The 288,358-nt window shown below is 40.8% G+C and overlaps 12 protein-coding genes, 2 long non-coding RNA genes and 1 pseudogene across 15 annotated transcripts in view; 8 read left to right on the top strand and 7 right to left on the bottom strand.

Moving 5' to 3' along the window:
- Positions 1–24,458, top strand: part of pcxb (pyruvate carboxylase b) — a 282,158-nt gene extending 257,700 nt beyond the window's left edge. Inside the window, exons 22-27 of the mRNA XM_080052016.1 lie at positions 4,439–4,618; positions 8,907–9,081; positions 9,846–9,919; positions 20,514–20,654; positions 21,151–21,252; positions 22,002–24,458. Of these exons, the coding sequence (XP_079908142.1) occupies positions 4,439–4,618; positions 8,907–9,081; positions 9,846–9,919; positions 20,514–20,654; positions 21,151–21,252; positions 22,002–22,151 (822 nt within the window). The 3' untranslated portion in view covers positions 22,152–24,458. The remainder of the gene's footprint in view (positions 1–4,438; positions 4,619–8,906; positions 9,082–9,845; positions 9,920–20,513; positions 20,655–21,150; positions 21,253–22,001) is intronic.
- A 46,691-nt stretch (positions 24,459–71,149) lies between these two features.
- Positions 71,150–86,723, bottom strand: LOC307268894 (transmembrane protein 151A; the record flags this gene model as incomplete). Its single annotated transcript, XM_080051686.1, has 6 exons — positions 71,150–72,427; positions 72,932–72,971; positions 73,060–73,199; positions 73,477–73,611; positions 74,634–74,978; positions 86,655–86,723. 6 exons carry the CDS (start codon positions 86,721–86,723, stop codon positions 71,150–71,152), a joined length of 2,007 nt encoding a protein of 668 aa, XP_079907812.1.
- A 1,044-nt stretch (positions 86,724–87,767) lies between these two features.
- Positions 87,768–108,160, bottom strand: spag17 (sperm associated antigen 17; the record flags this gene model as incomplete). The annotated part of the gene is made up of 45 exons (XM_080052475.1): positions 87,768–87,916; positions 88,475–88,622; positions 89,018–89,078; positions 89,302–89,480; positions 89,936–90,072; positions 90,391–90,455; positions 90,603–90,642; positions 90,862–90,973; positions 91,142–91,235; positions 91,710–91,794; positions 92,138–92,189; positions 92,368–92,481; positions 92,557–92,745; positions 92,843–92,976; positions 93,216–93,346; positions 93,513–93,652; positions 94,047–94,232; positions 94,361–94,719; positions 94,887–95,025; positions 95,239–95,393; positions 95,544–95,634; positions 95,774–95,925; positions 96,196–96,292; positions 96,526–96,638; positions 96,818–96,928; positions 97,089–97,226; positions 97,614–97,728; positions 97,991–98,230; positions 98,721–98,982; positions 99,125–99,279; positions 99,751–99,867; positions 99,987–100,024; positions 100,140–100,352; positions 102,441–102,591; positions 102,762–102,866; positions 103,903–104,088; positions 104,344–104,462; positions 104,580–104,655; positions 105,104–105,250; positions 105,515–105,669; positions 105,833–106,066; positions 106,280–106,670; positions 106,782–106,841; positions 107,202–107,345; positions 108,056–108,160. The coding sequence occupies 45 exons, from the start codon at positions 108,158–108,160 to the stop codon at positions 87,768–87,770; spliced, it is 6,384 nt and encodes a 2,127-aa protein (XP_079908601.1).
- A 662-nt stretch (positions 108,161–108,822) lies between these two features.
- Positions 108,823–111,208, top strand: LOC307269217. The gene is made up of 3 exons (XR_013845491.1): positions 108,823–109,228; positions 109,589–109,650; positions 110,166–111,208. It is a non-coding gene; the product is annotated as an uncharacterized lncRNA (long non-coding RNA).
- A 139-nt stretch (positions 111,209–111,347) lies between these two features.
- On the bottom strand, positions 111,348–112,144 carry LOC307268919. The gene is made up of 2 exons (XR_013845478.1): positions 112,011–112,144; positions 111,348–111,606 (listed from the first exon to the last, which is right to left on the bottom strand). It is a non-coding gene; the product is annotated as an uncharacterized lncRNA (long non-coding RNA).
- A 6,405-nt stretch (positions 112,145–118,549) lies between these two features.
- On the bottom strand, positions 118,550–120,926 carry LOC307269210 (DNA damage-inducible transcript 4-like protein). The gene is made up of 3 exons (XM_080052075.1): positions 120,821–120,926; positions 120,449–120,603; positions 118,550–119,758 (listed from the first exon to the last, which is right to left on the bottom strand). Exons 2-3 carry the CDS (start codon positions 120,537–120,539, stop codon positions 119,265–119,267), a joined length of 585 nt encoding a protein of 194 aa, XP_079908201.1. The 5' UTR covers positions 120,540–120,603; positions 120,821–120,926; the 3' UTR covers positions 118,550–119,264.
- Positions 120,927–125,985: 5,059 nt separating this feature from the next.
- On the bottom strand, positions 125,986–134,041 carry LOC307269095 (uncharacterized protein). Its single transcript, XM_080051925.1, has 12 exons — positions 133,877–134,041; positions 131,048–131,119; positions 130,538–130,684; positions 130,261–130,374; positions 130,011–130,097; positions 129,791–129,823; positions 129,485–129,529; positions 129,309–129,350; positions 128,871–128,969; positions 128,720–128,744; positions 128,542–128,624; positions 125,986–127,036 (listed from the first exon to the last, which is right to left on the bottom strand). Exons 1-12 carry the CDS (start codon positions 133,935–133,937, stop codon positions 127,023–127,025), a joined length of 822 nt encoding a protein of 273 aa, XP_079908051.1. The 5' UTR covers positions 133,938–134,041; the 3' UTR covers positions 125,986–127,022.
- Positions 134,042–136,271: 2,230 nt separating this feature from the next.
- On the bottom strand, positions 136,272–204,350 carry LOC307269179 (protein phosphatase 3 catalytic subunit alpha). The gene is made up of 13 exons (XM_080052029.1): positions 204,084–204,350; positions 175,160–175,360; positions 166,082–166,206; positions 165,368–165,479; positions 164,756–164,901; positions 163,781–163,920; positions 160,137–160,214; positions 158,287–158,381; positions 150,476–150,601; positions 149,721–149,792; positions 146,677–146,761; positions 144,853–144,950; positions 136,272–138,197 (listed from the first exon to the last, which is right to left on the bottom strand). Exons 1-13 carry the CDS (start codon positions 204,142–204,144, stop codon positions 137,959–137,961), a joined length of 1,578 nt encoding a protein of 525 aa, XP_079908155.1. The 5' UTR covers positions 204,145–204,350; the 3' UTR covers positions 136,272–137,958.
- A 2,249-nt stretch (positions 204,351–206,599) lies between these two features.
- LOC307269499 (B-cell scaffold protein with ankyrin repeats-like) lies at positions 206,600–226,959 on the top strand (the record flags this gene model as incomplete). The annotated part of the gene is made up of 15 exons (XM_080052474.1): positions 206,600–206,648; positions 207,406–207,801; positions 211,286–211,428; positions 211,539–211,677; positions 211,814–211,956; positions 213,231–213,345; positions 214,155–214,351; positions 219,648–219,711; positions 219,958–220,209; positions 222,462–222,524; positions 223,878–224,059; positions 225,791–225,854; positions 226,404–226,433; positions 226,674–226,753; positions 226,927–226,959. The coding sequence occupies exons 1-15, from the start codon at positions 206,636–206,638 to the stop codon at positions 226,957–226,959; spliced, it is 1,914 nt and encodes a 637-aa protein (XP_079908600.1). The 5' UTR covers positions 206,600–206,635.
- Positions 226,960–244,658: 17,699 nt separating this feature from the next.
- Positions 244,659–245,981, top strand: LOC307269498 (cornifelin homolog B-like; annotated as a pseudogene). Its single transcript, XR_013845624.1, has 3 exons — positions 244,659–244,778; positions 245,237–245,391; positions 245,871–245,981. The product of XR_013845624.1 is annotated as a cornifelin homolog B-like (transcript).
- A 4,621-nt stretch (positions 245,982–250,602) lies between these two features.
- On the top strand, positions 250,603–252,180 carry LOC307269497 (UDP-glucuronosyltransferase 2C1-like; the record flags this gene model as incomplete). The annotated part of the gene is made up of 1 exon (XM_080052473.1): positions 250,603–252,180. The coding sequence occupies one exon, from the start codon at positions 250,603–250,605 to the stop codon at positions 252,178–252,180; it is 1,578 nt and encodes a 525-aa protein (XP_079908599.1).
- A 2,202-nt stretch (positions 252,181–254,382) lies between these two features.
- Positions 254,383–257,254, top strand: LOC307269253 (G-protein coupled receptor 4). Its single transcript, XM_080052140.1, has 3 exons — positions 254,383–254,478; positions 254,578–255,448; positions 255,960–257,254. The coding sequence occupies exons 2-3, from the start codon at positions 254,868–254,870 to the stop codon at positions 256,381–256,383; spliced, it is 1,005 nt and encodes a 334-aa protein (XP_079908266.1). The 5' UTR covers positions 254,383–254,478; positions 254,578–254,867; the 3' UTR covers positions 256,384–257,254.
- A 1,096-nt stretch (positions 257,255–258,350) lies between these two features.
- On the bottom strand, positions 258,351–259,484 carry LOC307269496 (prostaglandin D2 receptor 2-like; the record flags this gene model as incomplete). The annotated part of the gene is made up of 1 exon (XM_080052472.1): positions 258,351–259,484. The coding sequence occupies one exon, from the start codon at positions 259,482–259,484 to the stop codon at positions 258,351–258,353; it is 1,134 nt and encodes a 377-aa protein (XP_079908598.1).
- Positions 259,485–282,051: 22,567 nt separating this feature from the next.
- Positions 282,052–285,638, top strand: LOC307269495 (uncharacterized protein; the record flags this gene model as incomplete). The annotated part of the gene is made up of 3 exons (XM_080052471.1): positions 282,052–282,640; positions 283,083–283,205; positions 285,520–285,638. 3 exons carry the CDS (start codon positions 282,052–282,054, stop codon positions 285,636–285,638), a joined length of 831 nt encoding a protein of 276 aa, XP_079908597.1.
- A 561-nt stretch (positions 285,639–286,199) lies between these two features.
- LOC307269494 (immunoglobulin kappa light chain-like) lies at positions 286,200–287,725 on the top strand (the record flags this gene model as incomplete). The annotated part of the gene is made up of 5 exons (XM_080052470.1): positions 286,200–286,254; positions 286,395–287,102; positions 287,223–287,345; positions 287,432–287,475; positions 287,606–287,725. 5 exons carry the CDS (start codon positions 286,200–286,202, stop codon positions 287,723–287,725), a joined length of 1,050 nt encoding a protein of 349 aa, XP_079908596.1.
- Positions 287,726–288,358: the final 633 nt, after the last annotated feature.

Raw genomic sequence — 288,358 nt, 5'->3', positions numbered from 1 at the left:
TGGGGTGATTTGTGCGCAAGGGCCTGGGTGAGTTATAAGTAAGTAAGTAAAATGTATTTATAAAAGCACATTTATGACAGTTTGCACTGTCCAAAGTGCTGTACATAGTGCATTCAGTAGGTAAACAATGAAGGTAAAATAACAATAACCAAAATAAAAGACGTAAAGCCCATACATCCACATAAACACAGATAGTAGTGCAGAGGTAAGTAAGTAGTGCAGAGGTTAATGGGGAGGAAACACCAGGGTGTACATATGGGTTTTGAGCCTTGATTTAAAGGCAGAAATGTAGGGGGAATCACATTTGTCAGGTGGCAGTTGGTTCCACAAGCACGGAGCAACTAGTGCAAAGTACATTTCTGAGAGTTGTGCCAGTGGCATGGCTGTATACGCTGGTCACCAAAAGAAAGTGATAGTCTACAGTAGCTCAGGAGAGAGTGACATCTCAATTCCACTTAACGACACCACTGATGAGAGTTCAGATGGCCAGAAAGATGATGATGGTGACTTTGTCATTGTGACACAATGACGCACAAATCACCCCACTACGTGGGGTGATTTGTGCGACAAGACAACTTTTTTTCCGAAAGCTATATTTCTTAAACAGTTTATTCCAGATCCAAAGTTTTTATTGCCAGGGATGCACAACATCCTGAAATATATGTACATATTTGAGTTGGAGACATAACTGTCAAGGCCTCACTTTAAAATCACTTTGAGTAAAAAGTTGCACAAATCACCCCACCTTCCCCTACAATGGATGTAGCATCCTCACCTCAGTTATTCCAATTGCATCCAATCGTCCTGGCAACGTGCATAAGGCACTTATCATATTTTTACTCCGCCTTATTTCCCCTTCCATAAAAAGGGCATTGATGTGACGTTGGGGGGAGAAAGATACGCCCATCTAGCTGACGTATACCTCCGAGGCGAAGTGAGGGCCAACAGGCGGGTAGCTGTCACTTGAGACCGCACCCCTAATTATTCATACATTTTAACCTCCAAAAGAAGAAAATTCACCCCCCTCAGTGTCGTCATGGAGATATGACCTGAACAAACTAGACTAGAATGTTTTTTGTACCAGGCCTTAAAGGTTGAGTAATCCTGTGAAAACGGCATATTTAACATGGGAGTCGACGAGAAATTGCTCTGTTTTGAAACCTGCCTCTAGTGCCCCACAGTCACTAACACATTGGATGCTGGTAGAACTCGCTGTGGTTGGGGCTTGCAAATAACTCATAAGCAATATTTTTTTTCATCTACCTCTGCTGTTGATGAATTGATGAAAACACTGATGAAAATGAAAGCCTGTCCCAAACATATTGTAGTTTAAAACTACATACAGGATATCACTCAATCTAAAAAAGTTAAATAACATGTTGAACTTACTTACCACCGTCCTCACACAAATAAACTACCATACAGAACAACATGAAAAACCTATTCTGATATGGCTTTATTCTGACACCAGCCTCTGTCCAATTACATTCACTTCATCAAAGATCAAAAACAACTTCTGATCGCCATATTGTTTTGACATAAGCACTATAGCCTCACAAAGCTGCTTCCTTTCCAAATGTCAAGCATTTTAGAAGCTATACTTTTCCCTTTAAATAATTACATTGTTAACTGTGTGTTCTGTATCTCAAACATAGGTGTGAAATACCCATATAATGACACTGTCTTATTAGTTAGACTAAATGGGAGCTGCAGTAAATTGTCTGTCCTCTGCTTCACACAGAAACACAGAAAATCAGATTTTTCAAACCCTACACAACCAGCATGTGATAGACTCCCCTCTTTGTCTAAAAATATAGAAAAGCTCAAACACCCTCTATAGCTCTCACACTGCTTTGTGATGAGACACCCAGAGAGTGTTGGAGGTACTGGAGGTGATTGTTCAACCAAGATTCATAATGTGAGTAACACTGTTGATTTAACTGTGAATCCAGATATAAAAACTATATTTGGCAGAGAGTTGGGGGAAAAGGGATGAACACAGGAGGGCTGTGATTCAAAAGGAAATTGTGAAGACTGTCGGTGTGAAGACAGAGAATGGTAGTTAAGACAGTTAAAGGGGGATGGAGTAAGAAGGATGGCTCATAAAGACGGATAATAAAGAGAAGAGTAACATTGATTTACTTTGCAGCGAAAAATTAGAACAAATGGACTCTGGAGACCCAAACACAGAAAAACAATGGAGAAAGGCTGACGGTAGACGAGGAATGCACAGCACAGTTTTATATATGTATTATTTCGATTTTTACTCAGCAGTGAGTTTTTGTTCCACATTAATGGCTTCTCCTGGGATTTCAACAGCCCATCTTGAATCTCCAAAGCTTGCTTGTAAACAGTCATCCTGTAAAAACTATCATTATTACTCTTATTCACAAATGCATGCTTGTTCCAATCAGCAGGAAATGTGTGTTGCTGCATCTTGCTGGGAAAGCACTGATTTCTTTGAAAGGCTCCTTAATAACGTTGCCAAGTTGTTGGGGACTTTAACAGGCATGCTGGGTTGTCTTTTAAAGATTTAGCTTGTCAATGGGAGATCATTTTCAGTTATACAGTGATAAAATAAGTGCCATAACACAAGAATATAAGGCCCTGATCTGTTTCATGACCACCCATATATACACAGTGGGCGGAGCAAAGTCCAGTTGATTTTCTCCATAAACTAAATGTTTAACTAAACAATTTGAACACTTGGGCAGACACCATACTTAGTACAAAATAATGTAAGTTGGGCAGTCATCTACAGCTCCATAGGTGCATTTTAGAAAATTAAATTTTTTAATCATAAGTATGTGCAAAGGAAGATTCCTGTTTTTGATCATCTGAACACTGGAGAATCCCTATGTTTTTTCTAAGTCATGTCTATCAATAAAAACTGATATGTTGGCACCTTTTTATATACTATCTATGGTTGGCACTGATGGCATCTCCTCTAGCTTCCTAGATATCTTTCTATCTACAACCAGTTAGAGTGACGTAGTCCTGTCATCTCTAGAGACAATAGACACTTACACAAAACACACACAGGTTGGACTGTGCTTGTTCAAAGACTAAAGTGATCTCTGGAGCTCAGCTAGAAATCAAGCCACAGGTGGCTGGAATAATCCCAGAGCAGCGATTATGCATGAGCTTCATGTGTTATTACTCTGGATAGTTTGGCATCACAGGTGTGACATTCTTTGTTGGGGAATTCTATAGGGTATGTTAATTAAATCTATACTGGTTGGCCTATTGGTTCTTTCTTTCTCTCTGATATCAGCAGACTGCATGACTAATTGCCATGAAAATAGACATATTGTAGAGTGTGCGCCTGCACTTTGTTCTCCACTGTCCTTCAACTGTCTACAGCTACTGTAGTTTATAGTTTACAGCTTTAATGTGAGACTAATGCTCATTTAGAATTTGGATACCGAGATGAAAGACCGAATGCTTTTGTTGTGTATTCCCTCTATTCACCCTTTGATCTTCTTTCATTCTATGATAAAACCTGCAGAATTTATCGCAAGTAGTAATGTCTGTGTGCAAACGAAAAGTTACAAAAGGCATTTTCAGGCTTTTTATTGTTGGCCGGTCACCTGAATTGAACCCTATCACTCTTAATGGTCCAAAAACAATTGGCAGTGTACAAGAAGCAAGTAAACTGTGTATATATTCATTTTGATAGAGGAATGGGTGCAATTGATATTTGCCTCAGTGTCCTGTTAGCAGTCAAAAAAAGGCTCCACTTATCACCATTATGCTAAAATGCATCGCTATTACCATTATGATATTCCATTATGAATGATAGAAGAATAAACACATGTTATTTCAATTGTTTTCTTCTGTCTTCAGGTGAATTGTGTTTTCACAGGGAGGTGCTATGTATTCTGGCTGCCAAGTCCAGTGATTAAAGACAGTACAGATGTTAACATCTTTTCATTCTTCATTGGGCTCTCCAGGCCCTTTCCTCTCTCTCTGGGTCACTCCGTACTTTATCTTCATAGACAGCGTCTTCATTAAAACAAATACTCTGTCCCTACTTTTCTCTTTTTGGTGAAATCGTTGTGGATATGCAAAATACACCTCGCTGACAGGAAACTGGTGCAGCCTGACATACTGCTGCTGCAATGTCTGCATTTTGCAATTAAACTGATAGCAAGATTACACCATGGAAAACTGTTTTTTATCCTGTATGTTTTTCTAATGTATCTCAGATTAAAAGGCCAGTGCTCGCATACCAAACTGAGATATAATTTGCATGCATCAGCTGTACTGTATTGTGTGCTCAGTCTGTGGGGAAATAGAAATGGCTTATTGAGGGCTAAAAGGAGCTGACATTGGCTCTCTTCCTAATCGTGCACTTTCTTTATTTTCCTGAACAAAAGAAACACGTATAACATGAGTAACTCATAAGTACTCACACTGGTGTCTTTGTCTCTTTCAGGTGACTCCCTCCTCTAAGATCGTGGGGGACTTGGCCCAGTTCATGGTGCAGAACGGCCTGAGCAGAGCAGAGGTGGAGGAGAGGGCCGATGAGCTGTCCTTCCCCCAGTCCGTGGTGGAGTTTCTGCAGGGATACATTGGCATTCCATATGGAGGATTCCCTGAGCCGTTCAGATCTAAGGTACACGTTAGTCCTGTATACACACATACAGTACACGCCATGTACTCGAGTGCCATGCCCTATCAGGTTTTAATTAACATTAATTCATATGTAAAAGACCATTTAGATTTTAGAACCATCTCAGTTTAGTGTATCACCCACATCTTCAAAGGTAGATACAGTCATTTAGACCAGATAGAAGAGCCCATTTATAGGCATGTGTCCTATGTGTGCACTTTACACAAATTCTGTCACATGCTTGGTTTCATCTATCCATTGCAAACAGTAAGGGAAACTGGGAGATTGCTCTGTCCTTCTCTCCCCCGTTTCTCTACCTCTGTTGTCTCTTCCTTTCACTACTGCAAACAGTGAAGAAAAGACTCATGTGTATCAGAGGAAAACAGCTTGAAGTTTCCTTGGGAGAGTTGCATAAAGCAAATTTGTCACATTCACCCCAAAAAACTGCTGATATATCGGCATACATGCCATTTCCCAAAAGAGTCACACTCTTGAGAAACCAGTGGACGTTTTACTCCACTAACATCCACATGTGTTGTGCCTTTCATAATGGATTATCAGTGAGCTTGCTGGTGCTTTAAGTGTGACACACTAGGTGTAAGACCCAGTCTGCACTTTTCCACAGGACACTGCAGCTACAGGGAATTTGAAAACATTTTTGCAGAGCCTGAAATACTTTTGCAGAAGATAGAAGATAATTAAAATATAATGATTTATCTATTTCACTGTCCCCTTTTTGCCAAAGGCATTGAATTGCGCCCATTATTTCCTGCCCCGCCCCTTTATTTTTAGCTTTCGGCTCATTTCATCACTTAACATCCATTCATATATTTGTGTATTCATATGTCTCTCCAGTTACTGTTTCTCCCTGACACCTTTCCTCCCCTTTGTTTACCTCTCTGTTAAGCGTTCATCCCGTCTTTCTTATCTAGTGGCCGTCTCTCTCTCTGTATATTTGTCATTTAGCTTCCCAGACAAGCCCCGCCCCTGACAAGCACAAGGATTCCTCTAGTTTTGACGTAAACTATTCAGCCTTGAGTCTGCTTCCTAACAATTAGTTTCTATCAATCTGTCTTGTGTTTCTAAAAATATAGGCCACAAAATGATTTACTACTAAACAATTCAAGCTTGTGTATTACCTAATATAGGTATACTTTATGCTGAGAAGCTACTATGCATTTTTTCTCTGCTACCTTTTGTGTATTGCATTCCAACTCTTTGTTGGAATGCAATACACACTCTTACTGTTCTGGAAGTGTTTGTGTGTGTTGCTATGACCAAAGCAGCAATGCATTCTCTTGCATGCAAAGACATATACAGCCTATCATATTGCTGCATGCAAGAGAGTGAGGTCTCTGCATGCATATGTGCTGTAGCTGAAGGTTATTATTGCATGCTAGCAGCATCAAATAAGTATTTCTTCTTTATTTCTCTGGTTGCACTATTTAGTTAGCAATCAGTCATTCAAGCATTATATCACACGCTCTAAAATCCCACATGCACACAGGTGTTGCATGCATGGGGAACTCTTTTCAAGATTCAGATTCAGTCTTTATTGTCATTGTGCAAACAGTACAACGAAATTAGGGTGGTGCTCACCACCCACAGTGCAAATTAGCATACATGCATACACAGACAACAATAGGCAACAATAATTTAATAACTATGCTAAATAAAAAATCTGAGTGTCTGTTTAAGAAAAAAATTATTAAAAATAGAGGATTTCTTATGTCCAGTAGGGGACGGGGGGAGGGAGGGGGACGGGGGGGAGGCGAGGGGGACGGGGTTCAGGCATTTAATAGGCGAATAGCCCAGGGGTAAAAGGTGTTCCGTAGCCTGTTTGTTCGGCTCCCAAGGGACCTGTATCTCCTACCGGAAGGGAGGAGTTGGAAATGGCTGTGGCCGGGGTGGGATGGGTCAGCCATGATGCTCCTTGCCCTATTTAGTCCACGGAGGTTGCAATGTCCTGCAAGGAGGGCAGGGGGCAGCCAATGATTTTTCCTGCTGTCTTTATAACCCCCTGTAGGGTTTTCCTATCTTTGGCTGCGCAGTTTGCGTACCACACTGTTCAAGATGGTAATTGAGACATTTCCTCATCTTAGTTCTGTCACGCACAGTTCATTTGCAGCCTGAGTGGACAGAGAATGGACAAGGGGAGAGAATAACAAGAATGACAGGAGGGAAAAGGAGAGAAAGAGGCCGAAAGTGGATGGAGAGATACATGAGAAAGTGGGGCTGAGGGAGAGAAAAAGGAGGCCCTCCGAAATGAAATTAATTCCAGAAAATATAATATTTTCAAATAGCATATCCTTCAGCACACTGCATTTGAAAAGAAGGCAAGATAAATAAATCGGTGACAATAAAGGCTGTTACATACTCCGCGAGAAGAAAGAACAAAGTTCTCGGTGACAGAGCTGAGAGAAGAAAATGACGTCATTTTCTTCTCTCAGCTCTTGTTTAGCTGTTCTCGTAGCTTGTTCTCGACACATCACCCGGGCCGAACTTTCTTCTCGCAGCTTGTCCGAGAACTATTGTGTGATTGGTCAGTCTGAAGTCAATGAGGAAAGCGAAGTGAAATCAGCTGGCGCTACTGAGTCAAATACCATGGTAACAATGTGCCGCGGTGAGGAGTTCGGCAGTTGAGTTCTCGTGAAGTATGTAATGTCAGACCAGAAAGAACTTCTCGCAGCTCTGTCACCGAGAACTTTGTTCTTTCTTCTTGCGGAGTATGTAACAGCCTTTAGGAAGAGAGAGGTGGGGGGGTTGGATGGTCTGAGAAAAATGACCTTGAAGAAAGTTTTCCTTATTTGTTAATGCAGGCACACACACACACACACAGAAACACACAGGGACGTACGCACACAGTCACTATCCGTCTTTGTGTCACACTTCAACAATCTGGCTGTTGAGGTGTAAGACATCCTCAGAGGACGCATTGTTAATGAGCAGGAGCTCCAATGAGCCGGCCTTCTTTGAAGTGTCTTTCTTTCTCACACATAAATGAGTCAGCTATCTTTGAACTGTTAGCTCTGTGACTAATATCATTGCACCGGGCCATTTGTCTGGAGATTTCTGCCAGGCACACACGCATGCATGCATAAATGTGCAGTGATATTAGGCATACATAGTGCAGATATGATTACACACTGACTGACAGTAGTGAGCACACACATTTGCACACATAACATGGATTTATATGCACAGTCTGAATGCACATAGGAGATGTATGATCAATTAAATGTGTAAACTGAGCTATAAACGGTGCTATGTGTTAAGGGACTGATGAGTGAAAACACATATAATGATTACCAAGACAGTACTAAGAATGTTAGCTTAGACTATTTTAACAACACACACACACACACACACACACACACACACACACACACACACACACAGAGGTAGGTAGCATAAACAAATGAGCTATTAAGCCTCTTCTGTTTGTATATCACTAAATAGGGTAATTGTATGGAGATTTCTGCAACCGTTGCCACTTCCCTCCCTCAGGGCCTGTGTAGACTCTGTCATCAAAAGCGAAAACAATCTGTGAAGAGAGAAAGCACACAGCCGGCCTTCAGGGGAAATGCCTGGGGTCTTGACATAATCTCTTCCCCAGACATTATTAGCAGACTCAGATCGATTGTGTCTACAAGTTGTGCTGGATACCAACAACTGTGTGGGCCGATTAAAAAATCCCATATCATTATTACTCTTACTTCAGCCTCCAATTTCCACAATTATCCCCAGTTCTATGTCTTTCTTCTTCTTGTCCTTCTCTCTCTCTTTTATTATTCCTGAGAGGGAACGATGATAATGTGTCACATATGCAACAACACGGCAGTCATCTCTGATAGGCCCATGGCACTTGACTGGAGAGGATGACTTGGAGAGATGGAAGGAACTTGAGTGGAAATCAGTTCAGATTGTAACACAACAGTGGTGCCACTATTATGCAAATGATCAGTTGCTATAAGTTTTATATTTCATTCGGAATCAAGTGATTCTCTCCCTCTCCTCCTCCATTTCTGACAGGCCCAGCACTATTTCCCTCCCCCTCTCAACCACAGTGTCCCTGTCACTGAAGTGCTGTGACAGGATGTAGCTTTGATCAAAGCATATACTCGAAGTGCAATATGAAGGTTTAACCAGCACACTAAACGTTCAGCTCAAACATGTATGGTTTTAAATTAGAATGTTAACTAATCTGTTTGTTTCTTTTGTCTTCTGCTGTTTTTTCCTTCCTACAATCTCTCACTTCCTCCTCCCTTCCTCTTTTCTCCTCCTATCCCAGGTCCTGAAGTCTCTACCTCGTATTGAGGGTCGTCCTGGAGCCTCTCTGCCTCCTTTGGACTTTGAGGCCCTGGAGGCGAGTCTCCGAGCCGCACACGGTGATGAAATAACCACAGAGGATGTCATGTCAGCGGCCATGTACCCAAAGGTCTTCCAGGAGTTCAAGGATTTCACTTGTGAGTGGGCAGACTTTTATAATTGTTCTTTGAATTCAGACAATTTTACCCGATTAGGAATGCACAAATTGTACTACTTCAGTGTTTGTTATGGAAATGTGCATTGGATCAAATTAGATCTATTATCTTAACAGGTCTGGGTTTGTGGCATCAAAACACATTTTCTCCTCATTTGTTTTGTTACTGAAGCTTGAAATTAGCAGCCAACCTTAAGTCAGGAACACTCATTATAAAGTTCAAGCATTTGGTGGAATTGTGTTTTAATTGTTTGTTTTTGGCAGTTCAGGAGTCTTTACATGCATATGGGAAAACAAACACGCGCTTCAAATTCAGGGGGAGAGTGCACTTGAACCCCAAAGGGGGTTACAACACAGAATCACCTGCCATTCAAAACGGGAATTTACATGATGCACAAATAAGAACTAGAACAGAAAGTGGTGCTAGGGGAAGGAAACAGCAGAACCAATACTAGCACATTTTGTAGCATACAGTAGCAGGAGGCATTCTACAGGACCCATGGGAGTCGTTTAGAGCAGCTACAGTTACATTCAGCTGAAAGCTTTCTGTTGGTGGGTGGAGTGAGGGAATGTTGGCATTAAAGTAATATGGCGTTTGGCCCACAATGAGCCCCTTTTTAAATTGGTACTACTCCCTGATTTGGCCACGTCTTTAAGTAGCCGCGTGTAGTTGTGTGATTTTTGAATGCACATTCATCAGTGTTTGTCCCTTTTATATTAACATAGCCTCTGTTTCTCTTCCTTCAGCAAACTTTGGTCCAGTAGACTGTCTCAACACCAGGCTGTTCCTTGATGGACCCAAGATCGCAGAGGAGTTTGAGGTACACAACTTCCTGCTGCACACTATTACCTCTCATTTTCAGGCCCAACTTTTAAAGGGGTACCGGGTAGGGATGGGAATCGAGACCCGGTTCCTCTTCAGAACCGGTGCCGAGTCAACCAATTCCCTGGAATCGTTAACATGCCTGCTTAACGATTCCGCTTATCGGTTCCGCTTGTTGCAAATGTGTCATGACTTGACACTCGCGCTGCGTTGTTTTGGTTCAGAACGCAGCAAACATGGCGTTGAGACAGAATCTCTCTAAATGTTGGTTGTTTTTCACTTGAAAAGACGACAATACGGCCACTTGCAACAATTGTAAAGTTTCCATTTCGTCAAATTACACGCGCACAAGCACGAGCGCAAGCGAGCAGACGGCGATCCTGACGGTTAAACGTTGAAATGTCAGCTGCCTGTCTAGTCGACACCAGAATTGCCCATTGGACTTGTACATACAATGTGTGAGAATTAACGTGTGTGTAGGCATATGTGTGGGCTAATAAAAGAGGGAGAGAGATAAAAAGGTGAGAGCAGCATAAAGCAAAGCAAAAAGGTTTTCTTGACCGCTGCCTTAAGCCCCGCAGTGTTTACTCAGGTTCGTCAGCTTGTTTGTTTCTTTTTCCTTCCGTCAGCTGTTCTGCTGCCTTTACGCACGGCGGGTCGAGACGAACCCAAAACAACAAACAGCGGAACTCGGCAGTGATAAGGAAACAATAGTCTACACTTAAGTTTAACAATAAACTTCATAAAGACACACTTAAAATAACGATCTATGCCCATACAAAAAGCACTGACTTGGATAACTTGATGGGGCGATCGATGTGCAAAAACCATCCGGCACATGTGTCTGATGACGGGCCGTTATATTAATAATAAACAACGGCTTATAAAAGAGGAAGAGAGATAAAAAGGCGAGAGCCTTTTTCTTTTTCCTCCCGTCAGCTGTTTTAATGCACCCTTTACGCACGGTGGTTGAGACGAACCCTACACTAAAGTTAAACATGACACTTTGTAACTACACACTTAAAATAACGATCTCTGCCCATACAAAAAAAAAGAGACTTGGATTACTTGAGGAGCGACCGATGTGCGAATGTGTCTGATGACGGGCCGTTATATTAATAATAAACAGCACGCTGCACATTAGAACAGCATGTACATAAAATATCTCATATCCTTCCTGAGAGGGCATACATGATATTTTTTCTGCAAACAAATGGTTAATTTGCCAAAGTTGATAGGTGGTCTTATCTTTACAGAAGACTTCTTTGTATTTTTTATGTCAGTTGAATTTTGTTTCAAGTTGAATGCAAATGAGCACAGTTAATAGTCTAAAAGGCACAAGCTCTTCCTTAACTGTTTTCAGTCTGTGTTTTTAGTTTTTAGGGAACATAATGGCATTTGGGCTTAAAAAGGCAAACCTTTTTTTTTGTCCAGACCAATTAATGTGAAAATTGTCAATTTCCTAATCCTAAAGTACTCTTGATAATCTTTGCACACACTAGAAACACTTCTGATCAGATATTTAAACAGGTTAATACAAATAAACACATTTGTACTTATTTTCTCACACAATGAGAATTGATAAGGAATTGGATCGATAAGCGGAATCGGAATCAGAATCGTTAAATTCTTATCAATTCCCATCCCTAGTACCGGGTACTTTACTTTTTTGTAATTGATGGGAGTGCAGTGTTTATTTGCTACAGAAGCCCTTTATAGACACGCACTTCGACTATAACGGCATTTCACTTTTTTATTTTTTCGAGAAAGACAAACTAAGTGACCCACATTGTTCAATAGTTTTGACATTCTTCACAGCACATTTGAATTTCTGTATACTGAAAATAATGATGGAACAAAATCCTGTAAAAATGGCCAAGTTAAAATCATAATGAATAATCCTTAATACTATTATACATTTAATATTGATTTATTTAATAATGCATTATCTCCTTAAAGGTTCAGTAAGCGGAATGTTCAGTTTAGCTAACTTCCTGTCAGTTACTGCAGTTAGCAGTCCCCTCCCTCGTCCCTACGTCACCACATTGATGCAATGCGGTCTTCAAGCAGCGAGTAATCTACCATCATCTGAGATCCATAAGTGTGATAAAACATGATAAAAACCATCAAAACAGACATTGGGAAGGATTTTTACCTGCTCTGCCATTATAGGCGCATACACATTCACCCATCTGTCGCTCTGCACGTGCACCGGCACTGAGACGGGTGCCGGTTTTAACGTTCTCTCTTCTGATTGGATACCAGTTTCGGGATCCCCGAAAAGTTTATTTGCCGATTACATGCAGAGTGAGTGACTGAGAGATCGGCTTTATGAAACGCGCACACTATATAAGTGATCAGTGTACGAATAAAGAGCGATTTCACACTTATATTAACATAAATAAATTGCTTACTTCATCTTTAATTAATTCTGATGTAATACAATTTGATATAGACCAGACACTATCAGCAGTAAATGATTTTTCCATAACTGCAGACAGCTGAGGTTTGGTGCCGATAACACAGTGGGGAGGAGCAGGATATAAACACTTTATCAGGGGAACAACAAACACCTTTTATGATCCCTCTGGCCATCACAATGGCCTTCCCGTACAGAATTAAAAGATTAATTTAGTCGTATGATGTTATTGAGCGGGCCAGTGATAGGCACCAAGGGCCCATATCTCAGACCAAAATATAACTTTTACACATTTCTATTGCCTGTACCCTGTACCGTTTGTTTATTCTCCAACAGGAAAGATAAAGTTGTTGTGATTCAACTTATGCAAACCATTTCCAGATACAATCACACATCATATAACACAGCCATCAATTTTAAGCTAGCAGCGTAAGCTTCAGAGTAACATTTTGCATAGACCATTTCAAATGTCCAAATTAAAGTAAACACATAATGTTGGCCCTTGTTGTAGCAAACTACATACGAATTGTTAGATATCCATAGGAATTAACCAGTCTAGCTGTTTGGTTTACCACCTACAACATTCATCTGCAGTTTATACCAAAATGTATTTGGATCGAAAAGCAAGACAATTTTCATAATTTAAATCATTCTGCTCAGTTTCTCCAACGATAAACAGTTCTCTAAACTCATGAAACAGTTTTCCTTTCTAAATAGACCTTCAGTGATCATGCTGAAGTGGTGCATGTGCACAGCCCACTGCTGGTGTTTCACTAACATGAAGTATTCCGGCTTTGTGACAGGGTGAATATGCAATCAATTGTAGACAAACGTCCAAATATAGGAGCTTTTTAAAACTGCTTTCCCAAATACAGCACCTTTGTTATTTTCTAAGGGTTTTTTACATACATTTTCTGAAAGACACAGACAACTTTTGGCTGTAGGCTACCAGGCAAGTGAGTGAGTCATCACTTTTCTTTTATAATTTAAATTGGACGTGTCTTTTGTGTATTAATTAAATAAAAATTAGCATGACCACATGAGAGGAAATCTTAATTCCCTTCAGCCACCAGTTAGCTTTCACCATTTTCACAAAGCTGCTTGTCTATACCCTTCATCATTCATACTCCTCTTTCAACCAGTATCAGTCAGAATTATAATTACACAGTAAAACCATAGAGTAAAACCCCAACACATATCATTCATCATAAATCAGCATGTCCTTCTATGTCCCTCTCCGTTTTGTTTCTATTTCTATATTTTCTACTGATATTCTCATTATTACAGATTTAACTGAAAGTGGTTCAGCGCGGCCGAAGGCAACCATGTTTAATTACTGCTTCATTTCACAGTCCGACATGTTTCCAGGCTGGTGTTAATTGATTTTTAGATTACAGGGGACACAGGGAGCACTGCTACTCTGCTGCTGTAGTATTATCAAAGAATCAGGAGCTGCATTGATTGTGCTGGCTTAGTATCGACCATAAAGATGGGCAGAGCCCCCATACCCTTTTCTTGTCAATCAGCACTGGGCGTGTATCATTTGATGCACAAGTTAGAAATCTGGCAGGTGACCCTCAGTCAGACCTTCCAACCACTGATTGGAATATGTCTCTTAAATATTTTGATTTACAGATTCAGCAGTTTTTTTAATATGTTAAGTTGGTTTGAAGTGTGGTCTGTGCCATACTTTTCAAATTCATACAACTACTGAATTTTTGGCTTAATAAAATGTTCCAGGTTTGAAGACCAAACAAAAGAAGTAACTCAACTTTTTGAAAGATAATACTTTTGATGCAGGCTAGATGGATCAGATTTCCATTTTTCAACTTTCTTATTGCAGTACTGGCTTTCCTTGCAGAAAAACTGATTTTCCAACTTTAGAATAAGAGAGCGCATATTGAAATATTGTCTCAGTTTTTAGTGTCTGTTTGTTTTAATTTTTTCTCTAAGTAGACAACATGTCATTCAAACATTTCCCAATTGCAAAACGGTGTTTTTTCTTGCCTCACTGTTTACCTTCCCTTGTTGCTGTTCATCTAATCTCCAGTCCGTCAGAACTGTTGTCATTTTGAGAACTTTCAGACACTTAGATTTGTGCTCAACGTCATGCATCACAAAATAGACAAACTTCCCCTCTTGTTGTCATGACGATGGGTACTCCCACCAGATCCGGTCCGATTAGCGGCACCAGGTGAGATGGAATGAAAACATTTCAAAAAGACAGTGTCATCTTTCTGTTGGTGTATTTCTTTATTTCACTGTGCAAATTTCAAAGGAAAAAAAAAGTAATTTTTACGTGCCCTTGAAAGTTGGCTCAGGTCATGTGTGCCACATTATGTGGCAAACAGATTTATCGCACTGTGGTTTGTACCTTCAAGTTATAAAGTTATATTAATTTTGTGTGGGATTTACTTTATGTTCTTTGTATTCAATAATTCAGTGCTGAGTATTTATCAGGTAAAACTTTCATTTTCTAACCTGAGTTTTGTCTAGTGACGGTCTAAGAATGTAAGGAATGTTGGCAATAGACTAATTGTTCCCACAGACAGTTGGATGCATATTGTATCAGTGTCTTTGGCTCTCACATTTCATTTTGTCTGTAGTTTTGTTTGTTAGCTGGTGTTATTTCTTGTTAAATATGAACCATCAGGCATATGCAGTGGAAATGTTAAGACATAGATAGACATCACTTGGGAAAATTGAGCTGCCTCAATTGCTGACAAGTTGACTTTTTGCTGATCTATGGTCTGCGTGATACCCGTGACGGTTTGAAGTAAATGTTAAATATGACAGGGGCATGTGGACCTTAGGCATAGTGAATGGCAGCTGCTGAGAGATGAATATCCAAAGAAAACAATTGTTTTCAAATGTTCAGAAAGGTAGTGTGGGTGTGATAGATTGTCAGCCTGTCTCAGGACCATCTGGAATAATAATTATTAGCTGCTCAGAGGAAGCACATTTATTTTTGCGCTCAGAAGTGCTCACTGCTTTGTAGAATAACAGTCTCTTAAAGCAGAGAAGAGTCAAGTTAGCACCATGCTACCAAAGCCATTAAGGGAGTTTAACAGTTTGGGCAGTATCACAAACTCTTTCATAGGTACACCAGAGCTCTATAGAAAATATGATGTAAGATAACAGGACTAAGTAAAGGATTAATGTAATAAATAAATGGGGTATAAGGAATGAACCACAGAGGCATTTCATTTTCTGTAAAATCCTATGCAATATAAACTGGATGGTCTCCAGGGGATGAGGCAGAATAAAAGCTTTTGAGCTGGTGAGCCTTTGTTGGCATTTGTGGTAAATCCACAGTGAGGGCGGTTAAAGACAACAACTATCTATTATTGATGACTCTTGCAGTACTTATGCCACAGCACTATTACCTGTATATTTGGAACAAAAACAGTCTATGAGTACTTGGCAGCCAGTGTGTGAAGCACACAGTGGAATTCTTGATCAAAACAGATTTAAGTAGCAAATCTTTTAGAGGGCTGTGAGCAAGACTTAAAAGCCCTGAGTTGTTGATGTTATGTGAAGTAGATATAAAGGCTTCCACAGTAATCACTAAGCATTGTTTAGCCCTTCATTTTAAGCCCATTGTGAATCCAGTACAAGGGCCTTATCAGCCAAAGAGTCTGCAAGATTCCTCTTTGTGTTGTGATTGTGCAAGGAAGAAACAACCACTACAGTTTATTTTAGATTATGAAGTATAATTTCTTAATTTTCTGTTAAGATTCAGTTGTAAATCACTACTGCTTCTTTCAGCGAATTTGTGACCAACTTGAGTCTTATTAAGACAGACAAAGCCCACTCCAAATGACCATGTGTGTGACAGCTCTGTCCATGCACGCAGCACAAATGAAAGGAAAAACACTTATCTGATGATCCAGTATGGAATGAATCATGTTTGACAGGAATATGAACAGAGATTTTCACAAACATGGACCCCGTCATACATCCCCTCTCTGCACTAATGTGCAGAGACACTCTGTTCACTGCATCATCATTACTCTGTCACAGGCAGCACAGGTCATTAAGAGAGAAAAGTATCAAAGACATGATGTGAGACTTGTTCAAGTCAGAGACACTATAGCACCAAATAGATAAGCAGTCGGATTTGACAGAAAAAGCGCTGCGCTTGAGGGTACTCCCTAAATAAATGCAAGCAGCATGAGAGGGCTATATAGACAAGAAAACGGCAGATACATCACTCATTTATGGAACATGCATAATGCACCAGTATGGTAATAAGAAACCATAACAGGAGGGGGCTTGGTAGTCAGGGCTGGGTTTGATAGAATTTTACCGACTTTTGAATCTATGTTTGTAGTTTGTAAGAGGATGTGGAGGGAATTTAAGTTTACAACATGTTATTTTAATGCTTCACCCAGTGATGAACTTATTGGCAAGTCAATGTGAAGCACTCACCCTCAGGTTATCAAAAATCATGTCTTTTTTTTTACTTTAATATTTCATGAATAGATGTTTAAGCAAGTGACTTTAATTCCCCAATTCCCTCACAAACCCCCAGCCAATCATGCCGATTTGTTTTTTTCTGTAAACCCCACATTAAAAGGCTCAATTTCTGTGTTTTTCAACCTTATTTCGAAGTTGCATAGCCCTTCATTAACAGCTATAAGAACTCTGTGGGAGCAGGACCTTGGTTCTGCCTTCACAGATCACATGTGGGATTCAGTCTTGGATCAGATACATTCTACCTCTATGTGCGCACGACATGCTCTAGTGCAATTTAAAGTAGTACATCGTATCCACATGTCTAAAACTAAATTAGCTCGTATGTTCCCCGATGTAGACCCGACCTGTGATAGCTGTAAGAGCGCACCGGCATCACTCTTTCACATGTACTGGTTGTGTCCCACCTTGACTGAGTTGTGGACATCAGCTTTTCAAACAATCTCTGAAGTATTGCAGCATCAAATTGAGCCGAACCCTTTCACCGCAATTTTTGGCATTGCTCCAAATCCGGGCTTGCCTAAAGTGAAGCTGAAGGTTCTGGCCTTCACCTCGCTGCTTGCTCGCAGAGCTATTTTACTCAAGTGGAAAGATCCTGCTCCTCCTTCCCACTCATACTGGATTAAGGACATTATGTCATGTATGAATTTAGAGAAGATACGTTATACGGCCCAGGGATCGGAGATTAAATTTGACGAGATTTGGCGCCCCTTTATGAATTATTTTGATAGACGAACAACAATTTTACAGGAGTAGCAACCTCCTCCCCTCCTTTTTTTTATTTTTTTATTTTTATTTTTTTTGTTTCTTGTAGTGTGTATTTTGTCTATGTAGTTTTCTAACATTGTGTATTGTTTTTTTTTTATTATTATTATATATATATATATTTTTTTTTATGTGCTGCAGGATTGGTTGTGGGTGGGGGTGGGATGTGGGCGGGGTGTGTTCGGGGGGGGGGGGAAAAAGGGGAAAAAAAATAATTAATCATTGTATTGTATTTGCTTTGCAAATTCTTTTGATGAATAAAAAAACCTTTGAAACAAGCAAGTGACTTTGCTGTGAGTACTTAAACACAAATATTGCATTTTAGTTATGTTAACTTAAGTAGGTGGAATGTTGCTAACACAACATTGTTTAGTTGCTATACGAAGAAACTGGGGTGGTGTCCAAATGCCATGTTATACACCAATTCTAAGCATGTAGCAATTTGTACTGGAAATGTGAGACAATCTAAGTCTAAGCAAGTAATCTCAGTCTACATGTAAATGTATTGTGGATACTCTTGTACATGCAGGAGGAACTGTGGATGGTTGTGAGACAGCTCAAGGAAGATAATAGGGGAGTGGGGGGGTGGGGGCTCTAACCACTACTCGAATGCCCCCCTGATACATATTTTCTATATAGTTTAATACCGTTTTAATATACTTGAAACAACACTGGTGAGGCCTGCTATTTTACCTAGAACTGGATCAAAAATTAAGTATTAAAGCCAACCGTAGAAGTTAGGAGCTTCGGTGTAACTAGTTCAATCAGCGCGTTTCAGCTCGTCAGATGAATTTACTCAAGTTAAGTCCCAATGCACACCTGATGTTGTAGATATCGAGACACTTTGCTGAAGTTGTCTTTTTAGGTATGTATAAAACAACCATACTGTTGTATCTTAAACAAAATAATCTTCAGAAGATTCATATGTGTTGGGCAACACTTCAAATACACGTACTGTATTTTCAATAGGACTAGTTGACAGGAGATGTAAGTGTTGAAGTCATGCAGTTGGAAAAGGAGAAGGCAATTTAGTTTGTTTGCAAAGAGCTGCCATCAGCCCAACACACTGCACAAGCTGTACAGAAACAGTGTACGGGAGGGCGGAGAGAGAAACCCAGTGAAGATTTACTGCTGGAGAAAAAGCTAAAGAATGCAAAGAAATGTGTATTTTTTTTAGCAGATATGGAAGGGAGATGAACAGTCAGAGAAGGAGAGAAGCAGAAAATAGATGTGATCGATACATACCTACAGCAGTATCTATTGTTATCTTTGCACTGAGATGTAGTTTGGAATATCAATGGAGATTGAGCACCTGAGATGGCAACAAGGGGAAAAACCCATTGGGGGAGGTGGGTGAAGTAAAATGTGTGGATAGACAGCAGAGGAAAGACACAGCCACCATGCAGATAAAAGAGACGCAGATGAGAGAAGTGAATAAGTGCATGATAGACGGACTGGCCCCAGAAATAGGCAGCAAAATAACAATGGAAAATAGAGAGCAGTGACACATGGGAGGACTGACAGAGAGAGATTGAAAGCCGGACAGAGGAAAGGAAAATGAGTTTGAGTGCGGGGAGATGAGAGATTTGAGAAGAGGCGTGAGATAAATAAAGAAATACAGTGGCCAGTGTTGAGGGAAAGACTTTCCAGACAGAACACAGCAGTGATCAGAATTGGTAAGTGAAGGAAAGAGTCTGGTGTTGATAGAGAAACGGCGTAATGTTTTGTCTTTACAATGACACTTTTACAGATGGCCGGTAAAGCCACTGTTTACAGTTCTACTAAAGCACTGAGAAAATGTATGTTATATCCTCCAGCCTGCCAGGTTGTCTCCCTTACTGCCTTTCTGTCTATACCACTTCTATCTCCATTTGATGACAGAATTGATATGTGTGGTGAAAAGCCTGTCAGGTGTCAACACACAAATAGAGACAAGGCATAGAGCATTCATGGCTTGTAGCCTAGTGACTGCAGACACACAGTACAGTCAGATTGTCTTTATACAGACGTTCATGCTGGCTCTTGCCCGAAAGGCTCAGGCAAGCGAATCCCACCTCCTCCACAAAATCCGACGTTCCTGGCCAGCCCCTACCCCGAAAGCAGTGGACAACCCTCAACCGCCTGAGGCAATGCTGAAGTGGGGCATCACAGACAGTGCCCAATGCGAGTGTGGAGACTCAATACAAACTGTGGAACATATCCTAACCAGTTGCCCCAAACACCGGCCCCCGAACGTGGTCTAACCGAATACAGCGAATTGAAGGTCTAAAGACATACGAAAGAAGTAAAAGATACAGACTCCATTTTTAAGCACATAAATGTCAACAGCCCCTTTAGATGAAACTTCCAAGGCAATTTCTGTTCTTTACCTTTTGGTTTGTTTGAGCTCATGTTAAATGTGTGAATTAAACTGGTGCACAATAGGGTGTTTTGTACCCCCAACGGGCACAAATATGTAATTAATTTGTTGGGGGCATAACAGTTAGGGTTAGGGCCTTCCAGACAGCCCTGCCTTGAAGGCTTCAACACACCATCGAGCGCAAAATAGACACTAGTGAGACCACCTAAAGAGGAGGGTCTTGACCCACTTCCAAGCAAACTCTATTGTGGACAGCTTCTGGCAGAAGAGACCAACCAAAGGCATAAGTGAGAGTAGAAGCATGTCACTGTGTGAGCGTGAGCAGTTTTGTAGCAGAGAGGCTAAATGAGTCCCCTCTTATAATCTCTGCATGCCTTTCTGTCCTGCACCAAGTGCTCGTCTCACTCCACTAGCTTCAATTTTTTTTCCCACCAAGCTCTGCAGTCTCTTTGTATTGCTTTAGCTGGACTTGAGCTAGGCACACGTGTATAATATCCATTTTCAACATAATCTAATTTCTGTCCCTTCCCTCTCCATTTTCTCTGTGCCATCCTCCCCACATCTTTCCATCAGGTGGAGCTGGAGAGAGGGAAGACTCTTCACATCAAGGCTCTGGCTCTCGGTGACCTGAACAAAGCAGGCCAGAGAGAGGTCTTCTTTGAGCTCAACGGCCAGCTCAGATCTGTGCTGGTTAAAGACACTGTCGCCATGAAGGTACAAACAAGGGACAGAGGGAGGGCATGATGCTAGGATAGTGGATGGTTTGAAAGGATTTCTGTGTAGAGGTCAATAATACCTCGAGCGACGTAATTTCTATTTGTTTGCCGACGCTGTTGGAGTGACAGTGTGCAGTGAGAAAGTCAGGTAGACAGAGGCAGAGAGGCCTTTATTTCATAATTTTGCTTTTTGACTTCAAAGTGATCATAACTGCCTAGTGATCATCTGTCATTAGACTGACTCCTGTCGGGGCGTTAAGGAAAGTGAAACTGAAGGTGGAGCAGTTAAATAGTTCAATGAATAAATATTGTAACCAAACACAATGTGTTATCTGCTTTAGTAGCTCACATCGCCCACCACTCCTTGAAAAAATTTAATTTTCCAAACTTAAAAAACTTTTTTTTCTTTAATTGATTTTTCCTAAACGGTTATGATTTACCAAACGGTTACACGAGCACACCCCTACTTGACATGTCTCTGTCCCTCCACCCAGGATTTGAAGTTCCATCCCAAGGCTGTGAAGTCTATCAAGGGTCAGGTGGGAGCGCCCATGCCTGGAAAGGTCCTGGAGGTTAAAGTGGAAGTTGGATCCAAGGTTAGTTTATTAGTTTATTGTAAACCTGCCTATCTCTAACGGTTGTCTAAACATACGCAGTTGTACACAGCCTATACAAAATACTGGTGTTGGTAAAAAATGTGATTTGATCTTTAACCGTGTGGAAAAAGCTAAGGGAAGATGAGTTTGAATCTGACTTGACATTCAATGAAAACTTTAGGTATTTCATAGTTTTTAATGACAAATTGATTATTGTTTGTTGACCACAAAAAATGAAGTTCCCTCCACCTCCATATTAGGGACTTTAAGCAACGAGGGTTGAGAGGACGGCTACGGCGGTTGAGTAGAATATTGAGCATTCGAGAATTTTATGTCATCACCTCCTATAGCCGTAGTCAGAGCGAGTCGGAGCCGTAGTCCGTCTGTTTACAACGGCAGAACGCGTTTTTGATGTTGTGAGCGATACGCCAACTGCAGCAAGTAGCCGTTCTAAGAGTTGCTAGGTGATATTGGAAGCCATTGGAATCTTTCCTGACGCCGTAGCCCTCCCTAAAACACCGCTGCTTAAAGTCCCTAGTATTGAGGTGGAGGTCACTTAACCTTAACTAGGTGCATATACCGCTATGTTTAATTTGGGTTAACCCTTCCTTGAAATTGAAACTCAAATGTACAGTTAGCTGAATTAGTTAGAGATATGTAATTCAATCAGAAAATGAACCTTGAACCATAGTGCTTGTTCACTGAGCTGCACATCTGACTTGTTTTAACACTGTGTATCATCCTGAAAGGTGGAGAAGGGCCAGCCTCTGTGTGTCCTCTCGGCCATGAAGATGGAGATGGTGGTCAACTCCCCGTTGTCTGGAACAGTGACGGTTCTCCATGTGACCCCTGACTCCTCCCTGGAGGGAGACGATCTCATCATGGAAATAGAAGAGTAGACAATCTCATACTGGAAGTACTGTGGGACATGTTGGCCCAATTTGTACATATTCTGTTTCCGGAGGCACAAAATAAAGCACATCTCCACATATATCCAGAAACATGATGAAGAATAGATGAAAAAAAATAAGTAAGAAATTAATTTGATAGGAATTCCTTAATTTGATAGTAATTCCTGATTGAGTCTGATCAAACTCGTTTCAATTCAACCAATAGCTAAGTTGTTCCCTATGTCTAGTGATTGGGTGAAAAACCAGAATCTTAGAACATCTATGAACATCCTGTCAATAGGTGGCATTAATATAATAGACATGTATTTGCATTGTGATACATTCCATTACTAGTCCTAAATGTGATGTACTGCAAAATGAGCTAATCAATGTGTAACATTTAACAGTCATAAGGTAGTATTTACAATTAAATGTTGCAATTTCTAGGCTGTTGATGTTGCTTATATATAAGCAGGTAGATTAAACTTTATATTAATGAATACTAAATAGTTGGATTTGTAATAAGTAGAGTTCTGACAAAAGACTTGAGGTAATATCAAATCATTATTTTCATATGGGAACAATATTTTCATCTATTTGCATGCTCGCCTTTACAAGAGATGAGTCCCAGTGCATTCTGGTGATTTTGTAATCCCTGGCAGCACGTTAAGAAAGTGGGTACAATTAATTCAGGATCATTTGCACAGGGGCTGAAAGAAAATCACTGTTTTGCACAACATACTTGAGATATATTTCATACATATGTTCACAATAAGAGAAGCACAACAAAGTAAGTGGCACCATTTTAGGTTGAGGGGTCAGATATACATGCCTGCAAAGTCCAATGTTGCACCAAAGTGACATATATTTGTGTGTAAGTGTAATAGTAGATGGTTTATAACTGGTGCTGAAAATGTTTCACTATTCACATCTTAAAGCCGCTTTTAGACTGAGACAGAGATTATGGTGAATGGGGATTTTATTGCTAGGTGTAAATGGGATTACATGGGTGTAATGGAGGCATGTGGTGTTATTTTCTGAGGCTCTGCTGATTAATTTATGAATGAATTCTCTGTCAAATGATGTGAAATTAGCCGGACTAATAAGAGACTCTGGAGACTCCCAGTAGCAGCACACTCGGCTTTATATTTCTAATGTGTGCGTGTTTGCATAAATGTGTGCGCATGTGCATTTGAAGACAGAATCATCCAGTCCCTATAATGTTGCACCCCCAGAGCCAGGAACACATTGTAAAACAAATGAAATATGTATACACATGCACAGATGCAAACTATTCACGCTAACACTCCCAGTCCTTTTTTGCTGCCTGGATAAAAATAATACAAAACCAAATACACTGCACAGTGGTGTGTGGCTGTATCTCCCTAGTAACAATGTAACCAAACATTTACCTGCAATGCACCAACTGTGTGAAAGTAGACTGTGAACATGCTATCAAATATCAATACCAGTAAGAACGGATGTCTCAACCTCCTCGTAATAAAATTAAGCATGTAAAAGACAACTAAAGCTAACTGTTTTCAAAACGTGTGAGCGGCTTCGACAAAATCCATAATTGAACCACGAAATTGGAGTTTATCAGTTTGTACCCGACTGAATCGTTTCCAGCATTTTTTGCTCCATTACCTCTGCGAATGAGTCTCCTTTTGAACTATGCATCAATAGTGAGCAGCAATTACAACACTCACCCAGCCCACTGCCATGCCTCACTGTACCTCTTGGCATTATCAGTCTTTCGTAGATATCTGGAGAAAGAGGTGGAGATGAATGAGTGTTTTTGAAAAGTGTTTGCAAAAATAATGTAAAGTTCCCTCTATCTCTCCAACCACCTATTCATCATGTTTTCCTCTCTTCTTAACACTGTAAATTTGCACATATAATTGTGTATTAGCCAGCAGTCATAAAAAAATAAAACGTGCTTATGTATGTAATGTTGTTCAGTGTCTGGGGAATAAAAAGCATAAATTGAAGAAAAATCACAGAGCTTAAATATTTTTGTTCAGAAAGGGGGATAATAACTGTATGAAAATAGGGTCTGTGCCATTTATATTTTCTTTCTAATACTTTGTGTGTTTTTATGAAACCAACCAATCTGTTTATTTACTCTCTTGGTTAAGCAAATTCAGAATGTCTTCATTAGATTGATTATTTAAATTTACTGTAGTTTACATTGACTTGTTGTAAATTCTGAGTTTAAGTCCTAGAACCGAGTGAGCTGGAATGCACAAAAAGGGATAATCATGATGATTGTTTTCATGCTATCTGTACTTATAAATAAAGTTTAACTGGAACTGATTTTTCATTGTATCGGAATTGTGTCATACTGTCCTGTCCGTCTAGATTTATTACTAAGCAGACGGATCAGCCCAATGCTGTAAAATCTGTATAGCATCTCTGAAAGCTTGAGGATTGCATTTAATTTCATATCAGCCTACATAATTAATGTAAATCAAAACCCTGGCAGACCAGTACGTAATTTACTTAGAAAGTTCAACTTTGACATGCCTCACCATAATATGAAAGGGAGATTATGGATTGTTGTAGCTATAGACTGATTGTGGGTTATTTTGCACTCTCAATCTGCCCTCCCAGCTAATCACAATTCAGTTTGTATGTGTATGTCTTGAAAGGTTTTCTTTGTTAATGCTCTCCCAAACAAGTGAACTGCTGTATGCCTGGATGTGGATCCACCTTGACACTGTGCTGTCTTCAAACAGGCTATTTAGGTCTGATTAACCACACTGAATCAATCAAGTCTGTCGCTCAACTGGCATTATCGATCATCTATCACTGTTAGGTGTGTGTGATGGGTGGCTGGATTGATTGTGCTGGCAGAAGCCTGCGCTAGTTGACATTCTCAAGCTCATGTATGGATTTAGCAAAGCACCACTAGGCCGTGCACAGTTGGCTTGTCAGCTCTATGTAAACTGGATTAAGTGGAAGTGCCCAAAGAGGAAATGTTGCTGTGGTACCAGGAGGAGACAGTATTTTGATGGAGCAATCATGTGGCACCTTGGATCTTATGACCCACTTGTCAGCTGACTTGAGTGACAGCTTTGATTAATAACCTAATCAAATGTGCATATGTGAATGGAAGGCTTACTAATTTACAAAAACAGATATGTGTTCATATGACATTTAAAATCGGATCGTTAACAGTGAATTCTTTAACTTGCCGTCTGGGACAAAGCTTAAAAATAAGAACTATAAACTGGAATTCTCTTCAAAAACAAGGCAAACTAACCCAATAGCTGTTTGGTCAACTCAATATGCATCAGTAATCACCTTTTGTTGTATGTAATTGGCTGCTCAGCATCTTAACGATGCGCCTTGTTAAAAGGTATCCTGCTGTGCTTTCATTTGAAACAAACTGTTTTGATTAATTCAACGTTCTCGCATATTGTGTATCCTTAGGCCTCACAAATAGGTCGAATTCATTTTCTGCATCAAAATAAACCATTATTTTCCACTACGATTAATATTTTCATTATATTTATAAATGTGTTCGGAATAAAAATGTATTTCATAATGGAAAAAGCTCCCTAGAGCCCAAAGTGCTCCGAACAGCTTGTTCTGACCAACCAACAGTCCAACACCTTTAGGCTATTTCAAACTCTACTGACTTGTAAGTGACAATTTAAACAATTTTAGATTGAGCTGTGAGAAAGAAAAATAATATTTTACACTGATACCAAATGATTGGTGTTAGTTGATAAATGACTTTAAGGTTTAATCATAGCTAATTAGTTTTCTGTCAATCAGCAAGTTACAATATCTAAAAGGATTTGACAATTATTTATCCGATCATATTGCAGCGGAAAGTGCAGTATGGGGTTCAGATAAGAGATCATTGGCAAATGGAGATGATTGTCATTGGCTAATACCTGCGCTCACAAGACTGATTTATAAGACGAATAAATGTGAGCAGACACTGCAGGCAGCCTCTTCAGTGTATCTGCTGTAATGTTAGTGCTTTTAAATTTTTCACCCAAATATTTTTTTTTTTTTCCTATTTTAACAATTACAGAAGTCCCTATAAGCTATATTTTACAGAGCTGACACCAGGGAAGGCCAAGTGCAATAGAAAGTTCAAATTTTTATTTTTTAATATTGTTTTTGGCCTTAAATATCGGCATCAGCCATTGAAAAACCAATACTGGTCGACTGCTAATTCAGATAACTGAGCTACAGTTAAAGAGATCCAGTGAGAGAAAAGCTGCAGTGTTTTGGGTCAACTTTTGGCCACTGACAGATAAAACCATAACTTCTCCAGCCTCTAACGTCTGTGGCTTTTGCTTTCTTCTACCATCACTGTTCCTTGACATGAGTCCAGGGCTTTGATTGGGTCCTGAACATCACAAGAGAGTCAAATGTTTTCATTTCCCTGGGTCTTTAGGTCACACACTAAATTTCTCATTTGGATTCCAGACTAAAACAGTTTAACAACTATTGTCTCTATAAGTGAGGGCTAAAGTTCAAAAATCCTTAGCTGCTTTCTCTTTGTTCATTCCTCTGTCTGCTTTGCCACTGTTTAAATGAACAGCAAATACCCACCGGGGACAGACATGAGGTCTTGGCCACTCTGTTTGTCAAACCCTTGCTGGAGAAGCTCAGACATTGTGACAGCAGCTGGTCCAGAAGCCGACTGTCTAAGTCTCTTGGATGGACCACAGCGGTCTGCTGCTCTGTTGAGGTGCAACTTTCCCCTCTAATCCCTTTGCTGCTATTCCATAATCCCTGCTCTGCTTGCTCTGCTGCTTTCTCTGCTGTAATCCTCCTTCCTTAATAAAGAGAGAATAGAGGAGCAGGACGGGCTACACACTGTCTCACACAGGACTCTGTCTGTCTCAAGGCTTCCTGTCAATTAGCAAGACTACCATCTGATCCAACCACGCACAGACCCTACATAATTGCTGAAAATAAGATGGATACGTGAAATGGATGCCGAAAAGCACTGTGTAAATAAAATAGGCAGCTATTTAAAAAGGGTAGATTAAAGAGATGCATTGTGTAAAAGCAGGAATTAAATGAAGCACTGTAATGTCAGAAAGACCCAGTGATATACCATCAAACGGCATCACTTTCAAATAAGGGAATTGTGGGCTCTTGTCTGGCAGGTGTGGTGTACTGCCATCTCCATTCCTTTTCCATTACTCCTTGTTCAAAGATTGCTTTTGGGGACAATTTTCCACCTGCCTGAGAATGAGCTGCCAGGTGCTGGCAGGCCAGTGAAACCTCCCTCTCCGCATGTCCACACACAAACGTCCCCGATGACACACACGTCTTGAATAACGCAGACAGTTGGCTCTATTCACTTTCTTCAGGTGAGGATCTCATAACTGGTAATGATCCATGCCTCCACACATTTAAGATGGCCAGCTATGAACACTGTTAAATGACAGGAGGCTAGAAACAGGAAACTGTCTCGCCTCTTCTCTCCTACTCAGCTTCATCATTAAACACTATTAGCAGCATGACAGAGCCACAGGCAACCTCACGAGTAATGAGTTTACAATGCATACATCAATTAACAAGACAGATCAATGCTGCATGCTGACCACACTGACAAATTCAATTCTTAATGGATACATCAAACTATGGCTAGTAGCTATGCAACACAAGGATCTTTTCCCATCACCCCTCTACAGTCAATCTCTGTCCGGCCCATTTGATGCTAGCACTGTGTTGATGCAAGCAATATGAGTGTCCATGTGTGTGTGAGAGAGATACAGAGTTATCATGTAGCATGTATGTATGTGAGGAGGCATCTCATTAAGTATTTAAACTGCTCCACAGAACTAGTTTAGCCCCGGGTGTGTCAGAGAGGGCACAAACACACACATGCAGACACAGCTGATGCACTCTATTCCCTGCTTTAACAGTCTTTAAAGTGTGCTACCCTGTGTGTTGGAGTGCCAGTGTGAGCATGTGTGCGTGTCTGACAGTGTGACCTCTCGTAGTCACTGTGAGCTTTAAAATGTTCCAGCTGGAATCAAAGCACTGCAGCAAATGGAAGAGGGAAGCTGAAGAGAGTGAGAGAATGCGGCTCAGACTGCCTCACGGCCCAGACACAAATTAAGGAATTAGAAAGCAAAAGAGAGGGAGTCAGACCATCAAAGGAGAGAGGGAAAATCTCCCTTCATATTCACGTGCGTCACAGACATGGTGCCAATCATCGCGTCTTTTTGTGTATCTCCATTCTCCACCTTGGTGTCTGAATGTTGCACTGTTACCGTGGCAACAGGCGTGATGAGTGGCAAAAGAGTGCCACTGGTGTTTCAAAAGAACAAACTGTCCGAGCGCAGTCTGTATAACTCTCCTCCTCTCTCTCTTACGCACAAACACCTAGACACACCTGCTGCTCTATGACACATCTTTAACATGCGTGAAATGGTGATGCACATGAGCTTTGAGATCAGCTCACATGGCAATCCAGGCTGAAAATATAACGGGTCACACATGTACCTGTGTGTGTGGCAGATAGCCTAAAAGCTTCCACAAGATCAGACTGGAAGACATTTGGTGTTTATTTTGTCCAAGTACACAATGCCAAGTTATCATCCCCTCTCCTATTCCTTTGCCTACTTTTCAAGGTACCTATGTTGCATAACAGTGTAAGCAGAAAAACACAACATTTCCAAAATAAAGATGCACTGTAAGGGCAATTTGGTAAATCAGTATAATGATAATAAAAAGCATTTTCATACTGCTGTGTCCTGATGGGGCAAGTTTGCAAAATCCCATTAATACATACAAAACATTTATATAAACCCTGAATTCAAGTGGCCATCATACTTAAGGGACTAAATAGCTGAAATGTGAAAGAATGGAATGAGCCTCCAATTGCTAAAGTAAAGAATATAAACAATTTTGATAATGAGTAAATTGTGAGTTGGCTCTTGTTAATGATAATTACTCTTCATTGAGACCGAGGGTCAGACAAAACAAGCATCTTTTATTTTGTTTACTATTTAGAAATGTGATGGACCAAACAATTACATTGAAGAAAATAATGAATAGAAGTGCAGAAATGAAATTTAGCCGTTTTCTACAGTTATGGTATTCAATGTTGAAAACATTTAAAAAGCAGGCTTCATTTAATGAGCACAGATTCAAACATTGGTACCTCCCGTTGACCTGTTTCTGCATAATCACCAACACTCAATATTAGATGGTAATACTAAATACTATACAGAGGGGAGGTTGAGACAGGAGTAGCAATTTGCCAGAGGTTATTAGCCAAACTGAGAAAATATCATTTAAATGTGACCGTGTTAACATGTCTTGAAGGTGAAGGAAAAATCTACACTGAAAGATTTTTGCGCTAACTTTAAAATAACACATTTGTAGTTGACCTCAATTTTTTATTTCCAATTTATTTTTGCTTGCTGGTGTGTGGATGTGGATTCATCCCATTGACAGCATGTCCCCGCAGTAAGCTCAAATTGTGTTTCTGTAACATTTTGTTCAGCTGTAGAAAAAGCATCAACAGTAAATGTGTGGTTTTGGTTCCTGTGCCTTTCACATGGGCTCTTCTTATGTTACAGACATTCTACACAACTATCAGGAGCTGACACAGAATACACTGTAGAAGTGCTGAAACTCTTTGGTTAGACTGAAAGACTCTTCAGCCTTAACTTCACTATTCACCCACAGCTGGGAGAGCAAGTGTTCTGTTCTGGGAGAGCTATCAGAAGCCATCAAAATAACAACTTATAAGGAAGCAGGTGAGGCTCAAGTGGATCAAAACGCACAGCAGTTAATCACAACGTGTTCACATAATGACTCAGAGAAGGCATCATCATCATCATGGCAGTTTGATGAAACACTTCAGTGAAATAACTCTCTATGACGACAGACACATGGACAAAAGGGTCCCTCATGTTTTCAAAAAAGTTATATTGGTCTGTAATGGTTGGTTATTATTGCTTTTAAATGAAATTATTTGCCTCAAGTCTTATCTCTCCATGATGAAGGGCATGATATGACAAGTCACTGCTGTTAAGGTGATCTTAATTTTAATCTAAATTGCTATCTAGCCGGGCTGCCCTTATTATTGCTTGACGACAGCGCCTGATTGTATTACCTGTGCTCTTTTAAAGAGAGCAGAGGACTTTATGGGATAAGTATACTGTTGTTGACTTGGGTCCATAGCAAAAGGGTGCCATAAGCAATTAATTAATATTGTTCCATTGGCAAGAACGTAAAGCATGGTTGGTTTCTAGGGCTGAGAAGATGATGACTTTTCACATACATTTTGATGACAATAAATGAATAGATCTGTATATGACATTAGATCTAGAATCACATTCTGAATGGTTCCATACTTCCACCACCTTTTTCCAGGGATTCACCAGTCATGCTTTACATAGTTTGGGGTGGTCAAAAGACTGTCACATTACATGATCAAAATCAATCAAACAATTTTAGAGATTCAACTCAAAAAAGGAATTAAGTGTCTTATTGTCTTCCATATTGGCACTTATTAACAGATACAACATGCCTACAGTGCAGGCACAGGTATTACAAACTAAAAATATAAATTACATCAACGCAGCCGTGTGAGAACTCACACATACACACAATCACTCCTTATAGTACAAGTGCCCAACAAATATAACTCCACATCTTCACTACTTTAGCAGGGCCATAGTAACCTATTCAAATACCACACACATACTGCCAAGGCTAGTTGGAGGTCTACTGCTATTACTGATTACCGGAAACTGATAATTTCCCCAATAACATCATGTTTCTTTATTAGCTGAATAAGCTGTGATCCACCAATGGAGTAGAGACAAATTGAAATCTCATAAGAACAGGCTTTACAGAAAGCTAGTAGCCTACAAAGCGAATAGCTGTTTCTGAATACAATGGGTCTCCTGTTGTCTTGAGTCCAGGCTGTGGATTGACTCTGAACAAAGACCTGAGAGAGCAGCCTGGCTTATAGGGAGTTAGAGAGTTAGAAATAAAGCCAAGGGCCAAACCATGTTGTACCTTTAGAATAATACAGTTCTAAAACGGACAAAGTCTGGGAAGGCTAAATCTGACACCAGCCACTCTAGTTGAACACTTGAAAAAGGACATTGCCTTTGAGTATGACAAAAGGCCCACAAATGGTCAATTTTTTTTAAAGACTGCATGACTACACAACCTTTCAACCATAACAGTCAAAACTTCCAGAAGTTGAAACAACGGAAACCACAGAGTGAAAACTTTTAAGATAGTTTGGCTCCTGAGTCCACGTCGAGGAATAAGCTCAAAGACATTTACCAGGCAGTGTCAGTCATTCAAGCCTAAACCATTTCTTTTTTGCTTTGTTTAGTTTCGAGTGGATATTTTAAAAGCATAACAGGAATTCAATTAAAAAGAGAAGCAATGAAGAGATTAGATTGAGGTTTTTAAAAGATTATTTGACATATTCCTCTGTATTTTCTTGAGGAACATTCTAGGCAGTAAAAAAAAAGTGTGCAGTCTGTGTAGAGTTAGGATAACTTAGTTGAGAAAAAACGAAGAAAGCTAAGCCTCTAGGTGAGGGAAGAATTTTTAAATCCTTTCAACTGACAGAATCTGACTCCTGTTTCTAGTGTCCCAAGTCCCAACACATTTTTTTATTATGGACAGCGTTTCTGATTATCCATCAGCTTCTCCCTGTGTAATCATATCCACTTCTATCACATCTACCTCATCTTTGTATAACGTATTACTCTCTTTTTTTTACTTTGCCGTATTTTATGTAAAACTGAAGTCTTTCTGCCAAGAACTTGGCATTATGCATTCAGATCTGTCTTTTATAAGCTTGCTTTCAGTAGTGTCTCTGTTCAAATATTGAGAGCCGGTGATCATTTTATTTGCCAGGTGGATGTAGAAAAACCATCAGATCATGGTCACCATTATTGGTGTGAATGCTGAAAGCAACATTTTCAAAAAAATTCATAATTTCATACTTCAACGTTTTATGCAAAGTTATGCAAAATTTCAAATCCCTACTCCTCCTTCATACTTTATCCGACAAACTTCATTGTCACATATAACTGTTCAGAATAGTTCAGAGATTAATATTCTATGAATGGAATTTTCAGGAAATCCATAACTTCAAAGAAAATCAACCATTTATGAAATTAATATTTCTTGCAAAATTATGAATGCTCCTACTCGTTCATACTTCATCGTAGAAACTCGATTCAAAGTGTTCCATGTTCGTCTTGCACGGGAGCACGTTTCCATAATTCACTATTTTTTCATAAAATGCATAACTTCAGAGATAATTAAAGGTTTATTACACCAAAAATCCTCATCCAGAATGAATGAGGAAATCGGCAAAACGCAGAGCGTTTTGCACTGATTTCAAGCACTTCCAGCTCACTGATAATTCATCCTACAAAGTTAATTTCTTCGACCAAATATTCAGCTATCTTTCGTCTTTCATTGTTAAAATTCAACCTTTTAAAAATAAGCATAGTTTTCAAATTAATCAGCCATGTTTGACACATGTAACATCAATTTGAGTGATTTCTAGAGTGTGCACATCAACTGCCAGAGTGGAGAAGAGGGAATAAAAAAGAACACGAGACATTTTTAAGATTGCGTCAACTCACAAAAATCTAACTCCTCGTGGATGATTTTGGTCTCTAACTGTAGATATTATTGTTGCGGTCGCAGAAATGTTTCTTTGGAGCCAAATGGACATACATATTGGGAGCTGTGAGCTTCTAAGTGGAAAAAAGTCTAACCGAACGATGCCTCCTCCCTCATTGACACTAATATTAAAATAGACTCTGCTTTCAACGAGGAGATTCAAAGTGTACACCATTTGCTTCTTGCTCTGAATTCCAAAGTTTTCAAATTACAAACACAAATTTGACACTGAATGTTAATTGGAATCTTCTGGTTCTCACGGTATGATGATTTTTTCTGTCAGACAAACGGTTTGCGAGATAAAAGCAGCAGTTTGGGCTTATGCGTTCATTTGAAATCGCCTGTGTGTGAGATCCTCTTTGGGAGAGAAGTGATTGTACGTGTACAGTACCAGCTGATTACAATTGACACTGATTAGCTGTCAGTCACTATGGAGACCTCTGCACCTGTCTGTGACATCATAGGATAATGTAGGTCACAGAATGGGAGAAGAGTCCAATCTCTTATGATACATCCAGAATACAAGTGAAATTTGCCTAAGTCGAGAGTTTGAGAATGCTTTTCCTCTAATAACTTTCTAAATGTTCAACTTTTTCAGGAGTTTGAAATTACCTCCTCTGGAATGTGCTCTAGGACCCCGAAAATATGAAAATATGTATATTTATTTGAAATTTTGTGGTCCCAAAATGACGCCACAGCCCCATTCTAAGCGGATGGAGAAAATTCAAATTGCGTTAACTCAGTCATTTTTCATCCGATAAACTTCATTCCACATTTTACATGTTCAGCTCCTTCAGGACATTACATGGTAGTATCCTGATTGAGCTGAACACAGGGTTGGGGGTTCGAATCCCTGTTCCAACATAACATTTTAGACTTCACCAGATTTTCTTAAAAATTTGCACAGATGTTGAGTATGACTCAGAGATGACATCACAAGAGTTTAGAGGTCAAAGGTCAAATTTCACAGTCACTGTGGCGTTGCCTTTTGTGACTGCATTATCTCATGAATGCTTCCACGGTTTTTCTTCAAATTTTGCACAGATGTTGATTATGACTCAAAGATGAACTGATTACATTTTGGAGGTCATAGTTCAAGGTCATAATTCATTCCTCAATTCAGCTAGAAAGTCCATTCAAACTTCCAAATATTCCAAATTTTTCAAACATTCTATTATTCAACCATTCTGTTGATTCAGATATATTCATCCTTCGTTCTTCATCAACATTCAGCAGTGACGCGTCAGCTTCTTCAGCATCAGCTTCAGCCGCGTCAGCATTCACACCGCAATTTCTTCAAGGAATTGCATTTCTAGTTACAATCTGATATTATATCAATGCTTTCCTGCATTCTCTCAGGATATCTAGGAGTGGCCTGAATACCAATACTTTCTGCCTGAACTGAATTAACTGCACACACAAAACACACACATTCAGCTCACATGTCCAATTACTGGCAACATCGGCATGGATGGCTTTAGGCTAGTATAGACTGTGGTGAATTAAACACCATCGTGAAAGTTAGTGTGTTGCTTAGTATGCATGCTGTGTGTGTGTTTTAGCCCCTTTTTCTGAGCGTGCTGTAACAGTCTGGGTATCAAGCCCACCTGAGACAAAGTCATTTATTTCTAACTAACAAAAAAACAAATGAGTATCCAACTAATTAAACTCTTCATGTAATATTTCTCAATGTATAAAATGTTAAGGGGTCAATTTGAATTGACATACTACTCAACTGGAGCTGTACTGCTGTCACCACCTATAGTCCAATTGTTTGTTTTTTATTTCTGGCTGACATATGAAACATATTATCGATGAATCCTGTAGATAATGTCATGAGCAGCCATTGCCAGCACTAAATGTCAAACAATGTGCACATCCTGCCCAGCATGAAGCTGCAAAGAGATGGAGGGAACCAGTGGCTCGTGAAAAAGACAAAGATTTATTAGCTCTACTGCAAAGCAATTGCTTTGCCATTTTAAAGTAAGCGTGACGTTTTGGGGCATTTTCTGAAAAAACAACTGATACTGTAATTTTCTTGGCAGGCCAGCCTCAAAGGTAAACAAGTGTCTGACTAATGTGTTTTTGATGACCGATGCAGAAACGGTGCTCTTCACAAGATCATTTCAAATGACTGAACATCAGTGTGCCTGCTGCTGCTGTGCTACCTGAATTGAAGAAGTAAAGATATATTTTTAGCAGAAGATAGAGTATCTTCGTTTCTCTTTTTATTAATACAAAAGGTCAGTGCAAACAGAAACATCAACCTGGCAAAATGGGGATATTTGATATAAAGGTTATCTGCTTTAGACCACAGTACATTTGCAATGAACATGATAAAACCTATTTTGTGCCATGGACTAGTCTTTTGAAAAAAACAAAATAGAGTGCACTTGTTAACCAAACAAGTTCAATCGAGTAAATAAGAAACTGTTCTGAATGTTTTATCTGGAAAAATAAAGGTTAAATAAAGAATAAATAAAAAAGAACTCCTCAACGAATAGATTTCCCACCTTTCACTTATCAAACGTTAAAGCATCACATGACGAGATATCCCAATTTATGTCCCTAGTTTTAATCTCTAAAAATACCTGGATCCGTAAGAGTTAGGTTCAGCCCTTGTTGTGTTATAAAGCCCCAGGTCTTTCATAGCCTATTGTCCATGACCCCAATATAAAATGCTAGATTTCTGTCATACATTAGTAGTTTCCAAGCCCATGTTGAGATAACACTGTTGACATCACTGTGATATAACCAGGGTGCTTTTCTCCATTGTGTAATAAACTAACAGACTATGCCAGGAAAACTGCTGATCCTGTTGCTAAATCTAGGTAATAATACGGGACTTAAACTTATGCATATTCACACAAACAGTTTGTTCCTTTTATTTTATGACTAAATGAATAAAATAATTCATTCATTCATATTGGACACATAAGGGCTTTAAACATAAAGAGTGGAAGGCCAATACGACAGCAGGATACTGTTATAACTCACAAAATGTTCATTTCAGTTTTCAGAGGCTGTTTACGAATGACATCAACATTTTCCAGTGCGTGCAGGGCCAATTTACGAAGCTGTCTGTAATACCTCTGGATATAAATCTGCAACTCAATGATAGATATTTGCTAGAAAATGATGGCCTGTTCAAATATAACCATTTTCAAAACTCTTTCAAGCCATTCAATTTGCGCGATATGTACTCAATGTGATAGAAGGAGCATTACAAAACTTTCTACCGGCTAACCTCCAGCCCTGGGATGAGTGATAGGTGTTTATTTGAAATGATGGATTATTCTAAGCATGTGTTCAACATGTCTCTCTGGGTTAATGGACTAGTCTTCAACTAAAGAATAATCTGTTCCATGCACATACTGTCAAAACAAGACCATACAATTGCAGTGCAAGAGGCCACAATCCTTAAAGCAACACACTCAGTCATAAAAACCAGAAAAAACTATATACTTAGATATTTACAAACCTTTTACATTTTAAAAGGATCAATTTGAATTCTGTGGTAAATCCATTCATTATTTTGCTGTTGAATGAAAAAGGCCTAAAGCAAACTGCATCAATATTGAATGCCTGTGTACCTCAAGAGGTCTGGCACTTACCAAAAACAAAATACACCCTGCTGATGTCAAAGAAATAATTGAAGTGCTTTCTCTGTCTCACAAACACTTCGTATTTTCTCTTTCTCTCAGGGATTGACTAAAATCTGTCATCACTGCTAAAACCAGAATAATCTCCTATCACTGGCTTCTCTACATGTTTGTTAAAGCTTTACTTTGTAGCCTTGCTTTGTGCAGTATTTTGTGACACCTCTGGAACAAAGTGGTCATTGTGTCTTTACCTACTGCACTTCCCGTTTCCAATTTCACGACTGCTTGCCTCATTCTGGTGAGAAATTAAAGTGTCAAATAGTAGCAACTCAATATGTTAAGAGTCATGAAACAAATTTAAGTGGAATGGTTACAGTGGACAAAAAATCCAGTGAAAAATACAAAAAAAAATATTTATTTTAATTGAAATTCTTACAAAGTAAAGGTTTAACAACAAGAAAAATATGTTTAAAAGTACACTTAATCTATTTTTGAATCTCTATATCATTACTGTTATCTAGATCTAAACATCTGTCCATTTCTCTATCTACCCATTGTTTCCCCCTTAAATTCTCGTGCCTGTTTTAATATCTGCAGCTCATGTGTGGGTGTGTTTGATACATTTCCCTTTACTCCTTTAGCCAGACAACAGGATAATAAAGAGAGAGTGTGAGAGTGGAGGAGAGAGCTGAGGCTGTGTGTGTGTGTGTGGGGGGGGGGGGGGGGGGGTTGTGAGAGGAAGAAAGAGGGAAAAGGGAATACAATGTGTACAGTGGGGAATGGGGGATCAGGTGCGGGAGAAATGAGTACCAGAGGAGGTGATGAGGCCATTTTGTGTGTGTGTGTGTGTGTGTGTGTGTGTTTGCGCATATGTGTGTGTACGAGAAAAATAGGCTACAAAGTGGAGCAACAGGAGGCAAGGCAATGTTGAAGCTTTGTCCTGTATCTGTTACTATGTGTATCGCAAATACACACACAAACATGCTGCTGATTAAAAAATTACTGCCACAAATTCTCTTCTTCACTGTTTATAGATAGACACCACACATTGACATTTTCCTAAAATGCCTTTTCATCGCCAGCTGTTCCTTAGTAACTAAGGCCACTGCTCGCACATTGCACCCACGCCTCCACCTACCAGCCTTGTCCAAAACACACACACACACACACACACACACACACACACTCCACGTCCTCAAAAAAAATCCTATAGCCAGATTTCCATTCGCTTACAACACAACAACCAAGGGCATCAAAAGAACAAAAGGCACACATATATGTTTGTGTGCATTGAATGGGTGTGTTTGAGAGGAAAGCATTTTGAAAAATTATTTAAGGAAAGTTGATTACAACCGGATAATAAACATTATTTATGAATATCATGATGCTACTAGCTCTATGCTGTATTTCTGAGACATAATTCTACAATGGCAATAATACTTTATTTTAACTTCTCATTTTAAGTCATGGAACTGATTTTTGAACACCTGCCATACAGCGGGGGTAAAACAGTGTAGCTGGAAGAGTCAACCGCTCAGCAGAAAACTTTAATTTGACCGAAGATCAGAGAGCACTGATCCGTAGAATGTGTTGTTTTCCAATATAAAGTGGAGAGAATCTCATCATAATTTTCTTGTATGGCAGAAGTGATTTGTCAGGCAGATAGACCATCTAACAAAAATCTCAACTCAAAAAACCAGCAGTCACATTTTGTTACATTGCCTTGGGAATACTTAAACAACAACACAGCTAAAAATATTTTCCTCATATTGGCTGGATTCACTTGGGGCCTGGGACCAATCTTCCCCTGCCACTATCTGGTCTGTATTTAAACTTTGCAAACTTCTCGCTGAGATGGGCTGCAGCCACTGTTGGGCTTTACCAGCTAGAAGTGCCACATGAGAGGGGTTATACGTTGGTTGCCAGGGCAGCTCAGCAGAGCACAAATAAGTGCTATCGATGTTGAATTACACCCAGCTGGAAAACAAACAGGACTCAAGGCCCTCGTCAAGCACTGAGCCAGGAGGAGATAAACCTCCTGAAATCCAGGCTGGAACCATGCAACAGCCAAACTAGATGTATCTCAATGAAGCCAGCCCATTGATGCAGAATACATCCAGTTTGAATAAGAGCAGGCATCAAGCCCCAGTTAGCCAGTGGGCTGGTAATATGTGATACTAAAGCTACTATTAACACCTCAGTCGGAGTTTTGGGGCACTCAAATGACCCAGATTCTTAAAGTGGTGACCTGGAATGTCTTTTGCCCTGCGGTGGGTCTCATTAAACCACACTGCTGCAGTTGGCCAGTTATCCTCTTTCTAAGCGCTTACTAATCACTGTTCAAATAGCAATAGACATGGCATAAATGGATCCCTTTTTGGAGACGGGTTCTATCAGTCTGTGTCAGTATCGATTACAATTTGTTTCAAGAAGTAAAATGGCTTATCTTGACAGCCTTAAATGCCGTGCGTTGACTCAAGGTTGTACTATGGATCGGGTAACTGATTATACCATGGAAACATTTATTTCTGCCTGTCATCCTGTTTGAAAGGGAATGAGAGCACCTTTCACCACATGCTGTTGTCCTTTGTGTCAGGGCCTGTTTGAACAGCTTGTCCCTAATGGGCCGCTCTATTTGCAGCCATGTGCTTTGAAAGAGAGGTGCATGAAACAAAGCATCAACATAAGGATGAAATACATTATGTAGCAATAGAGATGAAGCCATACACCGAATAAATGAACAAAACATTATGGACGCTAACTCTTTTCACAAAGTAAACACAGAGGTGAAGTCTTCATCTGTTATTGATTTATCTTATTCTCAACTAGATGTACTGTGAAAGAGGGGATGAAAGCAGAGGACTTTGAGGACTTTATTCATTTTTCCCCCTTCTGAACCAGTCAAATGACTCTCTCAAACCCTCATTACATTGAATTAGGTTCATCTTTCAACATTTGCCTGTAACTAAAATAATTAATAGCAAACTCAAAAGCTTCAAATGAAATCTGTAATTATCTTTTCTTGGCTGAGAAGTTAGAGATACTGCAATTTTAGTTGCAAGTTAAAAACAGACAAACATTTTGATAGCAGCCAACCTTCCTCTCGTGTTAGGGTCGCCACCGACCCGTTTTGGTTTTCAAATGCATAAAAGAACCACTTACATTTTGTTTATTGCATAAAAATTTCTTGACTTTGTCAGGAACCTCTATTTCAACAAAATAAAAAAAATAAAAAATGTTTCACTTAATTATAAAATGCTCTGGTGGAAATTATAACACTGGTGGTGTTAGGGTCGTTTTCGACCCGGTTATAGAATAAGATGTAAAAAACAATAACTAGAGCCAAAACTGAAATCATAAGTGCACTGTCAGCCAACACAATGACAGTCAGCTCCTCTCCCAATCATGTGAGCTCTGGGGGGGTTCTCATTTTGACTTTTATTGCCCTTATACCTGCATAAAAGCGAAACAAACAGACGGGCATATCCAGACATGTGAGGTCAATTCAGTATAGAGTTGGTGACTTGCAGAGTGCACATCTCCAATTTGCAGTATTAAAAAATGAGGAGATATACAGTGAGCCAAGTTCTGGATCATGTTTTTGGTGAAAATGGCCATCTGATTCTAAAACTAAGAGGCGTCAGGTCTGCCGAAGCACTAAGGACAGAAAGATAAACGGATTGTGCTTTACCTGCAATAAATATCTCTGCAAAGAACACTAAAAGTGTTGCTTTTTGTCACACATCTGTACACACACACATACACATGCACACAGAGACTTTTACTCTGTTTCTTTTTACTAGTTTTGGAGCTAGTAATTGATTTCGATTGGTTTGATTTGTTGATTGGTTGTTGTTTATTTGACCTTACAAATCTATATTTTGTGTTGTGACTTGTTCTGGTTTTCATTGTGTGTTTGTATAATGCTGAAATAAAAGTTTTTTTGCTCTTTTCTGAAATAAATATTTATGGGTCGTAATTGACCGGAAACACCATAGATGTTAAAAAGGTCAATAATATTAATATGAAAAAATAAATAAAACAAATTTTGTTAAGAAATGTGTTCTCATACCCCTCAGTAATAATCAGGTAACACAACAACCAAATATTTATATATATGATTCTCTTAAGGTTCATTTTACCATTTTTTAAACTGAAATTGAGGCGCATACTGACAAAAAAAAGGCCCAGCCGCCTACACCAAAAATATTAAAAACAATATTTTCAGGAATAAGGGATCCTAACAATGTAACCAAGAGATGAGGAACAAAAAGGATGATAGAAAATTGTTTTTAGTTTTTTACAGCTGATTTCAGACACGGGTCGAAACCGACCCGCTAACACCATGGATGGTAGCAGAAAGTTAACACAGGAGGAAGGTTAAGAAATCAACAATAGTTAGTAGATGTAATCTGCTGCAACAACCCACAAATGTGACTGTCGATGCTAACTACGGATGAAAAGCCATCTACATAAAACAAATGTTTTGTCTGCTGCTCGTCTTCAAACAAAGGGGAGGGGGGATAATACCCTGTAAAATAGAGTTAAGTACATTTATGAACTAATCTTCAAACTGAATGCCCCTCACGAGGTGCCAAACGTTGCAGAACAGTGATGTGTTCACTTTCTGATGCAAGTGCTCACTTGCATTGAACAAAGAGGCTTATTTAAAAAGGAGAAGTAAGTGATATTTTTTGTTAATATATGTGTTAAATCTCTCTATATTCATACAGCAATCTCTTAAACAGTATGCACAGTTCATAACACAGATCTCCCAGTCATTCAACTTTGCTGTAATTGCCAGTTAAAATTTCGATTATACCACTCCTTTTTTCATAGCCTGGCTCCGCCCGCCCGCCTACTTCCGGCCAAATTTAATTTTCCCTTCAGTAGTCAGTCTGGGTGTACAGTGCATTTCCCAGATTCTCCGGAGAATCTACAGCCGCTCAATCAGCGAACAGAGCGAGTGGCTGAGAACGATGACGTCGAAGTCGCGCTCCAGTTTCAGTTGAATGCTGCGTTCCTTTATACTCGGAAGAAGGAGATTTCCGACTTGGTAGTTCCGAGTTCCGACCTGTCTGTGTTCCAGTGCATCTGCTCGCGAAAGTATGGACGCCTAAAACCTTTCTCGTCCAAATAACTAAACGTTAGGCTCTAACAAGTTACTGTTGCCAGGTACCGGTAGATTCATAGACTACAATATGTAGTGAAGTCGGAAATTTCCGAGTTCCCTGTCTAACTGGAACGCACCGTCAAAAGCTGGCTCATGACACACGTGACGACCAAACGTGATGCGATTAGTTGGCTAATCCAGAGTGGCACTGGTCCAATAGTTTTAAACTTCAACAGACACCCGCCTCCAAGTGAGTGAACGTTTGCCAATTACAGCACTTCCAGACCTTCTGTACAAATGAAATGAAGTACGATGGTCTGGTTGGACCAGGCTAACTTTTATCCAATCAGGAGACAGAGTGCTATAAAGATGCGGGTCTCTGTGCCCGTTAACGATGACACGCTGCTCTCCATCGCGGCACTATCCAACAAAGACAGCTGCGTGTTAATGTGGTGGTGATGTAAGGACGAGAGAGGGGACCGCTAACTGCAGTCACTGACAGGAAGTTACCTCAAAGGACCCTATCACTTGTTTCTTTTTTAAAGAAAAAGTGAACAAACTTTAAAGTCAGTATGAATTTCTGGACTAAATGATACCATACAAATAAGAGTTATCAGTAAATTCCTGTACTATAGAAAATAGCCTGAAATAAAATTTGGGGCACATATACAGTACCCTTGAGAAGCATATACTTTAATAGTCTGTTGTACTACTGGAGGGATGGACATTCATCTTCCAAAAGAAGATCCCTCACTTGATGTTTATATGACGGTGCTGCACTGCACTTTTTAGCACCGTTGCTTATGACTCACATAATTGTACTACTCTTACAACTGTTCAATGAGCACTTTCACCTTGTGTGGATGTATTTGTTATATGTCTCCAGTAATCCTAAAAACAGCCTCCCCCTCATCACTTTAAGCCTTCATAAATGAGATGCAGCGGGGCGATTTGCAGCAGCCTTAGCTCTCCTGGCAGCCTGCTTGTTACAGTTGTCAGCCAGCTGAGGTAGTTTGACACCTGTAATCCTGGTTGCCACGGTTTTCAGCCAATTTCCGTTGGCAGGGCTCATACTGCCTAGCCAAGCACGAAGGGAGAAAGTGACAGCTGACTTGACCACTGAGTTGTGTAAAAATGGTATCATCAACCTAATATACACCCTGAAGGAGTTTCACCTCCTCCAGGTGAGAAATACAGCCTGTCAGTTCAAAACAACATTCCTTGTCTGATTACTTGTTTGTTACGTTCTTAGTTTGCATAATTCATCTGTTTAGAGCTGAAACAACTATCACGTCTACTTGAACAAATTCATTTGTAAGATTTGTTTTTCGTACAAAGCAATACAAGATTGAGGACTCTTGTTTTACAAAATGACAGTAAGTTCAAGTGACTTTAATCAAGTTGTCCTTGATTGACACTTCCACATATTACATCCTCTGTATACAGAACATACTCAACGACAAACACTACGGCTTTGGTTTTTCAAATAGAGGGATCTCAAACTATATGAACAGAAAAAGTGTCAAATGCCCTTGTGTGTTTTGCCTGTTGAGGGATACTTCAGCTTCTGGGTAACAAATTGTGTCTTTAGTTTAGACTCAGCAGTGCATGCATGCAGTGTGTATCATTTGAGGCCTCAACCAGGCTGTGAAGTGCACTTAACGCTGTTAAGTTAGGCCCAGTAGTGCGTGTCATGCATTATGTTGAGGCAATTATACAGCAAGTAAATATTCATACTGGAGTCTTAGCATTAATCGGCATTTTCATTTCTGTGTGTGTGTCCATCCAATGATCTATTATCTTCATCTGCAAGATACAATGGCAGTGTGTGTGTGTGTCTGTTTGTTTGCATGCATAAACATACAAGTTGTTGCCATTTTATGTGCATTCTCATATGTGCATTTGCCATATTAAAAAGCCCTGCAATGAAAGTGGACAGTTCTCTGTTGTGGTAATGAAGCAGTGGAGGGCTGCCATGCACAGCAACAGGGATTAGACATGTATCAGTGTATTGTCTTGGAAACCCAAACAGAAAATGCAAAGAGGGGTGTGTCAGGGCAGAGGCAGACAGAGAGTACATGATGCATAGGAGCGATACAAGACCATGTGTGGACAGATGCAGTGCAGAACACCGCTGTATGTCAAAATAAAGTCCTGTGTGAGTGAGAGACAGACACAGAGGCTGATGGATGGTCTCGTCTATACAGCCAGAGGTGTACAAGGAAGAGGGGAGAGAGAAAGCATTGGGAGGGGGATGTGATTGATCTGACTGGGCCCATGTCCCCCGAAGAGAGAGAGTATCAGAAAGATGGATAGAAACAGAGATGAAGCAGAGGAAGGGTCGCCTTGACAGACAAATACATCAAGAAGGGAGAGAAATGCAGTGAGGCAACAGACAGATAGAGTGAGAGAGAGAGAGGATAAGGAGGGGTCAGAGAGACAGTAAGATTAATACAGAGGTGGATGGTAAAATAATTTGAGTGAGGAGAAGTCGGGCTGGGTCGATGAGAGATAAACCCAGAGCCTCTTGGTTCAACGTGTATGCTTTTCTAAAGAAGGGGGCACAGAGCGCAGATGATTTTCTTATGACCTTGAAGCAGTGTGCTTTGAATTTAGATATGACTGAGTCTCTCCTAAAGCCAGAAACAATTTAGGGAGTTTGTTTGAACAATGTGATGTGCAGAAGCTTCAGTCATCTGACAGAAAGACAGGCTCACATTTCATGGTTCAGATGTGTAAGAGGAGAGATCATGTGGGTGTAAACACTCAAAAGAAAGATGGACAGAGGACAACTGTTTGAGTCAAGTCTGTCTTTCAGAACTCTCCTTCAGACATGAACCATAACATGATGCATCTTTGTCTACCAATCGCTCAGCTATGTGAGGCTTGCACCTCAGCTGTCTCTTGCAGGCCTAATCACGACAATGAAACCTAACTAACCTGACATCAAGGTGGTCTGTCTGCTCTTTGGGTGAAGCAGCTATGAATTAATAAATACAAGTAAATAATCATAATTTTTACTAAATACAATTAATGTATTGGGTTATATATATATTATATTATATATACAATATATTACATTTGATAGAGACACTTAAACATGCTGATGTGTTCAGCGATCAGATGAAGGAGAGAGGAGCGTCTCCCGCACAGTGCCAACAGTGTGTGTTTTTATTTTTCTTCCCATGTTAACGGGACCGTCAATACTATCCCCGTGTCAGTTTGGAGCTGAGCCGCGCCAAACTCACACCCAGCTGACACACGGCTAAATCAGCTGTGTGTCAGCTTCAGCCTATTCTTCTCGCGAGCCGCGCGTCCAGCAGCTAAAATACAGTTAAAATGGTGTTTCACATCGTAGGCTACAAGCCACATAACGTGGCATTGTCATAGGGCCTCATATTATAAGCATATGAAACAACAATAATTTGATGTTTTTCTTATTTATTTATAGGCTAGATGTAGGCCTTTTATTATTTTTAACCCCATATTATATCAATTATATATTTCGCAGTTTTTACTTTGTGCTTATTCTCTACACCCCAGAATGTCTGTCCAATGAATCAATGACCTCAGATCACGTGTGGTTTTGCTTCGTAACGCTGGTTTTGCTTCGTAACGCTGGTTCACTTACAAAAGGGGCAATATGGTGCGATCCCCGCCCTGCCACCTGTGTCATAGTTGTTGTGTCCTTGGGCAAGACACTTCACCTACCTTGCCTCGTGTGAATGTCGATAGTTAGCCTGCTATCAGTGTACGAATGTGTGTGTGAATGGTAACGTGGGAAAGGAAAACAGGTCTCCCTTGCAAAAGAGTCTTCGGTCTCAATGGGATTTACCTGTATAAATAAAGGTTGAAAAAAAAAATATATAAAATATGAAAGTGGACCACACCAAACAAAAAAAATTTAAACTCTATTTGGTCTGGACCAAAGCAAGTGAACTAGCGGACTTTCCTAGTGTGAATACACCCTAAGTTATTGTGTTTTACCATTTGGAAGTCCTTGATAAAGTCCTGTGAATCAGTTTTTTAAATAAAACTATTTAAAAAATAGTTTTAAATATTTCCCCCAACCCTACACAGAATATGTCTGCCTCGTCACTCGGTAAAGCGGTGCAGTGAAAAATAACTTGCAGATTAATTTTACCCGAGTTGAAGTGTGAAATACAGATTTTAATGCATCAATGATGCAGGATGCGTAGCTAGCGACATCACTGTCTGCTTTTACAGAGCAACAGTATGTTTCTTGGAATGTGTTGGCATTATTCATGCCTCATTATTTCCACCACACCACTACAAGGAGCACCTGAATGCACCATTAATTTACTACACTTCCATAGCATCACTGTCCGTTATGTCAATCTCTTTTGAGAAAACAGTGATTATTGCTGTAACAGTGGCCAAGTGACTACACTTTGACATGTATGACAGCTGTGACAGTGGTCCACACAGAAAGTGTTATTCAGTTGAAAAGATACACTTCTATTCTACAACAATCAAGCTGTCTACACAAGCAACATGTAGGCTACTCCCTTTTCATACACACTTTGAAAGGAGTGAAGGCAATCCAGTATATTTTCATCTATTTTACCTGAGAAACTACAGCTATTATGTGCTGGGCTCCGAGAACTCCTAAAGTGTAGGTGAGTCACACTTCAATACTGTGCCTGTGTGGACACAGAGTGTGTGCTGAAGCTATTGCTGAACTACTAACACTATCTCTCCTGTGAACACATGGTGTAGTGGTAAAGTGAGGTCATTTCTGCCCCATTCATTGTTACACCATGTTGCACCATCATGATTAAATATTGCTGCCAAGTCAATAATTCATTAAGGGTTTTTTCGTTATCTTTCCTTTTGCATTACACCTCAGTAAAGTACGCTTCAACTCAAATATGTGAAGATTATTAAAAGTAAAATATAGATTTTCAAAAAATCTCAGTGTTAACCTCTATAGCCGCATGGTTTAACCTGGAGAAGCGAGATTGGTTTCAACATCGAAAAATCTTTGTCTCTTTGCAGTTGGATATTTTGTGCAAGAGCATGTAAGTCTTTTTTTTTTGGCGAAAAAAATATTTGAATACCTACGTATGTGTGTTGATACAGGGGGATTTAATTTAAAATGTATCAGCAGTTCAGCTCATCAAAAGTAAAGAAACTAAACTATCAGGGCCTTTGAAGCAGCGTGAAGTACAGAGGATGACTGTCAGCTTGATTTAATTATGAAAAGAAGTGCATGTTGCATATCACTGCTGAAGTCTCTACTTGAATCCATGGGTAGCCATGTCAGGAAACATAAGCATTTCAAACACAGCACTGTGGGAGGAATTATTTCCATTTGAAAAGTTTTTTTCTAGGTCACTTACGGCTGCTTTACTGAATCAGTGCGGCCTGTGGTTTGAGCTTAGAACCCCAGCAGTTGTGTCTGCCTGGGGAGGGCTGACTGCCTCTCTTCACCTGTGGTTGGTCTCTTCACCTCTACCCCTCTCATGGTCCTCCTTAAAAGCCATCCTTCTTATCCCCCTTTTCTCTTTGCACTTCCCTCTAACAGAACAGAAGCAGCTTTAATTTGTGTATTATCTCTCTCTCTCTCTCTCTCTCTCTCTCTCTCTCTCTCTTTCTTTCTTTCTCTCTCTCTTTTTTTCTCTGTCCCTCTTTCCCCCCCAGGTGCAGATGTAGCTTGTTTAGTTAATTCCTGTCATTTCCGCTTGGTTAGTGCCCACAGAGCTCATGCAAACACGTTGTAACATGCGTGCACATCCACACAGTCTGAGTGCCTTGCTTAAAATACATAGCCACCAACACATCTTCTGTAGTCACATATTATAGCTCCCATTTATACACATATACACATAATGTATGTGCATACTAAAATGGGCTTTTAGAGCCATAACCAAATATAATGATAATATAAAACGCTGCATTGTCCGACTTGAGGAAGCATGCATATGGAGCCAAGTCTGGGCCAAAAGGTTTAAGTAAAAAAATTAAATCAAAAAAAATTCAAATGTAAACTTAAACTTTGAAAAATATAACAATTAATTTTAAATAAAATTATAAGGTCTGTTCAGTTTGTCACTTTTCTAAGATAAGCAATTCCACGTAATTCAGAAAAAAAACACTTCATTGTAAAAGAACTGTAGGATGTTATTTTCCCTTGTGCACTGTATATTTTTGGATAAAAAGATATGCTGTTTTTCACAGGGCATATGCAAGGCGTTTTAAATTGCAAATGCAGAGTGTGTAGGAGGGACAGCAGTGTTAAGAATTGAAATTGGGGAGAGGAGGAGAAGCAGCAACAAACAAGGTAGTGCAGTAAGAAGTGAGTAGTAAGTAACAGGAACAAGGAAAGACATGTCATAACTACAGTGCCCTGATCAGATTCAGGGTCTACATCTGTCTCTGGACTAGTTTTATCCACCACCTAACATCCTCCTATGACCTATGTCAACCATCTAATCAATCACTCTCCATTTAAACAAATAGCATTTCAACCAATCAGAAGTTCCAGAGCCTGAAAGACAAAGTTTACACACACTGTGTATTTTCGTCCTGTCTGTGTACTCCTCTCACTAATAGCTCAAGTAACATTCTGCACGCTCACACGCACTGCCTCATGTACTAGGTGCGTGTTAAAGATTTACAGAGAGATCATTCATTTCTCACCAGACGTCATGGTTACTTGGAAACTAAAAAAACTTTTACATAGAATCCAGGTAAATATGTGACAGAAGCATCTCATTGGCCACATTAGCTACTGTAAATAATGTATAAAATACATAATATACTCTTTGCATTCGTTAAGTAACTGCATAAACGGAAATTTATCTGCTACCGTTTCTCTGGCCCTTTTGACATCTGTTAGGCATAACTGAGAATGATACAATTGTGTTGAGCAGGGAAGGCAGAATGTATAATCAGTCATCTTACCTCATATGAAATGCACATATGGTGGTTTTCAAGGATGCTTTGATGCTGTTTGGTATTGTTCTCTGTTGCTACTTCTTGTTTTCTGACGATCATACAGACAAAGATTGATATTCATGGGGGCGCCCTTAGCTAAGTTGGTAGGGCGTCCCCCCCATGGGCCTCGGCCAGCAGTGGACCCGGGTTCGATTCCAGCCCACGGTCGTTCTCTGCATGTCACTCCCCTCTCTGCCCCATTTCAACTCTGTATCTACACTATCAATAAAGCATAAAAATGCCAAAAGAAAATCAGAAAAAAAGAAAAAAAAAAGATTGATATTCATCCCTTTTGTTACACCTTCCAGAAGAATTAGAAGTAGGGAGTCAGACTGGATCATATACTCTCCCAGGCTATGACTACAAATGTGTTAGCCATCATTACTAAACAGCAGCCGTCTGAATGCATAATCAAATCAATGAAAAGCGCGGGCATAGCTGTTGCATTGCAGCAGCTGGCAGACCATGTGCTGGAATGAGAAGCGTGAAGAAGAATAAGCTGCTTTCATGATTGTTGATGCTTTCTGTCATTGCTTACCAGCATTTACATGTCTACTTATGTCACTGTATCATGTGTAGCTTCAGATACAGTATATACAAATCAGCTTTCAGGCAAATCAAATCAAGACAATAATGTATCAAACCTCTTATTATACTCTAGGAAACTTGTTATTGTCTGTTTTTGAATCAACAGTTGTATGAATTAAACAGAGAACAGACCTAATCCGTTTCAATTAATTCGGGATCTCGAAAGATTAAGAGAATCAAAATTCACATGCACAGAGAAGCAAACTTTGAAACATGCTCACAATTATTTGTTGCTGGCTCATTATCAGCCGTGTCTGTCTATTTACTGTGCCCATAATGTCCCAAAGCCCCTAGCAGCTACACATTTCTATAGGATCGCCATACAGGAAACTGAGTAAGGAAGAGGTGGTGTCCTTGGTCCAATTAAATTCACTACACTTGGTAAATTCACAATAAACCAAAAACAAAAAATCTCAAAATTAAATAAACAACGGTGTGGGTTGCCGCATCAATTTGGAAAAGCATCTCTCACTACCAGTAAAAGCATATTTTTATCCTTTAAAATATGATTGCATAGTCTAACCAGAGCTACTATGATATTTCAGTGAGTTCTTAGATGTGTTTTTGAATGTTGGTATGCAGAGGTATGGTTTGTAGGTATGTAAGGATAATTAAGGAATACCAGGTCCTCTTCTTATGATAATTCTTCAAATGTGGAATTTCATGGATTTGAACTATTCATCAGAATTAAATATTGTGGGTATCTGTAAGAGTAGCTCACCCAACCATCTACATTTTGGCATTTTCACTTATTTATATTTTCTAAATAAATAAATAAACCAATTGCACATGTAACAACTGCCCCGTACTTCCTTTGAGGGCTGAAATGTATGCTCTTAGTTGTTTTGACCATTTGTATCAGCAAACACAGGGTTAATATTTAGTTGTACTCAAAGATCGCTTTGTGTCAAGATGCTGCTTTTTTTAAGGTAATTTTTTTTGGCATTTTCAAGCTTTATTGGATAGTACAGAGTTGAAATGAGGAGACAAAGAGGAAGGGGGGATGACATGCAGTAAAGGTCCATGGGTAGGATTTGAACCCGCAACCACTGCAACGAAGGCCGGAGCAAATATGGTACGTGCTCCACTACACCACCGGAGCGCCTCGTCAAGATGCTTTTTAAAAGAAACTATACGTTGCTTCAGTCTGTACCATCGCTTAATTACACTTACACGTGTATCATTTTCTATGTGACAAGTCTCTCATTTACTAAACAGGAACACTGATGCATGCATTCAGTGTGAATAAAGTGTCAAACCCAATTTACCAAGCCAACAGCTGAAAGAGTGCAGACATGATTTTACCAAAGTCAGCATGATGCTGCTACAAAGCCTTCACAAAGATTATTCATTTATTGATGGACCATCATCATTTAAATATTCTTCACTTACTCAGTGACCACCAGGATCCGAGAACAGCATTTTCTCTTTACAACTTGCTGCACTTTCTCACAACAGTCATCCACATTGTAGCTGATCTTCCAGTTAACTGGAAACTGAAGAAAAGCACTTTGTTAAGGATTTATATGATTGTGTCATTCACCTTTAAAAAAAATCCTCAGCGGTCACAGAAAACGTTAATAGTTAATCTGTCAGACCAATCACAGGTAGAGTCAGTATTCCTCAAAATAAACATAGTTCATGACTAGTGCGAAAAATCTAAATAATACATTTTTCCTCCAGGCCATATTTATATTTCAATTTCCTACTGTTGTGCTTGTTTAAATGGCATGATACTATCTAAATCTTGAAAATAGTCTTCCCTTTACGCTAAGTTGACTGAACCCATGTTGGTCCACATTGTTGGTTGGAATGCCTTTAATATTCAATTAAACAGCTGGCGAAACAACAACACTTACACTCAATAACATATTCATGCTACTCCTTTAGTATGGTTAACAGTTTGTTAATTACATACATGCAATACATCTTGTATATTTATTCTATGCCATTATCACAGATTTAACAGACACATGGTACATTGCAATGGATTAGATGTTTACAACAATACATCAGATGGCTGTAAACCTTGGTTCAACAACCTAGGATCCTTGAGCAAACAGACTGCAATGCATGGCAATATAATTCATACAGCTTCAGAACACCAGAAAATCATGTCGACCCTGGCACACTATCTGATAATGTTCTGTAAAAACATTTGCAAAAAAGCACTGCAGACCCCAGTGAGGAAACTTCAGCTAGAGATCCTAGGGTCAGCTTAAGAATATTTCAGACAATTTGCTAGAATCCATTTCAGCTGCACCTTCTTTCTATTTCCATAGCTGTGCAAGTTCACAGTCTTTCACATTGAGTTTCCACAGCATGGCATTGTCTTGGCATCACACTCCTCACAGTGAGAAAGGTTACACTGAAAGTAAACTCTGGCCCCATGCTTGAAACAATAAAATATAAATGTTGGTTTGAAAGGTGGAAGAAACTCAGCTTCTTCCTTTGGGGGTAAACTGCTTCAAAAAATGATGAGCATTCCAGTGGAAATGTATCACATAAGCCCATATAAAATAAGATATCAAACAGCGCAGCAAACACTGCAAAGACAAAGGACTATTTCATCTTTCCATTTTTCAATTAGGCATTCACTGAATAATATCAATGCTTTGCAGCACTGCCTCATGCTGCGCAGCTTAAAAAAGTCTTATTTGTCAAACAGAGAGAGAGATACCAGCCTCACGCTCGGCTTGAGGCTTGTGTTAGTTTTCTATATACACCATCTCCTGAAGGTTGAACGGATGCTATTCAAACTGGCTGACCTCTATAATAAATGTTCCTACAAAAGCAGTTCAGACAAAGCTAATAGGAATAACACATGAGGGACCAATGCAGTTTTCCAATGAAGCACATCAGGCATTTCTAAAGGCTTGATAAGCATGGCTGGGTGGGTTTGGGGGAACTCTAGGATTGCGTTGCATACAACCAGTAAGGAGCAGAAGTATCTATACTGGCTATATGGATGAATAACAGAAGCAACATCCTGCACCAGTCCCTCTGTAGCAGGCTTCATATGGTTGACCTCAGACTAAGACCTCTGCTCTTAAAAGGAAGCAACACACTAATGCAGAGCATGTGTAGGAATATGGCACAGTTCAAATGACTACTACTACTATTATCCAACTATATAAATGTCTAGACATGCTGGTGGGCCTGCTTCTAAATGGATGAGCAGTACTACACCAACCATTTATGATCCGGCAAATACACTCTTTAAAAAGGAGCTAAATATGTAAGAGTAATTTACTGTGGCGTAGGAAGAGTGGATAAACAAAGAAAAATAGGGCAATTTATTTTTATAGCAGCCAGGTCTTCAGGGCTGAATGACTTTGACTTGCCCTGGTACAAAAAATAATATGCAGTTACTGTTTGCACCCCATCATGAGCTGACAGTTACGGTATCTTTGTACTGACCTGTAAGCAAATTGTCTCAGTTTGCATGTTAACCAGGCAGTGCTCCCTTTGCCAATACAAGCCGTGTTCCTGTATCCCCTCCATGTCTTAGTTTTGATGACCTTTTGCCTCTTCACTTACAGCTGACCTGCCTGCTGTTGCCCTTTAGATGCATTTGCTGGATTGGTCTGCCATTCTGTCTGTTGTTGGGGAATCCTGATTACTACCAAAGTAAAGACTGCTTTACCTTTAACCACTGTGTCAGCTGAGTCGGTTTCTCATGCTACAGTAGCTCTACAGGTGTTTCAACCAAACATGGAGATACACTGCAGTGGCTGAATCTAAAAAAGGAAACTACCAAAATACTACATCACGGAATCTATCTTTAAAGACTGTCACCGACATTACTCCTTTAGATGCACACTCACACCTACAACAACAGTAGACAGAATATGCATTACACAACCAAACGAAGAGTATTGTTTAGTAAACATACACTGTATCATCAATTTAACTCTTTTAAGACCCACTAGTTTGCTCATACAGCAGCATGCATTTACAACAGACTAACTTGAGCATATTACCAAACACATACAGCCTCCATGCAGATGGGAACATTAATTAATTAAACCGATTAACAACAAAGCAGTCCTGCAGAAAAAGAATCAAGTGAACAAATAGATCATAACGGCTGAGTGCTGCTTACATTGTAATAAACAACTCAGATCAAGTTCATTCATGCACAAAGACAGAAAGGCATGGAGGTAGGACGTCCATCTTCTTATATTGAGCCAGTCATCTGTACTCTGACCTCACCTAATTAACCCCAGCAAGAATACAGCTCAATAGTGATTGCCTGCTTTTTGGCGGCTTCCGGAAGTAAATTTCCCCATTCAAAACCTCCATTGAAATTTCAACAATTCCTAATATCAATAATGGTACCAACAAGCCAACCAGCTACCAAAATACTTGTGACTATAAAACATGTATTCTGCGCAATAAAAAACAACTGTAAAGTACTCATCGTACAATCCATTGGATTTCACTTCCTTTTCCCAACAAACAATACTTTAACTAGCTTCTTTCAAAACATACACTGACCTTCTTATTACATTTATTCTCTGCTGTTTCTCTGTTTTAGAAGAAAACCACAGTGAACTACATTTATAGCAGCCGACAGTCGGGTTTCTTCATTCGTTTCTATGGGGGTTATCACCGCCACTGGACAGCCCAATTTTGGGTGCACTGCACGGTAAACATTTCCATGGTAACACCGGACTCCACCAATCAGAGATGTCGCTGTGTTGCCCTAGGATTATGGTTAGTGTAGTTCTTTCTCCATGTGATTGTAATAAATCATGCTTTCCTTAAAACGAGGTTGATAGCATGGAACTTGTGTCTATAGGAGAATATACCATTGTTTCATAATGGGGTAGCTCGTGGTGATTTTAACTAAACACTGTTGAGCTCTATACACCAGAACCAACACAGCAAAGATTGGAAAACCAAAGACCTCTGCGCCCAGGGTAGCTCAGACTGGATCCTGAAGTGAGACACTCAGAGTCAACAGGTGTTTGGAGTGGAGTTTATGAAATTTCATGACCCCCAAAAGATCCCAGGTGAGCGCTACTGCAGCAGCAAACATGGTACAAAAAAGGGAGTAAGCAAGAGCACTGAGGACTTAAATATACTGGCCTACAGGGTGCATTGGATATATATGTCACTACTTACACTAGTCGTCTCCCAGCCTGAAATAGATCAAAGTAGGTCATGCAGAAAATGCTCAGAATTTATATCCTATTTGGCACACTGTGTGTACAAGTGTGGCACAGCACAGCAGGGATTGGGGACTGACAATAACACCCAGTCACCCTATAGTAAATTCACCAATATGCAGCAACAGGCAAAGACATGTCGGCTAGGCCTATGCAAGCACATCATTATTGAATTATATAATCCTCAGGTGAAAAAAGTTCCTATCTTGAAGGAGAAACATAATTCATCACAAAAACAAATGTGAAAAAAACAAAACACATTGATGATCTATAAACTATATAACCAGAATAAAGCAAGCTGACACATAAACACATTGCTTTGAATTGGAATGTCCTAAAATATTTTGCTTAGATAAGTAGAGAAAATGTTCTCTATAGGCCTACTCTATATAACAAAACACATTGAGTTCCCCTAGTAAGCCAATATTGTATAGAAAGTAGGCTGTGCTAGATATGTTGTCACCCCTAAAGCCAATATTTTGGCACAATTTAAAGCATAATAAACACCCAAAAACAGCAAGAGCACATACTGAAGGCCTATATGACACAAACTCCAACACAAAACATTAATATACACGTAAGTATAGACTAGGCTACTCATAAACAACACGAAAAGCATCATGGAGCACATTATGAACAGCAACCACACTAAATGTGTTCAAAATTAATAGCAAGGGAAACACTTCACATGAGCCGCAACACCACAAGCGAAAATAGAAGGATTTGCATAATAAAAAATTGCAAGAGAGCAAACAGACAGCTAGGGTCCTCAAAGCAGAACACCCATTTATGTATGATATGGTTGTGCTTACCTTGTTGAAGTAATTGGTTCCTCAAAGGTATCTCAACGGAGGGGAAAAAAAGAGTGTTGTCATCAAATGTCAGATTTGGGCCAGAATAATCCGCAATTACGTTCCAAAAATTAGACAAAAACAATGTCACGGGACACCCGGAGCAAAGAAAAAATTGTTATTTCTTCCACAAAGCCAAACACGCCTCGAACTATCGAACTCTTTTCAGAGAAGTCCTCTTGAAGCCTTCAGTGTTTAACGAGCAGCAGCAGAGGGCGCGAGAGATTGCCGTTGGTTTACGCGACACACCTGGCTCGGGCTCACCGGTGCACTTGATTAGTGAAATAAACCGCCACATTTCAAAAAGGAGTGCATCCTGCGCGTCTGCCTGATATGCTTAAGTTTCTACCTTGGCCCGCAAAATCCCTGTACTTTAATTACTTTGTGAATTATTTAGTGGCCTAATTAATCTTTATCTTTTAGCAACCAATTTTTCTGACACAGGCCTAATGAAATAATGAGTGTTTCTTAAACTGACAAAAAAATCTGCTTCTAGCCTACTTAAACAACATACACAGCAGCAGTAGACCTACTATTAATCCAAAACACATCATATACAAGTTAAACACTAATACACTTACACTAATAATAAATGTCTAAATGTGTACACTGCCCACAATTCTTAACACTTTTACTCATAATATTGGCAATATAAATTCTACATCTAATTTTTGGTTTCATTATTGGGGAAAGCACAGCAAGTGTTCAGGTTTGAAATAGCCTGAGCCAGGAGTACATTTATTTATTTATTTATGGAGTTTGGCTAAATGGAAATAAAAAGCAAAAATATAACAATGTCATAAATATTCTGAACTGTTAGATCAAGGTCGGCTCGGCCTTGCTAATTGATATTCAGCATAAATTGTGAGGTCTGTATTGAAATTCAATTAAAGAGTAATTTGTCTGTTAACCACTTTTAACAAAGGTCATTATGCAAATTTGGCAACTCCTCATTTTACTAATTTCAAAGGTTATTTTAAGTAATGATGTGTTCATTTGAAGAAATAATGTTATTCAGTGTTTGACCTGCTGATGTGAGGAGCTAAAGTTTCCTCAGACATGTTCCTTTGACATATTAAAACAAATGCACTGAACGCCTACAGTTTCAAAAACAACAATAGCAAAATAAATCTTAGAAATATTAGGCTGGTTCAAAGGCAGTATAGCGTCTATTTGGGATTTTGAGCCAGTCATGTTTGTCGAAGCCCGTCTGTGTCTGAGAGCCAATCTGTCTGTCTGCTTGCCTGTCTAATTGTGTGAAAAGGAAGACATCCAGCCAGCCTCCCTAGTTCTGGGTTTGCTGCTCTGCTCTTTCATATTCTACCCGGGAGCAGTAATGAGCTTCACACGGTAACACACAAGAATGTAACTAGAAAATGTCTCAGCTTTCATCCGAGTGTGTGTCTGCCCATGCGTGCGTGTGTAAAGAAGGCAGTGGAGCTTAGTAGGCCAGTTACAGGTATGAAGTTACAAAAAAAAAAAATTCTGCCCCAGGTTTTGGTTTAAAGCTCACTCATTCTGACTAGTGTGAGTGTGTGTTTGTGTGTGTGTGTGTGTGTGTGTGTGTTTGTGTGTGTGTGTGTGTGTGTGTGTGTGTGTGTGTGTGTGTGTGTGTGTGTGTGTGTGTGTGTGTGTGTGTGTGTGAATGTGTGTGTGTGTCAGTGTTGTGTACCGGGAGCAATGGGTGCAATGTAAAACTAACATTAACATGGCCAATGTGCGCACACACACCACACTTCCAAAAAAGAATGCACCCATCAGCAGATACATGCACGGTACATGTAACAGAAAATATAAAGAGACAGGCTTGCAAAGTTTGGAGAGAGAGAGCGAGAGAGAGAGAGATAGGGAGAGACAAAGGCAGACAACTTGCATAGTACACACTCCTGCAGAGAAGCAAAAAAGAAAGGGATACGGAGAGAGATGTACACCGAGGGGAGGTGTGTGTGTGTGTGTGTGTGTTTGTGTGTGTGTTGGTTGCTCACACACACACAGACACACACACACACACAGACACACACACACACACACACACACACACAATGACAGAAGGATACAGAGAGTGTCAGTGGGGAGGTGAGGACCACATACTCGTGCGGCTTAAACAGGCAGCCCACGCAATGCAGGAGAGCAGACAGTGAAGAGGATTCAGGATGAAAGAGTGAAAAGACAAGGGAAAAGAGTGGGAGGGCTGAAGAAGACGACCACATGTTCACACCGTGTCCATGCTTCACACGCAAGCAAGAGAGGGGCAGAAGGAATGGAGAGGGGTATAAACAGAGGTGGGTCGTAACGCGCTACATTTACTCCGTTACAAATACTTGAGTAACTTTTTGAATAAATTGTAATTTTAGGAGTAGTTTTATTGCAACATACTTTTACTTTTACTTGAGTAAATATTTGAAGAAAGAACGGTACTTTTACGCCGTTCCATTTGGCTACGTGACGGTCGTTACCTTATTTTGTTATATATTTTATTTATTACATGCGAGAGCTATTTCTCTCATGATTTCTCTCCCCGGGGACGTCTTCAGCCAACATCTCTATCACGTGACTATTTCAACCAATAAAAACCACATTACAAAAGCTTGCCAATCAAATGCAGCCACTTCAGTCACATGACAAGTGTTGTCATGTTGTCATAGGGCTCAACCATGGGCTCAACAATGGCCGCGGACTTTTTTAAAGGCTGCGGTTCTGCACCGATGTTGTGTCCGTGGCCGTGCCATGTAGGTTAAACGCATATTTTACCGACTATCTGGGTGAGTCGAGAAAATGGAAGAAACCGCTGATTCCGAGGAGCAATAGCCACACCCCTGGCCTCAAATACAAACTCACACACTCGCAAGCTCTCAATCACTAACTTACAAAATAACAATCACAGTGACACAGACTCCCACACACTCGCAATTACAGAGAAACTGTTCTTCTTTGACACATGTCCTGTTCTCCCTGTAGCCTACTCACTTCGCATGCCCCAGTCTGGCTGCGTGAGAGTCTGAGAGTGGTCTCTTTGTTCAGCCACTTTGTAGTTTCATACGTTAAGTGAGTGTGCCAGCAGGTTTTGATGTGTAACGATGTTTAATTTTGTGTGTTTTATAATTTTGGGGCTAAACCCAACCTAGATCATTTTCTCAGGGCCAGTGACATATTGTAGGAATTTGTTTTAAAATGTGTATGTGCAAAACAATTGCAACAGTGTTATAAGTGTATTGGTTTTAATTAATATAATTTTGGACAAGCCTAATTTATTATCATTTTATTTGAAGGGTGATGTATTTAATTTGGCAGATAATTAATTTATTATTGTTTGAGTTCAAGGGTTATTCATTTGATTTTTAAATACCTTATTTATTGTTTTATTTAAAATTATGTTATTTAACATATCTTTATTTGAACATTGCTGTTTTATATTATGTTCGTGTCTATTCTGTACCGTTTGTGTTGCTCTGTATATTTCAAAAATAAATCCGGAGTAATTCAGTAGGCCTACTTGTACTCTTGAGTACTTGAGTAGTATTTTCACTGCATACTTTTTTACTCTTACTCGAGTAATAATTTTTATGAGTACTTTTACTTCTACTTGAGTAATTATAATCTTAAAGTAACTTACTTTTACTTGAGTACATTTTTTGGCTACTCTGCCCACCTCTGGGTATAAAGGGACAATGTGTATGTGTGTGTGTGTGTGTGGGGGGGTGAGGGGCATTATTGGTGTAGGCCAGGGTTTTTTTCAACACTGGGGGACAGCAACACTTCTTCATTTCCGGTATTCTGGTCAATTCGTCTGTATCCAAAAAAAAAAAACTCATGTCCATCTCAACATCAAATCTATTCAAGGATAAGACCATGGTGGGATATCAGCAATGTTAAGATGGTACGGTCCACTTTAAGGGTGTCTGAAATCATAAGCAAATATATGATTAAAGGATATAGGCTATACATGTTTCCATCCCCTTTTTTTAACTTACCCCCCAAAAAACTACGAGATATAACACCAATGGCAAATAAGGAGTCTTGTGGAATAGGAAGGGAAGGGGAAATGTGAGAAAGGGAAGTGGGAGATGGAAGGGAGGCGAGACAGCACACCAACTGCAGGAGAGAGAGAGAAAGAGAGAGGGGAGAAGGGCTCTGAGCTGCAAGGGAGACCGACTGCATACTCATACCACATTATGGCTATTATTAGACAGGGAGGAGAGGTAGAAGTGGGGGAACTGCGGGAGGTAGAGAGAGAGGGAGGAGGAGGAGGAGGGATGGAAGGAGAGAGGACAGAATTGGGGGTTGTGTGTGTGTTTGGGGGGGGGGTAGTACCACCACTAAGATTCAGGATGAGAACAAAGGAAGGGCAATGAGAGGAGAGGAAAGGAAATGAGAGGAGAGCCGACAGATGGGATAAAAAAGGAGGGAGAGATCAGTGTGTTATTTCGTGGCGAGCCAAAGCCTGTCCAGTTATGTCACTTCAAACTTGTAATGTATTCCTCTTTTTTTTGCTCTCTTGCTCCTTCCCTTTACCTCACCCTTCGCTCCACTGACTTCAGCCCCACTCAGCAAGAGACTCCACTGTAAGCTGCTGCAGTCTGTGTGTGTGTGTGTGTGTGTGTGTGTGTGTGTATGTGTCTTTGTACGTGTGAGGCTAAAAGTACAATTCTCCTTTTCCCTTTCTCCTTTCTTCCAGAATTGACTGCTGTGCTGTGACCTCCAGACTGGTTTTTAGTGCTAGCTTTGCAAAATGCTTTCACTGCATTTTGTGCTAAGGAAGATGTGGTGAAAAAAGTAAGGCGTAAAGAAAAGTTAAATACAAACAGAGCTGAATATGCCTTAAAATCACCCAGACAGTATTTTTCAACTTGGCATTAAAATTCCATTCAAATGTGGAAATTGAAAAACCGTCCCAAACTCAAAAGCTCCCGCTCAGCATTCACTACTGAGAGATTAAATGCAATTAATTCCTACTTTCATTCAAAGCCTTTTACCCTCTCGGGCTCTGCGCTATAAATTTCAGACATATATTGTTATCCCCTAACTGGACAAATTCTATAAATAACATTATTAACATAGGATATAGTAATGGAGGCTTTGACGCCCCCCCCCCCCCCCCCCCCAAACACACACACACACATACACACACACACTTCTTGAGAGTTTTGGCCAATTATATGGGGCTTAACTTTTTTATAATATCAATTATAAAGGATCTTCATTCAAATAAACTTTCCAGAATGTTTAATAATCCATTTTGTCTTTTGGGTATTTTTTGAAAAATCAAGAGCTGTAGCCTTGATGTGGAGCTCCGGTGGTTTGACTGTTTTTGTCCTGAGGTTTTGGACTTAAACTGAGCACTAGGAGTCTTTATTTTTCTAAATTCTATGGAAGTACTGCACCACCAAGTGGTCAGAGGAGTTCCAAGCTGGTAAAAAATAAATACATTATTCTCCTGCAATATCTTATTCTGTTCAAGCAAGCTCAGTCACTTAGGAATACTAGAAATGCATCACAATTCAAAATGCTGATTGTAATGTGAATGTAGGCCCGCAGCTACTTTGTGTATAGTCTCACATTATACAAGAGGGGACATGCTGCTGCAAAGGACTAGATGGGACATTGCAATACATTAATAGAATTACTTGCTACTTGGCTATGTCTGGAAAGATCATGGCTTTCCCCTTTCGTCCACTTAATACCAGACGTGAACACATTTTTAGCTGTTCAGTCCAGGGGAAGATTGCAAGTTGCAAACAGCCTGCAGGTGCAACCAAGATGCCAGGCCTAGGCAGTGACAAACAAAGCCAGATATGTGTTTGGAGAACAGCAAGCATCAGGAACACTGTCAACACAGGACAGCTGATAGGCGCTGAATGGAGGGGAAAAACACAAGACTTCAGCAAACAGACATGGGTATCAGCGCCCTGCACACATAGCCCTGTGTGTGTGTGTGTGTGTGTGAAAGTGTGGTGACACATGAGGCAGATACACACAGGCTGTTTATACTGCTGTCATATTTGGATGGCGAGCAAGACAGTTCCGTCACAGACGTAGGCTATCCATGTCAGAGGGAGTCTGGTGATGTGCTGGTAATCAGTTAAAAATAAATTGCTTTTTACTTATTTAACGACAGCCAGAGGGCATAGATAGATAGGCCTATGTCAGCATGATTAGACATTTAACAGGCAGATCCATTACAGGCTCATGGTCCAACTGTGACGATCGATCCAGAAGTGCAGGGAAATTCATGTAACACATCTTTTACTGCTCCAACATATTATAATTAGAGTTTTCTTTTAGTACAAAGTTCACCTCCATACATGTTTTAAGAGACATATGAAAGGGATTCTGCGTTGAATGCTAATTTGTCTGATGTTTGACATTTATTTGATATTTGACTGATCCTTAATAAAAAATTGAATACACTACTTATACATGCCCTGATTTAAAAGAATACTCCTCCATCTTTGAAAAATATCTTCAGGGATTGCTGGATATGCAAATGTGTGTCATTTTTAAACTTTAAAATGTTGAATCCAAGAAGTATCTTAGCTTGTGGAAATTTCCAGATAGCACATAGCGCTCATGTGAAAGTCGCAAATTAGATTCAGGATTGGCTTCCAAACTAGTTGCGATTCCTGCTCGCAGGTCCAACGCTTTTGACACTGATTTAATGTGAGCGCACAGAAACTCTTTTCCTGCCCCGGTGGAAATGTGGAAACTGCTCAGAGTGCACAGACATTATTCTGCACAGTGAATGTCCAGCATATCAAGTGAAGAAAACTAAAAAAACTAAACTGTTTTTTGAATGGAGGGGCACTTTAAAATTCACCTCATGTGCTAAACTATTATGATGCAAACACTCTGCTGCCCTCTGGTGTCTAATCTACTAGCCTGCACTGAGAAGAAGAAAAAACGAACCACCTCAAAAAACAACACCAAGAGCAGCTTAATTGTTTTCTACATTATGTTATATGAAAAAGCAGATGATAACAGATAAGTGTATCTAGAACAGTCCCATGGGATTATCTAGGGACTTAAATATTTGAGCTGACATATATGCCTTAGTTGAATGTGCGTTTGACAATACCTATACAATGCAAATCAGATGACAAATGCATGACAAGAGAAGCTGGGACACACAGTAGTACCAGGATAAACAGACACTTTAAATGCAGCGGGAAGGGGCTTTGAACTCCCCCCTCTCCTGTGTTAGTGTTCTCAGTAGTAGAGTGAGCATTTACAAGGAAGACGATAAAGGGGATGAACAAATACAGGGGAAGACGATCCATGTCAAATCAGTTTAATAAGATGGAAAGTCTCCCTCAGCACACGTACACAAGACATAAAACACAGGAAAAGATGTCAATATCCTATGAGCAAGCACCCACGAGAGAGTCTTCTGGCCGACGGTGAACGCAACATTGAAGTGATTGATGATGGATGATTGACACATGAGGGGTTCTCAAGGGGGTATACCCTCATTCGTGGATTCTTCGTTGATGAGCCCACAGCCCCTCTGGAGGTTTCAATAGTGAATTCTACTGCGCAGACCCCCCCCCCCACACCCTCCTCTGTGTGGCCTAGGCCTTGTACTTGGAGGTCCAGCAGGGTTCTTCTTGCTTCTTTTCTGCTGCCTCGGACACTGCTTTGAAGGCTAAGCAAGCGCACAGGCTCCTGTCTCTGATTCCCATGGAAGCTGCTGCTTTTCGCTCGTAAACCTCATCCACTGAGGGTACAGTGAGCTTGATGATGAAGACTGTTTTTGATTTTTTTTAAGAAGACCAGAGAACCAAATCAGGCCTCAGGGTGTTGGTTGCACTCCGTGGAGGCTGATGTTAACTTTCCAGTCACAGATTACTGGAGGCCTAAGATGGTCTTGCTCCAGTAGTGTGGAACCGCTCTTGTGTTACCTTAGCCCCCTCACGTGTATATGTAGTTGTTCTATGAGGGTTCAATGCTGCTCAGTGATGTGCACAGACTCTATAAAGGGCATGGGCGAACATGAAAAAAGGGCACCTCCTATATATGAACAAAAGGGGGGTGGGGGTCAAAATCCACACAATGGGGTTAATATTACTTTTTATGCTACTAGGTTGCCCCTATTGTTACAAAAAATATGTTAATTTCTGAGTCGCCTAAGTGCCTCGTATAGGGCAGGTGTGGGAGTCCCATTAGCCGACAGGTTAAATACAATGGTTTGAATTGGGATTTAAGAAAAGGGAATTTAGGCACTCTGAACCACTAATGCTTCTTGTGTCAGCTCCGTTTCTAGGATTGAGGCAAGGCTCTTTAGGACTGGTTGTGACACCACATTAAGGTCCTTGGGTGAGGCTGACTATACAACCTGCAAGAATATCTTTGAGGAACAAAGGGGCACACACACCTATGATCTTCACCCGGCCGCCTGATGGAGAATCATTTGTGTTGGAGTGTATAGCTCTGACGGTAAAACTCAGTCACCTTGCTTCCACGAGCCACTCATCCCTCAAGCTCCTCTTCAGCCTTCCACTGTCCCTGTTTGCCAAGGGGAAATATTACTATGGAACTTCCATTACATAAACATGAATAATGTATTTTATATGTATTACTGCCTGTCAAACTGAGCCTCTGAATGGCACAGAAATTGTACTAACCTTTATGAATATTGTATGTGCAGTAGACCAACCTGAGATTGATGCCTGACACTATACTAGACACCCAAAATTGCCAACACTAGGACACACGGATCGCACAGTGCTGAGTTGTGTTTATGAAAAGACAACAACCTCTCGGGTGATCTATTACTGAGTCTATTTGTAGTGCCTTATAATCTTGATTCATTCTCAAAACTGAATGAGAAAAGCTTCTCAGACTTTTTGTGCCAAATAATAAGATGGGGAAAATGATGCACACTATATATTTTTTCTTAAAGGGGTAGTACCCAAGTGGTATTTGACTAGACTTAGAGACAAAAATGGTTCCCATCAATGAACTTGAGGCTCACATATCCTGACTTTTGGTAACTTCCATAAAGTTGAGCTCTGAATGCTCCCAATTTTAAGTGCCCCTTTAACACAGTCTGGAATGAACAGAAGGACCAAATCTCTTTAATGATCTATTAATCTGGGAGGTGTCTTGTATGCTTGCATCATTTTAGTCAAGAGAAAATGCTCCAGCTGTCCAGCAAAAGTGTGTCACCAATGAACATAGGCCACAGGTAATAATAGCAGATGAGTTCAGCAATCAATCTCATTCGCACATATCCTGTTTTTAAACAAAGCAAAGAGCACTTCAGAAAGCACACAAACCAAAACAGCCATTACCATCTCTAAAATTGTAGGGATATCATTGGGTTAAAGAAATGTCAAACAACACAGAACCCTGGTTAACCAAGCAGATTGATTTTATTTGTATCTTCTGTGATAATTAATTGTCATCATCATCGCTAGGAAACGCATCAGTTAACAGTTTTATTGCCACCTCAATTACCAGCTCCATTACCTTCACTGTCATCATCCACTCAAATTAAATAATTACATTAATCTAAACAGCCCAGCGACAACAGCTAGAATCGGGTGTGATTTTGACAATCCTATTATCAGTTACATATTTATTAGCTTAAATACTGAGGACATTTTGCTCGACGGTGCTTGCACAAAAAGCCCATAGGCTACCTGGCTTCACACATCACTGTGTAAGACAATAATGCATTGTATGTATGTAACATTATTGTTTTTTTTTAGCTCCATAGTGGCTGCATGTACATAACTACATTGTGGAAACAATTCATTCGTTCGACAGCTCACAAGTAATCCAGCAACATTGAAATTGATTCAGCAAGAACAGAAAAGAGTTTTCTTAAATGTGACGGGATCGTCTCAATTGTGACATGAATATAACCCTTGAAAGGAATAGTTGAACATTTTGAAATGTTAGCTTTTTGGCCTCACTCTTTTAACTTTACAACATCCCTAAACCAACTGTGTTATTGTTGAGACTTGTTAATTTACAACGTTATGTTTTGTTCTATATTTTTACATGTTATCTTGTTTAAAAATGCCAGTGATGTATGTTCATGTATGTTTTGATTATAAAATTATATAATGTCATAAGTGAAGCATAAAGCTAAACATTTTAAACTTTAAACTATTCCTTCAACAGCTTTGTTTTCCAATGGTGATATTCAACTAACAATCAGGTGACCGAGTATATATTTAAGCATGGTACTACTTGATGCATTGATAAATCTATTCATGAGTTTTTTTTCATCATTTTGTGCTATATGCCTATTCTATTCCAATGCAAAAACAGAGGGCGGACTACACAGTATCCCGAAGATACAAGGCTCAGTACAGCTACAATAAAGTTTTTGCACAATGGAAAATTTGCTTTTATTCCGTATTTGAAGAGCAGCAGTTCTTAGTTCTGAGGGAAGCTCATTAATGCATGCATATCCACAATAAAGTGTCTGTGGTCAAACAAATACCGTGAATTCAGTTTTTTTTTTTTGTAATTTCTTGCTTTATATAAATTTAAATAAATATGGTCTGTGGAAATTACAATTTGACTTATTTGGATAGTCGTGCCAATAGTAACCGTTTAATACTGTGTGCTCAATGGATCACACATTCCTATTTGTTACCTGATAGTTTGTTGTATATCCTCCTTAGAATAAAGGAAACAGAAGATGCAGCTGGAATTCATGTGATATCAAGTCAAACCAATTCCAAACATGTTTTTTTTTTACAGTGTTTGACGAACTTCGCATATGACTCATCCCATGACCACAATAGACACAGTAACAGTATTGACAACAATATAGCTTTTTATAAGATAGTCAAGTGATGATGTTGATCAAAATGTTTAGAAAAATGAACTGTAATTGGGCTAACTTTGGGCACGAGAAAACGTGTGTATTTTAGAGTGGTCTTCCCGAAACAGAACCAAACCAAACCAACTTCCTTCCTCTCATGTTATTTCATAAAGAGCAACACAGACAAACAATGAGTTATGCAGTGGAAATGGAGGCTCAGTCATAAAATGCAAAATTCCCTTTGTCTAACAGTGCTGTCATTTCAACGACTGAAGCTCCCATTGCTCGTGGTTATACGTTCAGGAAGCTGCTTAGCAACATATACAAGTGCAGCCGCAAAGCAGGAATATGGACAATATTTCTTCGCAACACATTCAGTCACAAGTAAAGCCAAATAATATCAGCGGAGGCTATGCTGATAAATCAAGACAGCAGCTGTTTACTACCCTGTCTGATGCACTGTTAGTTAGTCTACCCTCTACATACAGTGCCACACATATCTGTGTTGTCTCAGTTTATAAGGCTTTGCTGCCACTCAGTGGACAAAAACCCAACTGCCAGCTGTAACCAAACACGCCATAATTTTTAAAACACATTCTGGCTGGATTTGCACTTGAGCTACGCCTCAGCCATCTAGTCGATGTACAAACTAAATACCACAAATGTATAACGAGCACAATTTTTCACATGTGCATTGTGGCTAATGAGTAAACCCACCCTTTTTAGACCTTATATAAATATATGGTGCAGTAGGTCTGCTCATACTATTGCACATTGTGTGCAGACACCACCTGTACAAGCTTTTAAATGTCCATGTGTATGCATTTTCTGTGTGAAGCTTATTTATTTTTTCTGCTTTGGCATGTAAATGGGTTATTATTGGTGAAGGGGAGCTTGTGTTGACGCAGGAAATGCAACATTAACCGAAAACCTGAGCAAAAAAAGTTGGCAACGTCGGACACAAAGGCAACGTCGGAAAGCTCCATGCTTTCATTGTGTGTTGGACAGTATTTTTGTGTAAGTCTATGCATGTGTGGGGCTAATATGGGTATTGGAATAATGTCACTCTAGTCTAGAAGCTGTTACAATGGCTGCTTTTAATGATGTGACTTTAACATGCAAGCGCGCTGCATGAGTGCGTGTGATTGTGTAAGGGCACAAAGTTCTCTTGGCACACCTGAAGCATCTGAGGACACACATTTGACACACTCTTAAGATACTAAAACACAGTATAAATACCCAGTCATACAACGCGAGTGAAATACACTTGATCGTTCAAAATAAATAAAACAAACAAATGAATAAATCACACTTGCAACAAGCAAGTATAACTGGATCCGAGCGTTGAGCGCAATTCGGAACCGTAGGCTCAAGCTCGTCAGGAAGCCAAGAGCATTGTCCGTTTTGCAAAAAGAAATTAAGAGCTAAGACATGTGACATTGTTAAAGCTTACAAAGGCATTTTGATTTTAGACATCACTTAAATAACCTTCAATAATGTCTAGTCAAGTATGCAGATGATATAAAAGTAGCAAAGTATTGAAATATCGATAGAAATGTAAAAGCAATCACAATCTAAAGTGGAGCTCACTACTTGTGATTTGTCCTATTTCCGGTGTCTGACACGCTTTGCAAACACATAACTGAACATGACCTTCCAAACCATATTATTACGACTAAACAACGATAGCAAATTGAGTGATCGAGTTAGTGAAAGTGACTGCTTGCGGTGAGATCAAATGAACACAGAAAAGTGGTCAGTGCTTTTCAGTGCTTCTTTTTGGTGAGGGACAATAATGGGAGACACTTTGATCCACAAGTCAATAGACTGAGATCAGGATAAATAGCTGTAAAAAATAATTGTCTTTTTTAATCTCACATTTTTCTTCCTTCCAGTAAGTCTTGGTCATTGTCCAGTTCTCCAGTCATAATGAAACATCTGTTGCTGTTTATTTCTTCCGTCATTTTCCATGAATTACTTTGTCCCGTAGCTTCATTGTGCCCAGTTCAGCTACCGTAGGTTCCGTGAGCCAGAATCAGTGTGTGTGAATGTGTGTCAGTGTGTGTGTGTGTGTGTATGTCCCGTATAACGAACCAGGTCAGAGCTCTTGCTCTACTTTATCTTCCCAGAAAGTTTTATTGATAGTGTTCCCTGTTGAATCCAGATCGGAGGTTTATTGTTACAGTGTTCATATCTGCCTATGTGTCCATTGGTTTATCCCTTGCCTTTGTTGTTCTATTTTCAGGAAAACTCCTAACATGAGAGATCCACATTCCTTCTTCCAGTGTGCTTTTTGAGTATCATGTCCGAAATAAGCAGATAGAGAACGAGGGAGAACCTTCCAACATCACTTAAGTGGCTGAGGTGACATGAAGGGCACTATGCAGGGAAGGTTTGGAAATGTTCATCTATACTCTTAACTGCTTCTAGCTGCTGTAGCAGATTTAGTGTGCTTTGTAAAACATATAGGCCTAGTCTAGTATGCATCAAAACACCGGTCGTGTTGTCGTTGCCAGTTGGCTCTCCCGGGACTGGATTTCTTCCCACAACAAAACATAGCTTACTAGCTCAAAAAGTAGGACAGGAAGTAATCCCCCAATGGATACTTGTCCTTGGCCCTTGTCTACACACATGTTCAAATATATCTAAGTTTGTGTCGACTGATTGTGGGTCACAGCGTTTTTGCAAGGGCAGAAACATTCGCTACATAGCTTTTAGTAGCTCCTGTGGAAGCTGTTATTAAGTTACATGCGTCTCTATGCCAGCGAACATGTTACACGTTTTAGAGTGAGGCGATGTTTCAGAGAGCATTTGTTTTGACTTGTTTTGTTTGCGGGTGATTCTTCAAGAGGAGGAGGTAGCAGCGTGGCCCCGTCTGGCCAAAACTTGTGATCATATTGTTGGTTTGATTTTATTACTGTACTGTATTTCGCATTAGAAATTTGTCTGCATTTAAAATACAAAGCAATCAAAAAGTTGCTGTTTTTTCCATCTTGAGAATGCCGGTTTTACTTCCCATGCAGTCCAATATGATGGACATAAATGAGATAAAAGAGGTGACTTTCATGCCTAAACATGTACAGTATTATGATATATATATATTGGTACTGGAGGAAGGTTTATAGGTTATTGTATTTTTTTCCTTCGTATTGCACAAGCCTCTGGGTACAAATGCTTAAAACTAGAGTACAACTACACAGGCATAACTGGTGAAAATGAGTCAAACTTTTCACTATCTATTAACGGCCAATTTTATCTACATCTTTTTCTCCTTTATTCGCTCTGGGAAAATTCATCCACATACTTTTTTCTAATCCCATTCAGTCTCATTGAAATATAAACAGACATACAGCAGACTAGCGAGAGGTCATCAATAAAAATAAAAATAAATCATTGAAGTGGGGAAAAATATCTGGTTTAAAAAAAAATCTGATCCTAGAGAGAGAGAGAAGATATGGTATATATGCGAGCTGATGATGAAATCTGATCGAAGCATTTCCAGCTACAGAGAGGCGTATCAGATAACCACCACTTTATAAAGAGAAGAGAGGGAGGAGGAGAAGATGACAGACAGAGGGAAAGAGGGAGGGCTTGTTACTGATGGATGCGGGGAATCTATTTCAGTGTGGCACCCTCCCCACTTCATGCGTGCTAATTGAAAAGAAAAAAGAATGTTGTACCTTACTACTCACATTCAAAGAAGCAACAGATGCTGTTGTTTACACCTCTGCCCTGTTTACTTATGGTTTTCTAGTACAGATGGGTGAGGATGTGATGGAGGGATGAGAACAGATGTGGGGGGGCATGAGAAAAGAGGAGCTGACAAACATAGTGTTGTTCTCTCTACCAGCTCCATATCCGTAATGGACGCAGAGTGGCGGTCGGGAAGCTAATGGTGAAATCAATGGCCCTCCTCTTTTATTGTACTGTTGCTGTGTGAAGGTGTGTAGTAAATCCAAAAGGGTAGATTGAAAAATATATATACCGTATGTTACTTGGGGAACTATTTGAATGTTATTAGGATTTTCTTTCCTGACTAGATTCCACGTCAGGATTGCTGCTCATTTCTTTTCTCCTCCTCTTGAGTTCCATCTTTTGTAAAATTCTGTTTCATGTCTGTTAACATATCTGCATGAATCCTCCGTCGTATCGGTATTGTGTGCAATTTGAATTGTATTTTCCTTCATCTATTGTTTCTGTGCTGCACTCCAATACTCTTACTCTTAATTTATTTTTTTGTTTTCTTTACATCTTACCTTGCCAAAAGCATGTATGTCATCCGTTTCCACCCTTATCCTGAATTTATATTTTCAGTCCGCCCTCTGCGTATCTTGATTTCAGCAGAACCAAACGCTTCAGGCCTTCAAAATAACCCTTTTGCTCTTGCACTTTTACTCACTTTTGAAAAAAAAATATATACCCACTACTACCACTCAGCTGGTTCGGAGACTCTCCAACCTGCTTATTTTCAGACTTGCTACTCCTCCCACTCCAGTTCTTGCATAGATATATTTCTGGAAATAGACATTCCTACGTTTTTTAAAGTATTTTAGTTTTTTCCAAGTATCCGATAGGGCATGTCCAAATGTGCCAGCTCTCTTCTTTTCCCCTTTTTGTTCTTACTGAATCCGTCTCTTTCCTTTGATTGGCAGGGTTCCTACACACATTCCATTTCATAATTCCATACTTTTCTAGACTCAAATTGCCAGGATTCTCTGTAGATCCTTGCATCTGAATACAAATAGTTAGATGCCGATTATATGAATGAATGGTTCTGAAGCCAGCCTTTTGGAGAACTTACATCAACACATGACAATTTGCATGGCGACCTCACACCATCCTCCAGCCATCTTGTTTGGTTGCACACAATCCGACTGGTATACTGTGTATAGCCTAGCGTTAGCTTGTTTTGATTTGTATTGTTTTTAAATATATTTAAGAGAATCTGAAAACACAAATAGTTTTCCACTCTTTTCTTTTTTTTAAATACTTATCCAGACTTGGAAATCACTCCAATTAAATTACACACTTAAAAATGTCAATGCTGCGTAGGAACCCTGGATTGGTAGGCCGTCAACCGACACCTTTCTTCCAACCTCTATCCATCTATTCTCATTCATTTCATTCAGCGGCTCTTTCGTAAGTCATTTTCCCCTCATCAGCTTCTTCCTCCAATGCACTATTTGAAACTTTTTCTTTCTGTTCAGTGCGTTTGGTCCTCTCCCTCGGCCCCAGTGCTTTCTTGCTCTTTCTTAATGAGTTTTTATATTTCACTCAATATGTTCACATGTCGTCTCCGGCGTGGCAGCTCTCCTCTCCGTGTATGATGAGCACGGGGAAGAAGAAGGCGTCCTGGTAGGATGGAGGACGCTCCCTCCCTCCTCCTCCCCCCTCCCTCCTCTCCACTCCCCCACTGCTGTCTTGCTCAGCCTCTTCGTCCCTCTCTCTCCTCTCACTCTCTTCCACCTGGTTCTGCTCTTCTTCTTCTTCCTCATCCCCTTCTCCTTCCAGCACACCTCTGGTTTCCTCGTTGTCCTGTCTGGAACCAAGCCCAAGGAATCCACCTCCTCCTCCCCCTCCTCCTCCACTACTACTCCCTCCCCCTCCTCCATCTTCCCTACTTCCCCCCAGCCCTCCTCCCATGCTCCTGGAGTGGAAGAGGCTGTTCTGGCGGCCCGCTCCGAGCCTCCCCAGAGAGAATCCGCTCCGACTGAGTACCAGCCTTCCTCCACCGACGATACCCCCCCCACCACCACCACCACCACCACCACCACCACCACCTCCTGCCCCCTGCCCGGCCGCCCTCATCCCAGCCACGGTGGCGTTGAGCAGGGCCGTGGTTCCCATCGGGGCCCTGAGCCTGGAGGGCAGGCTGGAGCTGGAGGTGGTCCTCCGGCAGCGCGGGCAGCTCTGGAGGAGGTACGCCGAGTTGAAGACCACGGGCAAAGCCAGAGGAGGTGTTGGATTGCTGGTGGTCCCTCCCCCCTGGCTCGCTGCGCTGCTGGGAGGCCCCGAGATGGGTGTGGAGGCAGTGGGGTTGGACCCCCCGCCGCCGCCGCTCGCCAAGTCCATGTCCATGAGGAGAGCCTCGGAGTAGCTGGGCACCATCTGCTGGTTGCAGCGGATGTGCCACTCCAGCTCTGTCATGTCCACCGTGTTGACCCGGGAGATGGCTCGGTAGCTGGTGCCGTTAAGACCCACTGTGACGCCGTTTCCTCCTGGGTGGACTCCCCCGTTTTCAGTCCCTCCTTCCACCCCATTGGTTCTCCCTCCTATGACGGTTCCCCCTCCCCCGACGCCGCTGTCCTCTTCCTCCCCAAACAGCTTCTCCACGTGGTAGTGGACAAACGCCGTGCGATACTCTGACACCACACGCAGAGGCCACGACAGCAGGAAGGCAGAAGCCAGCCAGAAGACGCGGTGTCTGGAGAACCACGGCTGCTGAGTGGGATCGGGGAACGCCAGGATGTGTTCCCGGAAGTCCACGTTCTTCAGGTGCATCCCCTCCCGCGCCTCCATGTAGTCGTCCAGCCCCTCGTTCTCCCCGAAGAAACGCGCTCGCTTGAAATAAACGCAGAGAGGGTAGACCACATTAGCCATGCAAGAATCGGCACAGGAACAATTGAGAAGAGTGACGTTTCAAAGGGCCAAGGAGCATATCTTTAACTAAGACTTTTGTTTGTGGTGTAAATAGTTTTAGTTATGAAAAAATGCCAGTGCCATCCAGTCAGTTTTATACCTCTTGAAGCTGTAGTGCGTAACTTTTGTTCTTTAAATTTTTTTTTGTGGGGCATTTTAAAGATATATTTGATAGTACGGAGAGAAACAGAGAGGAAATTGGAAGACAAAGAGAGAGAGGGGATGACATGCAGCAAAGGCCTACAGGTCGGATTTGAAACTGCAACAACTGCGTCAAGGACTAAGTCCACATGGTACATGCTCTGCCCACTACGCCATCGGAGCGCCCTGTAACTTTTTCATATGAATACATTTCTTTCCGTACTCTGCATTCATTACGTCCGTATTTCTGCACGTTCTCTGTAAGCTTGCAAAACCACATCTTACCTGGGTGAGGTAGGCAGCTTCAGCACGTGCACTGGAAAAGCTATAAACGCAGTAAAAAAAAAGATCTTATTATTGTATGTCCCCACCATTTCTTATTACCAAATAATATTTAGCACTAAGTGTCTTACCTGAAACACTTAGTGAAACGGAGGCGAACGGCAGGGTGCAGTTTCAGGTCCAGCAGCTCTTTTGATACGTCTTTAACACCGTAGCGGGCGTAGTCAAACTCTGAGCTGGAGGCGTGAGTGTTCACCCGCTCGTGGTACACCTGAGGAATAGATGACATTTCAACCTTCGTACACATTTCAGCATCAATATAGCGTGGTGACTGAATAGAATATTTGTCTTACTGCACACAGCTGTTTTGCACACATTCCCGCAATATTTCACTATAGGAGAAATTAAGATTTGCATAGCAGTTATTGTTAAGAGTCTACAAAGTTACAACTTAAGTTTCACAGTGCAGCTATGAAAGACATGTAGAAAGAAACAAGTGAACGCGAGTGAAATCGTTAGCATGCGTTTTTATAAAGAGTGGCCCTCACCTGTGTTGTGGTGTATGCGTCGCCGTTGCGGTATCTGGTCACCTGCCTGGTCCGTCTCACATAGTGATAGCTGATGGCCTTCCACCAGATGCAGGGTGTGGCCAGCTGTAGACTCTGCACACGCTCGTACACTTCCTGTGTCAATTGATAAAAACAATATATAAATAAATATGAGCAGTTCTGGCGATGGTGGCACGAGTAGAAACAAAAACAGAAGTATTTCTATTGTTTGCATACGGAATACGTAAGCCGAAGCAATATGGTGCAAGTCAGGCCCTGTCAAAAAATAAATTGTTTTTTTTATTTGGTGTTATGAATGTTTTATTATCTTCTCCGAACTGTCTCTATCATAGAATATTGTCTCCTGACAGTGTGGGCTGATGATAAACATATTTGGTTTTTGGCAGTGGCACATAGTAATGATGAATAGAGCAGTGTTTCTTTTGGAGCAATGTGCTCCTGGAATTCCCAATAACACACAGAGCAGACCAGAATGGACAGAAGATAAACTGATGGCCTCAGGTCAGTATAAAGTATTTAGTCAAGTACTATATTTATATGTTTACATTCAAGTAGCAAACTGAGTGAAATAGTGTTCCAAAATGTCAAATGTTTAATGTTTTGTGAGACAGGATTGTTTAGGGTGCCAATTATCCTGTAATTCTCCTGCGCAGTGTCCATCTTTACTACAGCGTCATGTTTTTTTGCTGACACTATCATACTGAGCCAGTTCCAATGAGTGAACAGATTCTGCTGTGTAGCTCAAGGTCATAGAAAGACTGCCAGTCTCCTATTGCAGCAGTAGACTCTACAGGCTGTTGGGTGTTGGGTGTATGCGTTTCTTCTTTTTTCAAGCTATTACAACCCTTCGTTCAATGCTAAATTCAATGCTAAAACTCTTCTTTGTCTTTCAATGTTTTTCAAAAAAAATAGTCTCTTTGGTACACCAGAATAAGCTTATCCAACCTAGATATTGACAGTATCACAAACTTGTAGTGCAAGTCATCTCTCCTGTAGTGGATAAGCAAAGTACAGTTTTGCATAGCATAACAACAACAATGAACATTGTCTCTGCATTGAAGGATAATGATAATAAATTATATTAAAAACAAATCGGTATTTTTCAAAATGTATAAAACTCATTTTAACATACACACCTGGAACTCAGCGTGAGCCAACATGGCGGTCTTGGAGAAGCAGTGCCAACACTCCACCAGGTAGACCACATAGAGCATGGCGAGGAAGGCCAGGGGGATGTAGACGTAGCCGCTGGAGCACGGGCTCTCCAGATGCAGGATGTCATTGTAGTAGGCTGCTGCGGGTGAGCTGGACTCATCGCCTGCGCCCACAGCTACGGAGGAGGAGCCCAGAACGGGTACGCGACAAAGAGCGCACCAGGCCAGCGTGGCAAAGCAGCCGTACATGAGCAGGGTCAGGAGCAGGCACTTCCAATGGGACTCCCGACACAGGGACGAGCCCAGGGACTGTTGGACCGGATGTTGCTGTAGGGGAAAAACAAGGGTGGAGGAGAGATTAGATGTTTAGATACTGCACCCTGAGGATGGCATTAGCCCAAAACAAGTTTCCCCTGTTATTTTCTTATGCACCGAAAAGCGACATCATGTATTATAACCCATAAGTAACCTAAACGATAACATATTTTATGCCAATTTTCAGGTTCAAAATAGTAATTTGGGCTTCTATTAATCACTGTTTTCATGGTATACAGTAGTGCTGCTGAATCTCCTATGTTCAGCCTCTGTCTGGAAGGCTCTATTTATCTTTAAGCCCTGCCTTTCAAAAAAGCCCAATCTGCTCTGATTGGCCGGACCCACATGGTGGGCACATGCACTGCCAGCCAGCTCGAAATGGCACACTGCCGGTTAGAATCACCCTGCGTTCCAATACCCATTCTTTCCTGCTATTCAGTATGGATGAAAAAAAAAGATTTAGGATGTCCAAATTCATGTGGTCAGGTGCATTGAAGCATGCTTAAAAAATACACAGATGACCTACATTCGGACCAGATTTTTGGTATGGAAATCGATCAGCATGCTTTTTGTGGGATTCTGACACTCCAGTAAAGTGCACAACGTGCATGTGAAAACAACCAGCAATGGGACAGATATATAAGCAAGAGGCAAGTTCAAGGCACGATGTTATGTTGAAATAAATATGTGAAAGTATGTCCAAATTGTATGCCTACTGCATGCTAACTACATACTTTGTTATAATCAGCTATAGTATGTACAGTAGAATAGAAAAATTAAATCATTTGAAGGCAGCCTATATGTTGAGATGACTGTACACTGTGGATGCTATTAGCCCTAAAGTTTCCACTTGAGTTATATGTTTGACTGATTATTAAATTTAAAGGTCACATATTATGCTAATGTTCAGGTTCAAAGTTGTAATTTAGACTACTAGAAACTGTTGTTATGGTAGTGTAGTCCACCAGAGTCCAAAAAACCCATTCTGAACTGAGCCAAAAAGGACATGACACATTTCTACATTCTCCTGTTGACAGTCCAGAATATAATAAATAATATAGTATGCTTCCCAATGTAAATATTTAAAAACGTCTGACAGGTTGTAGACTGCAGCCAAGGCAGTAATAGAAAATGTTTGTCAAGAAAGCAACACAGATTGTGTGTACCTGGTGAACCCTTGCCCCAATGAGTTTTTAAATTAATAATCATAATCTTCCTGTTTGGTAAACAGGTCTGGATTCCAGAGCAAGTATGTAAACTGAGGTCTTGACCAAGGGAATGCATTACGCCTACCCTCTTCCCCATCATAGGATAAGTGCTGCATATTAGGCACATACAGTATATGCACTCCCTCTCTCTAAGTGCACACTTCGACATAGCCTCACTTGAACTTCGCTGTGAAGACATCATATTTCAACGCACTCGAACACACACACACACACACACACACACACTATATACACATACGCCGATGTTCTAATGTGCCCTCGCCATCACTCTATTCTCGCACACGTTCCCTGCATTGTAACGCAGCCAACAGAGAGTATGTGAATTATTCAGACAAGAACGATGCTTCTGGACTGTTCTCTAGCTAACTGACTCCACTCCGGCATCGGCGGCGTATCACTGCTGCTTCAACTTGGGTGTGTGAATGCAGAAGGGAGGGAGTGAAAGAAGGGAGAGAGAGGGCTTTTGACAGAAGAAACCTTGTGTATTATGTATGTTGCAATGTCATGGAAACATAGAAAGAGTGAGCGAAACGCGATGAACACACACTTGTATTTTTGTCATGTGTGTTTGTTAAAATTTCTACTTGCATGTTCCCTGTACCAGTTGATTTCCTCGGCCTAGTCCTGCATGCGACAAGGCAAAAGAGCGACAAAGCAGATGACAAAAAAAAGATGGGACGACACCAGTGTCCTTTCCTCCTCCTCCTCTCAGCCAAGTCTGCCTATCCTGTCAGCACTCTCTCTCTCTCTCTCTCTCTCTCTCTTTATCTCTACCTTCTTCAATGCAGTCACAATTTGCTATCCAATTGCGTATTTAGCTTGCTGCAACGCACACACACTTTTTTTTTATCTTTTACTTTACATAAAGGACAGGTAGTGAAGGGCAGAGTGAGGGGCACACACACTCTAATCTACCGCTCTGTAATCCCCCCCATAACATCAATTTAAGGATCCAAAAGTAGGTTAGCGAATGCCGTAAAAAAATGGCATAAGATTCTAACAGAGCTAAAAATTGTATCTGAGACAAATATCACTTTTTGGTTTTCTTCATTCAACAAAATCCACAAATTCCAAAGAGGAAATACCCTTTTGGAATACTGAGTATAGCTGCAAGAAAAGCCATTACAAGGGAATGACTTACACCTCACTCCCATCACAAGAACATTGGTATGATATTAATTATAACATTTTGTAATTGGAAAGACTCACTTTCTCCAATATCTTCTCATTTTCCGCTACCTGAACATGCTGTGTGCGCTGAAAATATTAATATACAGCCTGGCCTTTGTAAACCGGCATGTTGCTAGCTGCGGTGGGCCACCTATGTTCACATACCCTTTGTTTACATACAAGTATACAGAGTCTAGGCTGTGTATTAATACTGGATTTATTTTCAGCGCACACAAAGCATGTTCAGGGAACGTAATTTTAATTTAATATAATCAATAAGCGTTCAGAATCGCCGACTCAACCTTTAATGAAGATCATAAAATATATGTATGAATACAAACAGGACTCCAACTAAAGATACTTTAAAAAAAAGAAAAAATGGTGCCGATTCAATATAATTTGGGTTTAGTTAGTTAGTTAAATCTTTATTGTCCACGGTGTGGAGATTCGTCTTCGGTCTCATACAAAAAACAACAAGCAGGACAACACAACAACAACAACAACAACAACAACAAAAGCAACAACAACAACATTTACACACAGACATCTTCAGGGCAAGAAGCAGGACAGCAGTGGCAGTATACACATCAGCGGGACATGGTGTTCAGTACCCCAATCGCTTTAGGAGTGAAGGAATTTTTAAAAATGTTACGATTTGCCCTTGGCACTCTGTAACGTCTACCCGAGGGAAGAAGTTCAAACTCCCTATGGAGTGGATGGGACGGATCGTTTGCTTCTGTATGCCGTTACTCTCCACATCCTCCTTCCCTTCCTTATGTAATCCTTTTTTTCACCTTACCCCAATCTACTATATGCATTTACTCTCCAACCTTAGTCTCTCCCCACCTTCGTCCTCACCCTATCCCCACTCCAACCTCCATGTCTCCTCTGTTACATCCTCTCTGAAAGTCTGTCTCTAAGTGGATTGATTGGGCTAAAAGGGCAGTGTAGAGAGGTAGAGATAGAGAAAGAGAGAGAGAGAGAGAGGGAGAAAGAGAGAGAGAGTGAGGGGTAGCTTGAGAGAGATGTAGAAACATTCATGAACTTTTCATGAATGCAAGTATGAAAGGAGACAAAATGAGAGGGATAGAGGAGGAAGCTAAAGAGATGGCGGCTTCTTCAGGTGGCTCTGTCCATCTTATTTAGCCTTCAAGGCTCAATTTCTCTCCTGTCTTTTTTCCTCTTTCGCAGATAAATGTTGCTAAAAGAAAAGAATATTCTAGCGATAAAAAAAGAAAATACAAAAATCTTTCATGGGTCTTGGCAGGGCAGTTTCCTTAAGTCTCTGCAGGTGGTGCCTGCCCTGTGAAAAGAAACTCAGCCCCAAGAAGGGAGTCAAATTGTTCCTGTTTGCACTTGGCCCAATCACAAATAGTGAGTATGAGCAGTTTTCTTGCCCACAGAGCCTCGGAGATGCTTTTTTCCACAATTTACCGCTGGTTGACCGCTTACACGCTATCATTACTCAATGAGGTTTAGAAGCGAGTTAAGTCTGTGGCCAACTGTTTTTCTGATGTACAGTACAAGAAAATATCAGCTCTCTTCAACTCTCAATGATACTGGCAGTTTAAAGTAATGGGGACTTGGGCTGAAGGGCAATCTTGATCATGACATAAGCCGCGTTTCTACCAAATCTACCAGGAACACCTCGACCATGAACCTTTAGTTTGAAACGGCTGCTATAATCTTAACAAGTTCGCTAAAGAAAAAGAAAGGCAAACACAAGCGCAGCAGATGCATGAGGCGTTGCCCGGGCAATAGTACGGAGGGCGCTCATGTTGTGCTGTTTCTGTTTGCCTTTTATTACATCGCAATCAATCGCAAATTGATTAAATTCAAACCAGGAAATGAGACGCGCTCACTAAGCAGAGATTTGAATATCGCGTGTGAAAAGATGCGAGCAGGCAACTCGATCAATCAGACATCCACCGCAGAAACTAGTTCCCGGAACTACGAACCTCTGCAGGAACCATTGCAGGAACCTTCAGCAATGCTGAAGATGTCTGATTGGTCCAGTTGCCTCCTTGCAGCTTTTAACCTGCAATGTTTAAATCTCTTTTTAACATTTAAATGTAGCTTGTTATAAAATTACGTGAAGTGCAGGTACTTATACTGCTTCTCCAGACGTCATCGGCCTGATATCCATAACCTCCCCTGGACCTCAGACCCCTGTGGAAACGCACACAGCCATTGCGGCCCAGGAACTAAAGGTTTGTGGTTGAGGAGTTCCTGGAACTCAGGCTCCTGGTAGTTTTGGTGGAAACGCTGCTTTTTTCAGGGGTAAGGAAGGTTCCAGGAACTACAAGGAGTGACCATTTTTCAGCATTTACTGTAGTTTGCAACTCATGCGCTGTTTACGGCAGTTAATCTAGCAAGGGTAAATCCCACTAGGTCCATAGTGTAAATAAACATGCAACAAGGCTTCTTCAAAGAAGAGGTGTAATTTGTAATAATACAAGTGTTCATTACGAGTGTTTGTTTTCCTTGGATGGGACGGGAATTAATGCCGGAAGAGACGGCAATAATAAGGGAAGAGTAATGACGTACGTATTCAGAATATTCTCATTAACATGTAAAAGGGAATATTCCCATAGCTGCTGCGAATGTAAACGCCTTAGTCGGAATATTGTCTTAACCAGAATATGGAATATGCAAGTAGATTTTGTCAGTTTTAATACCGGGGAACTGAGCTACTTAACTACTGTAATGACTAATGGACTAGTGGATGCACTTTGGGTCAAGTAATTATTTTCTTTTAAACAGAAGACCTCCTCGTGCAAAACTGTAGTTTTTTGGTTTTGTGATGATCCTCTTTCTAAGTCAGCAAGTTGTTGGAGCCTTAGCTCTTGTGTCAGCTTGTAGCAGATCTAAGGCCAAACTCTATCTCCTTGAAACCATCATGAAAAGAAATCCATACAGCGCAGTCCGAAAGGGAGTCAGCTTTCATTTCTTTTCAGGCTGAAAGTTTGGACCGCCTGTCACGCATGTTCTTTTGAAGCACACTGATACAGGGTGGTCCTCACATGGCAAGTTCTTCAATGATATTTCAATGATGGTAAATTCATAACATGCATTTGCATAAAGCACAGGTCGTTATCGAACAACATATTCCTTGGCTGTAAATGCTGATACTTTGACATATTGTCCCTATATTCTATATATATCCCAAGCATCCACAGTCTGTTGTCTGAACAAGAGCCCACATAGCTGCTGAAAGAGCCCGACCACAGGCTGTTTCTGCTGCTTTGTCGGACACGTATCACAGACCTTTGTTCCAAAAAAAGCATTTTAGAGAACTGTCTGGACTTTGCTTGCTGCACTGTATGTTCTGCCTCTACAGAAAGTGCATTTGACAGGGATTTTTCATTAATATGATTTGTTTCAGCCAGTAAATGTCTCTGAATTCAATTATTGTGTTATGATCTGGTCTTGTAGCTTTCACTGTAATATGGTGCTGGAACTGTACAATTCTGCCACATACTAAATTACTGCCTCTTTTGTGCACATTTCAAACTCATATCTCTTCAAACTCATATCTCTTATAACTTACTACCTCACTTAACTTGAATCCAACATTATCAATGTAGTAGGACAAGTTAGTAGAAAAACAAGTGCCAGTTTTATGTCAGGATTAATTTTTGAAGGTTAAAACATTGAAGGTTTAGTATTCGATTGCATTATATTGTTAAAAAAGAAAACAAATCCCTCCTTGGAATGAGGTGTATAATAGAGAGCGTTCACTGCTCTCTCTGCACTGATTCAGCTGCTTAGGTGTGACTGGAGCAGCTATAATTAGCAACCCTTGCATGTGGGTGGCAAATGAAGTGAGGAAGCCAGGATGGGATAAAGTGCTGTTGATGCCAGCATTGCACTGTTAAACAATAATAATAATCTCACCCCAAATATGGAGTCATTTTGGATGTCAGGTTTCTACGACCTTTGCTGAAACTACAGCAGCATTTGGTGTGTTAGGAAATCAAATGTGTCATAGTACGCCCATGGTGCCAGACACAGGATTCCTCTATTAACAATGAAGTGTTTTAGAGTGTGTTCAATGGCGGCTAACTATTCACCAACAGCAATTATCAGCAGGTAAGTTGTAGGTCAACTATCTATGAATTCATTTAAATGGAAAGCAGCGGTGAGTTCGCCTGCACGTTAGCCTGGACTCATGCCAGTTACATTACGATGAAAGCCCGCTGTGACAGTTTTTTTAAATTCTTTTTATATTATGCCATTTACATCTCATCTCCGTAAGAGAAGGGAAAAACAATAAAGAGCTAGGATTAGGATGTTAAATGTTACTCTCAGAGAAGGATCCAATTCAGGGGAATTAAGTTTTAATTGAATGCAATCAACAGTTAATTCAGAGCTGCTATAAAGCGGAGCCAATTATTAATTGCTACCAGCACTCGTAAATTGTCGTTCCTCTGATGAAACTACAACCTTGGGATAACTAGAAGTTATTCTGCTTTGTGTATCAGAGTCACAGGGGAAAGAGGTATTTTTAGATCAGGTGTTTTAGCTTTTCATGGACATATTCTCCTTAGGAAACCAGTGGTTTTGACGCAACACATCTGCTGTTCTGTAATGTTTTATGTCTCCACTATCACCTTCAGCAATTGAATTCTTGTTTACCTCCTGACACATAGATTGTCTATTAGTAAACGGCTGTAGTTCACCCTGTTCGACTGCATCATGAAGGCAGTCAGGCGGCTGTTATGTACCATTAACCTTTTCTGTATTGCAGCCTGCCTCCACACTGAATTTGATAGCCACATTTGGTATAGTGTAAATATGTTCACATTTGTGTGTCACATACCTTTTCTTTTCGGTATGCACAATTTTATAAAGTCTGGCCGAGTGGCAGGGATCTGTTGTTGTCTGTACATACAGGTCCTTCTCATATAATTAACATATTGTGATAAAGTTCAATATTTTCTGTAATGTACTGATAAACATTAGACTTTCATATATTTTAGATTCATTACACACAACTGAAGTAGTTCAAGCCTTTTATTGTTTTAATATTGATGATTTTGGCAAAAAAGTTAAGAAAAACCAAAAATCCCCATCTCAAAAAATTAGCATATTTCATCCGACCAATAAAATAAAAGTGTTTTTAATACAAAAAGGTCAACCTTCAAATAATTATGTTCAGTTATGCACTCAATACTTGGTCGGGAATCCTTTCGCAGAAATGACTGCTTCAATGCGGCGTGGCATGGAGGCAATCAGCCTGTGGCACTGCTGAGGTGTTATGGAGGCCCAGGATGCTTCGATAGCGGCCTTAAGCTCATCCACAGTGTTGGGTCTGGTGTCTCTCAACTTCCACAGTAATACCATGGTCAGTAAACCATTTACCAGTGGTTTTGGCACTGTGAGCAGGTGCCAGGTCTTGTTGAAAAATTAAATCTTCATCTCCATAAAGCTTTTCAGCAGATGGAAGCATGAAGTGCTCCAAAATCTCCTGATAGCTAGCTGCATTGACCCTGCCTTTGATAAAACACAGTGGACCAACACCAGCTGCTGACATGGCACCCCAGACCATCACTGACTGTGGGTACTTGACACTGGACTTCAGGCATTTTGGCATTTCCTTCTCCCCAGTCTTCCTCCAGACTCTGGCACCTTGATTTCCGAATGACATGCAAAATTTGCTTTCATCCGAAAAAAAGTACTTTGGACCACTGAGCAACAGTCCAGTGCTGCTTCTCTGTAGCCCAGGTCAGGCGCTTCTGCCGCTGTTTCTGGTTCAAAAGTGGCTTGACCTGGGGAATGCGGCACCTGTAGCCCATTTCCTGCACACGCCTGTGCACGGTGGCTCTGGATGTTTCTACTCCAGACTCAGTCCACTGCTTCCGCAGGTCCCCCAAGGTCTGGAATCGGCCCTTCTCCACAATCCTCCTCAGGGTCCGGTCACCTCTTCTGGTTGTGCAGCGTTTTCTGCCACACTTTTTCCTTCCCACAGACTTCCCACTGAGGTGCCTTGATACAGCACTCTGGGAACAGCCTATTCGCTCAGAAATGTCTTTCTGTGTCTTACCCTCTTGCTTGAGGGTGTCAATGATGGCCTTCTGGACAGCAGTCAGGTCGGCAGTCTTACCCATGATTGCGGTTTTGAGTAATGAACCAGGCTGGGAGTTTTTAAAAGCCTCAGGAATCTTTTGCAGGTGTTTAGAGTTAATTAGTTGATTCAGATGATTAGGTTAAGAGCTCGTTTAGAGTACCTTTTCATGATATGCAAATTTTTTGAGATAGGAATTTGGGGTTTTCATGAGCTGTATGCCAAAATCATCAGTATTAAAACAACAAAAGACTTGAAATATTTCAGTTGGTGTGCAATGAATCTAAAATATATGAAAGTGCAATTATTAACATTACATTATGGAAAATAATCAACTTTATCACAATATGCTAATTATATGAGAAGGACCTGTATAATATCACACTGTTTAAATGTTATACAGGAGAGAGTAGCAATGTGTTGTGCTACCCCTAGCTGCTGCAAACCATTACACATATTACTTTGCAATATGCAAATTTGCATTTTTTTGTCTTTCTCTGGGATCTTCTTATCCTTGTTAGCCTATCTGTGTTGCTCAGTCCCTGGCCCATTTCTTAGAATAAATAAAAAACGGGACTACGCCAGCCTTACAACTTTAAATGAGAACTATCTACACAACCGGATGTGTGTCTTTTTGTCAGTACAAGAAGAACATTTCTGTCAAAGTGAGGGATAGATACATTTCTTTCCTCTTCCACGAAACTCATCATGTCAACCACATCTCTCTCTCTCCGTCTCTGTCTCTCTCTCAAACACGATTCCATTTGTTTTACCTTCCTCCCTCTGCCTGTGCTGTTTGTAACAATGTGGAACGTGACTTTCCTTTGACATTTGCTGATTAAACTTGTACGGCAGTTAGCATCACATGGTTTGTAGCCACAGACTTCTCTGATAATGGAAACACAGGTTATGTGCGAGTTGGGATTGCACGGAGGAGCGCGTAAATCAAAAATCCAGTTTGAATGATAATTATGTGGTTCTTCTGCTTGAGTTATTATAATGCCTTCGTGTGCGTGCATGCATTATGCGAGTGAGACAGGAGTGTGCAAATGTTTAAGGGAGGAGGGAGAGATAGGAGGATGAAAGCTGTACACTCCACGACAGACAAGTCTAAAACAGGAAGGAGACCAGCAGGGGAAGATGGGATAGGGTAATGGAGACAGAGAGCAGAGGAAGACTGAAGCCATTGCATTACATTGCACATGCCTGCAGATAAAGACTGAGGCAAGTGGTGGAATAAAATGAAATTCATCATTTAACATGCTTACTTACTCACTCTACATATTTTATGTCCTGGGATTTATCAAATTACCTCAAGCCACTTGCCAGATGCTTAATTAGTAATTTTTAGTGTCAATGTTATTAGCCATTTCTTGGTTAAGCCAGTCACAATATGCGATAAAAAAGTAATTGGACAAGTAAAGATAAAAAAAAACTCCTCTTACAACTTGAGGACACTTAAAGAAAAAGTGAGTTTCGAACCTTTGAGCCACAGAGGCGAGATATTAAAGCTCATTAGAGCTAACACGCTAATTAATCGACTTAGCGTTTCCAATGGGCACAGGGTTAATAGCTGCCAGAATTTTCTGCTTACGATTCCCTGGTTCCACATTTTCAAATGTGAGGGTGATACTTTGCTGCTTCTTTTTTTTGCGGCTGGGTGATTTGGCATTTTTCCTGAAATTTCACTGACAAGAAATGTATGAAATAATCAGAAATAACAATGATACTGTGATGTGATAAAGTTCTTAGCCCACAGTACAGGTTCCTAGTTCTGTCTCACCTGTGCAGCAGGTGTGACACCAACGCATTGCCACTGTTGCTTCTATGTTCTACTACGTCACAACACAAACCACCTTTCTGCTCAAACTAAGGAACCTAACTCCACTGGTAAAGCCATGATCTTGCACCAAATACACCACATGCATACACAACTCTGCTCCTTCTTTGAGGGCATAGTGCCACTGGGAAGGGTGGTAAGAATACAGCGTGTCCACATCCTAAGTTATCCAATTATTATTTTAGATTTTCACTGGCAACTGACTTATGTAATGTTTTGTCATTTATCTTGGGTTTCCATTATAAAGATGCTGCTTTCTCAAGGTTTTGGAGTAGCAGCAAGTGGAGGAGGCGATTGAAGACGTGTGGTGGCAAGCAGGACAGCGAGGTGGTGTCTTTTTAACACGTTGGATATGGAGTCATGGTTGGATACTGGGAGTGTAATCATAAACCTTCAAACTAGATGTTGTTTCCCTGAGTAAGGACTTTTCATTGTAATGGTTCAGGAAACTGAGAAGGACTTCAGAGGAGGTATAGTAGATGTACTAGGGGAGATGTTCAAAGGTGTCTGATAAAAAAATACAGGCCGCCTATAGGCTCTGTTAACGGTTATGTAAACAAAGGGGACCACCTTATTGAGCAACATACCCGTTTTACAGAGCCTAGGCTGTGTATTAACACTGGATTTTTTTCCCCCAGCGCAAACACAGTAGCAAACGGACAGGTAGTGGATCGTGAGGAGATATTCACTGATTTTGACAACAAGCATTCTTTGTTTGCGGAACATAAAAAAAAAACAGCGCCGTTGAGAGGTGAAATGTTTTCCACTATGAGTGGCAAACCCCTGATTAACCCCAGATTGGTTAAAAAAAGTAAACAAGCATAGTGCTTGGAGGTGTTATTTTGTGCTCTCACCATTCACATAGTGTGGCTGAACCGTGATGTCACCCCCCTGGTGTATTTCAGAGGTGTCAGCTGCTGGGTGGTGACACTTGTCCACTGTGCTGAAAAAGACCAAAGCATCTCTCCCAAGAGTACCACATCAGTGCTGTACGTCTGTACTTGGCTTTATTCCTACACACTAGGCATTTAGAGTTGCCTCCCCTCCCCTCAGTTTGCCCAAATCACAGCATCATCCCCATTCACATGAAAAACCAAGGTCCTGCTCTGTGTCCTTGCTCTTGCACAATGCATGAAGGACTTCGCAGAGAAACGTGAATTCTTCGCGACAACAACTGCAAAGACTTAGTTTGTCAATGAAAAACAATGAGTCTACACTACAGTGTGTGGTACATGACGAGCAATGAAATGAAAACAAATGGTAAATGGTGATGATTATAGGGGCAAAATATGCGAAACTTTGCCGTTAAGTGGACTGTAAACAACATCGTGCTCTAAACGTAGACAGAACAAACATTCATCAAAAGAAATGTCCTTCCTTACCCGCTCTCGTCCTGACCCTTCCTCCAAAATGGGCTCTTCTGCGGTGGCCGTCTCCTCCTCCGTCTGCATTGTCCCCTCTTGCCTCTCCTTCCTTCCTTAGAACCGGGCACAGGCAGCTCCCACCCCGGTAACGTCCGAAGGCAGGGACCTCCCCGGCGGAGCAGCAAGCTCGGTCACCCCATCCGCCGCAAGTCGGTATCCAATTTCACGATGGCGGGGCCTGCAGCAAATAAGCATCATCTACTCCGGATGTCGGTACGGTACCCCCTGTCTTTTTCGCGTGTCTTCTCACGCTTCACTGTCTCTCCTCCACCTGCTCCATCCTTAGCTTCTCTGCACGCAGCACAATGTGACTAAGCATCCCAAAGTCAAAGCCCGTTGCCCTCCTCCCCGGCCGTTAGACCGTTTTCGCTGCCGCTGCCGTTGCTTTTGCCTCTCGTGACGTTCAGCCCCCGAGAGCGTGCGTATGATGTGTGCGCGCGTGACCGAAAGCGCAGGAGACCTAACCGGAGCCAAGGAGCTCACGAGCTGCAGAAGACAAGGAAAGAAGCTCGTGAGCACAACATGCTTGGTTGGTTTGGTGTGAAAGCGAGGCGTCGAAAGAGGAAAATGACAGCTCGTTATTCAACTTTTGTTTGGCTGCACCTTCCGTTGGGTCCCCGCTGACGTCATACACCAACCCACCCACATCTATTCACCTGAGCACGCATCCTCCTGCACGGAGGCAACTCTTGCCAAATAAATTCAAAATGGGCCCCTTTCAAGATGTCATGTGTTATGTTATTTAGACACCTAATACACATAAAGCCAACACAACCACGTAAAATAACCTCGCTATCATTCCTGTGTTTAAAGATTTTATTTGAAATAGAAAAAAGCACAAACATCCATTAAACTATTGAATAGAATAGAGGAATGTGGTAGGGTAGGATGATCAGGGGATGTTGACTTGAATGATGTGAAATCGGATTGGTGATCAGTGATGTGTGTACCACATAGATTAGTGGCACCCTGCAATTCACAAACAAAACATAGTTCACTGCTTTCTATCCACATGTGAATGTTCTGTTTATTTTATCAGGAAGATACTGACCCATGTTGCGGAGGGTATGCTCAGTAGGGTACTTGGTCTTCTGTGGGGCCATTCACCCCCCCTCTGAAAGATATGCCGGAGGACAGTTGAAGGACCTTGGAGCTTTTCTTATTGTGTGTACTGGTGTGGTCTTTGAGCCAAATGTCATATAACTTCTCAGGAAGGATGGGTGACATTAGTTAAGGAGCAACACCAGTGTATGTTTCCTCTATACCGACAAGGCTGCTTTGACTGGGCCGGAAAATCAGTCAGACTACATGAAAGTATGCATATATTTGATTTCATAAAAGTATTTGCACATACATATAAAAATGTGTGCTTCTAAGACCTTATAGGCTTTAAAGATATAGTGCATAACTTTTTCATATAAATTAAGTTGGTTACATTCAAGCCATTGCCAAATAAGGTGACACAAAGTTTATTAAGCCTATCAGCTCCACAAACATATCTCCGTATTACTCAGTATGGAAGCGTTTATAAACTGGATAGCCCCCCGACACTGGCTCAGGAGCTCAGAAAAATCCCAAGAAGTGCTTGAGTTGTTACGTACAGCAGAAGGTATAAAATTCTTGGGCGACCAATGAAGGCTTACCTCAATTAGATGCGCCCACAGTGTTGTTGTGATAACTCAAAATTCCTAATGGGGGAGACAGAAGTTACGCACTAAAGCTTTAAAGCCAAATATTTCTTCATGAATCAAACATTTCTGGAGGTGTTGGAAGGATATTAGCAGTGACAGGCAGGTAGAGGATGTCCTTCTCAGTTTGAATGATAATGTCCTGCGAGATGTACCTCTTTGGCTTGACCTCTCCCGCTTGGGCCGCACACATGGCAAACAGCTGGACCTGCAGTTCAACATGCAAACCTGCAGCCACCTGAACAGACAGAACACTGCTTAAGAAGTTTATATTTGTATACAAGTTCTTACTCATGTTTAAATTTGTGCCTTTAGAAATATAAATACATAAAAGAAAAATGTAAAGGTGGAGTCAGCGATTCTGGAGAACGCTTGCTGTCGAAATTTCAAAATCTCCTAACGATTTCGAACCTGTCCGTACTGTGTGTGCGCTGAAAAAAATTCCAGTGTTAAGACACAGTGTCGATCTGCAAACTGGTATGTTTGCCTTTAGGCTGGGTATTAAGTTATTAACACTGGATACTTGTTCAGCACGCACACAGTAGTGATTGTGACAAAAAGCAATTTTGACAACAAGCATTCTCTAGAATCACTGAATCTACCTTTGATAAGAGCATCCAGCTGGAAACTTACAGGCCCTGGATTGTAGATGACCCGGAGGCCTGCAGAGGGAGCCGGCTGTTTCACATGGAACCTTGCAGAGATTGAAACAAACCACTTATAGTTACTTTTCCCATTGGACTTGAAGGTAACCCACAAATTACCTGCACCTATCCACAACCCTAATATCTTTCAGACATAGTAAAGGGTGGATGAAACCAGCGCAAGGGCTGCACCAGAACCAATCATTCTTTTCATTAGTCCCATGATTTGTAAAGCCATTTGCCTTCCTTTCTGTCCCCAGTCTGCTGTCTTACCTGCAGGTGTCAACACCCACGTTCTTCATCACCACGGTAATAGTTGAGGAGGTGCCCTCCTGCAGTGTGCCAAAGGCAACGCTGGATGGGAGGAGCTGGAACCCCCTCATTATGACATTTGGATTGGTCAGAGATATAGTGCGACACTTCCTCCTAACTGGCTCTTCCACTGACAGGAACTGGAACAGGGGTCACAGTCAGAGTGGTGTGTGAATACATATGTGAACAGTACATTTGAGAGAGACACACATTTGTACAAAATATGGAACAGGAATGCTTTTGTTTTTGTTGCATAAATACAGGGAATATAATATTTAGTCTGATTTATTCTATAATAGGGCATGTGTAATACTCTCTTATCCTATCAGAGGGCCTTTGCAATCTCCTCTCAGCCAGGTGGAATTTTTTTAATTGATTTTTCCTGTCCTAAAGTTCATAGGTTGTCTAGACAGTCATGTATTGTAAGGTACAGTCTTTTTATTCATTTATAGTAAGGTACTGTCTATTGATATGCTAATTTGATTTAACAACATTTGAATTCAAAATTCCAGGTGATTTGTTGACATGAATACCATCACAAGCTATGATACTGTGTGCTATAGAATAATTGTTGTTATTGGTAATGCTTGGATACCTGTTGATTTGGTACGCTGCACGGCTTGGAGCTGAGGATAGAGGCTGGTAGTCTGACTTTAGTCCTCCTGGGCTTTCCAGTCACACCAACATGGAGTGACTTACATTGCCCAGATGAACCCCTCACACTGCTTTTGGCTGGAGTGAAAACAAAGGCATGGTCATTTATCCATTCAAGCACTTTACATTTCTCAATCCACTGACCCTGGATAGCATCAGTGGCTATTAACACAAGTATACATTGTTTATAGCCACTGATTTTTCGGATTATTTCACATTCAACTGTAACAGAAAAGTTTTGCTATTGTATTTGGCTGATGAAGTTTAGCACAACATTCAGACTATGCCCTCAACATGTCCCTTCAATTTTCAGTGGAGTTCCTGATGTATTGTGCTGTTCTGCGACCCTGTGCAGCTTGCTAAATTTAAAAGAGTTGTTTGAGAGAAATAACAAACCAGCAGTCTGAAGCGTGGGGTTGGTGGGTCTTTTTCCAAGAATCCTGTCCCTTCTAGCTTCATGACTGAGAGCAAAACACCAGCAGAGGTCAAGCCATGAAGCAAAGGAAAATGTCAACATAATTTAAACAAATACTTGTATGAATGTTAAGTGACTAAGTCAGTTAGAAATCAAATACAGGAACAACTATTCAAAACGTCCAATTCATTACCTTGCAGATTTTGAGGGTGTGGGGTGTAAGGGTCGAGGAGCTGCAGTTACAAGCACAAAAACAGTAAATGTGACAGTTCGCATGTAATTGAATCTACAGTAAGTGGGTTTTATGTACTTCTACAGTTGCTTGAAAATGGAATTTTGTTTCGGTTCAATGAATTCTCAGTTTCACTGTATGGATTCTCAGCAGGACAACCATTAAAATGGATCTCATCTTAGAGAAGCTCCTGGTAAATACTGACGGTATAATAACTTACTGTCCTCTTGTGGGGCGCCTGCCATAATGGCTTCAGCACTGTCTGACTTGGGAATTGGAGGGAGATTCATGTATAGACGCTCCATGTCTGGTGCTTGGTGATTTAGGAGATTCTGAAAAAAAAAAGCAACAGTGCCGTGTCTCTTGCTGCACTTTGCGTATTTTTCTATTTAAAGTCAGAAATGGTTAACCAACATATGCTAACATTAAGGATATTATCATAGTAATGCTGACTCAATGGCATATTTAAATATGATTATTGAAGTGAAAACATACAGTACCTGGTATAAAGGAACATTTTCTGGGTGGAAAAAAGGAACAACATCTTTCTTCCTCAGAGCATTTCTAAAAGCCTGCTCGTCACCCATCTCCTGTCTGACGTACACATACACACAGAAAATGACCACAAGTTTAATGCTTTTTTTTTAGCAATGGTAGCACCACAATTTTCCACTTTGGTCCATTATCTATCCTGCTCCGTTCTTTTAGTCGTACTGCAGTAGCTGTGTTAGATGCTATTTAGTTTTGTTACAAATAACTCACTTCAAAGGAGAATTGCAGCAGTCATCAAGAAATGAGAGGCATAAAGTCATGTCCACAGTTAAGAGGCGCCAATGTGACTGCCAAATGTGAGGTGTGACTAATGGCTAAGGTGGTTCATCAATAGCATGATGAAGAAACCTATTATTTACCTGTACTGTGCAAGTCGTTCAGTCCATTTTGACTCCTTTCTATTAGTGAAACTGGGTAGGGGAGGGGGTTGGGGAGGATAATAACACAGTTTTGAAGACAATTTAGAAAAGCGTAACATTAATAACTGCTCATGCATGCAATTGTAATCTTTCCAACCTCTCAGTAGCTGCAGTGTCTGTTGAAACATCCAGTTGCTCAGTCGGGGCTCCGACTCCTTGGCTGTACAGATTGGCTATGTCCACTGTGGAAGCACACAGAGGGAATTACAAGACCTGAATGAAATACTCTGTTGTATGTTAATTGAGTGTCCCATACATAATGTTCAATAGCTAATGAGCCATTCTTTCTTGGTTTTCGCTGATATGCTTTTACTTTTTATTAGAGCATATTTTATGCACAATTAAGAAATTGGGACTGGAAACATTGCTACCCCCGGATTGAAATTAATTTGACCTTAATAATAACAATTAAAAATATTATGTGAATGAAGGAAATCATAACTTTGCAAATGTAACCTATATTTCAGCAGACACATATTACATTAATCAAACAGTCAACGCAAATGTAAAAAGCAAGTCACCCACCTGAAGTCCTGTTGTCAAAGGTGTGACCTGTAACTTCTTCTTCACCAAAAGACTATAAATACATAATTTATACTTTACATTATTATTGTTAATTTTACTCATAACATTCGTAGAATCTTTTTTAACCTTGAAACCTTTCAATCTGTCAAGTAGGAATATACCTATTATGTACTGTGTGTGTGTGTGTGTGTGTGTGTGTGTGTGTGTGTGTGTTGTGTGTGTGCACTGACCAGGACCAGGTTGAGCAGATCACTTGCACGGACGCTCTCCTCCTCAGTGCGAGGGTCTTTGACTCTCATCTCCTCGGATCGCTGCTCCCTCTCCATTAAACTCTCAATGTATCCCTGCAGTCAAAGCCACTTATTTGAGCAAGCCGTTGACTGTGAAGATATATGAGCAAATACATGGCTTTGACGTACCTTTAGTCGTGTGTCCACAGTGTCTTTCAGTGGTGTGGTGAATGGTCGGTGCTTGTACAGTTCCCTCATCTCCAGGGCTTTAGGGCAGCTTCTCACATGTTGACGCTGTGCTGCACAACCACCAGAACTACCTCTCAGAGTCAAACCTAGTCCCATGTTAGTTCCAAATGGAGGGCCTGGGCATTTCCGCTGCAATAGAGAGAAAGACAAGCATAGAAAATGTTAATGTACCGTGTGTGTGTGTGTGTGTGTGTGTGTGTGTGTGTGTGTGTGTGTGTAGCTGTACCTCTGTTCTAGGGAAGTCATGCCAGGTTCGGTTTTTGAGGTTGGGAGGGGTGATGTCGGGGCTCTGTTTCCCCAGCAGCCACTGGGACCACACACTCTGGTGGCTGGGCTTTAGGATGGTTATGCCAAACTCATCTGACCCAAACACAAATGACATACAGTATTATTTTTTCTGGAGATTTCCGTTCCTTTGTTTCTCTTTCGATGCACTTAATTCAAAGAGTCAGTTAATTAACAATACATAATGGAAGGAATTTTGCTTTTAACAAAAGCTTGGCTAGATCGAATAATGAAATGGTCATTTAATCGGCAACTATAATATTCTATTGTATGAGTATAACATTTCTGTTTTTTTAAGATATTCAACGGGGCACCTTGTGTGTCTGGTAGTGGTTCCTTCAGCAGTGCGATGGTATGGTCAGAGTATGCCTGGTAGAGCACTTCCTCTACAGTTTGAGAGCTCAGTAGTTCAGTGCCTGAGCCATCCTCATGCACCAGAAACAGCCTGCAACACGTGATGTGATATTTGAGTTTCTGTTACGTTGCCATCGACAACACCATGTTAACATGTCAAGACCTTCTCATTACTACTGACCTACTTTAAAAAAATAAAGGGCTTAAGTGAAGTGCTAAAGGACACTAACGAGCAGTTCATATGGGTATACGCTCACCTGGGACAATTTTCTCTGTGCCTTCCATTAACCCTGGCCATTTCTCTGTCTTCCTCATCCTCTGGCTCCTGCTCGTCATGTTTAAGGGCGCTTGGAGCAGGACTGAAGTTCAACACTGACAACTGCCCATCTTCCATCACCTGCAGCACACACACAATTAAAGGTGGAGGCAGCGATTCTGGAGAAAGCTTGTTGTCAAAATCACTTGAAGTCAACATCAGATTTGTATACAGTGCACACACAGTACGGAAAGGTTGCAGATCGTAAGGAGATATTCAATGATAAAACAGAGAGGCAGCTTAACTTGTGTGAGATAGAATTTGTGTTTATATATCGTTTGATCTACGTTTTATAGAGAATTTGAAACTAGTGTTTATGCTTTTTTTTATGTTGTTTTATCATGACTTCCTTCTAATTGACATAACTGGCTTTCTCAACATATCTCTGTGATCTTGAACTATTTGTTACTGCTTTCTCCCAGTAAACACTTGCATGATGACACTAATCCATCCTATTTATAATCTTGTTACTAACCTGGAAGTGGTTCCCATCGGGGTCTGTGACATCACAGGCCACATGGTCCGTGTGACTCATGGTGTAGCTTCCCTGTTGCTCTGTGGGAGTGCCACCTTTTGGACTCGGGGTTAAAAGTGGGTCCGAAGAGTACACACACTTCCCATCGCTTTGGATCTGCAACAGTCCCATACTTGATGGGAACACCTAAGATGCACAAGCACACACAAACAAACTAGTAGGTGATTGTAAAAATGTGAAAAGAAAAGATGCCATAAACACACTCTACACAACACATCCTAACATAGATCAGAGATTTGGTTTATGAGACTCACCTGATAGGCTCCTTGGTTGTTCCCAGTGATGACAGTTCCATCAGCTAAGAAGACGTGAGCCATGTGTCTGTCTGGGTACATCACCACTGTGGCACAGCCCTCCTTCTCCACCAACACCACCCGCTCCTTGGTAGACACACTTCCCTTATCGCTGTCGGATGCACTCCTCTTACCATTCACATCTGCTGACACATTTTCACACTCCTTCTCAACGGCTTTCTCCTCTCCGTTGTCACAGGTATCCTGGATGTGCAGGTTATCATCAATGCTGTCTGCACCGTGCGAGACACACAGGCATTCAGTGAGGCAACATTCACATTCAGACATTGATTTAAGGGTCACACTCTCAGGACACTCCTCTGGAAAGTTACAGAACATAGGCCCTAATGTCATGATAAAATAAATCGAATTAATTTAAAGATGAAGTATGGGTTTTTTCAGTGTGCTTTTGCTTGAGTGTTAAATATATTGTCTATGGTTACACATAACTATGGATAACCAAGTATTTACTACATTGTGTATGCACCTGTGTGCAGGCTTTGCGGTGTGTTTGGTGGCCTGTCTTGGTGGAGACTGGTGATCCTTGTTCCGTCTGCATGATCAACACTAAGAGATCCGTTTGGGTTCTGGACAGACACCACCAGATCCTCCCGGCTCAGCATGACCTTGACACAACAACACAGGAGTTACACCCAGAAATAGCACGCATTTTACAGAAATGGGAGTGACTCTTATTTTGGAGATTTTATCGCAAACCTTGACAAAATGACAAAATGTTGATATTCTAATTTGATATATCAAATAAATTGTGAAACTTTCAACCAAAGTAAAGGCAACTTGTAACCTGTGTGCTTGTCCAGAATAAAACGCAGTCTTACCTCATGGGTGATGGGGTCTGTAGCCTTAAAAGCGAGAAGAGGCATGATAGGTATTGTTCTGTGTGTGGTCCCAACAGTGTGGATGCGAGCTCCAGATGGAGTTGTAGTCAACCAACACCCTCTCTGAGCATCAGCCTCCTCCTCTGAACCCTGTTCTGTATAGACACACATAAATCATAAAAAGGCAGTATGGCACTGTATGTATGTCTTTGACATGGATACTCAGTTGCCCTCCCAGGGTCCAGTAGGTTTATTAGAAGGTGGAGAAAACACTGTTTTGTGTTTTAGCGGTGCTGTATTCTAACCTTTCTTGTTTTCCTTCTCAACCTCAGAGTCAGAAACCCACACTGGACCAGAATCCTGGCTGAAACTGACTGAGCCGTCCGCAAACAGAATCTGCAGTGAACATGAGATTTTACTGCTTGTTTTACGTAATATACGTAGATTAATCCACATTCATGAGTAAGAAGTCTTCAAGTTGTACGACATCTACAACAAACCTGTGGTACATTTTCTGTGTGTAGAGTTTGTTTACCTCTGTGGAGCCGTCTCTCATGTGTCGGATCACAGCTCCCTGGCTGGTGACCATGCGGGACAGTTCTTTGGAGAGGGAAGGGTCCTGAAGCTGCCCTACAGCTCCCCCACCATGAAGAGGAAAGGCCTGTTTCACCAACATACCCTGCTCTTCTGAGGAAACACACAGACATACATCAATTATGACATGAATATTTGAGAACAAATATACTGTATGTGTAGACTCAATACTTGGAATATAGTCCCTATGGAATACTACGCTCAAATTTCAAAGATGGCACAATCATAAAAAAAAAAAACAGTGCTGTCTGCAGCTATTTTTTTGTAGACATCAAACAAAGTGGCAAGATAGGTGTCAGGATACACACAATTACCTGTCTGTATGAGTGTGTATATACGTTCCAGAGAAAGCACATCACTGACCTTGTGTATCTTCTCGCAGAAATTGCAGCAGTAGGCCATTAGGAACAGACAGGTTCAGACTGTTGAATGGAGTTGGCTGGCCTTTACACACCGTAGACTACAATTTTTTTTTCACAAAACCCAAGACATACAAATGGAATGAGCAACACACAAATACCAGTAACTCTCACATCACAAAAGGTGTAATAAGCTCAGACTTTCAGAAAGATTTGGTCCAAGACGGAATATATTGTTTCATGTTGAGCTTTCATGGTTCATGTTATGATTAAAATTGTGTTTTTGTGTATGTGCAAATGTAATCTTTTGTGTGTCCGTGTGGTTTTGTAGAACCTGAGACTGTGGAGGTGTGGTGTGGATGAATGGGCTGTGTGTCTTTAAGGGATCTGAATCCAGGTCTGTCCTGGAGGAGACGGGAACGGGGACCGAGGTGTCCTGGGGACTCACTAGAATATCAGCAAACAAAAACACAGTTAATACTGCCCGCAATGTGAGGAAATTATGACACATACAGTTTAAAAATAATATGCATAGCCTTAGCCTATTCAACCTGTTTACAACTTTGGGTAAATATTAAAAATACTAATTAAAACTTCACAAAGGCAGAATTTGTTATGCGTCACACCTATGTATTCTCCAGTGGGACCATAGAAACTGTATGAGATGTGGATTCCATTGTCCAACACTGCTGAGAGGGAGCCCTGCTTCACTCTTTTCACCTCCACAGGCTTCGACGCTGAAAAAGGACACACACAAACACATGGAAACACTCACAGGTCGTCATGGTTGCTCATTAGAATTATCCACTAAATTGAATAAATTTTTCGCAAGGTTTGTTCAAATGAATTCTAAAACTACAAAAGAGACAGTCAAGGTATTGCTGAATGGTTCTTTACCTTTCAAATCTCCATTTTTGCCATTGGTGTCCTTGTCTTGAGGCTGAGGAGGTCTTGCTGGATCAACAACAACTTGGTTGACGTGTGTGCAGAAACGATGCCCGTCCTTCTTCACAGCAAGTTTCATCATGCTTGAACCTGGAGGAAGAAAGGTACATACAGTAAATGCATGGGGTGCACGTGGACAAACAGCACCTCTAACCACCACTGGGTAACAGTGAGGAATTGCAGAGTTGCACTTTGCTTTACCCGAACAACCTCCTTTACATTGACTGACTTTCCTAATTACACGGCACAGCACATTATATTCTTTACAGCAGAGCAGGCTTCTTTACGGAGAAATGGCAGCTGAAGGAAAAGATTACTTTTTTTTTTTTTTTGTATTTTACAAAAAAGGATCTTGTGATGCAGTTTCCAGGAATAAGAGTGGGCTTGATATTGTTTGGTTGTAAGATTGTTTGTTGCATGCAGATTATGAGCTACTGTACTTCAAGGAGTTCTACAAGCTACACTTTGTCTCAATACCTTCAACATAGCGAACATCTTCCACAGTGATGTGTCCTCCGTCTGAAGGGAAAAGATGCTGGAGACGACCTGATAGATGGATCAACTTTCCATCCGCGCTGTAGCCGATGAAACCCTACACATCACACACACACACACAAATCCTTCCTATCATTGTGTTCGAGCATCCCACTTTAATTTGATGTAGAGGGATTACTGTACCCAGCTATGTTACACCTTCTACCTCTGTCCTCTACACTGGCTGATTGGTGTTATTGGAAACTGGACAAAATACAAACTGTTAGACAGAACTGGTCATCTAATATGTATGTTGTTGTGCTGTTTGTGTACTACTAAAGCAAACACAAACTAATGGTTTTGTGTGTGTGTGCCCTCACATTGAAGGCTTCCTCTGTTTGATGCTGTCCTTGGTTTCCCTCCCCATGGGGCGCTATGGTAGACTCCTTGGATGTCTTGGCTTTGCCGCCTGCTGTCTCTGCTCTGCTCTTCTTGTCTTTACTTTTCTTGTCCGTGGATGTATCCTGCTTCTGCGGTTTGCCTTTGGGTGGGCTGTCCTTCTTGGATTTGGATTTGGACAACTCTTCCTCCTTTAGCAGCTCCTGCACCAACTTCCAAGCCTGTAACGTAAAGCACACACACACACAATATAAACTGCAGCCATTGCTTTAGATTTATAATAAAAAAGTTCAAGGGACTGCAGTGAGTAGGTTTAAGAAACTATAAAGATCAAATTTTGAATTGGTCCTAAAGGGTGTACGTATTCTTCTATGGATTCCAGTATTGCTTGAAAGGAATATACATAATTGTTTTACTAATATTTTGAGGTTGAAGACAATGATCGCAAACATAACAGCCATAGATGTTAATGACTTGTTTGTTTTTACTGTATGTTTTGCTTAGGTGTGAGATTATGAAAGTACAAACAATATGAGGGTCAAACTTCACAGTTGTGTTAGTAGACAAATTGGCAGGTATGACAGGATCAGTTTTATTCAAGCCCTTCCAGCAGGTTTCTGCAAAGGGACCAAAGAGTTACTGCACTGCAGTCAAAAAGCCAGAGCAGAGCTGGGTGTGAAGGTGACTGCTCATTTGTCAGTTGATACTCACTTTAAGGGAGTCTTTTCTGATGACTGGCTCCAGAGTTTTCTTCTCCTCTGCACAATCTGTAGCCTTTTCATCTATTTCAGGAACAAAGCAAATATTATGTTTGCATAACGATAAGTATAAAGTCATTGCCATAGTCTTATGTTGACAAGCTACAGTACCTTTCAGAGGCTCATCAGAGATAGGATTTAGCATTGCCTCTCTCTTTAATTCCTCCTCTTTCGTCCAATCGGTAATGGTATCTGCCACATGCTCCAGGTACTTCCTATCAAAAAAGATAACTATGTGTTTTTATGTCAATGGAACAAAAAATACAATCTAGACTGAAAGCTCAGGGGAAGTCAGGAACTCCTCTATTCATGTCGTGTGAGATTAAAACACAGAATTGTGTGAAATGGCACTCTGACCTGAACTTGACATCAGTGTGAAGTTCAACATTCCAAAACTCCTTACACTGGCGATAAGGGCTCATTGGATTGTGACAGAAAATGTACAGGATGTTGTCATGACTTCCTCTGAAAGTGTCCAAGCAGCAGTATTCTTCAGAGGCTAACTGGAGCACCTAGGGATAAGGTAAATCCAAATAATATATAATTAATACAAGTGAAATTGTAAAACATTTTAAATAAATAAAAACATTTTGGGTTTGTTGCTATAATAAGATTTTCGTAGTATTTTATCAGTATCACACATTCAAAGTTTCAATGGTTATGTATTTTTTCTTAATTCTTGAGATTAACATAATGCTGGTGCAGTTTATAACCTAGGTGTGTTGTCTGTTGCATACTTAAATCCTGCACTTAACTGCTGCGTTTCATATTAAAAGCCTCCATGCAAAGAGATCTAGGCTGTTAATGTGAAGAAACCACAGTAATCTGATAGCTGTGGTGGTGATTTAGCATACATTAGATTAGGCTTTCAAAACTATTTAAATATTTATAGAATCAAGGTAGGCAACACACACACACAGCAGGGGTTACCTCATGCTGGCACAGAAGGAAACCCCCTTGACAGACAAGATAAGAGCGGTCACCTGTGGGAAGATGGAGGCCTCATGGTGTTCGGCATAGTGCCAGTCAAACAGAGATCTAAGCCTACAGCTCTGAATTTCAGATACGTCCAGCTGGCTACACACTCTCACACTGATCCGCTGTTGAACAAATGACACACAACATTATTGTGAAAATCTGAATACATTAGCATTACTATTTTATTATAGCATTTAAAAACAAATGAGTAGCTATGGTATTAAGAACATAGAGACAATACCTCTGTGTTACCAGGATCTTCAGTGAGAAATGTCGGACCTGTAGTTGAAATAAATCATCATGAGTGTAGAACTGAAGTTGAGTATCTGGTAATATATAGTTTGTAAGGCAAAGTAACAGTTGGTGCAAATGAATTAGCAAAATGTGAAAAGACCTTTTGTGCGTAGGTTGTGTAGCTGCTGTTTAGCGTAGGATAGCGGGTTGTCCCAGGGGATTATTGTGGGCGTCTGTTGTCGAGATGGTTCCAGTGTTCCCAGTGGTTCAGGAGCCTTCAGTATTACACCCGTTTGGTCCAGCTTGGTCAATGGCATACTCTCAAACACACTCTGATGAAAGAAATGCTCCACCTCCAGCCACGGTACAACATCTATGGGCCGTTATAACATTGTAAAACATTATTATTATGAGCTTTTTCCACCAATAAACATAGAGTGGTGAACCTTTCACTGAGAGTAAGGGTGTATTCACACATGCCGTGTTTAGTTCGGTTGAAACGAACTCAGATGCACTTCTGCCTTCGGTGCGCATCTTTCAGGCAGGTGTGAATACAGCAATCGCACTCGGGTGCGGACCAAACACACGCTCCGAGACCCAGTTGAAGAGGTAGTCTCGGTGCGTTTCCAAATGCACTCTGCTGCAGTTCGTTTGTAGTGTGAATTTGTTCGGACTCGATCCGACCCAAATGCAGGAGGCACTGTGCCTTTTCTTTCTTTTCTTCTTTAATAAATAGCCGTCAGCTTCACATTATGGGAAAGTGTTGTTGTCGCCATTGTTAGGACGATAAGTTGTGGTTTGACCGGGAGCCCAGAACAATATATTACATTTGATCGAGAGGACGCGTAAAAATGCTGAATGTGTTCAGCGATCAGATGAAGGAGAAGGGAGCGTCTCTCGCACAGTGCCAACAGGTTCACGCTGCGCAAGAAGTGTGTGTTTTTATTTTGCTTCCCATGTACGGGACCGTCAATACTATCCACGTGTCAGTTTGGAGCTGAACTGCGCCGACCCAGCTGATACACAGTTTAATCAGCTGAGTGTCAGCTTGAGCCTATTCTTCTCGTGTGACGCGCGTCCAGCACCAAAAATACAGTAAAAATTATATTTCACATCGTAGGCTACAAGCCACATAACGTGGCATTGACATAGGGCTACACATTATAACCATATGAAACAACAATAATTTGATGTTTTTCCTCTTTATTTATAGGTTAGATGTAGGCCCTTTTATTATTTTTAGCCCCATATTATATCAATTATATATATTTCACAGTTTTAACTTTGTGCTTCCTGTTTCTCTCCACCCCAGAATGTCTGTCCAATGAATGAATGACCTCAGATCACGTGTGGTTTTGCTTTGTAATGCTGGTTCACTTGCAAAAGGGGCAATATGAAAGTGGACCACCCCAAACAAAACAAATCAAAACTCTATTTGGTCTGGACCAAAGCAAGTGGCGGACTTTCCCAGTGTGAATACACCCTAAGTCCCCATTTGGATTAATACAGTAAAAAACTGTGACAACATATTGCCAAAAATTCTAGTATAGAGCTATTAATCAAAGGTGGGGTCAGCGGTTCTGGAGAATGCTTGTTGTCAAAATCAGTGAATAACTCTTCACAATCCGCTATCGGTCCATACTGTGTGTGCGCTGAAAAAGAAATCAAGTGTTAATACTAGGGCTGTCAAGCGATTAAAAAAATGTATCTAATTAATTACAGGCTCTGTGATTAATTAATCTAAATTAATCGCATACTTTTATGACACTTTTATGCCTGTTTATAAACAGCTGTATAACCTACTACAGTTTCTCTCTCTCTCGCTGTCGCTCTCTCTCTCGCTCGGTAGGTATGGATGGCCCCTTTTTTTACACTCAAATATTGATCCATGCTGGACTTGAACCAGCGCCCCTCCGGTCTCTAGGGACTTGGGCTAGAGACCGGATTGTTGCTGGTTCGAATCCAGCACGGACCAATATCGAAGTGTGGAATGATAGCTGGAGAGATGCCAGTTCACCTCCTGGGCACTGCTGAGGTGCCGTGGAGCAAGGCACCAAACCCCTAACCTGCTCAGAGCGCCATCTCTGTGAGATTGGCTGCCCACTCTGACATCTCTCCATCAATGCCTGGTCATGTGTAAAAAGGTCCTCATTGCATGTTCGTATTTCGGGCCTCTGTGTGTGTGTGTGTAATATGTGTAAAAACAAAACAGAGTGTAAAACTAAATTTCCCCCCAGGGATTAATAAAGTATGTCTTCTTCTTCTTCTTCTTCATGTTGTTAGCTATGGTTTGCCCCTTTGTTTACACACTATTTGTTTACATATAGAGCCTAGGATGTGTATTAAAGTCATTTTGACAACAAGCATTCTCCAGAATCACTGACTCCACCTTTAATTAAATGGCCATGGATATACTGAGCTAATATAGGGAGGTGTCTGTGACAGGCCACTGATGTCTGACCATCTGTGCAGTAGTGTTGGAGTTGCTGTTTGACTGCCATCCAGCAGGAGTCGCTGTTTCTCCGCTGAGCTACAGAGCGGATCAGCTGACCCACTGGAGACATCCTCATCATGGACACCTCCACCTCTGCTGGATCAAAACCCTGAACCGCCTATGAACAGGGACATACAAAAACACATTTATGCTCCGCAGAAGAACGGAATGGACCCAATAAAACATTAACTTCCCATGCAATATCCTTATTCATGATCACACACAACAAACAACAAACACACACAACAAACTCACACACAAATGCATGCATTAAAAAAAACTACTTGCCCTTATATCCCTCAAGCGCAGTGCCCTCTCATCATGGTGTCTGATAACCTGAGGGTGCTCAAGTTTCTTACGTCTCTCCTCTTCCCCAAACGTCTCCACTAGTTTCTAACACACAACACCAGATGAGGAAAAAACAGACAAATAACTGAAAATTTGCATAATTCACATACAACATACCTACACACCTTCCCTTGGAGACCAGGGAAAAATAGTGGAAGAAAGGAAAATATAGAATGTACCTTGTTAACCCAGGTGAGTGTGAGAGTTTCAGTACGATAAATGTCAAATGTTTCTGTCATAGCCCATTGATCATTGAATGCCAAAAAAAATATTAAGGTAGACCACATTAAGTGATATACATCAGGACCAGTGTCAACATCTATAGTAATTTTTTCACATTATTTTGTAGCAGTTTACTGTACAACATGCTGATAATGTGAATGTGAGCTATTCTCTACTGGGATTATAGCACCATCTGCTGGACGTAGTGTGCATGACTCGACTCTGTGGATCAGCTATGTAACGGAATCACTAAAATACACATTGTGTCTCACGTTTACAGATCATGTTCTGTATGGTAGGAAACATTCCTATGATTAAGAAGTTATAGGTTACAATTTAAAACATTTATTTTAATTCATCAAAGGTCTTGTATAATCATTTCGATACAAGTATTTGTGCCAAGAAAACCATTCCTTCACACAAGCTTTCAATCTGCGTTCTCTGCTCTCTCTCTGTGGGAATTCCTCCCTCCCCCGCCATAGCACGTCTGAGCTACCCTGTGTGTGCTGCAGCCAATGCACTCCCAACATGACGCAGCAGTTGGTGGAGATTGGCTCTAGTGCTCTTGAGCGCCTGCTGCTAGTCCTGCCCCCACGGAAATATGAGCCTTGTAAGCCCCACAGCCCCGTCTCGGCAGACCTAAAATGTATTGCTGCATTGGCCGGGAATCGAACCCGGGCCTCCCGCGTGGCAGGCGAGAATTCTACCACTGAACCACCAATGCTGCATATACTAAAACAGATTCCATGCAATCTTTGAAATCTATGCGAATATTGTGCAGGAACATCATGCATTCAGCCTGGTCTGCTATCATACACATAGAAAATGCTGGACTATACATTTATCAAGTTCCCTCTACCTTCTTGTCTGCCTCATTCTGTACTGTGGTCATCAGGCCACTTAACAAGTGGCTCCTCTCCTGTTCTGTGTGTAGCAGAGGAAGGAAGCTTTGGAGCATGAAGCCCACTAGCTGATGGTCAAAGCCGGGACCTGGTTTGGGCTTCTCAGTCGCACTGGACAGGGACTGCTCTGTTGAAATCACCACCTATAAATACACACACACACACACAAATGCACTGATATGAACAAGAATGTTTGAACAAAGCAAGCAACACTATACCACACAGGCTTTCTAAGTTTAAATGCATCCACCTTTTTAGCCTAACTCACAAAGGGACTGCAACACTGAACAATATTCAATCCTTGTCTTTGACATGAGAATAATGACATGGATATCAAACCTTCTAAATCTTGATTGAGCCAAACACAATAGACCCACACTCACAGGACGCACACAGACCTGTTCCAGCATACAGTGCAGGACAAGGGGCACAGAGCAGGCTTCAGGGGGAACCAGGTCCAGTAGGTTGCTGTAGTAACGCATGTCCACATCTGTCGAGAGAGGAGGCGGCTCTATCACTATCCACCAGGAAAACAGGACAGACAAGAAACAAGGTTAGTTTGTCATCCCACAAACATAACACACAAACATAGGGATCTATGTGAGGGAGGAATCATAATAATGAGAGGTTTTACCTTGTTCTGGTAGGCTTTCCTCCCGCGCTACTTTCTTTTTGGAGCGTGGAGTCGCTGGGACAGGGGTCGGCACAACCTGGCATGAGAAACACGCGCAAAGGAATTAGTGTTGATAGATTACATTTTTCATAATCAATTGGTTAATAAACAGAAAACAGATAGACTATTTTGATAATGAGCTTATTCTTAGAGTAAAAACTAGTGATGGCACTCCTCAGGCGAATTTATTTTTTTATTTGAGTCCCAGTCTGAGCATGCAGCAGAGTGGTGCAGCGAAGCGTGCTGGGCCCATAACCCAGAAGCCGATGGATCCAAACCATCCTCTGCTAGGTTAGCCTTTTCATAAGGAAACTGAGTTCTGAATTGTTGTTTTGATCAAATCTGTAGAACTACAACATAGAGGTAATTTTGCACGCCATTTACTGAACAAAACAAAATGTATTCAGTAGTGAAACAAATAACTAACAGACTAATAGAAAAAGAAAATAACAAGCCCTATATGTATTTAAACTGACAACATGTACCTCCGCACGCTGTGGATCAAACCGAACAATAGTGGGCACACTGATGAGTTTGATGTTGTCTAGGTAGTGATGATGCTGCCTGCGCCAGATCAGACAGTCATAGATGAGACTGGCCACTCCGTCAAACATGTCGCCTCCTATCTCCAGCTGGACACAAAGATAAGGATTGTAAATCAAAACAAGTCGTAGGCAATGTGAAACTGATTGAGTAGCAAACGAAACAAGGCAGAGACAGAAAGGAAGAAAGAAAGAAAAACAGAAAGAAAGAATGAAAACAAGAAAGAAAGAAAGACAAGGGGCTTCAGAATGATCAAAAAGGGAATAGCAAAGAGGGAGCCAAAATGTACAACCAAGTAATCACCAATGCGGGTAGCTCATTCATAGTGCTAATATATTTTGGGCCCAACTCACCCCAGGCTTGGTGTCCTGTGTGTTGAGGGAAAACAGGACATCTGGGACAATGAAGCTGAGCTCAACGACATCATGGAGCTTGGACTCCTGCGGCCCGCTGTCCAAAACTGTTCTCAGCGCTGACCAGAACAGATCCAGCTTCCTGGCCTGCGCAGCTATCTCTTCATTACTACAACCATCTGCTTCTTCTGGCACACACAGAGGAATGATGGTGTGTAATGTGGATAATATGTAACATACAAAAGTACGAAAAAATTAAAGCTTTGCTATGGTTTTGACACACCTTATTAATTCTATGGAGGAATTGTGCATGCATACTGTATACTGATGGCCTTTTACCTGCTTCCAAAACTGGAGAAGCTGTCAGACTCTGCTCAATGACCTCACAGGTGAGCTGTTCCTGCTTCTCCTCGGAGGTCTGTTTGTGCTCCGAACACAATTTGATGACATTTGCCACATGTACACCTATGGCATCGAGCGCCCCAATCAGCTGGGGCTGGTGGAAGCCCAGCACCAGGATGTAGTGTTGAGGACCATCCTCTGGTTCATCATCTATGCCCCAGAAAGACAGAGTGAATTAATCCATTACCATGTGCACATACACACTACTATTCTAGACACAATATGTGAAAGAAGATGGTAGCCAAATATGTCTTTTAATGTAGGGTATCTTCTTGCTATTTTAGCTTTTTCTCTCTTTTCTTAAATCTCCATAACCCACACACACCCACACACACACACAATAGGATTAGATAGAGTTTTGACCTATGAACAAAGGTGGATCAACATCATCCCTGCGTCGGAGTTTGGTCTTCTTGTCCTTGGAAGGATCCGGAGGGGTTGGTGGACCTTTTCCCTTCTTGTCTTTGTCAGGGGCCTTGGCTGCTTCTTTGTCCTTGCTGGCAGGGGGAGGAACGGCTTTTGCCTTCAACTCCTCAGCCTTGAACACATGTGGACAAAAAAATAACACAACAATTAATTCACAATGATAATTACCACACAGACACATGTGTATAGGAACACTCGCCTGCTCGGCTTCCCTCCTCTGCTGATCGTTGGCTTTGATGTGTAGCAGTTGGAACTTCAGTATTTTTGCCATCAGGTCGCAGGGAATCTCCTCTCCTGCATCCAGCAGCATCTTAGCGGGCTCAGTAACCTGCACGGGACACAGAGAATAAAGCACATAAACGCACAGGGTTTCTTTTTTAGATAACCAGAGGGCATTGGTGGTACACTGACTTACTTATTAAAGACAACCCAAGCCTACCTCATTAAACATGGGGACATTGTCAGGTTTCTTTGCTTTGGTATTTCCCAGTTCATGGATCTGTAATAAATTAATTTGACAAAATACATCAATACACACAAATACAATCAATTCCCAGCTGAAAGCATGTACTGTAGATATTTGGATGAAAATGTTTTCAATTTTTAAGAAAATATATATATTTTTATTTTATACAAGATTTTCAAGACCTTAAACCTAGACACACAAAAGGATACAGTCATATCAACCTAATGACCTTGCCAAGTTTTGCTTTTTGGATATTAAATAAGAAACTACACTTATCTTCAGTTTGTTAAGTAATAGCTTATGTAATGCCATGACCCTGAATAAATATCAAACAACGATGGGAGCTCTATAAAAAACTCAGGAGACACTATTCATGGAAAGAACTTGGGATACCTTTGCAAGGGTGCTGTCCCAGGTCACCAAGTTGAAGAGTTTGCGTAGTGGTGGTTGCTGCACAGCTAGAGCCAAAGCCTGGATCAGTTTCTCGTCCTCTGGGGTTCTTCCAACCACCAAAGACACACAGGCCTGCCATGACTCCTGGAGAGGCCATAGAATACCAGTATAATATAAAGCAGCACATACAAACCATGCAAAAAAAACAACCACTGGCTACATTGATTTCAGAATTCACATGACATGTCTCCCTTTTTGCATTACAGTTAATTAACAGGTGTTTTTACGCGAAAGAAAGGAAATACTTCTGGGACAACGTAAATCATATGAATAATACTGACAGTTTCAGTTAATAAAGCGTCACTAACTTAAACTGTGTAAGAAGCCAGCCACAGTCCAATGTAGCAAGTTTTATTAAATATAAATATGCCTAAAAGTAAAGTAAATACAACGATATATCAGTCCCCAGTTCCGGTTCGGACGCCTCTCCTTCAATGTTTACAATTGATTCAAACAAGATAACACAATGCCGCAGGAAAAAATATATATTCAGTGGTATTTTTAACGATACTGAAATTGTCTCAAATACAGTTTGGAAGATAAAACTCAAGTATTCTAATTTATTAATTTTAAATCCTACCTTTCTACCTGAAACAAAAAGTGCGCGCGCACATACATTAGCACATTTCTCTGTGAATATAGCTAGCTAGCTTTACTGGCAAGTTATCAAACAACCATGTGTAAACAAACCATGGTGTTAACACGTAATAAGAACTCGGCAAGGCAAAATAGTAATGTTTTAAAACACAAGAGTTACGTTAAACATAACAGTGTTGTTCAGTGAGATAACTTACCTCTTCAAACTGTGCTTTGGTCAGACCAGCCTCCCAGTTATTGTTACCATCTGCAGCTCCAGGAGCATTTTTGGCTGAGCCCTTTTTAGCTGGCTTAGGTGGCATTTCCACTCAGGAACGACTTTCTACGTTACAAACAACATTGAATACTGAAAATCTTCTTAAACTTGATCAAGGCAACTATTTAAGTTGTTAAAAACTGAATGTGCCCGTCAGCGTCGCCTGGTGCTTGTGTTGCCCCTAGCAACCGCAAGGACATCAGTGAGAAGTTACCATGGGGACACATGAGTCTTCCTGTTAGCCTCCAAAACAAAAGCATGACGGAGCACACATTTCCACTACAGTTTAACATTTCTGGTAGGCCTACAGAATAGGGTCTACCTCATTATCACACCATTAAATAGGCCTACATTTTAGTTTGTGGTAAACCGTTGCCTGACCAATGTTGTTGTCATAGCCTATCTTTCTCCACCAGATGGCAGTAAGTAAGATCCCTGGACTGTGAGAATCCAAACCTGGGCTGTACCAAAGCATTCATTCCCAAATGATAGTAGCCTAAGTTTACACAAAAATGTACGTTTCACCATTAACATTCAACATCATTATTATAGAAGGTTATATTGCAGGCTAATCCATAAATTGTAACAATCTGGCATTCAGAAATCAACCAAATATTCCAACATAGGCTATTCACCTTATTTTGGAACGCCCCGTTTTCCACTTCCGATTCTAGCGAGTTTATCATGCGACTTCCGGTTCAGCGCTGAAGAGCCGCGAAAGAATGTAAACAGCGGCAAACAATGAAGCACAATTGAATCGTAGGGAAGAAATATTTGTTTACAGAAAGGTTCTAAACGTAAACGTAAAAGCAGTACGTTTAGTAAGTTAAGTACTAAGCCATTTGTAATGTAGTAGTTTGTTTTCGATAAACTAGCTTACATCGCTAACATCTACACACACCGTGGTCGCATCCTCTTATTACGATGCGGCAGTCAGACGCCCGCAACGAGGATGACATGAGAAAGTGGCTAGATTACTATGGTCATATTTAGCTGTCCCTGGGAGAAGATGGAGCCATGGTGAAAAATGTCAAGAGCACTGAGTCAGTACCTTCAGAGGGGTAAAGCGGGCTGTACTAGGCTACTCCAAGTAAAGCAGCTTCAATTGAGGAAGGTAAGACAATATGATGTTTTTTTGTTTTAAACCTACAATGATTGTCAATCATACAAGGGCATATTTCTCTATTCTAAAGTGTAATCTCAAATTATATCATCTGATAATCTTTCCCAATATACAATTATGTGATTAAATTAAGTTCAAATGATCAGTTTTCTATGTTTTGTCTAACCAGAAAATAGAAATAACATGAAAAATATCGACTCATGTGAAGTAGCATAATAAATGTTTGCAGCTACTTTAGTTAAAATAGCCTCTGACAACACTAAAACTTTGCGATTACTTATACAATCAATACCATTTCTATTTAAACCTAATCAAATTTAACTTGCTAACATGCTTTTTCGTGTATCACAGCACAACGAGAATGAGAATCGGCAGAATCTGGCAGAGGAAGAAAGTACATAAATGGATTTGAGGTAAGTGTGTACATCTTCTCTACATAAAAACAAAATATATCCCATTTGAAATGACTCCATACACAAAGACATTATGGCATTGGCAATACACCATGTTTAGTAGTTGCTCGCTCCGTTTAAGTGGAACACTGTGCAAGCAACTATTAAATGAGATGTACTGCCATCTCTGTGCATGGAGTCGTGTTTTACATTTACACAGTTTAATGCAACTCTTTTCCACAAAATTATTTGGAATGAAATAAGATTGACTAAATCTTACATAATCAACACATTTTAATATCAGTTCTGAGACTTATTCAGGATAATCTGTGATATTCAGTCTATTTCTATGTCACAGAAAGTACAAGTCTAATAATAACACTTTGATTCAAAGTAAGTTGTTTATTATAATATTCAGATGTCTGCCATCATTAATCAGAAATATTTAGAACTGCTGAAGGCCTACATGTATATTGATTCAACCACTCGTTTGCTGCTTCACAAAAATATATTTTTTCTTTCTTCTTTTTGCACAGTGGTCAGCAGAGGAGCCATGGCTGTCGGGAAGCCCTGATGGAGTGATGAACACTGAGTACTGTTCCAAGTGTCCAGCCTTGGAAAAATCCTCTGACGTCTCAGGAAGACCACTTCAGTAATAAGATCTCAGATGTGAACATGGGGGGCATTAAAATCACAATCACATGGGCCGCATGACTATTACATGAAGTGGTGGACAGTAAATAAGTTAAATTATTGAGTTCCAACTTTTTGAATGTCTGTACTATACTTGAGTATCTGCTTTTTTGGAAACTTATGACTTTCACTTCACTATTTTTCTAAGACACATTTTACTTTTGAGACCACTACATTTCTGAGGCTAACAAAGTAAAACTTACTTTCAGTCTAAGAAAAGCTTTGAACTCAGCTGTGGATTGAGAGACAGCGAGATCCTCCCATGAGGCAGTTCTCCTTTACTCACTGCCAATAAGGGCAGGGACACATTTCCTGGGAAAACCCACTGGTCCGTGTTTGTTGTTACGACAGTCACTCTTCTTTCAGGTGATTGTGCAAAATGTTGTACATTAAAATGTGTAAAGAAGTTGCTGTGTGGATTTTAGATTTTTTTTTAATTGCAATTGGCCAGACGCTCTGTCCCTCACGTAAGGACACCAATTACAGTTCAGCGGGTACTGTAATCGGTTGCCTTACGTGAGGAACAGAGTGTCTGGCCTCAGCTGGTTTTCACAAAGTATAAGGAGAGTGTTATCAATACTTAGAAAAACAATTAAACTGAAAGAAGCAGAGCAGTGGCGTCTTAACATGACGGGAGGAGAGTTTACCAACAAGACATATTTTCAATTTCCAGTTGGTGTAACCCCATCCCAGCAGCAATATTGCTGGGTGTAGCTAATGATGCAAATTTCTGTACAGAAATTGTGCCAAGTCTAAAGGCTTTCTATTTTAAATATATGCTGCCTCGTATTGCAAATGAAATTCAGGCAGGCAGGTTGTCACTATATGAAATACAAGCAGCTTTGTAAAAACTAGATCTAAACCAGCTGTTCATTTCTCCCATCTCGCCCTAATGTTAAACATTCTGTTAATGTAGTTCAAATGTATTTCAAAGAAGAAAAAGTTTCCGGTAGTATGTTAACAATTGTTTGTTTTCACAAAAGCTGCTTCCAAAATTGCTTAATTAATATAATACATTTGAGGAATTAAAACAAAATATTTATTTGATGAATGCTGTTGAAACATTTTGCATGTCTTTTGTAATAAGTACAAATTTAAAATGTTACTGTACATTTTGCATATGTCTTGTAATAGGTAAACCAATTGACATTTAACTGTACATTTCTTGGGGGAGACATGAACTGTAACTATGGTCACAAAGGGTCCAGTCCTCCTCCCGCTGGGTCACAGCATCTCAGTGAGTTTGGCACATCCACGGCTCGGTGCTGGGTGTTGCATTGTCACCTAGTAAAATAGAAAATTGTATTTCATTAATGCAGCCTACAAACAAAATAATAATTTCCCCACTGTAAACAACTCTTAGATAACATGTGCATTTACTATTTCCATAATCCACAATGATTGCAAATATCTGATCTGTAGGCTACTCAGCCTGATTGTGGTCATCATAGGCCTATTCGGCCCAATCTACATTAGTAGGTAGCCTATATTATTATCTGGTTTAACTGTTAAATAAGTAAAATATGTATGTTTACATAGAATTGAATGCAGAATTAATTAGGTAACACACGTTACATGATACATAATTTTCGTTCCGCCATAGTTTTTGTTGTTAGTAGGCTACAAATTGTTCACAAACGTTTTAATCAAACCAGTAAACAGAGGAGGCTGTTGATAGTTTGACATACCTGGATAGCACCCGGAGTGGTTTCTTCAACGTTGCTTCATAGCCAAGTCACTTCTCCGGGTAGGGATGCTATTCAGTTGGTTTATTTATATATAAAGTGGACGGAACAAACAACGGGGCTCCGCCGCTCCGCAGGTATGCTATACTAAGATCAAGCTAACCGGAAGTTCGATGACAGGATCAACAACAATGGCGTCTTCCATGGTTACGTTCCAAAATAAGGTGAATAGGCCTACACACAAACAAATATCCCCTTTATAAGTTTAATGACAGCATTAGCAGGAGCTCAGTTCAGTCTGGTCATTATAAGAAGCACAAAAATGTGAGTGACAAAATGGAATTGACACCTAGATTGATTTCGGTGCCAGAATTAGCTCAAGGCTCAAACCAAGCTCCACCAGATGAGCCAATGTAGGCCTAACAAAAAAATAAGTATCAATTAGGCTACTGTTGGCCTGCCCTACAACAACACCAACAAGATAATTCCCTGATTCAACTTTAAATACTACTCATCTTGAGTAGGCTACTGTGTATTTTTGAACCAAAATAATGCAGGCAGTATGGCACAGTAAACGTCATATGAATAGATAGCCTGTCCATGAATATGTTGAGCACTAATTATCTAGATGTTGAACTGGAATATGTGTTATAATAAGCTACTGTATTACATGAATGATAATGAATAGTGACGTGTGAAAGGGGTCATGGCCTACACTTCATTATGCACACACACTCTCAGGCAACAATGCAATGAGATACAACCCATATTATTAATGCAATTAAAGTTCTTGAAATAGAAAAAATGTCAAGTAAAGTGGCGGAATAAGCACTGCGAGTTGTTCATTTATGTATATGAAACAAAAAATGCCTGTTAGGTATGTGTGTATTCTGTTTTCCTTATAATTACAAATCTAAAAGGAGAGAAATGTTTTAATGGTATGATTGGTATATGCTTTTCAGGGGAAGACAAAAACTGCTTTGTGGCTGCATTTTTACGTATTTCTGGCATAGAAAAAAAAACATGGCCAATAATCGTGATGCATTTTGCATTTAACCTTTTGAGTTTCTGTGTAACCCAGCGATAGTTTCAAGAGAAATATTCAGCCAGACTGACACCGGGGATGCGCTTTAGCTATTCACAAGGGTAAAACTGCATACAATACAATCTGTAGACAACTATACAACACATATTCCCTTTACATGGTAGAAGCCAGAAAATATTGGCCATTTAAAAGGTCATGACCCAATACAGAACATCCACTTGGCCTCTGTTTACAGTGACTCAATAGCATTGGATTCACTGACCAATTTTTGTTCTATTCCATTTCATTCACCACATCTATCTGCCCAGTGTCATGTTTTGGCACTCAATCCCAATGGGGGCAGTTTTATTAATGCAAGGGGCCATTGTCATGAAGGTGATTCCTCCATGCAACAACCTACATACATCGAGCAGCAGCCAGCACCCAATAAAAGGTCAAAAGCGGAACAACGCCCTCTTGTCAGGAGCCAGAGAAATGCAAGTTTGAAGCCAGCAGTGCATTGGTCATGGAGGAGTTGGCAGCTCCCAAACCTTTCCAGAGGCAGCGCGCGTCCAACCAAGGTCACACACTGACCAGATAAACAGTGTAGTGACACTTAGATACACTCCCATCCACGCTGCTGCAAATAGCATAGCAACATCTCAAAATATCCATATTTTTTTTAAATGGTTTACGCCACAGTTTAACATTTGCATCATGTGTCTGTTGGGGCTATTTTGTTTCATTTAACAGCATGGGTGATACTTTATTTAAGAACTGTATCCACCTTTTGCTTCAGGGTTGAAAAATAATGTGTTCTACTGCAGTTTAAGGTGGTGTCAGTGGTTCTGGTTTAGTTAGTTGTCAAAATCAATTTCTCCTCACAATCTGCTACCTGTCTGTTATGTGTGCTCAATGAAAATAAATATGGTGTTAATTCACAGCCTAGGCTCTGTAAACTTTAAGCTTTCTGCGCTTTGTATTGACACCAGATTTTTGTTGTTGTTGTGAGGAGTCACTGATTTTGACAAAAAGTTATTTTGACAACAAGTATTCTCCAGAATCGCTGACTCCTCCTTTGATATAATATGATCTATCGAAGAGGGACTTGATGTCGTATGCAACAACTAAACTGCCAAGTCATACCTGCATTACTAAAAGAGGCGAGTAAAATAAGACACTTGGAAGGCACCGTCAGTCCTTTCCACTGTGTTACATTCAGTCCTTCGAGGTATTTATGACCAGACAATCAATAGTAAATCATGGTCTCGCAAATATTTTAACGCTGTACTTAAATGATGGGTCGCCAGACTTCTGTCAAATATCAAGTTGATCAACTGCTCACAAAGCATCGATTGAAGTGATGATATAACTGTTCAGGGCAAAACGCTGCGCAGAGAAACACACCAAATGTCCAGCCAAATTACCTCAGTGCACACTAGTCACGCAATCAATAATTCCTGTGTAAGACTATAGCAATGTATAATTCATGCTGACACCTAAAGGGAAAGGTGTTGTCTGATATATATGCTCATGTGTGCCTGGTTTCTGTGTCCTTGGACTGTATTATATTGAAAAGTGTTAATGTTTTTGGCACTGTACACATATGTGAAACGTCAACTTTAAAGCCTTCAATGCACAGCCTCATCATCTAAATTTCACAGCAGTGCTTCAAGATAAATGCAAAAATATGCATGCCAACGTACTGTCAGTGACAATGCAAACGTGCTAGTAGGTTACCATATTTAGCTTGTTCACAATATTAGTTTGGGATTCAAGCACAATACCATATTTAAAACTATAACAAAAAGGCAACTTAACCTAATACAATTCTACAGTATCTTACATTCGACTTGTGTCTCTGTGTTGGATTACATACATTTGCTGGCTACAGTGACTGTCCCAGGTGTTTCAGTAATACTTGGCAAAGTGAGGCAAATCCACTCATTAGCGAAGCATGTGGCTAGCTCCAATTGCAGTGTGGTTTGAATTTCAATACCTAGAAACAGTGTGACATAACAGTCCAAAATGTTTACCAACCAAAGTAATAACATGGTCTTTCATATGACTATATCAAACAAAATCTTGTATTCTGGCCAAAAAACTGTAATCTATGGTGGTGCAGAATTGGAAACGGGTAACAAGGATCTGCTTCTAGATCTATTAAGACAGTATCTGTTGTGCTTTTATAATGATACATTATAGTAGATAAATGTTTAAATTTGTCCTGCTCCCCTAGAATAAGGGAAGCTACCATGAGCAACCTTTGCCCATTTCTATATCAAAAATGCACGCAGAGGAACGGTCTCTGTCCTCTTTTCTTGAGCCGGAGAGTGAGGCAAAAAGCAACAAACTAAAAATGTTGAACTATTCCTTTTAACAAGGGACACACACACACACACACACACACACACACACACACACACACACACACACACACACACACACACACACACACACACACACACACACACAAAATATCCAACTATGATAAGACTGGCCGGGAAAGTAAACAGAACATTCAATGAAAGAAAAGATGATAAGGGTTGTTTACTTGGATTATATACAAGTAGTCAGGAGACAGATACACATATCTTGATTCATCAAATAACACAGCCAGTCCCAGTGTGACATGCTTGCACCCTTAAGGCCAAGGTCATCAGATTTCATTCTTCCCAGGAAAAGGGTGGATCTGTAAGGGGCAGTAGGAGACATGGAGTCAGGCCCATGCTCAGAGTGAGGGGCACAAACAAGCCTATCAAGTGAACCAGTGACTCTCAGAAGCTTGGTAAATTATTCTGGTTGGGCCTTCAGTAGTTTTCCATGAAGCTAGAGCCTAGAGTAATCATGTTGTTGTGCACCGTAGAAGAAAAAAACTTGCTGCCTCTTTTCTCTTTGGACATTGGCCTCCATTGGCTATTGCATAAACCAGTGGTTCTGAATTATTTTCTGTCATGCCCCCCCTAGGGGACAGAAATTTTTTCGCGCCCCCCCTAAATTGAAATACTATTGAGAACCTGCTAATATTTATTTATTTATCTGTAGATTCTGTCTCATACATATTGTGTCTCAATCCAGGATGCATGAGAGCCCTACTGCATTATATTCCTTATAATTGTTTCACCAGGAACCTGAATGTTGTCTTTTCCTTTACAAAAATAAAGACATTTCCACAATAAATTGACGCAGAAAAGGCACAGAAAACCGAAACAGAAAAATCCACCAGAATACAGGAAATTAAGTGTTTGACGCACAAACATTTCTGGGGGAGCACCCCCATTCCCCCCACATATAATTTGTCACCCAAAATATGTAAACAAAACCTAGCCTATGCCCCTGTATGTACGCAGGTTATATACCTAGATATGTTTTTTGATTAAAAAGAAGGCATGTCAGTAAGCGACATGTCTGGCCCTTAGTGTGATTATCATGTCGTAATTCGGCCCTTTGTGAAAATGAGTTTGACACCCCTGCTGTAATCAAATAAAGAAGTACATTAGGTTGAACTTGTTTATTTGTTGTTTCTCTTTTTTGGTATGGTGGTTCTGTTACTGCGATGTCTATTGTGTTGTCTCCCTCATTACTTGTGTACAGTGGGACAGGAAGATGAGAATTTCACTGAGCATTGTCCTGTGTTTGTGTGACCAATGAACTAAAACTAACTAAACTGTTCAAAGGTTAATATAACAACCCATAACTCTTCGTAGGCTGATAAAATCTAGCACTTGATAAACATCATAGCGTAGATGTCAATGCATCTTCTAACCTTGCTGCCAGCATTTTATTAGCTATGTTGATGGACTGCTCCCCTTGTATACTGTTTACTGTATAGGAAAAAAGAATAGTGCTTAAGAGGTAGATCAGTTTGATAAGAAAATAAGGTCTCTGTTAAGTATAAGGGAGCAGCACATAGCCTGGCCCTACCCAAAGGTAACTACAGTACATGTTCCTCCAAAGCTCTCTAAATAATATGTTATGCTATATCTTGTTTGTTTTTATCCATACTAAAATAAACAGTGTGGTTAGGCATGCCTGACTACTTCCTGGCTGGGAGCGTTGACATTCTGGAGTCTGTTTTTGATACATCCCAGTGATGACAACAACTTATTTTTACACAACAGTTTTTTTGTACACATCACCACCTAGCCGTTTACCTCTGTTTTTACAATCTTTAAACTAATCATGTTAAAAAAAGCACATAAGAAAACACTATGACATTAATCTTTTTCTCAGCATACATGTAGGAACGTTACGGATGGAAATACAAGTTATGTTTTATGCAACATGTTTATATGACAAAGGCCTATAGTATAGTAGCAGATTTACCAGTGAATCTCTGCAGTCACTTGTAAATCAGTGTTTTTACACTTTTATGGCCTCAACAATGCAAACTTGTGTTGCTGACCCACATTAGCACAGCGAGGGAGAGGGATCAGGCATGTGACACTGAGTAAATGATCACTTGTGCTTTGTCCCCTCAGAAAGACGGCCATGCATCTTGCACAAGATCATATGCTCCTGTCATTAACCTCCTGTGACCACTTGCCCTCTGTTCACTTGTTGATGCATTGAAAGTAGTGCACACTTATAACAGTGGCTTATTTGTTTTAGGCTCTTCAAACCATGCTGTTCACGCAGATGTGAGAGGCTAAATTTGGGGAAAAGGGTCAGGAGCACGATTGTCAGTACTACAAATGTCCCACAAAAGTGTCACAATCTGTAGTTGATCCTAAACTTGTTTGTGTATAGCTCACAAACGGAGGGGGCCGCAAAGTCTCTATGGAGACATCTCCATTAAAGACGGTGAGAGAAATGTCACACAAACGCTGCAGGTTTCGCACAACGAGCAGCTGATGTGCTCATATAAACAGCTACAGCTATGGAGGCGCAGTCTAGACCAGACAATGTTTATTAGCCTGTCGGGGGAATAAAATGTTAGAACTGATTAGTGTAAGTATTTTCAAAATCCAGTAAGTGCCAACAGCAGTAATTGAATCATTCCCATAAGACTATATAGTTAGAAATGCAGAGGGATTACCTAATTCTACACTTTCTTCTGGTGGCTTTCATCATGTCAAGCTTAAAAACTTTCTAGTCAGGAGCCTGCATTATAGTCATCACATTCTTGTAGAGATCCTGTTGTGACTGTTCTGTTTAAAAGGCCTGCATTGTCAGACAGTGTTGCCTGCCCACTCCATGCACCCATGCTCACTCATGGCTCCAGAATATGCGCTGTAATGTTGTGTGGCTGCTGAACAAACAACATTAACCAAAAGTTGAACAAATTGCACTGAATCAAAGACTGCATATGTAAATTAAGGTTTACATTTTTTATTGCCCAAGATACAAGATGTAGTGTCCTTCAACAGGATGTTTAAATGGCATTTCAAATAAAAAAAATCACCAAAAATCTCAAATTACTAGGTGGACCTCCAAATATTTCTTTGCACATCTCAATTAACAAATTATATAAAAATAATTGCATGAACCATCCTTTTAATACTCTGGAAAGGCTCTGCATTGAAAAGGTTTGTATAGGGGAGAGGGTATAAAAAAAAAGCAATAAAACATTTACACTCAACATACATACATACACATAGCTGTGATCCGAGTGAAACAAAATGGACATTTCTATGAAATTTAAGGCATCCACGTCGCCCTAGTGTGAGAAGCCCACACGACAGCAGCAAGACATTCAGTCATAAGAAACATCCACATCCCATAACACAGCATTAGAAAGTTAGCTACAAATGGCCCCCAAAGACAACATTTCAGTGTCCTATTCCAGCCTGGGTGTATATACTGTTGCTGAACACATTTAATGCATCTGGAAACACAGATGCATCAACAAAGTGACTAGTGTCTTTAACAAAGTGTACCCACAGTATGTCCCGCTCTCAACCATGATGACATGAACATGGTTTTACATTCATTGGCACAATGTACAATTTAAAATTGAGCAAAGGCTCCGATTAGAAAAAAAGAAAAACACCCAGAATATTATAGTTTTGCAGATTTAAATAAAAAACAAAAAAAAACACAAGCGTATCCCCTTACATCCCAAGCTCCAAACTGAACTGACTGGCTACTAAAAGCAGAACTGACAAACTATATTATACAAAAACACAGTAGAGAAGATTGATACCAATGGAGTGTCGGTTACATTTGGGCAGAAGTGCGTTTACCCACAAGGAAACCCGATATCCATCCCCACTCTAACCCATCCCCATAGTTCAGCACTCCTCTACCACGGTGCCAGCCGAGGAGGAGTACAGCTTCTTCTTGACGAGCCGGAAGCCTGGGCTCAGTTTGAGTACGTGCCTGAACTTTGGGGCGAAGCAGGTGCCCATAAACAGGAAGTCCCTTAGGCTTGGCCAGGCCGCGCTGTCCTGCTTGAACACCAGAGTCAGCTCAAAGGTGGGCACCAGTGTGGCGTCGTACACAATGCGCTCCAGCCTCTTGCAGCCCTTGTCCAGCTCCAGGTGGATGTAGAGGACACAGCCGCGCAGGCCGCAGGGCTCGCAGGCCGCCAGGCGCAGCACCTCGCGGGCTATCCTCCGCGTCAGCTCCTCTGGTACCAGCACAGAGGAGCAGTGCAGCGTGGTCTTCTTGGCCCGTGACAGGCAGCTCTCAAACGTCTTGGCCAGCTGCTGACAAGTCCTCTCCTCAGTCACCACATCCGAGTTCCTCTGGGGCTCGGCCATGCAGCGATCCCAGAAATCCAATTCTGCGGGGGGGGGGAAAAGAAAGTTCACCATTTAAAGAAAAATACCAGCTTGCTCAGAAAAAAAGATAGTAATTGCAGTGGACCATTAAAAGTGGAGTCAGTAATTCGGGAGAATTCTTGTCATCAGTGCACACACAGTAAGGACAGGTAGCGGATTGTGAGGAGATATTCACCGATTTTGACAACAAGTGTTCTACAGTATCACTGACTGCACCTTTAATGGCCGTTTACTGATAACATGCATATCACACCGAGGTTCTTCTTTAGTTAAGGCCCGTCTTAAATTACAAATTAATAAATTATGGAGGGAATGGATATGCATATCCTCTGGTTGAAGTGTGTGGATAGGAGCCTCTTTCACATTAGAAATAGGAAGATCAATATGTTTAACAATCCCAAACATTGACACAGAGTCAACTTAATCATAATTTACAATGTCCAATAATGTGGCTTCAAATAGAGGGGGAAATCGGTCAAATTTGCTGTATTACAGGCAGGTTGCTGTTGTACAAACGGGCTGAAGGGATGACTTCATCCTCTGTTGACTTCACTCCCTCCCCTCCCTTCCACTGCTGCTGCAGCCATGCACCACACAGGGATAAACAAGCACACACCTGGAAGCATCCAGCAACTAGCAGGTTATCTCTAAACAGACAAGAACACAGAGGAAAAAGCCAGCAGGTCGCTTACCTTTCTCAATGCAAGCGTGGTCATATCTTCGGTCAACCAATTCTGAAATACATTCGCCGCTTTTGGTCTTTAAAGTGCTTGTGGCAACCATGGTGACGATGCTGCCTTTTTCAGGAGTGGGTTGTTTGTTTTCCTGTGGATTTAGCAAAGCCCCCCTGAAAAAAAAAACGTACAAGGCGTTAGCTCAATAGGAGACAGGTGGCTCGTTAGGGTAGGCACGGTATGGTAGGATGTAAACCGTTCAAACAGTCCAAAATGTAGGCTAGCAAATAATAAGAAAACCCGCCCCCTATGAATCAAAAGTTTAGCTTGACTACGTTAGCGGTTAATTTCTAGCTGACAGCGATTTCTTATCAATATTAAATGACTTACCTTAAATAGTATTAGAGCAAAATATTTTAGTTAAGACGTTTTCTCATAAATAAATTCACACGCGCACAGCAGTTTACTTTTCTTTCTCACACTGACATACACACAGACACACAAACAAACTGTAGCGACCAAAAGTTCTGAGCAATATTTATACATTCCCCCTACTCAGCTGACTCGTGGGTTTGACCAATGGGAGCACGCCTTTCGACGTGAAACGCAGCGCTTCCCCGATTGGCTGCAAATCGCAAAATTGTCGACCAATACCCAGCGAGGATATCTGTGTTGCTACATGGGTGAGGCAGAACGTTGGCTGCCGAGCTTGTGATGTGGAAGTTTGGGGTTTAGTTGGCGTTAGTTAGGCCTACTACTAAAAGGGATGCTGTGGGGTTAATCCTCCTCACTCTCTTTTTTTTCTCTGTCTGTTTGACATGAAATGAGTTATAACAAAATGTACAATATTGACACCATCAAGTTGACCAAGACAACATTACAATGGGAAACACATACCGGTAGCTCAGACCAGTTTTCCCAGGTTTTTTTGATGTTCAGTAAGCTACTATATTGTTGGCTTTAAATGAGGTAGCTAACAGAATGAAAGCCAACCTAAGACCTAGACTAAAATGGCTTCAGTTTAAATGCTTTATTTCAGACGAATACTCTTGTTTATATCCACAAGATCTTTGGATTTTTTGGTGTGTAAGCTAATAGCCCTTTTCTTCATTCTAACTAGTTGTGTTGTTTTGGGCAAACTTTAGAAATACAACTAGGAGTTACACGATTTGAACATAATATTAATAGGATAATCTTTATGCAAACATTATAATTGTAATAAGAGAAAACTTTGCTAACACTTGAAGTGTTGTTGTAGATAAGCAGCATTGATATAAAAAAAAAACCTGAAGTTAATTTTTCATACCTGCACCTTTAAGGTAGCCTGGCTCCGCCCGCCCGCCTACTTCCGGCCAAATTTAATTTCCCTTCAGCAGTCAGTCTGGGTGTACAGTGCATTTCCCAGTTTTCTCCGGAGAATCTACAATCGTCCAATCAGCGAACAGAGCGAGTGGCTGAGAACGATGACGTCGAAGTCGCGCTCCAGTTTCAGTTGAATGCTGCATTCCTTTATACTCGGAAGAAGGAGATTTCCGACTTGGTAGTCTGTGTTCCAGTGCATCTTCTCGCGAAAGTATGGACGCCTAAAACCTTTCTCGTCCAAATAACTAAACGTTAGGCTCTAACAAGTTAATGTTGCCAGGTACCGGTAGATTCATAGACTACAATATGTAGTGAAGTCGGAAATTTCCGAGTTCCCTGTCCAACGCACCGTCAAAAGCCGGCTCATGACACACGTGACGACCAAACGTGATGCGATTGGTTGGCTAATCCAGAGTGGCACTGGGCGGATCCAATAGTTTTAAACTTCGACAGACACCCGCCTCCAAGTGAGTGAACGTTTGCCAATTACAGCACTTCCAGACCTTCTGTACAAATGAAATGAAGTACGATGGTCTGGTTGGACCAGGCTACCTTTAAGGTGCCACAAGGAACTTTTAAATATGTAACAGCAAACCAGGCCATAAGTGCAAAGAATGATATTTTTTATAGTTTTCCTAATTCCTTTGTCATCATGGGTACCCTCACCCAGGAACTACAGCTGGCGTAGTAAAAACACTACCGCTTTTGTCAAAAGGGGGTGCAAGAATGAACACAAACTGAATGATCCTCGGAGCACCTTTAATAATAAAAAAAAGTTTGCCATTTTTACAAATAATTGTTAATGAGGCACGGACAGTATTTTCTGCTGTAAATTGTGTGCATTCAAACACAGCACTGCTCTTGAAATAAGAGGCAGCCCTTGAATATGGAGTTTCTTGGCTCAGCCTCAACAGCATTGCTTTTGAAACCTCACATACCAATCCAACCAACCAATGCAGCTCAATGAATCAATATTAGTGGTTGCCATGTGGAAAGAAAAGAACCAGAAGCTCAGATACCAAAATCTATTCTGAATGGCTTTCCCCATCAACAGAGTAATTATGTGCAAAATAATCTGAGATGTTTAACAGATGGATGTCTGAAATAAAGTAAAACAGACATCTGAGGCCTCTTCACAGCTTATGTGGGGGTCCTAAAGGAAGGAGGAGAGGAAGCCACTTGACCTGTTTCAGGGAGCCAAACTGTCTCATCTTACTATGTGTATGTGTGTATGCGTGATACACTTTGGCAGGTAAAACTCAGAGCAGTTGTTCGGCTCGTCAGCAGATTATCCCTTATCATGCACTTTTGCAACAGACATTTTCTTTGCTCCCTGTAACTTGATCTGCCCCCATCTTACCCCCAGCAGCTTTGCTGGCTAAAGCCATGGCATCCAGAGAGAGAAAGAGAGATATACAGAGAGAGGGAGGGAGAGAGAGGGAGAGAGAGAGAGAGAGCTTTCTTCGTCACATGGGAGAACTAGATATGCCTCCGAAAAAAAGTCACATGCTTTAGCTAGTGTTACTGCCTTTGTGAGTGCAGGCATACACGGTGTAAAGTGCCAGATAAGCAGAGCTCTTGTGGTTGAAGTTATGTGCAAAGGGCTTTAATTAAATGAGAAAGGGATGAAACGAAGCATTCACGTTTTTCACCATGTGAGAATGTGTCATGGCTTTAATGAGAACATGTTTCTGTATTTGAACAGTATATTATTGGAGAAAAAAAAAGTTTACTGTACTCGAGGTATGCATTGAAGCTGTTGTTGCAATTAACTCAAGGGTTAAGGCACAAGAGATGTAGAAACAATGGTGGGCTGCAGTGAGATCCAGCTGACCCTATGTTTTTGTGATATACTTATCAGTCTCACCTCTCTTTGACCTAATCAATTGCAGTCAACCAACCCAATTAGCACATTACATTTCTGCACCACGTTTCTTTGACAGCATTCTGTTTGACATTTTTTTAAATCTATTTGAGCATTCGTCAGCTGCAACGTATGCATGCGTGAAAATGAAAGAAAACTTGTCCGAATCAGGTGTTGGTTCACACAGTTCAAAAGCACCAGCTGGATTTATGAACTTTTGACCTGACCTCATGTTGAACATATATAGGTCACCACAGTTAGAAAGCTAACATCCAGACCCAGTGGTGCACATTTTACACAGTCTTGTAAAAAACCTGGATCCTGGAATCCGGCCTTGGAATCTTGAACATTTGCTGACAATAGGAAAAAAATGGATTTAACTTCTTTATAGAACTTATAAACAAATCTTTGTCTTTTGTATAACCTGAACGAGTTAAAGAGCAGAGAGCAGGCTAGTAATGTGAGGCGCCTTCTGCTTTTTGACCTTCACGCCCAGTCGGTTAGGCGAGTCGACCAAAATCTTGCTTTTGAATTTGCTCCACGTGCCAACTGTTTCACTGATTGAGGCAAATGATAAAACGGGTGGCGTTTCGGGTTACTAACCCACAGCCTGGCATGTCGGGTCTATACGCCCCGGCATGCCAGGCTGACACCGGTCGTCTCACATGTAAAAAAAACGTGCCTCTTCCCTCCCCCCTATGAAATTTAACAAGAGTGAGCCTTTCTTTTTGGTTTTTGCTGAGTTGCATTTCTCTATCTCTACGGAGGGAGATAACTGGTTTGCATGTGCGGGAGGGCTACTGGTGCTCATCAGACAGAGACCTGCTGATCTGGCACACAGCTCAAATGTCCTTGTTAAAAAAAGTAGGTTAAGTTATGAAGTGAAGTGAAGAAAGTCTAAATGACAATATATTTTGCCTGGTTCGTTGCCATCATTCCCTCCATGTATCCCTTCAAACCTACCAACAGCCTACCTACAGTGTGTTAACAGTTGGCTTTGATACAGCTTGGATGTAATGTACAGTTGGAATAATTTGACTTTGACATTCCTATGTGTTGGCTGGTAGCGGAGGAAGCTGTGGATAGATTTGGCACAAATGCACATCATGAGGCAACAGAACAAAGCAAAGCCCACTGAAGCCAGGCCAATCTGTTTATTTGGCAAAAGCAAGGAGGGCTCCACTGAGAGAATTCTAATATTCTAGTTATTTTTGCCCCCACATTAGAACACTCCCATGGGAGCAATTTCCAATCCGCCAAACATTTCAATTGTACTGCTGTGCTGCAGACGGTTTTAAGGGATTTAATATGTGAGAATGACCTCCATAAATTAGGCTATCACAGTAGTTTCAAAACAATAAGACAGTGTTGCAAAGGCTATAAGGTTGAAATTTGTATCAAGAGAAAAAGCTCTGGATTGAACAACATCAGATTGATTTTTCACTCTCACAGGCTAAGATTCACTTTCAAATGGAGAGTGATAATGAAGATAAGCAGATAACTGGCCTAAAGGTGGGGACTATAAGCACAGTCAGTTAGAGTGGAAGCAGAAGGTGATGGGCCAGACATTATACCTACTATCCTGAATGTATTTAGCCGATGCCACAGCTGGTATAAGGCGCTATGGTGAAGTGTGATGGGCCTTCTGTCAATCCCTTCACTGTCTCTCTGAGGGGAAGTGCGCCCACAGTCAAAGCTGTTACCAAGTGTCATCTTACCAGGGCCGCAGAGATAGCTGCTCATAATAACCCTGAGTGTGTGAGGCCATTCAAAATGGAGGTCATGGCAACAACATAAAAAACCTTGACTTTATACTACGGAATTTATATTAGTTTCATAAAATAATCCCTATATAAAGATCCGATAGCAGTGGATATGAGAGTACCTGCTGCACTGCATGCACACTATGCCAGAAAGATCAAAAAGGGAGACGGAGTGAGATTTTCACACGTGTTGTCTACATCTCACTCCTCTGTCAAGCTCATGTTTAGCCTCTCTGCAATGACACACTATCCTGTAAACTGGGGCACTAGAACCATGGTCGATTTCTCTGACTCTTGAGGACTGACTGTCTACTCCCTCTAGTGCTGCGTGACTGAACTGACTCGTATATAAAGCCTGATTTACATGCAATGGGGGAAAAAAGAGAAACATGACAGGTTTTTCCCAGTCTAAGTGCATGGAATGACTGAAGTTAATGAGTTATTGCAGCCACATAAGCAAAATATATTCATAATAAATATACATGAAGTATATTGCAATATTATAACTGTCAATATAATATTGCATCATTTCAATGTGAATTACTATCTAAACAAAACCATTTATTTCTAGGGATTTATTGAAGAAATTAAGGTGTAGGACAACAGATACCAGCCATAAAGCAGATCCAGTGTTTTTTTTTAAATACAGTTCTCTGCATCGGCTTTACTTAGTCATGTGCTTGAATATGACAATTAACTGAAAAAAAAAAATCTTAGTTAAAAACCAACATAACAATAACATACTGTGGAGTTTAGCGAGAAGCACAATCACTCACTCACACACACACACACACACACACACACACACACACACACACACACACACACACACACACACACACACACACACACACACACACACACACACACACACACACACACACACACACACACACACACACACACACACACACACACACACACACACACACACACACTGCTGGTGAATATTGGTGAGATAATTAAGAAAAACTGAGATATTGAAAAGTAACAAATAGAGTACACCTTAAAAGAGCATGTTCTCTTAGCATCATTTGACGACATTGAGTAGAAGAAAATAATCTACAAAAACAGTAGTAGTAGTAACAGCCCGATCAAAGTATAAGCATAAAACTATATGAAATGAACAGTGATTTATTACATCAAATATGTAGTAGATCTGAGGTCAGTGCACTGTGTAAAAAGTTTTTTGTGGTCCAACATGAAGACAGAAGTGAGCTATGCAGCTGTATTTAGTACACCAGTAAACTGAAACACAGGATGCATAGATTAAGTTTCACTATATTCCACAGGTAGGGATTAATCTGCTTTCTGCTTTGCTTTTTGTGCTTTTGCAATCAATTCAAATAATCTGCATTGTACTAAGTAGAAACATGATGTTGAAAAATAAATTCACTCACTCCGAGATTTATAATCCCAGTTAAAAACCCTGCATTTTACAGAACTGCTTTTCAACAAGTGTCTGCCTCGCAAAATGTCTCACAAAAAACTTCAAAAAAATAAATCAAACATCTAAACGTTTCCTCCAGGCTGTCAGGGTGCGGGCGACAGGAGTGACTGGTCCAGTGTCTGATCTTCATGTTGCTGCCTCTTCTTTTTTTTATTATCTCGCAGCAGCTGAAAAATGCATAACAGACGGCAACTGATGAAAAAACCACACAAGGATCACAACACATCCATGTGAAAAAAAAATCTGACCTTTATCCCAAAAATGATCACAATAATGCTCTGAATTGTGTTTTAAAGCCCCTGTAAACCCACATCCTCAAATCCTTATAACTATGGAATTTGGGGAGTTAGTTGTATGATAGTAGCATCTGAAAAGAAGCAGGGAAATATTATCAATCGAAATGATAAATATTGTCATTTATCAACTTTACAGAGATTTGGTTCAGATCCTGTGGTTCTTATTACACCATAAGTATTTTGAACCAATCACGGAAGTTCTATGCCCGAACATTCTATAACAACAATGACTGTTGCCATGGAGTCCGTTTGATAGTCTACCAGTCTACACAGTAACGTTTAAAAAAATATATATTTATGAACATTTATTTTCAATCTGATTTTTGTAAAAGCTAATTGAGACTCCCAACTTTGATATCATGTATTGATTTTTACTCTTTTAGACCAGGTTAGTCCAGAGGCTTGAAGAAAATCCTTTGTGCCTATCATTCAAGGCCAACACTAGATGGCAGTGCTGTGTTCACTATGTAGCCTATAGTATAGGACAGTGTGTCACCTGTTGAAATATTCCACGTTCTCTGAACCAAAAGGTTTTCTGAAACCAGTTGAACACTGAAGCCAAACTGCCTCTACCTTTATTAAACCATGATAATAAATCATGATATTTTCTTATGGTGGTGCTTGCTGATATGGACTTTTTTATAACTGCATTTTTTGTAAAGAAAAGCAGTAAGCTTTAAGATGAAAAGTGTGGGATAATAGAGTTTTTTAATTGGATTAGTGTTTGGAGTGTGGTATAAATGATTAACAAGGTTTGCTACCAGATAAAGGTGAATAAAGCTACAATCCTCCCCCCAACAACATAAACACCTTCTTCCTCTGCACAATTCCTAAAGCATGACTCTATTTCCCTCTGTAGCTGGCAGCCAAGTCATCCAGGCCTGATTGTATCAGGGAAGGAAGGTCAGAAATGTATTTTTTGTTCCACGGGTGTGATTAAATTTTACTTAGTCTGTGTACAACTACAAACCATGTATTTATGACACATGCACATTCCGAAGATGTGCATTATGCATTCACCCCACCAACAAACACACACACGCCCTGCAGCGTCTGGTCCAAGCTGACATTTACAGGCCCGCACAATAGCTAGACTGTCCAAAATAATCTGTGTTTATGTTAGGAAGTTCCTATCTTTCAAGCCCTGCTGCTTGTTCGAGGGTGGGGGCACGCAAAATCACAGGAAACACCTTCTGTTGCCCGGCAAAGCCCCAAAAGCCCATACAGTACAATGAGATATTAAAAGCCAGTTACTTCCCTGGAATAATTGCAGGTCTGTGTCAGGAGAAACGTCTCTACTGTATACCGAGGTATGGAAGAACGCAAAAAAACAGGAGGAACTCTCGCAGGAAATAGACGGAAGGCAAGCAGCTCACCAGTTTCTTCTCCGCCTGATGACTTCACTCCGAGGAGCATGACGCCATCTTTGCTGCCCTCGGGTCTGCTCTGGAAAGATGCGCTGCGGAGAGTTGGAGACACAAGAGGACGAATGCTTACGCTGCTCGCACACCTTTTAAATATACAGTCCATACCTACTATAGTGTTCAAACCTACTTCTCAGTTCCAGTATCGATGGTTTCTGTCAAAGGGAAAAAACAAGAAAATACTTTTTAACAAACAAACGGTTGCAGATCTCATTCAGTATCAAAATGATCAGTATGAATGTCTAGTGGGTTGTTTGACCTAGGGCTACTTGGAGACGTACCTGTGTGATCGTGGACCTTCTTGCCTTTGAATTTGAGGACAATGGCAGCGGCGGCTCCAACCAGCAGGACAGGCAACAGAATCCACCACAGCCTTTTGTCTGGGAGTAACAGTGGAGAGGAGACAGTCATCAGCGTACGTCTAGTTCGGCTTGAATGAAAGACTCATTTCTAACAAAGTGGCAGACCAGGGATGAGGCAGTTGCTATATACCAAAGAGTTAGACAATGAATGAATTACCAATTTCACCATCGAGCCAAATGATGCAACACTCCACATAAGTAAAATATTGAATTCTAACAGTATGTTTGAGATTATTTTAACAGACATCACTGGTCACATCTGGTTACAAACTACATGAAATTAGCCTACAACTGTTCAACTTAACTTAACTTGTTATAACTTGTGAGGTGCGAGTGTAGTATAGTTAAGTATATTACCTTTTTTGGAAGGTACTTTCACATCACCGCCCGTCTGAGAACCTTTCAAACAATGTGTTTTTGATTAGATTGTTGCCCATTGATATTGGACAGCATGACCAAAAGTGATTTATGCTTTTGATAAAACTTCATATGCTATAAAATCATACACAGAATGGACACACTGTTTCACTTACCAGCATCTTCCTCTTTAGTCTTTTCTTTCTCAGGCTGTGACGTCCCTGGAAGTGAAGGAAGGAATCAGGTGTTGCACTAAAACATGAGATGTCTCCTACTTAACATTTTCACAATTGTATATTTCAGAGTTATTATTTATTTGAAATCATTTTATGAAAAACTATTTATACACACCTGGTGTAGGATAAATAACGATCAATATGATATGTTTGAACTGAACATACTGTTTATTTCTGCAGCAACCTGGTTGAAATGGTAAAATGGTTTTGAGTAAATCATGAAAGCAATAATTGATCTTCTTTTACCTGTGTTTGGTTTTTCAGTGATGTCATTTGATCCTTAAAAAAAAACAGAAAAACAACTTTAAAAAGATTAGAACCTGCATGGTTACTCCTTACTATCCTATGCCACTGCCAGCCGATTACTTGCCGGAATAATAAAAAAGAAAGAGATAGAGAAATTTAAATAGTTTAGAGTAGCCTAGTGCTCATTATGGATGACGTATTGTTCCAAACCTCTTCTTACCTTGATACTCAGTCATGTTCATTGTGACAGTAGAGTGGTTTCCTGGCTTACTAGATCTTGGTTTGACAGTATCATTTAGCTTTAAAGCTAATAGAAAAAAGGCAAAAAAGAAAAAGTATAAATAAAAGGAAAGAAAAGATGAAATACACAACAGACAGTACCCATTGGGGGCAACCAAGCACACTTTGACAGCTTCAAACCATTAAAGCATTTTTTAAGTTTTAAATATAAATTCAAATAAATGTCTGACGTTCAATGGTCGTCTGGGCAACAGATCCAGGAGTAGCGGCGGTCTTGTCAGCTGTAGGCGCTGTCGCAGTTAAAGGAGGCTTCTGTGTTGCTGGGAGTTTAGGCTCAGTAGGATCTAGAAAAAATGGAAATTAAAGGCCTGTCTTCTGGGAAAATGGCCTTATAAGTTGATTGCAGCTGGCAGACAAAATACGAATATGAATAAGGAGCAAGTAAGTAACTGTTAGGAGTAAGTAACAGTCTATCTCTTTAGATCATCAACATATATGCACACTCACTGCTCTCAGGAGTTTTGATGGTCGAAACCTGAGGAGGTGTGACTACGATGGGTTTCGTTGTCGGTGCTTTTGGGCCTGGTGTTGTGTTTACTGTTGTTAGCTTCCGTTCTGCAGGCGTGGTTAGGTTTGCTTCTAATGTCGTTATTGCTAAACCAGAAAGAGAAATCGACATAAATGGTTGCATAAGATGGAAAGGCTAGAGCTTACACACTAATTAATGGCTACAAAAACTGAAAGTGAAATCATTAAATGTTTAAAGGTGGAGTCAGCAACAACTGGAGAGTGCTTGTTATCAAAATCCCGGAATTTCTGCTACCTGTACGTTCTGTGTGTGGGTTGAAAAATCCAGTGTTAATCCACAGGCAAGGCTCTGTTAACAGGAATATTGCTAACCATGGTGGGCCCCTTTGTTTACTTACTCTTGTTTATATACAACTTTATACATAATAATTAATTATTCAGCTGTGACGATGCTGCTAGGATAGTGTATTTTTCCATCTTCAAACCTACCTTTTGGCAATCTTGTTGTTGTTGTTGGTGGTTGCAGCACATCACCTGGATCAACTGTGTCATCTGATGAAACTGCAATGAAGGAACACAACTGTTTAAACACTGTTTGAACTGATTCATGGGATCAGTAAGCCTTGTGTGGTATTGAACGTTAGTTTGAGCCCTTTCATGGATCTGTATTGATTGCTGAAGCGTTGCTCTGCTGCTGCACACTAACATTCCTATGTTGGGTGCACAGTCACTGGGCAGTGCTATCACTAAACCAGCCTTTGCATACCACTTAAAAGTAATGTGTTATCTAGGAATTCAGAATGCTTCCATCATGTAAACATCAGTTTGGCTACTCAAAACATTTCCTGAGACAGTCTCTCTATTTTAGGGCCACAGTTACATATCTGGATAATTCCTGTTTGGCACGGCTTTAAAGCCCAGCGTCTGAGACAAAAGGCGTGCCCTTGCTCCGAGTGTCAGACTGGGGATGAGAAGTGTAGATAGTGGTGGAGGTCATGGCGTGTTGAGGTGGATATCCTCTGCTGCCTGCAGGAGTGTGAAGCTGCATCCTGTTCCAGACAAACTATTGTTGTCCCCTGACCTAGGCTTCTGGACTTCCTGTCTTCAATGCTGTCAGCTAAGATGCCACTCCACACACTCCACAGCAGAGCAGTCGCCGGATGGCTGGACGGCACGTTTCAGCACAGACAACATGCAGCTCACAAGTCTCATCAGGGAGAAATAGGAGCTCCTCTAGCCATAGCTGTTGGGCCGAGTCCTGATCAATAAAATATACAAGTCTATCCATCTATCTATCTATCTATCTATCTATCTATCTATCTATCTATCTATCTATCTATCTATCTATCTATCTATCTATCTATCTATCTATCTATCTATCTATCTATCTATCTATCTATCTATCTATCTATCTATCTATCTATCTATCTATCTATCTATCTATCTATCTATCTATCTATCTATCTATCTATCTATCTATCTATCTATCCGCAAGTCCATTAAGTAATTCAAGACAAGTCCAAAGCAATTCTCAAGTCTCACGTCCCTCAACTCATTCCAAGTAAGTCCAAACCAAGTGTTGAGTATTTCAGAAAAAAAACTGAGTTCCTAAAGTGATTTGACCAATTCAACAAGTCCAATTCAATCTGGGGTCCTATAAGTCTTCAAAACAAGGCTAAGTCAGGTTTCATGAAATCCATAGCAAGCCTCTAGTCAAGTATCTTAAGTCCCTTAAGTATTTTGAGTACTTGAACCAGACATGTCGAAAGCAACCCTCAAGTATTTCAATTACAATTCTCAAGTTCTTTGGGTCATTCCAGACAAGTGATAACGTTCAGAGCAAGTCACATGTCAAGTCACAGGTCAAATAAAAAGTCCAACCCCAAGTATGTTGGAGCAAGTCTCAATTCAAGTTCCAGTTCCTCAAAGTGATTCAAGTTGCAAGTCCTTTGCAAAAAGCCTCAAGTCATGTCTGTAGTGCTTTGGGCCAAGTCCAAGTTTATGTAAAGTCCATTAAGTATCGGAATGCACACCATGAAAACTGTATGGTTTTTACACAAAAAAGACCGGTTTGTTTTACCACAACGGCCTAATGACCTATTCACGGTATCAGGCTTTGCAAGGCCCTCATAGTGTTATGTATATATACAGGCTTGAGACTTATATGTTATATACACATATAATTCTCAAGTCGTTTCTGAAATTAAACTACAGATCTGCTGAATCTAATGTAAATGAATGGTTTATAGCTGGGCCGTGAGCCAACTTTCTGTTCATTTTCTCCTTCTTGCGTCTGATTTGGTGCAGTGGAAAAGGACGAGGGTGTTTCCTCCAGATGTTTACTGCTAAACGCTGGAAGTGGATTTGTTTCCAGTGGGGACGTTTGGGTCTCGGGACAATGATTTGTTGTCTCTGTGAGAGAGGGAGCAGTGTGGTTCCCACCGCCTATCTGCTGTCAGATCACCTATCTGACCACTGCAGAACAGTTACAAGTAGTTTGGGCTCTGCACAAGGAAAACAAACAAAGCAAGGGCCACCCTCCTTCTTTTCCTCTGTCCTCCAATCAAGAGACACTTGTTTGTCACTTTGTCACTTTATTCATGATATAGCTTATGCTCATAATAAATAAATAAATGTGAGTGAAAATAAATCACTACATGAAATCTGTTTTTCTTACGTTTTAGTACACAGGCATAGACAGACAGACAGACGCACACGCACGCACGCACGCACGCACGCGCACACACACACACAGAAACACACACACACACACACACACACACACACACACACACACACACACACACACACACACACACACACACACACACACACACACAGACAGGGCTTATCTCAGCTTGAACTAACGGAAGTGGATGAGTGGATGTCTCCCGGGTAACGTTCAAAGTGTGAGTGTCTTTCAAACAACTCTGTGTTCTTTATCTTTGCACGTACCGAAATGAAACAAATTTTACAGAAGAAAACAAAAACATGAGTAAAATGTATAACATATCAATCAGATCAACTACGGCTGCCAACACACACTAAAATAAATCATCAATATGATAGTAAACCCTAGTGGTGTAAATCTTTTTAAAAAATCGGTAAGTTTTTACTATAAAATGTGAGATTACATTTTGTTTGAAACATTAGTAAAGTATTTAGATTTCTCATTTTACTGATGAAAGAACAAGGCTTAAACCAACTGATTGTAGTTAAGGTGACCTGAAGACTTTAAAAATACCCCTCAGTTCTGATTATGTGAAATCTAAAAAGCATGTTATTCAAACCAAAATATAATTTGATGGGTTCCCGTACCTTGTGTGAAGTCATTGACGGACAGAAGCAGAAGGAGGACAGGAATGCTGTAGGTCTTCATGGTGATTCTGCGGACCCCAACTCTTCTTGGACTCCGCTTCAGTGGCCGGTGGAAAAGGTGTCCGGGCTCGGGCTCTCGGCTGCCGATGCTTATTTGGGCACTTCCCTTCAGATAAAGAAGGGGAGGAAATACACTGGCTTCCCTTTCTGACGTAAAGTGGGTGGCTGCGATGGATTGTGAAGAGACTTGCAACAAGGCAGCCAGTGGGTGCAACCCTGTGTGAGTTTAAATGGAATCTCAGTTATTGTGTTTGAATGCATGTCCCTCTCTCCCATCATGTATTTTTTCCTGCTCTGACACCACCACTTGACCGGTTGGGTGGAGACTGGGACCTAACCCGTCTACCTTTTTGAGATGGCCCAAAAACTATTTAATTTGTCAGTCCGATAAAGGATGTCAACCAAGCTCTTTAAATAACAATACCCAAGAACTGTATGTCAGTATGTATGGAATAATGTATGATAAGATGAACAAAGAGGGGAAGTATCTTGGAGTTGAAGGTATATTGGCACTGATTCAGAAGCCTGGTCCGCCTATAGAAGCAGGGACTATTTGGATTCCATGCACACACACACTAATGATATATAAGATTAATAATAAGATTCATATTGTACCAACAGTCACGTGTTAACTAAACAGAAATGCCATAACACAATGGCAGTTTGTTTTGGTTAATGATTGGAACAGATGGAAAGGAGTCCAACTTGACAGCAGAGGCGGACTTGCCATTAGGCAAAGGTAGGCAAGTGTCTTCAGCCATTTTTTAGTTTGGGGCCCAAGACAATGAATCGCCTCATAGTATGGAAGGGATGTTTCATTTCCCCCCCTGCTTTTTGCTAATAATTAGGCTTATCTTTCTAAAAATACTCTAAAATGGCATCAGAATGTTTTATTCACAACCCTCAGGGGTTAGGGTTGAATATGATGATCAATAAAATAAGTTACACAAAGGTATTTCTTAGAAAGGGTGGGGAAGAAGGGATGTGAAGGGCCCCTGTGCATGTGTTTGCCTGAGGCCCTAAAATGACTAAATCCACCCCTGCTTGACGGCCCAAGGGATCAGCTCCAAACACCAGCCATGACGTTTCACTATTCTCCATTGTTTATGTAACAGAGCCTCAGTCGAGGTTATTTATCAGGAACTATATCTAGTTTCTGCTCACGGGTCAGGTGGATAGTCTGACAGGAGATAGGTTTGGAGAAATATCAAATCATTTTATCAAATATGCCAGATTATTGGTTTTTGAACTAAATTATGGATGCTGTGGACGAAAGGTTCTCTGCTACTTAACATAAGCAACAGTTACACCTTACTGGTCATTTCTTCTACTTCAAACTAGGTTGTTCGTCATATTATCCCTCTGGGGCTGCAAGATTGAGCTCCTGTTTTTTTGGCCCTCCCGAAAAAACAGGATGTCAGCGTTTACTTCCTCTCATTTGAGCATTGTGTTTGATTTTTTTCGGCTGAAGTGACCGAAGAAAGACACTTCAAAAAATAAATGTACCAGAAAATGTGGACTCCTTAAATTATATTGTATGTTTAGTTTGTGCTGAAATACTTTAAAAAAGTCGAGAGGTAGTTTGGATTTTTAGGGAAAGCTCCAACTGTTTCAGAAAAGAAACTAAGTAATATGTAATAATAACTAATCCATGCGTTAAAAAAACTTTGACAGCCAGTAATAACATCATTATCTCATTGCTTGGATGTTTAAGAACATTTCTAGGAGGCAGAGCTGTTCTGAAATAAATCAAATCCAATAAAAACAAAAAGCCTAAAGGACACTTTGTCATTGTATGAAGAAGGAAGCGTGCAGATCCTTGTCTCCAAAGTACACAGGTATGCTTGCACAATCTTGGCTTGGGCTTTGGTCGTTTAATCAAAGAAGTCACTAAGGTTGATGAAGAGGAAACACCTTTGCTGCGGAATTGCCAAGGAGCAAATTTCCCATCAACTCACTAGCCAGTCAAACCCAAGATCTTCACTCACACACACACGCAAGAATGCACGCACGCATGCAGACACTCACGCACACACACACACACACACACTTAATACAAAGTCTGGAGTCCGTCTAGTAATGGAAGGCCTTTCAAAGGCCTTTCACAGTTCTCTCCCTGTCTCTCCTTCCCTTGCTTGAAATTTTACGAGAGAATGGATTATTGTTACTGTTTTGGCTCTATTGTGTTTGCAGCTCGGAATTATGGGAGATTGCGATTATTTCTTGTAATCTTTTCAGAAAAACATCACGCAGCTCTTGTTGCAAAAAATTCCCAAAGTACTATGTGTATTGTGTATCCGATTTTTATTTTACACTGTTGCATATTCATTGGCGTAGAGTCGACTGCAAGTCACACATACACTCGCACACACATACAGGACAGGCGGGTTCGTTTCAAGTTGAAATTCATGCACATTTTTATTGAACAGTTATATAAAATACTTTTCATAGTTGCAAGTGCATGCCTCATCTGCCAACAGTTCTGAAGTTAAATTACAAAAGCAAGGCTTCATGTTGTGTAGTGAATTACTTGGGCACTTAAGCAGTTCTTAAAAAAGATCAAAGTATTTCTTTTTGAATCATCTTAAAGTATTGAGCAGTATCAAACCTGTAACTGATATACAAAGCAGAGTTCCAAATAATAATAGTAATAATAATCAAATTACACTTTCTGTGGCACATTTACAAAACAGAACAAAACTGATTTACCTGTAATATGACACAAACAGCTAATCATGCATTTTTGAGTTACACATGTAAACCCACACCTCACAAGAATTGTCAAACATGCTTAATTGGACTGTGTGCACTTACAAGCGCAGGTTAAAAATATGATTTCTAATCAATCTCAGATAATTAAATGCTTCAATTACAAAATAAGTTGAAGGCATAGAGCATCATGGTGTTAATTGAAAGTATGCAGGTATATCCAGTATATGTTCACTAAAGCGCAATATATTTCAAAACAGGCCTCCACAGCCAATGTATTCAGATTTTCTAATTCCTTTGTTTGATTTTTATAAAACATGCATAGGCAGACACTGTAAGTTTATTGTATTCTTCTTTTTTTATTACACAATATAGGTTCTTTATTTTTACTTTGTTCGCAATACTTAAAAAGAGAAAAATTAACACTCAATTCCAGCAAGCCACAATAAATCTACCCCACCCCTCCCTTCCAAAAGAGACAAAAAATAAACATATTTGCAAATGATAGATAGGTAAATGTAAATTCCAGTTATGAAACTCAAGAAAATAGGTATTCATTACCGAGTTATTTAGCCATTATACAGAAAAAATCAGGTCAAAGCACACACCAAAAGAACCTGAGGTAAGCATAATATGTACAAAACCATAAAACGTTCCATTATTTGGCATTTCGACAACATTGCAACATTCTTTTTAAGACTGCCTAATTCATTTTCAGAGCTATTTTTATAAGAGTAGCAAAAAAAAAAAAAGTTATCAATAAATAGTCCTTATTTAGTTTGTACACCCTTATATGTTAAAAACATTATCCCATGTTCTGTCCTTTTTAGTGCTGTATTTTTGTAAACGTACAATAGTTAGTAAGAAGAAGTTACACAACTTTCTCCGTTTCGGTGTAAATGAGCAAGGGTCTTTCAGGAAAAATAAAGGAAAATAAATCACCTTTAAGCTCTCTATTCTCTGCCCCCTCCCCCCCCTCTCTCTCTCTCTCTCGCTGACATACTGCGCTGTGGTATTAGAATCAAGCACAATCAAGGCCTGACCCGTTCGGGAAATGAGAACCGGCAATAACTTAGCAGATATTTGACTATGAACTAATATTTTGAAGGCATATCCAAAAGACTAGCAAGTGAGATGTCTCCCCCCTCCCAGTGTGAGCTATAGATGCCTCCCCTCTCTCCCCCTCTCGCCACACTCTTCCTCCTCCTATTCACTCCTTCACCCTTTAGCCCCTTGTCTGCGGTGCAGGCCGTGATGAGGCTGGGGTGCGGGGTGGCCCCAGTCGACAAAGATGGCAGCTGCAGGTGTGGCTCTCACTGAATGTTGCCTCCGCTGCTGCTGCTGCTGCTGCTGGTGGTGGTGGTGGTGGTGCTGGTGCTCCCCTTGGCGTCTGTGCCGTTGGTCTCCGAGGACAGGGCCTTGTTGAGGGAGTTGAGGCTGGCGTCGGAGGGCAGACCGTCTCGCCGCGGAGGCATCCTCTCGTTGATGCGGTCCAGACCCTTGGCCTCTGCAAAACTGGTGATCTTGTGCTGGGGCGAGAAGCCTTTGATGGCTGTTGAGATGCAAAGAACATAAGGGGGAGACAAATAAATCAGGGGTGATTTGATGTACAGGGATATGAAATGATTAAAAATTATGGGGTGGGGGGTCACACTTGCACACATTCACCCAAACGTCAGCAAATTTGGTTGATCTTTGGTTTGTCTTGGTTCATGGACTTGTTGTAATAAGAACAACACTTGTTTTACTTAGAAAAGGACAACGTAAAGGCGCCGTCTGAGGAGCTGTTGGCTTATTCCACTAAAAGTCTTCTGACTTAAAAAGCCTGTTGACACTAACGATAACTGAATGATGTTGCTTTAAAAGTCATAGTTTGACATTGTAAAAATACACCTGTTCGCTTTCTTATGCATTGCAAGAAAATATAAATTGACCTAGCGTAAATATTGGAAACAATTGGAATTGGAATCTTCTCCTCCAACTGTCCATGAGAAAGAGAAGGGCGTATTTCCCAAAAAAATATCAACCTATTCTTTCAACAGAACCTTACAACTGTTCAAATAATGCAACACTAATCTCTACCATAAATAAAGCTAACCTAACTTGTAAACCATTGATATATAATTGTTTGAATGTGTGACAACAGCATATTTTATACAACATATTTACATATTGATCATTTTGAATGCTTACAGAGGAACAACACAATTGTAACTCATTTGTATGAAATGACATCACATTGACGCCATTTATCAGAGGTTTCAAAACGATATATAACTGCACAGACAAAAGGATTGAATGATCCTTCTTAAATCTACAGAGGGAACTCCTGGCATCAGGGTCAACAGGTTTTCACTGTGCCATCTATCTGTGCTCAATGTCTACATCGCTGGACCATCTAATGGCCATCCTGCACTTTGTTTTTAAGCTTAAATTCCCTCTAAACCCAAATCCACAAAATCCTTCTTACTATGTAATTTGGGGAGTTAGTTGCGTTATAGTAAGAATCTAAAAAGAGTTTGGCATATTCATTAATCCAAATTACAGATATTGTCATTTAGGTTTGATGAACTTTACAGAAATGCGGTTTACATAAGGTGGGCTATGCTTTGGTTCAGTATGTATTTTGAACCAATCACGGCAGTTCTCTGCCGAAACATTCTATAAAAACAAGGACTGTTGGCATGGAGACCATTTGATCCGGCCACAGCCACACAATCCTGTCCTGACAAACAGATCTGGCTGTTTTTTTAACTAAGTTTTATAATATTAATAAACATTGGTTTTCAATCAGATTAAAGAAAAAGCTTTTTGAGATATCAAACTTTGATAAGTTTCCAGAGGCTTTAAATATTGTATGCAGCATTGTACCTATTTTGAAAATAATATGTTTTACAGAATGTCTTTACTCTGGCACTTTCCAGAAAACCTGACGACCCCAAACATCCAGATCGCCCCATCACGTCACAGATAAAAAATAAAATAAAACGACAAAAGGGAAAAAGGAGTGTTCAAAAAGACAAGAATGTTCAAAAAGACAAAAAAGAACAGGGGGAGGAAAAGAAAACACTGGAGTGGAGCCCACAGAGACATTCACTTATACAGAATTGGACCACGTAGCGACTGAGATACAAAAGACACTACAGAGGTACTCGGGGTGCTAACCACTTGTTTAGTCTGCTTGGAGCATGCAGCAATTAAGGGTTCACTGGAGGTTATTATGAGGGGTGGAGGTCACAATACCGTTTAGACTGGAGTTCAATAAAAACACAATCAAATTAGACAGAATAGGGTAGGGAGAAGAAAAACTGGTTTATTAAAATACCAATGAAATGAATAAAATCAGGCTGATCTGATACAAAGGCATCACATATTTTGACTCAACACTGTTTTTATTCAGTTCAATTTGACATTTAATAATCCTTTTTTCTTCAAATACTCATCTTGATCGAGTTTAATCTCAACTACAAAAAGTGAACCATTTTGTCTCTTCCACCTTTCATAAAGGCTGGGGGTCTTAATTGTGAATAAATACTAGGATTGCAAAGAGGATGACCCTCTACTAGAATGATGTGTGGGGGGTTGGTGTGTGTGTGTGGGGGAAGAAGTGGCATCATTTTAAATGACAAATTGGGGGAGCGTGGAGCGGGGCATGATGGGTAGCGTAGTTGTGTTGCTGCAGAGCACAGGTCAGACACAGGTTATTAGCAGCTCACAAGGGAAAACACGACACAGCAAGGCCACAGAGGATCCACATGAGAGAGAAGCAGAGAAGTTGTCTTGACAGACACTACAATGGACTGTCCTCTGTTGGGGCTAAAGAGGAAGTGCTGGACAATTCCAACATAAATAGCAGCTGGCAATCTACTATTTAGCTTGCAGTTTAGGTTGTTCTTGCGCCAAATGGCAAAGTGAAATTAAAACGTGCTTTTTAGGTTGGATCCAATTTGGATTGCAAAAGCCTCCTGTGGAGTTTGTCAGTACTAATTCAGATTCACTCTGTACAACTGTAGTATCAATCATATTAACACAACTGCAACAACAATGCACAACTGCTTCGGTTGTTTCAAAGGGGAAATATTATTGTGAGCTTTCATAGCAAGACTTCACTGTAGTGTGTGAGGGCAGAGCAGAGTGTTCACTATCTCGAAAAAGTAAGAGATACATTACGTTGAGTAACATTTGCTTGGTTATGTAAAGCTGCGTACACTACCACACTTCTGTACCACGATCTACAAAACACAGTTTGAATTCTACCTACCGAAGCCCATCCCACACTGGATTTGTGAGGCGGATATTGATGTTTGTGAATTCCAAAAAATTACAGATTAAGTAAATGCAGTGACACTGTTTCTAAATTACCTCAAACATAATCTGTTAAAAAACAGGTTATGTTACTTATCGGCCGACATATATACAACATATCTACAGTAAGCTGAAAAAGATTGTATTTATTGTATTGGTCAGGCCAAATCAGCTTGAGCTCTCCAGGATGCATAGTCCAGTCAGCTTCTTTGGTAACTAGTAACAAGCTCAATACAGCTGCCAGATGACCTTATGATGACCTTAAGGTTTTTGTTATAGTTAAAAGTAGCCTGCCATCCCTCCATTAAAAACTACACGTAGCATTTGCTTTGCGCTCACTCAAAATCACAGGTCTGCGATTCTGAAATCTGTGCTATGAAATCCATTCCCCTTTCAAACATTTGTGACCACAGGATTTTTTTTTTCCTGATGACTTTACTTTGTTTTTCTCTGTTAATAACTATGCCACATTTTGTTAGCCCAACACACCCAACACACTCTATTCAAGCACCAGCGAAAATGGATGAAAACCCAGCGGAGCCCCCTGTCTATTGCCATGAAATAGCAACAGAAGAGGGCGGCCGGACCCATTTACCTTCGTCAGCCTCAATAGCTTCAATAGTAGCTGAAGAGAAGAAAGAGGGGGGTTGCAAAACGAATGAGAGAAGTGAGCAGAGGAGTTTAAGTTTGTACCCAGGAACAAGTCAAATGAGCAGCATAAGACAGCCAATGCCGAACAACAAAAAGGTTAACGGTCATCTCCACATTTTCATGACAAAAGGACACATGGATGTAAGCAAAGAGGGAGGGGGGAGGAAGAGGAGCAAAGATGAGCTTTTTTGATGAGTTCCAGATCTGTAAAGGGGGAAGGTGACACGTGTGTGGCAGTGAACAACATTATGGAGAAGGAATAGCATCTTTGAGGTAGGGCTGTGACTGTATACACGTACTACAGTAAACACTCAACATATCATCGCAGTGTTGGGGTTATCCTTTAGCTATGAGTTTGCCGTGTGGTTTGCTCCACACAAAATCAATCTGAAGTTGAACTTTAAATCAATGCTAAATACACAGTGCGTTGTCTTTAAATATTGTAAGTATCAAGCTTAAGAATAGGCTAAATAATATCACAAAAGCTGTGTTTCAAAAATATACGCTAATGAAAGCCATGAACATGTAATGGAAAACAGTCATTGAGAAAATACTAATTATTTTATACGTTTACAGTCATACAAACCATAGGCCTATGCACTCGCACTCCTGTAACATTTACTAGGGAAGAAACAGTAAAACCCAAAAAACAGCTGTAATCACGGGTATGACGCCACCCTGCGGTTCTGTTATATAACCGCGGTGTGGCTGTATTGCGGTTATTGTCACAGCCCTAGCCTGATGTTGCGAATGAATACTGCATGGACGAAACACGGACAGCAAATACAACACGATAAAGCTGGAGGTATATTAGTTCTTTGCTATTACGCAAATAAGAGCATGAAGTAGGGAGAGTTGGAAGAGGACAAATGAAAAAAACAGAGATAATGTTTAAAATGTATGTGATCGTGAGTTGTTAATATAAAAATCGAACGCACTGTATAGACACAATGGAGCAGCGTTATTGTTGTGTTGTGTGCGACATGAAGCAGCATCTGGAACTGCGGGAGTGTTTGCAGCTTTTGATATGAAATATCAAAAGTGCCGGCTTACATTTGTGAAGCGTGAGAGGTAGAGATAAACCTTTTGATACTTGGAACCACTTACCAATATTTTTTTTACAGTTATCCTTGAGATCAAGATACATAATCAACACACAGTATAACTGTAAATTAGCTTTTACACAAAGACAGGGATGAGGCAGGAAGTGACGCAAAGTGACAGCTATACAGTACTAAAGACTACGGGACATACTGTCATGAAAATGAGAAAAAGACTACGAAAAAGGCACGAGAGCCACACACTTTAAAAACAGAATGGTTGATGGGAGTCAACATTACAGTAGAAGCACACTGGTGTATTCTTAAATAGTGGGAGCAATGTGATTCTACCGATGTTGCAACAGGAATCTCTGACCATCACTCCACCTTCACTGGGGTTCTCTTTAGAATCAGCTGCTTCCAAATGGCTTTAAAACAAATGCTCTTCAACTTTCATATCGCTATATGTTCATGCTTTGGACCGACATTGTTAGGCCGGTCGTCAACAGAAATAACTGTAGGGGTTTCACAACACACCTTATGGAACTCCATAAAAATAAAGTCAATGTTGGGCTAAAAGCTTTATAGATATTTTTGCGTCTATTAGTTTTTTAGGATTTACAGTAAGTGTTCAGAGATGTTGCTTCTTACTAAATGCAGCCCTGAATGTAAAAAGAAGGTTGAAGTACCCCTTGACTTTTTACCTTAAATCATCAGGAGCTGAAATATAGAAAAGGATTCTGTCTTCCCTAATTGAGATACGTAGAATTGCAAACCTTTTCCTAATGTTATTTTTTTTCTCCAATTCAGTCACTTTGAATCACTCGTCGAAACGCATTTTCAAACCGTCCCAGCTCAGTAGGGGTACAACATGTGCAGTTGAACCAATATTCTGTTACATGATTTTCCGAAGTAAAAGTGTGCTAACGTCCTTTAAAGTGAAACTTTGAAAACTATAACTTTAGAAGTAAAATAAAAACAAAACACATTCATCATGTTAGAAGTAAAGCGATGAATTAATAAGCAATTAATTCATCATTTGCTGCTATAGCTTTACTCGGTCTGTTATTTGACTTTATAAAATACTCATGTACATATGCATGCATACAGCTTACACTTTTAACTTTGACCATTTACAAAAAAATTGTTACTTGTGACTATAGCGATGCTTTCAAGTAAAGAGGATCCTATTCCTATGCTTTTTCCTTTGAAATCTAAGACTTTATGAAAGTGCTAGCTGATGTTGTGTGAGAACCTGTGAGAGGAGAGGGACGATGTCTAGATTTCTGCTTTATGTTGTGAATGAAAAGGCAGACAGCAGCTATCCCCCTTTCATTCACAGTTGGCTGTGTCAATTCCAATTCATCCTTTGAATCACAGGGAGTGCCGTCTCCTGACGGAGCACTGCTGAGATCCACGACTGACTCTCAAATGGACAATTAGGTGACCATTTCTGTCAGGAGTCCGAGTGAATTTAGAAATGTTTGTAAAAGGCCTTTTCCCAAGAAAGCCTTATACTTCCCTGGCTGCAGCAGCTTGTCAAACTAATTTAGGGAGTGTTTGGAATTCAACATAGGAGGGTGAACTGAGCTCTATATTGTCTCACAAAAAAAGAAACAAAAAGAAAAAAAGTAAAATAACACAAAAGAATACTTGCACAACCGATTATACCTGCAGTTTCTAGGGAGAAAAGAGAAAGAAAAAGATACAGGTAATATTTGAGATAAAACCAGTGGAACACAGAGAGAGACGGGGACGGGAAGACATAAGAAGTATTAATGCGATACATTGGGGGGAGGGAGACAACGTTAGAGAAGACAAAGGGACAAAGAAAGTCTGCCGAATGTATCTGGCATAACTTGAAAGTAAATTTCATTTATTCAGGACAAATTACTACACTGAACAACATTGGAAGCTACGAGAAAGCTACATAGAGCAGCTGTTGTTGTTAAATAGTATTTAACTAAACATGCAGTATAGAGAGGACACTGACTGGAGCACAAACATTTTACTACAGCAATTTGAAATTCCAGGACAGTCACTGAGGGAAAAGGCAAGGCATCTGTATATATAGAGTATACCCTTAACACTGAGCTAGCACTTTATTCAAAGAGGTACTGTACTGCTATGTAAGGGGAATTCATGTGTTTGTGAGAATCCGGTCTGGGGGCCAAAGCTGGGGGTCTCGGGGATACAAAGTGTCAATCTTACCATTCTGCAGCTTTTCCTTGCCACCGGACAGCACTCCGCTTGGTAGCATGCCTGTTGGGGTCAGTCCTTTCAGGGTCAGCACACTCTCACTCTCCTCTCTGAAACAGCACCACAGAAATGTACACACTGTTTACCTAGTATCTTTTCTTTCAAACTTATTGAAATATCTGTTTCGGACAATCTCATACCTATAACATTTGTTTTTTTTGTCCACTTGTGGACATTGGCAAACGCTGAAAACATGACATTAACACATATGTCACCTTGTGAAGTTGATATAGAGAACTTTTAAGTAGACATGCTGCAACATTAGCATTAGCACATCTGAAGAATCAAAAGTACAATATTCCTTTTAACTCTATTTTGGTCTCCACCAAGCCCTGAGGGAAAATATTTGTCTCTTTAGCAGCTGCTAAGCCATCTGCACACTGTGTCTGTCTGTTGTTTTGGTGCTTCATATGTGCTTCAGATCTTTTTAACCTGAGAACGGCTGCCTCCTGAGTCCATGAGAGCAGTGAGACTGAAACAAAACCCCAAAGTTGCAAGCTGTTCCACCAGAACAGTTTGCTAAAGAAATGTTAAAAAGATCTGTTAAGCTGAAGGAAAGTAAAGATCCACTGTTGGTTAGTTAAGCTGCTAATGAGCTCATTCCACATTCCAACTACTTTAAACACTGCCCGGCCCCCAAAAAAAGTCACCACCTGGATTGTACTAAGCGAATAGGCAAGAGCCCTCCATCGGTCAAAAACTGCAGTGATTAATATGTTTCAGTTAGCAACAAGTTGCCCCAACATGCAGTGAATAACAACCATGTCGACATATGCTGGGGTTTTGGAAATTATGTAACTCTATTATAGAGGAGTGAAATGACCTGTATAAAACAAAGAAAACTACTAAGGAGAAGATGAAACTACTAAAATCGTGTTAAGAAATGTCCAATGCGTTATTAAAACCGGGATAGATAGTGGTGAACCATCATCTTTGAGGAAGAAATATGGTCGGAAAAAAATCTTTAATGATCATGAAGGGAGAACATTTAAAATAAATACAATTATTTGGTGGAATCAAAATTTAAAATATCGACAGTAGAACTCCTGGCTATGTTTAATAGTGAAAGTAAGAGCATTTCCACACACACAATGCGTAGAAAACATAAGGGATATGGACTATGCAGATTTGTAGCCTTAAGAAAACCACTTATCAGTAGGGCTTATCAGGATAAAATGCTTCTATTTGCCAGGGAGCATACAGATTCAGGATTCAAGAAGATTCAAGAATTCTTTATTGTTATTGTGAGTTTTGCACACAACAACATTTCTGCTGTGGGCTCCAGTTTAGATTACACACTAAAAACAACAAGATATCAAAATATACATAATTAAATACTGTATGCAAATATTATGCACATGCATATGTATTCACACACACACGCACACCATCTGTCCACGTCCGCTTGCTCGCTCTCTCACATACATACACCCATACCTATACAGATAGACCAGATTGACCCTGTTCCAGAATGATGGGTGCATCAGGGTAAGAAGAGAGGGTGATGAAGTGATGCTCCTATCATGCCTAGTCCCTACTGTAAAAGACTGATTGGCATTTTACAATAGCATATGGGGTATTGCTTCAGTTGGTCAGGTCTAGGTTCTATGCAACCTTATGTGCCAAAAGCTAAAGATGGTCCAACAGGATATTTGTGTGTGACTTTTTTTTTGTCCGGGCAGTGAATATAGAAGATAAAAAAAAGAGTAATGAAATAGCATTGACAACACAATGGTATGGCATACAGGACACTGGAGTTTTTTCATGTTTGCATACCTGAGCACGGAGAACACCCTGGCCATCTTGCCAATGGCACGGATCTTGTTACGGATGACCTCCTTACGGGCAGAGGCTGTGGCACCTGGAGGGGTTAGAGTTTGGACACAGTCATGCAAACTGTGACTCATGCGTACTAAACTACTTCCAGTGGAAGTGTAATCTAGACTGCATGTTCTGAGTGCTTGTGTCAATCTCTAAATGCCTCCTTTCTTTTAAAAGGTGGAGTCAGCAAATCAGGAGACTGTTACTTTTTTTCAAAATCAGTGAAAATCTCCACACGATCCGCTTACTGTCGATACTGTGTGCACTGAAAAAATTATTATAGTGTTAATACGCAGCCTAAGCTCTCTATACGGGCATGTTGCTAGCTAGGGTGGGCCCCCTTTGATTACATTGATTGATTGCTGAGCCTAGGCTGTGTATTTACACCAGATTTTTGTTCAGCACACACACAGTGCACAGGTAGCGGATTGTGACGAGATATTCACTGATTCTGACAAAAAGTGATTTTGACAACAAGCTTTCTCCCGAATCGCTTACTCCACCTTTAGGTCAGAAAATTCTTTAAATGTGCTGTGACAGTAAACAAGTCTTTTGGACCATTAGTTTTTTATCCAGAAGTGCTTTAAACCAACACAATACACACACAATGTGGTTATTGAAGCCTGAAGATCAGATCATAGTTGGAATACAACCCACACATCACAACAACTGAGTATTTCTCAGCATTCAGTGCATTCATGCGGCCCTCTTCTTTAAGTTTTACTATCTATGTGTTTTAGTTTGTCATAGAAACTTTTTTAACTTTGCTATAAAAATAAAAAATCCACTTGACTTGACACTGTATTGTACAACAAGTAGTCTTCAATTGAAGTCCCTTCAACTCCCACACACTTTTTATTTGCGCCAGGTAGCACTTAAACATTCAAACCCTTGTTACATCAACTGTACACGGCCTGGTCCTTGTCCAAAATTGTCTTTTGAGCACGTTCAATGAGCACTCTATATGTGAATATTTTACCCCTGTGCTATGTTATGGTTATCTCCAACAGGATTTTTTTCCAGGACTGGAAAATAAAACTTTGTGTAAAGAGACCCTTTTGCGGAATAACAGTTTTCAAGGTCCCTGGGGAACCAGCTTGGAAAATGCATGTATGAAGGATGGAAATGAAACTGATATATGTGTTGAAAGGCAGGGTAAAAGGAAACAAGCTGACAGTCTGATGTCTTATTCAAGACTTCTGTACTCCTCCTTGGTTGAATTATGACTAGTAGCACTGCTTTTTCTAATGCGTGACCTTGCTGGAAATCGTTTCGCTGTTCACGCGTCAGGTGTCACTGTAACATTACTGCCACATCTTTGTGGAAAAAACAATCACAATGAGATCAATAGAGGGACTCGGTAGTAGTGTTAGAAAAGGTGCTTTAAACAGTGACGTTAGCTGACAAGACTTCTTACATGCAGAGAGCAAGCACTGGGCAAAACCTCTATCTACCTCCGCACACACCGTTTTGGCTAACATTTGTACCTTTTTTGGGGGTATATATTAGCTGTCCTTCTCATGAAACATCCCCAGAAGAGAAGAGAAAAGAGAAAAGGGACAGAGTGATCAGTGGATGGCTGTAGAATGAAAAGAGGAGGCGGACGGCGAAATAGAGTGGTGAGAATGCAACAACAAGGTGTAAAATGAAAAGTGACGGCTTGAACACAAAAAACTCTGGAAAACATAGAAAAGAGAAGTTAGATGAGGTAAAACCAAGGTCGTTGAGACAACATCACAGCATGAAACGAGAGAGAGAGAGAGAGAGAGAGAGAGAGAGAGAGAGAGAGAGAGAGAGAGAGAGAGAGAGAGAGAGAGAGAGAGAGAGAGAGAGAGAGAGAGGATGGAGAAGAAATATGTGAAAAAGTAGTAAGGTTTAAGTTATCAACATAATGGCTTCTGGAAACAACAGAAGATTATAGAGGCAAGAGAAAAAAGATCATGTGAGAAAGAAGAAAGAGAAAACCATCCAAATGTCAACACAGAGAAAATGAACTGAATGTCTGAGAACAGAAATGGCTGCGCAACTGAAAAAGAAACGAGCTAAAGAGGAAACAGAGAAGTGAAGGTGAGGGGAAGGAAATTAAAAAATTAAAAAGTGGATCAATCTAATGAGTTGGTGGAAAATGATTTGATATTTAAAAGGTAACATATTGTGCTAATTTGTAGGTTGAATATCGTAATTTTGGGGTTTTACTAAAAACCGTTTTCATGGTGTAGTGTCCAAGAAACCCTTTATATTTCTCCCAGTACCATTGCTGAATCTTCTCTTTTCAGCCTCTGTCTGATACGCTCAGTTTTACTGTATATCCCCTGGTTATTCATTGGACAATAATCAGAACTTTATTTCTCTGGCATTTATGTTTTTTATACGTTTTAGACATGCGATTTACACATAGTCAAACTGTGTGCATCAGTTAACACTAAGAGAGAGAAGGATGAGAAGGAGGAGGAGGAAGAGGAGGGTGGGGGCCGGGGGTGCTGGTGAGATCATTTCCTGTTTGGCAGTAAGGGGTGGGGCAGGCTGAGGGGAAACTGGTCATCTCATTGTAGATAAGCTGTGACCCGGGATCAAACAGATGACTGCAACTTACCATTTTTATATGAGGGTAAAACGCACAAATACTGTGTGACTATCGGTGCTGTTTGCAAGAGGACGTGTGGACAACTAGTGCAACAAAACACCTCCAACAATTACATTTACAGCATTTCAACAATTATTTGGATTTGAACCGTGTCATGTGACAACAGTATCCTTACTGTCACTCTGTTGAGGTACTTGTTGAATAATCTTTTGAAGACATTGACTAGACTTAAACTGAATGTTCTGAAAGTAGGGCATGGCAGCCACGGTATGTGCAAACACACAAGGAATGTGTGTGTGTGTTGTGATTTTCAACGTGTGTGCCTGATCCTCCTCTAAGCAGACTTGGACTCCCTCTAGTGGAACGATGGCAAACTGCAGCAAGAAGTTAGGGTGTGGTGTTTTCTTTGGCTTACCGTCCAGCTCCTCGTCGGTTGTCAGCTCATCGTTGGAGCAGATGCTCAATACGTTCACTAGCATCTCAGTCACTGTGATGAAGGAAAAAAAAGTAAGAGAAACATATATTTGACAACATGGCACTCATTCTTTTAACACCGCATCATGACTAATCTTTTATATATTTTATATATCTTTTATTCATGTGTATATCTAACTAGTGTCTGGAGAGGGCACCCCCACCCCTTCACACAAACCCAGCCAGCAGTGTCAAGCACTGACCTTGCAACATTGCTATAGAAATGGCCCCTGAGCGGAAGGGTCACACCCAAAGTGGACTTCCTGCGTCAGTCATAGTTATGTGTGAGTAAGTGATGCAGATGTGTCATAGACGTGACAGTGGCGTAAACACACACTGACCTCTTAAAAACCCAACGCCTGGAACAAACTTCAAGGTGGTAAAGAGTATACAAACCATGCATTCATATTAAGCACTCCTTTAACTTTCTGAAATGTTCTTATTGCTGATTCCCAGTACACATACCTGTTTTACTAGCACATTGAACTAACTTGAGCAGTCTGTGCTTATTCATTATGTTTCTTTATTTATATTTCTTGAATGTGTGCCATTTTATTTACAGAGTCAGGAGACAAAATGTTATTTACAACTCAATGGTGTCATAAAAACCTTTAGTAAAAGTGCCTGTTCTCTGTGTTCCCTTTTCATGTACATAATATCAAAGGCAAACTAAGACTACAGAATATGCGGGCGCACCTTTCTCCCCGACGAAGGGCAGGGACCAGGTGAAAACGTCCATGAAGTTGGGCAGCCAGTAAGGGTGAGGTGAGCAGTTGAACTGTCGGATGTTCATCACGTTGTTCTCGTACTTCAGCACTGCCGCTGGGGAGGATAAGATGAGGAAATGGTTATTAAAATATGTCCAATAGTATTGCTTTTGCTCTGGTTCCTGGACACACACACCCAATGAATAATGCTCACAAAAACCATCCTTATATTTCTATAATGTGTCTGTCAGTATCCACACCTCCCATGTGCAGTGACCCTGAGCGAGATACTACCCAATTTCCATTACTTTATTGTGCAGCAAGTCACTCAGCATCACTGATTTGAGGTATGACCTTGTGTCACAACGAAATGATATCTAGCTGTTTGAAAATTATGCACGACTCTCGTATGTCTATATAAGAATAAATGTTGAAAAAATTTAAGTTTTCTCAGATAGTACATAGCAGTCTCAGACTCCACCACTACTTAAAGGCTCAAATGACTCAGCATTATAGTACCAGGAAACAAGGATGGTGGTTTGAGAATATGTCCATCTGAGTAGCTAACAGGACACATATTAAATGTAATATCCAAAGAAAGCTTAGTGGGATGGTTATGGATATACAATTCTCCATAAAAATCAATGATCACGTGTTTTTTTCTGTAGCTGGTTTGTGAAGCCTTTCTAAGAGAGGCTGAGGGAATTCTTCTTATGAGTATTGAATAAATAGAGCAATGCCACAATAATAAAGACACAAGGCCAGTTTCACAGACATGGATTAAGCCAAGTCCTGGACTAAATGGATTTTGAATGGAGATTGTCCATTGAATGTACAATTTAGTCGAGGTAGGACTTGGCTTAATCCATGTCTGTGAAACTGGCCCTTAAAGTTTTAATGTGGAAAGTTACGGGGTGATTTTGTTGTTTACCTTTCTTGGTAAATGATTCATTAACTGTAGGTGCTGTGCAGAGCTGAGACCAAAATCATCAATTGAGCTCAATTTGGCCCCAAAAAAAAGAAAAAAGAAAAATGAGAAAAGTGGCCAGAACGCTGTCATCAACACCAAGCTTTAAGTGCAGCTTGGAAGTGAATCAAGATTTGGTCAGATGCTGTCAGCGGATGACAGTGAATAAAAGGATCCGTTAAAAAAACTACCAACACAGAGACATTTGAAAGGTGATGAATTCACATCAGCGTCAGTCAATCTCTCCCTCTGATAGAGGCACCAATACATGCTAATGAATATGCAGAAATTCAAACTGAGCTGTGTAAATCTAGCCTAGCAAACTACACAAGCGTCAAAATGAAGGCATTGAGGGTTTTTGATACCTCCGTTTGCTCTGCGTATTGATTACCCCCCCACCCCCCCAGTCAAACATGTCCGCCAACACAGAAACACATGGCTCAGCGTTTGGTCTCGTATGGGGCAGAGCACTTTAATTACTTAACAGAAAAAAAAAATCAATTTCTGGTGAGGACTGAGGGAGGGAGGGAGTAGCCAGAGATAGCAAGCAGAGGAAATGATAGGCAATGCTCATACTGGCAATGCAAACTGGATAATTTTTCAAAATGCCAAAAAACTATCCTAAACGAATAATAATTTCAAGAATGATTCTGGTTTCCGAAACGAGTTGGTTGTTCCTTTATAAGACTATTGTGCATGAACTGCTTCCATATCTGTGTTTTCTACTGGCTCCTAGAACCAACAGCATTGCAACCATTTGACATCTCAATGGGAACATTCCTGGTTAAATAGAGGTTGTTGAAAATGTTTTAAAGAAACAGTTGGACACTGAGAGATTTAGATGAGCACGTTAGATGAGAAGATCTGTGTGTGTGTGTGTGTGTGTGTGTGTGTGTGTGTGTGTGTGTGTGTGTGTGTGTGTGTGTGTGTGTGTGTTTTAGCAGTGACTTCCTGGAATCTCCTCTGGTTGCCCGGGCCTTCTCACAATGAAAACGAAACTCCAGGAAATCCATGAACTAGGCTGGCACATAATCATACCCTTTAAATGATTCAAGCGGTTATATTAATCATGTCACAGTGTGGAGACTGCAGTGGGTGTGGTTAGGACTGGTGTAACGGTGTGGAAAGGGGGAAGCAGAATACCAGTAGCAAAACAACTGAGCTATGTTTTTGGTTGATTAAATTCAAGCCCGGTCAGTCTTTTTATAGTTCATAAAGCATTTTTGCAACAAATTTCAACCCTCAAGATGTAGATTGTAAAGATAAATTCAGAATCTAGAATTTCATATCACAGATGCTGCCTGTGTACCACTGACATATAAGCCAGCTCCAAAACACTGACCACTGCTTGCCCCATGCTACCTCACCTATGATTAAGGCACAGTGTGAACGTGGGGGCTGAGAGAAAAACATGAGCACCGCCAAATATATATATATAAATATACCCCTGCTATGTATATATAGAGAGCCCAGCCTCTCTGCTCTACATGAGGCTATCGTCTGCTGGCCTAGAAAGCGGACACCGCCAGTGCTGGGTCGACGTGGGGTGACTTTCCTCTCTCGGGTCCGGAATAGCAAGTCATCAAACCTGGCATCCCAGGCAGCCTGCAACCCCTCGGTAGCAATGCAAATGGGGTCAGAACACACCCTGCTTTGGCTGTGGGGGTTTGCCTCAGTGTGTGTATATGAGGAATCAATGAGGTGTGGTAATGCATTATAGTGCTGTAAGTATGCAATCCAAGTGGTCCCTTAGGTATAGAAAAAAAACATTACATTCCACTCACTGGCATCACCTCAAATGAACACACTCCATCCCCCAAACTAAAAAGGGAAAAAGGGATAGTCGTCCATAAACTATATAATTAATGTGGCGTTATTACCTTTTTCAGCACAACACTAGGAGCCAGTTGTAGGCATTGTATTACTCTTGACACACTCCGCTCAGACTGGGGGCTGCTGTGGGTGTTAATGTGTGTGCGTGGGCGTGCATGAAAGCTGTCGCACGCGTGGGCAGGCGTTGCATAAACATCACACACTGCATAAACATGGCGGAGGCACTTGATTGAATGCAGCCATGGAAGCCCCCAGAGGGAAACAGAAAAAGGCAAGAGTGGGGGAGAAGGTCAGCTCCCCTGCCGCTCGCTCCTTCAAGTCGGATTCCCTTTTAAAGGAACAGAGAACGCAACGACAACCTCCCCCCGTGCAACACACAAAGCAACATGTGCAGTGGAGCTCTGGGTGCTAGAAGTTCAAGGCCCCCCCCTCCTTTTTCTTTCCTCTGGATTTTGAATTAAATGTGCAAATGAGGGCACTTTGATTCCATTATCATCAGGACACGCAATACTATTTTGCAATTGCCTGATCGTATGCAAAGTTCTTTTTCTGGTACAGCGGGAGGGCACTCCAGCTGAGAGTTGTGTGTTCAGCTTAGAGTCTTGACAGCGCCTGACAGCCACTAGAGGTCTCTGCTGCTCCGGCAGTGGTTAGCAGGGTAGCTGAGGCCAAAGCCTTGCTGCCACGGTAACACAGATACTTCTGAGGCGACGCCCAGCTCATTGATTATTCATAAGGGAGTTGCCTTGAGCCGGTTTCCCCGGTAACGAGGAGGGCTAAATCTGCTCTGAGATCAGGGGGAGATTCCCACTGACCTGGCCCCTGCGCTTACACTGCTGACTGCATATCTGTCTCTAAGGCCCCCTGGATCAAGTTGCCCTGGATTAGTATTCCATGCCAACCGTTTAGACCATTTGGTCCAGTCCAATTCAGGGCTCTACCTCCAATATGTCAGACATGTGCACGGTACATTTGAACAATGCATGAATGGTTTCCAATTCATTTGAAGTTAATACATTAGGGAGATTATTTGTTGTAGAGCAGAAAACTACGACGTCAATCATTAATGTCGGCCATGGTCACACAAGGATAAGGTTGGGACAAAATAACTTTGCATGCATGACAAATGACAAAAGGTACTTTTCTGATTTATAATAAAAAACATTTTGAAGTCAAGGTCCACTTATTTTCTCTTTCTGGGGCTTTCAAACACATACCACAGTATTCCTCACTGGATAAAAGGTGTTTTCGGTTTTGCTTTCAAACATATTAGGAAATATGGAGAGGATTTTTTTTCTCCAATTTCAACCATTATCATAGTTTGGAAAAAAAAAACATCTCAATTCAAGATCCACTTATAGCTTTTTCCTGAGCTTTCATCCACATCTCATGGTCTTTTCTGACAGAGTTTGCTCAGTTGTCATGGATATAGATCAATATGAAGCACATATTTTATTTCTAAACTCAAGACTAGGATGAGAAAGATATTCTAAATCAATAAGAAGAAAAGGAATCAAAACAAATAAAATGCCAACGCTCTCACCAGTGACCCTTTACTGAGTACATAATATACCGTAATGAGGTTTAGAACCCCAGTTGGTTTTGGAAAATGTCCTGCTCGACATTACATTGTTACATTTTTTCCTTGTTTGATGCCGCACGAAAAGTTTGGAAAGCGAAGCGTGTGTTGACAGGAATGTGAAGGGAAGCCCAGTATAATGACCGGAGGGAGAACAGATGGGGTGGGCATCTGCAGCCAGGGAGACTCTCTTCCTCGCTGGCACTCGTGACAACGACGGTGGGGAAAAATGAATTCCCTGCTGCGCTGCCGTCATCAATGCTGCTTCTGCCCTGGTCTCCCTATCCCCGCTATTTATTCCAGTGGTGGGGGCCAGGAGCCAATCAAATCACTCCATTTCCTTCCCATCTCCCACTACCAACCAATCAGCACATGACCGCAGGCAGGAAAACCCTTTCCCGTTTGACCTATGGGTGAACCAGAGTGATGTACTGACCCCATTTTTTTCTTGGCAAAAACACATTACTCTTTTTTTTTTTAAACTTAATTGTGTTTCCACTCTCATCTGTCCATTCTAGTTTCCAGCACATCATCACACAGTTGCGAGACATTCTTCTGGTTATATAAGGTTTAACAGGTGCTGATGGATCTAACCCAAGCCGATCTTTCACTGTCTCGGGGGCTGAAATAAAAAAGATCAGCGTCAACAGTGCTGGCAACGCCTGCTGTCGTTTCGCTTTTATTCCGTCCAAGTGCCATAACCATTAGGATTTAGCTGTTGGCTATGGGGGACCAGTCAATAATGATGCAGCAGAAAACATTCCATTAATACAAAACCGCAAGCAATCTCCAAAGTGTATAACTGCCAACTACGCCCCCGCCACTACTCCACTCTCCATCTCCCCTCTCTCCTCCACTGCAGTCACGCCAGGACCTCGAACTGGTGCAACCTGCTAAATCACAGCTGGCTGTGTTTTCATTTAAAGGTGGAGTCAGCCATTTTGGAAGACGCTTGTTGTCAAAGTCACTTCTTTGTCAAAATCAGGGAATCAGGGAATCAGGGAATATTTCCTCAGGATCCACTACCTGTCTGTACTGCGTGTGAAAAAAAAATCCAGTGTTAATACACAGCTTAGGCTCTGTAAGCGGGTATGTTGCTTACTACGGTGGGCCCCCTTTGTTTACATACCGTTTGTTTATAATCCAGTTTACAGAGCCAAGGCTGTGTATTATCACCAGATCTTTTTTCAGCGCACACAGACGCGGATCGTGAGGAGATATTCACAGATTTTGACAAATAGTGATTTTGACAAAAAAAGTTTCTCCAGAATTGCTGACTCCACCTTTAATGCAGCTTCCCCCTCTTAAGCTCAGGGGGGGTGCAGGGGGTCAGGGCTGTTGATGGACAGCTGGACAGCGCCTGAAGCTTACTGCAAAGCCAACAGTTTAACTTGAAGAAAATACAAAATAAAATAAGGAGGGATGGGTGTGCAAACTCAAGCCGAATCTTTAGAGAATGGTATCCCGAGCATCATTCATGTGTTGCTTATCCTGACTCAGCAAAAACAACAGTATCCTCCGCCTACACCCCCTCCTCACGTGGAGACGTCCCATTGGTTCATCTGGCCAACTCCCAACACTGTATTGATGGGACCTGCAGATGCCTCCCCCTTTCCCCCCTTTAAGATTTATGTGCCCATTCGATTGGCCATCAATCACAGGACATGCCCAGTGGAGCTCCTAGCTCCGGCAAGAAGCTATAAGAGCAGACCAATTCATTACAGAAGGCTTTGGTTCTACCGGTGAACGCCACCCACATGACTGATTAGAAGAGCATCAACGGGACTGATGCCTTTGTATTGGTAGACTCACTGTGCCTGCCCCATGGAATTGTGTTAACTGTTGGACGGAAACATACATCAAGCACAATCAGGTTAAATGATTGATAAATTGAATTGGTAACCACATTATTACATAAACACAACCTGTGAAGAGATTTTATATTACATTGCTAGGGAAATGCTCTCCTTCTTAAATACACATCTTTTTGAGGCAGACATTGAGTGATGAGAGAAATAGAGGACATGTAGTCCTGTGAGGTAAGATGTATCTGTGCGTCTAAATTAAGTCTACAATAAATATTTCAAAAAAGCTTTTTTTTCTTTCTTTCCTATAGCCATTCTTGCTCAGAGAGAGAGAGAGAGAGAGAGAGAGAGAGAGAGAGAGAGAGAGAGAGAGAGAGAGAGAAGAGATTTTATCAACTAAAGGTCAGCCAGCCCAGGTTACAGACCAAATCCTTTAACATACTAGTGCTTTATATTGAGATCGAGAGGTGCAAATGATTTGCTAAAACTGAAAACAAAATGTGCATGACATTATCATCATCACTGTTTGTATTGTGTTGTGTTGACTGTGAGTCCTATGAAGATTAGTTGGCATGGAACAAATGGTGTCCTAATAATAAACAACAAACCAGAAAGGCAATATGCCATACTGGTTCTTGACTGTCCTTTTATTGTGTGGCGGAGGAGGAGGCATGGAGATAACTCATGTGGGGAAAAGAGTAAACAAATGCAACCTAATCTCAGATCAAGAAAAAACACATCTGCAAATGGGCCATAAAGAAAACACACACAAAAAAGACAGTGACAGCCCTCGCTCCCTAGTGCAATAAACTCACACTAGTGACAGCAGCACTGCAGTACAGAGCCCTGTTATGGCATTTCATCACGAGAGGAATTGCAAAACAGCGTGCAGCACCGGCAACCATCACTCTTTCCTTCCCATTTCCATTTCCTGTGGTTTTTTGCCCACCGCCTGGCCGTCCCCATCCCAACATGCCCCCACAGCCCAGGCAGATACTGGCTGTTCTCTGAAGGGGGAAAAGTGCTGACTCACAGCACAAAGGCCAGCCTATGTTGCTGCGTGGGCACAGTAGCTCCGCATAGGGCATCACCAGGTGCCAAGTCAACCGGCACCAGGCCATTCCATTTTACACCATCTATATCGCTGAAACTGGCCAGACCAAGATCATTATCCGAGAGAATTTAACAATACCGTCAACAAAATGATTATTTTATTATATGTTCTTATGCAATAGCAATTGCTGCCGGAGCGTGGTGTCAATCTTATTTTAAAGGACCTTTTAATGCTCCATTAAGTAATATTCTTGATATCAATACTAAAAGATAGGTTTGGTGTAGTGTAATGTAAAAAGCTTTTTACTAAAGGTTGTACCATCAATCCCACTCAGATTCAACAGCTGTGTATATTTAAGTCACTTTCATCATTTTTTAATTATTTATCTTGTTTTTTTGCAGTCATTTTGGAGTTCCCAAAGCATGCCATTAAAGTTTGCACATGCATTTTATAGACCAAAATCAATTATGTGGCAACTCATTAATATAACACTGTTTATTAATTATAATAATTAACATTGTAAGCCACCATAGACTCTTAATTGTATATTCCTTGTCCTTACCTTTGTTGTTGTAGACATCTAGGTAGTTGGGTGCTGAGAAGATGGTGATAAGGGATGGGAAGCCAGTGGTCTGACTCTTTCTGTACATGCGATATCTAGTCAAATGTCCAAAGGAGAGGTATGAATTAGACTAGTAAACACTACAACATTTTCAGTCATGGATTAATCATTGGTACGGCCCTCGGGATATGATTAGCAATGACACTTTAAATAGCCTCTTGTTTTCACTATGGCTGTGAAACTAAGCCCCAGGGAGAGTAAATCCCTGTGTTACAGGTGAAATATACCCCCTAGTAGTCATCCCATTAGTCGGTGCTGTGGTTCACTGGTTTGGATACTTAAAATGGAATAAAGCAAAAGGTAAACAAAGCACGGGCTCAGGTGATGTATTTGCTCCACCACACCTTGCAGCAACAATTTACAGAAAGGTACCAACTGCAAAGCAAACCTAGACCATACTCGTTAACATTATTACATGTGTGGTCTTACAGCTTGGGGCAGCAACCTCATTGGGGGGTGTCCCATGTGACCAAGCTGTGGGAGTGCAACAGTAAACAACTAGTGCATCCAACCGCCTTCACCTCACTGAGAGCACAATCAGCTTGACAGATCCACATTAAAAAAGAAAACTTTTTTCAAAAGAGCTTTCGAGTGCCTTTGTTAGAAATCCAGAACGCACCGTTAGTTCCCGATGAATTATAGAGGAGTTGGGTGGTCGTGCTACGTTTCTGAATGTAAAGTAAATAACACTAAGTGACAAAATTTCAACCTCAACTTTTTAAAGCCTTTGGAAACCTCGTCTAAAAAAGAAAAAAAATATCAATATATGATATCAAAGCTGGATGTCTCAATATCAATCTGATTGACAATAAATATTATTAAAAAAAAAACAGATCTAGACCGTTTGACAGGACTGTGTGGACGTGTAGCGAGAACTGCCGTGATTGGTTCCAAATACTTATTTTGTAATGAGAACCAGAGCATAGCCTACCTCATATTAATCGAATTCTGAAAAGTATATCAATCTTAAATCACAATATCTTTCATTATAAATCAATAAATATGCCTTTTTTCAGATGCTTACTATCATGCAACTAACTCCCCAAATTACATAGTTAGAAGGACTTTGTGGATTTGGGTTAAAAGGGGTTTTAAACAGTAGTTCAATAAGATCTACATGTATATTATCGTTGTCACATCGCATACTGTGCTCCAACTGCTCATGCTGGATTAATTTCCGTTTCTTGGATTAACGCGATTCTTTTTTTTTTTTAAACTTCTTTTTATTGAGTTTTTACATTATAAAAACAATTACAAAATCAACATTGAAATATATCGATATCTCCCCCCCTCCCCTCCCCTCTTGATGTACAATTAAATGCATATGAATAACAATAGTAATAGGTGTAATAGCACAGGAATATATAATATAATATATAATACTTTTGTTATATATATATATATATATATATACACATATTACAGTAAGTCGGTACTAAGATACAGTTAAAAAAAAAAAAAAAAAAAAAAAAAAACACTCTTTCTGACAAGGGATACACACTCAAGGCACTACTCTATACATTACGAATCCACCCAGTCTGTAATGTGGGTAATGTTGTCAAAATACAAGAGAAAAGGCATCCATACTCTTTCAAATTTATTTGCAGCTCCCCTCAATGTGAACTTGATGGATTAACGCGATTCTGCTCAAAGTTCAGACTGCAGTGAACCTGCGCTCCAGACACGCAGGGCACCGAGGGAAGGCTCTATATTGAATAGCCCAGTCTGAGTCACTCTGCCGTGTGACAGTGTGTTGGGAGGAAGACCAATATGCCACAGCACTCACTCACCCAGCATCCTGCGCTTCATGGGCCCGGATGATAGATAATAAGTTATTGTGTTGTAGAAAGTCACAGACTGCAGGGTAGCTGTGGAATAAAAGAGACAAACATTTGGTTTAGTCATACAATCAAGAAAAAAAAAACCTTCACCAGAAAAAACAATCAATAGAAATAACTAAATAAGTCATGGGTAATATTGATTCATGTGCTCGGATCTCAGGCTTAATTTGTTATAAAGCCAACACTGGCTCATTAAGAGGGTGTATTGCTTTGAAAGGGTGGCTTTCATATCAGTTTTAACTTTGCCGAAAATTCAAAACTGGCTTTTGAATGTCTAAAAATCCAACCATTTTGTGAGCAAAGGTATGATGACTCATAATCCAAATAATACCCCGTAATATGCTTAACTTTTTAAACAAGCGTTCACACATGTAAGAGGAGCAGGTGCGATACTTCACAAAAGGTGGGTTTTTATTTTAGAATGAAACAAAAAACAAAAAAAATTTAAGAAGTATGACGCATGATTCATAGCAGACTGTTTCTTAAATAATAGGAGGAAAAAAGCCATGGCCGGGGAGTGTTAAAGCATGTTTTATGCTGGCGCTGATCTTTTCAGTCTGTGAGCAGACAGACCAAAAAAAAAAAAAAAAAACTTGCTGCCAAATATCAAGCTCCGGTAAGGTTTCAAGAGTTTTCCATGCTACAACCTTTTCATCCCACGACACCGGCTTCCACTGGAACATTTTCCTTTTGCTCAACAATGAGAACGGCAGCGGCTTGTTGTCTGGTGAACAGAATTTTAGTGTGACGCTGTGTGATGAACAAAGTGAGTGAGTGTGGCCACCATGGATGAATGACACCTTTGCAAAACATCTGAAACCCTCAGTGGATGTGGGAGGATTTTCAAGAATAATAGGGAGCTAAATCAGAGCTGTTCATAATGTGTTTTGTTTGCGGTTTTATCACTAGAAAGTCACTTCATGGCTTTTCCAGCAATAATAGGGATGGGTTTTCAAACCCTTGAGTGAGTCAGATGAAATAAAAGCATCTCAATTGCATGTTGTAATATCAAAACGTTTGTCTTCTTGATAACTTTAATCAGTGGTTATCTTTATTTTCTATTTAACAATCCCATAAAACCCAAATCTTACGTAGCTCAATGAAGAAGAATATTGTGCTCGTTCCATAAAAGCTGTGGTTTTGTATCAAGTTCTGTAATCCCAGCTCAACGCCCCAGCACAATCACAGCAACAACAATGAAAACAACACCCACATGCAGCAATCCAAAACAAGCTATGCATTTTGGCTTCCAATATTTCAACAAAACAACAAAGATATGTGTTTGCTTTTTCTCCCAGCTAAATGCGGCACATCAAAACCAGCTGTTTTTAATTTTTTTATAAATAGCTTTTTTAAGACTTGATCCCTTCAATGTAATTGACACAATACGCTGTTGGGATTTGTGCTAAGCTGTTGGGAAATTTTGGTCGAGTTTGATACAGGGTAACACTTTCAAGGCAGCTTTATTGCGTCTCTTAATGGAACGCTCTTTGGGGCAGGGCTGTGATTAAGTCATATAGGAGTAAATTAACTTATCATGCTAAATGAAGGGATACATTATTTGAAATAGAAAATGGTCACTTTGAATGGCCTTGGGTCTGAATTGTGCTATATAAATTAACTTGCCTTGCCTAAATTATTTAAAATTGAAAATGGTGTGAGAATCTTCATTAACAATCTTTGCTGGTGTAGACATGAGAACACAGTCATTCCCGACATTCAAAACAAACATCTGCTGGCAGGGATGTAGAAAGCCATGGAGCAGTTGGCGAGAGGGAATTAAACACACAATGAGTGTTTTTTTGTGTCTTTCCTATGGGGGGGAAAGAGATTAGGAATAGACGTTTTATTTCTCACTTGATTTCCTGCAGCAGATGCAGATACAGGCCATATGGAGCCGCTCGCTAGATAAGATACATTTTGGCATTTCCCATCTGTCCAACAAGAGGGGGGCAGATGTTAACGAGTTCCTTGGACAACACGAAGGGTTGCGTGAGACATGACTTCATCGTGTTGCAATCTAAGTTGACACTTTACACGTCCGCTATGCTCAAAACTGAAACTTTCAATATCAATAGCCTGGGAATTAATAAGCAATTAAAAAAGATGTAAAAAAAAAAAAGGTATTTTAGGCTGGAGGCGAAACATATTCAAAACATGTGCAATTGCATGCCTGAGTTGCGTTTGTAAAAGTGTTACGAGCGTTCCTACGGCGCTGGGGGGGAAATTATTGGTTTTGCTACGAGACAGAAGCAACAGAGAAGCTAGATGTTTTTTTTTGTTTTTTTTCAGGGGAGGGATGTTGAGTCTGGGCTTAAACTGTCTCATAAATCCTGGATGCCAGCGTGATGCCAATTAGCGACCGTCCCCCGGGCGGACGAAAGCGGAGGGGACACTGATGAAAACAAGACCGCGAAAGGGATGTTGACCAAATGGGGCAGAAGGTTAAACGGGATGCTGGTGCAGCGCAAACATGTGACAGTCAGATCAGCGATTTCGAGGTAATAGGGCCACATTCTAAACATTTCTCCTTTGGCCTTTTTTTTCTTTCAGTTAAGTGACACCATTAGTGGGATTCAGCCTTCTTCTGACACAGAGCCAGTTGTGGCTCTGCAGTGTAATAAGTCACATGTACACCAACAGTAGAAAAAGTAACGCCCTCACAAAAAAACAGCAGAGCTACAAGGTCACTTCTAAGCATGGCCCATTAAAATACAATTAAGTCAGTAGTTATGAGACACCTGTTATTAATAAAAGACAAACAAACGCAAATGCATATTAGGATGCCTCAGGACATTTGGGACCACTTCTGGCTGGCTTGCCCCAGGCACCCTGGGGCCAAGTACGCATAGCTGAGGCCGTAATGAGCAAGAGGGGAGCGCCAAACACACTTAGAGAGAGGGGACTGTGCCTCGAGGTAATGTGCCACTTCATTACATTGTGTGACAGTGCGTGCTGCGTGCTCCGAGCATTCCCCTCCCATTGGTTCAGTTAGTCAGCTCAATTGAAAGTTAAGGCGGGTTACATAAAGACTCTTTTTGTACTACTGTGAAGCACGCCATGTTCTAACAAAACAAATGTTCGTGTCTCATACTCGCAGTCCAGGAATTGCGAGGGTAAAGAAAGGGAAGAGGTGAGAGATGGAAATTTGGCAGCAGGGTTTTTCTTGATTTATCGACTCTATGACAAGATGATGGTTATTTTTTCTCTCCCCCAAATTTAGTTTTTAAACATTTGCTCATGACTAATGAAGTTCTTCCCTGACTCCCACACCGGTCTTTTAGTTCAAATATTCTGTCTGGAACATGTTCGGGACCTTTAAAGGCACTTGATTGAGCAATAAGGTTTAGCATACAAGCCTTTTTGAAATACAGTTTCTAAAATCTATTATAAAACACAATATAGTGCCGTCTTAATATGAGGCTGTCAAAAGACTGAACATTGCAGATTCTATTTGATTCTAGCAGTAAATACAAACTTTTACACTAGAATGCTTCACGCAAATTTGCAAAATAGTCAAATAAAATAAAAAATAATTACCTTCATCGATAGTGAAGTAGTAAAACCACCTGACACGCATTGACAATACTGACCTGTAGAAGTAGGAGCAGCCCCGCACTGTGTTGTGTGTGAAATGCTCTTGGGTCTTCTCGTTCCCAAAGTCCTCCAGGGGGTCGGACCACAGCAGATCGCACATTGGTCCGTACGCTGGAGGCTCTTTGAATCTGTCTAGCTGTGGAAGAAAAAAGGAAAAGTAGGACTCTTGTCAGCCCGTTTGGCTGGAACAAATGGCACATGGACTGTGTGTGCTCACTCACTGCTGGAGATAAAATACATTTGCCTCCGCCACTGCCATGATCACAATTAAATTGTGACTCCGACTAACACACTAACAGAAGTACATTTAATTTTTAATCATGGATATTTACAGTATGGATGATGTGCCAAAGACAGCCCTCATCTTTCAGTACATAGAAGGCTTCATTTTGCTTTCTTTTTTTTTAAAGACATGAATACACTTAACACACATCCATTTTTTTCAGAGCAATGAACATAAATGACTTTGCTTTCAGCCGAGTATAGCTCTGCCTCAAACAAAAGCTTGTGGATTACTGGATGGGTAACATGATGGACACTTCAATAGAGCAAATTCTATTATGCATGCGCTCTGATTACAGCCACAAAATCCATTTGGAATTATTGAATTAGTTTGAAAGCAGGATCCGACTCATCAACATTTTTTAATCAGAGTGAGGACCAGGCCCGGTGCTTAACAATCCCTCGTGTCCCGAGTCCTGAGCAGTATTTGAGAAATCACTCCATGCATTGCAACTAAGGTTGTTACTTACAAAGCACATCATGCTAAAACAAATATATTTATTTCTTTTTTCCTCAACTTCAAATGAATGCAGAAAATACATCAAGCGGACACAGGATGCACCCATTTCAGACAAATTATCTGAATTTTCAAAGACATCGACAGCCACCTGCTGTTAAAAACACACACACACACGCAAACTGTGGGTTTATGAAATCATAGAGAAAATGGTCTCGAATCAGACACATACTTTCCTGATGTCGTCAAGATTTGTGATTTCTGGAGACAGTCCTCCGTGTACACACAGGAACTGCTGGTTCATAAGTGCAGCCAGGGGAAGGCAGTCGAAGGCGTCCATACATGCGTCATATATCCTCTCTGAATACTTAATTCTACCTGTCATGGGGTGGGGGGGAGAGGGCAGGGAGAGGAGAGCATGCCAAGTCAAACAACATAGCTCTCATACATTGGGGGCAGTGTGCTAGTCCGGAACGGAAAAAAAGGGCTCTCCAAAGTGCCAAAAAACTTAACAAAAAACTTGAAAAACAGGACAATTTCACAGATTTTTTTTTCTTTTTTTTCTTTTCACCCTTCAGGTCGATCTGAGTCCAAAAGAAATAGTTTTGACATGTGTAAATATCAAAAAAGGGCAAAAAATCCTGTTCCAAGCCAGAGGGCACTTTTAAGTGAGCGTTTGAGGTTGGTGGCAGAACTGGACGCATAATAAACAGCCTTTTAGAAAGAATAACTCAATTCTCCTCTCCACTCTCTGTACAAAGATCCACACACACCAGATGGCTCACACTCAGTTAAGATCAAAAAGGGACACACACAAAAGTGAAAATGCCAAAGAGTTACTTACATTCCTGCTTAAATGTGAAATACTCTGTTAAATGTCTACATTCATGATTCCCACGCAGCAAAAACAGTGTTTTTGGGTAAAGGATCTTTAAGGCCCACAAGTACAGCACACACTGAAACAAAAGAGAAGAAAAAAAACAAGATTAGGGAACAGTTAGCTTATCATCTTTTTAAATAAGACTGGAAAACAAACAGCATCAAGTCAAGGCTGTCATTTTCACCGTGTGGAATAACACAAGCCGTCCTTGCTTATGATCAAACATTCATGCAGAACATTTCGTGTCACATTTCAGGGCTCACCGGCAGAGATGACAACCCTACTAGAGGACAGGCATTGCACAATCCATTAAAATATGTTTTTATTAATAAAAAATAGGTGAAATGTTCTAGACGATGAGATTGGAGGAAATATAAATATCGGTACAATTCCAGCCAAAGTCAAAGATTAAACAGGCTACATGTATTTGTTCCTTCATATCAAAAATCCCTCTCTGCATAACCCTGAGCTACATTGTGACATTTGCTATCCAGGCTACATTTAGAAGTTATGACAAAAGCCTTTTACCACTCCAAAACAATCTGCAGGCTGATTTGATCTAAGCTCAAAGAAAGCTATTAATAAACGCAGCTCCAGTTGGGCACATGGTGTGTGTCATACTTGATTAGGCCCCTCGTGATGACTAAATAAATAAAAAAGAAATACACACGGACTCACTTCAATACTGAAATACCCTCTGTCAACGTAGTCCCCCAGGAAAAGGTAGCGTGTGGTTGCTGGTGATCCTCCTACTTCAAACAGCTTCATCAGGTCAAAGAACTGCCCGTGGATGTCTCCACACACTGGAAGAAAAATAACACACACAAACATACATCAGGATAACAGCTATTTTTACAGTTGACAAACATCAACCATGTTTGCCATCAGATGTGAAGAGCCCCAATGAAATATGACGTCCCAGTAAACATGGAGAACAGGACCACACACTAAGGATGTCACACATGTATGCAGTGTCCCCAACTCACTTCATTTTCATAATTATAGAGACAACAGTTGACTTTGCTAAATCATTTTAAATCAGGTTTTTTTATGAAAGGGTTTGAAATATATATTTATATACACACTGCTCATTTATGGCTGAAAAAGGCCTAATTGTAAACTCTTATCGCCCACACTTATTTCAGAAAATTACACCATACTGAAGTTGAACAAATAACAGGAGTTTTTCACGTCACAAATACAATGTTTAATTACATGAAGAGTTTAACTTGAATCCAATCTGTCCAAAGAGAGTAGAACACAATAGCAGGGGATACCTGGTAGAATTGACATTCAGTATGGTTGGATGTAATGAACTGCGTTGAAGTCGCAGGGTTATTGTCTTCTTACTACAAGCCCAGCTAATGCAAACTGGTAATAATAGCACACCATTTTTTTAAAATAAAGTAGTAAAACCAACATGGAACTGGCTCAAGTGCATTTTTCATGCCTTGCGTTTCCACCACATCCTCTTAAGGCCTCTTTATAACCTTGAGGCGTTTCAACTGGCCAGTGAGACCCTCATTTGAACACACCTAGCCTTGCCAAATACACTAAAAGTTCATTGGCTGAAACCACTGTAAGGCTTTCAGCTGTATCCATTTGGGAACATGTCCTCCTGTTTAACTTCGAAGTATATCTGGCTTCTCGTAGCAATTTCAAAACAGACAATTTCCAATAAAAAAGTTCACTCATAATACAAAAAGTCTGTCACTAATTGAACTCCTAGGAATCCAAGAGTCTTGGTGTCATATGAATTCTATAAAGCTGTTAAAAGGACAGTTGGCAGCTGTTAAATAGACTCAGGGGATGAATCAATCGGTGTCAGAAAATCAAAAAACTAAAATCACTCAACCTGGATTGGTCCCCCGTCACCCTGCCTGACCCTATACTCCATTACACTCTGGGGAGACAACACAGGAGCAGAGGCCACAGGAGATTTGCTGCTTAGCCTCCATTGAATGGCAGGGTGTGTGTGAGGTCAGCTGATTTAAGAGCTTTTAGTCGATTCTGTACATACTCTAAAAAGGTTGGGTCAAGGGGTCAGCTTTACCTGAACTTTTTATTCATTTGTGGTGTGTTCACCTTTTGACCATACAGTACATCTATTCTGGATGTGTAGCCATGAATAAATCCGATTTTTCACCCAGCATGTTTAAAAGAAAATGTGTATCATAATCTAAAATTGTTTGCGTGCCAGGCAAGGCACTGCAGGTGAACTTTACAGCATTTTTACAATTTATAAAATAAAAAATACTTTGTATGGGTCAACAAATGCATCATACATCAGACAATTATCAACATATGAACAAATCCTTCTGTAATGACCTTCAGATTAGTGCTTAATATGATTATGGAAAGTTAAGTTGGTGCCAGTGCTTTAGAAATTGAGATATTTAGTTCAGAGTATTGAAAAAATGTGAAGATGGTTGTGTAGGAGAGATGTACAGACAAAGGGTAAGTAAAAAAGACAAACACCTAAATATACATTTTGGACCTTTTTGTTTATACTAGTCTGAAATAATGCATGTATTGTTACTACTTCTGCTTGTGTTATTGCTGCAGTTTAGACCTGGGATGGGCTGTACACACTGACAGACTTACAGTAACTGACCCATATCCTTTCCAGTTCAGTCAACAACTTTGTCAAGTCACCTTCTTTATTTGAGAGGTGTGATAAACAAACAGCCATCAGCCATACTCAACGGTAACACTATCACATTGGCAGCAACCATAAGCATGGCACCAGTGTCTGATGTCACTTAATTGAGTACAGGTTGAATAGATGGTAATCTAATTTGTAACACAGACTTTCTTTTCGTACGGCGGCTGTTTGTGGCTTTATGAACTGTATCTAGCAGCACGAATTACAATAAGCGTCTGCGAAAAAAAGTCTTCCAGAGAGATACCCAATTAGTGGGAGCTGGAGGACGGCGTTGGAGAGCAATTATCTCAAGTTACGAGCCTGGTGAGACAGCTGAGACTCAGCTCTCCTGGACTGTATCGTAAACCTTCGCTTTTAACATTTGTCTTCTATTAAAACCGCACCGCGTAACTGTAGAAATCCACAGTAGAGGGACAAAGATCCAAACAGGAGCCTTCCCTTTTTGTGTCCGATTTCTGCAGATGTCCTTCCTCCCCCCTTTCAATCAAGCCTGCACAACTACAAACGTTTAGCGCTGGTTTATGTGAGATTGGTTCTTAGGTTCCATGGGAAAATGATTTATTAGAGCAAAAATGGCTTTAACAACTCTTAAATTAATTGAAATGAAATTGAAGCCAGTGTTTTTATTTTATTTTTATGGTTACCATGGGCGATAAAGTTAAAAAAGCCCAAGTAACTGTTAAAAAGGTGGAGGGAGCGATTCTCGAGAACACTTTGTCAAAATCAGTGAATATCCTCACAATTTGCTATCTATCCGTACTGCGTTTGCTGAAAAAAATAATATCCAGTGTAATTATAAAGCTTAGGCTCTATAAACAAGCATGTTGCTAATTACGGTGGCCCCCCTTTGTTTACATGATAGTACCATATACCATATATATGTGTGACACCCCGAAGGAAATGAAAACCTGCAAACTGTATAATTGCGAGGAGAACACAACAAGGCAAACCGAGCGATTCATCTTGGTTTAGCCAGAAGGGTGCATGCTTCTGAGGCTGGTTATTGCTATGGAAACATCCCCCTAACGTCATTGGAGGCCTTCAAACAAAAGGCAGTTTATACTTTATATTGTCGTGAAAAAGACAAAACAGGTCTAAGCTGCTGCTGACCTGATAAAAAGGACCTCTGTGAGTATCACCAATGGCAACAATGCAATGTGTTGGTTGTGTACCGACAAACAGATGGATGCAATAGACAACCGTCTCATCTGAAAAGCAGTTGTTCTAAAAACATGTATTGAATGGTGCTCCAGGGTTGACCACCAAGAGAGAAACTATTGGGAAAATCTGCCGTTTATAGTTTGCACTGAAATGCAAGGGCAACAAACCGAAACGGCAAGCTTTCTAATATGTTTTTTCCTTTTTCATTCATTTATTTTTAGTTTAGTTTCAGATATTTCCTAATATGTCTTTTGACTAGAGAAGAGATGAGTGTCTGCAAAGTGAGACAACATATCAGGTTTGAGAACAGTGGTGCACAGGCAAAAAGTAACAATATATCTGTTCACAGGGAGAGTTAACAATATTTTCATGTTTTTTAGAAGTGGGCTCTGCAGGAGGGCGACCGGTGAGGGGGTACGAGGCCTTTATTTTACCTGAGGCTTCAGTCAAAACACAGTGTGGGAGGACTGCACCTCCAGCTGACCTTTTGGAGAGCAGCTGTCACTTTGCTGGAGGAGAACACAGCGGGGGTGACACGGCAATGCCAATGTTTAAATCACCGGACAAAAAGACCGGTCGTGACCGTCGTCTATAGAATTGAAGTGAACCCGCCAGTCAACGCAAATCGAAAAGAAACGCTAAAGATCAGCTCACTCCTTCAGTGCAGGGGCAAACACACAATCACTCTGCTACCAGAACACCTACAGAGAATTCTTTGCCTCTTGTCACACACACACACACGCACGCGCACACACACAACAACGAGAGTGAGTGAGAACCAGAGCCCACATAAGAAAAAGAGCAGGTGGGAGTACATTATCTGGAGTGAGAAACAATTCGTTCTGGCCATTCTCGTGTTTGTGCACTACAGAGATCTCCCCCCGAGTAGCAGCATTTCAGCGGGGCAGCAGCTAGTGAGTGGGCGGTGGGCATTACACAACCTGGCTTCAGAACCTACACAAGGCCACTCCAAAGGGCCGGGCTCATTGGGCGAGAGAAATCCGCGCGCCGAGGCAGACTGTGCCAGATCATGTTTTGATTGAGTCTGGATGATAACAATTCCTCCCCCCCTCCCGCCCCGCTTTAATAGTGGCACTCTCTCTCTCTCTCTCTCTCTCCTGAGCTTACAACCTGCAGAGCATGCATTTATGCAAAGGCGGAGGTGGAGCCTGCAATCTGTTATGAACATCAAGCTGTATGGGATGTTTAAAAAGGCTGCTATCACCGGTACTGCAGCGACAATAAATGTCACAGCATCTGATTTAGAGTTGAGGCAACTTCAAATTACTGTGTCGGTGTAACCCACTGGTTCCCAGCCCTTTATACATTGTGGCCCCTAATAGCCAACGCGTATTGACGACCCCTTATGATGGCATGTATACTGTGCATCTGTTAGCTTTGTGCAATCTCCATTTTGGATTGTTTTCATTTTTATAGGCATGAAAAGGCAAAACGTTGCAGTATTTAATTTAAATTTATATTGATAAAATTGTACTCCTACGATTTATCTTGCAAGATCTTGGGAGGGTCCTATACATCAAGCTGAGAACAAAAATGTTTGGTGAATAAAGCTTGGTCTACAGCAGAGTTATGCTAGGACTTTTCATTTTGATGGACTAGCACTGAATCTCAGCATCTTCAAATTACAGAAATGTACATGAACAAAATATTTCAGATACGTATTCCTTACATTTGTTTAGCAAAATACTTAGTGGGGATATTAAAAAAAAATGTTGACAGTAAAAAAAGGTATTTGATGACCTCAAGCGCCCATTTGGTATTTTGGAACTGCCATTACTTGAGTCTTTCCAGCCCACTGATACCGATTTATCCGAAATAAGCCAGCATCATAGCTGTCTAGCTCTGTCTAGCTCGAATATCCCTGCAATTGCTATCCCTCTGTAAGAATGCTGTATAACAACCTATTAGGCTTAATGGCCTTGCAATGCTGCAGAGGCAAAACTCACTTGATATTGAACTGAGGGAGAATGAAGAAACTGCCATTCTAATCAAGGTGTCAGTGCGATCTCACTATGAATATACCGCCATCATTTGATAAAGAAATCTAATACTATGGAATGAAAAATGCTACGGCTAAAAACACCACATCTTAGAATGATTTCATGTTTTAATGGTTAGCTCAACCTCTCCTGAATAAAGTGATTTGTGGCATGAATAAATAACGTTTTTTTTGTATGTTGGAAACCAAAGCTTCAACAAGGTCGAGCACCTGCACTGCAAACAGGTGTATGAACAGCGTAAAAGCTCGCTGTTGCCTGGCGATGCGGCCCTCTAGAGCTCTATTGATGGCCGACTTGTGCGAAGGCAATGGGAGCAGCTTGTACCTTGTGGCCTTAGCCAGCTCCTCTTATCACACACACACACACACACACACACACACACACACACACACACACACACACACACACACACACACACACACACACACACACACACACACACACACACACACACACACACACACACACACACACACACACACACACACACACACACACACACACACACACACACACACACACACACACACACACACACACACACACACACACACACACACACACACACACACACACACACACACACACACACACCCTCCCTCCCTCCCTCCCTCCCTCCCTCCCTCCATGAAAGCCCCACCTGCCAGCTGGCCAAACCAGGAATTGACTATGTGAATGTGAGATGCAGAGAGAGAGAGATAGAGAGAGAGAGAGCCGACATGTCATGGCGCTTTACATCTACGATAAATATTTACTTACTAATTTGCTGACTGCGAGTGCCGTGGATGTAATGCAGCAGACACAGGGGAGAGGAGTACAGAGAAAAACAAAGGAATGTATACAGAGAACAGTGTGTAAGTTTTGGGGAAGCACGGACAAGAGGCAAACACAGCAGGATCACAAGCAGGCGCAACAGACAGGTCCTCGGTGAAAAAAAAGGGCCAGTGAGTGGGAGAGGGGTTGAGGCAGGAGTGTTGAGTGGGAGGAAAAGATGTGCTTGGTTGCCGCGGCTATGTACACCAAGTGCGCACACACACACACACACACACACACACACACACACACACACACACACACACACACACACACACACACCACCTCAAGATCGTCGGCCTGCACACAAAAGCTATCCACTGTTTCTATGTAACACGACAAGGGGAAGGTACCTTCTGTCCGTTCCAACATTTGAACTGTGTGGGTTTGTAAAAAAACTGTTTTGAAATATCTAAGAAGCAGCTCATGGCAGAGCTTCTCAGAATTTCATTGAAAACCTGACCCCAGCGAAGGAAGAGTATGTTTACACACAACACACCATTGTGATCAGATTAAATCAGGGGTGTCCAAACTACGGCCCGCGGCACATTTAAAAAATATTATGTAATATGTCCCTTTTAGTTTTTAAATAATTTAAATGCATTCATTATATTACAAAGAAATATGTCCCATAAAAGAAAAAGAGCACCAAGCCCATCCCAGAGGACCCTGCATAATATTTTATTTTAAATTAATATTATTATGGAAAATCCATGTGTCCTTCTTCAATAGCTTCTAATTCATCTGACACAGTGTCTCCAAATAATTTTTTCACACAAAATTCTTCAGATTAAGCCTCTTAATTTTCCTCTCAAAGTGCACCAGATTCATGCATTTCACTTTAAAAAGTAAAAAAAATCTCCAGGGGGGGCATACACCCGGATCACCCTGGGAGGGTTGGGAACGCCGCTGGCTACTATTTTCACCCAGCTGGACATTGGAGGCAATAGCAGAAAATACTGGGTGTCTGAAGGCAATAAACAATAGTCAATGATTTGGGCACGGTAACATCGGAGAGAGGCCCCCTAATCAAATTCTGCTTAGGGCCCCTTGGAGGCTTCAGCAGGCTCTGAGGGGAAGTGTGTCTCTTTAATTTGCAAGGAAAGTGTTGCCGTGAAGAAGGATTACAATTTACAAAGATACTATGAAACTAAACATCAGAGAAGCTACATTTCCTGATAAATGTGTTATTTTTGTGGCCCGGCCCTTCGTAGATTTTTCTGTATGTGGCCCTCAGTGAAAAAAGTTTGGAGACCCCTGGATTAAATCATAACATAAAACATTTTTTTGTATTTTTTTTTGTTCTGATTGAGTCCCCTGCTTACGTGGTTAGTCAGTAATCAGATCTCTCTTCTACCCAATGCCAAATAAAATCGGCAATTTGGCTATAGGTGTATTAAAATAGCTTACTTATAAATAAACACTGTCAGAGTTTTTTTTTGCTCAAATACAGTGAAAAAGCCATAACCTAATAGAATATCTTCCTTGGTCTGCATATGTGTTTAAGTTCACCAAATGGCTCACTGTTGGGCTGTGGAAATGATGTATTAAATCATTAGTAGTCTTAAACCCAGAGATGAATACAATTTGGTTGCGTTTCAAATTTGCTTGGATACATTGGTATATGGCTACAGGTGTAGATTGTCTCTCTCATCCCTTTTCATTAAGTCTACTCTGTCATGAATTTGAACCATCTTTAAGAAAGCCAGTTATGTGTATCTAATAATCAGAAATCTAGTTATGTTTAACAGGATTTCTCTTCGCTTGTGCTCCTGTAAATGCAAAGACAGAGGCAGCTGATAAGGCTTACGATTGTCTGTTTGCATCTTTTTGTTAAGCCTCAATCTCTTCAACAGATGAATAAGATATTCTCTTATCATGATGGCCTCGCTAAGCATAATACAGGAGCCACACTTTTGTTTTAAAAGAGGGCTACGCATTCATGAATTTAAGCAAGCACGACGCCTGCCAAACAGGAGCATGGGCCTCTGAGGACTGTATTCCACAAAATTATTTGGTGTTGGTAAATGGGCGGGAGGCCATAGACCCTTTGAGTAGGTCTGTGCCTCCAACACAACGACATCAAAGAAGCCTCATCACAAAGTCTAATGGAGGGCACTTGACCAGGAAGTAAGACAACAATAGAAACACTGGATCTGTGCATAATGCAACAGCCAACGTCCTGCTATAATATGTTACTGCACAGAGGCTGAAACAAACAATAAAGAAACAAATGGTTGTGGCCTAATTACCCTGTTCCGAGGTTGGTGTGTGTCGTGAGGGTCAGCTCCGTGTTAAAAAAGCAATATACTGTTGAGCTGCTTAATGCATGAAGCAGCCAAGTGAGCCAATGTCACAAAGCTTGTTAGTTTTTCACAAATTGGATGAACTAAACCCGTGCATTTCCAAAAATAAAACACCTTGTTACGGCAAGCTAGGTGGTTGATTTAATAGATTTGACTGATCAAATAAGCCAATTAATTTATCTCATTAAAGAAAGTTTGGCTCTCACATGGCTGTAAACATGCCGTCAACTTCTCTTAAAAGAGCCCAGAGTGTGTGTTTCAAATCTAACACCACATCTAACACCTACTGTATATCTGCATGTTGTCAATTGACGTGTCAGCTTTCACAATAAAGTGCCAAACAAGGTTAGAAATGGCTTAATCAGTTGGAGAATAATTTGATTCTTCTGCTGTGTTCGCATGCAAACAACACTTTTGCCTCTGAAAGTAGGTTATCTTATTATTTAAAGTCAATTCTGTTTATCCTTAGACTTGTCTAGCGGTTTCAACTTTGAACAAATAAGTATGGCATAAGACCTAGGAGCTAAAACAACACATAAAACACAATGAATACACATATTTAGGTGCACCTTTTAATAGCATTATTACGGTGATAGTTAACTAGCAGATATCATACCAGGATTAAATACACTAGACTAGACAAATGTATTGCAGAGTTCATAATGGGATTCTGAATGGCATATGGACACCGGAGTTTTTTACTATTTCAAAATAATTTACTAAATGCTGAATTGTTTTAGCTCTACTCAAAGCAAAGAAGAAAGCAAATAAACAACATGTATCTCCTGACCTGTCACAGGGGCCTCGATGTCCAGCAGGTTTTTCTCTGCACGCAGTATGGCGGCGCCCTCTGCTATGAGCCTCAGAGCCACTGTCTCCTCTATGCGGCCCTCCTTGGTTAGGTGAGCCTTCAGCACGTCCACTTTAGGCTTCCCATCGCTGTCAAACACCTCCTTAGCCGTCAGCCGGTGACTGGGGGGGAACGGGACAGCTGCAAATGAAAAACAACAACAAAGAAACATCATCATCGGGGCTCATATGCTTCCCTCACACTATTTACAGTGCTTTAATATACCTTTTATTGACAATAGGCTTACAGGGATACACAGTTAATTCCACATCACAGAGCAAACGGCATTTAAGCTGTTTGATAAGCGGGTACTTTGTACCTTCCAGGGGAGAGGGAGGCAGTGTTCACTCCCCATGCTTCCAGCCCACCCTCTGAGACAATTTACCAGATTGCTGCTATGATCTGTGAGTCATTCCCATTCTCAATATTTAGAACAGACCCACACACAGATTCCAGTTTGCTTAGGCAAAATTTCTAGCAAAAAGAGATTAGACTTTGAAAATGGAGCACATAGTGAGATAACAACGTTGTTTTAGTACCATGAAAAGCTTTTACTGTTAGTACAAATACTAAATAGCATGAGATTATCATCCTGCAGTATGTTTCATGTGTAATATAGACACTATATAAGATAACATATGTTTAAACAAGCTCTATTTAATGTGTATGACTGGGACCACGGACACATCTTCTTCAGTCTGACATCATGTATTTTACTTATTTATCAGTCCCTCACAGTTATTTAAAAGAGTAAAATGATGTTCATTAGCAGGGGTTTTGATGGCATCATGGTAATAAGACTGACCAAATCCACAGAAAAATCTCTGTTGCCGTCAATTTCCATAATTAGTGGCTTATAAAGGAAGGCTTTTCACAGCAACTCAATATGCTCTAGTAATTGTGGACGAACAGATGCATTCAACAGCCTGAATCCTGATCGCATGCATTTTAATTTTCAAACAGTGAACTTTACAATTCAATCACGGTGCTAACAAATAGATGGGAGCACAGTTTCTATGCAAATACGTCTATAGACTCTCGTACCACTGCCGATCCAACAGCTGTTATCAAACAGGTAAAAAGGAACAGAAAGGATTTTAAATTAAGCATTATCAAGAAGGTACTTTTAGTGGCTTCCACTAGAACAAAAGCCTAATGTATTAATATTGCCATTTCCCCTGATGGACGAAGCTCTTACCGAGAGGCAAAGGTATACAATAAGGACATCACTTAAGACCACATTCTGAATTCAGCAGATGTACGGCGTTTAAAAATGAAACGCAACTAATTAACATCCACTTGCAGAATTTGCACATAGCATACCAGTGACTAATGCACTAATCTGGTAGCAAATACTGTTGAGTAGGGGGTTGGCGTGTGTATTTGTGTGCGTAAACATCAACCCTTCCCAAAGATGACATCATCGGTAATCAGACCTGCACTTAATCTGTGTCACACTGTGTGACAGGCGATATTTGGGATCTCCACTGCAGTATTTAAAGCTTTGCTAACAGGTGTATGTTGAAATTGCAGATTTACTGGGCTTTCAGAGATCCTCTACCCTGAATATGTTCAGCATTGCCAGCAATCAAAATCACAGAGGTGCAAGGGGCAGGCGGATGATTACGCTATACTCTATACATTTCCTCTTCACACTTGTTTTAAAAAGAAATCAGTGCTTTATCTCCTTGGATTCAACATTGCCAAAAGTCAACTGGTGTGAACCCATTTCCGATATCTGAGAGTCAACTGTATGATGTACTTGCTAGGTTGTACATAAACTACGATTCTTCAACTTAGCTAATGATAATAATTTTTTTCTCGGCTGCTCTTTATGACATGATAGAAGTAGTACGGATAAGTCACGATGTCAGTAAAAGTTACCTTTTATTTCAATTATTATTATTATTTAAATTTAAATTTTACTCTTTCCTGCAACCTCCATCCTTTGCGATCTGTATACTTTAGACCATAATTATCACAATCAATTCTTAATACAAACTTTGCTGGATCCAAATAAGTAATTAATGTGCTTTAAACAATCTTTATAAAACAGTATCAGCCAGGTGGTGTCTCTACTAGTAAGTATCTGGGACATGAAGAAATCCCCATCAGAGATAAAAATACCCAGGGCTTGGGGTCGGCCTCCCCCGAGCACCTGCTGTGCAACTCTAGCCCCCGTGGCCAGGGCCCCAGAGAAGTTAGACACATACGGTGTAAATATTTGTGTGAACTATTATGAACCTGCTTGAGGGTAGTTTCTAACTCAACCAACAGACAAGTCCGTGCTTCAACCATTACGGCTAGCTCAGGAATTTGCAACAGTATTACGTCCCTTATATAACTCGGATGATTAGGAGAAGTATGAAAGACTGAATATAAAAGGGGTAGTGATTTTAGTATGCCGTCATAATAAGCTCAATGTAAAAGCTGTAGAACTGTCAGATAATGGTGGACGGTACTTAGCCATCACTTTTTGCCAATTAAGCCTTACCGAAATGACAGGTAAACTCCCAAGGCCTTCAACCACAACCTTCAATCTTACCTTGAGGACACTTTCACACCTGCCTAATTGCTGCGGTTTGTTTGCGCAGGTGAACACAGTAAAAGTAAACTAAAAACCCAGTGCATTTCTAAAAATAAATATCCTTGTTAGGGCAAGATACGTGGCTGATTTAATTGATTTGACTGATCAAATAAGCCAATTCATTTCTCTTTAAAGAAGGTTCAGCTTTCACATGGCTGTAAACATGCTGTCTTCTCTTTAAAGAGCCCAGAGCATGTGCTTCAAATCTAACACCACATCACCACAGCTTTTCAAGAACTACATTATTGCTCCTGCCCCAGACACATCTCAACCATTTTGGTCCGCTTCACCAACTGATCCGGACCAGTGAAAACAATAGGTGTGAACGAGAACCTGCTGATTTTTTTTTTTTTAAACGTTTCAAATATCCCCACTGCTATAATGACCATGCAAATACAGCTGTGATGCTACACAATGTCACCCTTGAGCTGGGTTTATAGTAATTGTGCAGATTGGCGTCCCCCCACAAAACAGTACAGCAGTCGGTCCATTGGAAGAGGATGTGACCGCGCCACATCTGCTGAGGTGACTAAACAAAACACATGCAGCAATTCAAGCACTAAAGAGTAACAGAATTCTTTAAGAGAAACAACCTGCGAGAGAGCTGCGGTCGTTTGGCGCACTGGCAACCTCTCAACACATCATCCTGCCATTTCCTACAGTCATGACAATGGAAACACTGTGAACTTTCCCCTTGTGGAATTTCTAACAGCCCTCTTATTAACAGGAGTAACACCCACATCTGCCAAAACATTACATGGCACATTGTAATGGTAGGTTCTGCACTGTAAAGAAAAAGGCGTTAACCACATGACAAAAATGTCAAAGTTCTGAGCTAAGGAAAAGGCAAAACGTGGATTAACAACTCAAACCTTTTTACGTCAAATGCTGCATTAATGGCTACATCTTTCCCATTGAAAGACCATTCAAATAGACAACACAGAAAAAAAAAATGCAGAATCGCAACGCTTCTCCTCCCAAGCAACAGTATCAGAGCATTCCCCACACAGCTATTGTGGATGGTGGTGGGGAAACACTGTGCATCTATCCTTCTAGCTGTGAGAGCATAGACTAAACTGACCCGAGGCTATCAGCCTGGCACCCAAGTGTGACTCAAAAACGGTCTCCATTAGCCAGTCGCTTTTGCCTTCATTAATGCTACCATTTCTCTGCTCCCTTGTGTTATGTAACCGGCAAATTACACCGCAGCCTCGGATTCTAGCACTGGAGAGAAATGACGAGAGAGAGCGAGAGGTTAAAAGAGGATGGGGAAAAAAATAAAGAGAAAGAAAAACTGGGAGTGTGACTTTACTTTCCCTGGTAATTTTACAGATTAGCATTGTAAATTGCACGATACAAATTGAAGCCATCCATCAAACTGATAAGAGTGCCACTGCCAAACCTCTAAATGTCTTCTGGGCATGCTAAATAAACTTGTTACGTTCATTTCATAAAAGTATACTATCTTGTGTCAGTCAGAAAGGTTTATAGCAACATTTAACAATGTCCTTTTTAGGTGGATTAGGTCTTGAACTCACAAAGCCTTGGATCGTCAACTCCAGCAGCCACTTTTGTACTTGCAAAATTTGTCATGAGGAGGAGTACAATAGTTAGTCCAGAGTCTATCAGACATTCACACGTGTGCAGTTCTTGAGACATCTGCAACACCGGCCGCAGTGCACCTGAAACTGCTGAGGAGCAGTGGGAAGACGAGCTCAGTTGAAATGTTCAAGTTGGTGTTGTTCACAGCTAATGGGATCTCTCCGAGGAATGAGACAGCGAGAGGGGCTCAGTCATATGGTGCTGGACAGATCGGCTTAATTGGATAGAGTGAGACGGACTGGTGTGATGCTCACCTAGCAATCCCTGGCTTCATTTAGTGAAGAACACAGGCCTTCACTGGCAGCGAAGATGTCTACAAATCCCATATATCATCTTTCTCCCATCACTGGCCTTGTCAGCTGGTAAGCCAGATGTGTGTGCTATACATACATGCTACACATGACCTCATACATAAAACCTAAATAACAGTAGCTAAATTAAGTGTAACCCAGGAGAGATTTCTGGAATCCAGAAAACTCAATTCAAACCATCCACAACAACCTACATACTGCCAATCAGGCCTTGTAGCTGTATAGCATTCGACATTATTTACGTTGGGCTTTTATTGATATAATAATACAGCTCCATTCACACACAATATGGTCAGTCGATCGGTCGTCTAACTAGCGCAACTACTGACAGCCGCCGTGCTAGTTTATTTTCATCAACTGCACATCAACACCTATAGCAAACATTGACTGACAGTGGCTGCCCCAGACACTCATAAAGGGCAAGCTATCTGCTAATACCTGCCTCGGTAAAGTCAGCAGCAGCACATTCTGAGCTGGGGTTGGGATGTCGGCCAATAAGTGGGCACTGATAAAACAAATTAATTGCTTTAAAACCGTACAGATAGGGCAGATTGCTTGGCAAGGAAAGCTACAACGCATGATAAATTATTACAAAAAATCCAGGGCTAGAAACCTTAAATCCTGCGATTGCAAACACAGCATCTTTCCATCAGATGCCAAATTGAAGCCCAATAAATTGTTGACGGTGCATGATGTAGCGGGAGCACTCGCGGAGTGTGGGTGAGACACAGGTTGTAGCCGCCCTCGGTCCCCTTCCACAAGACAAGCTAGTACCACACCAGCAATGTTACTCCCTTAAGACTCAGCATGTCCAACAGGGAGCTGAGGCCCAACAAAGACTTCAGAACTATGTGTGAGTGCAACAAAGGTCAGTTCATACAAAGCATAGAATACCAGACGTAATTTGACTGCATGGTCAGACGTTATTATGCAAAAGGCAGTGCGGTGGTGTCTGATCTAAAGGGAGATACTGATCTGTGACCTGCACATAACAGAAACTATTACTCGGATCAATTTGCCTTTCTAAAAAGGATGGTGCTGTGCTCTTTTTTCCTCAGGCAGTGCAAGCAAGATCTGTGTAATGAACCAAATTATACTCGTCCGTACAACCACAGTAGAGTGGCATGCAACATTATTTATTAGTTTGAAACACACAGAAAAAACTAAGAAATGATCCATTAGCACATCAAGAAATGTTCACTATAGGCATGAGATGAATCTGCAATAAAAAAAAAATTCAATCACACTCAGACTTTTTCCCAGTTGGAAGCCTTTTAGTGATGAAGCATCCACCGCGTGTGGCGTATGCAGGGAGGAAGACTGCCAAGTGTTGAATGGGGCACCAGGAGCGCGTAAGTCACTCTGTAGCGATAGCCATTGTTTGTTAATCAAATTACATTAACGACGGTCAATTAGAACGGGACATGTTTAGGAGATCAGGATGAGCAGGATGCATGAGCTTCTGTAGGCGGCAGGAAACAAAGGACATGCTGTACACAAACCAGAAAGCACCTCAACCTCAAATGTCATCTGGCAGCCGTTCCATCGCTTCATTATAACTACACCACAAATTTCTTTCGGAAACCGATTACCTGACATGCATTATGCAAAAGATATGCCTATCTTTGCTCACGACAAACCACTGCAGCAGCTGAACCGTATAACGCGTTATATTCAAATGGTGATAAATGATTTGCAATATGGTATACCTCACACACTGGATACAGTGTGGTGTCTATATGTCAGGGCTGAAATTAGCGTCTCAGTGTTTCTAGAACCGCGCCTGCCTCTCCCCCAACCCATCAAGAAAGCCAATAACGCTGTCAATCAATAATTCATAAGTCAGCACTCCATAGAAATGCATTCCGTACGTACAATTACCACGATATAAACTGCAGTTGCAGAATGACGCCCACAGTCCGCAGTAGAAATGCTTTATTATAATGTCAAAAGGATTAAAACAATATTTAAGAGGAGACCTATGGCTGCCAGTTTAATTTAAAGAAGAGTCTACTGTGAGCAATATTGCTCGGAGTCAGCATACAACAAATTTCTTAAGTTTAGTATGACTCAGAAAAAGCAATAATGTCTGCATTAAAGGATGGTAAAAGAATCGCACATAAAAACGAGTCACGACAGATGAACTTTGGTATTTCGAGTAGCCCTTTTTTAAATCGTCCCAAAGTAAACAAGCAGTAATCTGGATGAGAAGTGCTCTGCTGTTTGATAATTCTGTAAAAGCCAATTGTTAACAGGCTGGATTCTATCAGTGAGCACAGCTGAACCCAAACACCTGGTATATTTGCATTGCCAGCCATTCAGAACTAGCAAAGAGGGAAACTATTACAAGTTTTCCAATATTACGCAACTGGATGTATTAAAATGGAAGTCAACCTATAGAAGATATAGGCCCCATCACCATCTGGCCACACAGGACAGACCAGAGGTTCGGAAGACAGGCAGGCTTTAGGGTTAACGGTGAACAGGTCACTCAGAAATTGGCGTGGACCTCTTTACCATGCATTAGCAGGGATAGAAGCCGGTCCGAACGATAACGCTTAGCAGAGCTTAGCTTTGAAGCTCAGTGCTTTGAGTCTGCCCATTGTATCTGCCTACCGTAGTATGGAAATGGAGCGGTTACCTCTGTGGTTAAGGAGGCAGGAAGGAGAGCAGAACCAACAGCACTCTCGTTCCCACAGAATTACTTGACATAGAGTAAAATGACAGGGATAGGGGAACACGTTGCTGCATCAGTGGAAGTCAAAATGCAAGAGGGGACTAAGCAAAGCTGTCAATGACTCAGGGGGCCAGTATCAAAAGACGGATAAAGTGCCATAAAGACAAGGCATGCTACTGAGCCCAGCATATATTAAGGTTAAAATGGATGGTGAATCATTTGTACACGCAAATTTTCCTTCCATCAAATTAATAATTTGCTATAGCACAATAAATGACTACTTCAACTGCTTGCTGTAATCAATAATGAATGCCATAATTACAGAATTATGCCTTCATAACACTAAATTAATTCCCTTAAAATTAATAGCAAGCCTGTTTTATTTATCAAAGCAGTATTAACGAAATGTACATGAAAAATGGTATGAAGTCTAACAAAGAAAGAAATAATGATTAAATGTTCAACCTACATTACTTTTTCAAATATAAACACTACAAATATTAGTTTTTTGGTTACAGGCATCAAAGCTTTCTAAAGGTAGTCGCTCTAAAGGCAAATTTTAACTCATTGCAGTCAATAGTGTGTGGTCGATACTATAACTAACTTTTAGTGTTAGTGTGCTTCAAAGAGTTGCTGACCATCTTCATCTGCTGCGAGAGGAGAGATGTTATAGATCACATTGAGTCAAATGGGTTGCCAGGGAAACAGAGCAGTAGGGACTTTGTAATATTTCATCCATCAAAATATTGGCTTAAAAAATGAGTCGCCCGCAGCATGTTGCATCCTACACCGATTTGATCTGAGGCTAAAGCCCTATCATATATATTCTACTGTTACATGCTTTCAGGAAGAAGAAAAAAGACACATTAGCAGAATGTAGTGAGTGTGATGGTGCATCCGACAGCTTTTCGCTCCCATAATGTGTGTGGCTGTCTGCTACAGCTTCCCTTGTCGGTGACAGCTACTCTAGGGGTTCTCATTATTAAGACATACCGGTCGTATACTAAACAAGCCAACAGCACACCCAATACTTTCATTCATATCGCAGAGGCTTGTCATGGTTATCAAAGACCATCAAACCCTGACAGGAAATAGCCCATAGCAGTTTGTTTTAGAGACATGGGCCGACAGCTGTGTGAGAGTGAGTGACAAGAGAACGTTAATCCTGCTGCTGGCTCAACTGATTTTTAGATGAGAAATGTAGAAGATATCGTTAGCGTTAGCAGCAGCAGCAACAACAGCAGCAGCAGCAGGTGATCAAAATGCACCACAGTCTGACTAAGTCTCTCATTAATTAGTGTGGTTAGGGCTGAAGCGTAGGAGGATTGGCGTGGGTGAATGGAGGGATGGATAAATGTATGCTATGAAGATGGATGGATGGGAGTAGGCGGCCAATGCTGTGGTGGTGATGGTAGTGGTGTGTGTGTGTGTGTGTGTGTGTGTGTGTGTGTGTGTGTACATTTTTCTAAGGGATGTCCCTGCACTGGTTTTCAACAGCCGATCAATGACAGAGTGTGAGAGCACGCCAGGGACCAGGCAGGATGACCGCGACTGGCAGATGACTACAGTGGATTTGGAGCAGGAGAGGGGGGAGGGCGCATGAGTCAGGGAGAGAGCTAAAGATCAGTCAATGAAATGAAAATGCATTAAAAGTGGAATCAGAAATTCTGTGGGAATGTTGGTTGTCAAAATCAGTAAATATCTCCTCATGATCAGCTTACAGGTAAAATGATTGTGGGGAGATATTTAATGATTTCGTCAACAACCGCTCTCCAGAATCCAATTTTAAACATCAAGATGGGAAGAAAAAGTATTCAAGGGGAAGAGAATCCACAGAACTATCAAAAACCAATCTGATCCCTGACTCACAGTCCACGGATGGTAAAGTCCCTGCAGCTTTACCATCATGAGACTGACACAACTTGTAACAGGTCGACATCAAATTGTCGGCCATGCCCCAATGACAGACAGTCAAATCAGTTCCGCGCCTAGAAAGCCATATTACATTTTGACAGCCGTGAAAGAGCCATCATGTCTTTTCTAAGCAATAAGGGCAGTGTCATTGTACAACAGCATTTACTTTGAACTGACAAAGCAATCAGCAACATGGGTGACTATTATTTCATGCAGCGATGCAACTAGTAACCTATGATAAATGTAGGAAATAATTGCACATTTTATCATATTGCCACTTTTTTTCTCAGCAATTCTTTCTGCCTGCTTTTTAAATTTAAATAACCTAACAACATGATAAACGTATGCTGCTGTAAACTAGAAAAATCCCTCCGATTCGGGTCACCTGAACGGTTCAATTCTGATCCTATTATTCAGATTTTGCCATTATGTTTACCAAACCATGGTTTCTATACAACACCCATTTGTTGGCTTTAAAAGGCAAATTACTCAGACACACCCACAGTATAAAAAGACTTGCAAGAATTGTGATTGGTATGACAATCTGAGCGGGTTTGGATTCAAGATAATGGTCTTATTTCTAAATATTTCTGCATAAGTACATAGACAGTTGTTAAGAAATAAGGGTTTCCTCCTAAATAAGGCTATTCTTTTTTCATGCAGATAAAGGCAGAACAAGGTCAGTGAGACCTAAAGTGCAATAGAAAGGCAAACTCAAGGTACCAACACTGAAGTCATTTAGACAAGTCAGCTCCAACTAAGATGTGATGACGAATGGCTGGGCTGAATGTAGTAAAAGTGAATCATTGTGGGCCATTACACGTTTGGTCAGTGCAGTAAGGTGTTCAGGGCAAACAGTCCAGCACCAAAAGGCTCAGTCTCACCTTGTAGTTTTCCAGGTTTGCGGAGACGCTAACACTAGCTGGCATTTCCTCTGAAAGCCACTCTGACAGGCCCTGAAGAAGACATTCCCTGCTAGCTTTTCAGTACTGAGACCTGCACCCCCCCCCCCCTTCTTCTTCTCCACAATGCCGTGACACAGGATTAGCTTTCATTAGAGAAGGCGCTGTAATCAGCTTTGGAGCATAGCAGAAAGACGGAACAATGGAGGAGGCTGAAAGGATCGGCAAGCCAGGGTGCTATGGGTGCATGCTCGGCTGTGTGCAAGCTATTCCCGCAAAGGGAACCTGTGGTCGGCATATTCCTGTGTTGTTGTGTACTTTGCCTAAAAGTCTGTTATCACCACAAACACAGCATCAAAAGTTTTTTTTTAAACATTTATATGGGTCCCCGTTGTGACTAGAGACTCCCAAAGTATGAGAAAAAACAAACATCTATTTTTTTCTCCAGTACCACCTTTCTGAAAACCTGTGGCCTATTACAGAAAACCCAAGTCAGATCTCTCTCCTCTTATGCAGACCTGCAAACTCATAGGAGGTGAAAAAGGTGACAAACACCCGTCCCTTCTAGGGGGGTCGGGTGTTTTTCGCTGTCCAAACGATTGGCTATTGGTTAAAACGATTGGCTATTGGTTAAATACCATTCACACAACCAGAGTTCTCCACTATTGCCTCCAATGTCCAGCTGGGTGAAAATAATAGCCAGCTGAGATCCTGACCCTCCTAGGGGGGTCCGGGGGTATGCCCCCCCGGGAGATTTTTTTTAAACTTTTTAAAGTGAAATGCATGAATCTGGTGCACTTTGAGAGGGAAATTAAGAGGCTAAATCTGAGGAATTTTGTGTGAACAAATAATTTGGAGACACTGGGTCGGATGAATTAGAAGCTTCTTGGATTTTCCATTAAAATGTTCATTTAAAATAAAATATTATGCAGGGTCCTCTGGGTTGGGCTTGGTGCTCTTTTTCTTTTATGGGACATATTTCTCTGTAATATAATGAATACATTTAAATGCAGTGAGAGGAATGAAGCAGAAGAACTCTGTTGTCCAGCTATCTTTTTTCCCACAGATGAGGCTGAAATAGGTTATACAGTGCATGGGCATCTGAGCCCCATTTCCAAATGTTTTTAAATAAACTCAATACACACTGGACGTGAACGTGACGTGATCAGTTAAACTTGGATTACCTCCCAGATGAACTGATTAAATTATTGGGCTATTAACTAGGCTATCTAGATCAAAACATTGTATTATTTTTTTTGTATGATATAATAATATGATGTTAATATCAAACACACAAACTAAAAAATAAAAATAACTTGGGGGGGGGGGGGGGGGGCCTGTCGGTCGGCTCTGATTGTGAGCGCACTGCAGACACTTCATTTCTGCAATGTGCGCTCATTAAACTGTCAGCTTCACTTAAGAGTCCTGTGTGGGTCAACAGTGCAGTGCAAACTATGCAGCATAAAGTTATAACATTCGTCTACGACCGTGATGTTAAATCACCTTCACACAAAGTCTCCGCCCCAGCAAAGCAGCGAGTCGATCGCTGTGACGGTGAAAATCACCGGGACCCGGGAGACCCAGTGAGCGAGTGAGACGCCGCTCAGAAAAAACTCTGTGGTTTGATGGATGAAATCAGTCGGGGATATCCTGCCCGTTAACTTTGTCTACGGGAACGGCTTCCGCGATCTTTTTCTATGTCTCGAGTCTAAAGGTGCGAACACACTAGGCATTTTACACGCGTACAGACGCGTATGAAACCCGCCCCTTTTCCATAGGGAACCATTGGTTTACGCGCGTACATGGCGCGTAAATGCGTCACTCGCGCTAAAGCAACATTTTCACTCGCGCTAAAGCAACATTTTTACGCGCGTAGCTTTACGTGCGTAAATATTACGCGCGTATAGCTACGCGAGGAGTTCAAAAAATTGAACTTTTGTTGCTCCTACGCGAGACGATTAGCCGCGTTGTCCAATCAGCGTTGAGCTTGACCCTACGTCACATACATTGGCAGGGTCGGAGAACAGTGTACTGTACACAGAGGCTGATGCGAGACACCGAGGAGGAAATGTATTGCGGCGGCCGGTGCTGTATGAAGCCGCTCGGGGTTAGAATACGTGGGGAAAGTAAACCAGGAGAATGGACTTCCTGGTTAATTCAGTGAATATGTGTAGCTGTGCTTTAGCCGATAAACAAAGTTAGCGCCGTATAGCATTAGTTAACTCACCCTGTTGTGTGCGGGCGGCTAGCGCCTCATATTATGAACCCAAACATGACGACTGTCCGCGGGACTTTCACGACAAGTACACGAAGCACCGGTGTTGATCTACGCCAGCCACGGTCCCCTGTCACGGTCCCCTGTCACAGCCAGGTAGGGTAATTTTGGCTACTTGCCTTTATGTTGTGCCGCCGTGCACCGATGCTGCTGTAACTGTGTTTGTTATGTAGCTGCCGTGAATATGCAATGCTGTTTTAATGCTAGGCTATTTGTGCTGTTCAGTTTGTCTTTTGGCACAGTTGTTGGCCGTATTGTTGTTGTTTTTGTGTGGACATGCACGCTGTTGTGTCGGGTCGGTTCTGATCGCAGCCATGGTTGATAAGGGAAATACAATATCGGGAGGGAGACTCGTCACATTACGCGCGTATAACCTTTTTTGACACAAAATGATCAAGCAACATTTTAGCCGCGTTACGCACGTAAATCTTACGCGTGTAAAATGCCTAGTGTGTTCGCACCTTAACAGAGAGCCATGTCGGCAAACTGACAGCGCGACAGCGTGAGCTGCGTCCCTCCGTATAGTTTCTGTTTCAGTAGGCTGTTACATTAACCTCTGAAGCATTGACAGTGTTTAATCAAAGCCTCTAATTTTTTATTATCAAAAGGGGTTTGATTGAGACTTTTAGCCAATTCTAAAGTCTGAACACACAGCGGCAGCAGTGATGCCTGTGCCCGATCTTAACGCTGATTGGACAATACTCATGACGTCTACCAAAGATGTTTTATTGCCAAGATAACGATATTCCCTCGTCTCACACTACGGTAACTCGCCCACACAGTCCAGTCTGGGAAGCGCTGGCTGACTTCTCTGGCAGCTGCCGCTACCCCCCCCCCTCCCAAAAACAAAAACTCTTCGGATCTACACGATTCACGTGGGTCATATATTTTGATTCTAAACGGCGATTTTCGCCGAAAAGCGACGAGTTTGCAGGTATGCTTATGACATCATAAGCCAAAAACCTGAAAATTAACATACCATGTGACCTTTAATGCAAGATACTAATTACTTCACTTGTCCGTTTAGTACCGTGACATAACAAGCATACAGTCTGCTAAAAGGCACTGTATAGTTGAGCATTTTAGGAAAGACCAAGGAGAATACATGGCTTTATACTGAATGTGTGTCGAGTACAAAATAAATGGCCTTGCTGAATGCACGCGATCAAGAATTTCACCTGCCATTGAAGAAATAGACATGTCCTCCCTGAAAATAACACAGTGATTGCAACTGTTCATTTTTCATTCATAAAACAAATTTCAACAAAGCAACGTCAGGTCTGTGCAATCACGTGACCACTCTTTGACACAATGATGGCATCTTTCCGCAGGAGCTTCAACAAGGCTACAATTTCAAGATCTCAGATGGTAAACAGAAAGGTCAGAAGGCTAAAGGGGTTGGATTGGTGGGACTTGTTTGGACAAAAAAGAAAGGCCCTACACGTCGACAGAACCACCTTTGTATGAGTCCTCCATAGCTCTCCATCATGCTGTCAACTGGCGCTTGTATTGGGAAGGACTGACGACACGGGTCTATCGAGAACATATGTCCGCACTAACCCTGGAGAGTTTCCTCAGTGCCCACGCAGCCACTTCACAAAGCGTTCTTGTTGACGGTTTGTTCTGTGAGTGTGCGGTGACATGTGGACGGGCGGCTGGACACGACACAGATTGCCTGTGTGCAGTTCAGCTAAGGGTTGCAGTTGCTGTCGCAAAACCACAAGTTTGACTTCAAACTGCTTACTACGAAGTTTAACATCTGAAACTCAATATTATAATGATGACCAGGACAAATAAAGAAAATGTATATTGCAGCATGCTACCACAATTACACTGGACAGCTTTGTATCAACATTTGCAGAATAACTTCCACAATGTTGGTTACTTCTACATTTAACACTTGGGCTTTGTTTGCTAATTTTGCTACTGAATGCTTTATCCCCTACACTGCCTCCAACAGAACTGTCTAGAACCATATTGTGGCTCCTTCTTTTCAGCCTTTTCTAAATATTTCAATACACACATGCGTAGAACCCCCTGGAGAGAACACTGGAAAGGACTTTCAGCTTTCAGAGCACTTTCGCGACAAGTATCATGAGGAATCATGTATTGTTCATGGAGTACAACACTGACTCTCAGAAATAATACCTTCAATATGATGATATATGACTCCTAACACGAACCAATGCTGTACAATATCAACGCGATGCAATATGGTTTGTAAATCAACAGAAAAATGTTGTTACTTTTCACACAAACTCCAACTGACTTCAGTGTTTTCTGTACTCATTCACAGCTTGCCTCTGAGATAATATGCCTCAACAGGCGTGATCGCACCTCCCAAGGAGGGCTCGTTGGCAGCTGAGATGTTGGCATTTCTAGAATCCAATTACTAGCCACATACAGAGGGGATGAGGCCAGTCTATATTGGCACCAACACCTGGTGAACTGGGCATTCAAAACTTAAGGCTAAAACCTAATTCAACACTGCCGTAGCGCTGTAGATAACATTCCTCAATATGAACTACCCCCTTTCCTTATCCCATAGCTGTGAAGGTTACCTGCTTGAAATCACAGTGAATACTGCATTGCTAGTACAATCACAACGACCTGTGGACTGGGGCAAACCCTCCCAACTATACGAGAATAGCCCCGTCACATATGTGAAATGGCATTCCTCCATGGTGTGTCAAAAGGACAAGGGAGGGTCAGATATTGCAAGTAGAATTCGAATGTGCGTTTTTTAAATAAGGAAAACTAAAAATACGTCCTGAAGGATTAGAATTCAAGTATATAAGACATCTAATATTGTATCAAGCATCATTCTGGCATTAAGGGTTTGAAGCCAAGAGATCCATGGTTGGAGTTTTCATTTTTGGCAGACTGTGCTGTGGTGTATCTGAGGACAGGTGGCGTGGCAGTGGGACGGCACAGCCAGCCACCTCCTCCCTCCTTTTTGCCAAGACAACACGGCCCCAAAGAAGAGTCCCCTTGTTTTGCCATGGTTTCCTTTTTGCTCCTTGTCCACACCCACCTCTCTCAAACTCATCCCTGGATCTAGGCCATGACTTCAGGGTGTGGAGGGTACTCCTGCCACCTGAATGCCAAAAACCAAAAGCAAAAAAAAAAAAAAACATGGGGCATGGATCTGGATACGAGGAAGGGAGGGCAACAAAAGCATTACTTCTCTAAAGACGGGAGGAATTCTGAGTCAGCAGAAGATATAACTCCTCACCAACCACACATACATACATACATACATACACACACTCACTCCTTGTCTCGCCATTCCAAGCTATCTCGGAGCAGCTCTATATATCAGGGGAAAGGCTGTGACGGAACCCCCGAAGTAGCTGCTATTATGCAACCCTTCTGGACTAAAAGTGACTGCAGAGTAAATCATCCTTCTCTGCCGCCGGCCCTGACCCTCCGTATTGCAGTGAAAGCACTTTGAAAAATTCACTAGCAGAGTATTACGCTGAAGGCACCATCTGTGCAGGCTTTACTAGCAGCAGCCATAAGATTAAAAGCAGTTAAAGCATCGAAGTCAGAAAGCCACATCTGCAGTCGGGCAGGGCAGAATCAAAGGGAAATGTGTCAGTAAGGTGCAAGGTATTTTGAAACTATAGGTGTTGCTGGGAAGCGTGGGTCAAGCAGTGATGGGCTACCTAGGTCAAGGTCCCTGATCCAAAGGGTCACGCATCCTTGAGAATCAGGTCAGTGACCTGTTCAGTGCAGGACTCACAAAGAGACAGTTGACATCTTGACCACCTAAAGGGAGTCTCTACTCCCACACTCTCACATACAGAACATATTTTCCATGTGGAGACCAGATCAGCTTTTCTAAATGCTTTACTTTGGTAAGCTTTCAAAGACATTTCCACTTAGTATGTTACCCTGCGGAGCTATCCTACCTCCAGCATGTGGCTTCTCATTAATTACCATTTCATTAGAGACGCAGAGCTAAGCATTCATTTTTTTCTGGATCATAAATACAGAGTGAACTGTAAAACCCAGAAGGTTGTTGAACAACGTTGTATCGCTCTTCTAGGGGTGTTTCCAGAATTCTCAAACCATCTGGATAAAAAAAACAATATTCCATCTGCTGTCCAATAAAATATTGTTGGTGTTTTTTAACTAATCCCTCCAGTTGTGCCATCAAATAATGCCCTAAAACATCTAGGCTACATAGAAGTGTACAGTAACTGCAACACTTAATAAGGCCGAATACTCAGGAGCGGTTGTATTGAAAGGCTGCATTTGTTTCAGTTAGCTTATTCTAAAAACACACACTATATTTACTTCTCTCAAAAGCAAATAGGCTTTATAAAGACATCACATGCAGTGCTGCAGCCTTATATCATGGAACTACATAGCTCAGTGCTATACACACCATCTGTTAAACTGAAAAATAGGTCCCTGGCCTATTTACTGCTAGCCACAGAACAGAGTACTCAACAAATATTCAACTGTTGTCTGTCAAAAAAAGATTTTGATCTAATGGAGGGGTAAGGCTAAATTGATTTCACTCTGCCAATAGCTGCTGAAGGGCTGGCTCAAAACCACTTGGAGATAGACTATCTGCCAGTCGATTTGTACCTCAATTTGGCCGTCCCAGCGGCTCGCCACATTCCTCCAGGGGGATCGGATTACGTTCTATACAGGGAGACGGGCCTGGCCTGGAACATTATGGGAGTTTGGGTCTTACAACGTGGGTCTAACACATTTGAGCAGCAGCGTGAGCAAGTGAGTGTGCAAAAATGGGAATGAAAAGAAAATGCTGAATGGCTGGCAGATGGTATAGGCCTAGAGGAAGCATTGTAGTCACTGCTGAAAACAGGGATGGCAGAAGAACCACAGCTAAAACTAAACAGAGGAAGACGACAAGGAATAGGTTGTCAGAGGCTGGCTAGAAAACATGACAGGAGAGACAGAAACTAGTTGAGCCAGTGAAAAATACAATACGAATCTGCCTAGTACACTATGTCCCCTATTTTTACAGGACAGAAATGAATACCTGACAGTGCTGACTTAAGTTTACTTCGGAGGCGTGGTAGAAAAGCTGTCAAAGATAGGGTACTCTTTAGCCTCCTTTTTGAGTGTGTGTCATGGATATGGACATGGCCAAACTTGTGTTCATTTCAGTAACTGTGTGCCAGTGTGCGACTGTCAATCCTTTCTCCGTTTCTGTGTGGGTTGGGCAACTATTAAAAAGGACTGCATGATATCGCAAAGCAACAAACAAGCTGCCAAAAAAACATGACAGCTAGCAAGCGTGTGAGTGTGTGTGTGCAGGTCTTGGGTGTGACAACAGCATATATTACCAACAAAGGGCCTACATCTTGGACTTGGAGGAGTTTATACAAAGTAGACGTTAGCTTGTTGAAACATTTCTCCCACGGTTTAAAGAACCAGTTTCCAAAAGGTGTCAAAACAAACAAAAATTAAATCAGCGGTATGGGAGGCTCCCAAGTTTGACATTCTTTACAGTCGCACAAATATGAAAACAAACGGAGGCGTGTATGAACATGCACAACAATGATGACAGCTATGTGTGCGCATCCACTGCACAGTCTCCTGAAAAACAGGATCTCTCTGCAGTGCATGCCGTGCAATCAATAAAAGCAAAAGGCAGTTCATAAGCGGCAAGCCCACTTGACAGCAAAGAGATACAGTAGGAGTCCACAAGCCCTCCCTCCACTTAATGGTCCACAAGGGGAGTGGGACGGTATTAAAGCGCAAATGATTGGTCATGGTAATGCATGGCTCCCCGGCGGTGTTTGGACAGGCACAAAATCAATCAGAACCCTGGGACACACTAACCACTCAACAATCTAGCTAACACAGGCCCAGTGTGAGCTTAGACTGATGAGATATCAGTTTGCACCAGGAGTGTGTTCGCCTCGGCTTGGCAACTGCGGAGGAGAACCCTGAGTCGGCTTTACTTCCAAAGGGGGGTTTGCTGCTGTCTGTTCTGCTTTAGGTCGCTGGCGAGCTAAGAGTCTATCTTGAGCAAACACTGGTGTAAATTCAATCTAACTTTAACCAAGATAAATTGACCTTGCAATTACTTCCAGAATATTTCCAGAGGAAATTCACTGCTAAGGGCCGACAGCCAGTAATGAAGTTTTCCCCTGGTGGTCTTTTTCCAGTTGACCCTGGGGCCGGACTCAACAGACAAAACACAGCGAGCGCATGGTAACAAATACACTCCGCCTCTATAGTCTGTGTCAACCCCCTACCTCCCCACTAAAATACACACACACACACACACACACACACACACACACACACACACACACACACACACACCTCAGTCACGACTGGCTCTGGTCAGCCTCTGCAGAGTGTTTTGAGTGAGTGGGTGGCCCCTCCTCCCTCTCCTCTCTCCACGTGGGCGGCAGTGACTGAGAGGCCTGCCATCGTCAGCTCCAGCTCCGGGGAAAACTTAACCCCCGTTTGTCTGGTTGTCTCTTTCTTGGCACATTTTTTTTCAAATACACAACACAAGATTATTCAAAAAATTCCATGCATAAATAGGAAAAAAATGACTTGATTCAAAATTCACATTTAAAAAAGTCGTAATCCAGTCATGAGCATGAAAACGTGCAGGTAGAACACAAAGTGTAAATTAAGTCCTGATTGCTAAAAATAAAAAATATGTTGCAGCATGTCAGCCAACATCAGAACTAACATCCTTGTCTGGTCACACAAATGCTAATCTCACAAAACAACATCCTGTGTGGTCAAATATAGAACAGGCTGACACATCCAATGAAAGATTTTTTTTCATCTCCCTATGGCAGACTAAGATAAGCAGACACCAAATTCACCAGGGGTTCATTTTCAGCCAGGTGGTCTATAATTAACATGTGTAAATAAACCTTGGGGCCTCGACTCACCTCCAGCTGTATTTGTATAGCTGGAGTGTTTCTTTCTCGTCCTGCACACTGGCTAGCGCCTAGCTAAGTTTTAAACACCTGAGAGAAAGGAATGGGTCCCTGCAAAAGTGTCAACGTGGCAGACAACGCGCTTAAATTTCCGCAATTAAGCTAATTTTGGTTAGTTTGCTCAATGGAGCTGAGAAATAAAATAAAAAAGCCTTGCAAACCCCAAGACCAGCCTTTGCTTTGCACAACAGAGAGTTCAGCTAAACATGTTCCTTTTCTAAACAGCAGATCCAGATGAAAAAAGGGTCTCAGTAGTTCTTATTCTTGCTGCCTTCCCTGGAACAAGACACTTTAATAAAGTACATCCATAACACTTGATTAAAAGTATTGATTGGTCTGTTAATTAAAAAGGAACTGCGTACACAGCATGATCTCTCTTCTTGTCTGATCAAATCTGTCCAGCAGTAGATCCATTTCTAGAGCCGTGGATGAAGTGAAGTGATGGAGTGGTAAATAAGAAGGCTGGGTTGACCCTCCACTAGTAGTACAGCAGACAACTGGCAAGCTGGCAGGCTTGACCTGACTACTACATTCTCTTATAAAAGTTGATTATCTCAATTAAACAATGGTTGGAAGACAAAATTGTAATTGCGATTAAAACTCAATGAGTTGCGTAGCCCTTATTCAAAGGCTTTAAGCCATTAGCAGGCCAGAACGGCCCGGGTAACTTGTCTGAATGAGCGCTGCTGATGCTACTAATTCTGCTTCTCTGTGCATGTGCTTCAATAATGGGCCAAAACAAAAAACTCTTGCCAAAATCAACCTGGAAAGGAATGCGGCGCTACAACCCGAAGACAACTATGAATTCTGGGAAATCCCTTTTTCTGCTCTGACAGCTGACATGCTTTATCAAACACCCTGGGGTGTTTTGCTGGTGTCATTCTGCAAAACAAGCGTTGCAGTATATCTTTGAGGATTACTAATATATAAATGGCACGGTAGGGTCAGTATAACTAACACCCTATCCTCATTGCTTTAAGGTTTGACTTTATCCATCAAGATGTGGACGTATGTGTGTTGCCCCTGTTTCTTGCACGTTCCCCCGACATGCTCGCGCACTGGAAATGAAGAAAATCTACATAATTATCATGTCATTCATGGGAAGTTCACATTTGCATCACGTTCTGTGTGTTTGTGTGTCTGTGTGGGTGTCAACAAGTAGCGATGCCTACGTGATAGCAGAGAAGAGGCAATCTCGACAGTGACAGTTACCATGAGATACTGCAACACCCATCCCATGTCATCTCCCCCTCCAATACTACATGCACCAAGAGGATGAGCCACAAGAGTTACAACATCACTCCCCCTGCAGTGACTTTCCTCTGCTTACTAATCTACCATTTACAGGCAGCCGGCAGACGGCTTTACTCATTTTACCCATATTTAAATACAAACGACAGCCTGGCACAGTGTGTGTGTATGTATGTGTGTGTGTGTGTGTGTGTGTGTGTGTGTGTGTGTGTGTGTGTGTGTGTGTGTGTGTGTGTGTGTGTGTGTCTATGTTTTCCTCTGACACACGGGCCGGCCAGCATGCAGGGGCCCGTCCGAATCCGACGCCAAGACACGGCTAACATTTAGCATAATACAGGTATGTTTACACCACAAGGAACCTCCACCCCTCTAATAGAGACAAGTATGGCAGGAGAGAACTGAGGCCAAAACACAGTGTGTGTTCAAACAGGAGAGGGTTTGTCCCAGATACAAACGTTACTGTGGAGATCTTTTATTTCCGAGGCACAAAACATTATTCCGTGTAGCTGAAGTGGTTTCTCATTTAGCACGCGGTTTTAGGCGCGCGCACGTGTGTGTGTGTGTGTGTGTGTGTGTATACTTGTGGGCTAAGGTCAAATAACTATTCATTATATTCAAAATGTAAACAGACTGCCATTATTTTGCTAATGAAAAGGCTAGGAGTGTGAGTTCATTTATTACACTGATGCATTGATTATGTTGATGTGTATGCATAGAAAAAGGAATGAATCACTCTGATTCCAACAGTGAATACACCGTTTTTCATAAACAAGCTACGCAAATTAACATTACACACTCTAAATATATTTCATACACTATCACGCTCCTTAAAAATAATGGCTTTAATGAAAATCTACTACATTAACGGTGAAAAACAAATGATAAGCTCGCAGAATACAAAAAAATATATATGCGCAACAACCTGTAAAGGGGGTATAGTGTTTCCACTGGCAGACTTGTCAGGCTGCAGCTACTCTAGTTCTGCTGACCAGACACTTGGGACAATCACTGTAAGGGCTAATAATGTTACGCCTATTGAAAGAGGTATTTGTATGGATGTATGCCCTCACTTTGTAATTCAAAATGCTTGATTCTGTGAAATAAATGGACCATGTGAAGCAGTAGTCCGTCTAAAATGTACCCACTTCTTGATCAGCCAATGCAACAGTCAGCCACTTTCACTACCCATCATGCCCACTCCCACACACACTCCCTCCTCTTACAAGTATTAGTAAGCCAAAAGTGGTACTGCCATTAACACTACTAGTTGTTCAAGTATAGCATAGTTAACTGCTAAAATGAAAATGTGATGAGAACAATGTTTGGACTTTTTAAATTAGCACAATCATTTTATTTATGTGCTCTTGTTTAAAACAGTATGAGAGAAATCTATCATTTAGATATGTTTCATCTCTAAGTCTTTCAGCTTGACACACTTTTATGAGAAAAACTGAGTCAGCTCAAGTCTTGACTGTTAGGCCAATGATTCATAGTATTTGCTCTTTATTTATGCTAAACAGCAACAATCCAATAATAGATGGGTTTGTATAGCTGGATTGAAAAATCTGCTTCCCCAATTAGGTTACAGTGACCCTTGCCTTGTGCATGCATGTTTGTATGAGTGTGTACACACTTCCACCCCTAAAATAAAATTCCCGTCCATGCTCTGCCTTCTTCAGTGGGAGTGTGACGTGAGAAAGCAGATTTACTACTCTACTGGCCTCTAAGGCCCTGTTCTCACGGTGAAAACGTGACAGTTTTCCCGTTTTTTTGTTTTTTTTAAAAACCCGTTCAGACACAATTTATCTGACATCTTTACCCGTGCACATGTTTTCAGAGGAAACGGGACAAAATCGATGTAGTAAGCATGCCAGGCCAGCAGTTGGCGGTACAAGGTAGTAGTAGATAGCTTTTCCGGTACAATTTGATGCATAAAACCTTACTGAAACCGAAAATTAATGCCACTAACGTTCATAAAGCGGTTGGTGTAAGCTTGGGGTTACAAGTATTGTAAATGACAAGCTTTCTGTCCTCTTATTTCACCGCATTGAACTCGTGAAAACAGAAGACATGCTGATAGTGAAGGGGCTTTGTGAGCGGCTACTTTTCCTGTTAGGCGTACTTCAAAATAAAAGTCAACTCACGTTTGTCCGGTGAAATGCTGTTAATGTTTAGCCAGTGAAATGCTTTTACTGTGAAGCCGTAGCCTTAATGCTCCTTTTGTTGAACAGTAACTTAATCGCTGCGCGCTGAACTATGGATAGTGTTTTTTAATGTAGAGAGAGCCGTGTACACAAGTTTATTTTGCTAGAAAAAGCGACAAATCTTTCCCCAAACAAAGTGGCGGGTGCATGGTATCAATAACTTACTAATAGACTACAGACTAAATTGGCGAGTGTTATAGGCCTATTTAAGCCCTGCACGTTATGTTGTCTTCTAACTTTATAACTCGCGTGTGGGTATTGACAGCAAATGTTATAGACTATGCATACGTGAAGTGGAGCCGTGACGTCAGCGTTACCAGGGGAAATGGTTTCGGTGTTCACACAAAACCAAAACTGTTGTTTTTTCCAAAAAATCCTCCCTGGGACGTGATCTCAAAAACTTGCGGTTTCATGCCTGCGTTTGCTGTTTTCATGTACATGATATAGTGCAACCTTGGGAATTTTTCCGCGTTTGCACCGTTTCGTGTTGCCGTGAGAACAGGGCCTAATATAACTCATCAAGCTAACTGCTCCCAGTTTAGTGGGTTAGCCTTCTCCTCCCCCCACACTCACTCTACCGGCTGCCCAATGTGTAGTTACATGTGTTGTAGACACTGTATTGATTGATTGGTGACTGTGCTGCCACCGGCTCCAGATAGGGATCTAATGACACACCACTCCTGGCTGTCTCTGTCCCAAACAGCTTTTGTTAGCCGCTCTAGCTCACAAAAAGGCCATCTGTTGGTGTCTGCCAGCTATGAAATTGGAAATTCTGAATGTTTGTATTGTACATAGGTTGATTTTTTTACCAAATACAATAGTGCAACGTTGTGACCTATGGATGTTGTATGGGCACTGTCGGTACAGGCAATCAAGAGTGGAGGTTTTCTTTTTGGCCCTCTACAAAATGGTTCTTTACTGGTTGAAAGGGAAAATGACCATATGTAAGGGCTCACTCACACTTGGCTCAATTGATCTGTACCGTGCACTGCTTAAGCACAATTGTCCTAACAGTGCCAGGGCCAAGGAAGTGTGCCATGCTTGAGCACAGAACGGAGCACTCACACTGGTCGAAACAAACTCGACTTAGGGGTCCAAATGTACTAGAGATGGCCTATTCACTATTCACTAGTGTGAGTGCGCCCTTAGGCACCTTAAAAAGAGCCACAATAGTAAAAAGCCACACAAAAACTCTGTCCATCAACAACATATAACCTCAAAAACTGCTGCAGACAAAAGTGCACAGTGTTCAAATGTATCAACAGCATGAGTTCAAAGGCTAGCAAATCCTCAAAATGCACTGGATTACCAACAATCTAAAAAGGTCTAGGTAGGTAAACAGATTTCTTCCCCCCTGTTGCTTCATCAAGAGACCAGGCATCCATTTGTTCACATGAATTAGCAAGAGCAGCGGCTAAGGCATGGAGTCAGATTACAACCTCTGAGCAGAGCCGCCTTTATCCCCCTATACCGAGTTTAATCTGGTCAAATCTGCCGCTTTGCTCGTGCCCTAAATCCACAACACAGCCTTTAATTTAATCCTCTTTAATCTAATGAGCGGTGACCTAAAGGTGCACTTACTCAGGTTCAGGAGGCCACAGACTAGACCTATCTGAATAACAAAACACAGATCCTTCTCACTCACTACTGTGCCATGATGCAATACTCTGTTATTAAAAAACGCCCGCCAAAAGAATCTCTTGCGTCACAGCAGACCTGGCAATAACATTATACATGACAGGCTTTGAACTGTTGCTTATCTCTTCATCATTTACAATCTTCTGCCGTAGGCTATGTTTTCAGATGGAGCTTTTTGATTGGATTGCTGACAAAAGATGCTGAGGAAGAGGTGGCCCTTTGGTCCTGTACAGTTTATCCTCCTGCAAAAATAAATAAATCATCGGGTTTTGATGATATTGACAATTTGCTTTTGAAGCGCCTGCTCTTCCCGTTCATGGGTCAAATCTCCGACCGACCAATCACAGGCTCTGATTAGCCATCGGCAAGATTATGTTCACACTCTCACCTGCTGCTGTGTAACTGAATATATATGGACTAGGGCCAAATCTGCAAGCTGTCGTGGCATATTTATGAGCAGTTTTTTTTTAAGTTTCAAAGTGCTGCAAACTCATGATTATTTGTATCATCTATGAATCAGCAGATTGTTTATTTATATTTTGATGAAGATAATAACTTTACTGTCCCATAATACAAAGAGGTGCAGCAAATCGGCTAAATTCAGAGACTGGAACTCAAACCAAAATCTAATTTTATTAGATACATTTTCTGTTGGTTTCTGTCATTTCAGCTCTACTATAATGTTCGAAGTCGATATTTGGACTCGATTTCAAATCGACTGTCTGGTAGAAGATGTTAAAAATAAAAAAGGTCAGGAAGAAAGTAGGGTTAACCCTCCGCTGCATTCTTTCAAAGTGCAAAAAGCAACTGGCGAGCTGGCTGACATTTACCAAATGTCCCACACACACACTTCACTCCAAGGGTTTCCTGGTTTGTCATCGAATAACTACATACAACTGCTAACTAGGGATGCCACAAACAAGCTAAAGATGAAGTTACTGACACTTTGATTTGCCTAGGATCACGTCAAGGAACCTCTGACTACTATATGGCGGACTATTTCTACTGATATTTAACTTCACAATTTACAAACATAGGCACAGCAGACTGATGAAGAAGGCTCAAGCCGACACGCATTGGTGTACTTTTAATGTGTCTTGCCCTATAATTTAAAGGCCTTTTTATAATTTTAAAGACCAACATTGAGTGCCTGGACTTGGATTATTTATGATATTTTTGTTGGTCATAACTCTTCCTCTCCTTGGTCAGCCCCAGCAGTTATTATAAATCACTTAACTTTCCCATTGTAACCTCATCCCCATGCAAATAAAGCTAATGACAAGGTTCATGCATGCTAATGAGGACATATGACAGAGCCCAGAGGAGGATTCCTGACAAATGCTAATTTCATATCACTGTATTATCGCGTGTTGGCAGCATACATGGCAGACTGTGAACATGAAGCTGGAACGTATATATGCAGGTGATCACATGTGAGGCTCAAGGATCAAGTATGTGACATTACTTAATGTTCTGTTCTATAAATGACTCAGCTATCCTGCTGGGATCAGTGGCTGGCATTGCGCCGCTGTCACCACCACCATCTCCCAACCCACGCATGTCTGAGCACGGGGGCCTCTCCTCAAAAAGTCAAATGTCAGATGTTATCCATCCCCGCTCACAGGGAAGGACCCAGGGCAACACAGGGGGGACTATGGGTGAGTGGGGGGGCTGCCTCTGAGCTGCTGGCAGAAAAACACCATTACTGAGCTCCTTTTTGCTTTGGAAGCGTGCTGCTTGTCAGGATTGCACCCATGCATGACGACCATACTGCTACCTGTTCATTTATTTTATAGCAAAGTGGGGGTAGCTCTAGGACAAGCTATCGTTCAAAATACAACGGTGGAGCAAGATTTTGTTTCCACATCAACCATAGGGATAGTTTATTATTGGCGATAATTTTATTCAAAAGAATCAGGAGCTGCACATACTTAATATATTGACTTTTTGAAACAAGTGGGATAAAGAATTTTATAAGAAAAGAATAAAGAATTTACCAAAATTATATATCGATCTACATTAACTAAATATATTTTGATAACTCGAGTATCTAAAATCATAGGGTGAAGAATAATTATTTATTATTTATACAATTTTCTCAAATTTTCTCGACCAAAGCTTAATCCACAGGTTGATCATTAGTTGAAACCGTATGGTGAATCGTTTTAGCAAAACAAAATCATGGTCGCAAAATCTGACTCAATAATCAGGATAACTATTTGAGTCTCAACATTAACCTATTCCAATGCTTCCCTAACCAGGTAAGCCTTCATAAAAATAAACGCAAAACAACTGCAGCGGCCACCAAACAAGCAGTAATTCTACACAACACCGTTATGAAACATATGCAAGTCACCGGGTTCATTCAATGTAACGGTGACATCCTGGAAATGATGCATACATTCCAGTTTACTTCTGTCAGGGCTGAAAATCGTGAAGTACACAACTCTTTCTCCTGCCTCCGCTGATTAAAGCCTCACAAGTAATTACTATGCGGCAGCAGCAGCAGCAGCATTCGTTCAGGAGCATTATGATAATGCGTTTGGAGAACAGGTGGATGCAAAAAGCACTTATGATAAGTTGGACTGACACCTTGTAATGGGGCAAAACTAGCCTAGCTTACAACAAATGACTTCACACCTACAGCCTGCAGTTATTTTGGAGAGGTGCTTTGTACACAGCCAGCGTCTGTGTTGTCATAATACCGATGCATTCCCAAAACACTGACCACTTGAAACTCGATGAAAGAATGGTGCGTTCAATTACTTCTCAACATTAGGTTTGAGAGAGAGAGATAGAGCCCTATTAGAACCAGTGTTCTCAGATTCCCTGACAGCCCTCTCTAAATGGCCAATCGATACATTTAACCTGATTAAGACCAGAGCACACCCAAAGCAGAGGAGGGGGGAAAAACAGTATTGAGGCGTGCAATGCAATGGCATCTCTTTCTTGGTGTGACAAAGGGGAAAAGGTAGCTCCAAACCAACACATGACGAGACCGGCGCCTGCCCAGGTCTCCCAGTGATAATGTCGGATCTCTTCAAAACCCCCACACACTTGTCGTATCTATTTTTCATGACCCTTCAAATTGGTGGAGACTGTACAGGGATGATCTCTTGAAATATTCATTACCAAAAGCGCCAAAGACATGGTGTGACTCTCTTTTAACACTCGACCCAATTTTCGTAGCAAAGTGTGTAGCCATGGCAGAAGTGGTATAGTAAAAAAAAAAAAAAATTGTTGCAGTTATCATTTCCCCCTTTTTTTCAAATGGCACAAGCTGAGCCCAAGGAGGCAATTAAGTGGGAACTGAACATTTGCTTTTAATATAGCGCACAGACAATGCTTTCATCAGTCATAGTATTTTGGCACTGGCTTACTCGACAACATCTTTATGTTTAATGGTCACCCCATGATCTAATCATTACAAGCATTACACCCCCAGCAACTAATCCTGATGTAAAATGACCCAGCAATCCCACAAACACTGTGGCAGTCACTCATGCTTGCTGTCATGCAGCTACTGTGGGGTGATGGTTGCAACTCAGCACAAATACAGACAATCTGTCGCCTTGCTTTTGAGGAAAGGCTTTCTTTTTTTTTCCCATTCATCTTCCAATGTTGAGAATTGCCAGTCAAGAGTCACCTATTCTACAGCAGAACATATAGGCTGTAATGTTGTCACTGGAGTGGAGCAGGACTGCATTAAGTCAGCTGTAAGATTGTCAACTGACAGGCTGGGCAGGCTGCATTGCTTTGACTCTGTGTTCAAGTGGGCTAGGTAGGTAGGTCGACCCGATTATGATCTTTATTGCATTCTTATGGTAGGCTGCAAAGGTGGAATGTCAGACCTGTAAACACTAGAAAGGGAGGAAGCGCCAGCCCCATATGGCACACGACACAAACAGCTCCCTCCTCTCCAATTTGCCAATTCAAAACAAAGGCGACCTCGCACGAGTAGCCCTATTAGTATTATGCATGATGAAGGAGAAGGGACGAAACAATGAGCATTGGTAAAACTATGCTTGTAGATGCATGCAAAATAAGGGGGGGGGGGGGAGCCGGGGTCGCCCTGGGGTTGAATGCAGCAGTTGTGCAATATCTGCATGCATACTGTACAGCTGTACGTTAATCCAAGGACCCTGCATCTGTCACACTGCTGTCCGTAGCCTACTGCTTAGAAGAAGGAAAAAAACAATGTGTAGCCTATGCAGACGAGCGGCTGTATTGCTCCTCATAGGCACAAAGTGACACATTTTATAGAGATACGTTCCCTGCCCTACAAACTGGAGTAACCCTCCTCACTTCCTAGTTGACTGGCGCTGTCATTGCTCGGCTAACACCCTTCTCCCTCCGTATATCCAGCAAACAATTTGTTCGACTACATTTGCTGCTGGTGCTGCTGTTACGACCATGAATTCTTCCAAGTGTGGTCAGAGAGGAGAGGAGAGAGACAGACAGAGAGAGAGAGAGAGAGAGAGAGAGAGCGAGAGAGAGAGAGCTGTAGTGACAGCGTCTCGTTTCTGCGTTGGCATAAAATAATGTACACTTACATTTCACCACCCTGTCCGTCGTAGATAACTTCGGTTCATCATTCGGCTTGTTTTCGGACATTTCCAGTGTGGAATAATAATGAGTTATAGCAGAAATTAGACTGAAAACGCTCCCTGCGTTGCTCTTGCCGAACAACTCTTTAGAGTCTAGCCGAGGAAAGAGACCACAGTGATCTCACTCGCTCCTATCAGCGGCCAAAAATACTTGCAACAGGGTTACAATTTCACTGCTGGTGCCGTAGGAGCTGCTCCGTCTGATTTACTGTTACTCAGACTGTATCAAGTTGTCTGAGCGCAGTGCGCAGTCAAACCTGCTAACCCGCAGGGCCCGCCCCCCTCGGCTCACACCGGCTCTTCCTATTGGTGGAGAGCGACAGGCTGCCACTGCCAGCACATTCACTTTCATCAAAGGTCTGCCTCTGTGTCATGGTCTGCCCAGGTGTGAATAACCTATATAAGACATTTGTATGGAAGACTATTTCCACCAATACAAACAAAGAAAGAAAAGAGGATAAGAAAAAAAACATAGCATCAAAAAAATGTAGGCTTCGTTTTACATGGTTAGTAGGCTTTTTAGTTTGATCAGTATTAGCTAATTCACATATTTCTGTAAATGTTAGTCAAGTGGCAAATTTTCAACTAGAGTTATTTGATGTTTAAAGAACAATTAATTTGAAGTCTTGACTAAGTCAGAAAAGTGTATGACATAGTAAGTAATCGGAAGTGAAACATTTTGACATATCATGAGCATTTTTTTTGTATTTGCCTTCCATATGTTGTGGCCACACAATTGTCACCCAGAGAAAATATATTGAATTCTTACTGAACGGGAGATTTCTACTGGATTTGGTATGGCTTTTTTTCACGGCTCCCTGAGGATGAATAGTGATCATTTAAGTGACGTACCAATCCTGCTGTTTTGGATTCTTCAAGAAGTTTCTCCAACTGCTATTCTCGGTACAGTCTCAACATTGTTCAAAAACCAAAAGCTTTCTCACAATCCCACAAAAAGATTTCCATAACATGTGCAGAGAATATTCACGCTCCCAAGGAGATCAACCATTTTTGATTTCAATGATCCCATGTCCTTTCCTCCAGCACCATCCTCAGGACAAGGTTTGCACTGTCAGCCTTGTGTGTGTACACTGCTGAGAACATATCTCACCCAGGTCACGGTGAACCTTTCATTTTCATTTGCTGCATGCCACTTTTTATGTAAATTCAGTTGGCCTCACGGTCTGCCTCTGGAGGATGTGTTTTGTTCAGCTGAACTCACCACAGATCCAAAAAGGGATTTTGTGAGTAGTCATACTCTGACCACAGAGACAGGAACGAGGAAAGTGTGGTTCCTCGTTCATTTTGAGCAGGCTCATCTCTCAGTGTGTGTTACCGGGTACATGGCACTGGTGATTTGACTAAAGGATACCTCAGCATCCACCTGTTCATTTCCCCCCAACATTTGTGCATTTCAGCTGTTCAAAGGAATATACAGTAAGTGGTGGAAAGCTGCTGTTGGTGAGATACTTGTGTGGTGTGAGTCAGTAGTGTGGCAGGTGGCCAAGACATCTCAATGAGGGTCCATGTGTGAGCATACATATTAGGTAAGAACATCCAACAGCCTTTTTTATTTTGTTTTATTTATTTATTTTTAAATTTCTGCCTGCAGTGGCAACGTTCACACCAGCTCATTAGTTATAACACGCCTCAGGTCCTCGTGCTCTGCTTTGCACCCATGGCTCTACAGACTTAATTAAACTCACTTCATGGACACCTGTTGTCATTTTTAGTGTTTATTATGTTATTTTGTTTGCTCTCTCTCTCTCTCTCTCTTTCTCTCTTTATCTCTCTCCCTCTCTCTCCCTCTCTCTTTTATGGCATATTATTATTTAAAAAGAAATGTGTATGTGGTTCTCTTTCTATTTCAGCCCTAGTTCAGACTACTCCCATTGTTGCTTGCAAAGCCTGAAAATAAAAATATACAAGAGGTATATATAATGAGAAATTAAAGAATCACACCAGAAGTCTCCGTCCATGTTCATTTTGCAACATGAAAAATGTCATAATTATGCACACAGTGACCCTTAACATTGTATTCTGCCACCCTGTTCAGTGCATAAACATAACCTAGTCATTGGCTTTTTCTGACTGTGTATTTAAAGACTTCACATTCATAACTGCCCATTTGGCATGCCCGTGCCAGTAACATGTTGACAGTAAAACTAAACTTGACCAATGACACACTTTTGATGTCAGCTCTGGGAATTAAACCATCACAGTAAAATAGCTTGAAGTACAAATATTTCCACTCACTGAATTACTTCGAATTGCTGCCATTGAACGAGTGCTGTAGTACCAGGAAAAACAACTTTATTATCCATGCTTGTCACTAAAGCAGAGAACAGGTTCCATGTTCACTGGAAAAAAAGCTCTCACTTCTTTGTCCATTCTATTGTAGGAGGAAACTGCCGCTTATCTGAGCTCCTCCTAACAATAGCAGGGCTGTTTTCCATGTCACTGTGAAGTTAGACCTGCAGACAAACAGGAGTGTAGCTATGAGCCAGACAGGTAAGCTCTCCCTATGCATTATTTATTCATTACTCTATTTGTTTTTTTTAACCAAAATGATTAATTGCTTTAATATAACAGTCTTGCTTGATTTATAAACATTTTGGTTACTATTGGTTCAAAATATCTCAGGACAACATTGGAAATATCAAAGTAAAATGGCTTTGTGTTGTAGAAGTCCACAATCTACAATATGTTACATTAAATCATGCTACATTGTGCAAACAAAAGTATTATTCCACTACATGGTGCAGCATAGGGAGTATATAGATGTTGCTAAATATAGCCTAATGCATCATAAGGGGGTGTTTTGACATCTATATAACTTACTTTTTTCAGAACAGATGCTGACAATTTACTACAATAAGCTGCGCTTTACGACCGCAGTATCAGGACAAAATAAGAGCAAAAAACCTGATCGGCTGAATAGACATGAATTATATAAAGATAAAATAAAATATCAAGTATGATTAATTGCTATAAATGAATGCAACATACACTTATTAACAAACCAGGCGCAACATGCAAACATAAGTCTAATCTTCCCTATGGCTCCAGCCATATGCATTATGTTGCGTTATACTTTTACATTATATACATATATATATATATATATATATATATGTATATACATTATATTGCATTTTTCTATAATAATATGTAAAACGATAATACATTCAATACTTTTATAACTGGAATTCATTTAGAATTTTTTGCACCCTTTCTGAACGAAATGGGCAAAACCTTTCCCTTTCAGCCGATGAGCTGCTAATCATCTATGAGTCTGAGGCGGAGCAATGGGCCACCTACCTGCACTCAGTCTTCACCGGTCCCATCTCAGAGGCTGGGATCTGCTGCTATGACATCGCCGCAGCGTCCAACCGGCGGGACGACTTCCTCCATCTGGCCCGGTACACCTGCAAGCTCCTGATCCTCTCCAAGGGCATGCTGCAGGAGCTGTGCCAGATGAGGCGCTTCTTCCTGGCCCGCGTGTTGAACCCTGCCGATCATGTGGTGGTGCTGCTGTGTGGGGTGGACAGTCTGAGCCCGCTGCTGGACCTGGTGCCCCTGGACGGCGACGAATGCCTGCAGATCTCCAGTGAACAGGACGCTCATGAGTACCTCTCCACTGTCACTGATATTGTGAGGAAAGGTATGGCATATTAAGTAGGGGTGGGACGATACAAGTAACTCATGATACGATACTGTGACGATATTTAACGATAATGATAATATCACGATACACGATATTATAAACGATATATCTGTGTAACTGAAGAAATACCCATGAAAATCAAAAAGGCAGGAATGATCAGAGCTGACATGAAAAGATTATCAGATTCGGTAGTGTGCAATCTGTGCATCACAAACTGGCCAATCCCACATAAAACAATGTACAACCAATTGCATTGTGCACCTATAAAAAGTGTCTTTCAAAATAGCAAAAATGGAAATCCTTGTAACAGAACACCTGTATGTTGTAATAAAATAACAACATTTGGAACTATTGTATCGATAACGTGTCGCTAGAGAAAAAACAACGATATGTCACAATATGGAATTTTTTGTCCCACCCCTAATATATAGACTCAAAAAGTCATAACATTTACACTATTTCTTGGAGCCTCAAATATCACCTGGGGTGAATGTTTATGCGCCTACAATGGTGGAGCAGGTAAAAATCCTTCCCAATGTCTGTTTTGATGGTTTTTATCATGTTTTATCACACTTATGGATCTGAGATGATGCTAGATAACTCGCTGCTTGAAGACCGCAGTGCATTAATGTGGTGACGTAGGGACAAGCGAGGGGACTGCTAAATGCAGTAACTGACAGGTTAGCTAAAAGAACCATTCCGCTTACAGCACCTTTAAGATATGATACGCAAAAAATAAATAACTTAAAGTCTTTAATATAATCATTGTAATTAAATGAAATCCTGAGTACTGAATCAGAGTCATAGTAAAGGAGTTTAGATGGCACAGATTGGCCGATTTCTGTTCTTTTGATGAAAGGTTTCATATGGCCTTGCTGCGCCCCTGCCTTAAATGTGTGAGGGAGAAAGAATGCTCATTATTTGAGAGAAATGCCTTAGCAGCAGCTTGGAAAACCTGTTTACATACTTCTTTGCCCGAGAGTTGTGGGCACTGAAGATTGACATCCAATATTTTTTAAGCTCCAGCTGCATAAACATCCTTGGTGAAACCGTTGTGTGCACCTCTAGCCCACCCTCAGCTACCCTGCCAATTATCCTCTGCCTCCTTCCCTGTTTTCCTAATTGCACCATTTGTATAAGATGATACAGCGTACGAAAGGGAGGGGGGCGCGTTTTTAAGCAGGTTGGGTGCGCACAAAGAACATCTGATGCAAAATAGGCAGTGTTTCCTCTTTGTCCACAACTGACTGCTCATTGCGGGCTATGCAAATTCAAGTGCACTGTGCATCACTTTATTGCACTGATACAGTGTGAAGTGGTTCAGGCCAGGATCCCATGAACAGTTATATTTTAACGCAGAAGTACCTTCCCTATAATCATAAAGGACAAAGCTTTTTGTTTGATAGCACATCAAACAGACACGTAGGCGTCTAATGAGTTTTGGTGCAGGTCAAGGAAGTGTACTTCATGACTGGTTTCTCTGAGTATGCCACTGCTAATTTAAATGAAAAGTACAAGACCTTTAATATTTCTATTGTCTATTTGAAGTACTCGAAATGTCAGCAATACCAGTACCAGAGAGTTCTTGAATGACAAGACAACACTCTATATCGTCTATTCTAGCTTTGCTTAGCAGTGAGAGGCTACTGACGTATGCGCTGTGTTGAGCTAAATGCTCGCTGACATGCTCACAATGACAATGTTCACATGCTAACACGAATGTGTGACAATGTTATCATGCTACGCAGGTGTGTTAGTATGCTAACATTTGCTAATTGGCACCCTATAGCAAGTGCAGCTGAGTCGGATGGGAATGCTATTAGTTTTGCAGGCATTTAGTCATTAACCACTGGAATGTTGACCTGATAGCAGGGCCGCTGCTACCCTTTTGGGTGCCCTAAGCAGAAATTGTCAGTGATGCCCCCCCCCCCCCCCCCCAAAAAAAAAAACACCCAGAAGCTCGCGTCCGCAGAGCGCGAGCAATTTTTTTTTGCCATTGCAAGATCTCTGCGACTGCTTCTTGGCACATTTGCCAGCATTTACTAACAGAAAGAACAGCTTAACTTGTGAAAAAACTGCCTTTGCAAAGGAATTGAGTGATAGGATCATAGACTGATTATGAGATAATGGGCCCCTGGGCTTACACTCTTAAAGGGCCCCCCACTTGTCCCTATCCAGTCAGGTACACTGAATTTTCTACACGGATACATACAATTAATGGCAAAAACATATTAAGGAAGTCAGTGTTTCCCACAGGATCTTGGGGTATTGTTGGAGGGACCCTGTACCTTGTTGGGGGGTGGGTGGATTTTTTTTTACCTTTTTAAAGTAAAATGCATCAATCTGGTGCACTTTGTGAGGACATTTTAGAGACTAGAGAGATATCAAATCCTGAGATGCAGAAGGAACATTATTTTTCAGATTTTTCTTAAACAGGTAGCACTCTTTACTCTGCAACTGTAAAAACAGTAGATTGGTCTGCAGACCCATGTTCTATGATGGAGAGGCCCATTTCAACAGATAAAGGATGGATATGAACAATTTAGAATTCACACATATAAAGTTTATTTGTGTATGTGTGAGGGGGCCTTCAACCCCCTTAGACAGAGCTACTAATGCTGTTGTTTTTAACTTGCTTTTGTATTTCTCCCCTACTAGTTGAGGGGCCCATGATGATCTTGTTACATTTTAATGAGTACTTATATTTAGGCTATTCCTTTTTGGACCCTGTTATTGACATCAGTGACTGAGCTCTTTGACTATGCAACATGAAAAGTTACTATCAGTATCTCTGGCTAAGGGCCCCCCTGAGCCCTTGGGCCCCTGGGCCTGTGCCCGGTGTGCCTGTGCAGTAATCCACCCCTGGATAGGTTACACAATTAAGAAAAAACAACGATGGGCCTGTTCATAACTAATTTATATATTTTTTGTAATGTAATGATTATCATGAACTTTAAAAAAAAATAAACTATTTTGGGGGGCCCCCGGACCATCTCTTTTTCCTTTTTAATTAAAAAAAAAAAAAAAAAAAAAAAAATTATGATTATAATTTTTTTTTTTTTTGGGGTGCCCCCCCAGGAACTTTGTGCCCTACGCAGTCTGCGTACTCTGCGTATAGGGAGCGGCGGCCCTGCCTGATAGTGATGTTTATAATTCACACCCGAAGGACTCGAATGTGTGTCCACGTTCAATAGCCATTTTACAGCAGTCATTGAGACATTTTCACCCTAAACCATAAATAAGAACCTGGGGGTGTTTACAAAAGGGTCAGAAGACCACCAGTCAGTGTGATTCACCCTTTTCGGGACCATGAATGTTTGTACAAAACGTATAATGGGAATGCATCTTTTAGTTGGTGAGATATGCATGGGGACCATCTAGTTGATACTGCCATCTCTATATGGCTTGAAATGCACCTGGATTTCGTAGACATCAATGGTGCATACTTCTTTGTAAAGTTCACTGTCCCACCTTTTTGTAGGTGTGCCAGCCCCTGCATCGAATGTCAACCCTCTGATACGTAAAGCATCAGGGTCAGAGCAAAAAGCTGAACAGATGCAGTGGACCGGAGCTCACAGTGTCAGCTCCAGCATTGTGGTTGTTCCCTCTAGAGTTCGTTGTGGGGTGAGACACTCATCTAGTTGGTACAGTTGTAAGCCATTCCTTTTTTGTTTTTTAATAAGGCATCCCTAATATAAACTACACTTCAGTTCAATGTACTCTCTTCTTGGCAGAGCTCTATGGAAGTATTCATTCTTTTGAAAGATGAGTTGGCCGACAGCGACCCTGAGGCTGACTTCACTGGTGGTGGTCAGACTCTGAGAGTGAAGCTTGTCCGCTGGAATGAACGGATCCTGTGCGTCAATGCACCAGGTGAAACACAATAATGAGGAATCTTATCAAAAAATAGAGAATGCATGTGAATACTTTTTTTTAACAATTACATCTTTAGTCAAACATGTTCTGTTTTAGCATTGCCAGTGTCCTTATGTATTTTTTTCTATTGAAGATTTTCCACCAGGTAATGTAATGGTGACCGTGTATTGCCATGGAGTGCCACTGAGCAAGGCACAGATGCAGTACTACACTAACATGGAGGAAATAACCTGCCTTCTGGCAAGGTCAGCCGACCCTGTAGACTTCATGTGTCAGGTAACGCTATTAAAGGGCTGCCTTGGTTAAAAGAATATCAACATTTCAGCTGTTGCGCCTCATACGTGTGTTAGGAATAAATGGGGAATGCCAAAGTATCTGCACAAAAAGGTTAGTTCATCAGTATTTACTGGGAGGTCTACACAGCCTGGGAAAGCAGTGGTATACAGTCTTATGTTGTACTAGAGGAGCTTTGTAGCTCATGCCAAGGTATTTTACATTCAAAAAGACAGGAAAATTGGATTACCACTCAGGGAGCTTCTGGTGCTTTTATTTGAAATATTTTTATTAATTGGTTTATTGTCAGTCCTACAACTCTATGGGAGAGCAATCCTAAATATCTCTTTAATAGGAGGAATGAGGGGTTTTCCTTTCTCTTGTGTGTATGTAATCATAGTCAGGAGAAAGTTGCCAATTGCAGTGGCAGTTGCATTTGCAGACTGGCTGTTCAACCGCAACATTGTTCGAGGTATGCATTCATATTTTCAAACTCTTTTCGTTTTCATTGAAGAACATTGAGTTAACGTGAAATTACAATATTTGTTTGTATCAAACAAGCAGTGGGCAAACCTAAAACTTCCAACAAACTTCCAACTTCCTCAATACAACTCTATCAATCATTGATTCATTAATGCAAATAACATATTTGAATGTGCGCTTCAATAAAAGTAACCATTCTGAGGAACTGTAAATGTTTTACGTTGCTTAGTGACTCATCATTGCGTAACTCAGTAATAGAAGTTAGTCAATCGCTGCCCCAAAACACTGCTTATAATCGATCCACTTCAAACCATTATAAAACAGAAGATGAATGGAATCAGCTTTATTTCTGCTGATGTCCGTGTCTCCTCTCTGGAAATGAGGAGATGTAAGGTTGCAGCCCTCTTTCAGCCGTGAACACTTTGATTTGATTAGGTCTCATTTGCTGAAGAGGCAAAGTTGAGCAATGCCAAAAAGAAGGACTTGCCAAGAGAATTTCAAACTAAAAGTCCTGACTGGCACGACTGGACCCTGAAGTATCTGATTATATTCAACCTGGCACCTTTGTTGTGCCTCTACAGAGTGTGTCTCACCATATCACACACACACACACACACACACACACACACACACACACACACACACACACACACACACACACACACACACACACACACACACACACACACACACACAGAGCGTGTGTTGACTGATGTGTCTTTGCACCCCTATCCCAACAGAGGATTTCAAAGCACATTCTGCATATGAACTTATCTTGTCTCTCTTGATTCCAGTCTCTTCAGCAGTCCTCTGTGGAGAAGCTGGATCAGAAGTTGTCCACCATGCTGTTGGAGGGCATGCCCATCGGAGGCTTTCAGGGACTGCGGTGTGAAAAGACAACTGAAAAAGGTACAGCCCTGTATGAATATCTAGAAAGAATGGTGCAGTTTTATTTGCATTTATTTGGACACTGAGAGATACAAAAACAAAGATAGTACCACCCCAAATTATTCAATTATAATTTTTTTCTTTTTATCACAAACGATTTTCAGACACAAGGCACACCCCAAAACAAATGAATTATACAATCCATAATTATGTGCTAAACATTACAGTAACTGCTGGATCTAGAACATGTGGCAAAATTTCACATCACTATAGAATACAAATGATCCCTTGTTTTAGATACAAGCAATCAGAAGCATTCATACTTTACCACAACACAATGCCCAGTTAATCCACTGCTTTCCCTCCGAGCATGTGTTTATGCAACACTGTGGATTGAACATACTTTTCGCAGTCGGAATGCATGACGCACATTCATTCGTCCACCTTATTAGAGAAAGTCTTCCATTATTCCTTGGCTCATTATGTGGCAGATTGATGGCTTCATCAGCCGTACCGTGATTGATCCTTAACTCTGCTAAAAAGGGCACAGGGAAATGTTTCCATGACAAACAGGTCGATAAGTGCCTCCAAGCTGTCCTTCTTCGGCACTCCTGATTGTGTTAGATTGCTCACATTGCAGCGCGCGGCATCTTCAGGTACCAGGTACAGGGAGTAATATAAGTGGCGTAATGTTTCGCCGTCCATGACAATTATGTGCACAATACACACAGCTGTTCATTTGCAGGGCCTAACTGGGCATTGTTACGCACAGTCAATTTGGTACAATGACATTCTCCCACCTAATCAAACCTGGCAAATACCCACATCAGAGCTCCGACACACTGATGTGCCATCGCTCCTCCACTTTGCCGCCCAGTATGGATTCAAGGGCGTCTCCAGCCTCCTCCTGCAGTGTCCAGGTGCCGAGCGGGCAATGCACACAGCCAATCGCCACGGGCGGACTCCCACGGATATCGCCAAGAGTCACGGCCATAAAGAGCTGCACGTCTTATTGAAGGAATCACTGGTAACTGCTCTCTCATCATACCTGTCTACAGTGTTTAATCAATGTCTTTTCTTCATTTTCTGGTCGATCGTTTTCACCTCACTCACACACAGCCGGAATTCATCTTAGCTAGAAAATATCGTAATTCCCTTTATCGACCCTCCATACAATGAAGACATTTCTCAAAATGCCAATATCCCACGACAGCTTCTCATGTTAGGTGATTGGTAAGCTCATTAAAAAAAACACCAAATGACATTATTTGTCTATCTGGAGCTGGCTGGGTGTAATGTCACCTTAATGAGATTCCATATAGTTTTCATGTTACCTAATGACAGCCGAGGAAAAACAACACTATGCACCTTGGTTAGGTCTCACAGACAGGGGATACAGTGCAGCACTCAGGAATGCTCTTACTAACCCCAATACATCGTCTAGGACTGTGAGTGGGTAGGGCTTTATCAATAATGAACAGAATGGAGAGGATAGAAAGGCGGAGAACACATGGGAGTGACCTGAATTTCGGGGCGACCTCACTCCCTCCCTAACCAGTTTATTTTTCATCCAGCTCATGGCATAGTCAGTGGATTGATGGTAACCCTCTCCTCTCCACTCATCATGAATATGCTTGGCCCCTGTGAGGTTCCTAATGGAACTCCCCCACAAAGATACAAGGGTTGTGTTTGTTCATGCGTTCCAAACGGTTAGGCGCAGGGTCGTCTGCATACATTCAGACAATTAATGCAGCTGCTAATTTCCAGAGTTTCTGGCGTAATGGCTGCCATTTGCCTGTGTTAATATGAAAACGCCTCTTCTACGCTCAGCTTCCCATTACACTAACCGTGCTGATTCAGTAGAACACAAGAGTGGCCCATTTGCAGAGGTTCAAGTCGAAAAGCCTCTCTTGCATGCATCCTAATCATTTGCATCCTTTCATTTGCCAAACCTGGGGGACACTAGCATCATGTTTTTTTTCTCCCGATACTAATATCATTAGTCGGTGAGGACATTATCATTAGTAAAAGACAGGATGCAGCAAAGAAGGCAGGCTAGAAACACCACTATATCTCTGGGTTGGTCCTTCAAATGGGATGGGATTTTTTGTTTTCTTCAATGTATTGAGCCCAAACAAAATTCAATTTATCTCCATTGTAGCTGGGTGGCAGCAGAAATCTTAAAGATGGATGTCTCAAAGCCAGCGCAAATAAACCCAAAGATTATCTCTACGGCTGTACTATCACTAGAGATAAGTGAGAAAATATGTTTTGGTTGCTTTCGAACTGGTCTTTTATAGGCTTGTAACAGATAGCAGCATAAAGCTATAGTCCCTGCATAGAAATCTCTGCTCCTATCCATCGTCTTCCCTTATAATCCTGACATCTTTTAACTTTCTTCTTTTAATGGCTTGGATCAACCTGGAGAATTCCCCCCCCCCTCCCCCCTGGGGAAATTTAGACACTCCAACAGCTGTTGCAAATGTATTTATCCCCCTAGCAACACTGCTTATTGAGAGTGACTGCAGATGGAGGAAGGTTTGATCGGATTGCTCTAGCGAGTCAAAGAGCTCTCTGTGAGTCTCTTGCAGTGAGACAGCTGAGCCGACAGGGGAGCGGTATAGAGTCAAACGGAGGTCTCCCCTTTGGGATTTCGCAGAGCCTATACATGTAACATAACAGGCAAAAGTCGACATTGACGTGGCAGGTTTCCACGAAGGGTAACTCAAATTAATCTTGACAGCTAAAACTATACACATACCGTGCCTGTGTGTGGAGCCTTGGAGAAAGTAAAAGAGTCAGCAGTGTGGGATGTTTTTTTATTCTTTGCTCCTTTTTTTTTACAAGCTAGTTTCATTAAGCGATCTGCAGAGTTTCCCCCACCTCCTATTAATCAACCCATGATGCATCAGTGATTCGGGCGTCAGCGTAGCAGCACGCTGTCAATAAATCCTGGATGGATCGGTCCCCTGCTTCATACACAAGGCTGAATCACTCACAGGGCCTGCGTCAGATCCACCAATCTGCCCTGGCACCACACTTCTTTGTTAATTAGCTGTGAACTGCTCCAGCGGGGGAAAAGCTGAATTATTCAGGGGGAGTATAACGAGGAATACAAATATAGAAAACGCTCCCCAGTTATCGATGCTGTTTATGTCCTCAGACTGCAATGTTTTGCCTCCTCGTAGATATTACAAAACGCAAACACACATTGTCCTTATTTAATATTTTAATAATAGGTCACAAGTTTGGCTGGGCGTCATTTGGCGCGCAGATCCACTCCCAAGCATTCACTGTGTGCTCTCAGATGCGGATGGAGAGCTCAGTCATTTAGCTTGAACTATGTGCAAAGACTACAAAGAGATATGCATGTGCTGTGTGCATGCAGTGTTTGCAGTTTACAAATGCGGCATAACCAAATGGCTTACATCTTATATCCTCTGGTCCAGAGATTTATTGACTCCTCTGTGCTCATTTTGCATGTCATGTTTGTTTGGTGGGTTAGTGCGCAGCCATTTCCGGCAGACTCAGACAGAGATTTGTTTATCATTTGAATGATGTACGGTCATCCTCACCCTGACAAAGAAACAGTATTCACCTATGGCCATAGATCGGTATCATATTCACTCCCCTGCTTATACTTTTCACGAATAATTTTACCAACCACTTTGAGTCAGTTTTTCTCTAGCCGTATGGCTGCATGTACGGCAATGTCAATCCACCACTTAAGTCCAGACTGAAATACCTCAATACAAACTGGTTGTAGTCATGGACATATAAAGAAGGTTGTAGTGCAACTAAAGGTCTACTATACAGTATAACATTTATGAAAGCTATTTATATTCTGTATTGCATATGGGTAGTAATGTTACTTGAAAAACAAGACTTTCTCCATTGCCTAAACATGTAGCAATTTATGTTACTTACATATAGGCCTACTACAGTATAAAACGTTACATATCCAAACAACATTTTTGTAAAGATATTCATGGTCCCTAGAGGATGATGCCAAACATACTTGAGTGATACTCTGACTTTCTCTCTAGTGTCATCATAACATTGACACTTGTGGTGCAGCTGTACTTTGCTAACTAGCAAATGTAAGCACACTTACATGCTTAACTACTACTAATAGTCAGCTTGGCAAACATTAGCCTACACCTGCTAAACTTTGGCATGTATGATGTGTTTCCTTGCCCTCTGAGCTGAGCCAAAAAAAGTATCTCCGGCAGGTTTTGTCTGCTCTGCAGATCACTTAAGTGATGGGTTTGGTGTGTAACACTGCGATCTGCTATGCATCACACACTCTTAAACCACCATGTAAATAGACAGCCACCGTGCTGGCACTGAGAGCAAGGACTATCCAGCCTCTCAATTGAACATTTCAGTTGCTGAAGATTTCCACTCCTCATCCCCCACCCCCAAATTCACTGGAGATTTGTTGTCCCTCTAACATAATCACGCCTGCTGTTATGTCTGAAGCACCACTGCTTGGAATCGCGGTGGTGAAAGTGAATTTGTTTGGAATGCCCGGGGGCTCCTGCAGTTTCAGACATCTGTAAAATGATTTAGCATTTGCGGTTAGTAAATAAATACCCCTCCCTTGTCCGTAAAGCACTTCTGAAAATACCACACGGTGCTTAAGCACAGCATCCAACTATTATAATTCAATGTTCAAGCTGCGGTGGCAATTAACCCGTCTTTTCTACCTGTTGGGCCTGTTATGAACCTCCACTGTTAAGTAATGCATTCATGGCAACCAATAAGTCAGTTGCAGTACGAACAGTGTACTATTGTAATTGAGTCATGAGTGGCTGTGTTGCTTGGAAACTGCACACAGAGCATGGCGGGTTATACGAAGGATAGCTTGATCAAAGCGAGCTGTCTCTTTTATACTGTATTCTGCAGCGATTTACAGTATTGACTGGGATTGTTGTTATTGAATTCAGGATACATCCTTATAAACTGACAAAAGGAATCAAATGCTTTTATTGCCATGATCTGTTTGAATGTTCATCTGCAAAACAGCTCAGCAGCTACAGTCTATTTGATTAAAAATTCATAAGGGATTGTGAAACGCTGAGAATATTACCACATACAATGTCAAATTGGATTTTTTCCTCTCTCTTTTTCCTCATTGGTTTCCCTGTCAAAATAAATACCCTGAGAAAGCTTTTAACTGTAGGCCTAACACTTTTCAAAATGAATGACGCAGCTCCTCAGTCATTCACATCTCCATTAAACGTTGAAATATTGCAGGAAATTAATATCAGTCTCTCAATCTAATTGCGGATGCAGTCTAAATATCAAGCAAAGCAAGGGTCTTGAATTGCTCACTAAATGATATGTTTGGACTGAAAGGGGAAGATTGTCTGATTTCATAATTACCCTGATCATAGCCCTGTCTGTCCCTCAGCATGCTATTAGCAAATAGGCCGACTCCACAGCAGCATTGCTGTCAGAGGAAAATATGCTGTTAGCCTGCAGGCACATCTCCCTAATTCCTGTTCTAGCGGCGTTCTTGCTTATCCCGCCAATGCAGCCCGAACAGATTTGGTGAGAAAGCTTAATTAGTGATCTGTAGGTCTGTCATATCCGACATTAAAAACACTGCATATTTAAAAAAGCATGACATGGAGGCAGATAACAGCCAACACTGTAAACCCATATGTTCAAAATAATTGAATAGATCAAGTAGTGTACATTTAAGTAAAAATTCTACTGACTTAAATATTTTAAGTTCCTTAATATTTTAAGTTGACTTTAAAAAAAAAATCTTTTCAGGTTTAGTTAACAACTGATAATCTTTGATTTACTCTACTTATTTTATGGATTAATTAAGCACCACGGTCAGCAATTCTGGAGAACGTGTGTTGTCAAAATATATATTTTTCAAATCCAGTGTTAATACACAGCCTAGGCTCTGTAAACAAAGGATATGTAAACAAAGGTGGCCAGCTGTAGCTAGGAACATGCCCATTTAACATGAACCTGTATACAGTGTCACAGAGCTGAGAGGGCGCTTCGTCGATAGTCATCTCACATTTTTATGTTTTTTTTATTGTGCCTTGGAAGGAGTAGAGAAAATGAGCTGACGGGGGAGAGGGTTGGGTGAGTCGGCCAAGAGAGATTCACAGTTTTATCAAGATTTGTCAAACATCCAAATAAAATAAAATAATCCACTCTATAGAGAAAACTCCCGGCTTCAACATAACAAATCATCAGATACTTCTCTCCTCCAATTCTAGATTGCCTCTGTTAAGATGCTTCTTTGTGATTTGGATGAGGCATAAAACACATCTCTTCTCACTCTCTCGTTGCAGAACATGTTGAGCTCAGGCGAGGACAATGGTGACGCCAGCGTGTATGAAATGATGTGCACCGCAGGTGAGTGGAGGGCTGATGGGAAGTAGAAGGAAGACAATGGAAAGCCGGTAATGGAATTGTTGTTGTATCGCCCCCCCCCCCCCCCCCCCCCCCCCCCCGCCCCACACACACACACATCATTACTGTATGCTGGGGCTTGCTGTTCATTTCCGACCACTGAATATTTTTCCAGCAGCAAAAAGCAGAACTTTTCTTTTTTTTTCGTGACACTCAGTGCAACAGTGCAGTATTCCCTTTGTGTATTAGGGACTCCCTCTGTCGCAGATATGCAGAGAGAGAAAGAAGGAGAGGATGAGGAGGAGGAGGATGGGGAGGGGGAGGAGGAGGAGGAAGAGGAGGAGGAGGAGGATATCTATGGACCACTGGGGGTGAACGATGAATATGACACCATCCTGAACTCGGCAAAAGCAGCGGCCATTGCCAACCGCCCGCCAGCCCCCACACCCCGGCCCGATAGCACCCAGGTCAAGGAAGACAGAACTCCTTACATAGCTAAAGGTAACCTGTTGCTCTTTTCTTGCATCTTTTACACCCCTTTTTCTCTCTTTCCGATCATAGCTATGATGGAGAAGATTGGGGATGTACAAACAACACTGAGTTATACAAATAACGTGAAGGGGAGTTTTGGGAGACCTTTGGTGGGAGGGAGGAGGAGTCTGGAATGTGCATTGCCATTGTCTATGAGGTGTAGAGTTGAGAGGCTTCTATTTTGTTTTTTGCAGTGCAGTGCAGTGTGTTTTGATCCTATAAACCACAAGAACACAGTGCCCCCCTCCCTTGCAAAACAAACAAGGCGAGAGGAGAGAAAGAGAAAGAGAGAGAGACACACATTTGCCTGCATTGTGAGCCCACAGTCCTTAACTGTTCAATTTCAGATGTGTGAATATTTTATAAAGAGGAAACATCCAAAAGTGTCTCGTGTTATTAAGGCTTATAAATCATTGAAGCAGCTACGACTTCTCTCTCTCATCTCGCTGATGCAAACATGCACACACAAGCATCCGCATTCATTTGTTATTTACCACAGATAATATTGCACTTGTTGTCCCTCACTCACTATCACATGCGCATTCCACACACACACACACACACACACACACACACACACACACACACACACACACACACACACATGCGCACACGCACACACACACACACACACACACACACACACACACACACACACACACACACACACACACACACACACACACACACACACACACACACACACACACACACACACACACACAATGCTGATTACCATAGCTAGCTGTGCAACAGGCAACCCCCCTCTGCCCATTATGCAGCTTTTTTTTTATTGAGCTTTCCTGCAACTCTGTGCCCGGTGGGACTTGCAAAGCGAAAACGAAATTGAGTGCACCACTGAACTCTCCGCATCCCAACCATCCCCACAGCAACAGAGAGAGAGAGAGAGAGAGAGAGAGAGAGAGAGAGAGAGAGAGAGAGAGAGAGAGAGAGAGAAAGAGAAAGAGAGAGAGAGGGAACTACCCGGGCTGCCATCTGCAACCAATCTTGGCCAGAGCAAGGCCAAGGCAGCCAGAATAAGTCATTACACATGTTTTTCCATGGTCCTTGTCCCCAGAGCGCACGGCAGAGGAGGAGAGGGATTTTGAGGTTTCCATCTATTGAGACAGTGGAGCTTCAAGAAACCACACAAGGATCACATTTTTTGCTCCCGCGCGCCCCACTGCCGCAGTGAAAGATGTGAGAGGAGAGATGAGGCTCGGTGGAGGCTTAGGCGCGTAGCCAGTTATCAGAGAGAAGTGGAAATAATGAGGAGTTTTTTTTTCTTTTGTTGGCAGCGTCATATCGAGCGCAACAAGACTGCAACGTTGAAATGTGAATGAAATTCAATCCTGCAGAGTGACATTACCGGGCATGAAAACAATACACACAGAGAGCAATGTAGCTATACACACACACACTGCACACACACAGCCATGGCAAAGTAATAGCCACAATCATGTGACAGATGGGGCAGCAGCAGCGCCCTTCACAATTTCATTTCTGAATAAAGCCATAAAGCCAGGCTTTTTATTGCAAGCAGAAAAAAAATCTAAATAAATAACAACAACGACAGGCCGTGATTGAACATGAAGTGGAAAAGAGAGATGCTGTCATGGAGGAAGTAGTCAGAGAGGTGGGATTATCGTGCAGGGTGTGGATGTTGAATTCTAATCCAGGGTTGGTCAGGCAGACAGCCGCGGCTCCACCGCCTCCCACAGCTAGACAGTGTAGCCTTTCATTCTGAGTGCTCCCATCCCAATGCACTCTATTGCCCTACCAGACCCAAAACAAGCATCATCTGGGCCATCTAATTCAATCCAGAGCTGAATGTTTATGTCATTCTTCGAGAGAGATTTTAACTCTGCAATAACAAATTCGGATAACTGTTATGTTGTTTACATTAGGGCTGATATGAGTATTTTTCTGAAACATCAATAGGTATTTTTCTCTCTCTATGTCTTGACTGGCTATTCCAATTCAGGTTTTCACAGTCAATAGTTTTTTTTTAGGTTGAGAGTGTGGTGCCATCTTGTGGAAGAGTTGCTCAAATGCAGGAGCAAGCCATTCATAAAAAAAAATCTGTAGCTTCAGCTCTGGCTTTCGCAGGGTTTTTCAGCCAGTCGCTCTAAGACTACATTGAATATGAAACAAGCAGCTTGCTAAATGATTATGTTACATTATAATATTTGATAACATTGTAATCTGACCTTTGTTCACAGTGTTCCAGAAGAAGAAGACACCTCAGGGTGATGCTGATCTGTATTCACTTCCCACTAAACAAGGTGAGCGGCAGGTTACAGACAGTGGGAGAAAGAGAGAGAGAGAGACAGAGAGTCAGAGAGAGACACACACACCCACACACACACACACACACACACACACACACACACACACACACACACACACACACACACACACACACACACACACACACAGAAAGACAGAGAGAGAGGTTACAAAAAGAATGTCAAAGCAGCAGAGGGTCGACATATCCAGAATGTTAAGGTGTCTGGCGCAATCATAAACTGACAGAAGGACAGTTGCAGTCATAAAAATGTGAGGAACACTCTGGTCCTGTCAGCTTATAAGAGACAATTGCCATGTATTACTGCTTGTGCCATCTCCAAAAATGGGCCTTAATTCTCCCGTTTCTGGGTAGAATCTGTATCATTTGCAGATTGTACATTCCCTACTCATAACGGTGCCAACATTTTTCTCTGGCTTTCATCCATGAAGGAAAATGACCTGCTGGGTGGTATCAGTTAATGTTGAGATGACTAGACGATTTTCTGTGTTTGGTTGAATTATTTCAAATGGCAGTGATCCGTGCAAGTGAGCAGTAATTAGCACACAAGCAGTAAAAAAATTTAAAATAAAATAAATAAAATGAGCAGGTAGCACATTGCAACACATTTGGCTGCCAGGATGACTAGGCAGAAGAGAAGCAGAGTGCTACACCAAGCACCGACAGAAATACAAAGCCATTTTTCTGCTCCTCTGTACTGCCGTTGACACTATACACAGATCCCCAAAGTCTCCCAGAAATTGACTTATACCTCATGACTCACAGAAATTCCACATGTGCTGGGCACAAAAATCACATTACCGACCAATTTCACCCTCTTTGAATGACATCTGGAGTGGGCTCATATCTCGTCTTTTCTTATTTCTGTCATTCCAAACAATCTTCTTACCAAGATTTGTATTGCTGCTTTTAGCAATTATGTTGCCCCTAACCTGGAATAAACTTTTTGAAGATGTTACATCAGCTCAAACGGTTGCTACCTCTAAAACTAAACTCAAGACCTTATTTGTTCACCTCTGCTTTTAACTGATGTAAGCAATTGTATTGATAAAGCTAAAAAGAGAGACTGCCGTTCATGGCTCCATAACTTTCCCTTTAAATCTCCTTTGCAGTTAGACATTTTTTTTTATCTTTCATTGTGCTTTTTATGCACCTTTTATTCTTCATATGCATTCATGGTTTTCAATTATTCCATCCCTCTTTGATCCATCTATCTTTTCCTTTCTCTTTAATTTTTTTTAATGTAAAACACTTTGAATTGCCTCTGTGTATGAAATGTGCTATATAATTCAACTTGCCTCGCATTGTATTGCATTGTCGTTGACTGCAGCGTGCGGGCGAGAAGACGAATCATCGGCATACGACACCTTTGTTCCGGACCAGATCCACGGGCTGCAGCAGCTCATCGACCTGCAGCAGAGGGTGAAGGCAGGGTCACTCAGCGTGGACGGAGCCCTGGAGCGCTTCAGTGACTGGCAGCGCGTTCAGAAGGGCATGGATGCCATCCAGCAGGTCAGGGGCTATCACACACACACACACACACACCCACCCACACACACACACACACACACACACACACACACACACACACACACACACACACACACACACACACACACACACACACACACACACACACACACACACACACACACACACACACACACACACACACACACACACACACACACACACACACACACAAACACACACACACACACACACACACACACACACACACACACACACACACACACACACACACACACACACACACACACACACACACACACACACACACTCACATTGGACCAGGAATGTATGAAACCTAGCTTCATGAATATAAACCCTCAGGAGTTTTAGCATTGCCCTATTATAATATCTATAGAAGGGACATCAAAGGCCATAGGTTGGCTTAGATCCATAGGTTAGGATCCATACCAAAGATATTTTTAATTGTCATGAAATCCATGTATCAAATGAAATTCAACTGGAATTCTTCGGTTAAAACTGTCGCCACAAATGTCATTTGTCCTCGTAGAAATGTACAGACCCCCTTCATCAAATATCGATTTTTATGATTAACTTGATAATTTATTGAAAGAATGTATGAAAGTAATTATCATGGGTGAAAATACAAACTGGGAGGATAAACAAAATAGGAACAAATCTAGAAAATGTAATAGATGGGATGGATTTAACACAGCTTGGCCCACAAGAATAAATAATTCAATCAGTACACAGATTTAGTTTTTAGCTACAGACCTGAGAGACTACAGATGAAAAGTAGGCATGTGTTTTATTACATTTACACTATCATTATACTTAAAATAAACTGTGTAGGAGCCATATTAATGTATTATGTTATGTTCATGTTTAAACACTAGGGGTCTGTATTGGGTGTGGCTGAGGTAATTGGGTCAGCCCAAGGAGGTGATTTAAGCCAAGGACAAACAGGAAACAGGTGTTGTCTAATTGGGAAGAAAACAGTTTTTCGACTGTGCCCATGTGCCCTTTGTTCTCTTTACGTGTATCTATCAGCAATTAGTTTGGTTATTTTTGATTTCTAAGTATATTATGAGTAAAAGTATATTACCGGTGAATGGATTTAAAGGGAAAATAAACCTGCCGTGCTACAGTAAAACGTTTCTACTGTTTATTATTTACTGAGGACACTGGGCGCACGTCGGAATGATCCATTAAACAACCAGGTAGTGGCTTCGAATAGGGGCTTGGCCGCTACAAACTGAATTGAAGCATGCAGGACTACAACCCTAATAAAACCAGAACCATCTGTTGCTTATGCTACGCCAACCTGCAAAATAAAATCTATCACAATGAATAGAGCACAATGTCGGACAGGAAACCATCGTACTGCTTACCATTTTACTCTATGTCAAATCTGAATCCGAAAAGTAATAATACCTGACAAACAAATGTAAGTGAGGTAGAAAGTAACACAAAATGGAAATAGTCAAATAAAGGCCACAATTGCTCTTGAGTGAACGTTGTTTTTACCACTGAATGAAACCTCAGATTTATTGACTAAAAACATCAGTGAGGTTACCTCTACTCTTTCATACCGCTTTGGTTGTTGCATATTAGGACATTATTTGTCACAGTCAGGTACCAAAAGATTTATGACCCAACGTCAAAATGTCTAAAAGTCTGCTCCTTTTTCTCAGCCTGCATCATTTGTATGTGGCCTAACACTGAGGCACTGATCTTTGTCCCTGCCCTCAGGAGAAGTTGAGTCAGCTGAGGGCCAGCATTGTCAACAACAGAGAGGATGATGACAGTGTCTATGGTAAATATTCTCCCATCCTGGGTATGAGGGTTACACTTTGCTGTCAAGACAGAGAGGCTGCACAGAGCTCACCTCTCCTGGAGCATTAAAGGTAGAGTCAGCGATTCTGGAGAATGCTTGTTGACAAAATGTATTTTTGTTCAAATCAGTGATTATCTCCTCACGGTCCACTACCTGTCCAGACGGTGTGCAGTTGAACAAAATCTGGTGTTTATACACAGCCTGGACTCTTTAAACGTTACGTTAACAAAGGGTAGACAAAGGGGGCCAGCCCTAGCTAGCAAAAAGCCTGTGTACAGAACCCAGGCTGTGTAATATCTCTGTTTCACAGTTCAAACGCAGTTCAAAGGTAGTGGATCGTGAGGAAATATTCACTGATTTTGACAGAAATTGATTTGTCAACAAACGTTCTCCAGAATAGCTGATTCCACCTTTCACAGAAATAAATCATATGCAGTTACACTGGAACAAGAAGCTATTTTACACAAATGGACTGGAATAAATTGTGTAATGTCAATGCCTTAGAAAGACTTCTCTCCCTCCCTACAGATAAAATCAACATCGTTCATCAAACGCCAAGTGAGTCTTTGAAAACTTATCTCAGTGTGCACAGAGAATACCTGTGTTTGCACGCCTTTGTAGTTCCTCCAGTCCCAGTTGCAGTGGCGGGGAATTATTCCTTGGGGAATTGTTATTAAATCAAACCCCCGGTGCCACATTTTCATCTAGTTCGTTTCATTTGCACCAAATAGGAGCCTTTTATTTTCCTACTGAACAATTCCCCGTTCACCAGTGCATGTTGGGTAAATTCCCTACCAGGTGTTACCATAAATGAGGGTCGTCAAGGAAGCCAAGCAGCAGAGGCGGATTTTTACAGCAAGCCAATCAAGGGACAGCACGTAAGTTTACTAGAATTGCCAAAAGGGAAAGCTTGGCAGGAGTTACTAGGAATGAATGAATATAAAGCTGTATGAATATATATTAAACTGTATATTATTGGAGTTGAAAAAGACGTGTGAAGTCCCATAAACAAACTTACCAGTAACGTGGGTCCTTCTGAATTGCGTTGCAGTCAAATTTCTTCTCGAAAGCCGACAAACGCTAAAGGTAAGAAAACAATTTGTGAGTGTGAATTTTTTTTTCTGCTAATCGTTTTTACTGAAATAAACACTTTATTTTATTTTATTTAGGCTCATCAATTGTGTCAAATTTTCCATGTTGACAAGATCCCAACACTCAACAAAGACTCTATTCTTCCACCAATTATATCAGGTTGAATTTGTAATTGTAACTGTACTAATAACAACGTTTCGTATTTTTTTGTATCAGAGTGATGAGAAATTTAACGACATACTCTTGCTATATTTCCTATTCATTGCTCATCTGTTATTGCCTCTAAGATATTATGAAAGTACATTCTGTTTAAGGGACAAGAGCATCTCATATATAATGTAAAAATGTGTATCCATCTTCTTTTGAAAGCCATTTTACATTTTCAGATTTATTTTAATCTTAATTTTTGTAAAATATCCATTATGCAAATTTGCCATGTCAAAGACATATACATATCCAATCCAATAAAGACAATGTATTTTACATTGAATTCAATGTGACAGTATTTGAAATGATTTATTTACTAGAATTGTAATACATTTTGTGTGTGCTTATGGGCTGGTTTTCCAGGGATAGGGAATAAATTTACCAGCAAGCCTTGTCCAAAAAAACCTTTTGGAATCTTTGTCCCTGGAGGGCGCTATATCTCTAAGTAAACCAATGACCAACCAATGACATCTGGTGAGCAATGCAGCACTTGCTAACCCCTATGGTCATTTATCTAAACATTCATGTTCATGAATGTGAATGGAAAATAAAAGTGAAAAAAACAAAAACAAGTCTCTTGGAAACTTGCTCTATTCAGCTGCCACAGTTCAGGCATCTGTGTGTGGAAAACTAATTTAGAAATGATTTGATAAATAAAGCTCAAATTGGCTGTAATTTACAAAATAGGCAGAGTTGTTACACGCATGCACGCAGACACGCAGACACACACACACACACACACACACACACACACACACACACACACACACACACACACACACACACACACACACACACACACACACACACACACACACACACAATATTCAATTTGTACTGTATAACGTTATTCCATTTCCTACCCAGGTCTATTCAGCTGCTCATGGATATCAAACTGGCCTTTTGGTCAAGATGAGAAATCCAAATATTTTGTGTTGAAATATTTAACTAAATTAAAATAAAACACCAAGGGCCAGTTTCACAGACATGGCCTAGATTAAGCCAGGAGTAGGCCTTAATGTGGACTAGTTAAACTGGGACGTTTAGGTCACTTTCATGCATATGGCTTAAGTTTGGCTTAGTTAGTCTGAGACCAAGGTTGCGTTCCGAATCGTATACTTTCTACTATATAGTTTGTAGAAAAAAGATTTAGGATGTCCCGATTCTTGTGGCCAGATTTAGGATGGTTAGAAGTACCCGGATGTCCTACTTTATCCGGCCAAGATTGTTAGTGTTGAAAACTGCATCCTATTTGGGCGATTCTTACCCACAATACAATGCGCACGTGAAGTGACGTCACATCGACGAAGCCTCCATATGAAAACAAACGGGGATGCGACGGATATAAAAGCAAGGTTGCGTTCCGAATCGCATACTTTCTACTATATAGTTTGTAGAAAAAAGATTTAGGATGTCCTGATTCTTGTGGCCAGATTTAGGATGGTTAGAAGTACCCAGATGTCCTACTTCATGCGGTCAAGATTGTTAGTGTTGAAAAGTGCATCCTATTTGGGCGATTCTGACCCACAGTCCAGTGCGCACGTGAAGTGACGTCACATCGACGAAGCCTCCATATGAAAACAAACGGGGATGCGATCGGATGCGACGGATATAAAAGCAAGAGGCAAGATCAAGGCGCAATGTTATGATGAAATAAGAGAGTAAAGTATGTCCCAATAGTATGCCTACTGCATCCTAACTGGATTATTTTTATCGTCAGATGTAGTATGTAGAATAGAAAAAAGAAAGAGTATGCGATTCGGAACGCAACCCAAGAGGCAAGATCAAGGCGCAATGTTATGATGAAATAAGAGAGTAAAGTATGTCCCAACAGTATGCCTACTGCATCCTAATTAGATTATTTTTTATCGTCGGATGTAGTATGTAGAATAGAAAAAAGAAAGAGTATGCGATTCGGAACGCAACCTATGTTCATGCAAAAAATACAGAGCAAGCCGCTCACAAACTGACAGCTGCAATGGACAGTGTTTCAGAATATCTAGAGCGCTCCCAACTGGTTCTTAACCTAACTAAAACAGTCTGCATGTTTTTCTCAAAGAAGGCCTGTGACAAAAATACAGATTCCATGGTATCAATACAGGGCCAAAAACTTACAGTGGTCCAGGAATTCAAGTATTTAGGTGTTGTTATCGATTCACAATTAAATTTTAAACAACAAGTAAAAAAAACAGTAAACAGAATGAAATTTAATTTATCCAACTTCAGATACATTAGAGAAAATATGCCATTTGATTCAGCAAAACTATATTTTAATTCAATGATTATACCTCATATGACATACTGCATGACAAGCTGGGCATTGGCATGCAAGACCACGTTAACATCTGTGGAAACAGTATACAAACAAGCCATTAAGATTTTAGATAAAAAACCGAAAACCTATCACCACTGCAATATCTTAAAGAAGCTCGATTTACTGAGTTGGCAAAACATGATCAAGTATGCAGACTGCACCCTGGTTTTTAAAATTCTCAACAGACTCGCCCCAGCACCATTGCAAATGTTTATACAAAAAAATGAAAGTAGATCCACCAGGGCAACTTCTCGAGGTGACTGTATTGTTCCTTTTAGAAAAAGTGCCTTTGGACAGGCTGTATTTTCATACCGTGCAACTCATACCTGGAACACACTACCCGCTGCTCTACGTGAGCTTCCCACTCTTGGCTCTTTTAAAAAATGTCTTAAAGTATGGCTGCTGGAATCTCAAAACTGTTCACACAATCTATCATAGATTTTAATTTTATTTTATTTTAATTTTATTTTTTAACATTATTTGAATACTTGTTTTTACTCACTTGTTCTGTCGGTTGCATTTTTTTATTTATTTTTTTTATTTTATTTTTTTTATGTCTGTTGTCTGATTGTCTGTTTTTATTTATGAGTACACGCATATGTTTGTTTCATGTGATTGGTGTCGACCAATCAAGGGACAAAGGATGCAAATTAGCACTTGCTACAATCCTGTATATTTACATGTAAATGTCTATTAATATGCAATGTCCCTTTAAATAAACTTAAACTAAACTAAGTCCTGGGGCCAATCCGAATAGTCCAATCTCCTAACCTATAAGCCTCCTTTCCTATACCTTAACCCCTAAACGTCATCGGGGTTAAGGAAAGATGAGAGGTGCTTCCTATCGAACATAGGAAAAGACAGCACTCTTTCAAATGAATTCGACTCCACTTTTCCTAACCGACGTCATTGCGCGACGGCGAGTAGTGCTGACGTGAGTCACTAGCGTGAAACTACACTAGCCTATTCTCCGAAAATTGACTAAAACAAGCGCTCGTTTGATCCATGCATTCTTATTAAGTTGCTGCAATCTATGCAAAGCTGATAGAGCCATGTCTGCAGAGAAGGCTTGCCATTCTGATGTGATTCTCAGAATAAGATGACTTCTCAAATGCATAACTGAATCCTTAAAATCCATTGGTAGACATATTTTGCAAGTTTCTGAGAATTGGGAACTTCACCTTGAAACAATATCAGAAATGCTTCCTTTCATGGCAGTATCAGGGCATAATCTCTACACAAAATCAGCTCACATCTACAGTATGTGCAGACTATAAGGGGTAGAAAGTGTGAAAGCTTTCAAGGGCCCAGCCACTTGGGCCACATTTATGTCAATATCTATTCAAAGTTGGGTGTTTACACAGAGCCGCGGCTCCGCTTAAGGCCATTTAAAAAGCAGTAGAAAAGCTACTTGTGTCTGGGTGTGGTTGTGAAAAGTATTTGGACCCCATGAAAAAACAGATTGGGTACCTTTTGTAGTTCTTCTACATTCTTATAAACAGGACAGGCTAGTTATTCTGTCATTGTCCTGAGTCTACAAACAGGTTTAAATGATCTCTTCCCATGAAGTACATTTTTGTGAAAAATAATTTCCCTTTGGGGACAATAACTTCTAAAGGCTTTGACATAAGTCTTCAGGTTGACACGGCCAGCCAGGTCTGACCAGTTTTTCAGAAACCTGGCCAATCAACCAACCAGCCGGGTCCTACCACAATGAAGCTGACGAGCAGCATCATCCTGTTTTAATCATTGTAACCACCAAGGTCCTGCTTTCTGTATTGTTTCTAAAAATAAAAAATGAAAATAGACCTTAAAAAATTCTTAATGCAAAGAAAGATACAAGGCACAAAGAAGTTGGAAATAACTGAAGGAACAGATTTGTGTTCAAAGATTAAGAACTTTTTTGTAATGATTTCAGTAATGTTTTCAGTAATTTTGCAGTGATGAGAGCAGAATGAACTAAGCCTAAATGTTGCAACCAAATATAGGCCAACTTTATAGTTTTGAAGGGTAGGTTGGTTTGGTTATTCATGTAGAGAACCGCCTTTTTTTCTTTTTTGTGTGAATTTGTTGTTGATGTTAATTCTTAAGCGTTATTTATTTCAACAATACCACCAAAATATTTCAAATGATTTATTGTCATGTGCAGAAATACAAAAGAGTGCAATATTTGGCGCAGTCAATTAGTGTAAATGTATCTTATACCAGAAACTAGTAGCATAGAAAACGTGCAAATTGTGAAAAAACTTTTAGATTGCTTTAGTGGATACTAAAGAAGAACAATGTCTCTGTGTGAACTGATTATTTTGTAGAGATCTGCTGATCTGTTAAACAATTGTGTGAGTGGGTATTCAAAATAAATTGGTATGCTGGGCTAAGTCAGAAATGTACGTGCTACTATTGTAAAATAATAAGCCCTTGCTCCCCCAACTGTCCCTGCAAGTCCCTGGTTGATAAGATAGTTATTCTCTCTACAAATACATGTATGTGTTTATTGAGGGATTAGCGCACTAACACGCATTGATACGAGTAAAGCATGGGTAAGGGGGAGGGAGGGTTGGGGGGGCATTGACTGGAGGTCTTCAGGGGCCCAGCCCAGATACCAATCCTCAAGTATGAAGAACTCTTTGAATTAACTTGAAAAACGTCATGAGATCCAACGCTTACAGGAAATGAGAAAGAAAAAAACATGTCCACGTGCGTTGCTAGTGCCGATATCTAAAGCATCACAAACAGCTTTCATAGCCTCGCCACATTGCAAACTATTCAATATCTATTCAAAGTTGGGTGTTTACACAGAGCTGCGGCTCTGCTTAGGGCCATTTAAAAAGCAGTAGAAAAGCAGAAATGTTGACTTCCGGTAGCGCTATGGAGGGATAGGACGCACTTTTAGGTTGCTCTGCACTCTTCCGAACAAATAATACCAAAAACTGAACAGAATTCGCTTATAACTACTACAGTAATATACCCGAGAGACCGAAAAATTAACGATACAATCGTTAACGGGAAAGAGTTCACTATGCCAAACAAAAAGAAATCAAAGAAAGACGGAGATGAAGGCCGCGCAGAAGCCCCGAGCTCCCCTGAGCCGGAGAGCCCCGCAGACGAGGAACAAACGGACCAAACGCCGGTTCTGCAAGCTATTAAAACCCTCCGCCGAGAACTCTCCACAATGAAGCAGGATATATGTGCTAAAATAGACTCTCGCATTGAAGACGTAACCACGACCCTGAGAGGGGAAATATTACGACTGGAGTCGGATTTCAACGGTAAGCTAGGAGCCATTCAAGCTACCTCCCTCTCTAACAGCAAGACGATACAAGAGCTAGAGCTAGCGGCTACTACTAGCTCCGACGCTACAGACAGCTTAAACGCAGAAGTGGAACGCCTTTCTAGCTTGGTGTCAAAACTGTCGGAAAAGTGTCTGGACTTAGAGGGACGCTCAAAACGTCAAAATTTGAGAATAGCCGGGGTAAAAGAGGGAGCGGAACATGGACAAAGTGTGCGTGATTTCACTGCGCAGCTACTCAAAGATACTCTCGCTCTGGACGAAAAGCCCACACTTGACCGAGCACACAGGGCGCTTAGGACCCGACCGGACGACCACGGACCACCACGCCACCTGATCCTGCGGGTACACCACTGCCATGTACTGGAGGAAATACTGCGTAAAGTGGCGAAGGATAGGAACCTATCATACCAGGGACAGCAGATAAGGATCTTCCAGGATTACCCCGCCGAGGTCGTCAAACAGAGAGCTCTTTTCTCCAAGACGAGGGCGATCCTAAGAGATGTACAAGGAGTTCGTTTTGGGCTCCTATACCCGGCCAAGCTCCGTGTCACATACGATGGCACTGACACCGTCTTCACCGACCCAAATGAAGCACACCGATATGCTCAGAGAATAGTCTCAGCCGACAGGGGATAGGGGATAAGTATCATAATGCCTGGCTCACTGACTGTGTTTGATCATTTGACTCAATGCCTCATATTGCACAAACACGTTTGACTGAAATACAGCCTAACTGTCATGAGGCCTATGCCTGTTAAATTCACATAGCCTACATTTAACCACAAGGGCCTTGTTGTGACTGGTGCTGAGGGGTTTCTGTCTCATGCCAGGCTTATTTTTATTTTTATTTATCTTTCTGATCCTGTGTTGTTGGAATCTTAAGAGGATAAGTTTTGAATGATTACTGCTCCTAAATGGAAAAAGTCCTTGGAGCCATAACAAGTGTGGCAAGCTGAACCTGTACATTGCTCATTGTGTGTTCTGTTCAGTTCATGAGTATGTTTAAGCTGCAGGGTTACCTAATTGATATTAGAAGTTAATTGTACGTTGTGAGACTAGTAAGGGTCTTTTGGGGTTTGCTGTTCAGAGCAATACATGGGGTGGGTTCTGGGAGGGATGGGTTGGTGTTAACTGGGGGTTTAGCTGTTTTTTGTGTGTTTTCTTCTCCTCTGTATATTTTGCTACTCTTTTTCTTATCGGAGCAACTCTTTTTATTCTCACTACAACTGAGCTAGATGAACGGCAATCTTAATTTAATTAGTTGGAATGTCAAGGGGCTAAATCACCAAGTGAAAAGGGGTAAGGTCTTAACCCACCTAAAACGGCTCAGGGCTGGAATAGTTTTCCTTCAAGAAACCCATTTACATGACTCTGACCATGGGCGACTAAGTAAATGCTGGCGTGGACAATTTTTTCATTCTAATTTCAGGGCTAAGGCCAGGGGCACAGCTATCCTTATTGATAGTAATATTCCTTTTGAGTCCTCAAACATTATATCAGATAAAAATGGACGTTTTATTATTGTTTCAGGCAAACTTTACAATAAATCAGTCATCTTGGCCAACGTCTACGCGCCTAACGTTGATGATGTAGAATTCTTTAAGAGATTTTTTTCTCAACTCCCTGATCTCAATTCCCATTCTCTTATTCTTGGTGGGGATTTTAATTGTTATCTAGATCCAGTCTTAGACCGCTCTTCCCCCAAACCTGCCACTCTTAGCAGATCTGCAGGTTATATCAAATCATTTCTTGCTGATTATAGCCTCTCTGATCCATACAGGTTTTTATACCCCACAGGAAGAGAATACTCATTCTTTTCACATGTCCACCACACTTACACCCGAATTGATTATTTTTTTGTCGATAACTCATTGATGCCAGACCTAAAGTCATGCAGTTATGAAAGTATTGTGATCTCAGATCATGCTCCTCTGCTCCTTCAACTGGCTTTCTCTGACGTTGAGTATACAAGAAGGCAGTGGAGACTGGATCCATTGTTGCTCACAGATGAGAGTTTTCTTTCACACATCTCAACACATATTAAAACTTTTTTGAGTATAAATAAAACACCAGATGTGTCCAATGCAACAATTTGGGAAGCCCTGAAAGCCTATTTGAGAGGTGAAATTATATCTTTTGCAGCATACAAAAATAAGTGTACAAAACAGAAACAAACTGAAATAGCTGATCAGATTCTGAACATAGACAGACAATATGCTAATTCACCTTCACCTGAACTTTACAAAGAACGTTTAAAACTTCAGACAGAATTCAACCTTCTTTCCTCTCGTCAAGTTGCTGACCAGTTGCTTAGGAGCAGAAGTACTTTTTACGAGCATGGTGACAAGATTGGTAAACTCCTGGCCAATCAACTGCGCGGATTTAGAGCGAAGCAACTCATCCCTGGAATACGGACAGACAGTGGGTGTACAACATCAGATCAGAAATTGATAAACGAAAAGTTCAAAACATTCTATTCAAATTTGTATAGTTCTGATTGTACAGTAGACGTAACGGTGATGGAAACCTTTTTCAGTAACCTAAACATGCCTTCCCTCTCTCAAGACCGGAGACATAGCCTTGAGGCACCTATTACTCAGAAGGAAATTATTGCAGCAATAACATCTATGCAATCAGGCAAATCTCCTGGTCCAGACGGACTTCCATCTGACTTTTTTAAGAAATTTTCAGCCGAATTGTCGCCTTTTTTATGTTCAGTATTCTCAGACTCATTTGACTCAGGTAAACTCCCGCCTTCGTTCTACCAGGCCTGTATTTCCCTGTTGTTAAAAAAGGATAAAGATCCTCTAGATTGTGCATCATACCGACCAATTTCACTATTAAATACGGATGTGAAGATACTTGCTAAAATTCTCGCCCACAGATTGGAGGATGCTCTCCCCTCTATCATATCCCCCGACCAAACTGGGTTTATAAAGGGACGGCAATCATTTTATAATATCCGCCGGCTAATGAACATTTTATATTCCCCCAGACATATTGAATCAGAATGCCTCGCTTCTATGGATGCTGAAAAAGCATTTGATAGAGTAGAATGGAATTATTTGTTTTTCACCCTTGAAAAATTCGGTTTGGGTCCTGTTTTCACTTCTTGGGTTAAATTATTATATGCATGCCCTTCTGCCTCAGTATTAACAAACAGCCGTTACTCAAGTAGTTTTGATCTGCACCGTGGGACCCGGCAGGGTTGTCCTTTGAGCCCGCTCCTTTTTGCTATTGCAATCGAACCACTTGCGATTGCCATTCGCGGTAACAAACAGATTCAGGGGATATGGAGAGGAGGAAGTGAACATAAGGTATCATTATACGCCGATGACTTACTTTTGTTTGTCGCCAAGCCAGCCACCTCTTTACCGGAGGCACTTTCTGTGTTGGAGGTCTTTAGTCAGTTTTCTGGCTATAAACTTAACTTGAGTAAGAGCGAACTCTTTCCGATTAATAAAGAAGCTCTTAAACTTGATTATACAGCTCTCCCACTCAAAGTGGTGACAGATCATCTGAGTTACCTTGGGGTATGTTTTACCAGAAATTTTAAAAACCTATTTAAATCGAACTTCCTCAAATTATTGGATCAGGCGAAGCAAATATTATCGAAGTGGTCTCCTCTGGCCTTCTCTCTCATAGGTAGAATAAACTCAATTAAAATGACATTACTCCCAAAGTTCCTATATCTATTCCAATGTCTCCCCATCTTTCTCCCCAAATCCTTTTTTCAGGCCCTTGACTCTTTAATGATAAATTATATTTGGAATGGTAAACACCCTCGGTTACGGAAAGCTTTTCTTCAAAGACCCAAACAAACAGGTGGAATGGCCCTCCCTAATTTCCAATACTATTACTGGGCTGCTAATATCCGTTCTTTAGTGTACTGGGTGCATTTTCACCTTGACGACTCAGCCCCAGTCTGGGTAACAATGGAGTCGAGCGCTGTTAGCCCATTGTCTCTATCTGCCCTCTTAAGTGCCGCACTTCCACTCTCTTCGGCTATTCCCAACAGTAGTCCCGTGATTAAGCACTCCCTTCGAATCTGGACCCAATTTAGGAAGAATTTTGGAATGCAGAATTTTTCACTTTTCAGCCCAATTGCAGCTAATCACTTGTTTACTCCCTCGACGGTGGATGGTGCATTCAAGATCTGGCATAAAAAAGGCTTAAAATGCATCGGTGATTTATTTATTAATGATCTATTTGCTAGTTTTTCTCAATTGACAAAAAACTTTGGTATCGAAAAGACAAATTTTTTCCGATTTCTGCAAATCAGGCATTTTACGCAGAAGTTAATTCCCCAATTCCCTTATAAACCGCCAGCCAATCATGTCGATTTGTTTCTTTCTGTAAACCCCACATTAAAAGGCTCAATTTCTGTGTTTTTCAACCTAATTTCGAAGTTGCATAGCCCCTCATTAGCAGCTATAAGAACCCTGTGGGAGCAAGACCTAGGTTCTGCCTTCACAGATCACATGTGGGATTCAGTCCTGGATCGGATACACTCTACCTCCATGTGCGCCCGACATGCTCTTGTGCAATTTAAAGTAGTACATCGTATCCACATATCTAAAACTAAATTAGCCCGTATGTTCCCCGATGTAGACCCGACCTGTGATAGCTGTAAGAGCGCACCGGCATCACTCTTTCACATGTACTGGTTGTGTCCCACCTTGACTGAGTTCTGGACATCAGTTTTTCAAACAATTTCTGAAGTACTTCAGCATCAAATTAAGCCGAACCCTTTCACTGCAATTTTTGGCATTGCACCAAATCCGGGCTTACCTAAAGTGAAGCTGAGAGTACTGGCCTTCACCTCACTACTTGCTCGCAGGGCTATCCTACTCAAGTGGAAAGATCCTGCTCCCCCTTCCCACTCGCATTGGATTCGAGACATTATGGCATGTATGAATTTAGAGAAAATACGTTACACTACCCAGGGATCCGAGAATAAATTTGACCGAATTTGGCGCCCCTTCCTAAATTATTTTAAAAAAACAATAACTATAGAAGAGTAGCTCTCCCCCCCCCTTTTTATTTGATTTAATTTGATTTCTTTGTGTTTTTTTTTTTTTTTTTTTTTCATATTGATTGTTTATTTCTGTTTCTCGAAGTGTATATTTCGTGTTGTTGGGTGTGAGGGTGGGATGTGGGTGGGGTATGTTCGGGAAAAAAAGGGGGAAAAAAATTTGTACTAATTGTGCTACAATTTCTGTTACGAACATTTAATAAAAAAACCTTTGAAAGAAAAGCAGAAATGTTCAAAATGTTTCAGATTGAGCACAGCGGAGTGTAGCTGTTTCAAACATAATCCATCCTATAAACCCTTTGTGTGCCAAATGGTGACAAGATTGGGTTTTGATATTAAACAGTTTTGTCTGGATTATATTTCCTGAGTCGATCCTGCTCACGGAAAACACATCTAGGCCTACCTGCTACTTGTGTCTGGGTGTGGTTGTGAAAAGTATTTGGACCCCATGAAAAAACAGGTTGGGTACCTTTTGTAGTTCTTCTACATTCTTATAAACAGGACAGGCTAGTTACTCTATAATTTTCCTGAGTCTACAAACAGGTTTTCAGGGGCCCAGCCAATTGTGTGGGCAGGCCTGTGTGCAGAGGATGTGCAAGGTCCATTAGCACCATCCAGATATTAACCAGAGATCTGTAGGGGGATTCCATGTGGAGTGATCGCCTATGGGCTGGCATGTCCATTGATCTTGAGCAGGTTCTAATGACAGTATGAAAACCAGTGGTGGCATCACAAGATTGCAAGGTATGACATGGCTGCAACATCTGACATGGCTTCACTCCATGCCAGTTTGTGCTGAAGTTAACAACGCACACAGTTCCGAACTATCTCCAAGAAAGACACAATTACAGGGGGTGCTCATGGCACAGTGGTTATGCCGCAGAAGACCCGGGTTCAAATTCAGCCTGGTTAAGTTCTCTGCATGTCTTCCCCTCTTTGCCCCATGTTAACTCTGTCTCTCCAAATCTAATGTAGAAAAAAAATCTTAGAAAGACACAATTACTGCTTGGATCCAAGCTTGTGCAGTGTCTCGCACCTTTCAATGGCAAAAGCCATCAGAAACACCATTTTGGTTAGCATGGATGGACAAACTACTGCTGAGAACACATTCAAGAAGAGGGGTCGGGTGATCACCATCAGTACAAAGATCCTCAGTGAAGATCGATTGTGAAGCAGTGCAGGTGGATCTTCACCTACTTTTCAAGCGACACATAATTGCTGCAAAAGGTTCACAAGAACTGGGATCCATGTTAAGTATGAACTGTGCAATCCTCCTCTAGCCCTGTTTGAGACCTTCTTACTGCTTCGACAGCCACATAAGCCACTATTAGCAGATGCCATTTGGGCGCTCCACACACCTGACCTTCCAGGAGGGTAAGGTCATATTTAGTATGCTCGATGGTGGAGCACTTGTTATGCGCATCGCCTGGACACATTGATATTGTTGTGGAAATGTTTATTACAGTCATAATAATTATGTGTTTATAAGGACTAGTGCCATCTTGACTCTAAATAAACGTAAGTTAATCAACAAAAGTTCTGACCTGACCTTATGGTGAAGGTTGTTATGTTCTGAGTTATGTTCTGAGATACTCAAACTGCGTAAGGAGTGTATTTTTTGACCCAGATGGCTCCTGAGAACTATGTCTGTAAGATAACTAACAATATATCTGACTGAGGAGAATCTTGTACGTAGTCTGGAATGTTCGTGCGTAATTAGATTCCACTATAAACTCTCTGTATGACCGCCTATCGTTGGTCATTTCATTTCAATCCCATTGCTTGATTGTGTCTTGAGTCTTGACCCATGTTTGCAAACATTAAAGATCTGTTCTATTTTTGTATTTAAACATTGTGTCATCTGGTATTAATTGACTAAATTCTCATCTTTTAAAGGTTGATATTTCAATTCCACAACAATATACATACAAAGACAAAGCAGACGACGTCATAGGTGAGAACATGCTGGTTACCTTGAAGAAAAACAAGTTCCTTTCCAATCAAATAAACAAGCAGCTGTTCATCAACATGCTCAGTGGTCACCAACAGAAAAGGAGCCGTCAGACGTACCATGCCACAAGTGATGCTGATTGGCTCATAGAACAGAAAGCAATGGAGTTTGCCACACAACAAACGCTGTGCTCAATAGGAAAGGAGCTCCCCTCCAGAAATTAGAAACCAGTTTGTTTTAAGCCCTTTTGTGAGAAGCTGGCCTCTATAACCTTCTCATGTATAGTATAGCTACTGGGTCCGCCACCTACATCAGCAGGAGCAAAGTATCACAGTCAGCGTCCGTCCAACAATGGAAGGGAACAATAGATAAACAAACTCCTCCTCACAAATAGGGATTGTGGGGTGCTTGTCCATATCAAAACTGTCCCACCAACACCTCCACAGATACTCTTATGGGTCATCTGATGCACATGCAAGACGGACTGTAACAACCAAAAGTGCATATGCAAGAAGCATGGCATTGAGTGCTCTGTTGCATGTGGTACCTGCAAAGGATCTGGGGGTGCAAAATCATCTCAGGTTGGAGATGATGATGAGGAAGATGATGAGGAAAACCAGACTATGTTTGAGAAAACTTGCTCCAATGCTTCATACAACTATTAAATAAACGTAAAAGTCGATCTGAATACTAAGTTTTTTTATTAGTCAATTGCAAAAGGCTACATTGAAATATGTCTACTCTTTTCACATATCCCCTCTCAAGTTACCACACTCCAGAGGGGGTCAGAGGGTAATGCATTCATGGTATGCATTGATTTACCCCTTTCACATTGCATTAGTACTGCTCTGGCTGCACTTTGGATTAGTAGTTCTTCTGTGCACCAAAATACTTTCATATTAAAATGTATGTTTATCAGTGCAACAATGTATGTTAATTTGTGCCAGTTTAGCATTCACAAATATTTGTGTTTTTTTTATATTGTTATAGTATTTTACATAGATTGATTGATTGATTGATTTTATTTTATTTGTGTATGGACATGACAATGACATTGGACGAACCAGATGCAATGTTTTCAGTGTATTAGCATAAATGCTAGTTTACAACACCTGTCCACAGGAGGCTTTTAAAAACAACAAAATAAACAAGTCAAAACAAAAACAAGATCAAATACTGATAAAAACTGACAATTAAAAGAGTAAAAATGCAGTATACAATGGAGTACAGAGCAGCAATATAATAAGTCAAATATATATATATAGGATACGTAGAGTAAAACAAAGGCAGCATGATCAAACAATACACCAGTTGTAAATTATTTGTGAGCACTGTTGATTTGATTTGAGCCGTTGTTTAAGTTCTCTGTTAAAAGTGCTGCTAGTCTCTAGTTTTAGACTAGTGGGCAAGAGGTTCCACAGTTTTTCCCCCTTTGCAGAGAAAACAGACTGACCGAAAGATGTCTTGTGCATTGGAACAAGACAATCACCATTGATGGAGGCTCGTGTATTTGCCCGACGAGAGCTCTGACGTTTGATGGCCAATTCAGACAACAGTGGTGACACATGGTTATTTACACACTTGAAAAACAATTTAAGATTACTCAAATTAATAAAGTTATCAAAGGTGAGCCTATGTCTTTGTTAGAGAACACAATTAAAACTCGATACACAATGTTTATGCAACATAGGCCCCAATTATAAAGTCACAGCGATGTTTTCTGGGCTTATATTTTCGGAAAAACATTGGATTCACCCTTAACTATTGACCTTAACTATTTTTTTTTTGTTTTTTTTTAAGATATTTTCTGGGCATTGTTATGCTTTATTGATAGTGCAGAGAGACAGAGGTGAAATGGGGCAGAGAGGGGAGTGACATGCAGAGAACGACCGCTGGCGGGAATCGAACCCGTATCTGCTGCTGGGCCCGGCCCGGGGGGGGGGACGCCCTACCAACTGAGCTAAGGGCGCCCAACCTTAACTGTCTCTGATGTTGTATGTGGTATCATAGTAATCCCTGACCATGAAAACATAGGGTTAGACATCACTAGTTATGTGGTATTATGTTTGGTTGAGGAGTTATGATGAAAAATGCATATTTAGGCTATGGCGGAAAGTAAAATGGTCGCCATGGCAACCATGATTCGATTTTGCAATGGCTTAATATCTGAAAATGTTCAGAGCCCCAAACTGTATAAGTTGACCAAGTTTCAAGCTTTTCTGAAGGGGTTAACAATTTTGCACATATCCCCTCTACCATAACACAGTACTTTAGGAAGCCGAAAATTGACATAAAGGTATGGTTAAGAAACCCCTTAGAAAATAACTTTCCACCACTTGGATTCCTTAAGACTTTTAGTATGTTATTAATTACATATTCATGAGTCAAAAACAGTTGGAATGGTTTCTGTTGCAATTTTTGAGAGGTCAGGTTATATAATGCCTGGACTACCAGTAACTTCATTAAATGTGAAGTTGGTATTTTATTTTCTTATGGTGTAAATTATGTGGTACGAAAATAACTATTATGATGTTGGTCTTTTATGAGTTCTTTGTTATCTTTATGGGGGAGGGGGGGGGGGGGGGGTATTTTGTTTTAGCCGAGTTAAATCTTCCTCTCTTCTCGTCTCCTCTCTTCTGTTTTACCTCTTGTTCGTATTCGTGTAGAGTCGGTAAACTCTGGCGGTGGCCTGTTGCTTAAAATCTTGCCGCCGTAAAGGATTATGGGATACCACTATCTCCTTTCCTTTCGCATAGGTTGGTCCGGAGTAACCTATGCTAAAGGAGGGTTAAAGGATGAATCGAGGCTCCTTTCCTATGCCTTTCCTAATAATATAAGCATTTTGAGAATTCGAATCACCTATCCGCCGAGCACTTCCGGTTCATCTCGATAGGAAAGGAAATTTCCTATGCAAAAAAGACTATTCGGATTGGCCCCTGGAGTAGGCCTAAGTAAGCCTGATTGTAAACACCTGCCCATGAGCACATGCTGCTGGTCCAACGGTGATCATAAAAACCCGGAGTGGAGCAGAAACACCATTGCTTGTGAGAAAAAAACAATGGCAGAGGCTAAAAAAATCCCATCAATAAACTTTAATGAATTTGAAAAAAATCTCTTTAAAAAAATAGTTTGAAACCATCCGGTTATTGAATCTAAAAGCCATACTGCTGGGACTGAGCAAATAAATATTTGGGCCGCAATTTGCAACAAATTCAATTCTAATGAAAATGTTACTAAGAGAACAATACACCAACTTCAGGTTATCTTCATTATTATCGGTATTTCACATCTTTCTCATTTATAATTTTGACATTATATTTAATGATATCTGCACTGAAAGACTCTGTAGAAAAACCTGAATCTCGCTTTAAAGAAGAGCATGCCACAACCTTTCAACAAAGGACAAAAAAGATGACGTTGCATGAAAGTTAGCCCGAGAATTCCATGAACAGAAAATGCAATATCTGAAGGAAGTATGTAAGTAGTAAATTCTACAGGTGGAATTGGACATGAAGTTGGAAGAGAGAGCTATGATTCAAACAAGATACAGTAATGAGACAATTGTGATTACTAATCCCAGTGAAGATATAAGTAGAAAATAAAAGGTGTTCATGTTGTGTTTTGTCATTTTGTTATTCATGTGTGTCAGTATCTTAAATCACAACAACCACATTTGAAAACAGAATTGTTTTAGACACTCATTTTATTATGCTGCATGCATCTTCAATTTAAATGCATCCATCTAATAAACTCAAGCAAAGTTGTTATTTTCAGTGCATTTTCCATATTGAAAGCGGTCTTGAAATGTAAGTTCATCAAATAAATGTTTTGGATAAGAGCTATCCACAAGTACTCTTCTGGCTGGCCTCTGCAGTGGGAGTTGGTCTTCATTTAGATATTTCAAATAGTCCCTCACAAACACCACTAAAATGAAGTTAAACCTGCCTCTTTGGAGGATTAAATTAAGGTCAAATTTAGACCTAGAGTAGCTCTAGTCGTCCGTCTTGCAATTGGCTTTGTTTAATCCAGAATATCTTTAATCTAGGACTATTTTAAACTAAATCTGTGCAAGTGGCTTTGAATTAATCCAGCTCAAACAGGCATTTTAGTCTCGGACTAAGCTTAAACCTTGTCTGTGAAACCGGCCCCAAATGTTGCAATGTTAATCTGGAAACAATACTGAGAGGAGAATTCAAGGAAATGGCGAAACTTTGAAACATTCAAACAAAGGCACAGAGCCATATGGCCCTGTGGCACTGCAACCCGGGTTGCGGTCCACCTCGCTGAGCGTGTTCCTCACAACGCTTTGCCTGACCAGGGCGATACCGGGTTGGGCAGAGGATACACACTGTATTGTCCTTGTTCTCATCTGATACCATTCAAACAGGTTGACGCAAGCCAGACTGGACAGACCGGTCAGTGACATGCACCCACTGCTGTCCTGTCACGTTCAGTGCTGTGCGGCAGGAGTATAAAATGCCACTCTGCCCTGCAGATCCATCACTCAACTGAACTCTGCTCCCTCTTCCTCAAAGAACAGTAAGGTAAGACAATTTACGGAAACGGGCTTCTCAGAGACAAAATGACATATATTTAGGAACCAAGTCTGCGTTTCAGGAACAAGGACAATATCCTTTTTTCAGACTCCAAAAATGCAGTAGGGTTTTTAAATGATCTGGTGGTGTTAGGGGTAAATGGTCTGAAATCACAATACTTGCATGAGGTAGCAATTGGGGGCAAAATATTTTACTTAGGCACTCTCCTCATTATCATGTCGGTGTTTTGTGACATCATTTACCACAATACAAAACTATTTTGGCAAGAGAAACATTCTCACAGATTTTTGAAATCCTTGTATTTACACATAGCAACTGCTTTATCCTGACAGCTACTGGAATCTGAAGTCATGCCTAAAAATGTAGAGATGACTCAACCCAGATCCATGGTCGCATACTCTGAATCCAGCCAATGGACCTCTGGTATCTGTGATTGTTTCCAAGACCTGCCGCAATGTAAGTGCTTGTCTATGTTTTTACACTATTTGAGCAGTCATACATACTATACAGAGAGAAAAGTAACTACAGTTCACATCCATATTAAATTCCTCTTATGCGTGAGGTTGGAAGCATGCTGATCATGAAACTGATCTGGGTTCAGGAATGCCAGCAGGCGGGAGATTAAACATCAGATTTTGTACTTGAGTATTTGGGCATTATTGTTGCACACTGCCATTCTTGATGTTTCATGTGATAGAGCATCCTCAAATAATATCAAATCTCAGAAGAGGAGCAGCTCTGAAACATTATGGCCTGTCCTTTTTTTCTGAGCGATACAAAAATGTATGTACAACTTTAAGGGGCTTTAAAAATCAAGAAAGGCTATGTGCACATGACCTCAGGGATTGATGTCCTCCAGCTGTGAAACCTTTTTAAATGAGCATGTTCCTACTGTGTGATTTTGTTTTTACCAGGTTGCTTGGCCTTTTGGTGTTTTCCCTGCTTCACCTGTATGACGGCAAAAAAAGCCGGGGAGTGTCTCTGCTTACCTCTACTGGACTATTCTGGATGCATCCCCCCCATAACCACAGCCCTAAGGGGGTCAGTGCGCCAACGCTATGGCATTGAGGTACAGACACAAGACAGTATGCCCCCCCCCCCCCCAAAGAAAATAAATTAAGCCACTGAGGCTTTTTATTATAAATGTAATCGTTCTTGTACTGAGGTCAGTACTGACAAAAATACCAGTATTATACCTGTATACCAGTATTGAAATCTCTGTTGCCTTTTTATCTGATCTTTGATCAGTCTTCAACCTGTTTAGCCTTACGTCACAGTGTGTGTTCACTTTCCCAGACAAAGTCCAGCAATTCATGTATGTTCATTGAAGGGGGTTACAGTTCACTATGTTCCTTTCTTCAAGCCGATTTCTTCAGGTTTACTTTGACAGACTGTGGCTAAACACATAGTGTGTTATAGATTGGGGGTCTTTGTAAAGCAGGATTTGTGATCATGAACCGTACAAAAGCCTTTAGTTTTTTCCATTAATTCTTGCAAGTTTAATCCCTTCTATCGCTGACCGTTCCACATCTCTATCTCTCTTTGCAGGGTACAATCTGGAGAGACGTCTTGTACTCCACCTTTTGCTTGCCCTGCACCTGGTGTCAAATAGCAAGAGAAATGAAAACCAGGAAATAACCTATTACATTCATGTCCTGATGAGAAGAAAGATTACTTCTACAGCAACACCGTCATTCTACAGCAACACTGTCATTATCATTAACATACTTCAAACTGCCATGCTATCTGGAATAAGCAACGGTATACTATTCTGATTTGTGATCAGTTTCAAGCCTGTCTGCCTCTGAGGTATGTTGCTGAACAGCTGATTAAAGTTCAGCACATAAACGTAATAAATGTTGCATTACTGAATGACAGAGACAGGAGATAAGCACAAACTTGGACTCTGTGATCTCTACTGTGGTGACCGGGTAGGGGATTGTGCAACACATTCCCATCCTCCTCTGGATTAACTTTTCGACCAAAATACCTGCAAATCTAATGACATTCCCAAATGACTCAGCTGTAGTATGTGTTTGTGTTAATAAGCAAACGTTAGCAAGCTAACATGACAAACTTACATGTTGGATGTATACATACAATAGCCAAACATCAGAATTGAAGCATTTTCACCTCAAATAGGTTAACATGCTCACTTTAGCATTTAGCTCAAAACATCACTTAAGCTTAAGAGAGCTGCAAACATGGGCAACACTTTGTTTCGTTGTCGACACCTTTCTGTGTGCAAAGATATATATATTTTTTTTGTACGAATAATACTCTTTCATATTTACTGTTATAAAAGATGCATTTGTGATAAACTATCCACAAGTTATTTTACTGATTATTTTACTTTTGCAAAGAAAATGTATTTACAATTGGCAAATTTCACAGGCCTACCTGCCATATGCATCTTCATGTCAAAATATATGTAATTGTGTATTTATAAAGAATTTACTTCTGTGTGTGAGTTCTCTTGAACAGTGAAATGAAAGTCAAACACAGTAAATAAAGCAAGTCCTATCCCAATCTGCCAAATTGACTTACTATTCCTGATAAAATGTAATAATTAGATGTGTTTTACTAAATGCGAATGGAATTAAGATGCCTATGTACTCCTGTCTAAGACTGTCTTTGCATTTTTCAAGCAGGTTGCTATTTACTTACTGTAAATATTGATCACATGCTAATGTGGTTATACCCGTTTTCTAGAGCTCTAGATGTTTTATCTAGATGATTTGGATTCATTAAGCATGATAATCTTGGACTTGTCTTGGTCTCTGGTGCTCCAAACTGGTTTGGACTGGACACCAAACATGCAGTGGGAAATTTTTAGGCTCCTGGCTGCTGGTGAACACCGCCAATCGCCATGGTGATCGCTCAAATAAGGAAGGCCTGAAAATGAAAACATGTAGAACTGTTTTTCCTCATGGGAGTCTTTCTACATGCAATCCACCTTTTCAAAAGTTGAACTCAAGCCCAGATATCTGAACAAAGCTCTCCGGGACGCTCGCTGGTTCACAAGCTTTCCTTCCTTCAATTGTTCTGCGTCATGATATGGCTCATTTAAATCCCCATGTCAGTGTTCACGCCATTTACTCACACGCCTTTAGTGTGTCACTTGAAAGCTGTTTACTATTCACCAAAACACATTTTGGACCTGTTGTAGGCTACTTCCTTGCATGTATTTTCTCTAATCAAGCCCACTGTATCTTTCTGAAAATGACATAAAACCGTATACGATTCAGATTTATATATATATAAACATGTGCGATTAGCTACGCTAGCTAGCTATTAACTAGTTAATTTTTAGCAGTAAACTTGTGTACCGACTATTTTTGTCTGTTATGAAGTGTTATGTACTTATGTATGTGGTATGTTAAACTGAAATATTAGTTGTATCTAGTCTATTGACATGAGAAGCATCTATTTTCTTTTACAATGAAGACTTGTTGTTTTAACCATACATTTTAAATCTTTCACAAAACTGCCAGGGTCTCTACCTTGCCAAATAGCACCTGTTATCACGACAAACCCTTAGCCTGCGATGGAGATTTTTGGAGGTGTTTCTGTCTCCCCCTGCTGGATTTAGCAGAGCTATCCTATGCTGCAGCAGGTGGGAAACGATCAGACAAACATGCACACACAGATAGAAAATGATCCTTATTGGAAGACATTGATTGGTTTTTAAACTTCCAGGAATCCATAGACAAAACGGAATTGTAAAAGTACAGAAATACATCCACAGCAACATTAGGCTCCCTTGCAACTTTTGTTATTTGTCAGGGTCACAAAGAGCCAGAGAAAGATAAGGACTGACTCAGGGCTTCTTGATAACATTGTGTCAAGCTCTTGTCCTGCTCTGAGGAGAGACATTTTAATTTTTATTCAAAATGACTGCCCCTCAAACACCAAGATTAAAGTGGGCCAATTATTTTACTTATTTATCTATTTTTGCAAAATGTCCGTTTCTTATGGGTTTCCTCTCATGTACTTTAAAAAAAATCATCAGCAGACTGTCTTCCCTGATCCAGTCTGACTTTCTTTATAATTTCCCAAATAATATTTTTCACATTCTTAATATTATGCTACTGGAGATAAATATTTCACAGGGAATCTTACCTTATAGTTGTTTAACCCTTTGGTCTTTTGCATAGTATTGCTGAAAAATTGCACACTAATGGTTAGTTATGTGATCCCTTAAGCTATATTCTAAGGTAACACCTCACTCTAGTGTCACATACTGTATAGAAATGGATTGTGCTACGTACTTGTTCATATGCACATCAAAACAATTAAAATATATGTTAATGTCCTCATTATATTTGACACAGACCTCCATATACTGCTCTTAGGAGGATCCTTGAGGGCAATTCTTATACGTAATAATCATACATGGAAGCCTTGACCTGTACAGTAATAAAGCCAAACGTTGGCCCTTTGCTCAGGTTGACTGACTGTTGCTCCCTGGCTCAAGTTTATGTAACTCCCCAGAGGCAATGGGGAGGAAGGGAAGGCTGCTCACTGATATGACTGTGGAACAGCGACCCGTGCAGTTATTGTAATTACCCATGCTCACTTTATTTTTTTAATTTCCCTCCGCTGTGTGACCTTGCTGCTTCCTTCTTCCCTCGTTCTCTGCCACTCCCGTCTCTCACGCTCTGACCGTGAGCCAGTATAGACGTTTGAAAACTTGCCCGTCAAATTAGAATATGTAAGAAAATGAAAGAAAGACATGAAAAGGGGGATAACCTGATGACTAACTTTGCATTGACACACTCACATTTTTTTATATATATATAGTGAGTTCCCTCCATCTGATATTTTCTATCTTGTGATCATTCATGAGAAACATATGAAAAAACCTAGTAAAATTATGATATTAGATAGCTTAAATGACAAAGCCATGTTAATTACCGTATACTCTATTGTACTCCCAGTCCCATACCAAGCTTTTAACGTTGAGCTTTGCTCTTACAACACACACGTGCCTTTGTGAGGAACTTACAGTCCACCTACTGTACTTTGGCTTAGTGCGAAAGGGTCCTGTGTGTGTCAAGCTTTGTAGAAACAAAATTCGCTCAGGACCTGGAGCTCGAGCCAATCTTCTAGATTTTGATACAACGAGAATACAGGTGAGGCATTCGCTTAACAAAATTACATAACTTTTATCAACAAACTAAAATTAGACTAAACATTTTTTATGCCAGTGCAACTTGAATATAACATACACATTGTATACAGGATAATAAACAAGAATGACAGGAATAATAAATAAAAGAAAATGTAAAACATGTGATGATTTTCATTAACCGGGTTAGATAAACATTTTTTATTTCAGTCCATGCAGCTGCTGAACATTCCTTCATTAACAATTCTCGCAAAGTATTTTCACAAAAAGGCTCTCCTGCTTACACCTGTGATCAAATGTATTTTATGTGAAGGCAATATCTTATTGCTTTTATTATGCATTATCTGAAAATATTATCAGTGTCAAAGCGACCTGTCCACTTTGGCTGTGGATTTCGCCTAATTTCTGTTTTATAACACATGCTGTGTGGCTTCAAACGTAACAGGTTGTCAACCAGCTGCTGATAAGCTAGCAATAAAAGGAGGAAAGTAAAGTACACTAGTAGTATATCGAAATAGATTTATGCTCTTGAATCACTTATTTTATTTTACAATCCACTTCTCTTATGGAGTACAATTCTTTATTGATTCCAAGTACTACAGCTATATAAAGCCACATTATTAAAGCAGTAAACATTTACATTACTGCATTCCTATGTGAAAAAATTGTAACCTGGATTTATTTTGCAAATGGAAATGCAGTATGTACCCCGATCCTTGAGTCTATTCTTTCACAGGGTTACATTTACTTTATCATTGCCTTGCAAGTGACCCAATGTTTTTCTCTAACAATTAACATGACCAAGCAGCTAGGCAATAGGTAATGGGGACACACTGCAGCGGAATCATTGCAGAGGATCTTTAACCCAATTTGCCTGTGACCCCTCCCTTTCTTAGTATTGTTGGCCAGTCCCTGAATTTCACAATGCCTTGTTTAAGCAATTTGCTTTTATTTCCTATCAAACTTCTTCATGGTATGAACCTCCGATTTCCGATTATATCAACCAAGACACAAAAGTACTAGCACAAATTATACCTACTATTAATTTCTCGGGCAAACAAAGGAGAAGACATATGACATTTACCCAAAAGTTACGGGATTTTACAAAGTCTCACCATTTCTGTCTGTTTCTCCCAGGAACTGTCCAGCATGATCCCTGTATTCCTGACGGGGCTCTGCTTGCTGTTGCTCAGGCCCACCTGTTGTAGTGGCAGCAACATTCTGGTAGTGCCTGTTGATGGCAGCCACTGGATCAACATGGATGTGATCCTCCGAGAGCTACACTCCAGAGGCCACACCATCACTGTGCTGCGCTCTGCTAAGAGCTGGTACATCCCAAGCAACTCTTCCATGTATACTACTCTTAATGTGCGCATGTTGGAGGATGATTCGGACAAGGACTACTACAATAACCTGCTGTTAAATGTTATGGAATCCCGCAGATTGCCGACTTTTATACGCACCTTCCACCAACAGAGCTTGATCACAGACATGTTGGCAAAAGGCCATGAAATCCTTGCCAGAGCAGTCGCTTTAATGCTAGATGACCCCGTTTTTATGAAGAAGCTGCAAGATGCCAAGTTTGACCTCGTTTTAGCAGACCCTGCTCTGCCTATAGGGGTTTTTCTGGGTGGTCACCTCAAGCTACCAATGGTTTTCAATGTGCGCTGGATTAATAGCGGGGAGGCCCATTTAACCATAGCTCCCACTCCAGTCTCCTATGTTCCTGTGTCAGGAAGTGAGCTTCACGATCAGATGGATTTCCTGGAGAGGACCAAGAATATGTTACATTATATCTACAGTGTTTATGTGCAGTACTTTATCATCAACCCTGCATACTCAGATCTGCTCCAACGACACTTCCCCCCTGGAACTAGCCTACTGTCTCTGGAGCATGCAGCTGATATGTGGCTGGTGAGGACGGACTTTGTCTTCGAGTTCCCTCGGCCCTCTATGCCCAACGTGGTCCATATTGGGGGGTTCCAGTGCAAAAAGGCCAGTCCCCTCCCTGTGGAACTAGAGGAATTCATGCAAAGCTCCGGGGAGCACGGGGTGGTGGTCATGTCTCTGGGGACCTTTGTGTCAGCCCTGAGTCGTGAGGTCACAGAGGCCATCGCTGCTGCTTTTGCTCAGCTCCCTCAGAAGGTGGTGTGGAGGTTCATGGGTGAAAAGCCTTCATCCCTGGGGAACAACACCCTTCTGGTGAACTGGCTACCTCAGAAGGACCTACTGGGACACCCTAAGACTCGGGCCTTCGTAGCCCACGGAGGCACCAACGGTATGTACGAGGCCATTTACCATGGTGTTCCCGTTCTGGGCTTGCCCCTCCTCTTTGACCAGTTTGACAACCTACTCCGACTGAAGGTGCGCGGAGCAGCTCGGGTGGTGGAGGTCAAATCACTCACCCAAGAAGACTTCCTGAAGGCTCTGAAGGACATCCTGGAGACGCCCTCGTACCGTAACAACATACAGCATCTTTCACAGCTTCACCACGATCAGCCAATGACTCCTATGGACACAGCCATATTTTGGATCGAGTACGTCATGAGGAACAAAGGAGCACCCCATCTGCAGTCAGCAGGTTTTGGTCTGCCTTGGTACTCCTACTACTGCCTGGATGTGGCTGTTTTATTCATGGCCATCATCGGAGCCTGGGTCTGGGCTTCAATCTTTGTCTGCAGGATTTTCTGCTGTCGAGGGTCCAGGACAAAGACAAAAGCAGAGTAACTGAACATAAAATACCTCATGCCTAGTGACTGCTAAGTGCTTTTCTAGGGAAATAACCACTCAAGTATCCACAAATAAGTGAGGTTTAACAGTGACTGATCTATCTTCATGCTTAATATTCTTGCCTTTCATAAATCATTACTTCCTAATGAGTGTTTGAATAGTTGCCAAATCTTTTTATAAATGCAGCTGATCTGGTTAAAAATCTTTTTTTTTTTACCACAGATGTAGGATAAATAGATAAGAAAGATGTATGAGTGTGTCATGAAATATTTTCACTTGACATATAGTCTAAAAAGATATAATCTCTGAAACTGTTTTGGTAAAATACAATTATCCCCCCAAAATAATCATATTTTCCTCTTTTCGAGCTATGTAGTAATAGAAAACCTTTGCTTTTCAAAGGTAGTTTCCACATACATAGTTCTTTTTTATTTATTGCAAAAACCAACATTATTGGTAAACTTTTCAACACACTGCGTTAAGACCTGGGAAATCACTAAACATGTTGCCCAAATAGTAATTTACGTAACATTTTAAATTATGATTCAGAATTAAAATATCTGAATCACTTGAAGTGTGAAAATATACATATTAACAACCTACAATAATAATTAGTTATAATTATGGGAATGTTAAAAGCATGTTTGGTGGGAAATGTAAGGGTGTGAATGGTATAGTTTATCATTAAACATATTATATCATGAGATCCCTTTAGGGCTGCAAACCAGAAACATATGACACGATGGAATACCCAGTTGTTTTTGTCTCTGCAAAATTGTATCTTTACTTGGCAATATATGGTGATGCAGAGGATATATAAAAACAAGAACTGATGAAGTGACATGGAAAAAAGGTGGAACTGTGTAATAACATATGCAGTGAAGTTCAGCACAGCAATGAGGCGTAGTTTTCACACTGTAGCTTCATGTATGATTTTCATTTTGCAGAACTCCGTAGTGGCCCTTAGGCTTAAGAATATCAGTTTTGACTGTTAGATCAAGTGTTCTAATTGCCCAGTCACATAACTGTGGTAAATAAAACTAATTTAGGAAAAGCTTGATCCTTAACTTTCTATGTGCCTACAGTTTCTACAACTCCCTAATCCAGGACAGCTTGAAATTTCAGCATAAAAAAGTCAGCTCTTTGCAGGAAGAATGTATCACGCTTCCTCCCAAGTCAACCCGAATAGCTGTCTATGCATTGTACAGCCCATATCTGTTTCCATGTCCTTGCCCCTTTGCGGTCTATGCAGGCATGCATAGCTCTACAGCGCATAGGGTTGTAGTACTGTCTCAGGAGGCTGGTCTGTTTGTTTATTAGTTAAAATCTTAAATTATTCAATAAATCAACGATTGGTGACTGATTGGTAAGAGGAAACAAAGTGGGTGTATCGACCCTCCTCTCTTTCAAACCGTGTGGTAAAAATACTGCCTAACACCCATTGTCTCAACATATCCATTCTTCCCCAAAACAATTTCAATTGTGTAAGATTGTTTTGCTCCCAGCGGTGCCTTAGCAAAGTTCACATGTAAATTACATACATTTACTGCCTGCAAAGTATCTTAAATAAATGAATCAATTGCATTTGCACAATGAATGTTCTTTGTGCCGTAAGGTTGTTGTTTGTCAGTTTTCACTCTCAGTGGTTTTAATCTTGTCTGTAAATCAGCTCTAGTTAATCAGATGTACACACAATCTTCTTTTTGTTTTTGTCACCTAGGATTTACATTCATTCTCTCTATACATGAACGCATTCTAACCAAATAAGTTCCAATGCTAACCCCTTATCTTAACCTCAACATGACCTTAAAATCCAACAATCCAAATTTGGTGTTTTTCATTTGGGAAACATTTATTTTAAGTCTGCATGATTCCCATGTTTTGAAAATAATGTTGAAAGACAGCAAAGCAGAAGGGTTAATGTGTTTAATGGCACATAGCCAGCACCCCACAATCTAAAGGGCATAAGTGTACACCCTATTTCAGTTCCTCCCCTCACAGCCCTTGTCCACCTTCATCATCCTGTCTACCACTGGAGAAAGGGAAACGGAGACAGGAGGGAAAAAGAGAGAGTGTATGTTTTTGTTCTGTAGCAGAAAGGCGTTCTCCTACCTCAGGATGTTGCCTTTAAAGCTGAAGAAGTGGGTTTCCTGTGGAGGAAACGATCACAGAATAGACAAGGCTTAGGCGAGACACCGTGTTCCCAACATTTCTTGAGAACAGGTCACCGAGCTGCAGAGCGGGAAGCACGCTTTTGTAGAACAAAGTCGCTCCTATACAGCAGAGTCTTGAGAGGTGAGTGGAAAGTCTTTTTTCAAATGATATGGTTTGACTGCTCAGGCAACCGCTTGAAGACTAAACCGCCTGAGAATGATCTTGCTTTCTGCTTTGCAGGAGTTGGTTTCCCCTGATGGATCCTGAATGATTTGAAGACTGGTCAACTGACGCCATGAAATCTGAACCTGACCTTTCTCACAGGACAATGCATTTCTGAATATTTCAAAATGAACAGATGACATGTGGATGGGCCAAACCAATAACAACTGAGAATTCTTGTTTTTTTTTCTTTTGATTTGAGTGAATGAATGGGTTTTTCTACTCCATCTCATCGCCCTGTGAGTGCCAATCATGTCTAAATAAGGTCACCGTCAGTTTCCCATGTCAGGGGCTTGACCAACAGAGACATGTCAAATGACAGCTGTAACCTCCCATTGGACACGGACACGTTTGGCCTGACCTGCATCTATGGCCTGATATTCTCTTTGGGTCTCCCCAGTAACTTGTTGTCTCTCTGGGGACTGTACCACCTGGGTCGCTCTGGTGGAGGAGGCTGCCAGCTGGTCTATATCCTCAATCTGCTGCTGTCGGACCTGCTCCAGCTGCTCACCCTGCCACTGTGGATCCTTTATCTCCAAGGTGGGCACCGCTGGCCCTATGGTCAGCTAACCTGCGAGCTAGTGGGCTATGTGTTCTACGTCAATGTCTACGCCAGCGTCATGTTCCTGTGCCTGATAGCGTTGGACCGCTGCCTGGCCATCGTGTACCCGCTGAGCAGCCGCAGGTTCCGGACTGTCAGGGTGGCGGCGCTGTCCGGTGTGGCCGTTTGGACACTCACCTTCCTGTTCTGCCTGAGCGGGCTGCTTCCATCGGTGTTTGACTCTGAAAGACTGCTGTGTCTCGAGCAGTACCCTGTCAGCCCTTCCTACGCCCACTTCAAGATAACTACGGTGGCCCTGGGGTTTCTCCTGCCATGTGCAATACTAGGGTGAGTTTATTACCCCAACATCCCTGTTATGATATTCCTGGTGTATCCTTTAAGCTCATGTGTGTATGAGTACCTTTAGCAATTCACAAGAACTTTCTTAAAGATGGTGTCAGCAATTCTAGAGAAAGCTATACCTATACCTGTACATTCTGTGCGCTGAAATAAATATCCAGTGTTGATACACTACCTAGGCTCTTTAAAAAGGCATGTTGCTAGCTAAAGTGGGCCCCTCTTGTTTAAATACCAGTTTACAGAGCATAGGCTGAATATTAACACTGGATTTTTGTTCAGCTCACACACAGTAGAGGACTGTGAGGCTTTTATCACTGAATTTGACAGAAAGTGATTTTGTCAATAAGCATTTTCCAGAATCGCTGACAGGTGACATTTTTCGAGTCGCTTTGTTTAACAAAGGAAACCCATTTGCCTTATCCTTAGGGTACCCATTTATTTTACATTTCTGATGGCTTACAGGCTCAGTTCTCATCTGCCATTCTGTTTACTACCTTAGCTACACCTCAGCCCACATTGGAGTGACACTCAGACAATCTCCTTCCCTCTCCGACCACGGGCGACATAAGATCGTGGGCATCCTGGTTGTGATCACCGTCAACTTCATTGCGGTGTTTGGACCCTATCACCTGGTGGGCGGATACAGATTTGTGTCCCTGCTGCTGACTGACGAGCCGTGTGGATTTGAGCGTTCCATCTTCCTTGTCTATCGCCTGTGCTACGGCCTGACCAGCCTCAACACCCTGCTGGATCCCCTCTTCTACATCTTCCTGTGCCCTGATGCTCGGCTAGAGCTGCAAAGATCTCTACCCTGTTTGGGAAGGGGGCAAAACCCCCGCAAAAAGATCACCCTCAGTACCAGAGCTCAACCAGACAACAAGATGGAGGGTGAAACTGGACATAATAGTCTTTTAACAGTATAAACTAGATTAATTCCTGGTGTTTAGTCAAAGCAGTTGTGCCACCCAGTGGGCATGCACCCAGTGGACATGCTTGTGTACAGTTTCTGTGCAGTGTGAGTTTTAACTCTCAGTGAATACCTTAATTTGCCTGTGTTTCAACATTGTAAGCTAAAATAATTCCACTTGTTCAATTTTTGTTTCTTATGTTGTTTCTATTTCACAAAATAGAAAAATGTGTTTGTTTCACACATATTTCACAAGGTCTAATACTTAAAGGGCCAGTTTCACAGACATGGATTAAGCCTAGTCCTCGACTAAATTGTACTTTCAATGAACAATCTCCATTCAAATTTCAATTTAGTCCAGGACTTGGCTTAATCCATGTCTGTGAAACTGGCCCCAAATGTTGCTTAGATAAACTCAACACAACCCAATTGAGTGAATTTAGACTTTTTTAAATAAAGCAATGATCATATTTGTCAAAAATCCATTATTTAATGATATCCATATCCATACCAGTTGTGGCCTAAAGTGGACAAACTCAGCCAAATTAAATACAATGTCGCTGATGCATCTATTCACTGGATTTGTTCATTTTTCAACTGACTGACAAGTGTAGGAACATCATTCATTGTGGGCATTTCACAATCCAAAACTTTTTTTTTACTGTTATGTTTGCAACGATTAAATAATGTTTCATCACTTGTTTGCTGTCAGTCATTTAAAAAAAAGAGAAAAAGTGTTAATCGCGGAGGAAGTACAAACATGGCTGTGGTCATTTGCAAGGCAAGTATGACTGCAACACCCAGAGTGCTTTTCTTTTTGTTTATTAATGTTTAGAAATATCACAGTATTACAAAGTAGAGACAGCACATGGACCATGAAGCAGATAAACAATACAACATTAAAGACATCTATTCTTTTTTATGAGCAAAATGTGGAAATGTACAAAAATAGCAGAATCTATAAATCTAAAAAACTTTTGCTTGTGTCAGCTTCTACAGCTACTGATAACATCTAGTGACTTAAAAATGAGGAAGTTTGATGAAATCAAGTTGAATAATTGGCCCTTTAATTGTGTTTATTCATACTTATTGCAAATGTACGAAGGACATTGTGCCTTAGAGTAGATACATTATAATTATACACTTTTTTTGTAAAGTTTGTAACATTGGATCTGAGGACAAGGGATATCATTTATTTGGCTCTTTATTTGTTTAGGATATTGCAACAACATTTATTTAGTTTTTTGTTCATTTAAAGCACATTGGAATTAATTGTGAATAAATGCTAGTGATGAACATCTGTGCTCTAAGTGTTAAGTGTCACTGACAGCTGACTTACATTCACTCTGAAAAACAGCAAGATGAAATAAGGAAGTGACGGTAGGTGAATGGAAACTATTTCTCAGTAGATTTGTGAGTGTGAAATTATTATGTTGTGCTGATGAAAGTGGAAATGACATTGTCCTCAAATGTATAAAGAAAATAGGAAAGCATTGATCGACATTGATCTGCATTGACAGCACAACAGCATCAAGAGACATTTTGAACTGCAACAAAGCAAAATACCATTTTACTAAAATATGATATGATATAGATACAAACTATAAAATAAAAAGTTTGAGGTGGAGTTAGCGATTCTGAAGAATGCTTGTTGTCAAAATCCCTTTTTTGAACCTCCTCATAATCCACTAGTACCTGTGTGTATTGTGTATGTGCTGAAAAAGAATCCAGTGCGCTTTAAGAACTGTAAATGGGCATTTGCTGGCTACGGTGGGTACCCTTTGTTTACATACCTTTTTTTTTTACATGCCAGGGCTGTGTATTAACACCAGATTGTTTCCCCCCAACATTCTCCAGAATTGCTGACACCTTTAAAGGCCTGTATCATATGTAGGCCTGTTTCAAAGAATGGCTGGTTGTCTGGGCAGAATAAGTCAAATAAAAAGCCTAGCCACTATCAGATAATGCATGGTACATTTTTGTTCAGTCCTGAACTTGGTTAGCAAGATTTACATCCTGCTCTGACTCCTCTGCTTTCTCACACAAGGTCAGAACAGAATTCCTCTTCTTCAACATAATCTCTGTGGTGCTGATGGAGCTGCGCGCGGTGCTGCGGCGTCTGGTCAGCTCCCCCAGATCCTCAACCAGAACACTCTCCATCACCGCACCCAGAGAATGTCTTATTTTACTGCACAGGTCAGGGCAGCTGAACACATACAGAATGGGGTTGAGGACACTGTTTAGGAATCCGATGGTTGCAGAGATTGGGAGAGCCTTGGCTGCAAAGCTGTGATGAGGGCTCCCTCTGGGGGCCATCACCTCAATGATGATGAACAAGTGGTACGGAGCCCAGCAGAGTACAAAGCACAACACCACGGCCACTACAAGCCGGACAAAACGGAAGTTGCGTCGGCAGCCTCGGCGCGACAAGCTCAAATTAACACCAACATAGCTAAACACGATGACCGTTAGAGGGATCAGGAAGGCTAGAAAGAGCTTCATGAAGGCCAAGGCCTCCTTGCGGTGCTTGCACAAAGATCCCAGGTCAAACGGCTCACTGGGGAGGAGTCGAGCGTAATTGTAGTAACACATGATCTTGCCGTTCGGTAGGGGAATGGTGTCACGGAATATGTAGAAGGGGATAGTGCAGATCACAGCCAAGACCCAACACACTCCGCAAACCCTCCGCACTAGCCGGACGTTCCTGTAGTTCTGGGCCCAGACTGGTCTCAGAACCAGCAGGCAGCGGTCGAGAGAAATGACCGCCAGCAGGAAGCCACTGACAAACATGTTGAGAAAGAAGATGGAGGAATGGAGGCGGCAGAATGTTGTGCCCAACGTCCAGGTGCTGCCGCGGGCCATGTAGATGGTGAAGAAGGGCAGTGAGCCAGTGGCCAGCAGGTCAGAGGCTGCGAGGTTCAGAATCCAAATACGGATGACAGAGTGGCGGACGTGAAAGCCCACCACTCCGAGGATGAGGAGGTTTTCTATGATGCCAATGGAAGAGAATATGCCATGGAGAGAAATGGTAAAAACATTTATAGAATCCAACTGGGCTGTTTGGTTTAATGGGCTACTGCTGATATTAGCCCTCTGGCCGACAGGACAGTAAACCATCTTGGAGGAAAAACGTCTTGATGTTGTGCTGAGCTGATGTCCTTCAACTTCGTCTTCTGTGCTTCAGACTGCTGGGATCTACAACAGATATTAGAACACGTCAAACTAAACAGGCAATCCAGCTGTAGGACCTTACATGTGTTTTTACTCCTTCAATAGCGATATGTGGCTTTTGTGATATCCAGTTATTTCTATAACAATTCACAAATCAAGAAATTCAGCAGAAGTAAAAGTAACATGGGTGTGTTGTTTCGCAGCTAAGTCAGAATTGAACATGCAAATTATTTGTGCAGGGTTTTTAACAGTTCTAAAGCTGTGAAGGGAGTTAACATTTCCGTTTGCAGCCTTTGTTTTGCCACAGTATTTAGGTCACTTGTGTACGCGTTACGCCGTTTGATCCTATTATGTAAGACAACATGTTAAATCCTAATAAAACATCTGATGGTATAGCATGGTAATACGTTAATTTAAGGATATATTTATAGTAATGAACTCAAAGACTCACATAGTAGCAAGTTGTATAGCAAGCATAATGCATGTAGCTTATCCTGTTACACAAATGCATAAGATTGAAAATCAGCTTAGAAATTACTTAGCTGCAACAAATAGGGGAGAACGGGGTAAGTAGGCACACTTTTTACTCTAGGGAGAATTGCTTATCACCTAAACATCTTTCAATAGTCATTCCTATATTACATTGAAGTTTAAGGTGTTGGCTTGAAATGTGTACCCCTCACTTTTTCTATCGTATTGTAATAAAGAAGAAATTAATCATCAAAGACACCCTTACACATTGTGACAACCAACCCCATCAAGGGGTCGGTTGTCAAACACTATGGGGTTGTTTGTCACAATGTAATCTTAATGGGAATAATCTTAAAAAGAAGGCAAGAAAGTAGAACTAAATTTGAAAGTTTAATTGCATTGTCAAGTTGACAAATAGGCCTACATAACGTTCTGTAGCCTTGGCAGCTGGTCTAGTTTGGGATGCACTGGGTTGTTTTGGATTTTTTCTTTTGCTTGCTAGCTGCCTTTTCCTGCTCTATTCTTTCCTTCTCTGGGGTGTCAGTGAGGATACAGCTTGATAATTTCTTTCGTTATTGGATTCCTTTTCTGGCTGCAGCCTTGAGATAACATGTGACAACCAACTCCCCAAAAAATTTGACGACCAACCCCAACTTGAATTTCTTGCTAGCATCAAGGCCAACAACCATCTGACAACTAATTAGCTTGCTAACCACAATCTAAACTATAGTTTACCCTTCACACTTTGTATGGGTAACAAGTGTGTTGTTATAAACCCATTGTGTAAAAGCCTAGAAGAAAAATACTGAGGAGCTAAATATTTTCAATTTGACATGAAAAACACAAACAGTCCTCTCACCTCAAATTCAGCAGTCTAACTCCAAGGAAGACTATGTAGGTGACCTCTGATCCCAATTCTGGATATTTACATATCACAATTCCACTGACAGCGCCTTCTGGTTCCGAGATATAACGATTGTGACAACCAACCCGTGTGACAAATTACCCCGTTCTCCCCTACATGCACTGACAAAAACCTGAAGATATAAATGTTTACATTTGAAAAAATAGAGTCATGTTTTTGCTAACATGCAGACCCTAACCATTGCAAAAAAAAATATATTAAAAAAATAAAAGTAATCACTCACCTGAACTGATCTGTCTCTGGCAGGTCTGATAAGATCTCTGTTATGTCTGTGTATGAAACAGTACCAAGCACTAGCCTAATGGGTGTGCAAGATCAGAAATAGGAAGCTTCAAACCAAAAAGGGAACTTCTTTTGAAAGTTTCCTCAAAAGTGGAGCGAAGTGTCAAACCAACCTACTGCGAAAAACACTTCTAGGAGTCAGGCCTTTATAGCATAAGTCTGCTTGTTCTGCTGGTTTATGAAAGGAAACTTGGCGAGAATGTGAGTGTTGCAATGTATAGAGCTTTCTGTACTACGAGTTTGTCGTTTCTTTCAGTGATATGAAACTATCTATTTTACTATTACAGGCGTTATTTTGCACAAGTTCTAGCTTGTTGGCAGAAAGGTGTTTGATGACCTATAAACAAACCACTACCAAAGTCACATCGATGACACAACAGTATGAACATCAAAAGGATACCACTGTGAACAGAAGACACTGACCCAAATATGCTTAAATAACAGGAAAACGGCTGACAATGTAATCATACTTTGAACATTGTTTGAGTAGAGTTATATTGGAGCCTAGGTGTAGCTTTCTATTCATCTCTGCAAGACTTTCACACCATGCAAGGTGAATGACATTCAGTAATGGGACTTGGAAGTTAGTAAAACTTCAGCCAGTTTCCAGCAATTATAAGGAATTGAAAAGTTACCTACACCTAATTTTTCAGATACCTTCAAGTAAGTCAGTAGGATGTTGTGTGTTGAAATACAGAATTCATAAATTACTGTGATTAGAATTTGGTAAACCCACCTATTGATATAAAAACTAAAAAATTAAATTTTCTATACCAGAACAGAGCACCTTTGTAAAATACATTCCACAATCTACACTGAGTTAAAGAGATATCCTGTATATGCTCATGCTGCTCTCGCTACCAATAAACCACTAAATTTTATTTACCATCACCATGTACTTATCGGTTAATTGAATCATGAATCAGTATGCATCGTCTGCAATTATGTCACACTCGCCACTGTTACAAAAAAAGGTCTGATAGTAATCACTGACATCTAAAAGGCATCAGCATACCTGTGGTTGCATCAATCCTTTTCTGGTTGCACTACTGGAAGAAATCAGGTGTAAAGCGAAGTTAGAAAAATCATTGATCTTAAGCCAAGGTTATGGTTGGTGGTATTTCCTACAACAATGGTGGCTTTTTAAAAGTGTGTAGGTGCGTGATGGCTCCTCTTTAGTTTCCCCTGTACATTAAACACTGAGCTCAATACTATAAAAAACACTATAAAAAAATTAAAAACAAGTTAATTGAGGAACACCCGGAGTACTGGATGATAAAATAAATTCATTGCAAAGATATAAAAAAACAATCTCAGTCGGGTCACTTTTGACCCATGTTGGGCACCAAAAGGTTAATGTCGATATCACCTTTTGAAATTCAGAAACCAAAGTGGCTTTTCCACCTCAGGACTGGTTTCCGGAACTAGGAACTTTTGCAGGAACTACCGGGTTTCCACCGCAGTAACTAGGGTCTAAACCATAGATCCCCGAACTATGATTACCCCAGAAAAAGATCCTGCTCGGGGGGAAGGACTTTACAAAGGTTCAGGAACCAGGAAAGGTTAGGTTACCTAAGACCGATGAAGCGACAACAAGGTGCAGGCTCTGCTGAGCATTAACACCAAAGATGAAATCCAGCAGGATTTCGATTCGGTGACACGCAACAAAAAGTTTAAGGAAGTATAGCTGCAAAGTTAGCAGACTTAAATGTGTTTCACACCACTAAACATGTCCGGGAGAATTGAAGAAGCTTAAACAGGACTACAAGAAAATGAAGGACCATAATAACCGCAGTGGTTCCAACCAGAGGACCAGCAAGTGGAACGACGTGAAGTCATGAAGAATGAATGCTTAGTTCATCACAATTTCAACACTTGGTATTCAAAATAAAATGTGTATTTGTGTGACTAGTCAGACATGCTCAACAGTAATAACTAGTGATGTCAGTAAAACATGTTATAAACAGCATTAGCACAAACCCATTTTAATGGCTTCAATTTTTTTATCGCGAGATTAACGTTATTTTTGGCCTAGCAAACTTTGTAGTTTTTTCACATGCCATTGCAACAACTAGTAAAGTTAGAAAAACTACAACACCACACAGGATCTAGCTAAACCGGAAACAAAACAACAGGCACACTTCTTTGGGCTTGCGAGCCAGCCAAAGGGTAAACTAACACTACGCTCTCCTTCCTCTTCCCCGCTGTAGTCTACTGTTTATGCTCTGCTCAGAATGGGAGAAAATAGAAAGTGTGCGCGTGTGTCTGATACGGTTTGATAGTATCCAGCTCATAATGTTGCTGAAGACACACGGCGAGCAGCATTAACGGTGTTGGTCGGCATCTTTTATAACAAGTCCATTGTTGGCAGCTAATTGCACCATTTTGAAAGGACGCTTCGTGACTTCCTGGGCTTAGCGCCGCCCAAGATGATTGTGATTGGTTTAAAGAAATAAAAACAGGCCAGCCCAAGTGTGAATGACTGCTCCATGTTGTTTTCAATAAAAAATCATTTGCACAAAGCAAGCCGATCCACGTATCCATGTTGATAAGAGCATTAAAATGAGAACAAATAATGGGACAAAAAGAAATCAAGGGACATTTAGAATAGATAAAAATGCGATTAATTACGATTGATTGAGAGTTAACTATGACATTAATGCGATTAATCGCGATTAAATATTTAAATCGTCCTTAGTTGAAGCATTAATTAATGTGCTGTTCCTGTATTAAATCATGTATGAGATACCATTAATCCTAGTGAATTACTGATAGTTCATGAAGTACTACATGGATGAATTCATGCATTTTCATGCATTAACTCAGACATGATAACACGATGATTAATGTACCATTACTATAAAGTGTTACCAAACGTTTTTTTTTTCATTTTAATGTAACGCACGGTTCAGTGAAAAAATAAAACATGTTTATTACTTGAAGACACAATTATCTCCCAACGCCTCAACAATTTTACCCATGCTGAGAATGCTTTAAGGCCAAGATACATTTCTTATTTTCTGTTCTGCTTACTGTCCCCAGAGACACAACAGAGATATTCAGTTTTTATATGTTTGTAACAAACTCCCAGCAGACTTGAGGTTCTATGTACAGTATGTGTTCGACTACCTTGAGTGTCATGTGTTTTATTAAAGCCCATTTCCTGTCTATTGAATTACCTTGGTGTTGAAAGGGGCTATACAAAATAAATTGCCCGGCCAATCCTAAGAAAAGAAGAGAAAAGGTCCACAGCAAATTGTAATGTTTTTTTTTTTTTGATAATTAAGAATGTAAAAAATGTGCTGGTTGGCAATGTTTCTACCTTCAGAGATATACAAATGCACAAAAAAAATTGGGGCCTTTCACTTCCTTTTGTGCTAGTATTGACATCTTAAAATCCGCAGCACGTACTGTAGGTCACACACAGACAATTTTCTGCTGAGGGTTTTGTGTTTGACCCCTTTACGCAAACTTTAACCAACATCACACAAGAGGTCTGAACACTGGAGAGTGAAGGATGTTCAAGTTATATGTGCTGTTGATTTCTCTCTTCAGAGCCCGTAAGTCACTGCATACAATATTTTCAAGATCATAATTCATTCTGGCTATCCTAAATCGTACTCAGGATCTTTAATTTGTGATATGGTTGTTTATTGGCCATTCATTTATATCTCTGTGTGTTTCAGACAGTGCTGTGCTCTATGCTAGCCCCGGGCACAATGTGACTTTACCGTGTCTCTTTGCCACCAGTGCCAAACATCTGTGTTGGTACAAGCAGGTTGCAGGGGATCCTCCTCAAATAATATCCTCTGTCTACCACCCTTTACCAAATGCCAACACCTTCTACAACCACTTTAAAGACGACCAACGGTTTTCAGTTCATGTTGGAGCAGGGTTCTACCATCTGAATATTTCTAATGTCCAGGATTGGGATTCAGCTATGTACTACTGTGGACACACCAGTGTCACAGTTACTGCATTTGATAGTGGGATATTTTTGGTCATAAAAGGTATTTTACAATTTAAAAAGTGTTTCATTGTTTTTTTGCCGAGGTAGTTTTCTTTTTGCATACCCCTTTCTAAAATGCCTGTTTTACAGAGTCTAGTCGCAAGTATTTCATCCAGCAGCCGGCTTCTGACTCTGTAAAGCCAGGAGGCTCTGTGACATTGGAATGTACAGTACACACTGGATCCAGCCATAAAGAACACAGTGTTTACTGGTTCAGAAAGGAATCAGGAGACTCCCACCTGGGAATGATGTACATCCACACACACAACAGCAGTCAGTGTGTAAAAAGCCCGGAGTCTCCAATACACAGCTGTGTGTACAGTTTAAGGCAGAGGAGTATGAACATGTCTGACGCTGGGACGTACTACTGTGCTGTGGCCTCATGTGGAGAGATACTGTTTGGGAAAGGAACAAGACTTGAGGTTGAAGGTGAGAAAGAGATATTTGAAAACATCAAAATTAAAGTCATTTCTTCTGTCTTCATCATCTTTTTGTGTCATAGGGAAACAGGATTGCGTTTCCCCCGTCTTGATGCTTTGTGGGGTTGCAACACTGCTGGTGTCTATAACCTTGAACGTCATCTTGATCGGTATCCTCTGCAAAATGTCCAGGAGAACATATCTTCATAGTGGAGGTACAACACTCTGATATTTACCACAGAGGAGGTGTGTCTGTCTTTTTGTTTGGATGAGGAGAAGATAGAAGGTAGATTCATCCAAATTTCCAAAACATATTTCTTTCTGAACAGAGCTCGTATCTAGCCATGCAGATAGTTTATGATGTTGAGGTAGAGTTGCTGGATAACCCATGGACCTCACCATGAACAGTTTCAATTGGAACTACTTTATCCTAAATAAATAGGACCAGTGTTTATTATGGTTTAGGTGAACTGACCCTTTAATGACAAGTACTCATTTTTGCAATTACTATGAAATCTTCTTTTCTTAATTTTTTTGTAGGGCTGCACTCACAGTCGAGTGTCCCAGATTGCACCTCCAACAGCCCGGTAAGCTCCAATTATCAAAACGATTCATGTTTGTTTGTTTGCATATCTAAATTAGTTCAACATGTGGTAGCTTTCTTATTTCTTGCAGCATGAGGAATCTGAAGCTTTGCCGTACATAGCCCTGGACTTCAAACGGAGGCAAAGCAAGAGCAGGAGACAGAGGAGCAAAGACGAGGAGCCGGTTTACTCTGAAGTTAGACTGTCAGACCAGAAGTGAATCAACCAAACTTTCTACACCCGCAACTCCTTTAACTCTAATTTTCATAATAGGTTTAGCTTTGTGTTTCTAATACATGTATTCAATCAGCTTTCATCCTGAAAATGTTTGTTGCAAAGTGTTTTGTAGAGTATATTCTTAAAATAAAAACAGCAAAAAAAAAAAAAAATGTTTCTTCATGTATTTAGTGAAGAGTATAAATAATTATTTCTTCCAAAAATGAAGGTTGCTACAATTGACATCTTACTGAGTGAAATCAACTTGCTTAAAGATGAGCACCACATAAAGATTGTATACCCTAAACAGGAGCAAACACAAAAAGCTACAATGAGTTTAGGTGTTCATGTCAGGACTATTGCAACAAATTAGTAATGCCCTGTCATAATGTTAGAGTGCACGCAAGAGAGAAATAAAATGCAAATTAAAAAATGTCAGACTTTGGAAAGAATGACAAAATATATCACAACTTTTTTGCAAAGGCTGTGTAGTTCTCTTCATGGCAATAAAAGGAACTTGTTATGTGCAGTTTAGCCATTGGTCAGTAGGGGGCAGCATTCCACCTATAGTAGCAATCTGAGAAGTGCTGCATCATAGTGCTATTTTCAAATGATTAACACATTTTGCTGAGCAGGCCACACATCAGTTATAGTACATGCTGCCGTGGCCACCAGGTAGCTAAAATTGGATAGGTAAGATATTTTAAGTGTTCACAGCACAGAGAAGGGCTGAAGAAGAGAACTTTGTGGTGTATATCCTGGTTGTTCCACCCACAGTGTTTAGAGCTACTTTTGTGGTCGACTGGTAATGCTGGTACAATAACAGCAACAGATAATTTAATTATGCAAGACACAATATTCAATATTATGGTTTTCAGCTGATTCATATAGTCTAAATTATTATTGATATCAGGGACTTTTAGCAGCTGAATTTCCTTTATGAGTTAGTCAGCCTTTAAACATGTTTAAATCTTTAAATAGTTGATTCTTTAATCATCTAACCAAGTTTGATTTGACATTTTCACATCATAAATGTGTTTTTTCTCTCCAAAGTCCCTTCACTCAAAAATAGAAAAACCAGTACAAAACAAGTCATGCAGCTGACGGCATGTTCCCGCTCTGGTCAAGCTTGCACGCATCAAGTTCAACACAAGTGGTTTTGTCGGCCTTGTCTCCCCCTGGCCCTCCGCTCTGACAGGATGTCTGTGTGGTTTCTTTTGTGACGCTGTTTGTTTGTTCCAGTCACTTCAAAAATAACACCTTTGCTCTTGCACCTCTCATTCCCATGTACAGTATATATTTATAGCAGGCTCAAAACCATAAAGTTACACTTTAAGCGCCACATAAACAGATAATTGCTGTTAAAAGGGCATTCACATCACTGACAGGGCTGATTTGGAGCTGTCAAACAGATATAGAGGAAGGAGGAGGAGCATCATGACACGATTAATGGGGGCCGGACCTCACTATTTTTTCTCTGTAACCATATGTTTTTTATGCTAGCTAAAGGTTTCCTTTCTGATCCTGTTTTTTATATTATATTTAAATGAATGTAAGGAGAAATACATTCAATGTGTTGATAACTAAATGCTTTCGATGCAGCACAAGCCACAAGATAGTTGTTTAGAGATAGAATATTCATCACAAAGTGACTGTTTTTTTTCTTATTGCCAAAAGCACTGTGGAAAGAAACCACAGTATTGCCACAAGGTGCATCTGCTGACAGATAAGGCGCTCTGGTAGCCACTAGCCAGTGCTCAGTGTTTCTGACCTATTTTCAATAGCTATGATATTTAAAAAAAAAAAAAAAAACGTTGACGTAATACCAAAAACTTTGAGCGGAGAATTCACCACTACTGTTGGTCTTCCTATTTACATGCATAACAACCATGACAATTCTCAATTATTTGTGTGAGTGAAAATAGATTACGAATATAATCTCCTGTCCTCTTAAACAGCAACAACATGGACCCTCTCTGGCTCCACTGACTCTTAGGCTGGAGACATATTCATTACTCATCATCACCTTCATCTGCTTAGCCAGGGTCTGGTTGCGGGGTACCCCAAACTTCCCTTTCCTAGTCACACTGATCTGCTCTGACTTGGGGATCCTGATGCGTTCTCAGGCCAATGTGGAGATATTATCTCTCCACCTTGCCCTTACCAGATGCCCAAAACCACCTGAACTGGCTCTTTCACAAAGGAGCGATGTAGCTACTCATAGTATCTCATGAATGACTGAGCTTCTCACCTTATCTCTAAAGGAGATACCAGCTACCCTGTTGAGAAAACCCATTTCGGCTGCTTGTAACACCCCATCTATAGTAGGTCTCTTGTTCATTGCCAAGCCTTCATGACCATATGTACAAGTATAACGGAAATTGACAGATCGAGAGCTTTTTACACTGAAGACATGGCAGTGTGAAAAGTTTCACAAGCAGCCATATGCTCAACCCGACAAAACCACAGTGAACACATATTCTCACCGAAGCAGTTGAACCTTGTTTGCGTATACTCAATATATGAGATATTTAAGAAAAGGCTTTAAAATACAGCTCTGCTTTTCATCGTTTACCTCATGGTCGAACCATATATTAACAAGAGTTCGGTTAATGTTTTATTTTAGCTTTGACTTTGGTTTGAGAGACACTGAAGATTAGGCCATTCCACTGTCACTTTGCACGACTCAGGAAGTAGTCTGGTTTCAAGTGAGAAGAGTGTTGGTCAGTAACCCTTAATCTCTACCGAGTCAACTGCCAAATAACTTTTAGCGCCTTTGTCAGAGCATGCACATACAAACCGCAAACATCAAAAGACATGTTTGAGTCACAAGCAGCAGCCTGTGTCTGCTTGGTAAAGGTCTGCTGCACGAGTCCAGAGTGTTATTTAACCTTTAAGGTACACAAAAATACAGACTTATGAGAAGTGACATCTTTTAAATATGTGCTACAGTTCTTCAGCCATCTCTAGACAACTACTGTTTCAAAGACAATATATAAATTTTCATGTTTAAGTCATAATGTATACTTTATGACTGCTGGGGATTTACTGTACTTGAATGCACCACACTAATTCAAACTGAATGACCAGAAACATAGAAGCAGCAATTAAAATGTATTCATCACTCATGTTATAGTTTATCAACAGGAACTCATTGTTGCTATAATTGTTTATTGTAGCCAAAAGATGATTTAAAATGGTTTAAATACTGCACCAGGATTAGACTGGTTGCTATAATATAGACCCATTATAACAGATACGCTAATGCAAGTTAGGCACTTTCCTTTCTCATTGTAAGACGAACCCAGACCGTTTTGAAATAACATGGATCAAAGTTAACATCTAGTTGGAACCATTGCTAACTTAAGTAAGCTTCACTAACTAGCCAACCAGCTTCCACTTTCGGAGTGCAATACAAAGAAGCCAGTACATCTCAAAGAGTGAGATTGAGATGCTACCCCCCATTTCTTCTCTTTGTTCTCCAACTGTTCCCTCATTTCACCTAAATGCAGACCGTTTTAGATGCTGCACTGGCTTTTATGGCTAACCCTAATGTACAACATAACACTATGAATGAGTGAAGAAAAATAGAAGAGAAGTGGGCAGTAATGCAACACTGAAAAAGATACACTTCACAATAAGAAACCACAAAAGAAGAACAAGACCATAGGCTGTGTGCAACATGTTGGCAGGGTGCATATGTGGTTTCCTCTAAGAGGAAGACTGCTGATGATGAGTGTGTGTGATGGCGCGCCCCACCATTTGAGAAGCACTTTTTTTTTTTTTTTTTTTAAATGCTACCAAGCGCGATGTGTGCTTGTGTATGGTCATATCCGCGCGAAAGGCCGCGATTTGCAGTAAATAAATGTCCACATGTGTCTCCAAGTGTCTCTGTAGGCTATTTAAAAATAAATCAAGCAAGTAACCACTGCATTAAGGAGAATAATTGGAACAAATGTACAAACAGCACTGGGTGCGCGCGCAACCAGGGGGCAAAAGATGGCTTCCGTAGCCGAGTCAACTGATATTATCAGTGTAGATGCCGTATTGTTTGTAACTTCTTGTTGCATCACAAATCAGAAAGAAACTTTGCTAAACTCACCCAGCGGTGTTGGTTGTTGGGGATGTCTACAACATCCGGATGTGGTAATGTAAATGTCACAACAGCATGGGGAAGAAAGGGGTTTTCAGTGACTTTGAACATGGCAATGTTGAGGGTGCCAGAAGGGCTAGTATGAGTATTTCAGAAACTGCTGATCTACTGGGATTTTCACTCTAAACCATCTTTAGGTTTTACAGAGAATGGTCCGAAAAAGAAAAAATATACAGTGAGCAGCATTTGTGTGGACGTAAAATGCCTTGTTGAAGTCAGAGGTCAGTGAAGGATGGGCATACTGGTTCGAGATGATAGAAAGGCAACAGTAACTCAAATAACCACTCGTTACAACCAGGGTATGCAGAATACCATCTCTGAACCCAAAACACGACCAACCTTGAAGCAGATGGGCTACAGCAACATAAGACCCCACCGGGTGCAACTCCTGTCAGCTAAAAACAGGAAAATGAGGCTACAATTCTCACAGGATCACCAATATTTGACCATAGAAGATTGAAAAATCATGCCTGGTCTGATGAGTCTCGATTTCAGTTGCAACATTCAGAAGGCAGGTTCAGAATTTGGCATAAACAACAGGAAAGTATGGATCCATCCTGCCGTGTACCACCAACCATGCCATGTTAAAATTCACTTAAACCCCCTTTCTTCCCCATTCTGATGCTTGGTTTGACTTCAGTACATTGTCTTGACCACGTCCAAATGTATAAATGCATTAAATTGCTGCCATTTGATTGGCTGATTAGCTTTTTGTTTTTATAAGCCATTGAACAGGTGTACCTAATAAAGTGGCCGGTGAGTGTATATCCCTGTGTAAACAAGAATATAATAATTTACTTTGCGGTCATGTGCAAGATTATAATTTTTGTGACACGGCTTGCATTTCGAAAACACTTATACTGCCCAGCCAGAAACAAGCACTAAACAGTAAACTATATGATGCCTGGGTTAACGTGCATATAGATCTACGCAACGCATCCTGTTTCAAAGGTTTTTTTATTCATCAAAAGATTTGCAAAGCAAATACAGTACAATGATTTAGTTTTTCCCCTTTTTTCTTCCCCCGCACACACCCCGCCCATATCCCACCCTCCCACCCAACCACAAACAATCCTGCATCAAAAAAAAAAAATAAAATAAAAAAACAATACACAATGTTAAAAAATTACATAAACGAAATACACGCTACAAGAAACAAATAAACAATCGATATGAAAAAAAAAAAAAAAAAAAAGCTACTCTTGTATTGTTGTTGTTGGTTTTTTAAAATAATCTAGGAAGGGGCGCCAAATTCTGTCAAATTTATTCTCGGATCCCTGGCTAGTATAACGTATTTTCTCTAAATTCATACATGACATAATGTCTCTAATCCAATGTGAGTGGGAAGGAGGAGCAGGATCTTTCCACTTGAGTAAGATAGCCCTACGAGCAAGTAATGAGGTGAAGGCCAGTACCTCCAACTTCACTTTAGGCAAGCCCGGATTTGGAGCAATGCCAAAAATTGCAGTGTAAGGGTTCGGCTCAATTTGATGCTGAAGTACTTCAGAAATTGTTTGAAAAACTGATGTCCAGAACTCAGTCAAGGTGGGACACAACCAGTACATGTGAAAGAGTGATGCCGGTGCGCTCTTACAGCTATCACCGGTCGGGTCTTCATCGGGGAACATACGAGCTAATTTAGTTTTAAACATGTGGATACGATGTACTACTTTAAATTGCACAAGAGCATGTCGGGCGCACATGGAGGTAGAGTGTATCCGATCCAGGACTAAATCCCACATGTGATCTGTGAAGGCAGAACCTAGGTCCTGCTCCCACAGGGTTCTTATAGCTGCTAATGAGGGGCTATGCAACTTCGAAATAAGGTTGAAAAACACAGAAATTGAGCCTTTTAATGTGGGGTTTACCGAAAGAAACAAATCGACATGATTGGCTGGCGGTTTGTGAGGGAATTGGGGAATTAACTTCTGCGTAAAATGCCTGATTTGCAGAAATCGGAAAAAATGAGTCTTTTCGATACCAAAATGTTTTGTCAATTGAGAAAAACTAACAAATAGATCATTAATAAATAAATCACCAATGCATTTTAAGCCTTTTTTATGCCAGATCTTGAATGCACCATCCACTGTCGAGGGAGTAAACAAATGATTAGCTGCAATTGGGCTGAAAAGTGAAAAATTCTGCATTCCAAAATTCTTCCTAAATTGGGTCCAAATTCGAAGGGAGTGCTTAATCACGGGACTACTGTTGGGAATAGCCGAAGTGAGTGGAGGTGCGGCCCTCTATCTAAGAGGGCAGATAGAGACAATGGGCTAATAGCGCTGGACTCCATTGTTACCCAGACTGGGGCTGAGTCGTCAAGGTGAAAATGCACCCAATACACTAAAGAACGGATATTAGCAGCCCAGTAATAGTATTGGAAATTAGGGAGGGCCATTCCACCTGTTTGTTTGGGTCTTTGAAGAAAAGCTTTCCGTAACCGAGGGTGTTTACCATTCCAAATATAATTTATCATTAAAGAGTCAAGGGCCTGAAAAAAGGATTTGGGGAGAAAGATGGGGAGACATTGGAATAGATATAGGAACTTTGGGAGTAATGTCATTTTAATTGAATTTATTCTACCTATGAAAGAGAATGCCAGAGGAGACCACTTCGATAATATTTGCTTCGCCTGATCTAATAATTTGAGGAAGTTCGATTTATATAGGTTTTTAAAATTTCTGGTAAAACATACCCCAAGGTAACTCAGCTGATCTGTCCCCACTTTGAGTGGGAGAGCTGTATAATCAAGTTTAATCGTTCCGATTCTTTATTAATCGTTCCGATTAATAAAGAATTTTACGCAATTTTTTACGTAATTTTACGCAACGCATCCTAACAGCTGACTTAACTTTAGAGTCACACATCGGGACCCCAATCCTCCCGTTTAATGGCCTGTACCATTAATCTTCTACTTCTTTTAGCAAACAGATACAAAGTGGGATCTGTATTTTTGGCGCTTGGTACAGTTAGTAGCACAACTGCTCGTAATTTCTGCTTTTCTGCTTGGCTCTGCTAGACAAAAATGGAGAAGAGTCTGCTTTCTGCCCTATCTATTGATGGGTTGAATCACAGTTGTTCTGTTTGCATCTCTCCCACTCAAACCGTTTTTAAATACACACATCGTTGAGGATACACTTTTTGATACACGTAATCCTATACATATTCCTTTAAGTGCATTTATAGGTGACAAACAGAATAAAAATCACCTCTGAGCACTAAGTTTTGTTAAATGCAAACAGCAATGTGCATCAACAACCAATCTCTACACATCTATTGGAACAGACTTTAGAGAATTTCCATTTCATGGTATACAAACATGTTGTCATACCCACTGTCCTCCAGTGTACAGAAACAATGAGGTCAACAAAAATAAATCAAACCAAATTTAACCTTGGTCACCTGATCAGGCTCTTGATTTGAAAAAGAACAAATGGCTCGTCTGTCTCTAAACCATCTTAGCCAATCACAGACAGCCTTTGTCTCCTATAAGAGTCGGGGGCAATCATCGACATACAGTATACAGACTGCAGAGCTTCAGGGATGATGCCGCTTTACTTTTTACTTGTTATGTTCTGTCAAATCTGTGAGTATTTGACATCTCTTCAGTCTTAATGTGCATGAATATCACTCTCTCTTAATTGAGAGGGATGAGGTTTTAATGTTGATTTAAATAATTTCTACGCAGGTCAGGTGGGAGCTGCTCACAATGCCTCTGGTATAACTCAGGACAGTGGAGTCATAACAGCTAAAGTCGGCCAGAATGTGACTTTGCGATGTTTTTATCAAGATGATGCGGTAACTTTCCTTTCTTGGTACCAGCAAAGCTTGGGAGGCAAACCTCTCATCATATCAACTCGTATGGAGCACAACACTGAAGCCTCTATCTACCCCGCATACAAAGAAAGGTTTCGAGTCTTAGCTCAAGCCCAAGAAGCCATCAACCATCTCGTGATCACAGACCTTCGCCTGTCGGATTCAGCAACATATTACTGTGGGATTTTAGAATTCAACGCTTTGGAGTTTGAAAAAGGAGTTTTCCTTCATGTCAATACATCAGCGTCCAACATCCATGCTGTTGTCCAGCAGCCAGTGATGGAGCCATATCAGCTGGGAGACTCTGTGAATTTGAACTGTGCAGCATACGCTGAACCGTGTGCCGGGGAGCAGAGCCTCTATTGGTTCAGACATGGTGCGTCTCAGCCAGCACTCATGTATCGCGGTGCGGGGCAGTGTATGAAAGATTCAGGGTCTCACATGAAAAACTGCACTTTGACACTCGCATTAAAGTCTGTGAGCTCCTCTGATGCAGGGATGTACTATTGCGCTCTGGCCTCCTGTGGGGAGATCGTGTTTGGAAATGGGAGCAGAGTGGAGATTGTAGGTGGGTGACAAGAGTTGATATTGCGCATGATAGTTTATTTCAAGTACGAACAAGTTTAAAAAACTTAACAAGATGTATCGTATGTCTATACATCTTAATACTTGTGTGATTTTTTCTCTTTACTGCATGATCGGAGGTTCTACAAAAGACCCCTCTTTCCTGGTGTATTGCCTGACTGTGGCATTAGCAGGTTCCATTATCATGCTCCTTATCTTGGCTGTCATCTTGTACACGTTGAAAAAACAGTCATGCCCTGTCTGCAGAGGTAAGACTTCAGAAGAAAAATATAAAATGTTTGTTTCTACCGACCTGGCTGGATCATTCATGTCTTTTGATTTGCAGGACCGGTTTCTCATCCGGCATGTTCTGCAGATTCTGACACCGTGGTAGGTGAAATAATTATTTGGTAGAAGATAAATTTACAATGACCAAATATGATGTTAGTAACGGATTTTTATTTCCAATTGCTATATTTCTCACATAATCTTTGTTATTTTGTCATTACCAGAGCCAGGATGAAGACATTCTCCATTATGCTGCTCTGAGTATGAGCAGACCGAGGGAACAACATCGCCAAGAGGAGAGTGCTTGTGTATACTCCAGAGTAATGAGAAAAGAGTGAACTAAGACTTTTACATTCAACTGCTTCAAGAAATGATCTGTCTTTACTGTCATTCACTGGCAGAAAAAAACGACTCTTCACATGAATAACTGTATAACAAACTATCATGTTGAAATAAAATAAGATATGTAATGTGCATTCCGTCTGCTGTCATTTAATATGAAATATGTTCTTAGAGTCAAATGTCAATACACACAGTTCAATACTGGATACAGATACAGACAGATCAGCCTCATGAAAACCCCCCATGATCTATTAATATCTTCTTCAGCCAGAGACGTAAGCACTGGTTGCACCTTTCAATCTATAGCCGACTCTCACCGGTTACCTTTCAGTCCTGTGGTGAAGGTGGTGTGAGATACAGAGAATAAGTTTCCATTGGTGGAAACACGAGTCCTAGCAGAGCTCGAAGACAGGAAGAATGGCCTGCAGCCTCCAGGCCACAGCGTCTTGCACCCCAGCAAACCTGGTCACATAGAACTTAGAAGATTTGCTGTGTGCAAGATAATAAAAACTAAAACCAATCAGTGTGTTGTCATTAAAATTAAGATGGAATCAACACAGCATACATCAAGTTGAGGTAAAATAAGCTTTATATACCCACAACTGCAACAGTCCCGATTAACTTAATACCCCGGTTATACAGTACTAAGTAAGTCAAACATACATCTTGTCTTAATAGTAGAAAACATAGTGTGAACAATGCCAAGACTGGCCTGAGTGAAGCTTTAATATATTTTCATTCATGTTGTTTCAGTCGTCCATGACAATTTACATCACGTAATTTCAGTTCCTGAAAACTCAGCCCTAACTTGAATTTAGCTATGCTTTTTAGGAATCGCACCAGCATGTTCTCGTTTCCAATATGAGGTTATTCTGGTTGATAAAGGTGACATTGAACAGAACAGAAACCTGCACACACTGGAAGAAAAATACCAAAGGGCCAAATTATCATTCACTATAGTAAATATGAGAAACTAAGGTATGTACATAATCGCCAAATAATATAACTATTCACAGATATATACGGCATAAGTTCTACAACAAAAAGCATTATGAACATTAAGACCAAATGTCAATGAAAAACAGTGTGCAGTGATGTGAATTTATTTATTAACCTGGTGCCAGTGACTCAAAATGTGTTATACTGTAGGCTATGTGTCTCCTAAAGTCAGCAAGAAAGAGCAGGTGTACGAAACAGTAATGGGGGCAAGGTCAAGAGGAGGGTGCTCTTTGGTCTGAGTATTGTCCAACTTCTTCACAACACATTCCAGCAATTACCAGTTTTGTTGTGTGATCTTGAGACACTGATACATTTTAAAGACTCCTTATTCTGTGTATTTAACACTGCTAAAGGATACAAGGCCCCTTTGTTTATACAGAAGAAGATTCTGTATTATTTTTTTAAAGGTATTTTTTTGGTAATTTTTATGCTTTACTGATTGTGTAGAGCAGGGGTGTCAAACTAATTTTCACAAAGGGCCACTCTACGATATGATAATCACACTAAGGGCCAGACTGACATACCTTCTTTTTAATCGAAAAATAAAAAGAACATATCTAAGTAAGTATATAAACTGCGTACAATGGCTAGTTTTCGCTTCAACATTTTCGGGGGCCAAATTATAGGTGGGGGGTATGGGGGTGCTTCGCGGGCCAGATCAAAACGTGTCGCAGGCCACATCTGGCCCGCGGGCCTTGAGTTTGACACATGTGGTGTAGAGACAGAGTTGAAATGGGGCTGAGGGGAGTGACATGCAGAGAACGACCGCGGGCTGGAAACAAACCCGGGTCCGCTGCTGGCCGAGCGAGGCCCATGGGGGAGACGCCCTACCAACTGAGCTAAGGGCGCCCCTTAGATTCTGTATTTTTTTCATGTTGTAAAATATTCCACACAGACTATGGAATTCATTGGTCTTTCATGAACAAACTGGACTAAATATAACACCCGAATTGCCTGAATAAGTCCCAGTCTCCTGCCCATGGAAACAAACATTCCTCCAAGCAAACTATTTCTCATAGACCAACAACAACACGGCAAGGGGCTCTGACCATGTGATCATTCAGATTCATCTCTGATTGGCCAGTCAAACACGATCTTGTCTATAAAAGTAGAGAACGCACAGAGATCCTCTCGCGTTACTGCTGCTTTTTCAACAAAATGAACCCTCTGATGTTTGCTTTGTGTGCAACATGTCTCCTGTTGGGGAAAATGGGTAAGTAGTTTATTTTGGGCATTATGTCTCACCTAATATGTTTTTGATATGTTCTGCAATACATCTGCTCATAGTTTAAAGTTAACTGGTGTCCACTTCCTCCCCAGCTGATACGACAGCTCTTCAAATATCATCATCATTGCATTTAGTGTCAGTTAGTGTTGGTGAGAACATGACTTTGGAATGTTTCTATGAAGAAGATAGTCTCGCAGTGATGTTTTCCTGGTACAAACAAACTGTGGGACAGAAACCACAGCTGGTGTCTACATTCTTTAAGCATGACAAACGTGGCTCTTTGAATGGTGAATTTAAGAACAACCCACGCTTTGAACTGGAAGCTGCCACTGGTAAGAATCACCTAAAGATCTCATACGTGCAGATTTCAGACTCAGCTACTTATTATTGTGCAAGCTCCTATGCATACGAGTTTGAATTTCTGGAGGGTGCCATTATCCACGTCAAGGGTTCGGGTTTGAACATCCCAGTGTTGGTCCATCATTCAGCATCTGAGAGCATCCAGCCAGGAGGCTCTGTGACTCTGAACTGTACAGTACACACTGGGACCTGTGATGGAGAACACAGTGTTTACTGGTTCAAAGACTCTGAAGAATCTCATCCAGGACTCATCTACACCGATGGAGGCAGGAATGATCAGTGTGAGAGGAAACCCAACACACAAACACAAAACTGTGTCTATAACCTACCAATGAAGAGCCTGAATCTTTCACATGCTGGGACCTACTACTGTGCTGTCGCCTCATGTGGACACATACTGTTTGGAGACGGCACCAAGTTGGACTTTGAAGGTAAGTTACCTTCTAGCAATGACTGATGATGAAAAAATCTGAAAGCTCTATATGATCTCCTTATGTTTACCTGCAGATGATGGGCATTATTTTGTCTCAGTGTATATCTTGAGTGGAGCTTTGGCATTCACCATCATCCTGGTTGTTTTTCTGGCTTACACAGCAAATACAATGTACAAGAAAAACAGCTGCCAATGCACAGGTAGGCTTAACTGTCATTCTTTAAATCTGATAGCATCTTAAATGCACGTGATAATGAAGAGCTGAAAATAACTCAATTAGCTGATATGATTCCAAAAGACAATCAAATGAAGACAAGATTAACTATCGGATAATCAGCCTGTTCCACCATTATAGCTGTATATTGACATTCATTTGAATACATTACGTACAGTATATTATTCCTCACATGTCAGTTAAAAAATGGAAATAGTGTGTTCTGTTAACTGTTGGAGTGCTCATATTTGAACTGGTGTTTGACTTGCTGGTGTTCGAAAGCAGTTTCAGTGCTGGTCTTCATTGATTGATTTATAAGAAAATGCTGACTTGTCCTGTGGTTCCTTGTGTGTCTGAATAGAAGATCAATCCCAAAATCAGAAGAACTGTTTCATTACATTGAGTCCAAAAGCACAGTGAACTTATAAAAAAGGATTTTGTTGTTTTTCCCTACAACCAGATTCTCGAGGAGGATCCTCAGCTGCATCGGCTCCCAGTGCAGAGGTGAGTATTTTCAGTGTAGCAACTATAATTGTCACATGTTTAAGAGCAGGAACAAAGAGTTTGAAGATGAAACAAAGGGCAACAAGCTACTACAAACAATTGTTAGGACTGACTGTAGATAGTGAAGTGGTGGCTGATGGTCACTGTGGTAAGTTGATACTGTTGTTTTAGGTTTCATTATGTTGGGGGGTGTTTTTGTTAGTTTGTCCACGGTTTAAAAGACAAAACCACTTCAGCAACATCACCTTTTTGCATCACAAAGGAATTTACTTTAGCAGGGCTTTTAATAGTTATTTGCATTAGACAGTACAAATATTAATGTTTTTCTAGTTCAGTCATGAGACATACACTAATATGGCCATTAACTCTTTTCTATTTGATTCCCAGGTTTACCAAGATGCAGACAACCTCCATTACGCTGCTTTAATGAATAACAGGGCCAACAGCTCAAATAGACAGAGAGACGACACCTGGAGTGAATGTGTGTACTCCAGTGTAAAGCAGTAGAACTGAAAATGTTTAATTTACAATTTCTGTTTGTGACACTAGAAGTCACCTCCATATCATGTATGTAAAGATTTACCATGCAAAGCTCCAATAAAGCATGTTCCTTCAGCTACTGTTAAGACTTTCTGTGCTGTGATCTAGTCATATTTCCACTCTCACTATAATTGTAGTCAACAATGTACTAACACACAGCACAGAGCAGATGCCTGTGGGGATTGTGGGCTCATATTCTACAGAGGAAAACAACTATAAAAACTAAGTTGATACCTGCTGCTAAAGGCTCAATGTCTTTTTAATATTACAAAGGAAAAACCTTCATAATTGAGAGTGTGCACATGCGTCGTGTTTCCCCGCTCATATGAAACACGTTATTTTTGTTACTTAGAGAACCAAGACACTCTCAGCAACCGTACCTCAGAGTCATTGGGACACAATAGGTAAGACATTGCAAACATCAAGTATGTTTGATACAGACATGAAGTCTGCGTGCTCGCAAACATCAGCAGGGTGAGAACTAAAATGAGTTATTAAATAAAGAAATGCTTTATTACAATTACCATGTCCCATTTGGTCCTCCATAGACAACAAGACTCACCAAAGCTGTTTATCAAACACACGTTGCTTTTAGCACAAACAAATCACCAGACAGTGAATGCCCACGCTTAGTGTATTGATAATGCCTGTCGTTCTTCACAGGCTGTTTACTGTAAATGTTCTGATCATACAGCACAACCTCAGAGGTGTAAGGATTTGTTTTTTAGCCTCTGTGTGGTCGTTAGTCAAAGATTAGCTCTCAATATACATTACTTTTGTCGTGCTTTTCTAGGACCCTCTACTTTCTTTGTCTGTGTGGTTTCAGACAGGAAGTCTCTGCAGTGTTTCCATTCACAGCCACCACACAGTATAACTCTTACGGTTGAACAGACTGTTTTAAGGAGATCAGAAGAAATTATTTAGCAAACAAAATTAATGATGATGATTTGCAAAACATGCAATGATCCACATTTACAAATTTCCCAATATGATCAGTCAAATTCATGAAATCTAAACTATTAAGTTGAATTATCCTGAGGTGGTTGTAAGTCAGTGAAATACATATCAAAATGGCCCAACGCCCTCAGGATCAGTCGTGCTTGGGTAGTGATGTGCTCACGTTGGTGTTAGCATCAAGGAATTATCATCCTCCCACAGAAACCTGGTATTTCAGCACGACAGACAGTTGTGTTAACACAGAGGAGTTCCATTAACTGATACATTGACCAAACATTGGCCATTATAAGGGCGTGTGTGTTTGGGAAGGAACAGGTACATTGGTCACATGTACCAACAATAACCACAACTATTTATTTTTCATCTTATTAATTTGCAGCAACATACAAGCACATACTTTCTATAGGCATTGGTTGGATCTATGAATATTTTAGACCATTACCACATTATTACTAATAGATGGAAGCATTAACACTGTGTGTGTGTGGGGGGGGGGGGGGGGGGGAGGGGGGGTGGAGTGCTTTTAAACACACAAAAGAGAATGGAATCATCATAAAGCTAAATATTTTAAATGTTAGAGGCATAACCTGAAATAACCCCAGTGATTATTTAAGCAACATTAATGAGTATCATAGTAAAATATGTACAGTTGCCCACATTCATGGCCAATGATCATTATACTGTAGAGCATGCACGACTGAATTCATTGAAAGAGTAAAATCATTTGAGTGGAACGTCTCTCAAAACACCTGTCTGAGCTCATATCTCTCTTAATGCGAACATGTGTTCATTGCTTGCCAGTCAGGAGATCTCCTGGTACCTCTCGCTAGCCAATCAAACACAGTCTTCACTGTGAAGAGTGGAGAACGCAAAGACATTCAGCTCATTCATCACAGCATTTGATGCATGATGACACCAAACTTTGCTTGGTATTCCACATGTCTGTTCATGGTCAATGTGGGTGAGTTATTTACTATAATATATTACTAAAATATACTATAACCATATGTTTGCTTGTAGCATGTTTTCATGCAATCTGTTATAAAGATCGCTGCAACAGAAGTATTTATTTACTAGTGTATTTGCTTTTTTTCTCTCCATTTTCCCTCAGCTCATATAACAACTTTACAAGAATCATTATATTTTGAATCAGTTCATGTTGGGGAAAGTGTGACTTTGCCATGCTTCTGTCAAAACGATTATCCAGTGATGTCTTACTGGTACAAGCAAACTGTGGGACATGCACCAAAGCTGGTATCTACATTCTATAAACATAACAATAAGGGGAATTTCCATGATGAATTTAACAACAATACACGTTTCTTACTGGATACTAAAAATCAAACGAAACTGAAGATTTCAGATTTGCACATTTCTGACTCCGCTACTTATTACTGCGTAGGGAGCAATTTATTGGTCTTTGAATTTTGCAATGGCACCACTGTGAGTGTTCAGGGTTCAGGTTTGAACATCCCAGCTTTGGTCCATCAGTCAGCATCTGAGAGCATCCAGCCAGGAGGCTCTGTGACTCTGAACTGTACAGTACACACTGGGACCTGTGATGGAGAACACAGTGTTTACTGGTTCAAAGACTCTGAAGAATCTCATCCAGGACTCATCTACACCCATGGAGGCAGGAATGATCAGTGTGAGAGGAAACCCAACACACAAAGACACACCTGTGTCTACAACTTACCAATGAAGAGCCTGAATCTTTCACATGCTGGGACCTACTACTGTGCTGTCGCCTCATGTGGACACATACTGTTTGGAGACGGCACCAAGTTGGACTTTGAATGTAAGTGCAATCAAATTCTAGCAAAGAAGTATTTTGACTTCTCCATCAAACTTTACATTAACCTAGAGTTAACAGCTAGTCGGACCAATATTGGATGTTTGATGTAGAAAAAATCTAATATTGGATACTGATATAGATATTTGTGAACCTAATAATGGTATATTGGCTGATAGTAATTTGTATGACACATAAACACATACACATTCTAAATATGTATCCACTCAATAACACCTTAGTTTTAAACTGTGACTATTAACATACTGAGCAGAACATTTCACAATGTAATCATCAACTTGTCAGTGTTCTCTGAATTTCTTGTTATTCATCAGCAGCATATACGTTTACCAATAACAATATAAAAAGCTTATGTCAGCCGAGTCTGTTGATTGGTTTTGCTCTACTAACAGGTTTGCAATGTCTCTTGGTGTCTGTCTATCTGCAGATAAGGTGAACTCTCCTGACTCTCTTGTGTATATCTTGAGTGGAGCTTTGGCGTTCACCACTGTTCTTGTTGTTTTCTTGGTTACCTCAGTGTACAAGATGAACAAGAGAAGCTGCTGTTCAGGTAACTGCATCTGATTTTATCTTACACCTTGTATCCACTGTAAATGGCTTTCAAATTAATGAGACAAGTTTCTTTGTTAAAATAGAGTCAAAAAGAATTTCGGCTTCTACCACAACAAATGCAGAGGTGAATATTAACCATTTTAAAATAACTGTTAGATTACCATTGAGACACATCTAACAATGAGTTGTTTTATGGACTTTCTTTCAAGTACTATGCTCTGATATATTGATATACGTATGTCACCAGGGTTACCAAGATGCAGACAGCCTCCATTATGCTGCTTTAAGGGATCACACGGTCAACGGATCAAGAAGACCGAGAAACGACACCAGTAGTGAATGTGTGTACTCCAATGTGAGGCAGTAGAACTGAACATGTTTATTTTGTTTCTTTCAATTGTATTGGTTCAAAACCTGTAGATTTTCTTAAAACAGTTCTATCAACATACTTTCTTACAAGGTATGATGGATGAAAAGCCTCAGGCTGCAGTTAACTACTTGAACAAACTTGCAGTGACAGTACAGCTGTCTGATGTGTTGTTAATGTTCAGTATTTTTACCATCCATGTACCTTCTCAGGTAAAGAATAAAACTTCCACTCCTGCTCTGAGAGATAGTGTATGACTTTTCTTTACATGTTTTTGTTCAGGTTGCTACAACACCCAGTGATGTTAGAATATTTTTAGAGCTTATCTTGTGGTCTGCAGTCAGACGATGAAACCTTTGTGTGCTTGCGGTGGACATGCACACCGCTGATCTTAATATTTTTTCCTTTTTTTTTCTTCACAAGATATCTTCACAATGTAACTGTTTTCTACCAAAAACACATTTTTATATATTGATCCTTTTATTATTTTCATGGATATGTTATTTTTTTTATTATTATTATTGTTATTATTATTATTATTATTATTATTATTATTATTATTATTATTATTATTATTATTATTATTATTATTATTATTAATAATAATAATCTTTAAAAAAAAATCAACCCAGTGTATTTAAAATGCCAGATGTTAGATGTTGTGTGATGGAATTAAACCAGTAACTACACTGCTCAAAATAATTAGGGTATCACTTGATCATCACAGTATAACACCAAGTCAGTTAAATTTCAGGGATTTCAATCTGTCCATTTCGGAAGCACAAGGGATTGTGAATCAATTTCACTTACTTTGGTGCAAATGAAAGTGACAACAGGTGCAATGGAGAGGCAATAGCTAGACAATTCAATTGCTCTCCTTCCTGACTGATTCTTGTCTAGTTTCATGCTCTGCTAGTGTCCTTGTCATTACTGGTAGCATATCTGCCAGTGTTGGGAAAGTTATTTTTCTACGTGAACTAGTTCAAAGTTCAGTTCACACACTTTAAAATGAACTAGTTCAGTTCATAGTTCATAATTCAAAATTCTGAACTAAGTTCACAGTTCAAAAATGAACTAGTTAATAGTTCTTTTTTTTCAATATGTTGCTGCAGGCTATTATTTTTCTAAATAATTGCCACATACCATAGAACAGCAATTATTTCAATAACATTCAGTCCACACTAGAAGCCAGCTGCAGCTTTTACCCCTACAGTATATTCTCAAAAACATGAGGAAAAAGTTGCTGTTTGAATGATCTTTTTAATGAGGAATTATTCAATCAAAAACAGTTAAGGTGCAAATGTTTTTCCATTTCTATAATTTTCCAAACCTGGAAACAATTCACATGAAATTTCATTCAAAGATAGCAATACTGGAAAAATATACCAGGCAGGTTCTACAAACAAATTACAACTTAAAATAGTACCTCGGAGAGTTCAGTCTTAAGTTCTCAAAGGCTGCAGATCTCCGACGTATACTGCATAATCAGGTTGTCCAGCTGCGGCTGGGAGATGGAGACCATGGAGCCTCTACTGTACGCCGTTAATGCGATAACTGCTGCATTAATTTGTTTTTGGTTTTTGCCGCGGTGTTTCGCATTTTGATGACGCAGCGGCGGTGCGACGCTGTGGTGGCAGGTGTTGCCAGATTGGGTGTTTTTCCGCCTGTTTACGCTGTCTTTTAGCGGGGTTTTCTATGGAACGATTTTTATGAACGATTGAACGACTGTAAGAGCGCCGTGCATAAACGCGTTCGCAATAACGTTCATCAGGCAGAAATACATATGTTCAGTTCACGTTTGCCCCCAATATGAACGATCGTTCATTGAACGCGTTCAGGCACAACACTGGTATCTGCAGCCCATTCAGGTTAAACAGGTAGTCCAGCTCCTCCAGGATGGCACATCCATGTGTGCTGTTGCAAAAAGGTTTGCTTTGTCTCCTAGCACAGTCTGGAGAGCATGGAGGAGACACCAGGGGACTGTTGGTTACACAAGGAGAGCTGAACCAGGCCATAGAAGGCCAACCACTCAGCAGCAAGACCGGTATCTGCTCCTTTGTCTGAGGAGGAACAGGAAGGGCACTCCCTAGGGCCTACACAATGACCTCCACCAGTAGCCTGTCATTGGTTTCTGACCAAGAAAAATGTGTTCATTTGTCGACCATCTAGAGAAATGATATGTCTTTCAAGTTGAGCATATTTTTTCTTGGCATCTTTGGATAAATAATTATTAGATAATAATACTCTTTGCCATGCTCTGTACTCAACAGGCCCTGTATTGTAGTAAGCAAAGTATCATGGCCGCATGTTGCTCTACTCAACAAGATCAGTCCTTTAACGTGTATCTTGTTACTGGTGTTTATGATGTATATACAGATTGTTTATTTTATTTAGTGATTAAAAATCTAATCTCAACAGAAATAACCATTTTGTTCTCCATATACATTTCACCATGTGATTCTATTCTATTTATATGCACCAAACTGCAACGTAGGTGGCAGTGATCATGTGATCATGTTTCCTATATGAGACATACTTCTGATTGGCCAATCACACAAAGGCTTGTCTCTTTAGAGTGCAGAAAAGGTCCAGATTCCATTCACTCAACACGGCAGTTTGAACACGATGTCATCTGCAAACTTTGTTTTGTATCTGATGTGTGTGTTCCTGGGGAAAATAGGTGAGTCGAGTTTTTTGGGATTCAAACTTGCATGATCAGTGCTCGTACAAACGTTCCTGATGTTTTTTTAATATACTGATTATGCGGAGCTCTGTCACATGAAGTTAACTGTGCATTTGTTTTGTGTCACATTTCATCAGCTCAGGCAACTAATCAGAAGCTGTCCTCATCGTCTCATCGAGAGAACAGTTTTCGATCGGCTAATGTTGGTGGAAGCTTGACTTTACAGTGTTTCTACGAACATGATGATTCAACAAGGATTTACTGGTACAAACAAACTCTGGGACAGAAACCGAGACTCATCTCCACCCTATATGTGTTTAATAAAAATGGAACTTTTCACGATGAATTCAACAACAATCCACGCTTCACGCTGGATACTGAAAATAGTCAAAATCAATTGAAGATAACAGATCTGCGCACTTCAGACTCAGCGACTTACTACTGTGCAAGAAGGATTTTATTAACAATTGAATTTTCAGAGGGAACTACTGTGAGTGTGCAGGGTTCAAGCCTGAACATCGCAGCTTTGGTCCATCAGTCAGCCTCTGAGAGCATCCAGCCAGGAGGCTCTGTGACTCTGAACTGTACAGTACACACTGGGACCTGTGATGGAGAACAAAGTGTTTACTGGTTCAAAGACTCTGAAGAATCTCATCCAGGACTCATCTACACCCATGGAGGCAGGAATGATCAGTGTGAGAGGAAACCCAACACACAAACACACACCTGTGTCTACAACTTACCAATGAAGAGCCTGACTCTTTCTCATGCTGGGACCTACTACTGTGCTGTCGCCTCATGTGGACACATACTGTTTGGAAACGGGACCAAGCTGGACTTTAAAGGTACGTTATTTTCTATCAGATATTTTCTCATTTGAAATTGATGGGTTACCTTTCAATCAAACTTTGTATGAACACATGACTCAAGGTTAAAACCTATTTCTGATGTCTGACTTTCTCCAGACGATGACGACTCTCTTGTCTTGGTGTATTTCTTGACTGGAGCTTTGACATTCACCACCATCCTCAGTGTTGTACTGGCTTTCTTAACGTGTGTGATCCACAGGAAAAACTGCACATGTCCAGGTACTGTTAATGCTATTCTTTGTAGTTGACTGTTCACACTCACTTAATATGGTAATATAATCAGGGCACTTTTCATTCTTTTTCAGAATCTCATGCAAGATTTCCGGTTCCCTCCACAACAAATGCAGAGGTATTTTTCTTTCAGTGTAACTCTTGTGATAACATCAAAAGGTGTTGATAGTCCAATCATTTTGGGACATTGTTTTTTCATTTATTTCAAGTATTTTGTCGTGATTTTGTGTTTTATGTTTTGTTATCAGAGTGACCAAGCTGTGGAAAATATCCATTATGCAGCTTTAACGGAACACAAGGTCAACAGATCTCGAAGACAAAGGAACAACACAGAAGCTGAAGTTGTTTACTCGCGTGTAAACCAGTAGCGATGTACATGTTTACTCATTTTTCTGTGTAACAAGACTAATAAAGGTGTATTATTGTGTCAAAGCGAGCCCATAAGATACTGAGGACAGGTTATCAGTCATTTTCGCTTGTGACTATTGGTTGGAGGCAAAATGTTAACTCCTTTCCATAATTCCTAAAGATTTGTTGATTTATTTACAGACTTTAGTTTGGTGGTGAGTTGTACTGCATTTATTATATTAAAAGGGAACAAGTTACATGTTTTTGTCATGTCCTCTATCAAACAAAGTTTTTGTGAAAATCAGATAGCTAATGAAGTTCCAAAGACAGGCTTCAGACGAAGTTTATATGTGTATGCAAAGACAGTTTTATTTTTATAACCAAATATAGTTATTTTTGAAATATTTGCCTCATTTGCTTCACAACCTGCAAAGCATATGACACCATCTGACCTTAGACCCTCAATATGGACAAGGAACAACTCCTAAAGAAAAACTTTGAAAGGGGGAAAAAATTGAAGAAACATTAGGAATAGCAACAGAGGAAGCATTCCTTTCTCCGGACAGACAGTAAATAGAAGTTGTGTGTATAGAATTAAAAGGAATGCAATCGTAAGAACTTTCCAAAACAAAAATTAATATATGTAGATGGAT

This window comes from Ammodytes marinus, assembly GCF_949987685.1.
Source record: "Ammodytes marinus genome assembly, chromosome: 23".
Classification (NCBI taxonomy): domain Eukaryota; kingdom Metazoa; phylum Chordata; class Actinopteri; order Uranoscopiformes; family Ammodytidae; genus Ammodytes; species Ammodytes marinus.
Note: the sequence above shows the minus strand (reverse complement) of the source record. Positions and strands in the feature narration are given on the sequence as shown.

Excerpts from the sequence above, each read along its gene's own strand:
- LOC307269210 (XM_080052075.1), bottom strand. The coding sequence starts at position 120,539 with ATGGTTGCCACAAGCACTTTAAAGACCAAAAGCGGCGAATGTATTTCA. Across the intron at positions 119,759-120,448 it reads CCACGCTTGCATTGAGAAAG|AATTGGATTTCTGGGATCGC; the intron begins GTAAGCGACCTG and ends CCCCCCCCGCAG.
- LOC307269095 (XM_080051925.1), bottom strand. The coding sequence starts at position 133,937 with ATGAAGACCTACAGCATTCCTGTCCTCCTTCTGCTTCTGTCCGTCAAT. Across the intron at positions 129,824-130,010 it reads GAACATGACTGAGTATCAAG|GATCAAATGACATCACTGAA; the intron begins GTAAGAAGAGGT and ends TTTTTTTTTAAG. Across the intron at positions 128,745-128,870 it reads GAAGGTCCACGATCACACAG|AAACCATCGATACTGGAACT; the intron begins GTACGTCTCCAA and ends TCCCTTTGACAG.
- LOC307269179 (XM_080052029.1), bottom strand. The coding sequence starts at position 204,144 with ATGTCCGAAAACAAGCCGAATGATGAACCGAAGTTATCTACGACGGAC. Across the intron at positions 158,382-160,136 it reads CATGAAGCGCAGGATGCTGG|ATATCGCATGTACAGAAAGA; the intron begins GTGAGTGAGTGC and ends ACATTTGACTAG. Across the intron at positions 150,602-158,286 it reads AGATGTCTACAACAACAAAG|CGGCAGTGCTGAAGTACGAG; the intron begins GTAAGGACAAGG and ends TATCCTCCCCAG.
- LOC307269253 (XM_080052140.1), top strand. The coding sequence starts at position 254,868 with ATGTCAAATGACAGCTGTAACCTCCCATTGGACACGGACACGTTTGGC. Across the intron at positions 255,449-255,959 it reads CTGCCATGTGCAATACTAGG|CTACACCTCAGCCCACATTG; the intron begins GTGAGTTTATTA and ends TTACTACCTTAG.